The 240,070-nt window shown below is 41.6% G+C and overlaps 2 protein-coding genes and 3 long non-coding RNA genes across 17 annotated transcripts; 2 read left to right on the plus strand and 3 right to left on the minus strand.

Moving 5' to 3' along the window:
* The first annotated feature begins 13,261 nt into the window (after nucleotides 1–13,261).
* On the plus strand, nucleotides 13,262–167,960 carry PRLR (prolactin receptor). Of its 8 annotated transcripts, none has more exons than XM_070519790.1 (11): nucleotides 13,469–14,199; nucleotides 124,811–124,871; nucleotides 126,824–126,917; nucleotides 145,943–146,055; nucleotides 148,674–148,824; nucleotides 150,235–150,404; nucleotides 153,928–154,097; nucleotides 155,475–155,616; nucleotides 156,887–156,986; nucleotides 157,503–157,572; nucleotides 159,380–167,960. In XM_070519790.1, exons 4-11 carry the CDS (start codon nucleotides 145,986–145,988, stop codon nucleotides 160,400–160,402), a joined length of 1,896 nt encoding a protein of 631 aa, XP_070375891.1. In that variant the 5' UTR covers nucleotides 13,469–14,199; nucleotides 124,811–124,871; nucleotides 126,824–126,917; nucleotides 145,943–145,985; the 3' UTR covers nucleotides 160,403–167,960. The 8 variants fall into 8 exon arrangements, with proteins under 8 accessions (XP_044635359.1, XP_014686715.1, XP_070375891.1 ...); XM_070519793.1 differs by having other exon boundaries at nucleotides 13,480–14,199; nucleotides 148,692–148,824; XM_070519791.1 differs by lacking the exon at nucleotides 13,469–14,199 and adding an exon at nucleotides 52,113–52,212.
* LOC139046433 (uncharacterized) lies at nucleotides 126,925–145,964 on the minus strand. 3 transcript variants are annotated; one of them, XR_011506513.1, is made up of 5 exons: nucleotides 145,894–145,964; nucleotides 136,263–143,744; nucleotides 134,234–134,338; nucleotides 130,329–130,389; nucleotides 126,925–129,029 (listed from the first exon to the last, which is right to left on the minus strand). It is a non-coding gene; the product is annotated as an uncharacterized lncRNA (long non-coding RNA). The 3 variants fall into 3 exon arrangements; XR_011506512.1 differs by having other exon boundaries at nucleotides 136,263–136,407; nucleotides 137,361–145,935; XR_011506511.1 differs by having other exon boundaries at nucleotides 136,263–145,935.
* An 8,956-nt stretch (nucleotides 167,961–176,916) lies between the features above and the next one.
* LOC139046434 (uncharacterized) lies at nucleotides 176,917–178,449 on the minus strand. Its single transcript, XR_011506514.1, has 3 exons — nucleotides 178,283–178,449; nucleotides 177,511–177,597; nucleotides 176,917–177,253 (listed from the first exon to the last, which is right to left on the minus strand). It is a non-coding gene; the product is annotated as an uncharacterized lncRNA (long non-coding RNA).
* An 82-nt stretch (nucleotides 178,450–178,531) lies between these two features.
* On the plus strand, nucleotides 178,532–214,946 carry AGXT2 (alanine--glyoxylate aminotransferase 2). 4 transcript variants are annotated; one of them, XM_044779426.2, is made up of 15 exons: nucleotides 178,565–178,687; nucleotides 179,648–179,732; nucleotides 184,687–184,772; nucleotides 186,494–186,678; nucleotides 189,481–189,604; nucleotides 190,857–190,951; nucleotides 192,619–192,712; nucleotides 193,349–193,442; nucleotides 197,427–197,527; nucleotides 198,478–198,570; nucleotides 202,345–202,477; nucleotides 204,242–204,333; nucleotides 205,903–206,052; nucleotides 210,531–210,629; nucleotides 214,799–214,946. In XM_044779426.2, the coding sequence occupies exons 3-15, from the start codon at nucleotides 184,737–184,739 to the stop codon at nucleotides 214,904–214,906; spliced, it is 1,404 nt and encodes a 467-aa protein (XP_044635361.1). In that variant the 5' UTR covers nucleotides 178,565–178,687; nucleotides 179,648–179,732; nucleotides 184,687–184,736; the 3' UTR covers nucleotides 214,907–214,946. The 4 variants fall into 4 exon arrangements, with proteins under 4 accessions (XP_070375895.1, XP_070375896.1, XP_014686760.2 ...); XM_070519794.1 differs by lacking the exon at nucleotides 179,648–179,732 and having other exon boundaries at nucleotides 178,532–178,687; XM_070519795.1 differs by lacking the exons at nucleotides 179,648–179,732; nucleotides 202,345–202,477 and having other exon boundaries at nucleotides 178,532–178,687; nucleotides 198,478–198,589.
* LOC139046435 (uncharacterized) lies at nucleotides 179,745–184,674 on the minus strand. The gene is made up of 3 exons (XR_011506515.1): nucleotides 183,685–184,674; nucleotides 182,327–182,466; nucleotides 179,745–181,400 (listed from the first exon to the last, which is right to left on the minus strand). It is a non-coding gene; the product is annotated as an uncharacterized lncRNA (long non-coding RNA).
* Nucleotides 214,947–240,070: the final 25,124 nt, after the last annotated feature.

The following is a 240,070-nucleotide window of genomic DNA, read 5'->3' on the forward strand; positions in this document are numbered from 1 at the left end:
TGAATCGCCTGCCCTTCCGTTGCACTAGTCAACAGGAGGCAGGAGACAGGGTGAAGAGGGCAAGTGAGAAGCCACTCTGTCATCTACCCAACTGATCTCTTTCTCTAGCTGTAAATCCTGAGGTAGAAATTGGCCTATGCTCACCCTATTCCTCAAATATGGAGCACGAGTTGGTTTCACGACATCTTCTGACAAAGGAACCCCACAGGTGTGGCAGAGGGCCTGAGGAGGGCTGGGAGAAGCTGATGGCCACGATTTCTTGGCAGGAACTCGTGAAGCCCCTAGTCTACTGCCAAGTGTCCCAGCTATGGCTCAGCTCCTCTCAGCCTCCTGGTGGCTTTTCTCATTCCACAAGGAAGCAGCTCATTCAATGAACCATATGATGCACAGAGAGAATCTACCTCCCCTTTAAAATTAAAAAGAAGAGAAAACAACAGTAGATAAAATGATAATTTCCTAGCTTTTGTCTCTTCTCTCACTTTCTAGCTAAGTGACCAGTGATGCTGATGATTTATTCAGAGTGTGAGGGACAGGATTTCGGTGCCTCTGAAACCACTTCTACTCCCCCTTCTGTCTCTGCTTCCACCGCCCCACCACCCACCCCAAGGACTTGCCTCAGGACAGAAGAAAACAAACTCCATTTGGATGGATGGCTATAAAAAATAAGCAAGACTGAGAGCTCATGTATCTGGTAAAGAGGATCCGTATCTCCAGCCTGAAAAAGGCCAGCAGTAAAGGACCAAGGCAGCCGGCCAGCAGTTAAGTAAGACAAATGAATGCATTTGTTCTCTTTTTCCCTTCTCCTCTTCTTTCCTCCCCTCCCCTACCCTCCTTTTCCCTCTTCTCTCCTCCCTTCCTTTCCCTCTCTTCTCTCTCTCATTATCTCTCTCTATCACTATCTCTATCTTCCTGTCCCTCTTTCTCTCTCTCTCTCTCCTCTCCCTACCCAAGAACACTGAAGATTAATGTGTTTATCATATCCGAAAGAAAACAGCATTTGGGGAGTCTATTCTCACTTCACCAATGGTCCATCCTGACCAATCTGGTACCTGCAAACTGGTGGGGATTTTTGTTTTACTTAAATCAGGCCCTACCTTTAGCCACAGATCACCTTGAGATTCCATGTACTGGAGGTCCACTGAGCCTGTGGGCCCAGCTGGGATCATATTTCATAAAACTCCCAAATATTTCTTTGCGACATGAGGTTCAAGAAAGGCAGCATGAGCAGAGCCCTGGTGTGACTGCTCAGCCATTTGTGATCATCTCCAGCAACTCTTTGTCTGGTTCTAGCCAGAAACTTCAGGTTATAGAGGAAATCTGCATAGCACTTTCTCAAGGACAATAATTGGAAGCATTGTTCTTTTAGAAGCATAATGATATATATGATATATCTCAACAAACTATATGGATGCCAGATGGTATTGCAAATATTATTGGTGTTCCACCCATATCCCCGGATATCATACCATATCCTGATTTTGGTGTGCTCCCTCCTATTTCAGGGGCCAAGATCTGCATCTCTTTGCTTTGAGGCTTTTTCCAAAGTCACAGAAGGCTTATCTGCCCAGCTTGAGTAGAAGCAGGACATTAGACGCCACCCCCAAGCAGCCTACAACCAATGACTAATGGAAGTTGGTGTAAAAATACCCTAGCTTCCACTCCACTCAGGAGGGGTAACTATGAAACATCTTCCCAAGAAACCACTTACACTTGAATTCCTGGTACAAAGTCTATTTCGGGGGTAAATCCAACCATGAAAGAAGATGATAAATGCTATGTTAAAAAATAAATAGGAAGAGAGGATGGAGAGGGCCATGGGAGGTAATTTTAAATGAGGAGATCGGGGAAGGCCTCACCGATAAGACATAAGTGATATTTGAGGAAAGGCCTGAAGGATGTAGGAGAGAAAGATGTAGATATGGAAGTGGGGATGTTCTGGATAAAAGCAACAGCAAGGGTAAAGGCCAAGAAGCTAGTAAGTAGAGCAGTGCCATGGGCTGAATGTTCGTGTCCCCCAAATTCATATGTTGAAGCCCTAATCCCCAGTGGGATGGTATTTGGAAGTGGGCCTTTGGGAGATAATTAGGTTTAAATGAGATCATGACACTGAAGTCCTCTTGATGGTATTAGTGCCCTTATAAGGAGATAAAGGGAGCCAGAGTGTTCTCTGCCATGTGGCAATACAGCGAGAAGGCAGCCACCTATGAACCAGGAGGAGAGCCCTCACCCAAACCCGACCATGCTGGTACCCTGATCTTGGACTTTCAGCCTCCAGAACCAGGAGAAATAAATGTTGGTTGTTTAAGCCACCCAGCCTATGGTATTCTGTTATAGCAGCCCAAACTGACTAAGACAACTGGTCATACAAGCAGGGAAAGACAGGAGATCAGTGGGGGAGGACATAAGAGATGTACTAGGCACATCTAAGTGGACACTTTCAACTCCACCATTTTATATTATGACCGCACGTTAGTGATTGTGGGTTCTAACATCTAAACCTGATTCCAAAGTATACCCTGTTACTTAAAGTCAGGAAATGTGGTAACAGCAAGCAGAGAAGCTGACAGCGGTGGCAAGGGCTGTGTGTGAACATTTCAGGATCTCCGCAAACAGTCATCTGTGGTTTTTGTAAAGTAAACTTTCTATATTGACTTGCATGCTTTCCTATTGTTAACTACATCTTATTGCTAGGCTTCAGGGGTGCTCTGGGAGCATTCACGTTCCCAATCATCAACTGATTTGAACCTTTTAAGTTGCTGTTTCTGGTCCAATGCAATTATCTTTTGGCATCAGTTTCCTTGTCTGAAAAATGGCCCCACCAGCCTTGACCACCACTGACACCAGCATGCCTGTTTGGAAAACACTCAGCCATTCCCTTAGGTGAGGTCAAAAGAACAGAAAGAGTATGAAGGGGGTTGAGGATATAACTTTTAGATTGTTATGGGGAGAAGAGACTCCTCCTACTTTTCTAAAGCCACATGTCAGAGAAGGGAATTCCTTCTATGCTAATCCAACCAAAAAGCCCATCTTTGCATGAATTCTTTCAATGATGGAGAACTCACTGCTTTGCAAAATGGTCATTCCAGTTCTCATGCCCGATTGATTATATTAAAAGTTCTCCATTATTTTGAATTAAACTCCAAAAAACTTTCTAAGCAACTCAGAAGCAGCATCTCTTTCATGTGACAATCCTTTACATGACTGAAGAAAAACAACCTACCTGCCTTCTTTTCCCTCTGCCAAACATTGGGTCAAGTCTATAGAATGTTCCACATATGATGTGATTGCCAGCTCTTGGACATAACTTAGATGATTGACTTGTCAACAACAATATTAACTGTAAAGGTTACTGCTCACTTGACGCTCTTCTAAGTGCTTTCACTTCAATTATCTCACCTAATACTCAAGTAGTCCTCTGTGGTAGGTACAATTATTATTTCCATTTTGTAGATGAGGACAATATGAAATATAGAAGCTAAACAATTTGCCCAAGACATATAACCAGTAACTAGTGGAGCCAGACACTCAAACTTGCTAGTCTGACTCCAGGGCTCATACTATTCTCTATCACTCTGCTCTACCACCTTTCCACTAACAAAACCACGACTAGCAAGTATGAGTCCAGACTAAGCCTCAGACCTTCTGCCTCCCAGTCCAATGCTCTTTCCACCATGTCACATCATCCTGACTGCTGATGGAATGCCCTTGGGAGAAAGTAGGGGGCCTTGGGGAGGCAGAACTAGGGTATAGAATTCCCAAATACAAATCCCCAGGGGAACTGGATATCTATAGAGCTTTTACTTCTGTTGCCACAAGTAATCTTCCCCATTTCTAAATTTAGTCAGGAAAATTAACATTGGCAAAGACAGAAAGGCAGCCTTGCTCTAGAAAAGACTCCAAGATTCTCCCTAATTCCCACACCTTAGGCACCAGTGAAGACAAAGCTCAGGGAAGTCCTCACTTTGAACCAGGAAGGAAGCAATGGCCTCCAGCCACAGGTCCTTGTCACCTGAGGCTATTGAGATGGTGAAAATTCAGAGGTGAAAGCTTCCTTTGTGTAGTGTTTTCCTTCTTATTGAGAGGTGGAGTAAGGAGAAAGGGATGGCCTCAGCTTTCAAAGCTGAATCTGAAAGATTTCATCAAGAAAGTGAACTTTCAGGAAGGGCTCATGAGGAAAAATCTCAGAGAAAAGAACCAAGGAGGGAGACAGAGATGACAATTGTCAATGGTATTATTCCACGGCAGCAGGCAGGGTGATTCATCTGATGAAAGTCAGCTCATGTCACTCTGCTCAACACTCTAACAGCTTCTCTCTTCCCTCCCAGGAGGTTATTCCAGAAAGGTGCTTCATAGTCCTTATTCAAGATTCTGCTCAAGTTATATTATGAAAGAGACCCATCCTCACCCTCTAACCCAGTTTAACCCCCCTCTATCCCCTTTCTCTGCTTTATTTTACTTACTAGTGTATATCACCACCTGATGTATGGTTCATTTATTTTTTTGTTTTTTGTCTCTCCTCCTCCCAACCCCAGAATATAACACCATGGAAGAGATCTCAGACTCAGTCTAATTTTTTTCCTTCTGTAGCCCAGCACCTAAAACTGAGCCTGGTATATGCTGACAGATGAATGAGTGAAACAATAAATGAATAAAACTAGGAGGAAAAGAGGAAGCAGATGGGTAAAGATATTAGCAAAAGGATGAATGATTCCAATAGCAAGGAGACCTGAAATCTGAGATTTGTAACCTGAACATGGATAGGAAGATGGGACAAGGTGAGAGGAACTGATAAGTCTTTAATGGTTTAAAAAATAGAAACATTCATCTTGTCTTCAAACCTATTGAGGGCCTATTTTAATACTCTTTCTCTCTGATCTCACACACAAAAAGATGATTCCAATAGCTTCTATTTATTGAGCCAGACACATGATCTGCAGTAGCTCCAGTCTTCACATGACCCTGAGAGCAATAAATTATTATCCCCACTCTGCAGATGAGGAAAATGGGGCCAAAAGTTAAGCAATTTATTCACAATAGCCAAAAGTTGAAAACAATCCAAATGTCCATCAATGGATGAATGGATAAACAAAATGTGATATATCCACAAAATAGAATATTATTTAGCCACAAAAAGAGATGAAGTAATGATGCATGCTACCACATGGATAAACCTAAAAACCAGGAGGCTATGTGAAAGAAACCAGACACAAAATGTCACATATTGTATGATTCCATTAACATGGAATAACCAGAAGAAGTAAATCCATAGAAACAGAAAGCAGATTGGTTGTTGCCAGGAGCTAGAAGGAGAAGGAAGGGGAGTGACTGCTTAACAGGTGTGTATGAGGTCTTCTTTGGGGGTGAAGAAAATGTTTGGGAACTAGATAGAGGCTATGGTTGGACAACACTGTGAAGGTACTAAATGCCATTGTATTATATACTTTAAAATGGTTGATGTTACACTCACCTCAATAAATTAAATTAAATTAAATTGAAAGGTTAGCAACGTGTATGATGTTAAAGTGAGTTCTTCAAGTTGAAAGAATGCTAAACAGTAATAAGAAATTATATGAAAGTATAAAATTCATTGGTAAAAGTAAATATATAGACAAATACAGAATACTGTAATACTGTAATGGTGGTGTGTAAATCACTTTTGATTTTAATACGAAAGTTTAGAGATAAAAGAATTAAGAATAACAATAACTACAAATATTTGATAATGGATTCACAATATTAAAAAAAATGTAAATTGTCACATCAATACCACAAAGTGTGGAGGGGGAAGAAGTCAAAGTATAGAGCTTTTATACATGATAGAAGTAAAGTTATCAGCTTAACATAGACTCATAAATGTAAGATATTTTATATAAGCCTCATGGTAACCACAAAGGAAATACCTATAGAAGATAAACAGAGAGAAAGAAATCGAAGAATATTACTACAAAAAATCAACAATATGAAAAAGGAAGAAAGCAAGAGAAGAAAAGAGGAGCAAAACAGAAGACAATTAACAAAATGTCAATAGTAAATACTTTCCTATGAATAATTACTTTGAACATAAATATGTTAAACTCCCCAATCAAAAGAATAGCTGAATACATTCAAAAAAACAAGAACAAATTATAGGCTATCTGCAACAGACTCACTTCAGATTTAAGGACAAACATAGGCTACAAGTGAAGAGAGGAAAAAGATATTCCATATAAATGGTAAAAAAAAAAAAAAGGAAGGAGAAATCACTGTACTTATATCAGACAAAATAAACTTTAAGTCAAAAACTGTTATTAGAGGCAAAGAAGAACATTATATAATGATAAAAGAATCGATTCATCAAGAAGATATAACAATTCTAAATATATATCTACCCAACAACAGAGAACCTGTTGACAGATCTGAAGGGAGAAATAGATAGTAACACAATAATACTAAAAGACATCAATAACCCACTTTCAACAATGGATAGAACATCCAGACAGAAGACCAACATGGAAATGGAAGACTAGACAATATCATAGACCAAACAGACCTAACACACATATACAGAGCATTCCACTCAACAGCATTAAAATGCACATTCTTCTCAAGCACACATGGAACGTTCTCCAGGAAAGAGCACGTGTTAAGTCATAAAAGTAGTCTTAACAATTTTAAGAAGATTTAAATCATACCAAATATCTTTTCCAAAGCACAATGGAATAAAACTAGAAATCAGTAATAGAAAACTAGAAAATTCACAAATATGTGGAAATTAAACAACACGCTCTTGAATAACCATTGGGTCAAAGAAGACATCAGAAGAGAAATCAGAAAATTACTTGAGACAAATGAAAATGAAAATACAACATAACAAAATCTTATGGGATGCAGCAAAAGCAGTACTAAGAAGGAAGTTTATAGTGATAAAACCTACATTAAAAAAGAAGAAAGATCGGGGCTGGCCCCGTGGCTGAGTGCTTAAGTTCTCGCGCTCCACTGCAGGTGGCCCAGTGTTTCGTTGGTTCGAATCCTGGGTGCGAACATGGCACTGCTCATCAAACCACGCTGAGGCGTCCCACGTGCCACAACTAGAAGGACCCACAACGAAGAATATACAACTATGTACAGGGGGGCTTTGGGGAGAAAAAGGAAAAAAATTTTTAAAAAGTCTTAAAAAAAGAAGAAAGGTCTTTAAAAAAAACCTAACCCTAAACCTCAAAAAACCAGAAAAGAAAGAAAAACTTGGCCCAAAGTTAGCAGAAGGAAGGAAATAATAAAGATTAAAGCAGAAGTAAACAACATGGAGAATGAAAAAATCAACAAAATTAAGAGTTGGGTTTTTAAAAAAGATGAACAAAATTGAAAACCCTTTAGCTAGACTAAGAAAAAAAGAGAGAAGACTCAAATAAATGATATCAGAAGTGAAAGAGGAAATATTACATCTGTTACCATAGAAATAAAAAGGATCATAAGAGACTACACAAGAGAACCCTTGTGTGCTGTTGGCAAGAATGTAAAATGGTGTAGCCATTATGGAAAACAGTAGTAAGCTTCCTCAAAAAATTAAATACAGGGCTAATATACAATCCAGCAATCCCACTTCTGGATGTATATCCAAAAATTTGATATGAGGATCTCAAAGCGATATCTGCACTCCCATGTTCATTGCAGCGTTAATCACAATACCAAGATATGGTAACAACGTAAGTATCCAAAAGTGGATGAATGGATAAAGAAAATGTGGTATATACACACAATGGAATATTATTCAGCCTTAAGAAAAAGGAAATCCTTCCATATGAGACAACTTGGATGAACCTGGAGGACACGATGGTGACATAAACCAGTCACAGAAAGACAAATACAGCATGATCCCACTTATGTGAGGCACCTAAAATAGTCAAACTCATAGAAGCAGAGAGCAGAATTGTAGTTGCCAAGGGCTGGGGGCAGGAAGAAATAGGGAGTAGTTGTTAACAGGCATAAAGTTTCAGTTATGCAACATGAGTAAGTTCTAGAGATCTGCTGTACCACATTGTGCCTATAGTTAACAGTACTGTATTGTACACTTAAAAATTTGTTAAGAGGGGCCAGATCTCATGTTAAGTGTTCTAACTACAATTTAAAATAAAATAAAATGAATATTCACCATGTATCAGAAACCTAATTGGAAATTTACCTGATAGCATGTTTCCAATCATATGATTTCTCAGTTTTACAATCTGGGAGGTGGAATTCATAACATCAGCCTGTGCTTATATCCCACCCCCAAACCCCACCCACCACGCACACACAGACATACACACAAGATAGAGATGGAGAAAGCACATAAGTCAGAATCAATTTTTCCCCTAGTGCCAATTGGGCACTTCATGAGGAACATTCACTTTACTGTCACTTAGGGTTTATAAACTTTAGCACTGGAGCAGAGAACCTTGTTAAAATACAAAATCAGATTCAGAAGATGGAGGTGTGGTCTGAGATTTGCATTTCTCATAAGCTCCCAAGTGATGCTAATGCAGCTGGTCCAAAGACCACATTTTGAGTAGCATAGCCTGAAGAAACCCATGTAGATATTGTAGAGACTAACAGCCATTGCATTTTATCAAGCATGCTCAGCTCTCTCTCTTTGGGTTTAGGAGACATGGATCCTTATCAGTCAACAGTCCTCTCCCAGCATCTTCCTACTGCATGTTCACATGGAGAAAATTATTCCCATTCCCATGTTCATAAAAGCTGGCTAGCCTAGCTGCTTATCCACTAGTGTGGGCTTCTTTGGAAAGAAAGAAACATCGTCTCACACTAGGAATGCCTTATATTTACACATGGTTTCTAATTTACCAAATGCACTCACACATGTCAACGCCTATCAGCCTCACAATGATCCTCAGAGGTAGAACACAGGGGTGTACTATAAACCCATTTGACAGAAGCGAGCAAAACACACTTCAGAGTTGGACTGATCAGGAAAGGCTTTTAGAAGAAAGTGATATTGAATATGAAGATCAAGAATGGATAGAGATTCGAGTAGACAAGGAGTGGGGGAAATAGCATTCCAAGAAGGGAAGATGAGATTCAAACATGCCGTAAACATATATTTAGCCACTACTCTAAAACTCAGTATAATCAGCAGGACCAAAGATGTTTTAATTATTCTGTGGGAAGTAGGCACCATTAAAGAATTTTAATTCAGAGCGTGATGTTGTCAGATTCAGTGTGGAAGCATTTGAGTTTCACATAGGCAAGGCTGGTGAAAGCAAAGCCATCCGGGGGATGTTGAAGGGGAAGAAGTGAAAAATGATGAAGGCATGAACTGAGGCACTAACAGTGGAAAGGGAAAAAAGATATTTACAGGATTTTCTGTGTGATTACATGTAGAATGTGACAGAGGGAACATTAATAGTTGAAGCCATCAAAAAAGATATGACTTTATATCTCAAGTGCCATAAAAATGTGCGTACCCTTTGACCTATGTCTCACTGGGATTTTAGGCTAAGGAAATAAATCTTCCAAAGGCAAAATCTCTTTATACAAATATGTTCATTGCAGCATTATTTATAAGAATAAAACTTTGGAAACAACCTAAATGCTCATAACACGGTATGATTAAATAAATTATTGTGCAATAAGATTATAATGACATTATAAGATTAAAAAAATTATTTGAAGGATAGTTTTAAAAGACCTAAATAAACAAATATATCTCTCTATTTCCTGGGTGGGAAGAATTAATGCCTTAAAGATATCAGTTTTTCCCAAATTAATAGATAAATGTAATTTGGACAAATTGATTCTAAAATTTTATGGAAAAATAAATATATCATATTTATCAAGAAAATTTTACAAGGAAAGACTGAAAGACTTGCACTAATAGGTATTATAATATACTATTTTTACAATACAGTTGTCAAAATTTTGCATTATTGGCACATAAATAGGCATTCCAAACAAAACAAAGTAGTGTCCACAATACATGTAAATGTATATGGAAATGTAATGTATGATATATGATACTGGAAATCAGTGGAGAAATCATGGATTTTTCAGTCAAGGGTAATGGTATAACTGACTATGCATTCAGAAGAAAATAAATTTAATTCTCTAGCTCATATAATATTTAAAAACTATTCCTAGGATAATTAAAGATTTATTTTTAAACAGAGAACTTAACAATATTAGAAGCAAAGAAGAAATCCAGAAATCACAGGGCCTTAATAGAATATGCTTCACAACTTTGAGTAGGTAAAAACTAAAACATTTTGTGCAGTAAAACAGCCCATAAACAAAATCAAGAGAAACTCAACAGACAAAGCAAAATGTTTATAACATATTTAACAAAGTGTTAATATGTCTAATAGTAAGGAGACCTCAAAGATTAATTTTTAAAAAGATAAACATGCTAGAAGAAAAATAAGCATAGAATTGAACAATCAGAGCATTAGAGAAAAAAATCAAATAATAATAAATATGAACTCAAGAGACCGTGAATTAGAACAGTAAGACACCATAGTTTGCTTACCAGACTGGCAAAAATTAGATTGATAAAATCCACTGCTGGCAAGGATTTGAGAAAACATCTTTGGTAGAAATGTATATTGGTAGGAGTCTATATTACTAAATATTTTGGGAAGAATTTGGATGTATATATGAAAATTTAAAATGTTCCTACCCTATAACTTGGTAATCTCACTTCTAGGACATTGTTCTGTAACATTTTTGGAGAGCAATTTGGCAGTGATCTATAAGAATTTTAGTTCTCATTCCCTTTCACCCAACAATGCCATTTTTAAGAATCTATCCTAAGGTACATGCAAAAATAATCACGGCAACACTTTTTACAATAAAAAGTTGAAATTACTAAAGACCTAACAATGGAAGAATGCTAGAATAAACTGCAAACTAGGCAGCCATTACAAAGAACGGTTTAAGTCTACAGCTAGCAACCTAGAAGATATAATTTCATTGAGCTTAAAAAAGACAAGTAACAGAAACTATTCCCTTATTAGTTTAAAAAAATATATGCATGTGTATATAGAGACATGACTATATACATGTAGGAAAAAGGATGGATACGCCCCATATGTTAATGGTGGTCACCTCCGGAGATGAGATTGGATGAAAGAAAGAGGGTGTGTGATTTGGGAGGATTATATTTTACCTTATAAATAGAGATTTCTTTTAACAGTGCTGGGATTGTGCGTGATTTTGGACTGTTTGGTATTTTTAGCATTTTCTTTAAGAAAGGAATGTAGTCTTCAAAGAAAAAAGATGAAGGACCAAAGAGAAAACTGTTCCCATTTGGGAAGGAAGAGAAAGAAGAGGAGCCGGGCCGTAGGAAAAGCCGACACAACAATGTCACAGACTGCGGGCCACTGAGGGAGGGCAGGACCGAAAGCCCAGGAATGGGAGCCTCCAGAGGAGGGAGTGAAGGGGCACACAGCGCTGCAGAGAAGCTGGGATGATGCAGCTAAGAGGGTAGCTGATGAGGATGAGTAGTAGTGGTGGAAGCTGGGGTGTACAAGGGATTAAGGCAGTCATTTTCCACTCTGCCTGTGCATCTTGGTAGAAACAGAGAAATCAGGGGCCCACCCCAAACCTCGTGAATTAGAAGCTCTCAAGCGACACCCAGACACAGTGCATTTGAAACACTCCTCGGATGATCGTGGTGTGCACTCAAGGTCGAGAACCACTGAGCGAAGGCATTGAGGGCGCAGTGAGTCAGGGAAGCTGAGGACTGCAGGTCATTCTTTCACTAAGTCTGACAGATGAAGAAAGGAGGGAATTCAGATGTACGGCCGCCAAAAAGGTTAGCAGCTTCAAGGAAGATGTGAGGATATTGCAGGCTGATGAAGAAGCCCATGGGGCAGAAAAGATTAAATATGAGAGGAAAGTGGGGGGAAGAGGAAGGGAAAAAAAGGAACAATGTTCCTAGACTTTCTGTTATTTGTCAGGTATTTTACATATGCTATCACCATTATTATTCCTTTTACTGGTGATTAATAATCACCATTATTATTATTTTTGAGGCATATATTACTGCATCCGATTCACAGTGCAGCAAGTGAAGCTTAAGGAAGCCAAATGAATGGCAAGGACAAAACCCATGCCAATAGCTGGGCTCCTTCCTCTGCATTGGGCTGTGGAACACCGTCTTGGAGGCAGTGGGCAGGGATGGGGTCCCGGACTCAGCAGGAGGAGTAGCTTGGATAAAAGGAGGAACACATCCACTGAGACAGAGATGAGACACAGTTGAGCAAAAAGGGAACACTCATAAAGGGTCAGAGCATGTTAGTGTGTAGAGAAGGAAGCAGTGGCAAAAATTGTGGGGCAAAGCAGAAGCTGAGGTTCACCTCTTCCTTCATCATCTCTGTAAAGCTGGGGCAAATGCTAGTGGCTTAGGGACAGTGCCTGCATGATGCACAGCAGAGGAGAAAGCCAGCCTTGCCCTTCCCTGCCAGTGAGACGTGCATTAGTCACTCAACAACCAATTTGTCACCTGCTGGAAGCCATAAGCACAGAGGAGCTGCGCTGCCCGCAGCTGACTGGAAACCACAAGGAGGAAAAGCAAGGTCCCTACCTTCCAAGAGCTGTCAGTCTACAGTTACCCAGAGTGATGTTTTTTTCACCAGCTGTTAAAATTGCCTCATTAGAACAACTCCACAAACCTCAGAGATCCTTTGCTTTGCAAAGGTCATATAGAAATAGTCTACCATTGACGATCCCTGGTCAGCCAGTGGTTTGGAAAATAATTAGGGGTTGCATACCCTCCTGGCCACCCATGAGCAAAAGTAACTACACCCGGATGACCACAGGAAGCATTTGAAGGCTGTGCATGAAAGACACATCTCCCCTGAGCTAAGAGACACAGAGGGAGTCTACGGCTTAATTGCGCAGACCCATGCTATTGAACAGGAAGCAGCAGGTGATTATGCTTATGCAGGTGCCTCTGGACTTCGAATCCAAAAGGCTCGCCAAAGCATCCTGGGATTTCCAATGTCTTCCTGGGGCCTGGACAGTGGTTGCTGCTGAATGTCGTTTGCCAGTTCTTCCAGAATGGCTATCAATCAAAGGGGGAAAGCTCAACATTCTAGTAACATTTTTTTTTGTTGAAACTCAATAGTCTTTGTTTAAAATATCTTCTTGGTGCCCCTCTGGGTAATAAAACAATCAGATGCGATGTTAATTAACGGCATCAAACTGACACTAGCAGCTTACTCATTGAGGGATAACTATTTGATTCAGGCAGCTACCACTATTTGTTTCGGTACTTTGCAAGAGAGAAGGTGGCAGTGGTGCAGGGTTTTGCTATTAACAACAACAAAAAAGCCAGAACCACATACAGCCCTATTAGAAAAGATGAATTGTATATTTGTGGAAAACCACAAAAGGGTGGATTATATAGGCACGACTAATGTTCCTGTGTAATACTTAGATGGCAGAGAATAACCACAGCACCCTGCAAGTTTCCGCTTTGGAGTTTCAAAAAAGAAAGCAAAACCTGCTTGGGTCACGGACTGTTTATTTTCTTTCGCCCCTATCACGCTGACCCCTCCTTCTTCTCATGGAAGGTGAGACTGAAATCTCTGGAGCCCCCCTCCAACGTGGCCACGCTGCCGTTCAACGCTATTCAGAAATAAGGAAAGAAATTTGACAGGGAGACACTCCACATCTTGGTTGCCAGGAGAGATACCATCTTTGAGGTCATTCAATTTATTAAGACATTTTTATTATTGTTTCGTCTGTTTATTTTTTGGTACCGTCTCAATGGAAGACGTGGGGCCCTGATCATGCAAAACCAACAGGGGGGCATCAGTTCTTTCTTCTCCACGTCTTTGCGGCGTTCTGGCTCCACCGACTCCCTCCCTCACCTGGTAAAACTGGCAGGCTCTGGACATTTTGCATGCTGAAGAAAATCACTGTTTTGCCTCCAGCAAGGAACATAACTGTTGCAACACTGACTCCTCCTCTACTGAAGAAAGAGTGAACAAGTGCACTGAGTTGAGCTTCTTCTCACAGAGCCAAAGGGCTGGGGACGTGGAGCCGAGACACCCATCTGGGCTGGGCTTTCCCCCTCCTTTGCTTTCTGTCTTACTCGCTCCTCTTCCCTCCTTCTGGATTTTACCGGCTGTTCATGAAACATCTTTACGCACAATGGACCTCCTCGTCCTTTTGCAGGAAGTGCTCACGGGCTGATATGGCAGACTTTGCTTCCCGGCAAAAGTGAGTAGCCACGACGGGCTGAGCCCGGGCGGACGCCGAGGGGCTGGGGACCGCGCGGACCGCGCGCGGGCGGCGGGGCTGCGGGTTCGAGGCCGGGAGCGAGGGCAGCCGCGGGCGCGAGCTGCGCAAGAAAACCCCAGAAATCCGGCAGAGCCGGCAGAGGGGCTGCCCGGCCGCGGCAACCTGTGGGAAAGCCGGGCTCTGACCGCACTGATGTCCCTTCTCACAGGAACTAGAAATACTAGCCCCCATGCCAGCTTTTACAACTGCACACATTAGTATTTTTATAAGGCATCTTCAGATGCACCCTGGAGAATGAGTTTCGGCGTAATTGTGGGATTTTCAGAATGTAAATGATTTATGTCAAATTGGAAAGAAAAATATCGGGGAGGGAGAAGAGGCTCAGACAGGTGAGGTGATGACAAAGGACTTAAGGATTCTCCCAGCAGCAGCCGCAGCAGCAGCCTCTGGGGTATCCGGTGGGGAAAGTTTAGTGCTACCTGTGCTGACCCGAAAGGCGCAGCTCCCCCCAAAAGGCAATGGGGGTAGTGGCAGGTAAGCAGCCTCCTAGTTGTACCTCGTTAACGGAGCAAGAGACAGGCCGATTGACCTCAGCAGAGCAAAGCAAGTCGGAGAGGAGCCTGGAGGGAGCGGCGAGGAGGGGAGAGGAGGAGGCAAGTCAGGCAAACTCAGCTTGCTGGGGAGTCTGCGTCGGAGGGGAAAAGCGGGGCTGCAGTTCTAGCTCTTTGAGTAGGAACATACGTTTTAGTGACCTCTACCTGTATCCTGGGGAAGAAGCCCACGTTGCCCTAAAAACAAGCAATTTAGGATTTTCTATGACTGGACTTGAGAATGGTTGCAAAACGTTATTAATCTTGAGGGATTAGTTTGTCTTTATTCATCAAGTTGGCTGGCAAAGATTTCCCACCTGAGTCTCATGCTTCTTGGTCAGTGGAGTGCTGCTAATTCTAGCCCTGTCTCTGGCTGTGAAAACTTGGGTGGGACACCTGTCCTCTCTGAGCCTCAGTTTTCTTTGCAACATTTAGGGAAATTAATTATTCCATACATATCCCATTAAACATTTTACTTGTGCTATATGTGTGTGTGTATATGTGTATACACATTATATGTATATATATACATTATTATATAGTATATATATAATGGGGTAAAAGTGCTTAATAGTGTAAAGAAGAAACATGAAAATTTTAATTTTAGAGGTTCTTAGAAATTAGGTATCATGGGTTCTTTTGAGAATTAGCTCTGAGTCTTCTTGCAAGGGAAAAAGATTTTATTATGGAATGTACAAGTTTTGCAAGCAATCCCTGAGGGTTTGTGGACACCCCGTGAAGACCTTGCCTGAACCCCAGGTGAACATCCCTTGCCTTCCTTTTGAGGACCTGCATCAAGACCATCCAGCCAAACCTCTGCCGACAGCTGGGCTGGCTATGGGAGTCATCTACAGCCTCCCCTGGGGTCTAGGGTCAGCCATGCCGCTGTAGGAGAAAGCCCTCCTCTCATGTGTGAGCCACCAGGACCCTGTTTCCCAAGGGCTCCACCAGTCTCTGCCCCCTGGGGAACTCTCCTCACAAACTCTTTTAATGACTTTCCTAAGGTGATGGTCCTCACCCGTGGAGTTTTCAGTCCTACAAACAGCACTGGAAAGCCACCTGCAGAGCATCGCTGTCTGTCTCAAAGAGAGCTCTTCAGATCCCCTGCTGGATGTTAGACAGTGGGGCCAAGACTGTTTTGAAACGAAGTGCCATTTGCTCCCCAGTGTATAGTAGGACTAGTAATGGTGTGCTTTCGGACCTCTGCACTTTTCCTTTAAGGTACTAGGGACTTGCGTCTTGTGGGACCTGGGTCTTCCATTGGCAGTGTCTGTCAGGTGTAGCAGAGGACACACGGAGCTTGGAGCCTAATAGTCTGGGCTTCAAATCTTCACTCCCACACTTTGGCAAGTCACTGAATTTCTCTGAGCCTCCTTTTTCCTGCTGTAAAACAGGAAACAATACTGCCTTTCTTGCATGGCTGTTAGGAAAATGAAAAATGGAAATACCTGATCAATAGCCAATGATAAGCTGCTATTGTTTATATCAATGTGGAGTTACAGGTAAGTGTTAACTAGTCTCATGCTTTTTTAGAGCAGCGTACTCTCTCTCCTATGGGGCTTACACTAGCAGCAGAATGAGTAAACTCAGTTCTGGTCTAATTATTCTCAAATGTGAGTGGTGGGTTCAGAATAAGAGCCCAGTCTAGCGCTTCGCCTCCGTCCAGCAGAGCACTCTGTGTTGCCAGCAAGTAAAATGTGTCCAGACTAACATGATTCTCAGCCCTTTCTCTCAATTCTCTTTTGCCCCATAATCTTGAGTACAAAACAGCTAAATCTGTGCCTGTAGTTACAAACATCTTGGCATGGAAACTGGAGAGGGCTCATGGCTGCATCCATCTCCAGATGCACCAGAAACTGGCTCTGTGAAGAGAAGGGTCTCCACTGTCATTGTTCACAGCATGGCACAGATTTAGCCAATTCAGCTTATTCTTTCTCTGTCTGTTTCTCTCTTTGTCTCTCTCCCTCTTTGCAGTCCTGACCCCTAAGGTGCAAGAAGTTGGATATGTAGAAATGTAGGACAGAAATATCAGAACCTTAAAAAGAAATTGGATGTCCTCAAAGTAGCCATTCCAAAGATCGATCAGGCATTCTGGCAAGGCATTCTTGGATTCAAAAATGACAGTATAGATACTTACTATTCATTAAGCCTTCAAGATGTACTAAGCACTTTCTTACATTACATCAATTACTTTTCATAGCAACACTACAGGATATGAATTATTATTTAAAGCTTTACAGATAAGGAAACTGAGGCTTATAGAAGTTTGCCCAGTCTGCATAGCTGATAAAAGGCAGAAGGGGGATCCCAGCTCAAGTCTGTCTGATTTTGACACACACTCTTTTTCCACTACCCTGAGCTGCCAAGCTTCCTCATCAGAAAGTTGCACCATGCCAACTGAGCCCCAACCTAGTTCTTCTTCTAAAGGGCAAGAATAACCAAATATTCTGGATGATTTTAAGTGACGTGAACATATACTTTGCATGTGATATGTGTTCATAGGCAGCAATGATGAAATCACCTATGGAGAACAATTTTCACAACCCCTCCCACGTCCAGCTGTGAGGTTCGAGATAGGCAGTACCAAACCTCGGCAGGTGAGACTGGCTCTGGGCCACTGACTTCCTGTTGGATTCTTTTAAGTTAAAAAGAGACTGGAATTTCCATTCTCTACTACCTTTAGAATCAGGACACCATTTACATTTGCCTCTTTGTGTTAAGCATTCATTCATCCATTCAACAAATACTTGCAGAGCTCTGAATAAGACAAACAAGTCCTGGCTCTCATGGAGCTTCTATGCTAGAGACGGTGACAGATAAGAGGCAAGTAAACAAATATATAAATAAGATAATTTCAGATATTGATAAATGCTATGAATAAAGAGAGCCTGATAACCAAAGAGTAACAGGGCTTGGGGCATTAAAATAGGACAGCCACAGAAGATTTCCATGGGAAGGCCACCCTTGAATTTATACTGGCATAATAAGAGGGAGTCAGCCCGATGAAGGTGTGGGCAAAGGGCTGCCTTAGCAGAAGAAACCTCAAGGGAAAGATCCAGAAGTAGACTAAATGAAGCAGGAGAGTCTCAGATAAAATGAGATGGCCCCTTAGAAATCAAGTTGGGTTTTATGTAGGGGAAATTATTGTTTGAATGCCTATTATATTATTCTAGGCTGTGTGGTGTTCTTTATACCAATTTTGTTTAATCTTTCCAACAATCTGGGGAGTTATCGATCTTATTTAATCTTCCCAATGATCTACTTTTGTCTTGATTTGATGTTGAAGAAACCCAGACTCATAGAGGGTAGCAGCTAGTCCAAGGTTACAAAGCTGGTATTTGAACCCCATAGTCTGTTTTGCTTCAAAGCCCAAAACTTTTTGCTAACACAGCATGTTTCTTCTGGGAGATAACGAAAGAACTAGCAGAAGGGAAATATCAAAAGTATATTAGGTATCTGAATGCTGACAATAATTTCTATCTGATGTCCCAAATTCCAGCTAGTGCATCTAAACTTGCACTGTGCAATACAGTAGCGCTAGCCCCGTGTGGCTATTGGGTACTTGAAGTGTGACTAGTCCAAATTAAGATGTACCATAAGTCTAAAATACACCCAAGATGTCAAAGACCTAATAACAAAAAAAAATAAAATATCTCATTAATTTTCATATTGATTATATGTTAGAATGATAATATTTTGGATGTATTGGTTTAGATGAAAATTAATTAATTTCATCTGTTTCCTTTTAATTTATTTTATTGTGGTTAATAGAAAATTTTAAATCACATGTGCGACTCGCATTATGTTTCCGTTGAACAGCTGGTCTAGACTAATAAGTTGACAAAGGGATGATAGGAAATTTTTCTCCTTTCTTCCTAACGTAACTTTTTCCTCTATTCTTGGCTCAGACCTCTCAAGTCTGTCCCCAAATTCAGTTATTCAGTGAAGCAGGAAACAAGAGAAAAGGAGGTCCCTCTGCGTCCTCCCCCACTGTCATTCTTCTGCTGAGCTGGTGATAATTTGAAGCCCCCTACATCATATCACTATTGGATTTGATGAAATAGACTTAGGGCTTACATTCATCGCCACTCATCCTCTCATTCAGGCAAATCTCAAGAAGCTTTCAAACATCCTGTGACCAAAGGGTCATTTTGAATCTGGATTTGCAGTTTTACCTTTAAATCACTTCCCAATGTCTTTGTCATTCCCAGCGCTTTGTAAAATCCGACGAGGACACAGCCAGGGCACCCTGTTTGTGTGCAAAACTCATTAAATAAATCATTTCATTGTGGTAATAACTGTTTCTCCCTCTCTGTCCTTTTAGTTAAAATAGCTTGAACAAGGTGTAGTCCAGGTTTCCAGAGGCCTGCGCCAAGGACATCACAGAAGGCCATTTTGGTTTCTTTTGTCCACTAGCTAAAGCGGCCCTTGAATAACAACAACATAAATATATGACAACAACAAAATAAAGATATGATTTGTTCCTGAAGGAAAGTTTCATTTCTTCCAAAGGGAAGAGAAGTCAGATTCTGGTATTGTTAGTGACAGCCTCTGACCTGGGATACCAGAGGCCCGGATTCCACTTTTCTGTACTGGTTTGTGTGTTACCCTCACCCGCCTTCCCTCGCAGTTCTGTAGTAAGTTCAGAGTTGATGAGATAATGCAACATAAAATGCTAGTGGAGAAACGTACGATAGAGATTTTGGCCATGATTATCATAGATAACCTGAGAACCGATGGCTTTACTTCTGTAGACGCATGCCTGATGGGGAGTGTTTCCATTATAAACGCTATACAAGATGCTCTTTGAAATACACAAATAGCATTTGTTCATTTCCACCTGAAATCTAAATCTTGGAGGAAATGGCAGTAAAGAAGCTGACATGTGGGGCTGGCCCCGTGGCCGAGTGGTTAAGTTCGGGCACTCCACTTCAGCGGCCCAGGGTTTCACTGGTTCGGATCCTGGGCGCGGATGTGGCACCACTCATCAGGCCATGCTGAGGCCATGTCCCACATGCCACAACTAGAGGGACCCACAACTAAAATATGCAACTATGTACCAGGGGGATTTGGGGAGAAAAAGCAGAAAAAGAAAAAAAGAAGAAGATTGGCAACAGTTGTTAGCTCAGGTGCCAATCTTTAAAAAAAAAAATAAAAGAAGCTGACATGAGTGAACTTTAGTGTGTCTACAGTAACAGTAACAAATTTTTCAGCATCTTCTAATCCAGAAGGTCTGTACCAGACTCCACAGGGGAAATAAAATAGGAATAAACACGGGGGAAATAAAAGAGGAATAAAGCAAGGCCCTTGCTCTGGAAGAGCATATCATCTGGTTGGGAAGATGGGCATAAACATCAAACACCAGTAGCAATTAAGATAGAATTCTCTATGTGTTACATGAATGGTACACTTTGAGTCTGGGGATTGCAGAAGACAGTGTGTCCCTAAACCCTAAAGAATATTGAGAAAGACCAAGTTAGAGACAGGCATTGAAGGATGGGAGGCTAGGCGAAAGGCAGAGATGGAGAGGGCACACCAAGTAAGGAAAAATGCACAGGTGCATGGCAATGAGATTGTGCGTGGAGTGTTTGCTGATGTGAAAAAGAACAGTTGGAATCAACAGGGAAGCTTTTGAAAAATGCTGATACCTCAACCCCATCTCCAGAGTTTTTGTTTCATCAGTTTAGGAATGGGGCCTGGGTATCGGTGTTGTTGTTGGTTTTACTTCCCCAGAATATTCTAATGTGAAGCCATAGTTGAAAATCACTGAGCAAAAACACAAGGTCTTTATGTCATAATTATGAGAAATAAAATTAAAAGAGTAGTATATTAAAAGGGATTAAATGGACCATCAAGATATGTGATCTTTACTTGGTAGAAATTTTTTATCCTCATTTATTTCTATGTAGTCTTTTTAATTCGTGGATGATTGTTGTTGATGGTGATTCTAAATACTTGGATGGTGTGGCTAAAAAGTGCAACCAGCTGCCCATTCCCGTGCACTGTGCTTTAGGAGTGCCCTGTAGTCAACCCTAGCCAAGTCTGGAGCAATTGGTATCTCACAGCTGGTTGTATTCACCAGGTATGGTGTAATCATTGCAAAGGGCTTTATTATCATGCCCATTCGTGCCCACAGCAGCTGTTTTATAACTATTTATAATCTTCTCTTACCTCTCCAATTTTACAAATTGGGAAATGGAGACTAATTACTTGCCTTGGGCCTTCAGGCTAGCTGGTGACAGAGGTGAAATGAGAATTATCAGCCACTGAATTTTCCATATCTTATTTGGCTCTCAGAGTAAGTCAGCCCAGTCTCATGTTGGCATTAGAATACTCTGTACCTAACAATGTTATTTCTTTAATGAATGAATTAGCATCACAGATCAGTAGGTGAAAGATGTGTGCCTGAGCTCCGATGCTGTGATCATGAGTGTCAGCAGCCTGTGGGCAGCCACAGCCATCCCAGGATCCCCATTCCTACTGTCTTGGAGTTTCCAGCCAAGCGAAATCTTGGGTGTGCATCCACTCTTACCTCTAGAAAGGGAAGGCTCCCTGATCCAGAGCTTTAAGGCTGTTCTGACTTCTCTTCTCTGAAGCTCCTGTTCACTGAAAGTATATCGATTTTTGTTACACACCTGAGGGAGAAGAAAGCACAGCATTTTTTAGAGCTGAATTTTTAAAGAATTCCTTATAGGTATTGGGAACTTCTGGGTTTGTTGTCAATGGTGAGGCTTGGAGGTCTTTAGGAAGGGTAGTGGAATAAGGCTAGAGTCCTACCACTACAGCTTCTTTAAGAGAAGAAGATCGGTCCATTTTGTGCCATCTCCAAATGGTTATTTTCTTTTACTCTGTCCTCAAATCTGTGACTGATTTAAGAACAATTTCCAAAATCTTTATCGATAGCAAAAAGCAAGCCTGTAAAACAGCAGTTCTCGACACTGATTGCACATGAGAATCATCTTGGGAGCTTTAAAAAATATAGATACCCAGGCCCCACCCATAAACACGTTGAATCAAGATTCTGGGAATGGAGCCTAGGCATCCACATGTGCTTACAGTTCTCCAGGTGATTATAATGTGCATCAGTAAGAGCTGATCTTACTGCTCAGCCAAGATCTAAATTTTAAGTACTTACTTCTTTTTCTTCTTTTGCCTTGTTTTAGGTCACACAACCCCAAAAAACCATCCAAACCATATTTGTGTTGGGTAGCAACTTCATCATTCTACTCTTTGGGAAGCATGATTTCTAGCATAATATTAACTTTTCCATCTATATAAACTGACTCCATATTCAGAGTGGCCCTGCACAGCCTCATGACTAAAATTCCTGTATGTGCAATTTGGAAATCAGGTTGCCAGAAGCTTAATAATTATGAGATTGAAAGATAAAGGTTAAGCTTCCCTACCACGCATGTATTAAATTGCCCAATTGCTATGTTGCTCTTTAGTTAACCAACTCTTGCTTTCCTATCTCAGCCCTTTTAAAGCCAATTAACTTCATTGCTGTTAACACCCTTATTAAAAATATAATTGCAGCAGTATTCTCCAGGGACTGTGATTGGGTAGACTTTACTAGGTGAATTGGTCAAGAACTAACTAGGTTGTGTAAATCCCTCTTGGTCCTGGGAAATCATCTGGATCACAGAGGCTACTAGCATCAGACTGGGCTAGGGGAGTCATGAACTTTGGTTTGGAAAGAGCCAATTACAAGTCACCCTAAATATGGAAGAACCTAAGATATGGAAAGTGATTCTAGAATCAATCTGAGAATGATTATCCAGAGTCTAGTTAAGTCCAGAGACTTCAACCCTTTTCAGAAGGTTTTATTAATGCCAAAAAGCAACCAGGTTTTTGTACCAGATTTGATGGGGAGGGAAATGACGTACCCTTGCACTTTTCTGGAGCGTTAAGATTGCAGGATTAGGAGAAGATAAGAAATTGTTAAGGAGATCGCTGGGAGAAGATAGGCAAAGTCCTGCTGTTAGCCAAGCATCATGGGCATCAGCAATTTTGATTCACTTAACTTTTATGGAGGGTCCCCCATGTACCAGGGACTGCTGTAGGAGCTGGGGACAGAGTGATGAAGTTCCTGCCCTCGTGAAGTGTGTATTCCAGTGAAAGGAAACAGATATCCGCATTAAGAAACAAATAATAAAATCAAATAAGTTAGTGGTGTGAAGAAAACTAGTGAGGTAAAGGGAATAGAGTCTGATGAGGGCTGCTTTAAATAGGCTTGTAAGAGTTGCTCTCTCTCAAGACGTGGCATTTGAGCTATAACATCAATGTTAAAGAGAAAGTCACAGAGATCAGGGAGAAAGAAGACCAGGCAGAGGGAACAGCAAGAGCAAAAACCTTGGGGTTGGGAAAGGTTTGACATGTTCAGGAAACAGAAAGGAGACCACTGTGGCTGGACCTTAGGGAGGAAGGGATAGAAAAGCAGGCAGGAAAACAGATCAGAAGGCCGAGGTCATGGGATGAAGTCAGGATTTTAAGTGCTTTAAGGAAATCATTGGGAGGTTTTAAGTAGGGAAGTACCATGGCTTACATTGCACCTTAGAGCTCTCTCAGGCTTCTGTGTGGAGAATGGATTGTACACTGGAAGCAGAGGGAGGACCTGGAGGCCATTCAGGAGCACAGCAAGAGGTGAGGATGAATCTGCTAACGTGGCAGCAGTGGGTCGAAGAAAGATTGGGTTCAGAAGCGAATTTGGAGGTAGGGCCAGCCTGGCTTTCAGAGGGATAGGGCCAGTACGAATAATATTGGACCTTGTCCTGTCTCATAATTGCTCCTTCCCTATCCTGCCTTGGACCACTGGTTTTGAACCAAAATGGAATAACATCTAGTGCTACTTGGAAACATTCGGGATTTTGTCCTTAGCTTATTTAAGCAGGATAAAAACAAATTTCTATCCAAGGAGAAATTTCTGTTTTCTGCTTTCTACCTCCTGACCACAAAAATTTCATTCTGTCTCATAAGACCATTCTGATGGGTTTTGTTGTTTTGATTACTGTGCTCCTCAAAAGTACTGGAAATGTCACGTTCATGTTGTTGATTTACATTGTTGATTTATCTCTTTTCTGAGTATTTTGACACTTCGGCTGAATTTACCAAGTCCTTCATGCTGTCAGACCCTTACACATGGCTTTTGCAGTTTGTCACTTTCTCCATATAAATGGTAACATCCTAAAAGCAAGCATTTAATGAGCACTTAACGGTATTCAAGGCCTTGTTTTAAGACTTTCATATGTTTTAACTCATTTAGTCCTCCCAACCACCCTTGAAGAAACTGAGGCAAAAAGTGAGGTTAAGCCATTTGCCCAAGATCACACAGCTGGTAAGCAGCAAAGCCAGCTTTTGAACTGAGTTTGGCTGCAGAACTCCAGGTTCTTAGTCACTAAGCTGTGCCACTTTTTACCTGACTCCTTTTCACTCTTTCTTACGTAACTGAAGCTGCTACCTTCAGAAGTAGACTTGTTTCTCCTGCAATAACCCCAAGGTACCATTAGGAGGCACTTCAGCTGGTCACGGCTTCCAGGAGTGGGGCTGGAGGGGAAATGGCATAATTGAGAAGCTGGACAATTCAACTCTCTAGGAGGGCTTCACATCTAAACCACCTGCCATCTGCCAAGGGGAAGAGACACCCTGACCCAGGATCCTGGCTGGACAAAGTTGTCAACACCAGAGGACTCTCCATGATAGGCTCCCTCTTCCCTCTTCTGCCCACCACTCTTGCTTCCTGTTGTTCCCACCTACCTCTCCCTTCTCAAAGGGCTGAAGAAATCAAAGTTACTCAAGCTTTGCAGCAAATTCTAGTTGCCCTCCAGGGTCATCTGAGGCTAGTTTTTAGAAACTAACAGAAAAAAACAGTCATTAATTTACTTATCACATTTTTGCTTTAAAAATATTGAAGATACTCTCCAGAGTTTTATTATTAGAAGTGAAACAAGCCTGGGGAACACAATAGAGAAGAATACAATTCTTCTCTACCTTCCACTGCATATCGACTTCCAGAAAATTCTTCTCTCAAGTTACTTGGTTTTCCAATAATCGGTGTGAAAGCAATAGACCTTCCCCCCTTCCTAATGGTGGTAAAACTATGAATTGAACAGAATTGAGATTTATACGAAGAAATTCATTAAGGTTTCTTAAACTCCGTTAATGTATTCTTCTGCAATGATTATAAAGGCAGTAATTGTGATGATTCATCTATGCTCTAAGTTTTAACTTGTTATGTATTTCAATTAAATAGAAGGCATTTTCTTTTTTGTTCCGATTGCCAAGGGTAATTTTCCATAGAGATTGACATGTATTCATGGGAAGTGAAAATTTACGTAATCAAATCATCAATCTGTGTATTCAACTGTTTGATTTTCAATAAGAGTGTTATTTTAAAATGTTATACAATACATGTCAGAGATTTTCTATGGTTATATTAACTGGCAAATTCAAAATTACAGAGGAAAAAAAGAACTATAGTTATAGTTTAGACTTATCACCTTATTTACGTTAGAAAGCTTGCAGTGGAACATCGATTAATTAAATAAAGTTTGAAAGCCATTTTGAGTCTGAATATCCTCCAGATAGCTTAGAATCCTACAAATAACTTAATTTTTAAAAATTCATTTTCAAACCAATAATGCAAAGTCCTCTTTTACTGGATGATTTTGATTAAATATGCAACAGAAAGTAAGGTTGAATGAAATTGGATATGTCCTAAGCTAAAACCTAGTGTTTCAGAGATTAGAGCTATCATCGGAGCAGTGTGATGGCAGCTATGTGATCATAGAGGAGTGATCCCATCGCTTCATTCAGGGTTTAACTAGAAGAGTTTTATTTTTCTTTTAGCAAAGTTTTCCGATTTTGCTTTTCAAAAGACATCACTGAAACCATAACACTGTTCAGATCTGTGACTTTTTAAATTTTGTTTATTTTTGTACATGGCTTAAAATTCAAGGTACAAAAGAATATTCCATGAAAAATATGTCTTCCCTCTCCTGTCCCACAGCTACCCCTTGCCCCCCTGGGCAATCACTCTTACTAAATTATTATCAAAAATATCCCATGCATTTACAAAAATGCACCATGTATATGAATATGAGATAGATGTTCTTTTTGGTTATTTCACATCTGAGATGCTATGACTGTGTGAAACCAGAGCCTGCAGTCTGTTGCTGACCTCCCAGTGCTACTAGCACTGATTCTTTATTGGTCCTGGAGCTTCTTCTCTAAACTCAAGTATGTTATGCAGTGTAGCTGTTAGAGGATGAACAGCAGTATTTTCAGAGAAGGGTTCATCTTGCCACGTATAGAAAAGGAGATGAAATTACGTGAGATGCCCACCTCTCGGCATTGGTGAGGATATGCATTCAGTGGTGATTTTACAAATAATCCAGATAGAGTTGTTAAGTGTCAGGCTGAGAGCCTGAGTAGGGATAGAAGCCTACTTGAGCTCAGTCTTCTGTAGGGACTTGGGAATGTTGGGGTTCACTTAGGCCCCCAATGTGCCACGTATACCTACTTTCAGGAGGGTAGAGGTACAAGCTCCTCCCTGCAATCACCAAGCCTCAGTGACATCACGGGTCTCAGAAGTCCCTCAACAGAAGTGGATATGCTTTGCATGACTTGGATGTCTAGAAGGATGGGTGGAGTTAAAAATCAGTCAATGGAGCGAGTCGTTTGTTAAGATTTGGAAGGAGTATGAGGGAAGGCAAAACCTGTGACCCAAAGGAAAATTTTAGAATGCACTCGTTCTATCCATGGTCTTACCCCCTTCACCTTCATTTACCACCCTGTGTTAGATAGTCATATGCTGGTTATTAGTCACACCTGAGGGTAGGACGATGACTAGCTCCCCTTTACATACCCTGCCTCAGAGCCTAACAGTGTCTTTCAAGTTTCAATATTCAATATAAGGGAGAAACTTATCAGAAGTGGACTTTTCAAATCATCACAGATTACAATGGTTAGAAATCAAATCCTTGTCAGTTCACATCAGTTCTAACTAAATTGTTGTTTGTGTGACCTAAAGAAATGGGAATGTGGTAATTACCTGTATAGGTCTGGACTCCAAAGCTGTAGGTAGCAAACTATCTTTTGTGTTGACAAACGTCACAGGTTGTCCACGGTCTTCACACACTAGTGACCAGGTACATGCATATTTCCTCTAGGGGATCACACAGGGTGGTCTGTAAGGCTTAAGAAATAAGTTCACCAACTTATTTCAATTCTCCTCCACTATCGTCCTACTCTGTTCCAGAAATAATTCTCTTTTGCTTCCACTTACCATACTAAGATGCCCCACATAAGGCCCCAAGTCCTTTTTTGTCCCCACTCCCACTGTATTGTCTGTTTTCCTCTGTCAAACGCTTTCTCCTCTGAACTGACTGTTCCTAAGAATGTGTTAGAGAATTTGATAAACCATAGTTCAAGAAATGAACACTCCCAGCACTTGCATTTTAGTAGCAGTGATTCAACCTGAAGTCTGTACTACTGGTAGAAACTTCACTAGCAGCTAGGTGAGGGAAACGGATTTGGGTCAGGTGAAGACCTCCAATCATACTTGTAGTAACTTCTTCTGCTGTCTACATGTGGTATACAATTTCCAGAATCCTTTTTGCTATCCAGCTGAGTTCAAAGTAAGCCCTCTATGCCAGAACCCTTACCTCTATTTCTAAACGTCAATAGATTAGGGTCTTCCCAGGACCCAGAACTTGTCCTCAGAGTGGGAGTCTTTTGTGTGTCTTGCAAATGAGAGCATTCACTGGAATGAGATGGACTCAGCACAAATCTCAGCTCTGACTGATCGGGTGAAGGCGTGGAGCAAGTTAGTTACCTCTCTGCCTTACTTTCTCATCTGTACAATGAGGACGCTGAAACATACATTCCAGGATTGCTGGGAGAATAAGACAAGATAAAGCATGTAAAACACTTGACCCCAAGGAAGCACTCAACTCATGGGAGCCATAATTTCATCTTCATCAGAGAATTCATGACTTAGTGGAGAGACCAATGAACGTATAATAAACAAAACAAAATTCTAAGGGCACAGAGCAAGTGTTGAGTCTGAGTTCAGCATGAACTAATGTGTCTCTAAGGCCCTCAAAAATCCTCATGTGAGCAACTCAGTTCAACTGTTTCCCTTCCTTCTTGCACTTTACCAGGAGGCCAAATTGGCATTTCTCTGGATACAAAAGAAGCTTATTCCTTGTTTCTGCCAAATCTGCTTCAAGGCTGTGACACTAGGAAGGTATGTGACCCATGGAAAGTTTGCTAGACTTCTCTTGAGATTCAGTCTCCTTATCTATAAAAATGGAGATGATGATGCCTACATTCTGGGACTATTTTGAGGATGGAGTGAGATAACGGATGAGAAGCATCTGAGAGTTGGCTTTCAAAATAAGCTTGCTCCCCTCCCCTCGCAACCCCGTGTATTCGGATGGTTTGAGCAGTGTGTTACACATGGAGGAACGGCTCTGGAATGACAACCACAGTTTGTTGATTTGGTGCTTTGTATACCCAGCCACGAATGGCACACTTTTGAGGCCCTTGTTCTTGCCAAATACTGGAGAGCTAAGTTATGAGCCTTTGGAACCCAAATGTGATAAGTATTCAAGAAAACTCTGAACGAGAGATGAAGCTAGGAGATTAGCTGAATATACCTTCGCTGTTTGCCCTATATTTGATGCCAGCAGGCAAATCAGAGCCAGATGGTCAGTGTGCAATTCTGAGAAATGAGAGGGCAGAAGCACCTTTTTTCCTCTAGTAAAGCCAAGGCAAATGGAAAAGCCCAGAAATATATCAGCACCAATGGCAAGCACAATGGGGAAGGCCAGAAGTGTGCTGCAAAAAATCACATTGCTGGTGAAAACACTGCTCCCCACTGGTGGTAGAGAGCCTATCAGACGGGCCTCAGACTGGACAAAGGCCTGAACAGCCAGGGTTTGGGCTTTGCAGGAACTGAGCCCCAGGCACTGAGGATTGAAAACCATACTAACAAAGCATATCTGTTCCCATTTGTGAGGGATGAAATGATAGGGGTTTTGCCACTCATTAACCCACCTGGAAGGCCAAACAATTACAAAAGCAAAATGCCTTGCTTCCTTTGGCCACATGGAGGGGGCCTCAGACCTGGGTAGCTGTGTGCCACTAGTCCTGTTGACTACACCAGAAGGAACTGTCAGGTTTAGATGCTTATTATTATCCTGTATTTAATTTTGGCTCTGTCCATTTCTTTCTAATTCCTAAACATACTTGTGATTAGTGGTATATAAAGGAAACTTTTATTTGTGAACAAAGTGTGTAATAAGAATCCAATAAAGAATGTCTACAAGAGAGACAAATGGGTATAGGAAGAGCAGTAACGTGGGCTCCAAACATCCTATGTTGTGTTGCTAAGATGAGAATCAATAACGTACAGGGAGTACTTTGAAATCTAAGGCACGAGCAAAGTGTAATAACTTAAAAGGTTGTGAATTTCTTTTAAAATAAAATCACACGTGGCTTAGGGAAATCTTCAATTGGAGCATAAGCCATGCTTATAGATTCTCATCAGCATTATCAGGAGACTGAGTATGTAAGAACTTAGCAAATACACGTTCAAATGTAAAACAGCTTCTCCCCACAGAGGTATTTCACCTTTTCACTGGGACCTTTGGAACTGATATCCCTTTGGAAGCAGACAATGAACTTCAGATAGGATATGATTGTTATACAATGTGATAGGTAGCTCTGATTATCCAAGCAGCTGGGACATTATTCGGTAGCAAAGCATTAAGCTTCTCCAGGAATCCATCTTCTGTGCAGGTAGATCGCTGCTGTCAAGACTTCCTTTTCTGTGGGTGACCTTGCCCACAAAATGGCAAAATTCAGTAGGAGCGGGAGAAAGACACTGATTGTTATTGATGACAGTTGAAAGTGAAATACCTTAATGAATCTCACACTTGGTGACTAAGTCACAGCCCTGTACTTGAAGAGCTTAATCATGGTGTCTCAAAATTTAGATCTTGATCACTAACTGCTGTGGCTTTTTCCCCCTGTGTTTTGACAGAAAATTTAAATTCTCTAGGGGATTCAATGTTTTAGAAAATATGAAGGTATCTTAATAGTGTCAACCCCAAAATAGCAACTTCCTGCCTTCTAATTGATATCAGTTTGTCGAATATGAATTAGATTCAACTGTGAACTCCACTTTTAACAATGGTCTATATATTTTGAGCACTGCTATCAAAGGAGGGATCCAGGTATTTGCCCATGAGTGAAAATTCGTCCGAGAATATGTTTCATTATGCAAAGGGGCAACAAAAAAGCCCAAACAATGGAATCGTTTTCCTAAATTGTTCTTTCATATAACCTTTTAGGCAGTATAACTGTTGTGATTACCAAAGTCATGTCGTAATACATGTACACAAATTGATTTCATACCAGAGAACTTCACTGGGAAAAAAATGTCACTATTTCTGAAGACTACAAATTTGGTTTCTTTGTGGGTAAAAACACTGCTAATATATTTGGTGTACAGGAAAGTGTAGTATTTTGATCTAAAAGTCAGAAGCCCTAATTTTAGTTCCAGCTAGCCTTATGACATCACTTCATATTTCTGAGTTTCATTTCCCAACAATTCCATGGTTCTTTGTAGATGGGGAGCCAAGAATTGAAAAGCATCAAAAACAGCTGAAAACAGTCAGAAGCCTGTCTTCTCAGGATCTTCCTGAAATTCAGTAGGCGTCCTTAACTTGATTACCAAACCTCCAAAGATAGATGATCAGATGACTGGTAAACTTGCATTTTTTCAGGCTTTCATATGATCATCAGAAAATGCTGCCCTAGTCAAAATTCTGCACCTACCAAGGGATGTTATCTGAAAGAACTTAGTTCATCCTGCTTAATGTGGACCTCAAATATTGGCACGTTCTTAATATGTCCTAGACTGGAAGCTGCAAACTTTTTCTGTAAAAAGCCAAATAGTAAATATTTTAGGATTTGTGAGCCATACAACCTTTGTCACAATTACTCCACTCTGCTCTTGTCACACAAAAACAGCTGCAGCCGATGCATAAATGAGCGAATGTGGCTATGTTCCAACAAAACTTCATTATCAACAATAGTCAATGAGCCAGAGTTGACCCATGGGCTATATTTTGCTTATTTCCATTCTAGACTCTCTTAATGCCACAGTATCCATCTGCTGTCATAACATAGATTTAATTTATCCTAAATTCTATTTAACCTATTAATATTTTATCTGCTGTCATACTATACATGAATTTATCTAAACATTTGCTTGATCTATTAATATTTAGACATTATTAATGTCACTTCATGAGTCTGTTGTCATGCCATATATGAATTTTTAAAAATTTTCGTTTATTCTATCAATATATGTAGTCAATAACAAACACACCTTGAGGTAACAAGTATCTTAAGTTAATTATCTATCAGATAATGTAGCAAATCCTCTCCCTCTTCCTTAACTCTTTCTGATGCAAAGGGGTTTTACATAATTATAGCATTGCAAATAAATCTATTTATCCTATTCCTATTTTTCTTGATATTAACCGTATCCTGTGACAGTTTATTTTTGCAGCCTGAACAGTTCTGATCTTCATGATTTGTCCTCAGACAACCCCCTCTCCCTCGTCTCCTTGATCATTTTGTGCGTCCATCACTGAGTCTCTTTGGGCTTTGTGAGTCCTTGAAGTGTAACGACTAGACTGGAACACAGTGTTCCACATCGGTCACATCATCTCTTCCTAATGATGCCCAGTCACACCTTTTGACTGCAGCAAGCAATAAACAAAGTAAAAAGTGTGAAAGTAGGGAAGAAATTGAGAAAGTCCAGAGGATTTTTGGAAGAGCAAAATGGACTACATGAAAAGAAAACATTGACTCTTGCAAAACACTCTGAGCTGGCTTCTAATGCATTCCCTAATCCGTTTAAATCCTGGTTGTGCCCACAATTAAGCTTTTGGGGGAGTTGAAAAGAGTAAGAACAAAACCAACATCCTGCTTTGCCTAGGAATGATCCTGTAGTAATTCAGAGGGAAGAGCTCTGGAAAGAATTGTCTCTGATGGATAGCAACCATGCAAAGTTTACACAAACTAAACTTCTTCTGTGGGATGAGAATATCTGGGACATAATTAAGCACATGGGCTAAATAATTCTGGAATGAGCTCTGCTGCCCAGAAAGGACCACACTACTAACCTGGGAAGATCCACTTGTCCATTGAATTCCCTCTTCTGCCCTCCTGACCCAGCGGGAAAAGTTAACCTGAATTTAGTGAGATCAGTTATAGAGGGACTGTGTTGTCATTGAGAGTCCTGTGCAAAAGTTCAAATTAAAATTTATCATAATCATCATTGGGAGTGATCCTGCAAAATTCACTCAACAAACATTTACCAAACCCTTTAGACACTGTGCTAAGTGCTAGGGAAATAACAGTGGGCAAAATGGTCTCTGCCCATGCAGAGCTTATAATATAATGAGGAAGCAGGTGTCAATCAAATTCATGCACATTTGTAAGTATGGTAAGGTCAAGAAAGGAGAAGCATATTCTCTACCAGAGCAACCCTGAGAAATTGACGATTGACCTAAGATCAAAATGAAAAGGTAGAGTTTTCTCGGGAAAAAGAACAACCCATGGGAAGACACTGAGGCGGGAGAGAGCATGCCAAATGTGGGAGAATAGAAGAAACACAGTGTGACTAAACCAAGTTGAAACAAAATATGAGAAAAAGTTGGAGAATGAGAGACAGGCCAGGCCACACAGGATCTCAAGGCACAATAGGATCTCAAGGAGCCATAGAAATCCTTAAGGGTGTTTAAAGAAGAGGGATAGCATGATCCAAGTGGAATTTTTAAAAAGAACCTGCTCTGTGGAGGATATTGTGGGAGGGGAGAGTAAATGCCTATGGACTTACTCAGAGGTTAAGGCAGTTGGTAAGAAAGATGCAGCCTGCCTACTACGATTGTTAAATTATAAACTGGAAGGTGGCCCAAGCCCATGTACCATCACACAGTTAAGATGTTTTCCTTCAGGAATATGTGGAAATAAATGTTGTGCCACACAGCTTGATTGACACTCTCCAGTGGGTTTCAATGGTTTGGGATCCCAGACACATACTTCAGAGGATGAAAAGGAGGTTTAATTAACCTTTGTTAAAGAACTCCACAGATGTGACTTTCCTTAGTGTCTGCTTGGTATTTCCATCTGCATGAATTATTTCCAGCAATAAGACAACTAATTGGTTTATCTACCAAGTCTGGTCAATTCTGAACAGTGAGTCTTAAGTACCCCAATAGGAGGTTTTTGACGTTCTTTGAGGGTTTATTTTTTTATTTGCCTACCTCTCTGCACTCATACTGATCCAAGAGAAGAATCTTTTTTCAAGCAATGGAGTCTAAGAAAGTTTGATTTTATTTGGCACTTTGAGGAGATGGAAAAAAGTAATTTTGCATAAGAATATAAATGCTTGCTGTTCAGCATATTATAGAGTGGGTTTCTGAAGTTGGTGAAAGGTAAAACAGATTTTTATATAGCTTTAAAATTTTTATAACCTTTTTCTTGTATTATAGAATGGAACAAGGAAAACTGATATCACCCGTAATTCTAACACCTAGAAAAAAACTCACTGTTTATATATGGTGAAGTTTTTTCCTCTCTCATTCTTTAAAAAATTGTGGATGTATTGTATACACATTTTTTGAAATCTCTTTTTTAAACTTAATGTTGTATGATAGTCTGTTTTATATACATCTATATCAATAAATAGTTTCTGAAAACACGGTTTTTAACCCTACGTACATTCTATTATATGAATGTACTGATTTTGCCAATTTAATGTCTAAAATAGTATTAGTTTTAACTTCTTTGATCACCAGGTATAATTATTTTTTTCATACATTTACCACTCTCCATATTTCTTCTTTTATGAGTTACCTTTTCATGTCAATTTATCAAAATTTGTATTTGGCTCTCAATATTTTCTTAATTTTTCTTAACATTCTGAATTTTTTAAAAATTAACTCTTTATGTTTTGGGGATATCAATCTATTTTCTATAATGTTTGTTATAAATATTTTTCCCAATTTGGCGATCGTCTTTTAATTCTGCTTAAAATGTTTTTGACAAACAAATCTGTAAATTGTTGTGGCTTGAAGTCTATCAATTTCTTCCTTTGTGATTACTTTTTAGCTGTTCATTCAACAAATACAGTCCGCTCTGTATCTGCGGGTTCCACATGGGCGGATTCAACCAACTACAGATCCAGGGGGCTAAGGTGGTTGCATCTGTACTGAACATCCACAGACTTCTTTTTCTTGTCAGTACATATTCCCTGAACAATGCACTATCACAACAATTTACATTGTATTAGGTGTTATAAGTAAGCTAGAGATGATTTAAAGTATAGGGTAGGGTGTGCATAGGCTATATGCAGATATTACACCATTATATACTATAAGGGACTTGAGTATCAGGATTTTGGTATGGGGGGGTGTTGTTGTCCTGTAACCAATCCCCCGTTGATACCAAGGCACAACTGTACTTATTGAGTGTTATGTGTTAGGCACTAAGCAAGATACTAGGAGCAAAACAGGAAACAAGACAGATGGCTTTGCCTTCTCAGAGCTTACAGTCTGAGGAGAGAGACAGATTAACAAAACCCAGGCCATTATAGCATATCGTAAACTATGCCAGAGGAAGTACAGGATGGCAAGAGTCATCTAGTATGGACTTTGGGGATAAGGGAAGTCTTCTGGAAGAAAGCAACTTCCTTGCTGAGAATGAAGAGACAAGGGCACTGGGAATTGGGGCAGAAGAAACAGTACGTGTGAAGCTTCCTGTTCAGTGAGCTAAATGCTAAATGTCCTCTGTGACCAGAACAGGGAGTGTGTGTACGTGCGAGGGGGTGAGGGGAGCTGTGGTCAAGAGTACAAGAAGGAGAGCACTGGGGAGGCTGTAGGGTAGTCCACCGGAGAGGTGAGGACGGTGGGCAGGGAACAAGTACACTCATCCCTTTTCACCGGGTAAGTGATGCTTCACTTATATATTAAGTTCTTACGCAAATCACACTGTCTATTGCAGAATAATTTACTTATTTACTTTTATTTTTATGTCAATTTTTGGGTTAGCATCAGCCTGCTTTTAAATTTTAAGAAACATTTAAACTGGTAAGGCATGTTCTGTGTCATCACTTCTTATTTTCAAAATTGATTTATCTACTCTTGCTAACGTGTTCTCCTAAATAAACTATAAAATGGGTTTGAAAAATTAGAAAAGTATATGCATATATATAAATGTGCTTGTACATGTGTACATGTATACACACACATAAATCTCCCATTGGTAATTTGTTGGGAATGTGTTAAGCCTATAGACCAGTTGTGGAAGAAATAGCTTTTTTTCTTTTTAATATTGAATCAGCCCATCAAGAAACATTGAACATCTCCCCACCTATTTGAATTTTCTTTTATATTTCTTGTTAAAACGTTAGAGTTTTATTCATAGAGGTTCTGCACATTTCTTGTTAGAGCTATTCTTATATATTTTATAATTTTAGTTTTTCATTATAAATGGATCTTTTCCTTCATATCTTCCTCTCTGATATTGCTAGAATATAGGAAAAATACTAATGTATGTATATTTTCTTTCTATCTGACTGTCATAATTAATTATAAAAGTTTCAGTTGATTGTAAGAGTTTGTAATCATGACTACAATGTCTGTAAATAATGATAATATTCCACCTTCCAATGGTTGCATCTAATTATTATTTGATGTCTTACAGCATTGATTATAACTTCTATTAAATAATAATAATAGTGAGCATCCTGTCTTAGTATCAATTTTAAGAATACCTCTTTGTTTAACATTTGTCAGAATATATGCTGTAAGAGCTAATAAAATAAACTTGAGAAATGCTACAAATGAAATTCTCCCTCCCAGGTTCCTATTAATATATTAAGAGACTGAGATCTGCAATAAAGAAACTAGTTAAACTGAGTTTAACCCAGCATTTTTGAAATACGTTTGACCACAGAAGTATTTTTCTCTCATTTGGAAATTTACACCATTTATAAGCATCAAAATTGTATTAACTTGGGGCCAGCCCTGTGGCATGGTGGTTATGTTTGCACACTCCCCTTCAGCAGCCCAGGTTCTCAGGTTTGGATCCTGGGTGCAGACCTACATGACTTGTCAGCCATGCTGTGGCAGCGACCCACATGTAAAATGGAGGAAGACTGGCACACATGTTAGCTCAGGGCTAATCTCCCTCAGAAAAACAAAAAGAAAAGAAAAAAATTACATGAATGATCTTAATTAATACTTTTTAATTAGTTAATTTTAATTAATACTTACTTTTTTGATATTTTGTGCATCTTTCTCTCTTTTGCCCTATGGACTATGATTTGGTTTTGCTTTTTTTTTTTCCTGAGGAAGATTAGCCCTGAGCTAACATCTGTGCCAGTCTTCCTCCACTTTGTATGTGCATCGCTTCCATAGCATAGCTAATGAGTGGTGTTTGTCCTCGCCTGGGATCCAAACCCGTGAACCCAGGCCACCAAAGCAGAGTGTGTGAACTTAACCACTACGTCCGCCACAGGAGGGCTGGCCCTTTTGCCATTACTTTTTCCAATAATTTGGAAGACAGTCATCTTTTTTATTTCTACAAGAGATTGCCCTAAGATTTTTCAAAACATTTCTGCCCAAATTTTATGCTTACCAAAGACAAAGACACTGCCATCCACTTTCCTGGTTAAGTTCAGGATGAAATGATATGTTTGAATAAGCCCATTGCAGATGAGAAATTTAAGCCATTTTTACTTCCTTCCAAGCCTTTTCTCAGTATTTGTAAGAATAACTTAACATTTTTAATCAGATTACCATCAATAAATATTTTATATTACATGACTTCTCTTTCATGAATTTTTTTCTCTGTTCAGCAATGTAATCATGTTTACATCACACCCCTTGGCAGTTCTATGATTATCTCATTTCTGTGTCCAGCATATTGTCCTTTTACACCATAAATTTCTTATTTTTGACTCCTATTTTAATTCATCTTTCAGGCAACTAAAGGTACCTTCAAGAATTAATCTCAATTATGGCAAGTAGGTCATAGACGTTTTTTAATCTCTTGGTTAGCTTAAACAAATTTCTGTTAGCTTTCAACATAAGGACTGATTTGTCTGGCTATAAAATTCTTGTCTCACCATCTTTCTTGCCTCTCATTTTAGTCACGTGGTGGAAAAATCTGAGATCACCCGTATTTTTGTTTCTTAGTAATCTGTTGTCTTCCTGGATTTTGATAGGTTTTACTTTACAATTCAAATATTTTATAATAATGTATCTAGGTTTGGGCTCTTTTTGCTGATTTTGCATAGTACTTGTTGAATCATTTCCATTTCCAGAGTCAGATCCTTCATTAGCACTGGGAAACTTTCTCTTTTCTAAAATTTCTTTTATAATTTTGAGTATTTCTCTGGTTATAGTTTCCTTATTCTTTTTTAAATACATATTTTTTAATTTGAATGATGTTTATAGAAGTATAATTTATATCCAATGGCAGACCGAGACTCTACGTGCATAGTTTGATCAGTTTTGCCAACTGCATATAGTTACCCACATCCTTATTAAGATACAGAACATTTCCATCACTCCAGAAAGTTTCCCCACGCCCCTTCCCAGGCAATCCCAATACCAGAAGTAACCACTGATCTGATTTCTATCACCTCTGATTAGTTTTGCTCTTCTGAATGTTATGTAAATGGAATCATACAATATTACACATAAGACTTCTTTTACTTCTCATGTTTTTTGAGATTTGTCCATATTGTTGCTTGTATCAGTAATTCATTTCATGTATTGCTGAGTAGTATTCTGTTATATGACTAAACTACAATTTTTTTGTTGATTTTCCGATTTGTGGATTCCTGGGCTATTTCCAATTTGGGGCTATTATGAATAAAGTTCCTATTAACATTCTTGTTAGGTTTGTTGTGGACGTATTTTTCCTTTCTTTTGGATAATGACCTAGGGGTGGAATTTTGAGGTCAAAGAGTGGGAATACATTGAATTGTTAAGAAACTGCCAACAGTTTTCCAGTTTTTGTGCCATTTTACACCCCTACCAGCAATGTAATTTATGAGTTCCGATTGCTCTGTATGCCCCACCAACATTTTATGTTGTCACTCTTTCATTTCAGCTATCCTAGAGAGTGTGTACTGCTGTCTCATATGATCACTGGTCTCTTTCTCATGAGTACAAATTAACACTATTTTGCTTCTGTTTCCCATTTTATTTATCTACCATCTCCTGTCTCATCTATTCCTCTTAGGGAGTACAATGTAGGGCTTCTATATTTTAGAGAGTTCTGATTTTGTTTCCTATAGTGTCAGTTTTACCTCTTACTGCCTTAGGTGGACATATTAATACTATTATTAATATTATTCCTTTTTGGTTTCCCTACAATCCCTCCTTATCTCACCCAGTACCTATTTCCTTCCATCCTATTATCTCATCACGCCTACCTGTCCTTTTTCACAGTGTCCTTTTTCTACATCAGTTGAGGATAAGAAACAGTTTTCTCAAGTTGTTTTTGAGATGATGTTTCAGTTACCTTGTTATATACTTTTTCCACGGTCTATGCTATTTATTTTTCAGGCTTACTCATCCAGGAATGAAAATTAATTCACTTAGGACAAATATTTGTGAACACATAGTATATGCAATGTGTTCCTGAATCTGCTCATTATGTGCTAGTCTGTAAGTTTTCTGGTCCACAGCTGGAGGGCAGAATGACATGTCCTAGTTCAATATTGGCTTCTGACAGGAATGCTGCTGATGTAGCTTTGTGCATTGAGGATAGGATCTTCTCTTCCCCTACTGCCTATTCTCTTACACTCAAAGTGGAGAACACAAAAATTAACCATTTGGGGGATACCCTTCTTCCAGGGCTCCTCCTTTCTCCTCCAGTAGCCTTTTCTTGTTGGATGTATGCTCCAGCATTCAATGTGCCACTACTCAGTCTTGTAACATCCAACTTCATTGTTTTCTGGGGGTTGAGATTTTTATATGAATATAGAAGGGATGCTCTGCTGGGTTGAAGATGGTTCCATCCAGCAGAGCTGAACAGTTTTCAAGAAAGAAATGAACTGTCTCCCTACCTTCTTTGAAGCCAACAGTTTGGTTTTGTTTCCAGGAGCAAATCATATGTTGGTTAATAATTATGATTCTCAATTCAATACCATGGGCAATGATAATCCTTACATTTCTTTCAAGTTTCTGGCTATGGATTGACCGTAGGTCTTGGGTTTTGGTATTGTCTAGACCTTTCTTTCTCTCCCCTCATCCACTCCAAGTCTTCATCAGTAGTCAAAAGTAGAGACTTCTTTCCAGAAAAAAATGTCTTCTTTGGGGCTGACCCAGTGGTATAGTGGTTAAGTTCACATACTCCATTTGGGTAGCCTAGGGTTCACAGGTTTGGATCCCAGGCACAGACCTAGCACCACTTGTCAAGCCACACTGTCCCACATACAAAATAGAAGAAGATTGGCAACAGTTGTTAGCTCAGGGGCAATCTTCCTCACACACACACACACACGCACAAACTCTCGTTAAATCCTTTCCAGTTTTAAGATTTTATCATTCTATACATTTCCCCCGTGAATCTTGGCTAAACTCCTCACTTAATCAAGTCCAAGTTTGTATGTACAACTAACGTGTTTCTCTATTTTACATATATAAATAAATTCAAATATATAATGAACTCTCTAGCAGTCTTTAGTATTTTGAAGTGTTGTCTTACCAAGAAAACCCTTTTACAGTTGACCAAATGTCCTGGGGGAGAAGGGTGGCAGGAAGCTAGTTAATCACATTATAGTTACTTTCTTAAAAGGGTGATAGGCATATGTTTCAAAAGATGTGGCATTATCATCTCTGAGTGGCACCTGAATCCAAATCTACTAATCTTTATTGAGGTCCTGTGATGTATCAAGCACTGTAATAGAAAGTAGACATATAGAGATGTGTAAAACATGGTCTTTTGCATTGGGTAATTCAAGGTCTTCCTCCAACTTCTACCACTGTTATGCGTGGAACTGGTGAGTCCAGTCTTTGGAATTTGTGAAGTCTCCCATATTGTTTAAAAGTCTTTTGACTCTCATACAAATGCATTTTATTCTCTCTTAGGATTACATCCTTTATGTCTCCCAGGAACTCTTTTGACTCTGAAGTTATATTGCACTGTTCTATGGGGGTAATAAGATTGGTGAGTGAGAGTCTTTGAAGAATAACACTAAATAGCCCAGAAACTAAGACAGAGCCTTCAGCACAGCTCTTGAGGCATCCTATAGGTAACCTCTGCTATGTAAAATGAGAATCTCAAATCCTGTTCCCTCAGGAAATACACCTGCTCTAGTCATAAGATTCAAAACATAACTAGACATTTCATCAACACATATGCATATATTATATTCTCTCAGGATACTTTTCCAATCCAGAAGTAAGATGATGAAGTTAAATTTCACTCTTCTTTGAGAGAAAAGTTTCACACAATTAGCCTTTGAAATACCTGTTCCCTAAAGTACCACAAAAACATTATCCCATGAAACAATGTTTCTGAGAAACACATATGTCCCTCCTCTTGATGATTTTTCTTATCACCACCAATAAAAATAAGAGCCATGTTGTTCTCTTCATGACCCTCAAAGAAAAATCAATCTTGACTTTCTCAATCTTGGCTTGCAACACCAAGGATACCAAACAAAGATAAAGTTCAAGGAGAGAAAGATCAACTACCTGCCCAAAATATTTAGTATAGCAATTCTGAGCTTTGGGTAAAAATTCAAATTCTCATGTTTGTTCACTAGAAGAAAAGAGGAGCTTTGTTATCAGGAAGCCATATCCAAGAAGTAAGTTGGTCCCACTAATACTTTGTTTGCTCCATATGAATTATTGTTCTCTTTACACAGATATTTGACAAGTTATTAGCAAAGCTGTGTTAGACTAGCACAGAGCCACATCAGATCTGTATTAACAGCCCCTGGACCATAATTTAGTAAGATTATGCCCCACTCTGTGCCATGAGTGGTGGACAATATTTCATACCACAAATGGTCAGAATGATGTTGGATCCAAAGTTTTGGCATGGCAGGATGCTGTCTGCCTCATTGTGATGATTTCAGACACAACATGTTGATTCCTGGCCATGGTAGGAGCTCAAGAAATCTTCTGTTCTCTTCCATTCAGGGGGTCTTGCTAGTTACACACTCAGCAAAATGCCCTGCTGAGCAAGGCATCACCTCTGGCATAACCCCATATTTGATACCTAAGGGATTTTTTTAACCGTATTTTTCCAAGAGCCCAACTTTTATAGCAGGAGAATCCATTCAGTTTTCTACTGCCTGTAGAAGAGGACAGCTCAGTGTTTCTGAAAGGATCATTCTCAAACAGGGGAGAGTTTGAGGCAATATGTCAGCAAGGTGGATTGGTAATTGGTGCTCCTTCCAGAGCCAGATAAAAGATGCAGTTGATTCAGATTCTGTCCTGTCCCTAGTACCATTTGGGAGCAGGATATACCCAGAACACAGCAGACAATGAGAAGTCATCAGAGATTTAGAACATGTTTAAGAACAAGGTCAAGAATTGGGTCATTACACAACATCCCCCCTTTGATTGTTAGAGGACAGATGCTCCATTAACAGAGGAATTTCCATTGACATTTTCAGGGACACATAAAATAATTGCCACCTGAATGTTTTTCCAGGCTTTCAAAGGAGTATAAGTAAGGCCTAAGGCTATATTCCATTCATGTCTTTAGTGACAGCTTCATTGTTAGTATATCTTGTATTATTAGTTTATTTTCAAACGGACACCTTCATATATTTTTCTAAAGTAGAAAGGAGCCATATTATGATCACCATTCTTAAGAGACTCACCTAAAATGTGTTCATTTAATCTCTCAATTACTTATAAACAGCTGTGGCCCACCCACCAAGTGCTGGATACTATGCTAGGCACCATTATGAAAGGTGACCATTCTCCACCCTCAAGAAGCACACAGTCTAGTGGACGAGAGAGCTGTAATACAGTCATAGATGAGAGTGGGGCAGTTACTGCACAAGCAGGAAGAGAGAAAGGAGGACATTCTATAAAAGAAACAGCACACACAAACTTACAGTGATTTACATGTCCCTGATATTTTGGGCAATTGCCAAGAATTGCAAAGAAAAGCACACAAAGAAGAAGTAGGAAGTGACAGCAAGTGTGGCTGAAAAAGGTAGATTGGAGTCAGATTGTAAAGAGCTTTGAACACTATGCTAAGTGGTTTGATCTGTGATTCGGAGGAGTCACTGTTAGTAGGAAGCTTGAAGTCAAGTCTCTTGATTCATAAGCATGGTTTTCTCTGCTAGATTGCACTCATCCCTCCAAATGCTAGTGACCACTACACTGCATTTGACTAAAGATCACTCAATGGAGATATATAAATTGCCTGTTAGAAGTGATTGGTGAGTTCTCTTATTATTATCTCCCTCTTACAGATGAGGAAACTGAAGCATAAAGTAGTTAAGTCACCAATCCTAGGTCACACAACTAGTTGGGTGATCCCAGGCACTCTGGCTTCAGAGTCTTTAGTCTCAACAGCAGCACATACCCTCCCTTGACCTAGAGATCTTAACATGTTTGTCTGTGGTCTACTGATGCTAGTGTCAGTAAGTAAAGGCTACCTTCCAGAATAGATTTGATAACTGGCCAAGTTTGAAACTGAACGGATTAATGTCTATGATAACACAGGTCTTGGGGTCAAGGAATGAAGGATGTTCCCTTGTCATGTCTCCAAATATCTTTTTCTTTATCCTTTCATGGCTCTCTAAAACCAGGTATCTGAACTGGGCAGCCTTGCTCTGTTAAGGGTAGAGAGTACTAGAAGGATCTTAAAAGAATGTTGACAGATTTGATGAGACCTCTGAGATACTACAAATATTGCAATTGTGTTTACTACCCAAGACATTGAACATTAAAGGTTGAAAATCTAAGAGAGATATTATGTACCTGATAAATTTTGGTTGTTTTGTTTCGTTTAAACATTCATGAATAGAATGGAAAAGACATAGCAATGTAAGTTGAAGTCAAAGCAGGATAGACAGGTTCTTCAAGTGTTTCTCTTTATGCATTGATACTAATAACGTCCAAACAGGCCCCAGGACTGTCTTCTGACTTTGTACTTACCAAAGAAGCAGAGTATCATTTTCCTTGGAAGCCCAAATATTAAATATACTCTTATAATGTGACTCAAATATTGTGGTTTTATAAATCATCTACTGTGTTTTGAATATCTGTGGCTCTTCAGTACCTTATTAGGAATCAATATTCGCTGGAAGTTCAACATCAAGACTTGTTGTGTGGGAGAAAGAAGAGTTACTCCAAAGGCTGGAAGCACAGTGGGAATTGTTACAGCAGGACATATCTAACGACATAAAGAAAAACTCAGTTAAGTGGTACTGGGATACACTGCAACTGCTGTGTGAGGCACTCATATCCCTTTCCTTAGCAGTGTTTGAGCAGAGACTGAATAACTATTGAGGGTGCTCCTAAGGTGGAATAAGAGTATGATATCTGAGGCTGGACTAGAACGGCCTCTGGAGGTGCCTCAAGCTCTAAAGTATTATGAAATAATTTACAAGCACTGGCCTGCACAAAGATCTTAGTATTCTTTTTTATCATACTCATTTATTCCATATGAAAAAAGATATTCGGTCCACTTTTAGGAAGTAGTCTCTTCAGGTTCTGTCTATCCTGCTTTGACTTCAACTTACATTGCTATGTCTTTTCCATTCTATTCATGAATGTTTAAACGAAACAAAACAACCAAAATTTATACCTCTGATATTTTTTATACCTCTGATATTTTAATATATGTTGAATACATAGATCTATAGGTATTATATATCTAGATATAGAGATTTATTTATTCATGTGTGTGTATATGGCAAACACCTTTACAGCATTTCATTAGTCCTCTGACCATATTTACAAGGTAGAACATGGAGATGTATTTCTATGATTATATTGTAGATGAAAAAACCGGGGCCCAAGATCTTCCCACATTCTCCTGTCTCTGATGCTTGTTGGTAATGGCCCTTTGAATAGAGTACTTTATTATATATGTGGACATTTTGTTCGGTTTTAATTACAATGAAAACTCCTTAAGGGGAGGGGCCATGGAACATACAGATAACTTTTTATGGAGAGTCTTTATCTTTTGTTTTGTTACTATAGAATGGATTGCTATTGGTCAAGCTACCCCTTTCCCGCACATAGCTAATATTTGAGAAGTACATGTCAAATTGACTTGTCCTATTTGGACTTTCCCAATCTCTTGGGTCAGATCGAAAGGAGACTATGCACAACTTACAGCTGATGAAGCAGTTATAAGTCAAAGTGTCTCAATAGCAGGGCACTTTTCAGACACCCTGGTACAACCAGTCGTAACGAGATAGAAATAACAAGATAAGTGTGTGTAGGTGACTAAATAGAACTTCCCTCCATAAATCAGCTCTTGCCTGGGTCATACAATAAATTCTCAGAAGCATTTGCAAAACTGGGTCTTGCTTTCGTTGCCTTAAGGTGGCTGCATAAAGCAGAGATGACTGCTAGATTGAAAGGAAAATTGGTTTGTTTTCCTGTTGCAATGCTGAGAGGCTGTGATAATGGTTTGGTTAGACCCTGCTAGAGAGCCTAAAAGAAGATTTGAAGTCTACTTGGAAATGAGCTTGATTGAGGAGTCAAGTTCCTTCTGCTTTGGCTTTCCTTGTACAAGAAATCTCACCCAAGGATCAACTATATATTTTTCAGGGTCATGGTTTTGCAAAAGACTGGGCCATTTTCTCCAAGTCACTGATTTCCCTAAGAACTGAGTGTCTTCTTAGAACTGCTCAAGTTCCCAAGGCACCTTGGTAGACATTAAATCAAGTAAACTCACTCCCAAGGGCCTGTCTGTGTTCCTAGCCAGCACAGGGTTTATCTCTTGCCGTAAAGATTCATTTACAGTACCCATCGGTCATTCTCTAGGCTATTAATTAAACAAGCACACATCAGTGACAGCTGCCCTTCTCTTTCACTGCTGAGCGACCAAAAAAATTGGCCTGTGCCAACTCTGGTGAAAATTCCACCTTTTTTTTCAGCTAAGTATCACTTCCTCCCTTGCTCCAAAGCAATGCTTGGTATGCTGATGCCACTGTTGCTATGGATTCTCAAGATGGCACCAGGAAAGTGAGTTATTGAACTCATATCTCTGTTTGATGCAGCTTCCCTGAGTGTCAAAAGATGGATACAAGTTTTCAGGCACTCCTGTGAGACAGAAGTTTCTTCAGCAATATACTTCATTGTTAAAACATGGGAGAAGAGGTAGAGAAGGTTTGCAGTAGGTGGATTTCTGCTCACTCCTACATACTGCCTTTCCTTGGCGGAGTACTTCTGGGGATTTTATTTTTCAATCATTCATTCACAGCAACTCCATAGGAGGTTCTATGATTAACCTTATTTTTCAGAGATGAAGAGACTAGGTCAAAACAGTGAAGTGTCATGCCCATGACCAGATGGCTGAGAAGAATCCAGGCCCAAGGCTTAGACTCTGGTCTTCCAATCGATGTCGTGTCTAACGCTCTGTCTTCTACTCCATGGCTGCCTTCTCAGTTCCACGAAGGGAATCAAAGCCTGGAAGGATAAATACCAACAATGAGAGTAAAATTAATAATTGATTTTTAAGCACTTGCTATGGGCTAGATACTGTGCTAACAACTTGACATGTCCTATTGCTTCTATTCTTCACAATTTTGGAGGGCTATCATTATGTCCATTTAAAGAAGAAACTGGGTTTCAGAGAGCATAAGTGACTTCCTCAAAGTTACACCGATTGGTAGAGACTGAATCCATCTCCAGACCTAGGTGTTGAGCCATAGAATTTGCTGGCGCCATACAGCTAAAAGCTGGGAGAAAAATCAGGGCATTGTGAAGGATAAAAGATCTGAGTTGGAGTTCTCACTCTGCTGCTATTCATCTGTGTTGTCTCGGGCAATCCATTAACCCTTCAGACTCTTGGCTTCTTATTATAAAATGGGGCTGGTACTATTTGGCCTGATATCTCACAGAGAAGGATACGTCAGGCCAGACATGCGTAGGGTCTCTCTAAACTGGAGAGCACCATCCAAAGGCAAGGTACCACTCTTAGTGTTAGAATTGGGACTACAGCTAGTGTCCTGACCCCTCACAGCACTGCCCAGAAAGTCTGGGTGCTTCCCTCAGTCCCATACTCCCTCCACAGCTGCCAGACCAGCTTGGTTTAAAAAAGCTTGGTTCTTAGCGAATGTGTCCATAAGAGTATCTCCCTTTTCTTACAGTATAAAAACTCGTTAAGCTTCCCTTTACAAAGAGTGTATTTTCAAGCTCCCTCTCATTGGCTGCTGGGCAAAGCAATTGTCAGTCAACAAACCAGGTGGATAGAGTCACTGCTCTGAGGGTTTTATATTTTGAGAATGACTTGCAACTTTCCTTGCCCTGGAGTAAACAGGACTTTCACAGGGAAGGTCTTGGGGCAGCTTGTGGCCAAGACAGAATGAATTTGCTCTTGTGTTCAAGGTCATCGACGATCATAAGAGCTGCCATTTACCAAGTGCCCCCTATGGGACAGGTGGATTAAGAATATTATTTATAAACCTCAGATAGCCCTGTGAAGTATTTTTATTCCCATTTACAAAGGAAGAAAGTGAGGCTCTGGGAGAATTGCTCAGGACCTCAGAGCTAGTAAGTTTCCCACTGGTCTTCCTGCCAAGTCAGTCATTCTGCATCATCCAAACAACTAGCCAGTTTCAAGGTCTCGCCCCTCATCCAGTGCCTCCGCTCCCTTCTTGCCGATCATGAGACCCGCTCAGGGCCTGGAGGGCTGCACCAACAGGAAAGAAATCCTGCCTTTGCTAAAACTCACACCCACACTTGGGCTGGAGCTGAGCTCTCACCAGCCTCCCCCTCTACTTTCTTTTTTTGACAGTTTATCAAAGCCTTTGCTTCTTTCATATTCATTCACTCCCGGGTTTCTATTTAGTTGTGATGATAGATAAAATATTTTCTGAAAGGTTGATGCCTTGGAGTATAAATGAGGAATTTATGGGAAATAAAGACGCCACAGGGACTGGCCCGGTGGCGCAGCGGTTAAGTGCGCACGTTCCGCTTCTCAGCCGCCCGGGATTCGCTGGTTCAGATCCCGGGTGTGGACGTGGCACTACTTGGCACGCCATGCTGTGGTAGGCATCCCACAAATAAAGTAGAGGAAGATGGGCACGGATGTTAGCTCAGGGCCAGCCTTCCTCAGCAAAAAGAGGAGGATTGGCAGATGTTAGCTCAGGGCTAATCTTCCTGGGGAAAAAAAAAAAAAGAAGCTCCAAAATGTTGTAGGAATTGAAATATACAAAATATTAATTTTCAGTCTCATTTACAGGTCTCCCATCACCTTATTTTGGAATATCAAGATAGGTCATTTGGCTATGGAATTGTTCAGTAATAACCAGAATCTATTTAGAGAGCTCGAAAGGGTAAAATGCACAGAGGGAGAATATATTTTCAATAACTTGTTTTCTTTTCAATTTTCAATTTTTGAAAGAAAGTTTTTAGAAATTTTTTTTAATTTCTCTAAATTTCATCCCCGTTAAGGTAAATTTCTAACAATAAAAATGACACCTTGATATCTTTCTTTCCAGTCCAGCCCCGTGGTGTAATGGTTAAATTTGGCACCTTCCTCTTTGGCAGCCCAAGTTCATGGATTCAGTTCCTGGGCGTGGACTTACACCACTCAACAATGGCTATACTGTGGCAGTGACCCATATACAAAATAGAGGAGGATTGGCACAGATATTAGCTCAGGGCAAATCTTCCTCAGCAAAAAAAAAAAAAAAACCTTTCTTTCATAACTTTAATCACAGGAGATTAGTGGGAATTATTATTATTCCTAGCCTTATAGAACCACATAGTAAATCATAGCTCTTCCTTTCCAAAATAACGTTTATCAATGAGATACGTTGTCTATCTCATAATCATAACCACATTCACATCTGAGATAGCTTAAATGCAAATGTCTGCAAATGACACAGCCTGACTCAGAAAGAGAATAGAGTCCACATGACATTCTGTGAATCCTTTTTGTCGATGGATTTGGCATTTCTCTTGTAGCATTTCTTTATAGTTAAGAACAGTCGATTGACTTGCAAACTGTATGAGCCTCTGTAACCTTTGGTGAGGTAAGGGGGCTTAGAGCTCCACTTCCATGCGTTTTGCATTATTTTTCCTGCTTCGGAGGAAAGAAGCTCTATTCCCATGCTGGAGCTTCCTGCCCAGGGACCCTGCTTTCTCTGTGGCCAGCTCTGGAGAGCTGGAAATCCAGCCGGGCCGAGACAACCAACAGCAGAGACATGGGACACATCCTCAGCTCTTTGGAACTTCACTGTTGTTATTATGGTGACGGTTCTTATTTAGGAACAAAGACTTCAAGGGGGACGGATCAGCTGGCTGCAAGGAGGATTTTAGGCTTCTTGTCATAAGCAGATCATCAGGCTAACAGGTTACCTGTAGAGAGTGTCTGCCGTTCACTGAGGACACCTCTGTCAGAGCTGCTGTGAACACAGTCCCAGTGATGGATTTTATAATCCAAACGAGGTAGGCATTACATAATTTTTGGTGGGGAAGAAGGAGTGGGGAAGAAAGAGAGAACAAAGAATTTAGTGATACAAACAAAGCAGGAAGCCAAAGAAAACATCTTTCCGCAGCCAAAATAGTTTCCTATTTAGAGAACTGGTGTCTCCTAATTAACCACAAATAACAAAAAATAAAGTAAGACTAAATGGCCAGGTACCCAAATAGCAGGGGCAGGGAAATTAGGGCCAGGAATTCACACTCTGCAATTTGAGAAAGGAGAGAGGCAAACAGAAGTTGGAAATGCCAATGTCTGTTTGAGGAAATAAAAGGAAGAGATTTCTGTAAGCATCCCACAGAAACGAACATTTCTGTGCAATGCTGAGGACACTCATTGAAGGTTATCAACTTTGCAATTTCTCTAGGAACTGGAGGAATGCTCCATGGAGTCAAGAGCAGCATATAATGAAGCATTCCGTTTGTTTACTTTGGTGGGTGTAAGTTGACTTACCAAGCAATGCTCTGATTGGGCTAGAGGCCAGCACTGTTTCAGCAGGAAAAAGGACTCTTCCCCTGGGGCAAGCCTTTCTCAACCTTCTTGCTCTCAGAGAGGTCCTGAGATGTCTGTAGGAGAAGTATAAAATTTGTCAGCATCGTTGGCAAATTCCTGAAGTAGAGCTGGGCTACCTAGAATACTGCCCCATCTTTAGGGATCTGAAAGGAGCCTGAAGGATGTTGTAAGAGAGATTAAAGGGCTCGTTAGAGAAGAGATCCCATCAGCATGTACAGTGCAACATCCCCAGACTGCTCCGCCATTGTCAGGGCAGGTATCAGAGGCTGATTTCCCCTCTTGCCAGGACGAGCATTGTTCCTTTGGCTTGCCAGTCTCGGTCCTCATGCCATTGCATGCCCAGGAAGCACCCTCTAGGGTTGATGCAGATCCAAGGTGTCAAACCCAAGTGGTAAGGGAACCCTAAACCTCGCCTTCTGGGAGCTGTGCTGTGGTCCACAGATTGGCTGAGGATGCTTGCTCTGAGTGCCACCCACTGGTGACGGAGGCTTCCTGAAGGAAGCGGGTCTCAGCCACAGGCCCTTGAGCGCTCTCAGGGATCGTGCCAGGTTAGTCAGCTGACTTATCTTCTTCAGCCTCCACCCACATTTATGCCCAGCAGGTCCTTCTCTCCCGCCTCGAAAACTGAATGGGCGTGATGAGGGGCCTGGCAATTGCGGTCATGAGTGACAGATACAAGTTGAGTTGATGAGTGGCGGCACATATGCAAACTCAGCCAGAGTGACATTCAGCTGAGTCTTAGGCATTCACCTGAGCCCTGACTGAGTCAGTCACTCCCAGATCTGAGCAATGAGAGAACCCTCCCATGGGGAAGCCCGGCATCTGGATCAACCTGGGAAGCAGCCAGAAAGAGAAGAGTGGCCCTGTGACTGATTAATGTCCAAAGACAGAAAAAAGAAACACAAAAAATGATTGCAGCTTCACTTCCAATGAGCCAGTGAATCCCTTCAGGTCTCATAGCAAAGCGTGCCGGTGGAGCTGGCCTCACCCGCTTTCTTTCCCATTTGTGACTTTTATTTCCCCTCATTGCTGAATTTCTTGGCAAACTGACTACCTCAGATGAAAGCAAAAAAAAAAATACCCTCGAGGTCAGAAGAAAGTGGTTGGAAAAGAACCTACACACCCCTACTCCTGAGACCCATTCCCTGGGGGGAGGTCATGATGCCTTCACTTAGTCTGTTTGCAAACACACTGGATTGCTCTGCCAGTGGTTTGGGGCTGCTGCCCAGCCTCCCAGGCAGGAGTCCCACGCCTCCCTCCTGCACAGTAATCCTCGCGTGGTAGCCTGGGAGACTGAGGAAGGTTATTTCAGCAGAAACAATTCTCCCGAGGAGACAAGTCCTACCAGCTAGGAGTTTTGTTCAGCTTTTGCTTGCTGAGGTCCCAGCCTACTCCCCACCCTATATTCACTTTCCTTCTGACCCCTTGGCGGATAGTATTGCTTTCTCCCATGCAAGACTCCTTCACCTTCAGGCAAAATAGGCCAAGACCAAACCAGTTTCACATTTTAGAGTGTGATTTTGTAAGAACTTCCAACTAGGGCAGCCATGGGCAACCTCTTCAAAGGAACAGGAGGAGTTGTCTTCTCCCAAATGCCATTGTAATGGCTTCCTTTGGTGGCCAGATCTATGGACAGTCAGAACACATTGGGTATCTCTACTCTGATGAGCAAAACCCAGCTCACTTCTTTTTTTTTTCCTGTTTTTCCCTTGAGGATCCAGGGAATTGCTAAATATGTCACACAATCCTGCCATGTCTCCTTCAGAAAACTTGGAGCCATCTCCCAGGGGAGCAACAGTTCACTGTGCCATGAGCATCCTCTATGCTATGGAAGGAGGTAGAAGAGAAAGCTATGCCTTTCATACTGCCAGTTCCATACCCAGCCTTTCCTGGGCATGATAATGCTCAGTGCAACCAGAGGAGGAGGGGCTGTGATGTCCAAGGAGAGAACGGTTGGCACAGGCTATTTGAAGGAGATTATCCTGAAGCTGTAGTTCAAATGTCATACAACCATTTATTCAGCAAGTGTTTATTGAGTATCTATCATATGCCAGGGTCCTAGAGCTATGGAAGCTATGGAACTACTACTGCAAAACCTGGGAAGTTAAGAGTCAAAGGCAAGACCCTCAAGACCAGTGAAGGTTCTATGCTCAGGGCAGACATCCCTTGGCCCCAGCCAGCTCCTGCTGTGGGGGACTGCTCCCCTTTCTGGCTTCTCCCAGTGGGAGGAAGAGACAAGGTATGAGGAGCAAGGGTGCAAGAAGTTTCTTCTCCTCAGGGAGGTCAGGCTTTGGAGAATTCCTTCAAAAGTCTCAGTTGGCCTTAAATGTCCCCAAATGTGCTTGCTCTTGTATAAGCCCCCTTTCTCTATGCACGTTCAGTCTCTGAGCAGACAGATGGCCTGAAAATAAGAATCTTTAAGAAAGTAGGGCTGTTCTTTCATTTCCCTTGTTTTTTTCTCTATTTAATTTCCTCTCTTCACTTCCTTCCCTTTTATCCTGCCACACTCTTGTCACCTCCCGGGAAACTTAGTGCTCCTCCCTGCCTACGGGATGGAGCTCAAACTTCTCAGCTTGGCCTTCCACGGAGCGCAGGCTCAGTGTAGGATTGTGGAATACGGTGTCAAAATGAACCCTTGTGTTAGTCTTTTTCTGTGCCTATATTGCATAGGAGTTGATGGACTGCTTTTTCTGGAAACTTGAGGATTAGTATTTTCCTTCAAAATCAAGTTTTACTTTTTGCTTAGAGCCTGCTGAAGACTAAGGTCCTCTTCCCCACCCCTAAACCCAGGCAAACCCAATAGGCACATGTGAGCAGGCCTTCTCCTGAGTCCAGGCTCTGACCCTCGGAACCAGATGAAATAGTGTGCTCTCATGTTTCTCAGCGAGGGCTGTCTTCCCTGCCCTCTTCTCGTAACTGCACAATGATAACGATCCTCCATACTTTAATATGCAGATAAATTATTAACAGTGGGTTGTACCTTTTCCCAGGCTGTAAAAAGATGATTGGTTAGAGTCCCAACGTTCTCCTCATCACTGTAGAAATGTAGAGGAGGATGTCATCTCAGGCCACTTGCCTCTGAGACTCATAACAAAGATGTGTCAGGCTCCAGCCAGGAGCATAAGTGGGGTGACAGATGGCAGGAAGCCCACAGGTAAGAGACTTTGGTCACTTTCACCTTTCTTCATCAGTTTTGATTCTTTCCTTTCATCTTTCTTTTCTGGGACTGGAAATGGGCAGGGGGCGAGGGTATGATTAGGATGTCAGTGGTTGCACAAAGGTCTTAGGGAAAGCTCAGTGTTTTAATAAGTGAGGGGCAAGGAAACAGTGTGTTAACATACAGACCAACATGAAGGTCCACGCCACTCTAGACCTCAGTGTTCCGGGGAGAAAGTGTGGACCTGGTGTGCGAGCAAAGGTCAAAAGGCCAGCATGATAACACAGTGGCATGGTCACGTGACAGCCCAGTCCTGGGGAGGTGGGGAGGGGAAGCTGGGAGGGAATGAAAGATGCTGGAGTCAGGATGCATTGCACTGATATGGACTGGGGACATTGCCAGATCTCACTGGAAGGCAGAGAGGCAGACAGAGGCCAGCCAATGAACTGTGAAGGGCCACGGGAGTCCATGCCAGGATGAAGTCTGGGTGATTCGGGCTGAGTTTTTTTTTTTAATTTTTTTTATTTTAACAGACCTCATTTTTAAAAGCAGTCAGGTTTTATAGAAAAATTGAACAGAAATGACAGACAGTTTTCATATCCTCTTCTCCTCTACATACAGATTCCTCTATTATTAATGTCTTGCATTAGTGCGATCCATTTATTACAATGATGAACCAATGTGGATACATCAGTACTGACTTTAGTAGTTTACATTAAGCTTCACTCTTTGCGTTGTAGAATCCTATGGGTTTTGACAAATGGATAATGTCGTGTATACACCATTACAGTATCGTACAGAATAGTTTCACCGCCCTAAAAATCCCACGTGCCCCACCTATTCATCCCTCTCTCCTTTTCCCCTAAACCCCTGGCAACCGCTGATCCTTTTACTCTCTCTCTAGTTTTACCTTTTTCACCGTGTCATATAGTAGGACTCATACAGAATATAGCCTTTTCAGATTGGTTTCTTTCACTTAGCAGTATGGTTTTAAAGCTCCTCCACGTCTTTTCATTACTTGAGAGCTCATTTCTTTTTAGTGCTGATCAAGATCTTATTGTATGGATGTACCAAGGTTTATTTATCCATTTGAGCAGACTTGTCAGTGAAATAAAAGGCAGAAGCAATGGGAGGGGTGGATGAAGAGAAAGCGGCAAGGGCTACAGAACATGATAGAAGCAAGAAGGAGGAAGGTTTGGAGAAGTAGAAAAATAAACACGGATGCAGAGGCCTGCACTGGCCTAAGGCAGGGTTCTGGAGACCAGTGATCTGTGGAAGAGGCCAGCTCCTCACTGATCCCCACCAGGCCTTTCCTACTCCTACAGACAAAACCTTAAGAAGGCAGAAACCATGTCAGTTTCATCCTGAGAGCCGAACACATTGCAGACATCCGATACATATTTGTTGAACCAACTAAACCTCCAATGCCTTTTCTAAAGAGCAAGTTTGCCCAGACACCAGAAGATATGAAGCCCCTGAGATTGGCCAGGCATCTCAGACAGGTCTCAACTGCTCCCTCAGCTGAGCCCCTCCATGCCATGGGGTCAGGCAGAGCTTGCCTGGGACATTTACCTCCTCAACCAAGAATGCATCTCTCTTGCCACCATTTGTACCTGCCTTGTGAGATATTCTGTGGATAGAACCACAGCCAAACTATAGAGAGGCAGGCAAAACAAGGGAGATTAGGTCAAACTAACATACCAGATAAAAAGGAATTCTCACCACGGATTTGGAATCCAGCTCTCCATGAGCTCATTTTTCAACTCAATTACAAGGCAGCAGAATTAGCCCAAACAACCTTCATGGAATGGGAAGAGCTAACAGGGTGATTCAGCTAAGAAAGAGCTGTAAGAGGAAGATGAGCCAGGCCCTCCACATGCTCACACTGGGGAGGAAAGAAAGTCTGTGCCACAACAGTAGCAGTCCACATGTGGGAGCTGTTGGAGCCCAGCCGGAGGGGGGCAACTAACAGTCTGGTAGAAGTGGATAGCTCTCCAGGGGAGCTAGTAAGTCAGCTCAAAATTTGCGGGACCAATAGAAATTCACCAGTTGGAATTCACTAACTCAGTGCTGCTCCCTGGGCAAAAGAGTTTATCACCCAGACTTGTGTGTTGGTGGAAGGTCACTGCGTAAAATCAGGTCCTCTCCCAGGGTATGATACTGGCATTCCTTGTACCCATATCACTTTCTCTTGGTGTGATAAAAAGGATGAAAGAGCCCGATAAGATGATGAGGGTATTTTGCTTTGGGTCCGTTCGTATCCTACCCATGTTCGTGTTCATAGGACTTAAACAGCCAGCACAGGGCGGAGAGCTCTTGAGAATTTCTTTCTAAGGGAAAAGGACTGGTGGCTGCTTGGCCTGAAGGCTGTTTTGAACGATGGGGCTCATCCAGAGACACACATTTCGCTCCTTGTCCCCACTGTTGTATAACTAGAGGAGCGGAGAGAAGTGTGGACAGTTAATTAGATGCAGAGGGTAGAGGTGGGGGCATTGGGTGGGGCAAGGAGTAACTGCCTTCCCACCTTGAAGCCCCCTAAATGGCAAACCCTGAGGAAGGAAGACATATCCATGGGGGGCGAGGGGTGGTGGGGGAGGCCAGTGTTGATTCTGTGTGTTCCCAAGGCACTGGCCTCAGAGCTTCTTCAACCACAGGGGCAGCAGAGGTGGCCCAAACACCTCCGTGTAACCAGAAACACAAGCAGGGGAGAATCAGGCTCAAATGGCAGCATAGCATCTGCCTTGAGGACAGCTGGCCTCTCCTACCACACCAGTACCTGGCCATGTCTGCTGCACCTGGCCAGTCTCCAGGGTATTTCTTGCACAGATGGGACCCCAGAGAACTACCACTAAGTTCTCTGTATCCAAATATTTCTTTGAGAAAGATAGTGTCTGTGTCTCCGCACAAGCTGTCCGTTTTCTTGGGGCATCTGCTATTTGGGTGCTCCCCAGCACAGAATTTTCATCTTAATTACTTGCTCTTTTGCATTTGTCTCCATGTGGGAGGACTGCTTGTGGAAATTCAGGACAAAGTCCAACGTTTGGTCATAGTGGAGAGAAAAAGAAGGGACAGTGCTAAGCTTGGTTACTCTCTCCTGGGAATGGGCAGCACTCACCACACACATCTTCTCCCTCTCTCCTCCTCGCATTCACACTTTGTCTCCCTGGCTTTCCAGAACACTCTAGACTTGCCTCCTTTTTTCATCTTAGTCTACACCCTTCCTTCCCACCCACCCTGTTTCTTAGCCACAGACATTGAAGTACATCTAAATATCCACCCATAAGGAAGGTAAAACCTCAGTGAGGGGCCCCAGGGAACTAGGAAGCTAGGAGCTGGGGGAGAGAGGAGGACACAGAACTGAGAATGCAGAGGTTGGCACCAGCTCTTTCACAAGGAGCCCTGAATTTCGAGGGAGATTATAGGACTGATACTCATGACAGACCCCAGAGCCATGCCCTGACTGTTTATAATATTAAAATGGTGAATCATTTATTCATGTATTCTCTCCACAAACGTTGATGAGGCACCAATTATATGATGGAGTAGGCCTTGACAACACACAGATAAATGACATAAAGTCCTTGTCCCCAAAAAGCTTGTGGGTGACACTAGCACATGGACTAATAATGGCAATAATGTGTGTGATGAAGTCTATGGTCCTGAAAGACACTAAGGGAATGGTCTGCAAGAGAAAGCCCAGAACCCCAATGGGCTGATCTAGAAGAATTCATAAGGACTTCATGCCTGATCTGAGTTTCGAAGGTAAAGTAGGGAGGAAGGCACTGGATGGTATGTTCCCGGCAGGAGGAGCCTGAGTATAAGCAAAGGCTTGGAGAAAGAGGGGTGGGATTGGGGAACCAGGGTGTAAAGTGGCTGGACCCCTGCATGTGCAGGCTGGGGAGACGTGAGACCTGAGAAGGCAGAGCCACCTCAGATGGACTTTGAGGCCAGAAAGGAGGCTGAGGTTACGGAAAACTATGGAAGGCCTGTGGACAGGAGAGACATACAATCAGATTTGCACCTACAGAAGAAAAGTCCTGGCTGCAGTGTGGAGAACAGCTGGAGGGAACGAGACAGGAGACACGGAGAGCGCTTAGGAGGCTGTTACAACAAAATCAGCGAGAATGACGTTCCTTGGAAGGCCCTTTCTCCACACCTGTCCTCCTCAGACTTCCTGAAAGACGAGAAGGCAAGCCAGTGAAAAAGGCTTTCAGGAAAATAACTCATTCTTCAATTGCGTCGTTTTTGTGCTGTCAGTGACTATAATGGCTTTGTTTTACAGTCACTGTCGTGTAAATATTTCCTCCTGATAAAAGTGAGCTGTTTGTCCAATAACCATGCCTGCTTCTGCCCAGTATTTGCCCATCGCCAGGCCCAGGGTCCCAGCTGCCTGGCACATCCTCACAGCCTCTGTCGGGAGGAAGTTTCCTCTATGATGAGAAGCACAGAAACTCAACTGTGCTTCTAGGCTGGTTCTAACACAGGGTGGCAGAAAAAGATGAGCTAGGCTATGGCCTCACGAGGGAGACATCATGGACCACCAAGGAATTCATGTATTCATTTCTCTTTACCCCAGGACTGTGCTCAAATTAGCTTATGTCAAAGAAAAAACATTCAATTGTTTAGACCAAAACAGAATTATTTTTAAACACTGTATTTAAGAAGACAGGTTCTGAAACAAACTTCCTACCACATGTTAGCTATGTGGCATTGGGAAAGCACTTAATCTCTCTGTGCCTCAGTTTCCATATGTAATATAGGATAATTATATTGCCCACCTGTAGCAGTTTGCTGGGGCCACCACAACAAAGGACCAGAGACTACGTGGCTTAAGCAACAGAAATGTATTGTTTCACAGTTCTGGAGGCTAGTGATCCAAGATCAAGGTGTCGGCAGGGTTGGTTCCTTCTGAGGGCGGGTAGCTGCCTCTCACCTAGCTTCCGGTGGTCTGCTGACAGTCTTTGGTGTTCCTCAGCTTGTAGATGGATCACTTGATCTCTGCCGTCATCTTCCCAGGGCGTTCTCCCCATATGCATGTTTACGTCCAAATTTCCCTTTTTTGTAAGGACACCAGTAATATTGGATTAGAGTCCATCTAAGGACCTCATTTTGACTTGATTACCACTGTAAAGACCCTATCTCCAAGTGAGGTCACATTCTGAGGTACTGGGGGTTAGGACTCCAACATGTGAATTTCGAGGGGACACATTTCAACCCATAATACCACCTAATGAGAATTTTCAATGAGAATTAATTAAATGAATTAAATCTTGTAAACTAATGCCTGGCACTTAGAAGCTCCCAATAATGTTAGATCATGCTGGGTGTAAATTAAAAGCTCCCAGGTTAGTGGATGTCAGGGTTGAAATTGAGCTGATTTGCACCAGTATGGCCTGACCAGTTACTTCCGGCTTGTGTCTTTTTTTATTGGTCAGGGCTTATAACCATACCAGGTAAATATTTTGAATAACACACCTAGCTAAAAGGTGCAAGATGAGAAGAGGTCAACCCAATGAGGGCTGTGATTTTTCTTCCCCATTCTCCAGGCCATGTATACCGCACAATGCAAGTAGCCCCAGAGGGAACAAAACCACTGTCATTTCTATGAGAGAGGAACCAGTGAAGGCCCTGTCTTCCTGATGAGCCCACAAAAGCCAGCTTCTCCCTGTGGGTAGCTCGCTCACCTGGGAAGGTGGGGGCCCCACGCTGGGCCTTGGAGATGAAGTCAGCTGAATTGTGTCCTGGATGCACTGACCCCAGGCTGCTGGGGGAGCAGCTGACGTGAATAGAAGTGTTTGCTCACCTCAGTTCACTTCAGAATCAGCCCTTTAAAAAATAAATAAGGTGTGTTGATCTTTTGTGAGGATGGTTAAACAAATCAGGTGGCCCAAACTGAATTCCAGGTAAAGAGGAAACCTCAGGAGGCGAGCTGCTGAAGTCAGCAAGAGCTGCACTGGGGGACCCGGTGGCCTCTTGTAGAGCTTTCTGGGCACAGCAAGGTTCTTCTTCTTAGTGAGCCCCCGACAGCTCTTGGTGGCTGCCCCAGATGACTGCAGTGGCAGGGGATTAAGGAAAAAGCATGTGCCTGGGAGAGGAGGTAGCTAACACAGTAAGCCAAAATTAAGCTGAGCTGCCAAGGGAAAAATGATTGGGGATATATAGTTTCAACTGAGGAAGGTACCAGAAAGGATGTCGCCCACAGAGAGGCTTTGAGGGGGTGGGCTTTGCCCGTGACTGACCTCCTATAACCCTCATCCCAGAAACACTGACTTCCTGACCTCCAAGGCCAAGGCAAGGTCACTCTCTCTCATGCCCCTTGAAGTCCTGTGTCTGCCTTCACCAGGTAAACAGGAAGGCTTCTGTGCTTCAGTAGGAAAACCATAGACTGGGAGGCAGGATATCTGCTCTGATTCTGCTCTCCCAAAGCTGTGTGACCTCGGACAAGTAGTTTAACCTTTCTGGGCTCAGTTTTCTCATCTATTATTTGAGGCGCTTGGCATCATGGACTCTTCACGCTGAAAGGGATCTTAGGAATCCAGTCCAGTCCATTTGGCGGATAAACCAAAAGCTGAGGAGTTAAGTGAGTTGTTCACAGTCATGTGTTAATGAGGGGACAGGTACCTAGGACTCAGGTGTCCAGACTGCTACCTGGGACCTATTCCATTAACAGTAATGATCCCTCATCTGTTTATAGTGCCAGAGAGCTTACATCCACCCCTCGTAACAACCTTCTGAAGTAGTTATTATTATACCCGTTTTACAGATAAGGAAACTGGCTTGCCCAAGGTCCCCAGCTACTGAGTAGAAGAACCAGGACTTTGATTGCTAGTTTGGTGCTCTTCCTGCACACCAGCTAACTCGTTATCCTCAGCCACACACCACCTTGGGTGCCCCATTTTAAGCTGGCACAACCTCAGCAGGAACAAGTGTCTAATTATTGAGAGCAGATGGGCTCATCACAGGGGTGGGAGCAGGCAAGCAAGAGCACTCACTCTAAACAGCTGCAGAAAAGTGGTATTCGTCTTCCCAGTGTGAACTAGTTTTCAATAGATAAATGAGTTTTTAAGTAAGACAACTCTAGATATCTGACGTTAGAAATAAACTGTTTAATCAAGGGAGGAGCAAAATGAGTTAGCCAGGTGCCCTAGGGTAGGTGGGGTGGCAGCTGCCTCTTTGCTCCACAGTGAGGTTTTTTACTGGCTCTCCTGCCCTCTCCCTCTCTCCTTCATCCCTGACTTAAAGGACCTGGCGTGTCCTGAGTAGTGCCAACACCTCTCAGGGTCTTAAGGAAGAGCCGCTTCCTCAGGATAAACTGGGACCTCAACTGAGACGTCAATGCCTCCTCTGGGTGAAGAAGAGACAGCCTCTAAGATCTCTAAGATCTCTCCAGAGTGATTCTAGATTAAGTTCTAATCTAGACGTTGGGCTGCACCAGCCAGCAATACAGCAAGTCTTAATGACCATCAGGTCTATGTCACACTGGGGGAGACATCTGAGGTAAGGTTGTTTGTGCTTGTCACACTACCGTGCCCAGTAGAAATATAATGCACTAATGTGGTTGGGAAAACTTTCGTCCCAATCCCTGAACAGAAAGAGATTCTGAGCAAAAAGAGATGCAGCAAAATACAATCCTGAGTCCTCTCCTCCCCGACCCAGCCTCTCACCACAAGGATCAACAGGCTAGTCTTAGAGGCCCAAAGACACCACGTCAAATTGGAGACAACTGCCCTCACTCCACGATGAGCCTCCACCTCTAGTTCTCAGCAGTGAGTATGTGTGATAGAATTTTTGCCTTCCGCCAGTGTGGCTGCCCCTGCTAGGAGCTCCAAGGTTAATTATTAACAACTAAACAAATTCACAGTGAGCCAGGACTAGCTCTTGCTCTAAGGCTCATGTATTTTCTGGAAGTACGTTTCCATGAGGACTTCGCCCCGTTGGATTCCTCCTCAGGGCCCAGGACAGAGAGACAAACATTGGGCCTGTAGTTTCAGTTAGAAGAGACCCAAGTCAAGAAACCTCAGAGAACTCACTTGGAAGATTTTTCTAGGAAAGTGGAGTTTCCTGTTTGACCTCTCGACCAGACAGGTTTTGGGGAGAATAAAATCACATCACCTTAGAAGGAACTGGGGTAGTCTGACCTGACTTGGGGAGTATTTAAAGAGAACTTCATTCATTGTGCAAAATAGCTCTAAATGATGGCAAGCTCTTAGAAGATTCAATTTACTGGCTACATGTACCACCATGAAATTAACACATCCTGGAATTTAGATCGGAACGGCCGTGGGAATTCATTTTGTCCCTTCTCAGTGTGAGGGGGGCGTCTGAAGTTAAAGGAAGGCCCAGTCTAGAGAGCAAAACTAACGACTCCTAAGTCAGTTTGCTTGCTTCCCAAAGAGATCTGAGAGCCAAGGGTGCTTCATAAGGTCCTATAACAGTTGTTTCTCTAGAGTCCTTCAAACAGTTCTCTGAAGGTTTTTATGCAAAACAAAACTTTCCTTTAATGATATAGCACAATGGTGGACCTTGGCCTAAATCATGCCAAAATATCACCTAATCTAAACTAATAATGACACCTACATTTGCTGAGCATTTACTATACATGTGGCACTCTGCTAAACTGAAAATTAGCAGTCAGATGACTTACCTCCTAGGTGCCTCATGGGTACTTGTGTTATCTGGAAGATTGAATAAATACCTACAAAGTGCTTAGAACTCCCATTTCACCCATAGCCTCAGTGAGGCCCTGCTTTGGCTAAGTAGAACCAGGCCCTGCGAGGAAGGAAAAGAGGTCAGGTGCGGGCAGGGTTGACCTTATAGGTAGACACAATAGGTGAATGTCTATGTGGTGCAATGGCCCCCATGCCCATGTCTATTCATTCTAGTCCACCAGGTTCTTTTTTTTTTTTTCGTCTTGAAAGTTTAAGTGTGCCTCACTTAAAAGCAAATACTCTTCTGAGGGATAACCTTTTAATCAGCCAACCATCTTCAGGAATTCTTTTACATCTTCCCAGGAATCTAAAAGAGTGAGGTCATACAGGAAGGACACAAGAAAAAGCCAACCTTCTGTGGTTGCCTCAGATGGAATGCCTGAGAATTCAGGCCATAAGTAGAGATGGTCACTTGACTTCTAGTCTAATCTACTCCAGTGAGATTTTTCCTGTAAGAATAAATTGAAGTCTTCTTGGGTTGCCTTCTTTCAGGTGGGAAAAATATTTTGAAAACTCTTATACCCTGAATGAGTGACTTGGCAAAAGAAGATTGTGGGGTCCTTCAAATACCATGCCTGTTTGTTGTTTTTCTCAGAGACTTATGTCTATAAACCTGAGGTTTCAACACTTCACTCAGTTCTAGGCTTTCTGTCTAAATCAAAACGATCACATGGCCACATATTTATCTACAGCTGACCACAGACAAACCAATGCAGGACCAGGATTTCACTTGAGCTCTGTGGCCTTTCTCTGTGTGTGAAATGAAGACAAAAACACATGGAGCCTAAGAGACCCCATTTTTTGTGTCCTGGAGACCCTTGGCCTCGATTAAATTAAATGAAGCCAATGTGATGGGATCCTTGGGAGAAAGACTCAGGACCTGGGATCAGACCACACTTTCTGGCCGTGGACGGCACGCTGTGGGCCTGCCAGCTTTATTGAAGAACCTGAGGCTTAAAGCCAGGACTCATGGGAGAGTCCTGTACCCAGTTTTATAATGTACTTTTGACAAAGCGCATGGGCAACTCACAATGTGTCCGGGGGGTGGCGGGGAGGAGGACAGAGAAAAACACTGATGAGACCAGAGAAACTTGGGGAGGAATTACTTTTGCTTCCTGTGGAAGAGAAAGCCCCAGAGGAATGTGATGTCTGCCTACTCTTTAAAGGACTGTCATGTGGAAGAGGTAGAGGAGTATTCTGCTTTGTTCCAAATGATAAAACTAGGACCAGTGGGAGGAGACTGAAGGACAGCCAGGTTTTTCTAGCACTCCGAGCAGTCTGCAGTGCACAGGCACTGTGCAGGTTGGTTTCTTGACACTCCATGTGTTCATTCGGTGGCTGAGAAAGGGACACCAGGAGGGCAGGTTGAAGGGAATGCCTTCCCTTGGGTGGGAGATTGGACTAGATTACTCAGGTTGTTACTAACTATAAAGAATATGGTTTTATGACTTTTTTTTTAGGTGAGCAATAAAGGTGGCTTTATGGTCTCCATACTACACAAACTATAATTTCCCACATTAAATATTTCATGCTTGGAAACCCTGAGAAACAGGAAAGCTAAGAAGTTTGCAGGGTAATTTAAAAATACTTTCTGGTGCTGCAACTAGAAAGACCCACAATTAAAATATACAACCATGTACTGGGGAGATTTGGGGAGAAAAAAGAAAAGAAGAAGATTGGCAACAGTTGTTAGCTCAGGTGCCAATCTTTAGAAAGAAAAATACTTTCTGGGAGACCATTAAATCACAAAAGGCAGTTCATGGTGTGGGTAAGAGCATGGCTGTGGAGGCAGAGCCCCCAGGGGATCAAATCCTGGCTCTGCCCTCATCAAGCTCCATGAACTTGGACGGGTTACCTAACTTAGTTATGCCTTCACTTTTGCTGCTGTAAGATGGAAATGGTAACACCCACTTCCCACTCTTGTTGTGAGCCTGACATCAGTTAATGCACCTAAAACATTACAACTATGCCTGGCACATGGTGTTAGTGATGATTGTTCTAGGAGGAGAAATCATTATTATTTCTTATGTCCATGAGAGAATTAAACAGCATGGCATCAGCTTGCAATAAAAAGCTTGTATGTTTCTTTTGATTTGTGATATAATGAAATGGAAAAATTAAATAGGGCTGCTTTTTTTTTGTAATAAGGAACATTTTTAGGGGCCAATTCAAGAGAGATAAATCCTGTAAACAGAGTGAATGACAGCTGAATCCCATCAAGCAGTAGAAAAAATAGAGTCCAGTGATTTGGGGGTAGTGAAACGCAAGGAGAATGGAAGAGGCGCTGGGCCCCGGGGATCTGCACTGTTTCCTGTGGCAGTGTCCTGGCCTCTTCCCCAAGAAAAGTAAAAATCAAAGCTTCATCCAGATTTCTCATCTGCCTCAGTGCTGACAATTCAATAACATCTGGTTGACAACCTAATTCTATCTCCTCTAAATTTTTTTCTAACTATAAAAGCACATGTACGACCAAAGGAAAAGAGGAGGAAAAGATGCAAAAGGGCTTAGTTTTTCATCTTGATAATTGCCTGATAATTTGCACTGAGACGACTTGGGGGTCCAGGAGCCATTCATCCCTCATTTGGTCCTTAGAGTTTCTCAGGCTCTAATGACTTTAATGACTTTACTAAGTGGGCAGCTAATGAAAGAAAGAGGAGAAAGATCCCAAATGTCCCTCTCAGGACATATTACGCAGCTCTTGAAATTCTGCCTGTTCATTTGTCCCAATGAAATAGATAGCTGGGGAAATGGCAGAGGTCTCTTGCTGTTGAGCAAAATGTTCTCCATTTCTGGGAGGATCAATTTGTTTCCATATGAAATAAGGCAACTCTATCTTAACACCAAGTGATCAATTGCGTATGACAGGATGAGCTTATTTTTCATGCTTGCAATAAATACAATGACACTGCAGATAACTCTGGATGGTCTCTTTGGAAACCGGATGGTACCAAAAACCAGCATTTAAATTGGTTTCTTTCTCCTTGGATTGTCTATAACACCGGCATTATTTTAAAAATGCTCAGAACTATTAGGCTTCATTAGTGTGCTCTGGGGCACGATTCACGACATGGATAATATGCGCTCATCATTCACATATGCCCATCTCCTAGGACTCCTCCAACTGGTATGTTCGTGCCTATCCTCGAATTTTGAGGGAAGATGAAACACAAGCTAGAGTCAAGTGTGAGATGGAAGTTGTTTCTCCTGATTGACTTATTCTTTATTATTCCTTTTTCTTTTATTGTTTATGACGCTAGCAGTAAAACCTACCAGCATGGAAATCTATCCACTATATAGAACATTACATAACTTAATTTACAGAGGGAAAAATATTTCTGGCAGCAGTGGCACTTAACTCGAAGAGGCACTATTTGGCCAACTAACTATGGGACTTAGACTGAGGCAGAATCAGTGCTTCAGTTTCTCTAGGTCAGTTATGAGTCATTCTTTATTGAACTAGTTCATATATAGATGATGGTTCAACTCAGCAAAATTTTCTTCACATTTTCATTTGTCTGGAAGATTCTATATATTAATCTTTAAAGAATGCCCACAAAACCCTTTGGCATGAGATCATGGACCAGCATGTTAGGTTCATTCTCCCAGGTGGAAAATATGCCACCAAAAAAATTCAGTGGATGATGGTAGAACTTGGGTCTGATATAGTGCAACATCCTCAAAGTCTGCTCTTTCCCACATATGATAGCTTGTCAATTCTACTCAACAACATTTGAAGACCTTAAAACAGCTATCAGCTTCCATGGACGATCTCCAGAAAGAACCTGGAGAAACATTAAATGTGTGTGGACAAAGGAAGAGAATGACACAAACAACTTCTACATTCTATTAGCACACACAGAACCTGGGTAGTTGCCATGGGTCTCTTTCCCTCCTAAGAGCCTTTCTGCTTAAGAAGCCTTTAGGATCTATTCCCTTTAATCATCAAAAAGAAATTTAATGGGTTGGATTATTTTAGCTTCCATTTTATTCCTTACTTCACAAAGAATTGCACTTAATCTGTAAATGAGTTCTGATGTTATGAGAATTAGATACTGCAAATTGGTGTTATTAAACTTATTAAGAGAAGGAGAAGGACTCTTTTAGAAGACTAACACAGGCTGAGTGGCATCTCTCACTTAATAAGCGTCTGCCTAGAAATGTATCTGAACTTAATAGATACATTAAATAATTCAAAATTAATATAAGTGCACAGCACCTCTCCCACACAACCTTACTGAAATTAAGGATGCCAAATCCTTCTTCCTTCTTCTCTCACTGTTACTTCACCAGCTGGAAGTTATGGCTTCCCATTCTATTAGACTAACTAATAGCTAGACTCTAATGCCTGACTAATTAAGGTACAACCATGCCAGGTTTATTAAGAGTGACTTTGGTAAATTTTAGCCCTTAATGAGATCACTTTTGGTTAAATAAATAGAATGACCAGTGGAATTCCAATGTAAAAATTGTTGGCAGAGGTTAGCTGGTTGTTGGACGTTCAACTATATATCTCAGTAAATGTGTTAGAACAAATTTTCATTCCTATGGAACCTCAAGAATTGGACATTTTAGGACTTAACTGAATGTGCTGCTCAATACTTTTGCCCAAGGACATACTAACCAATGATATATTTTTAAATACCCATTATATGCCACTACTTTCAAAAACACTTTCAATCTTGAATTGAGGAGGTAGGAGATACATGCCTTCATTAAAAATTAAATCACTGTACCAAACAATATGCAATAAATGTCAAAATGAGGAGCATAGAGGAGTTCTGTATGAAATCGCTGTGTGACTCACCCGGGATAACACAGGCACTCCCTGAGCACTTGCAATGATAGTTATTTACCTGCTCCCTTGCTTGTTACTGTCCCACCACACTGGACTGGAAGCTTCATGAGGGCAGGGCCTATATCTTAGCTACCATCACAGCTATCTTATTCACTTGGCCTATGACTAGCAATCAATTAAAGATTATAGCATGGATGAAACCACACAGAGAAAGTAAAGATTGAAGCATGGGCAAAATCTTAACAGACAGGGATGTTTAATGACAGGATGAACAGATGAGCCAAGACATGAAGCAAGGATTAGCATAGCAAATATATCCTTTCATTTTCTCAGCAAACGTTTGCAGGCGCCTCACCACGGGCTTGGTACTGTGTGGGCACTATGGGTACAAAGGTGAAGAAACACCATTCCTGTGGAGAGGAGAGATTTTGAGAGCAGCCTGGATGACGTGAGGTGGAAGGGGGCCGGCTGGGATCGGAAATGGTCAGGATTGGTGTGCTGTGAGGAATACAATTCCTTAGGTATGAAGAGCCTTCAGACTTTTGTCCTGAGATCAGTGAAAACCAGCAAAAGAATTCAAATTAGGGAAGGTGAAAGAGTCAGAAAGGTCTCAGAAGTTCCTATGACATCCTTGTCAGGAGACGGTTCATCACTGATGAAAACCTTAGCAAGGTGGCACACACTTTAAGAACTAATATCTCAAAACTTAGAAAATGAGATATATTTCCACACAGTCAGAATTTCCAGGGATGGATTATATTTTCACTTTTATTGTTTAATTTTTACTTAATTGGTATATTAACATTATCAACGGTGCTTTGTAATTTTTTCATAAATATCCTTTGTTTCTTTACATATGATAATGCTAAGAAGCTTTGGCGAGTTGTTGAAATTGGTTTTAACATATTCGTAAACAAAAATCTTTCCTAGCAAACTACACTTACATCTCATAATACAGTTCAATGGTATAATGGGACTTAGTCATGCTAAACTGATCATAGAGCAAGCTTGGCTAGAATTCATCTGCTCCACTACATTTATGTAAAGTCAGACATTTTAATAACTAACATCAGTGACTAAACCACCCCGTCCCTATAATGTTTCCTATGGAACATACGGTGAACATTTTGCATTTATACATACAGCTGGATTTTAACAATGTGTATTCTGGTTGCAAGATAGTTCCTTCATAGGCCATAAAACTATCTTCAGGCACCATGAATCATGCAAACTAGAGCTAATGGCACAGATGGTTGACTCTTGATATGAGGTGTTTATGACACATAAGAGCCAAACATATTCGGCTTCTAAGGGCAAATGAGAAGTCAAAGAAGATCTGAGTGCTTCTTAATATCAACTTTCCTAAAGGCTTAGTTTGCGACTGAGAGGCAAAAATCTGGTTTCAAAAACGTTAAACTTGGAATAGTAAAAAGACAAATAACTCAATTAAAAAATAGGCAAAGATCTGAATAGGCCTTTCTCCAAAAAAGATATCCAAATGGCCAATAAGCACTTGAAGAGATGCTTGACATCATTATTCAATAGAGAAATACAAATCAAAGTCACAGTGAGATGCTACTTTATACCCACTAGAATGGCTATAATTGAAATGACTGGCAATAGCTTGTGTTGGTGAAGATGTGAAGAATTTAGAACCCTCATACTCTGCTGATGGACATAAAATGGTGCAGCCACTTCGGAAAACAGTTTGGCAGCTCCTGGAAAAGTTAAACGTAACAGTATCATATGACCCAGGATTCTCATACGAAATATAAATCCCCAAATACTGAAAACAGATACTCAGACAAATACTTGTACATGAATGTTCATAGCAGCACTATTCACAATAGCCAAAAGGAGGAACCAGCCCAAAAGTCCATTGATGGACAAATGATGAGGGTTTTTTTGAAGCAGATTGGTATAGTGAAATCAGTCATTGAGTTCAGGGAAAGGTATGAAAAAAAAATTGTAACTGAGAAAAGTTATAAGCAAAGAGATGGATGAGTCAAAGAAGACTGGGAGAGAATTAGATGATAAAAGCACACACAGTGTGTGTGTGTGTTTGTAATATATGTGTGTACATATATAATATTATACCTTATATATTATAATACATTATCCATAAATATATATTCAGGTGAGAAAAATTCTCAGAGAATATCCAACAGATCTTAACAATAGTTGTCCCTTTTAGTGGGATTTCAAGGTGATTTAAATACTTTTCTTCCTTTTGCTTCTCAGTATTCTCTTACTTTCTGTGCAATGATGATACAATAGTTGAATAATAACAAGAAAGTGAGTGTGGAAAACTCCGTTTTCTCTGCCTGCCATTCCACCATCCCAGGGAAGGATTTCTAGATTGTTTCATAAAAATGAAACCCTTCCCTCCGAAAGGTGTTGAATTTTAGCAGCCAACATCTACGTGGACGTCCCTGGAGAAGAGGACCTTGATAAATTAAACCACAGAAAGGATGGGAGGAGTGGGAACAGAGGAGTTAGAGAAAGTTAGAATAAGGCCAAAAGGGTTGAAAATTTTGGGGGCGAATGGGAGATAAGACAAGTTTCGCCAACCAGACAAGTTTTTTCAAGGCTCCATTTTCTGGAGACCACCTTAAGAACAATCGCAACAACAAACCAAACCACAAACCAAAAAAGATTCAAAAGAAATTCCAAACCCCACAGCATAAATATCAGAAACTTTTTTCTGATCCACAAGGTTAGAGCAAAAATCAATTTATTACATTTTTCACAGAACCATTTCCTGAGCCAGAACTCATTTCTGCTTAAATAAAAATATTAACACTTTCTTCTGAGCAAATCAAGCCCAATCTATCACCCTAGAAGAGAAAGTGCATCTGGCAGTAAAAACAGACAATAAGTCTCCACTGCTCATCCAAGGTAGCAGGATCCATCCCGTGTGTGTGCAGAGAGAGACCTCCCGCTGCTTCAGGAGCTGAGGAGGATGGAGTGTCTCCACAGCACAGGGGCCCTCCAGGGAACAGGGCAATTTGAGAAGGACTTGGTAATGAAACTCTTTAAAAGGTGTGAGTAGAGGATTCAAAACCACAGGAGAATTCAGTTTCAGGACTAGCAACTGCAGGAGCACCCTACGCTGAAGGGGCAAGGGTGGGAACAGTTACCTCAACTCCAGAAGGCGAGTTGTGTAGATAAGGCCACCTTCAGAGAGGCAGTGACCTTCAGTCAGCCCAAGGAGACCTCACAGTAAGGCAGCAGGGGGATAAAAGCCCCAACAGCCCTCTTTCCCTCCCTCCAGTCTCTTACCAAGTCTATCTGTGGGCCAAATTCACCCTGGAAGTCAGAAGGCAAGAGAGCCATGGATGCAATCCATATAGTTCAGAGCAGGAAGCAAGGGGGTCGGGGGAGTGCAGTGGGGAGCGGCAGCGGGAAGACATTCAGCACAGCAGGTCTCCGAGCTCTCAGCCCTCTCACGATTGCCAGCCCAGTCATGATTGCCGTCCTTGTAGTAGAGACTGAACGTGCACTGTGTCCTGCTTTGAGCATTTAAGTTGCCTCCAAGGTAAAGAGCCTGCCTTGAGTCTGGAGGGGCACGCACACACTTTCTGAAGCTGTAAGGTTGGTGCTGTCATCTCCCTATGGGTTTAGATATTTTAGGGGCTCGCTCCTCAAAGCCACCTCAGCTCCTCAGCTCCTCATGCTAACCTGATTGCTGTGGTTGGGGAAAAAGAATTAGTTTGCTTTCAATATTGACATAACTTATTGAATATATGAGTCCTTTGTTCTTGACCATCATCTGCTCCTGACTGTCCACCTGCATAAGCCCAGGCCTCCTGGTGGACCCCTTCACTCGATGCATTTGATGAATAATGCTTCAAGTATAGTCTCACCAGCATGATCAGTTATTCTCCTCAGATTCAAATTTTTCAATCAAAATCCACAGCATACACTCTGCTACTTACATTGCAGCATGCTCGCATCTATCCTGCCATTTCAATTTGGGTGATTTCTTAAATGATGAATTATGGGATCACGATTACATGTTCTCAATGGAACCTGCATGAAACAGCTTTCCTTAGTGAGATTCTGTAACACCACGCCGTAGGAAATTAGGTGGCAGCATCCAGAAGAATACTCACCCCATCACAGAAACCAAGCCTAGTACCAAAATGGTAGGCAGCACACAGGAAACTCATGCTAGAGATGAATTCAGAGAAGTGCCTCAGTTGTTTCCGTTTAAGAATGGTAAATGCAGACTATGCAAGCAAAACGGCCACCTCAAGAGATCGTGACGTATAGAAGTGGAGAGAATTCCATACCATCTGATGATTTTGGTCATTCAGTGAATATTCAGTGATGTCTAAGAGTTGTGTGATAATTCAGAAAGTCTTGGGTAAGAAACAAGGTGGAAGCTAATTCTAGTAGGTGGTGGTAAATCAATAATCGGTTAGAGTTCTTCTACAATATTTCCTCATAAGGATCAGTGCTAAAGTTGTTGCAGTGACATATAGCCCTCCAAGATTGCAATGGTCAGATAAGATAGACTATCAGTGCCGTGGGGGTATGTGAAACATGGGCCCTTGGTGGTCAAGCTCTTCGAAGCGATCCGTTTCACACTATCATGAATTCATGTCTTCACTATTAGTTTACATCATTAGAACACTCACTGCTCCAAAGGCATTTTCTTGAGATTTCCTGGACCATTCTAAGCAACCAAAAGCTGGTGTGCAGAAATAATTTTTTTTCCCAAGGAAGATTAGCCCTGAGGTAACACCTACCAATCTTCCTCTTTTTCCTGAGGAAGACTGGCCCTGAGCTAACATCCATGCCCATCTTCCTCTACTTTATATGTGGGACACCTACCACAGCATGGCGTGCCAAGCGGTGCCATGTCCGCACCTGGGATCTGAACCAGCGAACCCCAGGCCACCAAGAAGTGGAACGTGCGAACTTAACCGCTGCACCACTGGGCCGGCCCCAGAAATTAATATTTTTATCTTGACCCAACTACCACACTAAGATACTCATAAGCATGAACTATGTTTTTGCCTTACTGATAAATTAATAAAGAAGGCCTTGAATATCTAATAAAATAAGACCTCCCCACAAGCTACACACACTTAGATTATGGATAATAGAGGTAAATGGTCAGGTAGAGACTCTGATACACTATCAATCTACTTTGACAAGCATTCATGTCCTGTCTTGGATCATTCAATTCCTTGTTGTTTTGGCTGAAAGGAAAGTCTGTACAAAACTTAGCATTACTCAAACTAATAAGAAACTGACTAGCTACAGTCACTGCAAAAAAATCAGCCTAATTAGGAGACCGCTAATCAATTATTGATTTACCACCACTCGCTAGAACTGGTTTCTTAATCATCACTCAGTGAACAGTTCTCAGTCAAGCACTTTAGAAAGAGAATTTATTCTGCCCTGCAATCATCCAGAGCTTTGTGAAGATCCTGCTTTCCAGGATTTGAGGTGTAGGATCCTGGTTCACTGACAGTCTAATCAGGATGTGAACAGAGGATGAACTTGTGGGCTTATATTAAAGCCCTATATCAACAATATTTATTAAGTGAATAAAGGGAAACGTAAAATTGGACCTTGTAGCATCATTTCATCAAATCTGCAGTATGTACAATCCATGATGTAGCCACCCCACAAATCAAACAAGATCTTCATACTCTCAGGGATACTTAATTGCTCCATATTTTTCTTTCACAAAGGACAACCATTGCTTAGCCTTTTCATTGCTTCCCTTGGGATGAGATATTTTCATTATAATTCAGTTCAAATATTTCTAATATCCATTGTGATTTATTCGTAGACCTACGGTTTTTTTGTTTGTTTGGTTTTGGTTTTTTGAGAAAGATTAGCCCTGAGCTAACATCCACGTCAATCCTCCTCTTTTTCCTGAGGAAGATAGGCCCTGAGCTAACATCTATGCACATCTTCTTCTACTTTATATGTGGAACACCTGCCACAGCATGGCTTGACAAGTGATGCGTAGGTCTGCACCCAGGATCTGAAACAGCGAACCCTGGGACACCAAAGCAGAATGTGCAAACTTAACCACTGTGCCACCAGGCCGGCCCCTATGGGTTTATCAAATGTACATGTATTGCTTAATTTACAGACATTTGGGGATTTTCTAGTTACCTCTCTGATATTGATTCCTAATTTAATTCTACTGTGGTCAGAAAGCATCCTCTGTATGATTTCAACCCTTTGAGATTTCCTGAAATTTGTTTTACGGCCTTGCACACAGTCTATCTCACTGGATATTTCAAGCGCACCTGAAAAGAACAAGCATTCTACATTGTTGGCTATACTGTTCTATACATGTCAATGAAGTCAAGCTTTTTAATCATGTTATACAAACCATCTATATCTTTACTAATTTTTATTTGCGTTTTTAATCCGGTATGAAAATGATATGCTCTCTCCTATTATTATGTATTTGTCCATTTCTCCTTTAAGTTCTGGAAGTTTTTGCCTTATACATTTTGGAGCTATGTATAGATTTTTATTTCCCTGCTGAATGGAGCCTTTTACCATTATGAAATGTCACTCTTTATATCTAATAATACTTCTTGCATTAAATTCTACTTTGCCTGATGTTAGTTATAGCTACACCAACTTTCTTCTGACAAGTGTTTTGATGGTCTATCTTTTTCCATACTTTCATTTTCAACCTTTCTGTGTCCTTATTATCTTATAATTAAAGTATTTAATTCATTTACATTTAGTGTTATTACTGAGTTTATGTAACTCTGCTATCTTTATATTTGTTTTCTTTTGTCCCATCTACTCTTTGTTCCTTTTTTAATCTCTTCTTGCCTTTTTAAAAATTTTTATCAACAATTTCTTATTATTATTCCATTTGTTCTTTTTCTTACCTTGTTAATTAGGCCTCTGTTTTAATTCTTTTAGCGGCTACCCAAAGATTATAGCATGCATCTTTCACTTATTACAGTCTACTTTGTTAGTATTTTTATTCCTTCCTAGGTAATCCAAGTAGCTTACAACAACTTAATGCCATTTATGACTCCTTCAACACAGTGTGTTATTGGTATGCATTTTGATTCGATATATATTGTTAAAACCATGACGTTATTATTGTTGATGTTATTGTTTTAAACAGTCAATATTTATTTAGATTTACCCAATATTTGCCCTTTATACTTACCTTTCTTCCTTCCAACAGTACATGCTTCCACCTGTGATTGTGTTCTTTCTGGCTATAGAACTCCTATTAGTATTTCTTTTAGTTCAGAGCTTCTGGCTATGTATTTTCGCAGTTTTAGTTTGGGTTCACTTCTCTGTGGTTCCCTCACTCCTAGATTATTGCCTTTCAAGACTCAGTCACCTTGGCAGCCCCAACCCAGTAAGACTGCCTCAGATCCCAGTGCATTTTATTTTATTTCACATCTATTCTCACTCCAAAAATTGCCAAATGTCTCACAGAGGCCAATATGAGAATCACCTCAGTGTACTTCCCTTCTCTCTGGGATCTTGGGTCCCTCTGATTGACAGCAATACCTTTAAAGAATCGGTGATTATCTATAGGTATGCATAGAGATATGGATATAGAATACCACAAATAGTATACATATATATATATATATATATTTGTAGTTGTTCTTAGCAGCATTTTAGTGTGAAATAAGCTACTCCATCTCAGCTAGAGCTGAAGTAGAACTTCTCTTCTTAGGGAAAATGATTTTGTAACCTTGCATTTGCCATCATAAAGACATTCTTGAAGTCAGGTTATATGGATTCACAAGATTCTCTAGCATACACAAAAGACAGATACCAGTGTTTCTTATCATATGCTTAATGGAGTATGATGGGAGCCAAGCTTAGCCACAAACTGCCAGATGATACTGAGATAACAATGATTACTACTCAAAAACAATATAACAAAAACAACACAATCCACAGGAGAAAACAAACACAGGCAATTAATAAAGAGGTTTCTACTCTTATTGCAGGGATTGTAAGAGTTGTATAATATCGCCGTTATATTTGTGCCTTGCAAGTTATATTCCTTGAAGGCCTCTTGTGAGAATCTTTATGCAGGAATAAGTCTACCCTCATTTCTTATGCCTGTACACACAAAGTATCAGAGCTTTGTCTCGTACTTCTCTTCAAGATTGAAGGGAGAACTTTAACTGCTAATGCTCTGAACATCTGCAATAACATATCCCAGGATCTTAGCTAAATCAACCCAAAGACTCGCCCATCCAAGTTGATTAAATCCCCTGGTTAACTCTGTGGACTACCAAATCTAAGAGAGTGTGGGAGAGGAAGAAAGTTGAGAAAAATCAAGACTATGCTGTTGAGAAAGCAAAATATTCCCCCATTATTATCATGAATTATTTTCCCCGAGTGTCTTTTATGAATATACAGACCATACTATCCAAAACAGAGCTGAATGGGGCTGGAAAATGATTCCAAAATTGAAAAGACTCAAGAAAATTGTAGCACATGCCAGACTATCTAGAATTATCCACCATGAGACATGACCATGAAGCCTTGGACAGTAATTCATATTCATTGTGAAGAACTATTCCAAGACAAATACAGAAGAAATGATTGTGGAGGGCTCCATCTTAAAGTGTCCCAAGCATATCTTGTTCCATTTGAACAATCAGAACTCTGGATTATTATTTACAACACGTGAATGCTAATCGGTATCATTTCCTACCATGGACCTACATGTATTGAAGCTGTGTTTAAGAAATGTGTGGATAGAAATCATTACCATCAAGCAAATGGTCATATTGGAAATGTTGTCCTGGTGGAGCTTGGCCAAGGAGACTGACCATTAACAAGTTCCAGGTTTCTCCTCTCCCAGAACGTGACTCCATTCCGTGTTCACCAGCAGGATTCAGTTTTGCTGAAATACTCATGAAGCAGCACTGTCTTAATTTGTCTTAGCCATTTCCCACCAAAGTTTCGTACAGATTAATCAGAGGGCCAATCTTATGAAGGCACATGGGTTGGTGATTTTACCCCTTTTGAGATTTTGTTACTTTTTTCCCCCTAATAGGATGCTGCAGTGATTTGGGCGGGGGCAAGGTGGTGGTTGGAGGAAGAGAGGAACGCATGGAGAAAGTCATCCCAGAATAGTTTTTGCCCCATTAAAAGACTGTGACTAAAGTCTCTTTGAGTCTCTAAGTCCTCACACTGACTAAGTCAGGAAATGTGGGGTTTATGAAAGTTTGACAGGTCACCAATTAACAAACATTTCAAACATAACGTACAAAGTAGACTCCTTATGTCTATTTCCCTAGTACGTGAACCACCCTCAATCCAGAGACTCAAACCAGAAATTTCGGAATCATCCTTGATCACTGTCTTTCCCACCCCCTATATCTATTCCATCAGCAAGTCTTATCATCTTCATCCCTAAATATCTCAAATCCCACCTCTCCTCACCAGTTCTGCTGCTACTGCTATCATCACGGCATCCTCTCTCTGAGCTGGACTTGGTCCTCCAGTAGTTTCCTCCAGGAGCCTGGTCCCACTGCTTCCGTCATTCTTTCTACCCTCTCTCTCCACTCCATCTTACACACAGTTGCCAAAATGATCTGTAAAAAAAAAAAAAAACAAGAAAGAAACTATATTATTAATTAAAACCTTTGTGGCTTCTCAATGTACTTTGAGTGCAAGCACTTTTCCAGTTCAGGGCGTTTTACACTTGCTGTTTCCTCTGCCTAGAATGCTTTTTTTCTAGCTCTCAAGCAGTTGACTCTTTTCCATTCTGATGTATCAGCTTACATAGTTCAAACTCACACAGCCCTTCCCTGGCCTCCCATTAGTAAACTGTCCTTGGCTTCATTGGGTGCCACAATACCACATTTACTTTCTCCTTGGAACTTACCATTGTCTATCATTGTTGTTTCATCAGTAGGTTTATTTGTTTTTTGTCTGTGTCCCACACTAGAACGTAGGCCCCACGTATCAGTTAACTGGCTGTGTAAGTTTCCATTCTGTGGTTTATATGTTCTTTGAGTACTAATCATGTCCTTAGTAAACCCAATAATGGAGGCAGCCAAGGAGATTGGACAGTAATTCATGTCCATTTTGAAGAGTTATTCCAAGGCAAAAATGTCCTAGCTCCAGATAAAAATGGCTCAAAATATATCTAGCTTCATCTCAAACCTCAGTTTCAATAAACAGAGCTTCCAGCCAGATATTTGCAGCATATGAATTGCCAGAGCTTCTTAACAAGTGGAAACACAGCGCGTCTACATTTACCTGGGTTGCATTTGAGCAACGACCAAGTCTGTCCATTCATCACAATGCCCCTAGTACAATGCTTCCATATAGTAAGCAATCAGTAAATAGTTGATGCAGGCATGAATGAACTTCTCAGGAATGCTAGAGCCGGAGAAACTAGAAGTTTAAAAAGTTAGGAAACTTTGGCAGTTGAAGAGCATTAGTAAATTATTATAAACATTCTTTCATATTATAATAGAAATCTGTGGTTCGATTTACATGTAAGATTTTAGGAATACATATGCTTCATGTAGTCAAATACATCCCCAGGTAGCATTTACCGTGTCTCTGGCCTTTGCCTTACAAATTTGACTCTGACAGTGCCAACCTTGAACAAAACCAAAAGGAAGCACAACCCGCACTCCTTCAGGGCATGTTCATCTTCATATAATCCCTTCTTTTATGTAGCCTCAAAGCACAGTTCACTTCATCATCATCTCAAATCCTGGCTCCTCCTCAGGAAGTGGTGTTCATCATGATACACTGGGTCCCAGTGTTCAGGTAAAACAAATCCCACACCATTCTGGCAGGCTTGCCAGAAGGCTCAGGGCTTTGCTTGTTGGGGATTGCCAATAAGACCAGAAGACTCCAAATTGCAGAGGAAAGTCTGATCCAACAAGACCCACTGGTTTATGGCATATAGGCATATAGGAACATATATGGTATATAGGCATGTTCACTCCGGGTGCCCACTGGAATATATCAATGCACTCTCTTCCCATTCACATGGCAATAATTCCTAAGCATAGTTAATCATTTCCATTACAAACTGTCAAAATGGAGATCGGGTAGAGGAAACTGCCTGGTGGAAGCAGAGACCTGGCGTATGGAGAGGGAGAGTCTGAATCCAGTCCTACAACTGGTGTGCGGCTCACCCTGGGAAGGTCACTCCCCTTCCTGGGCTCCCTTTCTTCATCTGGAATATGAAGCTACTGGACAAGCTCATCTCTGAGATCCTCCTCAACTCTGACCCTCTTTGATTCGAGAAGCGTATTCTGAGACTGCAGTCCTGAGCAACAATCTCCTCAAAGGGTTGGGTGTGTAATTATATACTTAGGATTCTTGCAACGTTTCATAAGGTAGGAATCCAGTGAAATTCATTTTTATGCTACTTTTGTATTCCTACTTATTTTGAAGGGAAAAATCCTTGTATGCACTTCTTCAAAACATGATGAAAAATATGAAAAATGCACCCTAAAGGTCAACAACCTCCTTTGGTTAAAGACAAGGTTGGGTAAAATGAATTTGGGCTATTCCAGCTTTGTGGTTTGTTTTTGGAGCTAATCTTGAATTTAAGATCTTTTGTGATCTATCAGAAAGGTAAAATGAAATTAAAGCTTACAAAATAGTGATGCTAAGATAGATATACTTTATTTTGTGCCACACTTAAGTAGTAACCAGAACTTTTTCCACTACAATCATTAGCAAGCCTGTTGTTACTGGGGAGGATAAAAGATTGGCAGTTTTTGTGACAAATGTTAGAATTAAATGCCCAGAACTTTTCGTTATGCACAACACTCATTGGGTAAGTGACGGCCGTTTATTGTTACTGCGTATGGCATCCACAGAAGAATATGATAAGGTGCTAACCACAGCAGCTCAAGGTTTTTAAGGCCTTAAAAAATTGGCTTTAGAAAGTATCACCTTTGCTAAGTGAAATAAGTCAGAGGGAGAAAGTCAAATACCATATGATCTCACTCATAAGTAGAAGATAAAAACAACGACAAACAAACACATAGCAATGGAGATTGGATTGGTGGTTACCAGAGGGGAAGGGAGACAGGGGAGGACAAAAGGGGTGATTAGGTTCACATGTGAGGGGATGGACTAAAATTAGTTTTTGGGTGGTGAACATGATGCAATCTACACAGAATTCGAAATATATTATGATGTACATCTGAAAGCTATATAATGTTATAACCCAATATTACTGCAATAAAATAAAATAAAAAAATAAAAAGTATCACCTGGCAAACTTTAAGCTTTCCCTTTCTCACGAGACTTTTAGAACAGGAATAGAGTCAACAGCGTTCTAAGGATCACAAGGAAAAGATTCTATCACTTGCAAAATTATCCTCTGTGCAAGTTTGATTTTCCATCATGGATATGGGCTGCCAAGTGTGTTGGCCCTGGCCAGATCTTCATTAGCCAAGTCAAGAGGACAGTCGAGGCATTAATCCAGATGATCCCAAGTCAGTACAACCCCCATCAGAAAACAAAAAGAAGCTTGCCTGATGAAGCTAGGAGCCTCACCTATTAGACAGGGTTAAGGCATCTTCTATGACTTACACCATAATCAGATATTTTCAGGACAAAACATTTGGCAAGCTGGATACCATTCAGCCAGTTTCTTGGATTTTCGACTTCACTTTGCTTCTGTAAATATTCCCACTATTTTGAAAATAAAGTCCTGTAGATAGAGTTGTGATTTTGGGGATCAGAATGCCTCTTAAGGGTGTAGTACTGTATTCTTTTGTGGAACGATGATCCTGCAGGGTCCCTTCCCCATCATTAAGCTGTGGTCATGATGAAGGGCCATCCAAACCATCTGGCCCATGCTTTTGAACCAGCATCAAGCCTTTGTGAGATCAAATCATTTTAGAGCTGGGGGCTGGCCCCGTGGCCGAGTGGTTAAGTTTGTGCGCTCCGCTGCAGGCGGCCCAGTGTTTCGTCGGTTCGAATCCTGGGCGCGGACATGGCACTGCTCGTCAGACCACGCTGAGGCAGCGTCCCACATGCCACAACTAGAGGAACCCACAACGAAGAATACACAACTATGTACCGGGGGGCTTTGGGGAGAAAAAGGAAAAAAATAAAATCTTTAAAAAAAAAAAAATCATTTTAGAGCTGGAATCAGCTCTATAATAAGGGACAAGAGGAAAGAAACAGGGCCCTAAGGAGTTAAATCACTTTCTAGATCTAAACAGGTAGTGGGGCATGAAGCCAGGATGAGAACGCAAGGTGCTCCTTCATTGTATCATTATGCCCCTCTGATGGCTGGCGAGCGATAGCAATATAAGTCACAGCCTTGGAAGAAAGATCTTTGTAGAGTAGGCATAAGCAAACTATTTTTGTCATGGGACAGATAGTAAATATTTTTGGCTTTGTAGGCCATGTGGTCTCTGCCACAACTTCCCAACTCTGTCATTGTCATGTAACAGCAGCCACAGACTGTATGTAAGAGAATAGGCATGGCTGTGTTCCAATAAAACTTGTTGAATGAATACTGAAATATGAATTTCACATAGTTTTCAAATGTCACAAAATAGTATTCCGTTTTGGATTTTTTTCAATTATTTAAAAATGTGAAAACCATTCCTAGCTCATGGTGGGCTGGATTTGCCTACCCCTATTGTAGAGTCACATATCTTAGCCCCTGAGGGAATTGATTCTGTGTCCTGGGTAATGTCCATCCTCTCCGGCTCCATTCCATACCCCAGAACCTCAAATCTCGCTTTTCCTCAGTAGAGGGGCTGTCGTCTTAGACTATGAAATTAGGTCACTTTTACATTTTACCTCTGAAGTGCTTTATTTAATAAAAGTCATCCTAGGTATGACTAAAGTCACAAGTTCACTTAGAAAAGGATCAAAGGGAAGAATTCCTTCTGACAAACAGAGACCCAACTACAAATGCCAGTTCTGTTGTTGGTGAGCGTTGATGTCTTGGATTGCACTTAATAACAGAGGGCAAAAAGAGAGTATAAATGTGCTTGTTAACATGGCCTTAGTGGAAAATACAGAAAATGCCCAAAACTCCTTGCTAAGATCCTTAACTACACGTTCGTGGTGAAAGGAAATACTTGGGTTTGTGTGTAAACAACTGCCTCAAGGAATTTGCCACATTCCTGGGGTCAGTGGAGTTCTAGTGACCCATTCCTTGGACAGATCTCGTTGGTTTGCTAACTTAACATAACAGCCAAGCATTCCCTTGAAATTCAAGGACCTTCTCTCCTGCTGACACTGTTTATTTCTATCAGTTGGGTGGACGGCCCTCTGGGAAAACTTTCTAGTTTTTTTCTGGGTTGAGAATAAGCAGATGCAGCCTGTGGTTTTTCTTTTCTTTTTTTTTAAATTATTGTATTGAGGTCATAATGGCTTATAACATTGCGTAAATTTCAGGTGTACATTATTCTACATCAGTTTCTGTAGAGACTTCTCTGTGTTCACCCCCAATAGTCTAGTTTTTGTCCATCACCATACATATGTGCCCCTTTACCCCTTTTGCCCTCTTCCCACCCCTATTCTTCTCTGGCAACCACTAATCTGTTCTCTTTTTCATGTGTTTGTTTATCTTCCACATCTGGGTGAAATCATACAGTGTTTGTATTTCTCTGTCTGGCTTATTTTGCTTAGCATAATACCCTCAAGTTCCATCCATGTTGTCGCAAATGGCATGATTTGGGGTTTTTTTAATGGCTGAGTCATATTCCATTGTATATATATTCTGCCTATTTTTTACCCACTCATCCATTGATGGGCATTTGGCTTGTTTCCATGTCTTGGCTATTGTGGATACTGTTCCATACTGTTTTCCATGGTGGCTGCATCAGTTTGCATTCCCATCAAACAAAATTGACAAACCCTCAGCCAGACTCACTAAGGAAAAAAGAGAAAAGACTCAAATAAATAAAATCAGAGATGAAAGAGGAGAAATTACAATGGATACCACAGAAATAAAAAGGATTATAAAAGAATACTATGAAAAACTGTAAGCCAACAAATTGGATAACCTGGAAGAAATGGTTACATTTTTAGAATCATACAACCTCCCAAAACTGAATCAAAAAGAAATAGAGAATCTGAATAGACAGATCACAAGTAAAGAGATTGAGACAGTAATAAAAAATGTCTATAGTTTTTCTGACTTGGATGAAGGCAATAGGTCTGAGATAAGGGGGAAAAAGGCTTTTTACTCTTTTTCCTTTCTTGACCGGAGTATCCTCAGAAGAAAAGAGTAGGCCATGAAGTTTTTCTGGAAGCCAAGAGAAGGCTGAAGGATGCTAAAACAATTAGTTGTCCCACTCATGAATTTTGGTGGAACCACCACAGAATGAAGGGCTGTAGGTGACCATTAGAATTAGAATCCAGACCCCTATAGGGAGTACGAGGCCCCAAGGACCACCAACTCATATTGCTCTTGCATTGTTGTCAAACATGATACCTCACTAGAATCACTTATATTGGTATAATGTTGCCAACTATAATATTTATAGTTATAAAGACTTTTTGGTTGCAAGTGATGGAACCCAACTCAAACTGATCCAAACAAAAATAAATACATTAAAAAATAAATACCATTAGCTCAAAAGTCTGAGCAAACTATTGGTTGATCTTCAGACATAATTGCATCCAGGATTCGAGCAACATCATCTCTCCTTCCCTTTCTCTTATCTCTGCTTTAGCCTGTGCTGGCTTTGTGCTCCGTCAAGTTTTCTCCATGTAGAAGGAAAGATGTGCTCTAGCCTTTCCAGGCTCATAGGGTCCTCCCAGCTCACAATCTCAAAAGGAGAGAGCTTCTCTCCCAGCATCTATTTCTGTCTCTGTAAAAGGACCCCAAATGTAACTCTGTAAATGGACTCTGTAAATGGATCTGCTTGAGTCGTGCCCACCCTTGGACTTATCAGTGAGTTCAGAGGGATAGAACGCTCTGACTGGCTAGCAGGGGCCTGATGTTCACCTGTTTCCTCTCACTAGAATCACATGGAGTGAGCGAAGGAAGTTCTGAAAATGAAAGAACGTGGGGCAGACACAAACTAAAAGCTGTGCACTACGCTAGTAAATTATTCATTTGTGTTTAGTAACAATGTGGTTTTCATAAACAGTAGCCACTCAGAAGCCACCTAGTGAGTCATCAATTATCTCTACGCATTGCTTTATCTTTCTTAATTCCCTGGGCTTCTGTTTTCCTTCCTTTCTCTGGGTTATGAGCTGAAGTAATACAAATGAAAAAGACTCTAGCTTGCTCTCAATACTCTCATGGTTTAGTTCAGGAGGGCAGCACATAAGCAGCCTGCATACAATGATTACATTAGACCGTGATAATTGCTCTAGGTCGTGGAGATCCACTGTCCCGTGGCTCAAAGACAACAGAGATAAGAGAGTTCATCTTCCTCTGCTGTTGTGACAATTTAGACAGTGCAAAGACTTTGATGCCAGTACTAATATCACTGCTTTACAGAAGTCAGCCCTAATTCAGACAAAAGGGCCATCACTTTCAGCACAACCCACAGGTTCTCTGAATACCCAAAGTATGAAGCTAGCAAATATCTGGCTCACAGAGAGACCTTAATAGCATAGCAAGAACATAATAACAAAGTAATGAATTTTTATTTAATGTTTTACTGGAAAATTAATCAGTAGATTCCTCAGCTGAGAAGGAGGTATTAGGTAGAACACACAAAAAAAAGTATTTTTCAAGGTACACTTTAAAGACTACCAAAACTCATCCAGAGTAATGTTAAAATACGAAGACAGATGACTTTTTAAGAAGGGAAATTACTATCTCTAGGGAAAAAGGGAATAAAATCATCAAGATGTCATTCCTTTGGTTCTTCCCTCATCTTCTTCAGGCTTTCCAGTGGCTTTCAAGAGATGAGGCTGTGTGTGTGTACTCAAAATAGAAGCCTGAGGGTTTTGGAACCTCAGACACAGTAAAATGAGGTGTCTGGATGAATGAGGGCCCTCAGTCCTGTCCAGAGTGAACGTGCTGTGATCCTGTGCCCACCTTCCTGATTTATGGGCTTACATCGGATGCAGCATAAACAGCCCCTAAGAGCCAGCAAGCTCTGTTCTGTTAAGGGAGAGGCAAGTCTTCTCTTGGATGAGACATCTCATCACCCAGGAAGTGGTTAGTCAGGCTGGATATGGCGGTGTCTGCACCGCAGCCCCCCTGAAGCATCCGTGAGGCCCCCAAAAGATCCATGCCTTGCATAGACAGTCAAGAAGATATTGTCCTGATACAAATTTGGACTGCCAGTGAGTTCTACCACAAGACCTGGTAAGAAGTGCATATTTCAGACCCAAGATATTGCCCTCAGCCCAGCTACATAAAGTTCCATTCACAGACGGATGAAGGATTCAATATTTTTGACATTTTGAGGAAAGCTGAGTCTAAGCACCTTAGATATCATTTCTTTTACACCAAAAAGCTCAATCAATATAACACTATTCCTGGATAACTATTTTATTTTTTTCCACGTTATGTCTGTCTGGAAAGACTGTGAAGGTGGTAACTACATTTTATTTCAGGTTTTCATTCCAGCTGGAGCACACAGCAGGCTCTCAGTACATATGTGTAGAATGAACGAATGTTATTCATGGAACTCAAGCAGGAAGGCAAAGTTTAAAAAAATGATAGGGAAGATTGGTATTGCTATATAGTATAACAAACAAATCTGGCATGGAAGGACTCGACAGCTTCTGAGATAAAATAAGGTCTCCTTGGAATCTGGAGAAGATTTATGATTTCCAAAGTTTAGCTCAAAGGGCTGTGATTCAATAGGAAAGCTTTGAAGGACAGTCTACAGGAGAGGGGCAGCCTGGTGTTGATGTATCCAGGGACAGGACCCTCAGACAGGACATTTCCAGGACTATTTCTTGGAACCTCATTGGCTTTGAATTGGAAGCTAGACTGGGGATGTAATGAGACATCCTGGGAGAAAGAAGGCAGTCACCAGACCTGAGGAAGCTTTGGTGAGAAGCAACCTCAGCTAGGCATCTGTAGTTCCGTGATAGCTCAGCCCGCAGTCCACATGGCCCCCTAAGAATGAAGTGTTCATGGTCCTAACCAAAAGGAAACAGTTATGAATAAACCTAAGATTGGGCAGCAGTCAGCCAGTAAAGTCCTGTTTTTCCCCCATTTTCTGCCTCTGTTCCAAAGTGCAGGTTACTTTATGAACCACTGAAAATTGCCCCACCCCCACCTTGAATCACTGTGTAGGTAGCCTGTCTTGAACACATCTGACTAGTAGAAAATATTTATTCTCCTTCCAAATATTTTCAGTCCAAGCACCACGTTTATAAGAACTTCCCCAACTAGTATACACTTTATTGCCATCTCTACCTATCCAGGCTAAATGAAATGAAATGAAATAAATAAATTCCAATTGCTGAAAGAAAATTTTTACCATTCTTTAAAGTCTCTAGTCAATTCATGGCTCTTGTGAGTTTAAGGAGAGAGTCAGCCAACCAGGCAAATGAAATAGAAATGCTTGCATCATAAATCTTCTAAACCTAATATTTGGATCTTTGCCAATCCAAAAGCAATAAGGCAGAGATACCATGGGCTTTGGAGGTGGAGAGATCTATGAACAAATTCTAGCTCTCATACTTGGAGGCTGTGTGACCTCAGGGAAGTTATTTCAACTGTCTGAGACTACACTGTAACATGGAAATAATAATAGTGTTTATTATAGTAGACTAATATGATTAGTTAGAAGTTAAATGGCATAACACATGTAAAATAGTAGGTACGCATTAGAAGATAACCACTGGCCATTCGTTCATTCAACAGATGTTTATTGAGTGTCTGCTATGTGGTAGGGGCTATTCTTAGTGCAAGGGAAACAGCAATGAACAAAACAGAAAATAACTCCTGCCCTCAATGGAGCTTATGTTCTCTGTGTAGGAGGTAAACTAAACAAATATTATGTCACAGGGTGATAAGTGCTAATAAAATAAATAAAAAGAAAGGAGGAGTGATATGGAGTGTCCATGGGAATGGATGCAATTACAAATAGAAGGGTCACAGAAGACTAGACATGCTTCTTATATTTGCAGGGCTTGGGGGAAAAGTACAAACGAAGGACTGCATGCTCTGTGGCTAAATATTTGATAAACTGTGAAATCAAATATGGACCATGGTCCGACCTTGACAATATGCCAGTTACGTCTTGGAAGGCCATGCTCATATTTGGAATTCTCACATCCTTCAGACTTCTGCACTAGAATGTGAAAGGTTCTGACCCCAACCAGTGTCCCTCTCCACTGCCACTTATTCTGTTCGCGCCTCCAGCGAGATCCTATACCATGTGAGCTTTCAAACACGTGCATGTGGACATCCAACCCATAAGTACAGGTTCCATCCAGGCACTCCATAAACAGCTGCTTCTTGGCCCTCCTCTCAAGGCTAGGAGTGGCCCAGTGGAAGAACTGTCTTAGAAATGGGCTCAGGGCCATTGGGGCGGGAACTCTGGGTACTCAAAATGTTCTCTAGAAGTGGGAAGAGGAGAGTGGGCTCTAAGCAGGCACCTCTCCTTAGCCCTGCACACTCCTTGCCCCATTGGAAAGGGATGATGAGAGCAGGGCCCTCTAAAGGGGGAGATCCGGGACAGATGCCCTTCTTGCCTGTGTCAGAGGGCAGAACTGGTGAAGAACCTACTGACATGGTAATTTTGAGCAAAGACCCAAAGGAGTTGAGAGAGCAATCCATGGAGGATATTTGAGGAAAGCGTGTTGGAGAAATCAGGAATGGCAAGTGCAAAAGCCCTGAAGTTGAAACGTGCTTGATATGTTCCAGGAGCATCAAGGAGAGCAGAGTAGCTGGAGTGGAGCAGTGAGGGGGCTGGTGAACAGTAGGAGGTGATTTCAGAGATGCCTGGAGGTCAGATTCTGAAGAGTCTTGTAGGTGATTATAGTAACTTTGACTTTCACTTTGAGTAAGATGGGAAGCCACTGGCAGGTTTTAAATAGAGAAGTGATAGCATCTAACTTAGTTTTTAAAAGAATCATACTGCCTGGTGTTGGAAATAGACTGCATAAGGCAAGGAGAAGGACAAAGAGACCAGTCAGGGGACTAATGCAATCACCCAGGCAAATGGTGACCTGCTTAGACCAAGGTGGTGGCTGTGAAGAAACTGAGAGGAGGTTGCATTTTTAAATCTCCTTTAAAAGTAGAGTCAACAGAATTTGCCAATGGATTGGATGCGAAGTAAGAGAGAGGAAGACGAGTAAAGGATGACTCAAGGCTTTTTAGCTTGAACAGCTGGAGAGATGAAGTCAATATTTTTATTTACTTTGCTTTTCAGTACATAAATATAAACTATATTACTGTTGACATTAAAAAAACAAGCATCTGGATGATTTGCAGCACAGTAAAAACAAAAGTTTCCAAATAAGAAGAGAGATGAACTTGTACTGTTCTGCCTACGTAAGCAACGTGTAAAACTGTGTGCACGTGTGTATTTTTGGGTACACTAATATTCACAGCTGGAAAGAGGTTTGCAAAATCGTGAATTCTCTTTTGTTTGAACTTCATTTTGTGCCTTTAATCCAAAGGTCAGCACGTAAAATTACTATGGTACAGTGGATTGAGCCCTTGGTCCTGGCTTCAAGTCCTGGAAGTAGCCCTTATTTGGGATCTCCAGCAAGTCCTTTAATCCTTTTAAGCCTCAATTCCCACATCTTAAAAATTCGGATGATGGTTGCCCATTTCATCAACTCTGAAACAGCATCCAAATCCCAGGTGTCATTAACTACTAATGGCCTCCATTTAAACAGAAGTTTAGTTAAACAAATATTTGGTCTTGCCCGTATTATAGTTTATACTCTTGTTCATTGTTCTTCCTTGCTATGAACAGTTGATGATGTTTTTTTTAGCTGTGGTTTATGTGAGCAAAGAGGTGAAACCAGTTAGCTCAATTGGTTATATTCTGAAATTAATGAGGTGTTCTTTTTGTGTGTGTTCACAAATTAGCCTCACTCTGTTTCTTGGCCACACTTCTTACCTCAGCTTCACAAATGAGTGGAATTTATTGCAACATGAATCAGGCAAGAGAGTGTAAATCCATCACTGTTATTGAGAAAACAGTTCAAAAAACAAGCACTCCTGCTGGGAGTCAGCAATATTTTCTTCGTATTTGAAGAGCATAACCTTGAATCCTTTGTGATGATGGCAAAGAATAAATAAACACATAAATAAATAAGTAAAATATGGGAAGGACAGTATGAGATGAAATACCTCTAAAGTTAAAAATGTGTCATGAAGTATTTAGCACTAAAATGGTTGAGACATGATTTTCATAGCCTCCAAGAGTTTCTACACCTTAGGTTATTTGAGCTTCCACTGCTGGCTCTCAGAATCTTTGCTTCCTCAAATGTAAGCCAAGAAGTTAGACCCCTTTACTTCCAAGAGGTCTCCCAGCTTAAGAGATCTGTTATTCCATGAGTCTTCTACCGGGAAACCATTCCTCCCATTTGGTTATAGGAAATATATTCACATATATTTTAATTAATCCTAAACTTTAGAATCCAATTTTGGTGAACTTCAGTTATCCAAAGGTGTCAACAAATCCTCTGGGATCTGAGAAAATTATTATCAAAACCAATTAAAGGAACCATCAACTCTGAGTGATTAATTTTGAAATCTGTCAGCAGGGCTCTCTCTGGAGGCAGGGAACCTCATCATCAACAGGCTTTGTTGTAAGTGAAGCAGCCTGAATTTGGATACTGTTTCAGACTTAACCAAATGGGCAACCATTATCTTTGGGTCCAAGGACTGCATGGGGACAAGGCAGCTGGCTTCCCATAGCCTTGCGGAACTAATAACAGTTTTTCTTGTGTGTGTGTATAAGTGTGTGTAACAGGGTAAAAAGATGTAGGCAGCAGGCAGAGAGATGAGGAAGGAATGGGAAGAAAAAAGATAATCATAAAAGCAGCAACCCCCCTGAGCAAATCAAAGAATTTCTTAGAATGCAACACTGCCTGTGTATGCGAATAACTGGCTTGCACATCACTTCCTTTGTTTGCCTGTTATATAATAACAATCATTTTAGTGTCATTGATGAAAGCCCAGAAGGGAATTCCAGCTTACTGATCAATTTTGCTTACAGCTTTTGTGTGGAATAAGGCTTCAGACATGATGGTCTAAATCTCTGGCCCACAAACCTAAACAGGCAGATTTGAGACTAGTCATTACATATCTTTTGATATGAGAAGAAGTCCCAAATAGGCCTCAGGAGCAAAATGAAAGGGCAAAACAAGGGGGCTGGCCCTGCGGCCGAGTGGTTAAGTTCACGCACTCTGCTTCAGCGGCCCAGGGTTTCCCTGGTTCAGATCCTGGGTGTGGACATGGCACTGCTCATCAGGCCATGCTGAGGTGGCGTCTCACACAGCACAACCAGAAGGACCTACAACTAGAATATACAACTATGTACTAGAGGGCTTCGGTGAGAAGAAGGAAAAAAAGATAATTGGCAACAGATGTTAGCTAAGGTGCCAATCTTTAAAAAAAAAAAAAGGGCAAAACAAGAGGACAATCCAAAGCCTTTGCTTAGATCCAGATTGCAGCTCTCTCAGCAAATTACCAAGAAGCAAACTGATGGCTAGAGTTTGTAATCCAAGTTAATGTGTATAGCTTCGTGTTGGAAACATTGCTACTATTACCTTTCTTATTAAAATATGATAATGACAAGCACACTTTAGGAAGTGCTCACAATATACCAGGCATTTTATACACAATTTCCCCTCCTCAAAATAACCCTGCACGTTGGATGTTATTATCCCCATGTTAAAGATAAGGAAACTGAGACAGAAAAGTTGTTTGCTGAAGGTCAAACAGCCAGTTAACAGAGGAGTGCGATTTAACTCCAGGTCTTGCCAACAGCAAGTGCCATGACCTTTCGCGTACCCCAGCTTGCCTTTGTTAAATTGTGGGGCTCTTAGCAAGCGTGCACATCACCCTAGTGTGGCGGCCCTTATGTACTTCTCTCCAGTCTGCATGTCTTGTCGCTGTGAGTGAGACATGAATGACATGGAATCATCATATGTATCATTGTCTTCAGTATATAGTTGGTTCCTTGCTCCTTTGTTGGAATATTTATTTTGCCTTCTCTGCAAACTAACAATATACCATTTTATATTTACTCTGGGATACATATCTCCCAACGCGTTATGAATAATGAAAATTGGCCCACAGAGTTTAATTAAGAAGCTGGGAGACCTTACTCAGACAATATTTGCACTAATGTGGATTCGTGGTATCCGTTTGTCCCTAGGGCTGTAGAACTTTAAAATTAAGCTAATTAATCAGTATTATTGTTGTGTGCAATGTTGGCAATTGTCTTCTACGCTTTTCCATTCCTAGCATCCAGGATTCTAAATATAATGTGATGTGAACTCCTAAGTTGTTCTAGTGGTTTTGTTAAAATTTTTTGTACTAATAATTTGAAGGGGAGGAGCAACATTTACTGAGAAGTCTCCCAATTTACATGGCAACGTCTGAAACTTACATCTAACATAGTAATGGCTTCAATGCAGGCTATTTCTGAAACATCAACCAATCATCCCACAATTTGAGCTTCCCCGTTTTCTTCGTAGCATGTTATCATGTAAATATCACGTAAATATTTTTTAATGTACCATTTGTTTCCTTGAGGCACAGAAGGATACAGTTATTTGCAAAATAAATCTTGCCTGGATGAAACAATAAAAATTGCTGTGCAATAGTAAATTCAGTTTATTAAACCTTGCATATATGAATGAGGTACTAGGAATGTGGTTTATAGTTAAGGAGAATGGGTCACACAGATTAAGCCTGTAATAACTTCCCCATTATGGTGGTACCATACAAGGCACTACTATCAAAAACCTGAAAATACTATTTTCACCTTACTTTGTTATTTACTGTTTCTGACTGCCCAAAAGAACACCTTTGTATTAGGATGGGCTTAATTATGGTATGGTAAAAACAAATTTCATCAATATATTCCAATTACCAGTTGCTTGATAACAAACCTCCCCAACTTAGTGATGTAAAATAATCATATTGTTATGCTCATAAATTCCGTTGGTCAGGAAATTAGATACAACACAGTGGTGATTTCTTGTATCTGCCGTGTAATGTCTGGGGTCTCAGTTGGGAACACTCAAATGGCTTGGGGGCCGAAATCATCTGGAAGCTTCTTCACTCACATGTTTGGTGCCTGGCTGAGATGACTCAGGTTAGCTGGGACTCTTGACAAGAGCACCTACATGTGAATTCTCTGTGAGACTTGGTCTCTATGGTGGCTGGATTCTGAGAGGGAGCATGCAGAGAGCAAGTGTTCCAAAAGAGTGGATGCTCCCAAAGAAGCTTCTTAACTTTTTCTGACCTAGTCTTGGCAGTTACTCAGCATTACTTTTGCCACCCAGGTCAAAGGGGAGTGGAAATAGAGTCCACCTCTTGATGAGGGAGTGGCAAATTCACACTGAAGAAGACCGTGTTGGATGGGAGATATTATGGGCCATCTTGATCATCTTTGGAATATACCATCTGCCATGCATTGGCTTTCAACAACAAAGGTTTATTCCTTGTTAAAACAAAGTCTGCTGTGAATCCAGGCAATTCTGCAGAGCAGATGTCCTCCTGTTGGCTTAGAAATACAAGCTGCTGCTTCCGTCTTTCAGCTTCTCCGTATCAACTCACGATTCCACAACCATTGCTGCAAGGGAAGAGCAGCGTGGAAGATCACACACCAACTGTCAGATACCACCAGCTGCGAGGGGCATAAGTCACTTCTCACATTTCATCGCTCACATAGTTATGCCTAAATTCAGTGGAACAAGCAAATGTGGCCTTCCTGAGTGCCCCAAAAGAAAAGAGAGCTAGAAATGTTGGCAAATAGCAATAATGTTTATCACAGCCTCAGAGATATTGGCTTCATGGTGAAACCCTGTAATTCCCTTCAGTGCTGACTTTTGTACTTTGCCAAATCAGTTCATTCATTCTTTCATCCATCTAACAAATATGTTTTAGATGCCTATTACATACAATACATCATAGCTAGTTCCTGGAAGCAATTCAGCTGCCCCCAAAAGGCATGTAATTTTACTCCAAAAAACCAACTGAAACTTCAATTGCTTTGTCACCAGCTCCTGTTGGGGGAGAAGACGTCGCTCTCAGATTCTGCACCCTCGTATTCCCTCCAAGGCTCATGAAATAAGACTTTTTTCTATCCTTACCTCCCATAGTCATTTGATTTTATCATTTTCATACACTTTTTCTTTCAATATTCATCATCTCTCTTCCACTTTGAAGGCCTTAATTTCATGACAGACTACTGAAAATGTAACTGTATTTCCAGAAAATGCAGATGGTGATTATTAATCGGACACTGCCATGGCAATCAACTGTATGATAGATTAAATGGCTTTAATCCAGTTTAGAGTTATTATGCATCATTAGTCTGACAGCATGGTTCCCTTTGTTATTGTTTTAAAGGAAATTTAGACATCAAGCCTGCAAACAGTGGCTAAGTCTGGCCAGAAAGCTCCTATTTTCCAAAAGCAGAGTTCATAGACACATTTCAAGAATGAAAGAAACAAAAACCAGCAGGAGCTCTGTTTGGGGCCAGTTTGTTTTTTGGTTTTCAATTAGAAAGTTGTGTTTCTAACGGAAAACCATAGAACAATCCTCACTCCCTGGTGAGAGAGAATGAAGAGGAAGAAATTAACTCCATGATAGACTGAAACAGGATATTGTGGTTTTGGCTGGGAAGTTACCTTCCTGAGTAAGTTTGGGTATGTAAAAAATCACTCTTACTCTTGGTTTATCCATGCACTAAATCATACTATGGAATTTCCCTCTGAAATTTTCTAAATTATTGAGCACTTGGGGGAGTTCTTAGTTAAAGGTAAATAATAGGAAATATAAACACTGGAAATCATTGGAGGTACACACTAAAAATAAAAAAATATCTTAGGGGCTAGCCTGGTAGCATAGCGGTTAAGTTCATGTCCTCCACTTCGGTGGCCCGGTATTCGCAGGTTTGGATCCCCAGTGCTGACCTAGCACCACTTATCAAGCCATGCTGTGGTGGCATCCCACATAAAATAGGAGAATATTGGCACAGATGTTAGCTCAGCGACAATCTTTCTCACACACACACGCACAAAAATATCTTCAAGATGTGTTTAAATAAATGTGTGGCTGAAAAAACCATAAATCAGGATTGCTAATGCTCTTCAGCAGAGACCCCTAACTTTTGATGTTCACCCACCATGACAAGAACCCTTGTCAGAAATTGTATAAGAAACTTAGTTGTCTCTAGTCTATTCCAGTTTCATATGTGTGAGCTGGGTGAAAACTGGCTATTTATAAGATTGTTGACATAGGTTTTAATTTGCTAAAACTGTAGGGCTTCCTTAGGTCTTTCAAACCAGGTCAACCACTTACCCCCTCGATCTGGCATACCACATGTGGCTAAGCCAAAAGGAACAAACAGATGTTATCAAAACCATAAGCAAAACTGACAATAGGCATTCTGATGATAACTTTATCTTTTAATGAAATCTGAGGTCTTTCAAGGTCAGGCAGATGTAAACTAAACTGGATGATGATTATGCTAAAAAGAAAGTTACTAAGAAGCTCAGCATTTTGAATTCCAAGAATTTTAGATGTATCGTTGTAGATAAAGGGCACCAACTTCACTTATTTGGTCCTTTGGCATCCAAAGCACTCTTTTTGTGGTCGGAAGCTGAACTTTTCAAGGTCACCTTCTTGCATTCTTCTAAAACTTTTGAAGGCTCACCAGTCATAAGAAATTAAAGAAACTCTGGATGCATGTATATTTTTATGTACATATCTTGCATCTTTAAAAGCCTACATGGATATATACTTTTTGTATGTGTGTATGTGTGTGAGGAAGATTGGCCCTGAGCTAAAATCTGTTGCCAATCCTCCTCTTTTTTACTTAAGGAAGATTGTTGCTGAGCTAACACCTGTGCTAATCTTCTTCTACTTTATGTGGGATGCTGTCACAGAGTGGCTTGCCAGGCAGTGCTAGATCCACGCCCAGGATCTGAACCTGCAAACCCCAGGCCGCCAAAGCAGAGCACATGAACTTAACCACTACTGGGCCAGCCCCTGTAGATATACTTCTAAAATCCCCAAACATACATGCTACCTGCAATTTATTTCTTTTCTATGCTTAAGTACAAATAATGACACTTTTAAATTTGAAACTAGGAATTCCCTCATTGGCAATATCAAATTCCTGTAAAATGTTAATTTAAAAAATTGTCTCTTTTAAAATCAAGGTTTGAACTAAATGGCTTCTAAGATCTCCTCTTTCTCTGAGAAAAGGGAAGGAATTACTATTTATTGGGCATGTACTGTGTGCTCTGTGCTCACCTACAGGATCTTATTTAATTCTCACAACAACCCTATCTGGTAAATTCTTCTCTTAGAAATGAAAAACCCAAACCTCCTAAAGATTAAAATTTATGCAAGTTTGAAACATTTGAGAGTTGTAAAATTATCCACCTTAAGTTAGTGCTGTATATTTAGCTAATTTAGCAAAAACACCTTTCCAAGTTTATTCCTTTAAAAATGAGTGGAAAAATTAAACCTATGATTAATTCTCTGTTGTTTCCCTATCTGTATTGTAAGGGAAACATAAAGTAAAAACACAAGTATATTTTACATATCATTCTCATAAAGCTTTAAAAAGCAATTTTCTTCCAATTCTACCATGGAAAATTCATTGACATGTCCCATCTGTGATAATCTTTTTATCCAGTTGGTTTCATGAGAAGTGCCATATGTATTTGACAAAACCTTGTTTTTTGGTTTTTTTCCTTTTTGCCACATTTCATTGTCTGTTCTTTTTTGAGCATTAAAATATATTTGTCCAAGTATAAACCAAGATTGCTCTTCAGGAAGTCAATACTGATTTGAGGGGTCGGCTCCGTGGCCGAGTGGTTAAGTTCGTGTACTCCGCTGCTGCGACCCAGGGTTCAGATCCTGGGCGCGGACATGGCACCGCTCGTCAGGCCACGTTGAGGCAGCGTCCCATATCCCACAACTAGAAGGACATGCAAATAAGACATACAACCGTGTACATGGGGGGTTTGGGGAGATAAAGCAGAAAAAAAAAAATAAGATTGGCAACAGTTGTTAGCCCAGGTGCCAATCTTTAAAAAAAAAAAAAAAAAATAGTGATTAGAATTTCTTCCATATTCTGATTCTTTTAAATTTTGGTTGTTTTAAGTTTGCCTCTCCTGATTTGGAATTCATCCTTTATTTTTGGTCCTGATTTTTGCAAAAGCGTTTTTCTCAACTAACCCTGAGCGCATCGTACAATCACAGCTTCTAGCTATCAGGAGTCCCATTATCATTCAGTCCCCTCTTTAACTCTGTCTCCAAGACATAAAATTCTCTGATTGTCAGCACCTACTTTGAGTGAAAAATGGTTGAACTGTCTCTGTATTTCATTTCAGCACGGGAAAGAAATCTGCTTTTTAGAACTGTGCTTTCATAATTCCTGAAATGGGAATGATAGCAGATTCCTGTGAACCTGAGAAAGCATCTTATGCTTCCAGAAATGAGGGAAGAAATGAAGTAATGATGTCGCGTGGGCACAGGTGGAAGCAGTGCTACTGAAGCAAGCAGTAAATCTCAGCAAAAGCTGAGAGAGACGGCAACTGGCAGCAGAAGAGTGGGTCTCCTGGGAGCAGGCAGAGTCACAAACCTGACCAATCATTTTCCCATCTGTGGCTGTCCAGCCCCTGTGATTGCATTAAATCTTTGCTTTACTTTCTAGCTGGGTTGATATAAGAAATTGTGAGACAAAAACTATACCAAGAATCAGGGACCTATGATGAGAAAGGACTGACTTTTAATGGCTTGGCAGATGGAGTAGTGTTGGAAGGAGGGGCCAGAGCTCACTTTAGCATCCTACTCTACTCCCCAACATCCATTCCCATCCCAGAAGTTTAGGGACTGGAGTAGGGGGTGTGTGTGTGTGTGTAGTGTGTGTGTGCGTGTGTGTGTGTGTGTGGTGAGGTGGTTGGAGGTTCTTTTCTGTTCCCAGGCCAATTGGATGTCTCTACTTCCCTCTTATCTTCATCTTCAACTCTTTTCCAAAAGAATGAAAGACGTCTTGCTTCAGAAAGGTTTAGGGGGATTGAATAAGTGCATAACTTGCATTTGCTAAAAAAGCTGACTTGATTGCCCTGGTTAATTAAACAGTTGCTCTGGCAGAAGCACTACTCTCAGAGAATCACTGGGGCTGTCTTTCATCACTCCAAGCCTATTCTGAGGCCTCCATCCTCTCCTGCAGAGAGAGGAATAAAATTGCCACATTTCTAAACCATTGACAGCATGTGTGGTGCCCCACCCAGGGCAAGTGCGCCAGATTTCGTATTCTCAGGAGTTATAATGATGTCACACACATGGGGGAGACGTTGAGGTGTTCCCCAACCTTCAATTAGGAAATAGGTCACCAGCCATAAACTGAATACAATGGTGTTTAAGAAAGAGCTCTGTTAAAGTGTGTCTCTTCTTAGGAATGTAAAGGCCTTTCTGGGAGGAACGTAGTCTCTGATTTAATAAAACAATGTGCACATTGCAAGGAGATGTGTGTTAGGAAGAAAATAGCTATACTCGAAAGCTGACAAGCCTGTATTGCAATTAATTTGCTTACTTGTCTGTTTCCCACTACACTGTAGGCACCTTGAAGGCAAACATCACATTTATTACATCTGTATACGATCCCTATTATGTCCTCCACCCAGCAGCTAGTGTAGTCCCTTCTAAATATTTGGTACTAAATGTGTCATATAGAATGCCTATACTGACTAATTGGTTGGTTGATAGAACCACCTCTGTCAGTGACTGGGCAAGTCTGGCTTTGGAAGAATACCATCAACTTAGATTTGAAGATAGTGGTGAAGGATTTGTGAAGATTCTCGGTCAATGAGTTCACACAATAGCTTACGGAAATTTTATGCACTCTGTGTGAGCAGCCATGCTCAAAGCAACTAGTAGCTTAAGCAACCTAATTAATTTGGAGGAAAATCTTTCACCACTCAACAACATTAAAATACCATCTGCATTGCCTGTATTTTGAAAAATATTTCAGTATGAAACCCAGCCCTTCTAACTCTCACTGAGCATGCTGGTTTGTTCATGATTCTTCCTCCTCCAGGCTTCTCCTCATGATTATTTTTATTAGGAAATGTTTAGTCAACATGTGTGGTACTTAGGACTAATTAGAGTTGGGAAAAGTGAGTGAGGAAGTAGCTACTGTTTCCTTCTGCTTTTAGTTGTTTTATTTCACTGATGAATGTTTCCCTCAACCATCCAAAAAGTCAACCAGATTCCAAAGTGATTTAGAACTCACCAACAGCCTTGGCTACAAAACTATCCCGTATGCTATCTGGGCTCTCTAGCTCCCTTAATGAGGAGTCAACTGCACGAGGCATTGAATATGACCAAACTTGCTCTCGAAATTGAAATGACTTTAGGAATGTAAAGGCCTTCGTGGGAGAAACTTAATCTCTAGTGTAATAAAACCATGTGCACATTGCAAGAAGATGTATGTTAGGAAGAAAATAACTATACTCAAAAACACTATGAGCACTATGAGGCCGATGCTCACTAATGCTTTTTTTCTCTTAAGTTGATGAGTCAGAAATAAACAAACCTTAAACTAATAAGGTAGAACCAAAAGAAAGCTCAGATTTATTATATTACTGTAGCCAAAGAAAGGCTAAGAGCAGTTAAAAGCTAACCTAGTATTACAAGACTTTCATTCCATGTGAGTTACAGGGACATTATCTGATTTGGGAACATGAAAGTCCACATAAATAACAAGTATGCTGTAAGAGGGAAGTTTTTTGCAATAAATGCCTGCATTAAAAAAAAAGAAATCTCAAATGAACAACCTCATTTACACTTTAAGGATCGGAAAAAAGGAGGACAAATTAAGCCCAAACTTAGAAGAAGGAAGGAAATAATAAATATTAGAGCAGAAATACAGGAAATAGAAAATAGAAAAACAATAGGAAAAAAATCAGTGAAACTAAGGGTTGGTTTTGGAAATATAAACAAAACTGACAAACCAATACCCAGACTAATTAAGAAAAAAAAGAGAGAAGACTTAAACAAATAAAATAGGAAATGAGAGAGGAGCATTACGACTGATACTACAGAAATATGAAGGCTCATAAGAGACTAGTATGAACAGTTATACACTAAACTACTGGATAATCTAGAAGAAACTGATAAATTCCTAGAAACACAACCTGCGAAGACGAAATCGTGAAGAAATAGAAAGTCTGAATACACATACAACTAGCATGGAGATTGAATCAATAATCAAAACCACCCAACAACAAAAATTGCAGGGCCCGATGGCCTCACTGGTGAATTCTACCAAACATTTAAAGAAGAATTAATACCAATTCTTCTCACACTCTTCTAAAAAACTGAAAAAAAAGAATGCTTTCAAACTCATGTATGAGGCCAGCATTGCCCTAATACCAGACACCACAAGAAACGAATGCTACAAGCCAATATCCCTGATGAATATAGATGTAAAAATCCTCAACAAAATATTAGCAAACTAAATCCAACAGCACATTTAAAGGATCATATCCCACAAACAAGTGGGATATATCACTGAGACGCAAGGATAGTTCAATATATGCAAATCAATTAATGTGATATGCCACTTTAACAAAATAAAGGATAAAAATTGCTTGATTGTCTCAGTAGATGCAGAAAAAATGTTTGACAAAATTCAACATTCTCCCCTGATAAAAACTCTCAACAAGCAGAACAGAAGGAAAGGACCTCAACATAACAAAAACCATTATGACAAGCCCACAGCTAACATCGTACTCAAACGTGAAAACCTGAAAGCTTTTCCTCTAAGATCAGGAAAAAGGCAAGGATGCCCACTCTCACCATTTCTATTCAATATAGTACTAGAAGTCCTAGGCAGAGCATTCAGGCAAGAAAAAGTAATGAAAAGGAATCTAAATTTGGAAGGAAGAAGTAAAATTGTCCCTGTTTGCAGATGACGTGATTTTACATATAGAAAACCCTAAAAACTCCATGAAAATATTGTTAGAACTAATATATGAATTCACTACAGTTGCAGGATACGAAATCAATATACAAAAATCAGTTGCATTTCTATACAACAAACGAAAAACTATCTGAAAAGGAATTTAGGAAAACAATCTCATTTACAAGAGCACGTCAAAAAGAAGAAAATACGTACGGGGGTAAACTGAACCACGGAGATAAAGCACTTGTACACTGAAAACTACAAAACCTTGATGAAAGAAATTAGAGAACACAAAAACAAATGGAAAGATAGCCCATGTTCATGGATTGAAAGATTTAATAGTGTTAAAATGTCCACACTACCAGAGCAATCTACAGATTCAACACAATCCATACCAGAATTCCAATGGCATTTTTTAGAGAAGTATAAAAAACAGTTCTATAATTTGTATAGAACCACAAAAGACTGTGAATAGCCAAACCAATCTTGAGAAAGAAGAACAAAGCTGAAGGCATCACACTTCCTGATCTCAAAATATATTACAAAGCTACAGTAATCAAAACAATATGGTACTGGCATAAAGACAGACATAGAGCAGAGGGACTGAATAGAGAGTCCAGGAACAAATCCATGCATATAGGGTCAACCGATCTTCAACAAAGTTTCCAAGGATACACAATGGGGAAGAGATAGTCTCTTCAACAAATGGTCCTGGGAAAATTGAATGTCCACATGCAGAAAAATGAAACTGGACCCTCATCCTTACAGCATACACGAAACTCAACTCAAAATTTATTAAAGACTTAAATGTAAGACCTGAAACTGTAAAACTCCTAGAAGAACACATAGGGGGAAAACTTCACGTTGTTGGTCTTGTCAGTAATTGTTTGGATATGACACCAAAAGCACAGGCAACAAAAATAAACAAGTGGGACTACATCAATCTAAACACTTCTGCACAACAAAGGAAAAAGCAGTATGAAAGAGCAACATATGGAATGGGAGAAAATATTTGCAAATCATATATCTGATAAGGGATTAATATCCAAAATTTGGAATGAACTCCTACAACTCAACAGCCAAAAATAATAATAATAATAATAATGATAACCTGATTAAAAATTGGACTAAGGATTTGACTAGACATTTCTCCAAAGAAGACATACAAGCTACCAAAAGGTATGTGAAAAATGCTCAACATCACAGGTCAACAGGGAAATGTAAATCAAAACCACAGTGAGGTATCACCTCAGACCTGTCAGCATGGCTATTATCAAAAAAAGAAAAAGGAAAAAAAGACAACAAGTGTTGTCAAGAATGTGGAAAAGTTGGGACCATTGCACACTGTTGGTGGGAATGCAAAGTGGTGCAGTTACTAGGGAAAGCAGTATGGAGGGTCCTCAAAAAGTTAAAAATAGAACTACCATATGATCTAGCAATCCCACTTCTGGGTATATATCCAAAAGAATGTAAATCAAAATCTTGAAGAGGTATTAGCACTTCCATGTTTACTGAAGCACTGTTCACAGTAGCCAAGATGTACAGACAACCTAAATGTCCATCAGCAGATGAAATAATGAAGAACTGTAGTATCTACAGATAATGGAATACTATTCAGCCCTTAAAAAGAAAGCAATCTTGCAATATGTGACAACCTTGATAAACCTTGAGGACATTATGCTAAATGAAATAAGCTAGTCACAGAAAGACAAATACTGCATGATTCCACTTATAAGAGGCATCTAAAATAGTCAAATTCATAGAATGAAAAAGTGGAATGGGGGCCAACCCTGTGCCAAGTGGTTAAGTTCACGCACTCCTCTTCTGTGGCCCAGGGTTTCGCCGGTTCGGATCCTGGGCGCAGACATGGCACCGCTCATCAGGCCATGCTGAGGCGGCATCCCACATGCCACAATTAGAAGGACCCACAACCAAAAAACATATATACAACTATGTACCAGGTGGCTTTGGGGAGAAAAAGGAAAAATAAAATCTTTAAAAAAAAAAAGAAAGTGGAATGATGGTTGCCAGGATCTGGGGGGAGGAGGTACTAATCAATGGGCATAAAGTTTCAGTTAGGCAAGATTAGTAAGTTCTGGAGATATGCTGTACCGTGTTGTACCTATCGTCAACAACAACGTACACTTAAAAAAATTTTAAGAGGGTAGATCTCATGTTAAGTGTTCTTACACAATAAAATAAATGTTTTTTGGAAAATGAGTAGGCTCTAGTGGGGGCTTAACTGTTTATTTTCCTATCTCAACTCCTTTTGCATTGGTCATTGATAATAAGAAATGTAGGCTATTTCTTATATTTTTTACACAGTTTTGTAAAGTGAAGTTTCTAAGCAAAGACAAATGAATTTTGTTTTGAAGTATTAAGCTTTTAGGTATTGTTTCATTCAGTCCACAACATTTGTTGTGAGCCGGCCATGAGCCAGGCACTCAGCAATGTTTTGGAGATACACAGGTGAAGTAAGACTCCTATCTTCAAGATGCTCATATTGGGCAAGGCAAAGACCATTTTTTTTTTTTTGAGTTGCAACAATGGAACAATAATAGTGTGTACAAAGTGGAGTAGATGCATAGAGGAAGCAATGAAAATGCTCAAGCAGAGTCCAAATTACCCTCTAATATGTGCTGTACCACAAAGGGGCTCTTACAGGGTGAATTTTGTGGGAATAGGCAACTTCTGAAGATTCATCCAACCTTAAGGTTCTAAGAGCTTTGTAGAGTGGGGACTGCTGCCCTTAACCACAAAGGAAGGCAGTCATTTAGTGTGCGGTTGACATAAATTAGGTGTTGTCCACTTTTTCTTGTGGTGATTCTATCAAACAGAAGAGCAGACGCTGAAGAACAGCATTTCTCTTCTTGCCTTTGTTTTTTTCATGAAATCACCTTCAGGCCAACTGGATGCTCCAGCAACAGGTGCCAGAAAAAAACAGGTAGGTGTTTCCGTGTAGTCAGAGAGAGGCTGCACTCTGTTACCAGCTTAACATTTATGAAATCAATTTTCTGTACCTGCCAGATCAGGTGAATATGAGAACTAGGTTTCCACAGCCCATCATATTTGCTCCTGGGTAATTTGACAGGGCTGATATTTTCTCGCGAGTATAGAGCGGATAAGCACTCTTCTCCTAATATATTCATTCCTTGCCTCATCATGCTGGTAAATAATATGCATATGGTAATTTGAGAAACATAGTGTTCCCACGGCTCTTTTTTTTATTCCTGGAACTCTGTCTTTTGTAAATGCTGCAAAAATCAAAGGCAAAATTACCTCAAAATTTCATTTTTCCTCCTATTCTCACTTTTTGATGCCCACACAACACATATAGCACATACTTCTCTGTTTTGACCAGTGTTTTTAGACAGTATAGCCCCTTCTGTTCAGACTGGTAGTGGAGAATGTTCTAGAATAACTCAATGAAGACTCATTCATTTGTTGATTTACAAATATGTATTAAGCACCTACTGTGTGCCTGGCACTATGCTGAATCTTAAACATAGAACAATGAGAAAGATGGAAGCATCTGATTCAGGGGTCTGTTTTTATTTTTACTTTTTCAAACTTTTCCAAAATCTGTGGCATCATACAAAGACAAAAGAGAACATGAGATGGATGCCTTAAATAGAAATGGATTAATAGTGAATGAGAGAACTCAAAAGCTCTCCAGAACACATGACTTCGATCATCAGCCGTGAGTAAACTGATAAGCTGGGAAAAGAGCATGATTGGGCCCATGGATTTGGGGAGGAAGGCCCCATTTATAGACTTGGCATATTGTAAGCAGACACATAGATCAGTTTTCTTAGAAATAAGTGAATGTGTTTTACTGAGAAATGTGTTTTACTGAGAGTAGCACTTAATTTATGTGTATTTAAACTGTCAGAATGTTTTGTCCTTTGTGGTCAGTAATTGTTTCATTAATTCATTTAACAAATATTTATTGACTTACCACTGTGGATCAGTCAGCTGTTGTCACAGGCATTGGGAATTAAGGGTTCTACCCTCCTTGAGTTTACATTCAGATGAGAGGACAAGGAAAACCAATAAAGAGACAAAAAAAATATACCAGATATTAGAACTTGTGATATGTGCTATGAAGAAAATAAGCGATGTGGATGCGTGTGTGTGTGTGTGTGTGTGTGTAAAAGGACACTTTACATAAGACGATGGAGTGGAGCCAGTTACGCAAATAAAGCAGGAAAACAATTTCAGGCAGAAAACAGAATATTTACCTATTGTTTCCAAAAGATAGCTCTGCGTAGACAAAAGCACTATACAATTATCCAAACCAGGAGATGACAATTCCTGCTGACCATGTGGTGTTTTTATAAATAAAATTTTAGTTCTGTTTTTGTAAATAGAGTATTTCGGAACACAGTCATGCCTGCTCTTTTACTTATTGTCTGTGGCTGTTTTCAGACTACAACAGCAGAGCTTCATTGTTGCATCAAAGACGCTATGCCCTGCAAAGCTGAAAATATTTACTATCTGGCTCTTTACAGAAAAAGTTTACCAACCTCTGATCTAAATCACCAATAATCACTACATTCGTTGTCTTTCTTATTCTGTTGTCTTTAGCCCTGTGAGTTCAAACCAAGGGTTTATGGAAACTCTGTTAAAATGCACTTAGTGGGGCCAGCCCAGTGGTGTAGTGGTTAAATTCTCACACTCTGCTTTGGTGGCTCATGGTTCGCAGGTTTGGATCCCGGGTGTGGACCTACATACCACTCATCAAGCTATGCTGCGGCAGCATCCCACGTACAAAATAGAGGAAGACTGGCACACATGTTAGCTCAGAGACAATCTTCCTCACCAAAAAAGAAAGAAAAAGCACTTAGTGAGGATAGCCAATGTTATTGAGTGAAGTTGTCCCAGGCACTCTTTTAAGCACTTTACATGAGTTGCATTACACTTAATGCTCACAACAGCCCTATGCAATGGGCTATTATCTATTATCCCTCCAGCTTACAGATAAGGAAACTGAGACACAGAGAGGTTAAGTAACTCATTTGATGTCATATGGCAAGCAAGTGGTGGTGTCAAGATTCAAAACCAGACGGCCTGATCATAAACACTATCCTAAACTGCCTTGATGATTTTAACATTCTGCAACGCCACCACCATAACAGACCCCATTGCTTAAAACTGCCTATCTACTCCTAATTTGCACGAGTAAACAAACATCTTGCTCCAAAGAATTCACAACTTGCTTTGGAGCCAGATTTTACAATTCTTCCTTGCTCAGCATTCAGAATATAAAGAAAGCTTTCAAGAAATGATATAATGATATGAGGTGGACATGATCCCTGTCCTCATGGAATGGTGGGGATAGGAACCAGTAAAGAGAAAATGAACATACAGCATAGTGAGTGTTATTGTGAATAAAGTGCAGGATGATAGAGTAATCCAGAGCCATGGCACTAAGTGGGGGTGGAGAGCAAGGTCAAGGAAGGCTCCCTAAAGGACAGATTTAGAAGGTAAACTTTATTGGACTTGGAGTATGGGGAGGGAGAGGATTGGAAATTAAGGAGTCAAGGATGACACCTGGTTTCATCACTAACATTTTGTTGAATTATTAGCCTTTTCTCAGTATACATTTCTGTACACATCTGAAAATGATACCCATCCATTCCAATTAAGACACATTCTGTAACCTTTCTTGGATGCTATTGTGTTTCAAGATAGCAAGAGAATCGATCCAGCCTCACTTTGCTGTTAGCCAGCTGGGGGATTTTGGAAAAATTACTGAACTTTGCTCAGCCTCAGTCTGTTCGTCTTCATAAGGATATTGAACAAAATGATTTTTGTGGTTCCTTCCACCTCTAAAATTCTACCTTTTTAAATCCTATCCTTTTTATAATGGTTCCCTAATTTCCATGGCTTCATGTGGAATTTCCCAGTTTTGAACCTTAAGATGGTATATCTGTTAAAATTGTATTACACTGTGTGTCACACCAAATCTGACTGACGAGGAACGGAAGCAAAGTAGGGCTTTTCTTTTTCTCAGACATCCAGGATCCCAAGTCAGCTGTTCCATCTCCAGCTTTGAGTCTGGGCTCCCACCAAGAAGAAGGGATATATCAAAAAGGGCAAAAGTCAGGGGCTAGCTGAATTGACTTTCTTTGAAAGAGCTTTCCCAGAAATTCTTAGTGGCATTTGCTGAAATCTCATTGAGCAGAACTGTGTCCCATGGCCACCCTAGGTGTAGGGGAGGCTGGGAAATACTCTTTCCTTCAGTTGGGTACACTGATGCGCTAAACAAAATGAGCATTGTTTGGGTAAGGAAGAAAGGGAGAAGAGATGTTGGCTAGGCAACTTGCATCATTTGCTGAAGGTTAGTTAGATGTAATATGCAAAATATTTAAAAACAGGTCTAGCATAGCCACTCACCAATCAGAACAGATGCTGCTCAGCACCCTGTAGCTGTACATACCAGCTGAATGGCAGCCCTCACGTTTTTCTGCTTGGCATTACAGATACGCATCGCTTAACAACAGGGCTCCAATCTGAGATGTGCATTGTTAGGTGATTTTGTCCTTCTGTGAACATCATAGAGAGTACTTACACAAACTTAGATGGTATAGCCTGCTACACACCTAGGCTGTATGGTACTAATCTTACGGGACCACTATTGTGTATGCGGTCCGATGTCGTTATTTTATTATGCAGGACGGTATAGTCATTGCATATAGTTGTCATCCCTCCTCCTCCCAAATAATGAGGCCTAAGTCCATCAAGGACAGGGCTATCTTTTGCATATATTCTTCCCATTTCCCCAGAAAGTGACATTTACGTACAGTAAGTGTTCACATTTGTTGAAAGGAGTTGAATTATTCATATTATAATCCAAGGACGAGATAACCAGGCAAAGAAGTGTTCAAGTTATTACCTATTCTGTTTCCTTGGACATGAGTGACTCCTAAGAAAGGTGACTGTACAATCCTAAATGCCACAGTACAATTGATGGTAACAGTAGCAGATGGATATGGACTTTGAAGGTTGTTCGATTTCTTACAACTGTTCAAAGGATTGTCATAGATTTAGAAAAGTAAAAAGAAGTCTTTCTGAAATGAAAAGCTTCAGGCATAATAGAGGTTCAGAAAACTTTTTCTTCATTTCCTAGGTTGAATAGAACTAATAAGGAGCCCCTTCCCAACCCTGTTAATATAAAGAATCAAATAAAATCGGTTACTTAAAGAGTTGCGTCTGGTTCTTCCAGCCTGTAATAAACTCAAATCTTGAGTAACCATAATGCTCAAAGACTGGGATGGAGCATTTTACTTAATTTAATTTTCTTATAAATTTGACATTAACTCAAAAAATTCATGTATCAATCCTTATTCTTTTAAAAAGAAGTTGTATGTTTTATGTTCATGGTTTAATTTTCACCAGTTAAATTTTTTCAAGTGCTTTTATTTTTTCTGCTTTACTCATTTTTAAAGGATGTTTCAGTTTCTACTGCATTTTTTCATTTGCTCTAATTCTCCAGTTTATTCTCCATTTCATGTGTTTCTTGGAATGCAGTGCAAGGACATCCAAAATTATTTGGAAAATTAATGGGCTACCAAGAAAAAAAAGATATATGTAATATCCAATTTCCAAATTGGGTTTGGCAAGACCTATCTTCGAATCATCATTTCCATTAAAACACCTCTCAAATGCAAATTATTCATTCTATGGCATAATAAAGGTTAGACTATCATGGATGCTGTGTTTCATTACTTCATCTTTAACCTCTTGCTTTGGCTCCTTTAAAATTTGAGGTATGTACTTACATCTGTGGTCCTCTAGGGAAATCTCTATTTTTATGTTCCCACCTGGCTAACTTTCTTTATTAATAAAGTATGATGAGTTATCTTCTTTGTAACGTACACCTTCAATTCTAAGACGAACATTTTTATTTTTACACATTTTATTGTCTTCGAAATTGGGATACATCTTTAAATCTGGGGCATATTATAATTTAATTGGAAGATTTTTTTTTCTTGGCAGTAAATAAAATAAGAGTAGCAAATAAAACAATTGATAGCTTCTCAGCTGCATTGAAATAATCTCCAACAGTAACAGTGTACTTTTAAGAATTTCTGAATGATCCAGGCACTTACTCTGAACTGTACAATTGTTCCTGACTGGTGTCATATTATATCTTAACCAGAATGAGGTTTAAATCTTTGAAAATAGGAAATAATAAGTGTATAGACATTCTCCCTTTTGATTCCCTACACAGAATGGTTTTCTCAACTACAATTTTTGAATCTCGTTGACTTATGTCTTGCAAATAACTAACAAAACCAAAATATACATCCGTTTTAAAGCATGTCCTGTTTTCCAAAAATTTCCAATCCTCCTTTCACTCCTCCTTCACCAAAACAGCAAACAGATCACTAAGCAGCTTCCTGGCTGCCCATCTACTCAACAAGAATGGCACATTACCGTGATAACTTCTCTTTTTAAAATTGTGATAAAATATACGTAGCAAAATTTACCATCTTAAGCATTTTTAAGTGCGCAGTTCAGTAGCGTTAAGTACTTTCACATCGTTGTGCAACCAATCTCCAGAACTCTTTTCATCTTGCAAAACTGAAACTACTGTGAGATCTTTTAAAAGACACTTCTCTAGTCTCCAGCTTTTAACTACGCTGCCCTTACCATTTTCATCAGAACAGTTTCAAATACTTCCAAGCCTCAAACCAGAGGTTTTAGTCCTAGCCCACTCCAGATTAAATCATTAAAATTTTAAATATTTTTTCAAACTTTATTCTCTTTAAATATGTGTGCGTGCAAGTGTAAATGGCTGTTTTAGTCTATAAAATTGGATTAAACATTTTGCTATTTTAGCACTTTAATATTTCAAATGTTTCCTACTGGTTGGCTCCTGCTGAAAAGGAATGCGTCTTTCCATTAAACGAGCTGACACATTACGGTAATTGTCTCCACATCTCATATCTAGTCTCCACATCTCATATCTTGTCTTGCCTAGTTATTTAATGATGCTAGGTTTCTTTGAAGTCAGAGAATGGCCTTTCACGGTACACATTCAAATGTGGAAATGAATCAGATAACTGTATCCTTGTTGAAGGAGATTGTTTTAAAACACATGAACCAATAGGAAGACAGAATCGTGGGAGACGATGGTTTTCTTACTGGATTTCTAGGAGCCCTAGACCTCTGTGATGGTGCCCCCCAGAGGGGACACAAGGTTCAAACAGGAGGCCAAATGTATGAGACTGTCGCATGTTCTTTCTTGTCCCCTTTCAACTACTCTTATCTGTTTTATATTTTGAGATCTCACATAGATTTTTCCATAAAAAAAAGAAAGCTATGCTGTTTTTAAAAAGTTTTGAAAAGTGGAGAAAGTTCAGACTTTTTATTTAAACAGATGTGGGATCAAATGATAACCTTAAAACTTGTGTAGTCTTGAGACCAATCACTAACCTCCAAGCTTCATTTTCTTTGAGTAGAATGAGGGCAGTGAAAGCTATTATCTTTAAGTCACTGTAAGGATTAAAAAATAGTCATGCGCCACATAATGATGTTTCAGTCAACGATGGGTCGCATACATGCAGTGGTCGCGTAAGATTAGTACCATGTTGCCTAGGTATGTAGCAGGCGATACCATCTAGGCTTGTGTAAGTACACTCTGTGATGTTCGCACGACAATGAAATGGCCTAAGGACACATTTCTCAGAACATATTCCCGTCATTAGGCGACACATGGCCGTAGAGTGTTACATATGCCTCGCATTCAATTCACATCCTCAATAACTTGGTTGAAGTATCCTGTGTCAGACGTCACAGGGTACTAGACGTCACTGATCCACAGTCATTGATGTGATGTCAGCTTTTCTCTTCTGTCTGTCTCCTACCCATCTGCCTCTACTATAGGAGCCTAACGAAGAGTTTTAGGTAGGTGCTTTTTTTTTTCCTGTAAGGCAGTAGTTCTCAAAGTGTGGACCTCAGACCAGCAGCATCAGCATCAGCTGAGAATGTATTAGAAATGTAAAATCTCTGGTCTCACCCAAACCTATGAATCAGAAACTCTGGGAGTGGAGTTTAGCCATCTGTGTTTACCTTTCAGGTGATTCTGATACACACTGAAGTTTGAGAACCACTGTAAAGAATAGACTCACATGGACTGACCCCCTACAGGGGAGCAGGTGAGGTATGGGGTAGGCCAGTCAGCAGCAGAGACAGGAGTCTAATAAGAACTGGGTCTCTCAAACACTGGAAACCAGATCCAAGGTCAGTTCCATGGACCTCAGCAGCTGGCGTGGATAGGTCTTCACCCTGCTGCCACCTTCCCCATGAATCAGTCAACTTCTGGAGCAGTAGTTCTCAACCAGGGGCAATATTGCCTCCCAGGGCATTTGGTAATATTTGGAAACCTTTTTTACTGTCATGACTGGAGAGTTAGTACTGGCATCTAGGGAGTGGAGTCCATGGATGCTGCTAAACATCCTACAATGCACAGGACAGCCCACAACAAAAACTATCCAGTCCCAAATGTCAGTAGTGTTGAGGTTGAGAAGCCCTGCCCTAGAGATCTTCCTCCTGATCGACTTGCCTCTCTTCCCACAACTGACTAACTTCTTTACCTCGTACTCTACAAGCTCTTAGACTGGTCTCTGTGAACCCTAAGGAGGTCCGTGGATGGGCCTCAAGGAGGCCATAAATTCCCGAAAATGCTTGCAAAACATTATCATTGTGTGCGTGTGTATATTTATTTATTTATTTATTTATTTATCTCATGTGTGTGTGTGTGTCTGTGTGTGTGTCTGTGTGTGTGTGTATGGTAAGGTTTGGGAAAGGGGCAGTGTATGGATTTCATCAAACTCTCAAGAGGTTTTTCTATGCAAATTCTATGTGTTATTTCTCTACCTCAGAGTTCTATTCATTCGCCACTTCAGTTGGCTAGTGCTTTCAACTTACCCTGGAATCATGGCCAGGCTGCTGCCTTTCTACTCCATAACTTCTCAGCTTCTGCTCTTACTGCTGCTTTCTTTTTCTTGTTACATTTCCCAGTTCAAATTCCCAAGACAAGGAGTCTGAGTATCATGGCTTTCCCATCTTTGGACAGAGCTTGTCACATGGGATTCCTTCATGGGCCCCTGACAATCACATACAATAGCTGCTTGGGATCCTGGGCAGATCCACAGCAAGATGAAAAAGGCCAGTGAGGAGCAATGGCGCTCGGGACAAAATATAGATGTCAAGGCAGGCTCCTTCAGAATGAGCACTGGTTGGGCCACGCACCACAGTCACTATGTCTAACAAAGATGGTGAGATAATCCAGAGGTTGGATTCCGGCTAGAGAAGCTACAAAGTCGTCTGGAAAAGCAGGAAGGGCATGGGGTCAATTTTAAATAGAATGCAGAGGGCGGCAAGGACAAGCAGAGGTCCAGAAGCTGGTGAGGAGGGTTCGTGGAGGCGAGTGAGAAACGTAGGTCTGGGCACAAGGAAGAAGGGTCAGGGCTCAAGTGGTCAACATAATGAAGACAGAATAAGCGCAGAGGCAGAAGCAGAAATGGATCAATAAAATCAAACAGATCAGCAACGTTGAGGCCATTGTGTCTCCCTGTTGCTGACTTACCAGAGGCCTTTCTTTCTCACCAGAAGCCAATCCACGTAAAAACTCGGTCAAGAGGCTTGTAGGACAAGACAGCCGGAAATGTTGGATGCGCTGAGGAAGCCGTGGACAAGACAGGAAACAGCTCTGAGGGATTTGTCTTGTCCTTTGGGCCACTCGTCCTCTATGTGCATTCCTTCTCTCTCTGTCCCTCTCTCTTTCCCTTCGCTTTTCCCATAGATGGTTTCACGAGCACAGAATTATTTTGTTTTTCTGACTGAGTAGTAAAGAAGTTTGTTTCCTAATTCCTAATTTTAAAAGAAACAGAATAGAACTCTCTAAGAAAAAAGAGCACAAAACTCTAAATCACTTTAAATTATATTTTTATTCATGTAGCCTTAAATGGATTATTCTTCTTTGGGTCAGTATATTCACAGAAAAAAAATGGTCCTTGACTCAATCTTTTACAGATGGCTTGGGTAACTGGGATGCATTATGGCATCCCCAAGAAGTACCTTAGAACAATGATTCTCAAACTTTGTCACACATTAGCATCCTGATGTTCAGGTGGTGGCACCCCACACCATTAAATCAGTGTGTTTGGTGGCAGGGGAGCCAGGAATCAATACATGTTAAGGTTTCCTGGTGATTATAATGTGCAGAAGATTTGGGGAACCACTGCCTTAGAGGTTGTTTTAATAAAGCCCCCATATTGACTTGCTAGCTTGCCACTTAACATTTTACCAAAAAAGTAGATTGTGACAGAAAGCACTTTTCTTATTCAGTTAATTGAAGTGAATTGAACCTGTGTTCTAATTTATTGCCAGGAGGCGACCAGCTGTGTTGTTGCTTACTTCAGTCAAAACAGTGGTGGGACTGGCATTTTTGGCATCCTGTAGTCCAAACAATTGATTTACCAACTGATTTTTGGTTGTTAGTTTAATCTTGAAGTTTGTAACTTGGTATTTTAATTTATTCAGACCTGATTTTGGAGCCTGGGGATTTTCTAATTTATTCACCACCTGTTCTCCAGAGTCATTGGAGAACAATGAGGGCTCCCCTGTGCCAGACCTTTGTGTGATAATCTAAGGAAAAAGTAGCCATCAGAACCCCTCAAGCAACACCTCCCCATCTCAGTGAACATTTCAAGAGCTCACCCCATTCTAACACTGTCTCAGCTTCCTGGTTTGTTTTCCTCTTCATATGTGAAGAGTTTTGTTATTTGTTTTTTAATAAACAATTGGAAAGACAATAGGGCCTGTTTCTAAGTGCATTCTATTGTGATGGCATATTCTCACAACCACCAGGCAAAAAAGAGAATGTGTGACCTTTTCTGTGCTCCTAGTGACTGTGTCCTTTGCTAGCTCATTGCTCCTCATCTGCTAGTATACAGCCTTTAAGGAGAGAAAGCAAACCCTGTGAGGAAAGGATTGGACTTAGGGCAGCCCAATGTCATAGGAAAAACCTAACACACAACTTAATGGTCTCTGAAAGCATGACAGATTAGTAGAAAGAAAATTTAGGCTAGTTGGTCTCTATTTCCACAGAGGAAACAAGCTTAAAGCACAGTTAATTGGGAATTTAGTGAGCCAGAGACAATAACTTGGGAATTAAATAATAGATTTGACTACTAAGGAAGCCTGTGGCATCTCCATTCCTCAAAAGACAGTCTGCTGTGGAATGGGGATCAGAGGGATGGGTCACAATCCTACCTTGGCCTCTAACTTGCCGCATGATCATGCATATTACATGACTTTTCAGGGCCTCAGTGGCCCCATCTGTCAAGTGAGAAGTTGAGCTGAGTGATTGCCAAAGTCCCTCATTACGCACTACTGCACTATAATATTTAAAAACAGGGCCAGTGGCCAGCCCCAGAGGCCTAGTGATTACGTTCAGTGCACTCCACTTCGGCAGCCCACGTTCAGTTCCCAGGTGTGGACCTACATCATTTGTCTGTTAGTGGCCCTGCTGTGGTGGTGGCTCACATGTGAAAAGAAGATTGGCGATGGATATCAGCTCAGGGGAATCTTCCTTAGCAAAACCAAACAAACAAAAACAAAAAACAGGACCTGTGGCTTTCTGTCCTGAGTAGGTATTAATAGAAGCTGATTATCTGAGGTTCCTTCCAGCTCAAGAATTTACACACTAATTCACCAATTTGTTTTCTATTTTCAATGACAAAAATATAATGAGATTCATTAGATGACACCAAAGAATTATTAATAATTCCATTAGATATGAAAATAACACTATAGTTATGTAAGAATATGGTCATAATTGCTACATATCAGACTGAAATAGGTAGGGACAAAATAGCATGATGTCTGGAGTTTGCTTTTTAAAAAATAATAAAATAGGGGCCAGCCCAGTGGCACAGCAGTTAAGTTTGTGTGTTCCGCTTCGGCAGCCAGGTTTCGCTGGTTCAGATTCCCATTTGTGGACATATGCACTGCTTGTCAAGCCATGCTGCAGCAGGTGTCCCCTGTATAAAGTAGAGGGAGATGGACATGGAAGTTAGCTCAGGGCCAGTCTTCCTCAGCAAAAAGAGGAGGATTGGTGGCAGATGTTAGCTCAGGCTAATCTTCCTCAAAAAATAATAATAATAATAAAATAAAATAATATATCCGGATCTCACAAGGTGCCTTTTGGGCTGGCAGCCTTTCTCAATATGGACTCTATGTTCTAGAAAAGGAGTCAGGAACCTGCAGATGTTGATGGTCTGAGTGTTCTGGACACAAGGCCAAGAGTCTAGATGCTTTAGAGGGCACAAAAATCTTTTCCTGAAGATCTGGGATGTGGAGGTTGAATTAATTTACCTTTTCCTTCTTCCATATTATACAGATAGGTTGGCAGATGAAAGCAATTTCCCCTGAGGATAATGAAAGCCCTGATAGGTTTTAGTGACTTTGCTGGGGACACATACTAATGGCAACATCAAAGCCAGAATGAGGATTGAAGGGTGACTACCTCTCTTCCATACCTCCTTCCACTCCTGCTGGGGAGTATCACAAGTATAAATATGCTTTTGGCACCATTTGTCCTGTGGAATTTTTGCATCTGTCCAGTACTCAATCCAGTATACCATCTAGTAGCCAGCTTTGGTGGTCTAGTGGTTCAGATTCGGCACTCCCACCACCACAGCCGGGGTTCATTTCCTGGTCAGGGAAACACGCCACCCGTCTATTGGTTGTCATACTGTGGTGGCTGTGAGTTACTGTGATGCTGAAATCTATATGAATGATGTTTCAATGCCAGCAGAGTCACCCATGGTGGACAGGTTTCAGTAGAGCTTCCAGACTGACAGACTAGGAAGAAGGACTTGGCTGCCCACTCCTGAAAACATTGGCCACGAAAACCCTGTGAACAGGAGGAGAGCATTGTCTGATAGAGTGCCAGAAGGTGAAGGAATGATACAAAAAGATCGGGCAGGGTTCCACTCTGCTGTACACAGGGTCGCTAGGAGTTGGAATCGACTTGATGGCACTTAACAACAACCAGTATCCAAGTCTCCTTAATCATTTTTAAATCTCCCTCTAGTGGTTGGAGCTGTCCTTTAAATAAAAATTAACAAGACCTCACAGCAGTGAACTCAGAGCACCATCACTGGCCTCTTACAGAACATTAGCAACTTTCCCACTGGAAGGGACATGGACACTGCACCAGACTCGGACATGTGCTGTGTCCACATTAGTCAGGCTGACCAAACCCTTTACATTCCAACTATTTTCACTGATTAAAAAATGCTATCAAATTTTAAATTGCTTCATAAAAATGTATGAATTGGTCACAGTAAAAGTGTTTGTATAAGCCCACTCAAATACAAACCATCTGACATGGTGAGAAGGTTTCCAGTTGTGTCCTCTGTTGTGGCTAAGCTCCTGACTTTACACAGTGTTAGAGCTAAAAATCCACTTCTGTCTGGAAAGTGATTTTTGCCAAGGATTGAGAGAACAGCCCAAGCTCTGTGCCTAGTGCCAGCCCCTTCAGAAACACATGTCCCATCCTGTGTGACATGCTCCACAGAACCCAAATGATTAGATGCTGCCAAGGCAGTGATGGCAGAGCAGCCTCAAGCTTGCAGTGGAAAGGGCTGCTCAGGATTCCTGACATCCCCCAGGGCTGGCCCTGACTCTGTTGGCTCTTCCCCCTCTCAGTTCTTGCCCCTCTGCCAGCCTCATTCTCTGCTCTGCCAAGAAACCACATTTGCTTTGAATCTAGCCATTTTGATGTTGCAGGTGATCTGAAACCAAATCAAGCTAAACCAAACAAATCCAACTAACCACCATCGCAAGCAAGTTATCCAATTATTGGTTTTTGCAATGGGGGAGGGGCCATAAGGGCCATGCATATCACAAGACAAACATTAAGCTGCCTGAAGAGTTAGTTTGCTGAGGGGTAACCGGCAAACAGGTTGGTGCTCATCAGAGCTGCACAGACTGGTCACTGAGGATGTTGGGAGCCGGTTAACCCTACCGGGCACCCCTGGTAAATCTAGCAAGCTCTGTGCTTTCGCCCTCTGCATTCTGAAGCAAGCATCCAAACTTTGCCTGGCTTGTGGCATGCCCAGGGTAAGTCACCGGGCTTCTTGGATTCTAGGTGGATTTTCTGGGGCCACAAACTCTCTTCTGTCTCAAGTGTGTTGAGGATCAGGTCCTCTGGGGAGTGGGGGGACAGTGAAAGTAGGTTTGCAGAACCCAAGCCCCATAGCCCATCTCACCCCACTGCTTGGCACTTTCCCTGCCTTCTAGGGTTGGGAAAGGGAAAGTGGAAAGGAGTTCAAATACTCTGTCACTGACAGGGGATAGAAGGTGAAGGGAAGAGGAAGAAAAGAGAAGGGGAAATAGGTGTCAAAGGGAAAAAAATTAATAGTGAGTAAAATTACATTATACGATATAATGATCTCTGAATAATAGAGGGAGTAGAGTTAGCCAAGATACTGGAATATTTGCAGATTTCAGGGCCTCCTCCTATCTTAAAACCAGCTGACCCCCAACTCCACATTTGCCATGCTTGATCCCTTGACATTTGTGTAAATCCTCGCTACCCCTCTTGGCCCAGAGACGCGGAATGTAGAGTAAGGGTTCTGCTAGACTTGCACAAGTCCATGATGGCTTATCTCCTGGCAGCGCATTCAAGCATGCAGGAAAGCTGAGTGGAGAACAGGACTCTCTCAATATTTAGAAACCGGATTAGGATTTCTGACAAAGGATACGATTTTGCCGTTGACTTAGTTGCTTGTACAGTAAATGAAGCAAATCAAAGATACTAAGGAGAGAACTTTTTTCTCTTGATGCCTAAATGTCAATCCTAGTTTTTCAGAGTTCTTGCAGTTGGCATTCCGGCTCCAGTCTAACTCCTGCTGTAGTGCAACCTTATTGAAATAAAAGCTGCCTACATTTCTGTCCATCACGTTCTGTATTTATTAACAAGTCCTGTTCCCTTTGCAATCTGGAGCCACAGAGGCCCTGTTCTGAATCAGCTGTAATTTGGAACGGTGGGTCCTCGGCAGCAAGGTTTTAGAAGAGAAAGAAAGAGAACTCAGGGAAGGGGCCAGACGTGGAATCAGATTTGGTTTCCTGAGAGTTGTACTTAATAAATGGATTGCCGATTATCTCTGGAACTCAGACTTTCCAGGAGTCAAATACTTGAGGGACAGGTTAAAAGTGAGGACAAGATTAATTATCAAGGCTCTTGGGGGCTGGGGGCAGGGAAGAGGGGGGATAAACGCTTTCATCACTTTATTCAAAAAGAGTGTTGCTGGTAATGAGGGCTGCTGAACGTGAAAGAATATCTATTGTCATTTTCCCAAGTAAGCAGAGGAAATAACACGCTAGTATTTCTTTTAAACAGCTTTACTGTGATATAATTTACATACCATAAAGTTTACCTGTCGAAGTATACCACTCAGTGGTTTTTAGTATATTTACAGAGTTGTGCAACCATCATCATAATCTAATTTTAAAACATATCATCACGCCAAGAAGGAACCTAGCGCACCTTAGCAGTCGCTCCCCAGTCCCCCTTCTCCCCGGCCCCTAGCCCCTGGAAACCACTGATCTATTTTCTGTCTCTGTTGATTTGCCTTTTCTGGACAATTCGTGTAAATGAAATCATTCTATATGTGCTCTTTTGTGACTGGTTCCCTCCACTTAGGATAATGTTTTCGAGGTTTGTCCATGTTGTAACATATATTAGCACTTCATTCTCTTTTATTGCCAAACAAGGTTCTGTTATAAGGATATACCACATTTTGTTTATCCATTCATCAGTTGATATAGAACACACTAGTATTTTAATTCAAAGAGCAAATTGCCGTGATCTCTGTAATCGGAGTTGAATACCTTTTTAGCTGTAAGTATGAGTTAATAAAACAGTTAGTGATCTTCATATGTTGGATTTAAGGGAATTTAGTATTGGTGCAAAAATAATTTCTATTTAAGTTTGTGGAGAATGGATGTTTGCAGGATGACCTAATGATAATAGCGTAATAAGGTCATGATATTTATATTTGTGTTTTTCAGTTATCTTAGCACCATGGATCTGTGTTTAACAGTGTTCACTCCTCCCCTCTAACAAAACAAGTTTAGAATGTATGACTCTTTGTAATGACATGCACATGGAATATAGCACTTGCCTTTGTGTTCAGCCAAGTTCACAGCTGAGTTTGAGGCCAAGCTCCACAGCTGGTCTGCTAGAGGTCTGCTTCCTGTCCTGTTTGTTGTGTCAGTTTCTGTCTTTGCCTGCTTCCGGCTCAGGTACAAATGAGGAGGCATGGAAAAGAGGAGGGATAGGGAGAAACGAAGGTTTCGCAGGTCTTAAACATTGCCCTGGGATCCCTGCTCAAGCACGTCTCACTCAACTTGGCAAACCCTTGGTGCCCATTCTTCTTATATGGGGAGCAGTGGCCAGACTGAGGGCTCTGGACTCCTGGGATGGCCATTTCCTATCTTTGGGATGTTGGACAAGTACTTGATCTGTCTCTTTATTGTTCTCATCATCAAAGTGAAGATACTAATGGTCCTTATTTCCTAGATATGCTTTGAGGGTTCCTATAATTCCTGGCACATAACAAATGTGCAATTAGTGTTAAATGTTAATATTATTAGCATGTATTAATTACTTGCTATTTCCTGGATACTGTGCATACTGGATACTGATCCTCACAACAATCCAAAAAGGTAGCTAAAGGTGTTCCCACTGTACAGATGAAGAAAGTGAGATTCAAGGAATTTATATGTAATCCTCAAGGTCACATGGCTAGGAAGTGGCACAAGTCATGTTTATACTGCTTTTGGTCTGGTTCAAAATACGCACATCCATTGGACTGTGGTGCATATATGCAACGAATCAGGCTAGCCAATATGTTGTATACTGGGATATGGCCATAATAACACACACAAATTTGTTTTAATAAAAATGAATGATTAATGCAGTTGGGCCTCTATTACATCACCAAAACTCACAAGAAGGAAACAGAAATAAGAGCCTGGGATGAAGCTGTTGGAACAAATAGAAAGCTTTAAAAAACTCAAAGTAAAGCAAATCATCTGGCTAGATGCTATGTCCTCCCAGCTCTGGGGAGCCAGACCCAATGGTTTGTGGAGACTAAAAGAAACTGCACATGGCACTCTCAAGCTAAAAATGGTATGTTGACTCATTCCCATCGGCTAGGGAATTAGTCTGTGGTGCCCATGTTGATACTCCAGTTCTGAACTTAATCGTTTAAGGTGTTCCCATTACCATCACTACTCACCCACCAACAGCACTTTTAAATTAGTCTTAACAAAAAAGTAAACAGAAGCATAGTTTATCATTCAACTACCCCTAAAAAAAGCAACATCTGATAGTCAAGCAACTGGACTTAAAAACAGAAGTGTCAAAGTTGACACATGCTAATTATTTGCTGCTGCATGAGGGTCATTAGCTGTGTTGCCCAAAGAGCGAGGGAGAAAACAGTTCAAGATCCAGAGACAAATAGCATTTAGATGGTCCCCAACTGGCTGAAGGGAGAGGAAAACTAAAACAGATTTTCCTCCTAACATTTCCCTCTAAATAGTCTGCCTGATTATACAGCGTGAAATAGGAACAATTTTGGCTACTAATCCTAAATAATCCTAAACCTTGGCTACTAAAACCAGGAAATATTTGTTCTCTTATATTCGTAGGTAAAATGCTATTCTCCATTTAGATTACCACAATCTTAACAATCTGCTATTTTAATTAAAAGAGTGTGTTCTTTCCCCACTTACAATATTAGTGGCTTTAAACATATAAAGAATCTTTTCATAAACCCTTCATGAGGATTTAGAGATCAAGACAAAGTAACATTTTAAGAATGTTCTTAATATTGCAATCAATTGGGGATTATTTTTTAAATCAATTCCTTGAGAATTCTGGACAATCTTTTCATCACTTGGAGGTTGTTTTGTATTATCCTTTTAATTCAGAGTGTAACCCTAGCTTTCAATGCTCTGAGCTTCTCTGGGAAGGTGGATTTCCACTTGTGGTTTCTGAGCTAAAATAAACAGAAAGCCATTTCATTCAGGTCCACCGCTGGTGGCCACTTCATCCCCATGTCCAACCCATGTTCACCCCAGTCAAGATGACTGTTGGCCAATTTGTGCAGACTCCCATTCATGCCATGGCTATTCCCTGGACTGGAACAATCCCTCTGCTTTTGAGCGAACCTGATTTGGTGCTGTTGTCCTTGTAAGATCCAGCTCTAAACTCTACCCTTCTCTGTCAGTCAATCAAGAATACCTGGACTCTGGTTCTTTTAAAATTATCAGTAGTCCTCTTTATTCATTTTATACTCATTCCCAAGATTTGAAGTAACCTGCTTTAGATATGGCTCTGCTGTACTGTGACCTTGGGCAGGTTATAACAATAATAAAACTAACCTGTCACAGTGTTTCTCTGTATACCATATACCTTCACTTATTAAAGTTATTACCCTCAGAGAATATCAGTTGACCTCGATACTTCTGATAAAGCTAGCAGGTGGGAAACACCTTGGAAAATAAAAGCAGTGGACAACTGCAACGGTAGCCCTGTTAATCTGTGGACTAGTAGGACTAGAGTTTCCATGTGTTGGTCTAACTTTGGTTTCAACTCTGGCCTCCAGAGAGGTTCCCATCCTGGATATTTGTCAAGAATGAGAGGTCAGAAATGCCAAGACCAGGAGGTCAGGGTGAGTATTCTGCCAAGGATCCTCATAAGGAACTTCTTGGAAAGAAATGAATTTAGGAATTTGGCCTGAATATCAGTAGCTGGAAAAGGTCCTTGAATTTTCCCAGCAGATATCTAAACCCTGAAATAGGGATTATAGACTACAGCTTAAATTTTAAGCCTCTGGTCTCCGAGAATCATGGCATTTTAGAGTTGAAACTCCCCTTACTGGTCTTCCAGCCTGATCCAATTTGCTAATCCCCCTAGGATTTCATATAGTCTCTGCTTAGGCATCCACAGTGATGAGGAGCATGTCTCCTACCAGAGTGGTCCATTTCATCCTTGGGGCATAATAATCATTGAAAAGTTATTCTTCCTCTTGAGTCCAGGCTTTCTGGCTTATTACATAACCCATTTGTTGTAGTTCTGCTCAGTAATGGGCAAATGGAATGTACAGCAAGGCACTTCACTATCCTTTTATTGAACCCAAATCTGCCTCCATGTAATTTCCATCAGTTAGAGGATCTCTCATCTTGTGCCTTTGGATACATTTTCTTAGTGACCATAGCAGCCCTGAATGGTCTCAGAGACAACACACAAAACCCCTAAGAGTTGGCACATCTTCCTTCCTACTCTTCTATATCTCCTCTATCTCTTCCTTTTCCTCTGACATTATCACTCAGCTCTCTTATAATTCTTCTGTAAACTAAGCATGAACTCATACACGGAATGTAGAGGATTCCAATTGAAAGAGCAGAGGAACTTGGTTCAAGCCCTGACAAATTTCTCTAAAGCCTCATGATGATAAATATTATTATTCACCTGGTGGGGGAGGAAGAGTATAATGCTAGAATATAAGTGAATATTCTTTATAAATTGAAATCTACTGTAAAGTCTAGAAGACCTCAAGCATCGTGTAGTCCTAGCTCCTTGTTTTATACTACAAGACATTAAACAGAGAAGAGATGTGACATGTCCAAGGGCCACAGGACCACTTAGAGGCAGAGCTAGAAATGGAACCCAGATTTTCCAATGCGCAATCCATTTCTTCCTCTACTGCCTCTCTGTTAAACAACAAAATCAATAAAATCATCCATGCACAGACCCTAAGGCGTACCCAATGCATATTAGATGCTCAATAATTATTTGTTGAAGAAATATGTTGAGTAAAAGAATGCATGAATGACTAGTACTTTTTTTCAATGATGACATTTTATAGGGTCCCTACAAATGTCACTTGTGTTTTTAATCATTTTTTAATTAGCTCTCTATTAAGAAGCTTTATTCTCAAAATGTATTTGTGAAGATTAAGTGAGACAATGCATTAAAGTGCTTAAAAACAGTACCTGGCAGTCAACAAATGTTAACTAATTATCTCTGTTTTCTAGCCATTTTTCTAAATAAGACCCAGCTGATGCTGCAAGCACTCACGCATCTGGAAAAGACTTTGCAATCTACTAACAAAAGGAATTCTGAAATTGCAAAAGTATTACTACTATTTGTCAGTTCCTACCTTGTGCCTTTTACTAAGCCACCCACCCCCACTCCTGGTACCTGGCACCCAAAAGGACACAAACAAAGTCCTGGATTCTTTCACTTCCTCCTCCAGGCTTGTGTTTACTCAGCCCCTGACCTTTGGGCTTTGTCTCCTCTTCCCAGTCAGCACTTGCCTATTGGATCTGACAATTTATTTGGCTTTACCTTGTTTGACCCTTAACTGTCTTGCTCCCTCTGTCAATCTCCATCTCAGTCTCAGTCAAGGTTTTGGAATTTCCCTTTGGTTTCCTCCACTCCCAGCCATCCCGGTAGCTCTACTCTTGCTAAACAAGACCCCTTCCCTTGACCCAAGTTGGTAAGTTTGCCTCTGCCTTGTAGGGGGTCAGAAACTCTCCATATTGTAGCATTTGTTATAAATATTGATTTTTTGATATTTGGGGCTGGGCAATAGAACTTAGGCTCTTCACGGTTCTATTTTTCAGGAAAGGGAAAAAATGGAGTGTTGCCAAGAGTTATTTTTTCTTCTTTATTATTGTGTTAATTGAACTGGCTCTTTCCACCCCTTTCCATCTGCTGCCCCTGGTCTCCCAGTAAGATGAGCTCAGATTCAACCTGACCATGAAAAGTGATTCCTGAGTGCTTTATTGGGTTATTTTCCCTTCAAGGGCTTCACACAGGTATCCTCAAATCACCATGGTGATCTGTATCCGTTGCCAGAATGCTCAGAGCTTCCTTCTGAATCTCTGGGCATATCTGACAATTTTTCAAGACTAAAGACTAAACTTGGGCTAATGTTAGTAAGTAAACAAGAAAGAGCTTGGGTAAATTCATCAATTAGGATTATACCCGAAGTTCTGGTGTGGACAAGAAATATTGGCTATCTTTTTAATTTCTGTGTCTTGTGATGGATTACCATTTAATATCTTCCCATTTGTTAAGGGTATATCTACCCCCACTATATCCAACCCTGAATGTTAAGTTCCTCCAGAGCATGGGCTTGATCTGTTTATATTCACAGCTCTATCCTCAGCACCTAAAATAGTGCTTGGCCAATAGCAGGCAACCAATTAGTGTTTGTTGAATACTGAAGAAACAAATGAATAAATGATTGAGAAGCAGGATAGAGTTGTGGTCGGACCACAGCATTTGGCATCAAAGAGATTCCAATTCAAATTTTGGTGATGCCACTTCCCAGCTATGAGAGTTCTCTGAGTTTGAATTTCAATCTCTTCATCAATAAAATGTGGGTGATAATAATACCTACCTCATATGTTTTAGGGGAGAATTAAACAAAATAATGCATGTAAAGTTCTGAGCACAGTACCTGGCATATTTTCAGAACTTTATAAACGTTGATTATGTCTATTCTTTGCAGTGAAAATCCTCAAATGTTGAAGCTTATTAGAGGTAATTGAACTAATTTAACATGCCTAGTAGTGATGAGTGTACTAAAGACATATTAGTCTAATTAATCTGTCAGCAAGATTTTACTTGAGGAGCCAAGTTGATGAAATATGTATTGGTCATACCCACCGTGTTTAAAGCACTACACTAGGCTTTCAAGAATGGCAGCGTGCAAAGATAGATATGATATAGTCCCTTCCTCCTAGGAACATAAATCTAGAAGACTGTCTATGTGTGCAGTATTATGCTGAGTATACATTAATATGAGTCATCTTTACCTCCCACATCATCTGATTTACTCTTTGTGCTCTGCAGAATAATATTCTACAACACTCAGCCTCTCCTTTGAATTCTTACAATGACAAGAAACCCACTGCCTCATAAGCAACTCTTTCTTTTGGGAAGAGTAATCACCTTTAGAAAGATCTTCCCTAAAATGAGCACAAGTCTACCTCCCTATGATTTTTACACATTGATCCAACTTCTGCCTTCTGGACACACCCAGAATAAATCCATCTTTTCCCTTTATAACAGAGGTCAGCAAAGTAGGACCTGCAGGCCATTTCCTGCTCACCATTTATTTTTGTAAATAAAGTTTTATTGGAACACAGCCAAACCTATTTATTTACATATTGTCTATGGCTGCTTTTGCACAATAGCAGCGTAGTTACAACACAGAATTTATGGCCCACAAAGCTGAAAATATTTACTATCTAGCCCTTGAAGCAAAAGTTTTTTGACCTCTGCTCTATATGACAGATCTTCAAACACTTAAAAGACAACTAATCTGTCTCCTCTTAAAATAGGAAGCCCAGAGCTGAGCCTAGAACTCTAAGTGGGAGCTAATGGAAACCCAATGAAGTAGCACTATCACCTCCCTTGTTCTGGCCACCATACTTCCAATTATGTGGCCAGAAATCAGGTCAGTCTTTGACTGACACACAATACTGGAGTATATAAAGGACTAAATCTCTGAGATTTTTTTCCCCAGGAGCTTCTGTTAAGTTATGTCTCCTCACCTTGCATTGGTGTAGCCTAGTGTTGGAAACTATATACAGAACTTTACATCTTTCCAGCCTGTCCACAGCAATCAGAAAACAATTCAGCATATATTTGAGGGCCATATCAGTCAGGGTCAGACAGGACAAAGATCACATACTCAGCTGGGATTTTTAAGAGAATATAATGAAGAGACAATTTCCATACTTGTGGGCAGGGTTAAGAGAACGGACAAGGGAATGTGTCACTCCCCTCTCTGCATAAAGGGGAATGGAGAGGGAGGGATTTTGCTGGGGCCCAGTGATAGCTGGAGCCATGGAAGAGGGGCTGCCCAGCTGGAGCCGTATAGTGGAGACACAGTCACTGCTAGAACCAAGTCAACAGGAAGGCAAGGAAGGAGGGAAATAGATACGCTGACGTCCTCTTCTCCTATCCTCTGGCTGCCATCATGGAACCCATCCTGAAGCTGGAGGGCAACAGAGCCACAGAAGTCAGCCCACAGGGCACAGAGCAAGGTCAAGAGTAGGTGTGGGAGTTGGGGCAGAGAATGACAAGGGCTAAATGGTGCACCAGGCATTTTGTAAATGCTGACTGAATAAACAGATGAAGGAATGAAGAAGTCCTGGCACTCAATAAATGTTTGTTGAACTGAAGAAATGAGAGAAAGGACCATGATCTCCTTTAGGTCCCCCTGCCCCAGAGCCCTCACTACTGCTGTTCATTGTACCAGGCTTTCCACCCACCATGCAGCACTGCTCCTGTGTGCCACCCTCTCCACCCCCTTTTCTAGCCTCTGCTGACCCCTCTGGGTTTCCTGCAAAAGTGTAAAAACAGTGGATTTTATTTGCGATATAACAGAGCAGAACTAGGGTTGTTCTAAACAGAGCTGGGACATTATCAAAGAGAGGGCTTTAAGTCCTGAAATGATTCCCAGAATCTAAAATGCCTTCTAAAACGTTCAGAGTTTTCAAAATGAAAAATTCAGCATCCCTGCACTGTATGGAAAAAAAGTGGGACTTCTGAGAAAGCAGCCCTAGACATTGGAGTTACAAGCTCTGGATTCACTAGACACCTCATTACTGACTGCCTTGGGGCTGGCCTTTTTAAGGCTCAAATGACCCTTATCACATCATCAGCTTTTATTGCAAAGATGTCTGGGCTCTCCATTCATTATGCCAGTAGTGGTAATGTTGAGAAAGTGGGGTGTGGGAGAGAGAAATTCTCAATGGCATGAAGCCACTGGTAGCTATCCACAGCTTTCTTGTCACTTCCTCCTCCATCAGTTGAGTCAGAATGGAGAATATTCAGCGCTCAATTCTTCAAGGGATAATTCCTAGGATTCTGGATTTTGAAGACATAGAAATTATTTGAAAGCATTGTTTGGTCTGCTACTCTAGATTGTTTGTTTTCGCATGGAATGTGCAAGACCAAATTGGGCACTAAATTCAGAATTGTTGTCCACACATTAAAGCAAATTTTAAAAAGTAACTGCAGACCTATATGAGCCTATTTTGTCTTCAAGTCCTGAAATCACTTTTGTTCTAACTCAGATCCATACTATTAGAAATTGTCACCTCATGCCTCACAGACCCAAGTCAGTCAGTCCCCAGAGTTTAAAATATCTTATACAAAACCTGGTGTCAGATATATTGGAAGGAGCAAGACTGGAACCGCAATTCCTGCTGGGCACAGCCCAATTGATGTAAACCCATACCCAACAGCCCACGGAACAACCTCATCCTCCCGGAAAGTTATTCACACTTTGAAAAGCATTCTTCTGCCAGTGCTCATGTGAACCCATGAGAAACAATTGAACTCGAGCTTCGAGTTGGAGTGGTCAAATTCAGCCATGGCTATGACAGCATTTGTCATTAAATTTTATTCAAAGTCTCCAGCACCAAATTTCAGAAAATCTAATGCCAGTTAGGATGACTGACAACATTTGAGTAAGATCTGTAGATTATATGATGGTAATGTATCAACATTAATTTTCAGATTTTAATCGCTACACTATAAGAGAATGGGCTCGTTCTTAAGGAAACACACTGAAATTTTAAGGTGAAGGGGCATCATGACTGCCACTTACTCTCAAATGATTCAGATAAGAAAATTTTTGGTTACAGGAAAGAAAGAGAATGATAAACCACATGAGATAAAATATTAACAATTAGGGTATCTGGGTGAAAGCTCTTTGTAATTGTTTTTTTTACTATTTTGAAACTTTTCTATAAATTTGAAATTACTTCATAATAAACTTGCTAGAAAATTAATTCCAAAAAACTACAGCTGTCTTATGCTGGTCCCCGAAGTGCAGTGATGTCAGCCATGCCAGTGCTGCCGCGTGCATCAGAAATGGCATCTCCTGTTTTATTATCTTTGAGCTAAAATGGGTCATTTCCTCTTTCAGCTAAAGAACTCTTCTACTCATGGAGGCGAACACTAGGATGCTTTCCACATGAACCCTAAAGGTAAGGGGAACTTGACCACGTGTCCCTCTGTCACACTGCCCAACTGTCCTACTGTCCATTTCATCCAGGCAAGGGGCAGGGACTCACCTACCTGGCTCACAGACGGAATAATTCCAAACCAGTCAATGTCTGCATTGTCTCATTCTGCTCTGCTCAAAAACTTTTCAATCTTCCCAGCCTGCCCTGCTCAGAAAACCCTTCTCTGTGTTTTTCAAAGAAAATATAAAAACTCTTAATAGCTGCTATTTTCTAGTAGTGCAATTATGGGAGATTTTCATTTTCTCCTTATATTTTTCTACACTTGAGAGAATTTCAACAATGACTGTGTTACTTTTAAAATCAGAAAAATAAACATTGTATTTGCTTTTATTTCTCCAAGCAGCTCTACGTAAATTCTTGCCATAGCTCTCTGTGCCCCCTGCAGCCCCCTAATGTTGTCACTGCTGCGTGTGCCCTCCCTCGCAGCCCATTGACAGAGTTTATGAAAAGACTCATATATGACAGGCTCTGGATCTTCCCTGTCTACCATCATCAAGGAAAATCACTTCATGGCTCCATGGGCCCCTGACCCCCAGGCACAATCTGCGGGCTTGGATCTCACAAGCTGTTGGTTGACTCTCCCCACCTAGAATGTCCTATTTCTATTTTGGAATTGGAGTTGGACAAAAGTGCTTAACTCACATTTACTCCCTTCATGCCAACTCAAAGACCATGCCCCTATTCTATCTCCCTAGGATGCCAGCTGACAAATAGATCATAGGAAGGGCTACACTCCATTTTACAGATGGAGAAACCAAGCCTTATGGCTTGCCTCTACCTATGCTACAGTAAAATGGGATCTTCACGCACTGAGACCAACTTGACATGTGTAACCCTTAGGATGAACTCTCTCTTTGAGAGGAAATTAAGGACTCATGAAGATATGAAACTGACTAGATCACTGGTAGAAGAAAATTCTAACCAAAATTATCCTAAGATTTCCTGAGGCCATCCCAGGGTATTTACCAGTCTTTCAACATTGAAAAATGATAGCCCTTTGAGGGCCATACACCACTTCAGTGTCAAGAACCAAGCCCGAGCTTTCCCTCTGGGCCAGAGGTTCTCAACTTCAGCACTGTGGACATTCTGGGCCGGATCATTCTCTGTCGTGGAGGCTGCTCTGTGCATCCCTGAGATCTTAGCAGCATCCCCAGTCTCTACCCACTAAACGCCAGTGGGACACACCCCACCCAACTTATGACAACCAACAGTGTCTTCAGACATAGCTTAAGGTTCCAGGGAAGACAAAATTGCCCCCTAGTAGTGATAGTAAAATGTTTCCAGACATTGCCAATTGTCCCCTGGGTGGGGGCCGAATCACCCCCACGGAGAACCACCCCTCTAAGTTACCTCAGCCCAGCAAGAACTTTTGTTTTCATGCAAAGGGACTGCAATGTATGTGATCAGAGTAAACATTTGCAGGAAATGCAGAAGGGATACTGTAAGCTGCCAAAATGCTTTGGCATAAGAAGACCCTGTGGCGTAACAGCCCTGCCCAGGAGTATTTGGTAACATTGCGACTGGTGAATCAACTCAGCCAGATGACCAGCTTCTCTGAGTTTCTTTCTCTTTTCTGGGCTTCCACCTCTTGATGCAAAAAGCCTCCTAAGATATGTTTGAATGGAAGGCAAACCAAGGAGAACAGGGTAAGGGTGAATGCTGCAAGTAGTGCTTCCCTTCATGAGGTCAAAGAGATCCAGAGTTCATGTAGTCTGAACTGTGCTGGAAAGCACCAGGGGCATTTGGCTGCTATTCTTATTTGTGTACGTACTTGTTTATAGACCACATTATCCCATGAAAGATGTGAGACTTAGTCTCCAATTTACTTCATAACATGTGATGTGTTTTAAACAAATAGGACTGCACTCTGGGCAATGACTTAACTAGAAATCCCTTTTCTCCATTCCTCAAAGAGTGTAGAGCAGATGAGGTGGTGGTAGCAGGTTTACCTAAGGTACCACTTGGCGAACCAAGGCCTCAAGAGTAAATCCCGGAGCGCTAACTAAGGTTGGTATATGCTCTTCCTGCTCAAGCACGCCTCTTATTGCCCAGGTTTTTCTCCTTTCCCTGCAGCCACCGCCTCCCCAGTTATCCTCCACCCTTTGCCCAACCTAGTGTTTGGTTTGAAAGGCTGCTTCCGATGCCAGTGGGTACCTGTGAAAACATAGGGAAGAACTTGAAAGCAATTATGTGGTCATCCAAGAGAAACAGAAACTCAGCTCAGTTTCAAGATGAAAAGAACATCCAGAAAGCAAGGTTCATAAAAGAATTCAGAAGAAAAAGATCGCGACAAAATTAGAGGAGATTAGACTTAAGGGGAGAATTGCAATTCCTGTCGGAGACTCTGCCAAAAGTGCCACTGTCCATTTTGTGGCCTATAATCTGGTTTTTGGTCTCTTTGAGTTAACTGTTTACTTTTAATCCTGTCCCAATGGTAGTGATCACTTCCTAACCATCTCTCCCTGGCACCTCCTCTGCAGGGTGGAACAGAACGCCACTCTGGCTGGCATGCCAGGTTCTTTTGCAAGAGCTTGGCATCCTGTCAGCTCTGCCCATTCCAACCCTCCCACCTCCAGCCCTTTCCCAGGCTCCCATATGCCCAGCTCTGACCTTAGTTCTCTCTAGATTCCAAGAGGCTAGGAGGAACTTAGAAAAAGCTCAGGGCACTGGAGAGGATTTGTTCCTCCATAGAGTGTGCTTTGAAGTGAGTCTAAAATTCTATGCCCATAATGTTTTCACCCACCATGCTTGCCTGCCAGAGACCAAATTCCTACCATTTGAGCCTCTGCTTTGGATAAAGCATGGAATTGCTCAAAACCTATGCACTTATCTAAGAGAGCTAAGACCTTAATTTATAGATAGGGATTTGTTATTAGATTAGCTTGTTTGCGCTCCTCTAAGAAGAGGGCTCTGGAATTGGGACACAGAACACATTAATTGTGATTGCAGTGGAGAGACTGAAATGATCAAGGTATTGAGCTCCAGACCTGCACTGTCCAATGCACTAGCCTCAGGCCACATGTGACAATTTTAATATAAATTTGTTGAACTTAATATTAAAAATTCAGTTCTTCAGTCACACTGGCCACATTTCAAATGTTCATAGCCCCATGTGACTAGTAGCTACCATATTGGGCACAATATTGGCCACATTTCAACTGTTCATAGCCCCATGTGACTAGTAGCTACCATATTGGACACAGATGCAGAACATTTCTATCATCATAGGAAGTTCTCTTGGGAGCCCTCTTCTAGGCTGTGGGTGGTACTGGCAATTGGGAGTTCTGGAAAACAGAGGGAGCCTAAAACCACTAGCTCTGTAGGGAGGGATGGAGAAGAGTAGGAAAAGGAGCAGAATTCCAAAGGGAAAGTGAAGGGGGACCAAAAGCAAACTTTGTATGCTTTGCCTTGGGCCCAGCCCTGAGCAAACTTGCATCAACCCCACCATAAAGCTCTTTATGTGGACACCAGCAAGTAAAGGAGCGTCTGGGGTTGGCTCTGGGACCCATTTCCTCCATTGTATGGCCCCTAGGATCTGTGAGCTCCTTGTGAAGCGCCCTGGCAGCATAAGGCAGCCCATCAGTATCCAAGTCCACTTAGAGCTGGGAGCTCCCAAATCAAAAGACATTCAGGGGAAAGGAGCACCTTCTCCTTCTGGAGTTAGACCTGCCTTCAGAGAATCTGAGGGACGTGGGGGGTCCGAGGAGCAATCGTTCTTCCTTACTGATAAAAGTGATACAGTCACATGGAGCATTTTCACAATATTAATTCATCTCATCCTCACAATAATTGGCTGTGGAAAACAGGCCAGATGTGACTCTCTCAACACTTTCTATTAGAGGAAATTCAAAACCAGAAAGAGGAAGAGACTGACAAAGTCAATTTGACTGGTAAATGGCAGAACCAGCACTAAAGCCACCCTCCTATCTGCAGCTCGCATTCCCTCTCTCAGGGGATGAGGGTTACTTTGTACCTGTCCACATCCCTAAGTGTGTCAACCCCAAAGGGTGCGACCTACCCTCTGATGATATTGCGACTTCAGTTCACATTCAACCCCAAGCCAGTGATGAAGCTCCTGACAGTCTCGTGGACTCTTCATTACCAAATGACCCATGTGAGCTGTCAAAAGAGAGGACAAAGTGGATTCATGGCTAGAGAACAAGGGCATTGATGTGACTTTTCCCAGAAGACCCCTCCTAGACAAATGCTGATATGCAGAAAAGGGTGAAGAGGAAATGGTGCTTGTGGCAGCTGTGCGCCAGACTTGCTGAATCCATTTTCCTGTGCACAAGATACAGGAAGATACTGCTTTCCTGGCTCCCAAAACTCTGAATCTGCAGTGGGAGACCCTGGAACATGCCAGTGGCTTTTGCTTGCTAGAAAAGGATCCAGAACACTGGATCAGATTAATCCATTTATAGGCCTTTCAAGAGTTTGTAGCTAAATATTTATGACATTCTCAAATTTGAAAGAATCTCTCACTATATGGGAGCCATTTACATACATGGCTAAATAGCAGATCAGATTCCATATTTTCCTTTGACATAGCATGCACATACATGAACAGATCTGCAGAGTGACTACTGGACTTTCACGTCTAGTGAGCTCTAATACCAAATCAGCCATTGTCCAGAGAACTGGAAAGAAAAAATCAAAAGGATACTCAAATAGAAAAAGCAACAGTGAGGATAGTGACAAAAATGAAATGATTACTTTAAATGTTCCCAAGAAAGCAATACCCCTTAGCAACATACCACTTTGTTCTTTCCGTTTACAGCAACATCCTGATACTTGTTAATGTCTACATTTCTGTACCTCTAATCCACTAGAGTTGAAAACTCCCATTTCATCAATTAGACCACTGAGCTGTCCATGCCAGACTTTGGTGAAATCTCCCTAAGGCCAGATGCCTGGCTAAAAGTCATTTAAAGAGTGGTCATGTGATACTCACCGAAGAAGTCCCGAAGTTCCAGGTTTGGTTTAGCAGTTCACAATATCGCCCCAGTCGCAGACTCTTTCCATTTGGGGAAAGCTTCTTCTCCATCTCTCTTTTTTAAATTTTTTTTTTTTATTTTTCCTTTTTTCTCCCTAAGCCCCTCAGGTACATAGTTGTGTATTTTTAGTTGTGGGTCCTTCTAGTTGTGGCATGCAGGATGCTGCCTTAGCATGGCTTGACGATTGGTGCCATGTCGGTGCCCAGGATTCGAACCGGCGAAACGCTGGGCCGCCAAAGCAGAGCTCGCGAACTTAACCACTCCGCTATGGGGCTGGCCCCCCATCTCTCTTTTTAACAGGGAAAAAAATCTTTCCCAGCAGATCTCAGAAGACTTCTGCTAAGTCTCGGTGGCCAGAACTGGGTGGGATAGCCACTCCTAAACCAGTCACAGACAGACGGGAAATGAGATTACCACCCATTACCTTAGACTGAAAGCTCCTCATCCCCTGGGACTGGACAGCGGACAGCTGACAGAACTGGGCTCTGTGAGCAAAAACAAACAGGGAAATGGTTGCTGGAGAATCAACCAGCAGTGTCTGCCATACTCAGTTATATGAAAGGACTGTGCACAGAGAAAGAAGAGGGGCTTTCTACTCCTCGTCCCTGAGGCAGCCTCCCCAGGGAAGCCCCCTGTCTCCTTGATCAGGTCAAATCTGGCGCATGCTCTGCCATGTACACTGACTAACACATTTCTATATTCCACCCCAGTGGGGACCTTTTCCACATATTTACACCATTAAGTGCCAGGTTTTCTTTTCTTTTTTTTTTTTTTAAAGATTGGCACCTGGCCTAACAACTGTTGCCAATCTTCCTTATTTTTTTTAAAGAATTGGCACCTGGGCTAACTGTTGGCCAATCTTTTTTTTTTTTTTTTTTCTGCTTTATCTCCCCAAAGCCCCACTGTACACAGTTGTATATCTTAGTTGCAGGTCCTTCTAGTTGTGGGATGTGGGACACCGCCTCAACGTGGCCTGACGAGCAGTGCCATGTCCACGCCGAGGATCCAAACCCTGGGCCGCCGCAGCAAAGCGTGAGAACTTAACCACTCGGCCACAGAGCTGGTCCCAAGTGCCAGGTTTTCATCAGGAGATTGTTTTGTGGTGTCAAAATTTTTGTGGGGACATTTGCCCCTCAATTACAAAAGTAATAACTTTTTATTTTATTTAGGTATTTTATTTTATTGCAAAAGTAATCATTTGTTATTTTAGAATCGTCCTTCAGGGATAACCACTGCTAATATATTGGCGTATATATCTCTCTCCAGTCTTTCTTCTGTGCACATGTGGAGATTCATATATTAGAACTGAGGTCAAATACAGCTACTTTCTGTACCCAGTTTTCTTTTTCCTTTTCACATCTTTCCATATCATTAAAATTTTTATCACATTATTTTAAAGATTAAAGAATATTTTTTGTATGCCTAAACCTGGATCCAGTTAAATAAGCCTTTACAATTTGATATTTCGATTTTTTGCAATATTCTCTTTTTATAAACAGCACTAGGGGGATTCTTTCTGTGTGGAATAGTTTTTGCACACCTCTGTTCATTTGGGATAAATTTCTAGAAGTGTATTTTCCGATTCACATTGTATCTACATTCTTAAGGCTTTTACTATATATTACCAGAAAGTTTGCCCCAATTTACACTCAAAAAGGCAAGGTGCCAGTTCCACCTCTACCGTTGAACAGCCAAAAGTTTTTGAAAACTGAGTGATACCATCCTGAAATCTCACAGGGTTGGAAAAAGAATATAATAAAATATTTTGTATGAAAATACTTCAAAAACTGAAAGTCTTATTAAAACACACATTGCCATTATTATCCATTTTTAAACCACCCAAGAAAGACAAGGCTTTACCTCCCTCAACTACGTATTCCAATGATTAGCAGCCCTTCAGAGAATAAAATCCTTACCAACTGCCCTCTAAATGCAACTGACATCCAATAAATTTCATTTATTCAAAACCACTTATTGAGCACCTGCTGTGTACTGAGTTTTGCATTAAGGATGAGGAATGTAGAGGGAAAATATCAATACAGTTCTTTACATCAATGAGCTACTAACGTGAGTGGGAGTGGGGAGAAAAAAAGATAAATCAGGATTCATTATCCATTCTATAATAGGGTCAGGTCCTGGGTACTCTGTAGACAGGGCATCCCCCACTGTTGGGAGACCCAAGGAAGACCCTGCCTAAAGGAACGAAAGCTGAAACTGAGGATGAGAAGGCAGCTGGGCTCTTGCTTCGGTGGCCGTACGCCAATCCTTATTGCTACTGAAGCAGTAGGGAGAAATCACATTTTTCTTGCAGCTATATTCCTGTATAGAAAGGGAACCATTTCTATGGGCAAAGACTTTAACAAGCCAACTGGTGCGACGACTAAGACTCCCATGGAGCATACTTTGAGGAACACTCGATGGTTATAATTTCTCGAGGAATCAGCCTGGCATGCTCCCTCAGTGAGACATGCAAGCTGAGGCCGAGAGCAGGATTGCTTGCGACTATGGAGGGGATTTTAGAGAGATGTAGAAGGAAGATAAAGGGCAAGATAAGGTAACTGACAGGGAGAAAAACTTTGGAGGGAAGACAGAGATGCCTAATAAGGAATTTAGCCAAGTGTCTGCTGTGAAATGTGGTACCTGTCTACCCACAAAATCCTCGCTCTTGTTCACTGATGAAGTGATATAGGGCTAAATATGGCCTCCAGATGGGTGGAGAGTGGAAGGTGGAGAACCAAGGCTGCCTGTTGGAAGCTCTCACATCTGATTTACTAATCCTACATTCTGTAAGCTTATAAGTGCTACTGTGTGCTCAGAAGACTTCCCTTAGGCAGGAAACCTCTCTTCAGAACTGCACAGGATATTAAAGTAAATGTTATCTACTGCTCTTCCCATATTGACCCACTGGGCCCATTTGGGCTCCATCTGCCTGGCATATGCACAGAGCTTTTAAGAAAAGGCAGGGATTATAATGGGGTCTTTTAGGCAATCAAGGACATTTAGAAATGCATTGCAGAAGTCCAGGTGTAGCTCAGTCCCCTTGCTTAGTTTAGACACACCCAGGAAAATCATCCCAAGCCATTTCTATTTTGACTTGTAAATAACTTGGCAATCAACAGAACTGTTGGTATCAGCAAAGCACCAAACTTTGCTTCCAAATTATATTGTTGTGGAAATATTAAAATTAATTTCTGTCTCTGAAGCTGAATTGAGAAGCGTGGGAATATGACAATAGGATGTCTACCAGACCAAGGATGAAATCATTATGGATAATCTTCCAAGAAGAGTGTTTACAAATATAAGGAGAAATTGACTACCCTTTTGGATATTGACTTCCTAATCTTTTTCTTCCCTTGGTCATTTCAGAGAAGGCTGTCTGGAAGACACACCATCGATTCTATGTTATGCAAAGAGGTGATGTTATTATTGTAAAGTGAGTCAAGAATGATCTACTGGGTTCTGCCAGGCCAATGTCATGGTAGCCAGATGTGCAGCCATTTGCATACACCCACTCTATTTTAAATTCTGTTGCAAATACGTTGGCACAGAAAGCCTAGCAACCAATTGGTAGTTAGGCCTACAGTTTGTTGATGTACACTAATGGGAGGGTGGACTTATTAAGAAATATATAAAAGGATCCTTTTATAACTGACAATAGCACTCGCCTTTTAAGATGTTAAGCATTTTATATCATATTTTTTTAAGTGGAGTTGTCTTACTTTAGGATACAGAAATGCATCATTATTCAAAGCTCACTTATCCAGCAACCACATCTCAGTCGGCTTTGTCACCCATGTGTCCTCAAGTTCAAATTAATGCACATAAATAGTCTTTTTGGAGGAATGTATAAGGTTTCAGAACATATCCCTCAATAATATGGAGGGCCTATTGATTAATGAGAAGAATGTGTCGCAGAACTCAAGGTCAAGTGCTCTTTGAATGATCTGTGAATCAGAATAATATATTACATGTGGCCTTATAAAAATATTCAGTTAGTCAGTCATCCAACAAGTGTTGTTGAACACCTGTGGACATATATAAATGTGACAGTGTGTAAGGGCTGAAAATGTAGAGGAAGCAAGACACAGGTTTCTCTGAGACTTGATGATGTCATTTGAGATGAAACAGTGGCAGTAGGCCAGACGTCAGAGATTTCCTTCTTATTCACAGTTCTTCTATTTGGCTAAATATAAAAGTTACCATCCAAACTAAGCTGTACTGATTGTCTCTGGATTATCCCTGGATTGGTCATGCCAAGTAAGGCTAGCCATTATAACGCCCAACCTCTCTATATCTCAGAAGCTTCACAACCGAAGGTTCATTTCTCACCCATGTCACAGTCCAGTGGCATCAGCAGGGGATGCAGGCTCCTTCCATCTATTGGCTGTATTAAGCCCTTAGTACCTTGAAGTCCTCAACTTCATCTTCCTCTTGCTAATAATGGACCATAAAGAGAGAGAGAGAGAATGAGAATGTGTGAAAAGTTTTAAAGACCAAGATTAGACTAGAAGTATATCATTTCTGCTCACTTTCAGAGGCCACAGCTCAATCACCTGACCATACCTAACTGCAGAGGAGTCAATGAGCTACACTTCAACTGTGTGCCCAGAAAGAAAAGAAGAGCCAAATTCTGATGGAAACCAGAAGCCTTTACTACTCCTGTGAATGGTCTCCCAGGGTTCTAACCAAGGCTGTAGGAAAAAGCAGGAATTAAAGAGAGGAAAAATGCTTTTGACACATTCTTGAGAATTTCTTCTTAGATGTGTCAACTTTCTCAGATGTGCACACAGCCTGCTTTCAATGCTCTAAAGATTTTCCCATTAGGCACTTGGCCATGGCACTTCATCTATCCAGGCCTCAGTTGCCCCAAATGTAAAAGTGAGAGGTTGGATCAGAGCCTTTCAAGTCTTTTGGCTCCTTAAATATCCAAAATGCCATAATTCTCAAACTCCTGCTGTTCATTTCCTCCTGAGACAAATAAACAGAGAGCCAGAGAGGCAATAAAATAATTCAATCTTTTATTTTAATTTTAACTTCACATCTCACTTCCCAAGCCCAAGTTTTTAGAAATTGAAATATACATAATAGACAAGGCTGTCACCAATAAAATAGTGATTATTTTTATGGCAAAGTAAAGTTGTTTTGTGCTTGGATGAACAGCACGTTCATACACGCATATATAACACACACAGAGATCCCGCTGTGAAAAAATAATCTTGTTTGAACTGTCTTGCAAAACATATGTTCTCCTCCTACTCCTCTTGCCCTGTATTCATCAATTTTGCAGTGGTAACAAACGATGCTTTCTCACTGACTTACAGCAACATTTCCTCTTTGCTCCTTTACATAAGGACAGTGGATCAGCTGCAGGTTGGTGTGGCTCTGCTAGAATTGGCTAGACTTACCTGGGCTCCTCTGAATTCTACCTGCCTACTCATTCTGTGACCCAAACTGAGAGAGTAGCCATTTTCTAGGACATTCTGAGGGCATGTGGAGAACAAAGCAAGAAGCCCTAAGCCAAACCATGTAACGGTATTTAAGTCTTCGGTTTGAACACGGCAAAAACAATCGCCGCCACTCCATTGACTAGAGCTTTTCACATGATCAAGTCCAAAGTCATTGAGATGGGATGTGTACTCCTCCCACAGGATGCATGAGTATGTCCATGACAATTGATAGGATATGTAATCCTATGGCTGGGAGGAAGCAAATAGTTGGGGACTATAATCCAGTCTGCTCACTCCCCCATTGCCTCCATCGAAGTTCTAAATGTAGATCTTAGTCCTTCTGCTGTGGAAAGTTTTTGGCTTGGAGAAAGTTAGGAGGGAGAAGCAGTCAGCAATGAGGGAATGGAGAGATCGTAGCAAACATTTACATAGTCTTTACTAGGACTGGTCACTGTTTTAAGCTCATTACAAATACCAACTCTTTAATCCTCATTACAGCTCTAAGAGGTTGGTCCTAGCATTAGTCCCATTTTACAGATGAGGAAACTAAGGGCAGAAAAGTTAAGTAAGTTACCCGTGATCACACATCTAGTCAGTAGTGGAAACAGGGTTCCATCTCAGATAAGCTGGCTCCAAAATCCCTATTCTTAAATACTATGAGGGGAAGAGAAATGAGAGGATTCCAGCTCTGATTTTAGGAGAACAAGGAAACCAGTACCCTCTAGAAGGGGCAGACATTATTTCAGTAAGACACAAGTATTTTTTTCAGAACATACGTACAACTGAACATTCTGAGATCATTGGGGTATAGGCCACTATCCTAGGCACCATCCTGCGTGATCTCTTCCCTCATGGAACTTACAATCTGCTGGAGGGAGACACACCATCAAGAAATAACTAGGAAAAAATACCGTAGGTCAGATGACGGCAAATCTGAGGAGAACAATAAAGCGGGACGAGGGGATGAGGAATGTGGAGCAGTGGTGGAGATGGATTGCAATTTGAAGACAATGGTCAACGAAGGCCTTGCTGATAAGGTGACATTTGAGCAAGGGCCTGAAAGAGATGAGGGAGATAAATATTTGATGAATGAATGAACAAATGAATGAATGAGCACCCAAGCATATTTAGCTATCCCAATGTGACATCAAAAAAAAAAAGACTACTTATTATTCATTACTTATATCCAGCCCAGGCCACCCTCTCCCCTAGTGTGATTCAAGCTGATCCTCTGACTGAGTCCTGCCCCTCTTCCTCTCTCACTTGGCTGCTGCCACTTCCAATGCCACAATGAGTTTCCTTCAAGATGGAAGGGGGCACAACCATGATCTTCTCTTTAAATGTCTGAGGAATGATTTCTGATGAGTATGCAGGGGTCAGGTGGTGGCAGTTGTTCACATTGTTCTGGGGTGCGGGGTGGGAAGAAAGGGGTTGATTTGGGCTGTTATTATGATATGTCTGCATGCACATGTGCATAAGAGGTGGCTGAGCGTATTTGCTCAGCAGGGAAGTAAGCCAGATGTGAAAACAGGGAGAGCTAGTAGAATTACGGAGCAATGAGTAAATGAGAAAGTGTGAAACTTTGGTTGGTGTGCAGAGATTAAATGTGGTTGATATTGAGAATGCAGAGAGGGGAAGAGAGGGTCTGCTTTCCCGTTCTCTGAGAATGAGAAGGATCAGATCAGAAGGAGCTACAACCTGGAAACCAGTCATTCGTCCCAAGAAGAGCAGGAGAGTGGAGAATGAGAGGGATGGCCCTGGACGGAAGAGGGCTAGGCGACAAGCTGAGCTGCAAGGAGGCGGTATCAAAGGATTCAGAAAGAATCTGCCAGGAATTCAGAAGGATGATCCAGCCATGCCATAGGAGTACAGGAGCCAGCAGATGTGGGGATGCAAGCCAACCCAAGGAGTCAGCTGCTGATCTGGGCACTGGGCAGACATCCAGGGTCTGATGGGCCTGGTTGTGGCAGAACTAGGGTCTTGACAGTTGACAGGGCAGGATCACATACCAGGGAACAGGGCAGAACTCAATGCAAAGCTTCCCTGGTCTTCTCTCACTGGACAGACATTCGTCCCAGAGCCTACAGGTAGGGCTCGAGTGGCCCCAGTCATGGAAACCTGTGGGCAAGGAAGCCATGGAAACCTGTGGACAAGGAAGCCAGGCAGGTCAGGGCACTCTCCAGGTTGTGTAAGATGCACACTGAAAATGTTCTATCACAGAAGCCCTAGGCTACAGTAGGAGGCGCACTTACGAGAGTCAAGGTGGACAGAGATTTTTCATTTCTTTAGGTTATGGTTAGGTTTTTTTTGTTTGCTTCTTTTTATTTTGGTTTTGTGTACGATATTAGAAAGCTGATTAGTTAAGCCATTGGGGGCCCCACTGACCTCTGATGCAGTTGTCAGAAAGGAGCAAAATAATACCCTGCAGCACCAACATGCAGAGGCAGCAATTGGTGGGCCTCACCAGGCCCCCTGGGAGGGCCAGGTTAAGTCAGCACAGGAGAGGGATGCAGAAGTGGAATAAAGAAGACCATCTCCATGAGACAAAAAAAGAGGGAGGAAAGGAGTCTGGGCTCACAGGGTCTCCCCTGGTCAAGGAGAGCTACCTGCAAGCCTGCATTAAGCCGGCCAGAAAGTTTCAACTACCCCCACATCCTCCTCTTACATGTGGGAACATCAAGCCCAGAGAGGTGGACTTAGGGGTGTGCTGGTAAATGTTTGACAACTGCTCTCTGAGAAAAAGAAAAGAAGAAAGAAATCCGGATGTGCTGCATTTGCCAATTCCCGTGGTATAAATACTCCCACCATGACTGATTTCAAGCCACCAACAAGAAGCCAAGTGGCTTACAACATTCCTGAAAATTGAACAATTGCTTCCAATATGAGCCCGCTCCAGTGCAGCCCTGATGAGAGGTCTCTTGGCCTCACAGCTCCTGCCATACTGAGCCCTCCTCACAAGAAATGCCCAGCCCAGGTCTTTCATCTTAGGAAAATGCCCTTTCTAGGCCCAGACGGTGAAGGAGAAGCCAATTCTACCACGTGCACAGTGTCTTCCTTCCCTGCTCCTTCCCGCTAGAGCTGGGCTTTCAAACTTCAGCTTGCACAAGAATCACCTAAGTCCTTGTTCATAGAGCCCTTTCCAGTACAAACTTGCAACTAGTTGATAAACAAGTCCTGGAGATCTAATGCACAGCATAGTGATTATAGACAACCAAACTGATTTATAAACTTCAGTGTTGCTAAGAGACTAGATCTTAATTGTTCCCATCAAAAAAAAAGATAATTATGTAATGTGATAAAGGCGTTAGCCAACGCTACAGTGATAATCATATTGCAATTCAGAAATGTATCAAATCAACGTGATGCATACCTTAAACTGATACAATGTTATATGTCAATTATAGCTCAATAAAACTTTTAAAAAAATTTTTTTAAATATCCCTTCCTAGGCCCCACCCTCCAAAACTTTTGATCCATTATATCTGGGATGGGCAGTGGTGCCTAGAACTAACTCTAGAAACAGTGCCCCAGGAATATTCATTGTGATCAAAGGACCTTCCCTGGATCCCCAGAGCACCCCGCATCAGAACCGTCTTTGGGTAGGGAAGCGTGCTGGGGGAGGCCTTTATCAGGCAGAGGGCTGCCTTAGAGGTCTCAGAACCCAGGTCCCCAAGGTCCTCTGACCTTTCACTCCAGCCATGGCCAGGTTGGCTTTGTGCATCTGGAGCTCCTGGAAGGTAAAGACCATTGCTCTTTCATAGCCATCAAAAGCACAAAGTGTGGTGGTTAACAACACAGATCCCAACTGTTGAGTTGGGTTTTGTGCATCTGGAGCTCCTATGGGGTAAGGTCCATTGTTCCTTTGAAGCCTTCAAAAAAGCAGAACACTTGGCAGTTAACAACAAGGAGCCCAACTGCTGAGTTCCTTTCCCTCCATACACTGCTTACGTGCCATGTGACCTTAGACAACTCACAGAGCCCCTCGGGGTCCCAGGGTCCTCATCTGTAAAATGGGCATATGAATAGTCCCTACATCTCAGGCTCGTTGGGAGGGTGAAGTGAGTTAACAGAGCAGCGCCTGGCATGTAGTGTGTCCTATCCCAGGGTTTGCTAATCTGATCACCACACAGTTCTGAGCTCCCTGGAGGCTCCTAGGTGAGGTTGTTGGTTTAAAACCACTTGCCCCTTTGAGCTTCAGTTTCCTCATCTTTGAAATGAAAGCAACGATAAAGTTGTAGAAATAATTGTAATAATTATTATTACTATAACAGTAATGGTTTACCTGCCCACTGCACAGGATTATTGTAAGAAACAATGTGAAACAAGCTGTGAAAGTGCTTTATAAACTACAGATCGCCATGTAAATCAAAGTTTGCTCATTGTATCTCTGAAATTGTTGCTAATTTGAGGCAGAACTTAGAATCTAAAGACTGGATTCCAATTTCTGCTGCGCTGCCTGCACTGTGTGATGGTGGACAGAGCTGTTTACTTCTCTGAGCCTCAGTTTCCCTTTCTGTCAAATGAAGCCTCCTAGCAGAGGCATTGTCTCTATTAGGTGACATCATGCCAGTCAGTGGTTCCCAAACCTGGCTTCCCATTGGACTTATCTGGGGGGATTTTTTAAAATGCCTGTGTGCCAGTGGGTTCAAACCTGAAGCCATAAATCAGAATCTCTAAGGACAAGGCATAGGAATTGGTACTTTTAAGAAGTTCCCTGCATGGTTCTAATGTGAATGTGGAATTGAAAACTGCTGATGTCTGTGGAGCAACTTTGTAAACTGTAAAACATGATGTACCATTTATGGGTATTTTTAAATGGTATTAACTGGTTTATGATCTTATGAGGGACTAGATCCTCTGAAAATCAGGCCAACGGGTATTTGCCACCATCTGCCTGAAGAGTGGCCTGGCCAGGGAGAGTTGAAACTCACCCAGTTCCTATTCTTGCCTCTTACCTTCAAGCCAAGAAGGCTGAGAGAAAACAAGCCTCCCTTAGCTCAAAGATGCTGCTGGGAGGCTGTGGGAGTGAGTGGAGTTGGTGTAATCGGATTTAGAAGTGACACCTCCAATCAAGGGGATGCGTTCAGCATTCTGTTTTATTAAAGTGACTCCAGTGCAAAGGGGCATACATCACAGTGTGACAATTTACTCCAGTTAGGTTGGGAACCAGGAGGTTTTCCCATTGAAGTCCCCATATGAGGGACCAATCCTGAGTCAGCTCCAATCTGGACAAAAGCTGTCTCTGCTAAGTGTCAACCTCTTCTAGCACATGGCCATCATCATGCACAGCACACTCCCTCCTCTTGGAGGAGTCTTCACAGAGCACAGAGTCTTCAAGAAGTTCCCCCCTCAGTGGAACCATTTTATATCAGCCTGTAAACTATTTCTAATAACTTTCACACAGCCATGATGTTCTGACTAAACTACTGGGCTCTGATGTGATGGACATTTTATATAGAAGTAATTCCCTTGCGGAAAGTTCCAGATGTTTTCCATCAAAAGTTATCTCAAAACAGGGACTAAGATGGAAACCTGTTTGAGAAGCAATAAAATGTAAATTTGATAATGGCAGTGATAAAAAATAATAATGGATTGTCACGTGAACAAGGGTCCTGCTGGGAAAGTTGACAGACAAATGTGTAAGTATGTTGTCTGGGCTGTCATTGCTGTGGGCATGTGTTTGCATGCAGCACAGGAAGACCAGAACCTTCATCTCCCCACCCTCAGGCCAGGGCTCTCTTAGCACTACGTCCTCAACTTTCATTGTCTGCGTTAAAGAGCAGCTGCCATGTTTCCTTAAAACCTCTTAAGATTCCCCTGTCAAGACAGAAAACTAAGCTGGCTCCAAGTCAAGTGTTTGATAATACTAGCATAGGCCCAGTTCTTCTGTGTGCAGAGTTGCATCCCATACCTTAGAGTCTTGTTCTGCTTTTCACCTTTAAGCCTTCATTGATTCACTTGTCCATCATTGACCACTGACTTGTTTAATGGCCTTAATCTTGAGCCTGGTGTGAAATATCTAATCCTTCCTGCTGCTCTCCCCACCCTGAGCAGATTGTGTCCTCTGTTTCCTGAACTAAATGTTGGCATTCTACATTGGAAAGACAAACCAGACTCCTGGAAATCAAAGAATACATGTGAGGTTCTCTCCCTGTTATTTTAGCCTCAGGCCATCTAACCCAGGTGGAGCAGCAGGTAAGGAGAGCCAGCAAGTAGAGCACCTCAGCCTGGCAGACCCCAAAGGAAGCACCTAACAGAGTTCCTAACATTTAAAACAATGGGTGACTTTATTTAAAATTTGCTTGCAAGAAATGAGAGTTTTTGCGTGTTTAGGACAAGAAAAGCATTTGAAATTTAATTTGCATTCGTAGTCAGGAGATATGGCAGGCAAGGTCCTATCCATTTAGGGTAGAGAAATGAAGCTGGGGAGGAGCGCAAAGTGGCTGTGAAGTGTGCAGGGCTTCCCTCCCATCTGAGTCTTGATCAGTCTTAGCAAAATCCAAAGTTTGCCAAAAACTGGAAATAACTCAAATGTCCATCGAGTAGAATTAATAAATAAATTATGGTCCTTCGTGCAATGTAATATGAATGAAGATGAGTGAGGTGAATTGAAAATGAATTTTGTACAACAACATGTAACAAGGATGAATCACACAACAACGTGGAATGAACAAAGTTGGACGCACACTCAAAAAATGCATATTGTATGATTCTGTTTCTGTAAAGTCTAAAAGTAGGCAAAACTAATCTGTAGTGTTAGAAGTCAGAAGAGTGGTTCCCACTAGGAAGGGGTAGGTAGAGATTGGGAAGAACACTAGGGATATTTCTCGGGTGCTATTAGTGTTCTATTTCTTGACCTGGTTGTAACATGGGCATATTCACTTTGTGATGATTCATTGAGCAGAATACCTATGATTTGTGCATGTCATTTGTGTGACAGTCTATAAAGAAACCAAAATCTTAGATTGGGCCTTCTTGTCCTTTGGGAATTGGGCTTGCAAGAGCTAGGTAGGTGCTAGGTCCATTTCTAGAGTCAGGGGAACTGAGTCAAAAATCTCGGTGGAACATTGGAGCAACAGTGACAGAGGAGGTAGGATGGGTGGATGGAACTCACTTCGAGGATCCTCTGATACCAGGTCTTGGGAGTAAATCCCACAAAATGGTAGAACTGAGATTGTCAGCATTCAGAATTGGCTCAGGGGTTGGGTGGGCCAAAATATGCAGATACAGACTACCAGTGGGTAGACGGTGGAGAGTGGTGTGTTGGGAGTTCAGATCTGTTATTTTTAACTCTCAGGAGGCCACACTGACTCCTCTCCTATGGCATGCTCTTTCTCTGTGGATAGTGTGATTGGCCCATGCCATGAGAGTGTGGCCCTGATTTCCCATCTGGGGAGAGTGGCTCTTGTTTCTCAGAAAAGCAAGCTGCCAGGGCATAAATTGCCAGACATCTTTCTCAACTGTTGGCCTGTGTAGAAGAGACTTGGCTTAATGGAAGAAGGTGATAAAGGGAAGCTTCTGGAAAGAGAGAATCTGAACAGGATCAGCATTGATGCAGAGCAAATGAGGAGGAAGAGGGTTTTTGTGGAGGTCATACCACAGTGGGAGATAACATGGTGGGAAGGTATATTTGAATACAATAATGGAGGGAGCACAAAGATAGGAGAGTCTTTGAGGATTCAGAAGCCAGGAAGCCAAGGCAGCTCGTCCTGGGCAAAGCATGGGGGCTGCTGACTCGCTACAACCCTGCTCTTCAGTTCCATGTCTTGCATTTTTAAACCACAGTCACACCCAGGGAGCTAGTGAGGAGTGAAGCCAAGATAATTGTCCTCAGGCAGAGGTGTGGGGCTGATTTTTTCCTAATTGGACTCCAAATATTTGGAGCCATTTGCCACTAGAACCATCAATAAAAGTAGGCTGTGGACCTTCTTTGGGTGTTCCAGTCCCAACTTGGGTGGATAAGGGGGGCCCGTAATCAAGATCCTGCTGGCAATGGGGAAGTGGACTCAGAGAGACAAATACCAAATTTATCTCCAGCCTAATGTCCACCAGCCATAAAAAAAAGGTCAGTGGACAGTGGGAGGTGTGCCTAGTGCGGGAAGAACCATAAGGTGTGATCAGGGTTAACGTTCAGCATAGCTCCCTTAGGAGTGAGCAGTTGTAATTGTGAAGGCTTACTTACCTCACTGCATTTGCCCTGCTGGGCAGTAAGATACCGGATGAGCTGGGAAATCATTATTAAACTCAGCACCGACCCCACCATGAGTCTCTCCAATTCCCTGGTGCAGGCGTTTCAAGGCATCAGAAAGTGCATGGGAGCTAGCAACCAAATTCCAGGATCTCTTAGGCAATCCCAGAGGAAATGCGTTTTCTTTTAGTCCATAAAATACTTCCTGAAAGAGTTTTTATAAGAAAACTTTGTTTAGAAGAGTTTCTTGAAGCCTGGACCGGCACACCAGGAAGTATGGCGATGACAAAATCAGCTCCTGCCTGCCCCCAGCCTGCTCCATCCAGACGTTTCTTCTGCAAAACATGTGAAGCCCTGATTTGGAAGAGATGTCTGGATAGCATCTGACCTCGCCCCAAAGGTGTGATTTATAGCACGCTGATCTCAAGCATTTTGATGCAATGTCCAAAAGAGCAGAGAAGTCTCATTAAAAGGATGTTATAGAACTTCTTCAGCCAGTGGGTGGAATTTCCATCCCCCAGCCAGGATGACGTTACCAGACGCTCAGGACAAAGACCTCTTCCAGAGTTATATGTATCTAAGGAAGCTGGGTTAGTGAGAGCAAAGCCTTTGAGATCCTCGGCATAAATGGGGCGAGTGGTGGAGGTGACCTCCTTGGGCCCTGACTCCTGGCTCTTCTGACTGCATGCCTGCTCAAGGCTTGGCATGCTGCTCACTTCGGGTCACTTGCTGTTGTCACCACTGTCTCCCCCATGGAAGGAGGAATAATTGACCCATCCATCACAGAATGCTCACATATCAGGATGATTTCTCAGATGCTCTAAGGTTTGCCACATTTCTTTCTCCCAATGGCGTGGCTGACAATTTACTAAATCTCTCTGTACTCCAACATCCTCCTCTGTTAAAAGGGAATGGTAACAGCTTGTGCTTCTCACGGGGCTGTTGTGGGGGCTGAATGAAATTTCAATGATCGGGATACTGAACGCAGTGCCTGGCCCATAGTAAAATCATGCTGGATATGACTTTAAACCCACTAGGAGCCTTTAACAATTTGATTTAAATTAGATGGCCCAAGGGGTTATATGGAGCAAGTGGTTTAGAACGTGTGACCTGGGGATGGGGAGGGGTGGGCGTTTGGAAGGAATCCTGGAAGAGCAACTGGAAGATCCCCAAATAGCAACATCCTGGCTTCCTCACAGGAGACATTACTGAAGCAGGAGCCTCATTATAAGAGAGTCCTTGATGGCAACTGTGAGTCCCAACCTCCATTGTCATTAAAGTTTCTAGTCTGTCTCAGAGGGAATAGGAGCAAGTAGAGAAAGCCTTCAAGAAATTGTCCATTAGATGGTGTCCAGATGGCAGATGGAGAACTGCCCTCTGGCCAGGAGGAATAGGCAAAGGTTGGTCTTTTTGGGTGTCATCAAACAACACTCATCATTTCAAACATCCCAAGATAGGCAGCCTTGCTCCCTGATGTCCTTCCCTTGATTTTAAAAAAAAAAAAAAAAACATAAAATTTAAAGGGAAATGTAAGCATGTGTTTCCAAGAATTTTCACTTAGTTCATCAAATCTATTGTTTTCTGAGAGTTTGGAGTCCAACAAGACTAATGAGCCTTTTTCAAATGTCTTTTAAAATCCTTCTTTCTTAGAAGGATATTTAGAGGCTTTGAAAGTGATTCCAAGGGTGAAAATAATGTTAATAATAAATTGCTCAAAACTCTAAACCCCAGCAGGTTCAAAATGTACTTACCATTCCAAACCCAAGGGACTTGAATTATTACTGGAGTTTGTCATTTCTTGTTTATGGGGCCTTTCTAAAGGGAAGGAACAAACCACAAAGAGGTTCACTAGAGTTCACTGTGTGGTTCACGGCCATCTCCATAGCCCAGAAGGCTTCCAGAAACTTCTCAGCCTGAACCTCCAGAGGAAGCCCCCCTAACTTAGTAGCATCAAAGAGGCCAGATTGGAGTCACACTGAGTGTACTAACTTTTCAGCCTGTCTTATTTGCGGCTGGTGGATGAAAGGCCCCCGAGAACAGTTCTCTTGTAGGACATACAATCTATGTCACAGAAAATGGGTGATATATTGTTTGTTGACTGCAAGGTGGAAAGAAAACAATTCTTCTTTGGGGTGCGTGCAAAGGAGACCACTGCTGCAAGGCTGCCCTCGAACGTTGTCATCTGATGACCTCTGGTGGTGGAATTTTTCCCAGCATGTGCGCATCGATGCTTCTGAGCCAAGCCATCCAACCATGTTACATTTTCCTACATTCCTTTCCCCCTGTTTTGTCATTCACATTAAGCAAGGAGCAAGAATCAGTTGCAAACACCCAGAATAAAGTGGTGCATGTACCTGACTGGATAGTCATTTCAAAAAAGTTGCCTGATGCCTTCTTTTTCAGTGAATCTCTGATAACTTTCCTGTAGAAAGAGAAGGAAGCCAACATGAAGGAAAATGTGGCATCCACAGTTGTTTTCATTTTGCTGCTTTTTCTCAACATCAATCTTCTGAATGGTAAGTAAGAGACCGTCCTGCTGTCTTTAATTTTCTGGGGTGTTTTTCAAGAGGGTGGAGAGTCCATCACAGTCCTCTTGCAATGCAGTTATGAGACATGAAAATGTCCATGTCGTTTGCTGCTTTTAAATTATTTGCATTTTCTAACATTAAAATTAATGCAAAAGAATTAAGACAATGAATGCAAAATCTTGTCACTGTGCTCTGACTTCCATCCTCATTCTGGGAGTGCTGTGGAACAGCTCTACAAATGACAGGACCAGAGTTTCAGTCCAGGTTCGGTTGGTTGCTACCTGTGTAACCTTGAGCCACTTATCTAATCTCTCTGAGTTTCCACATTTTCAAAGTGAGGATAGCGATGTTTCCTTCACCACAATAAATGATGTCTGTGAAAAATCTTTGCAAAACCTTAAAGAGAAATAAGGGCTTGCTGTTACATGGTAGGAAACTGGTACAGCCCATTCTGTTATCTATGTTCATAGAGGAAGTGAGGTTCACAACTAAACTAGAGGGTGGGTACTAATGTGTACTTCTATACGTATGCATCTGTGTATGGTTCTGTGTGTGTGTGTATATGTCATGTGGGCTCTATGTGGACACGTGTGTATGCCTATGTGTATGGTGCCTATGTGATTGTCCCTCTGTTTGTGTGCATTTTATGAGCTAGAGACAGTCCATTAATTTTAACTGTCTCCTCTCAAGTGGGCCAAGGAAACAGTTGACTAATTGTAATTTCCCAGCTTTACCCTCCTCTCCTGACATTCCTAGATGTACTACTAATAACCAGTGAAATGTGAAAGAGATGAGCTTTCAGAGAGACAGAAAGGAAAGCAGAGATCAGGATAATCCACAGGGAAACGTTAAGTACTGGAATCATCAGCAATCACCTTAATTGGCTTCTGAGTGTGCTTATTATTGAGCCATAGGGGTTGGAGGGTTTTTTGGACAAACTTTTCTTTCTGCTTCATGCAGTCCTCCCCAGCCACAACAAAAAACAAAAACAAACAAAAAAATTGCTTCGATCTGTGAAATTATCCTGAAGAAATTTTCCCTAGAGGACAAGTAATGTTCCAAATCTTAGCAGAGCTAGCCCCAGGCCGGCCGGCATGGAGCTTTAAGGTTGTCTATAATTCTTTAATTTCAGGGGGCTGGGAGCAGGAGGGTAGCTCGGCTCCAGCTGACACTATCAGCCTGGTGTCCTTGGCCCCAGCACGTGAATCACATCATACCATTCCATTAAATGATGTTTTTCTGGCTGGTTTTGCCTGATGCCCCCCTTCCCATCCATGTTCTCCTCCAAACTTGCTCTTTCTGATCTGGTGCTCAGCTGGAAGTTCTGGCCTAGGGGCGAGCATGAGGGGTCAAGAGACAAGTGTGGGAGAAAACAGAGTCAACCCCCTAAGTTGCTGAGACCGACACCTGGAAGCTCTCCTCTCTGCTCCTGACATCCTGAACTAAGCGCTCGGGCATCCAGTTCAGCCAAATGAATGATCAACTGGAGTTAAGTGGATGGGGGTGTTGGGGCTCCCCAGCTCAGCAGCATCAGGGCAAACCCCCAGGGCCACTCTTTCCCTCTTTGGACCTGACAGAGAAGGGAGAGAAGAGGGGGCCAGCTCTTCAAAAGCTTTGGGGATTGGACAACTAATAAATTTGATCCCCTTGATGTTGTATTTTCCACATGTACCCCATTCAGACCTTCTAGCTTCCAGCTGGGATTGGGTACAGCTCTTAGATAATAATGGTAGCTCATAAGCAGGAGAGAAGCTACCCACTCCCTCGCCTCTTACCATGCCTCTCACCCCAAAAAGAGCCATAAAATTACAAGGAAGCCCTCTGCCACCTCACCACATTAGAGGCCCAAGGAGAGAGGGGGAGATATAAAAGAAAAGAAACTGAAAACCAAGGTTCAGAGATGTGGGTGGGAGAATGCGGAGGTAGCGGTAAGACTGGATCACAGGTCAAAGCTGAATGGAATCAAGGAAAAGGGAAAAGAAAATGGAAGAAAAGGCGAGAGAAGGGGTGAGGGGCAGGAAGCAGCTGAGAGAGGAGCATCAGTGATACAATGAAAGAACAAAAGATCAGAGATTGAGTTCACTGTGTGGGAATGGCATAAAGATGGAGATTAGCGAGCAGAGTGGAGAAGGGCCAGAGAGCATTGTATTAGCAAAGCATCCTCAGGATGACACTTATACCCAGGGGAGAATTCGTTTTATGGTCACCCTTATGCTGTGGGAGGATGTCAGCTTTATAGACTCTGTGGGATGACAGAGGGGACACATATTCTTCAATCCATAGTATCCATCTCACTCTTGATGCTCACTCTGTTGAAATTTTACAATTAGTCACTGATCCTAGGTTGCTGGGATCTCCATCTCACATTACACAAGCACACACACACACACGCACACACACAACACCACAAAGCTCTCTCTCTGAGTCCTCCATTATCAGGGCAGCCCACAGAGGAGTGGGGCTGATGCTGACACTGGCATTTCTGAGCACCTCACCTTCAGCCTGCTCACCCTGAGACCTAGTTGCTGGCCTGGTCTCACCAACCTGCTTCTGTCACCAGCAGAATGGTCAAATGGTGGAATGCACCTTAATATTGACTCCAGCAGCTTCTGGCTTTTTTCTAGGACAGTCACCTCCTGGAAAACCTGAGATCATTAAATGTCGTTCTCCGGAAAAGGAAACATTCACCTGCTGGTGGAAGCCCGGGGCCGATGGAGGACTTCCTACCAGTTACACGCTGACTTACCACAAGGAAGGGTAAAAAGTTCTCTTCTTTCCTCTCAAGCTTCACAAGAGTGTTCTCACTCTTCAGGCCAAAAGAACCCTGGTTCCAAGTTAGAATTACCACACTTCCCCGGATTAACACTACTAAGGTTCATACCACTGGGGAAAGGGACTCGAACACCATGCTCACATTTTCCTGTTAATGTCCTCGAGGCACTCTCTCAGGGTGCGTAAGCTCACCGGCCACAGCAGCAATACAATATAGCAATGTTCCCACAGCCTGTCGCAAGCTTCAGTTGCAGTCCAAGGTCGCATATAAGGGTTTCTTAAGTGCCAGTTAATTTTAGATACTCATCTCTAAACCTTCTGTCATTTATAATTTTTTTTTAGTAATCATTACCTTTGCACATAAGAGGACTATCATGTAATTCTTGACACCATGGTACATTAGCTTTTCAAACTTGTTTCATGTCCAAGAAAATAAAGAGCCCTATTAGGAAAACAAATTGCTGATCCAGGGTCCATGACCTCCCAGAGGGCATATTTGGAGGTACAGTTGCAGTACAGACTAAACGAGGTCATCTCTGGGCGAGGACTTTGTTATATTCACAATGAGGCCTGGGAATCCCAGGAGAGCTGTCTCCTTCCCCAGTGATGAAAATATTTTCTGGTAGCAACAGCTGGCCCAGTTCCCAATGAATGCCCTTTGTTGTACACAAAGTTGTCATCCCTTCTGGCACCTAAAGGGGCGTTATATAAACAGATTTCAGGAACTCAAACGGGTAACCAAAATGGATCAAGCCTCTGCACCAGTGTGGTGTGTCTGGCGTTGAGCCCCCTCAGCCTAAATGTCAGCAGCCTAATGAGGCACTTGGGCCTGAAATATCTCCTGTCACAATCACTTCATTCTGTTGCTGACTCAGTGCAATCTGAAATATGCTAACATCAGTTTTTATCCCCTTTAATCTTTTTTTCAATGAAATACAATTCAAAACATTTGTGTAATAAATGCTGTATTGTGCATGGTCTCCCAGTGTACGTGTGCAGGAGAAAGTCCCGTTTTCTGAGATGACCCAGTGACAGTTCCCTGGGTATGGTGGCGCCTTGACCATTGGAAGCTCAAGTGTTTCTTGGCAGGGGGCATATATCACAAAGCCCACAGAAACCTATAGATGGGAAGGGCCGATGAGAGGCAGAGTCTCTGAGGCCCTAAAGTGACTCTTCCAGCCCTTTCTCCAGCACTCTCTTCTCTGTCTCCCTCCCAGCTGCCATCGGCAGCTTGGGGCCGACATGGTACAGAATCTTGGGGCGCTGTTCTTCAGCTCTGGTTTTCTGCATTTGGAATCCTCCATAGCCAACCATATAGATCTATTAAAAAAAAAAAAACTAGACTCTTTTTACTACTTTCTTACTTGTTGTTACATAATATATTACCCGTTGCAGAGAGACACTCACCCATGAATGTCCAGACTACAAAACCGGTGGCCCTAACTCCTGTTACTTTAACAAGAAGCACACCTCCATATGGACAATATACATCATCACGATAAACGCCACGAACCAGATGGGAAGCTGTTCCTCGGATCCACGTTACGTGGACGTGACATATATAGGTAAGGGGAAGGTCGGTAGGTGAGGAGTTTGTTACTCTGTTATGGATTTACCAGTAGTCAAACTCAGTTGAGTCTGCTTGGCTTTTGGATGGATCCCCAAAGAGAAAGATGAGAAAATTCACGATATCCTTGTCAAGTGAGTATGTTACACCAATTTTTATGAAGTCATTCATGACAGTAGGACTGGCACTTGGGGTCCTTGTGTTTCTGTGCTTTCCCTTGATCCTTCTTCTCATCCTCTTGCACCCAGAAAGAATGTTCTATTTATACTTTCCTTATCAATTCTTCCCTCTAGCCCTCCCCCTGCAACCAATGTCCCTTCTCCCTTGGCAAGCTGGGATTTCTTCTCTCCCCCGTGGAAGACAGCTGCTCCATGGAGTAGCAACTCTTAGAAGGAGTTCAACTGCTTCTACACCCACAGGAATTGTTCCAACTGCTTTGCCCCAAATTCAATTCTCAGAATACATAGCCTTCTTAGCAACTGAAGCTATTATTTAAAAATAAAGAATTTGGGGAGTAAATACTGCTGCTTGAGCAGCAGGCTAAAGGCCAAGACCACAAATACAATGTTTGGAGAAGTCATTAGCAAAGTAGAACAAAGTCAGCCTGAGAGCTCTTCCTTGCTTTTCCTGTTCAACATTGACCTGGAGGGCAGTCAGGCATAATTTTAGTGGCCTGTATGGCTTAGTTGGGATGACAAAGAGAATCTTACGACAAGAGACTGGGTTCAGGCCTCATCTTGTATAATAATCTAGGGTGTAGCTAATTAGCTTCAAAGTCACCCACGTCTTCCTGATTTACCTACACCACCCAACAAGGAAAATCAGGCTAGGACCATCAAGTATTCACTTGTATATCATCTCATTGGCATGTTATCAGTAGTTGATCCTTAAAAACTAGAAAAGCTTCCAACACCACCTGGTACCCAATTGGATATTTTCTCCCACCAGCAATTCAGTGCAATGAGCATGAGGGTGGAAACTGAATTGGATCTTAGTTTAAGAAAATCAAAAAGGTAACCCCACTGACAAGTCAGAATAAACTCCAGTCATATAAATTTACTTAAGATATGAAGCCTTTAAGATGCTAAATGCCAAACAATTCCTTTTTCATGGGCTCTTTCTTGAGTTGCCTTGCCCTCAAATGTTAAAGTATTTAGTATTTGAGGGCAATACAGTGAATGCAAGAGAAGTTTCTGAAATGAGCAACTGTATAATGAATGTGACTCACAAAACATGGGCGCCCTGAAGACCAGGTGGGTTTAAAAAGTGAAATCAATGAGTGATCACACTCACGTTGACTCTGGAAGTAAAGTCTCTGGTGAAAGAATGTGTTGGACCATATTTTCAAAATAATAAAGGAAGCGTTTGTGGAACGCACATATAACCCTGCAGCATACAGTGTTGGTGACAGGCCATGGAAGTTCATTTAAAAATCGATGTGAACTGCAATACACTTTCTATCCACTTGACTCTCAACCAGTGATAACCTCCAGTACAGAATGACAACATTGGCAGATAATCTCTCAGAAATAGATTCCAGCATTGTTGCCATTGAGCAATACTGAGCTATACTGAAGACACTTGAAAGCAGTGATTCTCAGCTGGGGGCCCTGTTGCCTCCCACAGGACCTTTGGCAATGGTAGGAGAGACTTTTTTTTTTTTTGCAAGGAAGATCTGCCCTGAGCTAACATCTGTGCCAATCTTCCTCTACTTTGTATGTGGGATGCCTCCACAGCATGGCTGATGAGTGGAGCAGGTCCGCGCCCAGGCTCCAAACCCACGAACCAGGGCCGCAGAAGCAGAGCGCACAGAACTTTAACCACTAGGCCCTGAGGCCAGCCAGCCCCTGCAGGAGACACTTTTGATTATCACAACCCAGGGAGGAGGGTAGGGGTATAACTGGCATTTAATGGGTAGAGGCCTAAGATGCCACTGAGCATCCTACAATGCATAAGACAGCTCCCATGACAAAGAATTATTTGGCCCAAAATACAAGTAATGCTGAGGTTGAGAAACTTTACTTTAACAGATTCATCCCAAATGTTTTACTCGCCGTTTTGTACAAATCTTTTTTGATCAGAGGCATTCCTCAGTATTATGTTTAACTTAAAACTTATATTAAATAACTGATGTTTGTTTAGTAAGTACATGTAAAATAATCTTTCATAGGTATTTACTTGGTAACATATAAGCATTAGGATTAGTGGCAAATTTTCCAAAGTTCGTTTTTAGGCAGCCATAGATAATAATGCCAAGTTCACTGTAGTTACACTTACTTGTGTCCCACCTGGTGTGGAGCCTCATTTTAGGAGGTAATAAATGAAGAGAGACAATATCACTGCTCCAGTCAGGTAATTACTCCAGTCAGAGAGTAAGTAAATAAGACTGACTTACTGGAGTAAGGCAAGCCAGCACCCTAGACATCTCATTCTTAAGGAGGTACTCACAGACCTATGCTTGAAGGAACCTGAGATCAAGTGTCTCCTGAATATTTTTTTATTATGGTAAAATACACATAGCATAAAATTCACCATTTTAGCTGTTTTAAAGTTGTGCGATTCAGTGGTATGAGTTCATTCACAATGTTATGCAACCATCACCACTATCTAGTTCCAGAACACTTTTATCACTCCAAATGGAAACTTCATACCCATTAAGCAGTTCCTCAGAATTCTCCCCCTTACCCCAGCCCCAAAGCAGCCCCTAATCTGTTTTCTGTCTCCATAGATTTGCCCATTCTGGATATTTCATATATGTGAAATCATATAGTATGTGGTCTTTCGTGTCTGGCTTCTTTCACTTAGCATAATGTTCTCAAGATTCATCCATGTTGTAGCATGTATCATGTACATGTAGCATGTACTCCTTCCTCTTTATGGCTGAATAATCTTTCATTATACGGATATTGTTTATCTGTTCGTCAGTCAATGGATATTTGGGTTGTTATCACCTATTGACTATTATGAATAGTCTTGCCATGAATATTCATGTGTCTCTGTTTGAACACTTCCTTTCAGTGTCGGAGGGTATACACCTAGGAATGAAACTGATGTGTGACATGGTAATTCATGGTTTAACTTTTTGAATAACTTCCAAACTTTTGTCCATAGCACCTGCACCATTTTAGATTCCCACCAGCAATGTATGAGGGTTCCAATTTCTCTAGCATTCTCACCAACATTCTTTATTTTTCCTTTTTTGAATTCTAGCCATCCTAGCTGGTGTGAAATGGTATCTCACTGTGGTTTTGATTTGCATTTCCCAAGTGACTAAGGGCATTGAGCACCTTTCATGTGCTTGTTGGCCATTTGTACCTCCTTAAATTTTGCACCCTAGGCATCTGACTTGCTTCAGCCTAATCCAGACTCAATTGATCAACCAGATCAAATGCAAATAATCAAGTGCAAAGTGTCCTATAACCATGGGGGAGTGAACTGGTAGAGAGAGCTGCCTCTGAGTCATCCAGTTCTGTGTTCAAAGACCACTTTTACTAAATATGGAGTTTCTTTCACATCTGCAGTTGAACCAGACCCTCCTGTGAATCTGACTTTGGAATTAAAACAGCCAGAAGACAAAAAACCCTATCTGTGGATGAGATGGTTTCCACCCACCCTGGTTGATGTAAGATCCGGTTGGCTCACACTCCAGTATGAAATTCGATTAAAACCTGAGAAATCAGCTGAGTGGGAGGTGAGTCTACTAGAAGCTTTTGTAAAGAACCATGTCCCTTGGCAAAGATGAAGCCCTCACAATGAAGAACAAGTCATTCCTCCTAATTATTGGGTCACCATGTTGCCCTCCTGATGCTGATGTGGCCCACCCAGATGTGGAAGGGAATTCTCCCCTCTCTTGGGATTGATGGGGGCTCATCTTCACAGCTCTCCAAGGGCTGGTTAGTTCCTTGGACTGAACAGCCTCTTTCACCGGATTTCCAACCCACCTCCCTCAAAGTGTCTTAGATCTAGACACTATGAGAATACTTAACCGGTAGTAAGTGGGAGGGAAAAATCTCAGTGTAACCAGGCCACAGTCAATGGCATTTTTATTTGCTTTGAAATACTTGAATGTAAAGAAATAATACAGTAAATTATAGGCATTATGATATTCTACTCTTAAGTACTTTAGTACAGGTCTCTTTTAAAAAGAGAACACTTCCAAACACAGCCAAAATAATATGATCACACATAGAAAATTAATTAAAATTCCTTAGTATCATTTAATAGACAGTTTATACTTTCATTCCCACAATTGCTTCAAAAGATATCTTTAACAGCTAATTTGTCCAAAGGAGAATCCACTCCAGGACCACACATTGTGGCTAGTAGTTATATTCCTTTGGTCTCAACATACTCAAGAGACTACGCCGCTTGTCCCATAGAATGTCCCACCTTCTGTATTTGTCTGATTAGTTCTTTGTGAGGTCATTTAGCTAGTTTCTCTGCCCTTTTATTTCCTATAACCAGGCATTGGATATAAAGACTAGGTTAAATTCAGGCTGAACAATTTTTGGCAAGAATACTTCAGAGGTGATATATCCTTCATATTGCATCATATCGGGAGACACAAACCATCTGGTTGACCTACCATACATGATGCTAAAACTGACCCCTGAATTATGGAGATCACAACCTGATCCCTTGATTATAAAACCATGTTTCATTTGTGCACTGTTGTTTCAACATACATGAATGCCCAGTTCTCTTCCACCTAGGGGCTTTATACCAATGAATAATCTTTTTATCAATTACTGCATTAGGGTTTACAGAATAGCCATTTTCCAATTTTATTAACTAGTTTCCTTCTATGAAATAGAATTTTAAAAGTGAGAGGTGGGAAACAGAATATTTGTCTTTCTGAAACAGAGTTCCAAATGGATAGATAGGAAATTGGTTAATTCTTATGTGAGCAATGTTTATAAGGAGGAGCGGATGGGCTGAGAGGGTGGAATGATATCTACTAAGTCTGATTGTCTAGCCTCACTTCTCCCATAATTTATGATCTAAGGGAAAAGTCTCTTTCTTTATAATACAAATTAGAATTACTTCTGTCTTCCTTGTTCCTCCTTAGATTCATTTTGCTGGGCAGCAGACTCAGTTTAAGATTCTCAGCTTATATCCAGGACAGAAATACCTTGTCCAGGTTCGCTGTAAGCCAGATCATGGATTCTGGAGTGAGTGGAGCCCAGAGAGCTCCATCCAGATACCTAATGGTGAGTGTCTCAGCTACCTTTTGCTTATATTCCTAAATATTTTTAAAACAGAATGAATTCAGTAAATCTGCATGTAGTACTACTAACAGAGAAACTATTTTGGCCCTTAGCCAGAAGAATGAGTAGAGGTGGGTTTATCATCGCTCCACCCAACACAAAGACATTTGGAAGCATAGCATTGCTCCCTGGGTCACTGTCAGTGGGGACCAGTTCCTAGGATAAGGCTGCAGACGTGGGCTTGGCATGTCTCAAAGGGTTGTAGGGTTGGTGATTCTGCCCTCCCCATCTACCCCTTCTTGTCATTTAGTCAAGGTCATCATCTCGTTCTCCCAGAATTTGTAAGGTGGTATCCCATCTCAAAGACACAAACTGATTTTCAGTCTCTGATGTCAATTACGTGTTGGTCTCTTAGTCAAGGCACAGTACATAAGAGGCGCTCAGTTCTAACTAAGTGCCATTAAACATGGCAGCTTAAAAGAGAATGATTCATCTTGCGTTTCTAAAGTACTTGACGGTTTACAAAGTCTTTACTTTGTTTGGTCCTCCCAACCCTCTCAGATATTGAAAGAGAATACAATTACCATTAGAAATTAAAAGTGAAGAAACTGAAGCTCAGTGAAGTTAGGGGTCTTGCCCAGAACCACACGGTGATGCCTAGCTCTTCTGACACCCTGCCTGGCCAAAGTATCAGGGCTTTTACTGGACTGGCATACTGGAAAGAGCCCTGAACTGTGGGCCATAAGACTTATACATGTATCTAGTCCAGCCCTGGCTCTTACTAAATAAAAGCAGAGTCTAGAGGCAGAAGACCTGGGTTCAAATCCCAGACTACAATTTTATAGTTCCGTGCCCATGGGTAAATCACTCTTTGAGCTTCAATTTCCTCATCCTTACATACAAGGCAACGTATGTAAAAGCTTAACACCATTGATGGCTTTTAGTAAGAACTTAATAAATGTTAGTTTTTATTATTACTGCAACTGACCACGTGGTCTTGGACTTCCTTTTTAAGGATTAAATAAAATAATATGTAAAAGGATTTTGAAACTTTTAGATTTTGAAATTTGTAAAATACATGCAACATATTCAAATTTAATAATATTGGAAAAAATTAAACCTGTCATTCATGCTACTCTTTTTGGATTACTGTTCAAATCAAAGGAGGTGTAGGTAGGGGGAAAAACTCTTGTTCAAAAGTTTCGTTCATTAGTTATGTTTCTTTTTAATGATGGTGTATGTGATTAAAGCTTTCTGGCTGTTTGCTTTTTAGATTTCACCATGAAAGATAGCACCGTGTGGATCTTTGTGGCCGTTCTTTCTGCTGTCTTCTGTCTGATTATGGTCTGGGCAGTGGCTTTGAAGGGCTATAGGTACTTCACTGTCTATCAACCCTCCTCCCAATCATGGTTCTCAGGAATAAGGGTAAAAAAAGACACTACAAAGATGATGGAAACATTCAGATAATTCAAGCACCTCATTTTTGCCATCAGCTGCCATGTGTTGACCCATAAAAAATCTTTTATAGTGCTGGCAAAAGTAGCAGAATGGATTCATCTGAAGCTGGTGCTCTTTTCATCCAACTGAGGCTCACAGTTATGAAATAGTAAAAATCTATCAAGAGCAGCCAAAAAGCAAGGGAAGCAAATAGTTCAAATAATCCACTCATTTCAGAATTAGCCTCCTCGATTAGCCAGGGCTCATTTTGATGTAGGCCTCTATAATTATTAATTGTTGTCATCATTGATTGTTAGTGTCACGTATGCCCAGAATTCTAAGTCATATCTACCCATAGTCCATGTAGTAGCTAGTGGAGATAATACTAATCTTTCAAAAATTACAAAGTGAGAAGATGAGCCATTTATTCTATCTCACAAATTATTTTATAGCATGGTATCCTGCATCCTTCCCCCAGTTCCTGGTCCAAAAATAAAAGGATTTGATACTCATCTGCTGGAGGTAAGTGCCAGAGGTGGAGAATGTAGTATGACTCACTGCTTTGTAATAATTAATTTTACACATGTGCACACAATCCCCAACGATTCAGCCTGGCCGGCTCAGTCATCCTTGTGCAGCTGTCCCTCCTGTTTAGCATGTGTGTTTACAGAAAGATTGGGAGGCATGAAGGTACTTACCATCAGGGACCAGATGTCAGAGGGTAAGGAGAGAAAGCCAAGAAAACATGAAAACACATAATAATACTTACTAGATTTACCAAATCTGTTCACAATCATAGAGATAAACATTTTGTGCAAATAATCAATTTAGAAAGAGGGAAAATATTTGAATAATACAAAACACGGACCCACCACTACTTCCTCTATCATACTTTGGTAAAAGTTTCTACTTGAATATTCCTTACAGAAGGCCATAGTAACAGAACATTCTATTGCAATTGTTTCTCATTTTGAGCACTCAGCTGAGACTGGATGAGTACAGTAAGGCTGGTGTTTGCCAGGGCCCACTTAGTCTGATTCAAGAGGGAATTAAATTTAAGTGTTTTGAATGAAAGGAGGGGTTAGAATATTTTAAATTTCTCTCCAGGTTGAAATAGATAATTTCAATTTGACCTTAAGCTTACCACTGATGTATATAAAAACAGTGACCTGCACATTAACCCAGCCACTGTGAGGCCAACAGCTCAAGAATGTGAAAAGTGAGCCCCACAGAACTTAGCTTGACTGTGTTCACTTTGATTGCAAATATCAGTGCAGGGAGTACAGCCCCAGAATTTGGGCTCCTGGTCCAGTGCTCTTAGCTCACCATCCAGTCTCTAGCACTGATCTTTAAAGAACCAGCATGAACAACTCGACTAAGTAAATTAACTACTCTCCAGCTCGAAATCCAACCTTGTAGCCTCAGAGCCTTAATGTTAAAATAACTGCTCTGTGTCAAAAAATTTTTTTTTGTATTCTTAATCACATAACCTCTAATCTTCAAAAGAACTCTCCTGGATGGGTCCTATTATTCCCATTTCACAAATAGAGAAACTGAGGATCATAGAGCAACTTGCCCAAAGTCAATACCCTTTAATAAGTGATAGAGTCAAGATTTAGGCACTGGTAGCTGACCCAAGTCAGAGGATCAGGAAGAAGAGTGGAGAATAAGAGAAGGCAGGAGTAAGAGGAGGGGGAGTGGGGGGAAAATGGAGAGGAGGAGGAGGAGGAAGAGGAGTAGGAGGAGAGGGAGACAACATGGAATTTCAGGGAGAGAGGGGGAGGAAGAAGAGGAAGTCGAGTTGAAGGAGAGGAAAAAGTAGCATAGGAGGAAAAGGAAGGGGAAGCGAAGGGAGAAGCAGGAAGAGGAGGAGGGAGAGGAGAAGGAAGAGACAAGAATCGAGCTACCACCACCAGACCCTAGAAGGTGGTGGAGGAGGTTGGGAAGCCAGCAGCCACATCGCAGAGCCAGTGAGTCCCAAAGTGGCACATGCATGCATGAGCACTGTGGTTCTAGATGTTTCACAAAGTTTTGTTGTTGAATAGTTCTATGTTTATTACATGTGCTATACTACTTGCCCGTTGAACTCATTATTGCTAGAGAAACTAAGTTAAATGGTGAATTGACTTAAAGAAAAATATTAGATGAATAGTAGTGCAGGAGATGCTTATTGATGGCCTGGTACACAAACGTCTAAAGTTTGGGAAACTCTGCAAGGCAGTTACCACTTCCTGCTGGCCCGTAGTCACGAACACGGGCTTGGCCGTGATGCTGATTTGGAATGCTATGAAACTAACAGCCATCTCTCCTTGTGTCTACGTTTTAACAGAAAGGCAAGTCTGAAGAACTACTGAGTGCCCTGGGGTGCCAAGAATTCCCTCCCACTTCTGACTGTGAGGACTTGCTGGTGGAGTTCTTAGAAGTAGATGACAGTGAGGACCAGCAGCTGATGCCAGCCCATTCAAAAGAACACCCGGGTCAGGGTATGAAGCCCACCCACCTGGATCCTGACAGTGACTCTGGCCGGGGCAGCTGCGACAGCCCTTCCCTTTTGTCGGAAAAGTGTGAGGAACCCCGGGCAAATCCCTCCACATTCCAGACCCCTGAGGGCATTGAGAAGCCGGAGAATCCCCCAAAAAATGTCACCCATACCTGGGACCCCCAGAGCACAAGCTTGGAAGGCAAAATCCCCTATTTCCACATCGACGGATCCAAATCTTCAACATGGCCTTTGCCACAGCCCCCCAACCAGCACAATTTCAGATCTTCTTACCACAACATTGCTGACATATGTCAGCTGGCCACTGGTGCAGCAGGTGCATCAGCCACTTTCTTGGACAAAACAGACAAACATGCTTTCAAATCCTCAAAAACCATTGAGACTGGAGCGGAGGGAAAGGCAGCCGAGCAGAGAGAGGTGGAAAGCTTTCCTTCCAAGACTGACCAAGACACAGCATGGCTGCCGCCCCAGGAGAAAACTCCGTTTCTCTCTGTTAAAGCCTTGGATTACGTGGAGATTCACAAAGTCGACAAAGATGGAGCACTGTCACTGCTCCTGAAACAGAAAGAGAACAGCGACCAGACAGAGAAGCCCAGCATTCCTGAAACCAGTAAGGAGTACGCTAAGGTGTCCCAGGTGACGGATAACAACATCCTGGTGTTAACGCAGGATCCGCGAGCTCCAAACCTGGCTTTGTTCGAAGAACAAGCCAAGGAGGCTCCACCATCCCTTCCACAGAATCAAGCTCAGAAAGACCTCGCCTCCTTCACAGCACCACCAGGCAACTGCAGACTCCAGCTGGGCGGGTTGGATTACTTGGATCCCGCAGGTTTTATGCACTCCTTTCAGTGACAGCTTGATTAAGAAAAGGATTGGTTAAAATGTGATTTTTCTTCAGGTAACACTACAGAGTACATGAAAGGCAATCTGCTAGAGAATGCGCAAGAAGCTGGTTAGAATGACACTACTAAAACTCACAATTCGCTCCTTTTCATGCTCCATTTTCAACCAGTTGCCTCTTTCTCCAACAGCTGATTCCAGAACAAATCATTTTGTTTCCTCACTGTGATTTGTAGATTTAGTCCTTGCTATTAGTTATAAAATGGTGTATTCAATGAAATAAAAGCACATTGCCTAGTATTCTTGAGGGACAGTGCCAATAGGTATATCCTCTGGAAAAGGCTTTCATGGTTTGGTACGCAACAGAAGGAAATGAAATAGTCAAAATTGTTTACCACAGGAAGATGATAGATATGAGAAAAATATCATGGAAACCTCTTTTGAAAACCAATTTCTTAAGCTTTGTACTCCTCTTCATTTTATTAGAATGAACCAATAACAACACAGTTAAAGAAAGAATACATTCTAGAACACCCAACAAATTGTTTACATCAGTTCTTAATACCTTAGTGATGCATTGCTGATATGCAAATGACAATGATGCCTCCAATTTTTTCTGAAAATAGTTTGAACTTGTTAAACACGGATTTTCTCCCCTAAATTGTATTTCATTCTAAAGCCTCTTGAGAATATAGTTTCGGAAAGTAAAATTTTCTTACGTGAGAGGCAAATAAGATTCATGTGGTAAATCCTTCTAAAATGCTTTTCTGATTTATTTCAACATGATAGATAATTTATTATACACCCTAGTCTTCTCTTAGTGGAAAAGAAATCCCAAAAGACTAACTTTAATTTAAAAGATAATCACAGCAGGATGCTAATGGAATACTGCCTTACTGTACATACAAATTCCACTTTACTATAAACCCATAAGTTTAACAATGTATTTTTGAAGACTATTTTTCTATCACTTAGGTAAAATAAAAGACTATTTTCTATCTTCCCAGTACAGCTGTTTATGTATTCAGCGGGTCCCCGGGATTTTATGCTGTGAGGTTATAATGAATATTTACAGTAAATAGTAGTATATGCAGTCCCTGTTTGTGAAGTAAAATGCCATACCAACCCAAAGCCCATGGGGGAATAGGAAGCCGATGACACTATTCAATTTCTAACACAGTGTAGTATAGTTTATCTGATTCTTTTTATCTCCAGGTTGCTTTAAGCAACAACCACCAACCTAGAGTTTTAGGGCTCTCCACAGATCAGAAATTTCTTCTCCTATGAGCTTTGGGCTACTCTGGGGCTTCTGCTCTTCTCTGGGTGAATCTTCATAAAGCAACGATGAAAACAGAGAGTGACAACACCTAACATGCTGTTTCAGAGACAGAGTTTTTGTTTTGTCTCGTTTTTCTGAGCAATCTTGAGCAGCAAAGAAATTTTAAGCAAAGCCAGAAATTAGTTTCTGTCTGGAGTAGATCCATTGGCAAAATCTTGGCAGAAGCAGAGACAGCACTCATGTCAGAAGTGTCCAAATAAAAGTTCTAAGAAACCAGATGTCTGTGGAGTGTTGGGAACCGCTACAAAGGCCAGGGTATGAGAGCAAGATTCTCCAAGTTGGTTGCAAAGGTAGGCTCCTGAGCACACGCAAAAACCTGGATCTACATTTTAAAGAAAGCATCCATGACTCATTGAACTGCCTCCCTCTGTTTTTGATTTTGCCTAATGCCGAATCCGTTCTCTACGTCCATTCCCATGGAGAACTTGAGCTCATCTCTGTGAGTTAACTATTCCACCCCAACAAACCAACATTGATAGAAACTGGACTCAGAGGTGGCCTGATGTTTGAAAGTGAACACTTTCAGAATTCCAAAAGTAACTGATCTGAGGCTCTGTTCTCCCAATATATAAACGTCTTAGGAAGGAGGGGAACATTTGGGAAAGTTGTCCAAATTCATTCAATTCCCTAGATCCTTGGTACCAAAATATGGTCTGAGGACAATCTACATCAGCATCACCTGGGCACTGCTGGGAAATGCAGTCTCAACCCCCTTGCCCCGGACCCAAAGAATCAGAACCCACATTTCACTGAAATCCTCAGATGACTCATGTACACACTGAAGTTTGAGAAGCACTGCCCTAGATAACCATTTCCACTAAAGGTTATTTTAGTGCATGAAAACAATCCTCTCTTGGAAAGTACAGGTCAAGTCTGTTTGACTTCACTAAACAGCCCTGTTTGTAAGGAGAAGGCATAATTTTTAGAAAATCTATTAGTGGTTTAAGATTCACATAATGGTAGAGAATGACCTGCAAACAGACACACAACTTTCAAGAGGGCCAGGGAATATATTCCACTCTAAGAGGCAGTGACGAAAACCTCTGTTCAAAGCTAATACAGAGTAAACCTTTCCCCAAATACTCTATTCTTCTCCAAGATGTATATCAATCACTCTGATAGTTTGCAAACCTATAAAATCTGCTTTTGAGATATAATTAAGCATATATAAAAAACGTTTTGGCTAAAGACTTAGTTTGAACTAAATCCCTAAAAATCACCAATTAGCCACTCATTAAGTCAAGTCCAGACTATAAATCTATGGTCAATTAGCACTCTTTATCTAGATTAAGGGGTTTTTTTATGGTCTACCATATTTCCCATCAAGAAGAGCGCTAGTCAAATGGAAGGATGCAGACTGGGGATCAAGAGACCTGGGTTCCAGTCCTAACCGTGTTTTCTTAGATCAATTCCCTTCTCTGGGCCTCAGTTTCCCCTAAAGGAAATTTTGGACCAAATAATCTCTAATGTCCTTTTAAACTCCAAGTGCTTGATTCTATGACTATTGAGTATTTTCCAGCCAAGATAATTTGAACCAATGCCTTGTATCTTAATTAAGCTATCAAATAATTGCCCTTCATCATAGAAATACAAGTACTCTTCAGTGATGTGCTCATTTTATTACACTTTTAAATCATGAGTTCCAGTTGGTTTTAACATACTGCACATGCATTTTATACATTATGTAGGTAAGGAATCATAGTCTAAGATTATATGCAAATAGGTATGTAGAGAGAAGAAGATGCATGAGATTTTTTTTAAAAGACATATTGAATGAGCCTCTAATTTTTAGAAAAAATGATCTTTTACTGAGTCAAGCCATGCTCATTCCTTGCTGAGTCCTACAACTCCAAAACTCTTTTTTTTATATCTGGCTATTGATTCTGCTTTGGTTTTTTCTCTCATCGTGGATTATGAACCACCATTACACAGTTGGTTTTTATGATCCTTATGCTCTGAGTTATAAAAAGTCATATTTTTATAAACAAACAGCTAAATATTCAAGTTACAAAGCACATGGAAACTGGTGGTGGCCAATGGGTGATTTATGGAAGCTTACGACCCAAACTGCAAAATGTTCTCTAGTCAGTTTTAACAAATGGGTATAAGGCACCCCAAGATGAGCACAAGTCATTACCAGCCACGTTATTTAACAGACTTTCCATTCTCCCAAGTGCCTAAGACCAATCCTGGTCGGTGGTTATGTACCAAAAACTTGCTTTCACTGGTTTGGTCCAAAGGGGGTCAATCCCTTACCACCTGTAGAAGATCAAGGAATTCAACTCCTTGTCCTGTCGGGACCCAACCGAATCAGACAATCCCGTGAGTTAATGAAAAACCAAGGCACCTGAGCTCCAGGGAGCAGTTTGGCTGTGGAGGAAATCCGGCCAGCCGTTTCTTGAAGCCGCACACTGCTGCCCATCACTTGCAGAAAAACTAGGCCCTGCCTGTAGTAACTTCCCTATCTCCTTCGAGTAGACAGGAAAGAAACAGATTTGTGCACATCATACAAAGTGCCTTTCTTTACTTTTATTTTTTTTTAAGTTTTCTTTTTTTGCAGGAAAACTGTATCAATTGGAAGGTAAATTTCACCTTTTTTATGTAAATGAATATAGAAGCCAGAAAGGGAGTGACAAAATGGTCTAAGATGCAGCTAGCAACAGTTCAGCAGACTTTTGAATGTATTGCTTAATTGAATTACCACAGAGCTGACGTGGAGAGTGTACTCACTTTGTCTGATAAGAAATCGGTTCTGGCTAGGATTTGGGGATAAGACTACCACCCCGCCCTTCAAGCCTCTCAAGTTAAAAACATACCAACACACTTTTGAATGTCTTTGAATTGAATGCCTGGGCCTGAAAAGGACATTGCATGCACAAGGGAACTTTGCACACACACAGGAAAATGTCAATGACTGAATTATCGTCCCCAGTGTTGCTAACGTAGATTTGCCATTGATGAAAGCTTCATGCGAACTTCAGGGGGAACAAATTTCCTTTTCTACCTTTTCAGCTCAAGCACAATAGTGTCATTGCTAGGGTAGTGGTCTGGGCACTCAGTTTCCAGGTCTGGGCCACATTGCTGCCACTAAACAGGTCGTGTGGCCCTCTGCATGTCCTTTAAATTCTAGCCACCAGTCTCCTCACCTGTTAAATAAGTGGGTTGCCCTAAAATGGCCGCTTCCAGCTCTAACTATCTTTGATTCTCATGATCTAGGTGGCATCCAGGGTTTCAGGTCAAAGGCCTAGGTGCAGTCAGGAGAGCATTGCTGACATGCCTGTAACTGGAAGAAGTGACCAGTGTGGCTGTGACAAGGCTTAAGAGAAAAACAGAGATCCATTCCTCCAAGTCAGATTGATTTGATTTAACATCCTTGCCTCTCCCCTTCTTCTTAGCTGTCCATACTTGTGGGCTTTTTACCCTCTCACTCCAGTGCCTATATTTTTCTTAAGAGTTAATTATGTGCAGTAGCAACCATAGGATCTGCAAGAAACTAAATTATTCATAAACAATGGCTTTGACCCGGCAAAGGACTGAGTCAAATGTTAAATCTGTCACACAGATATCAAGGCCCAGGTTGAATGTCACAAGTTACCTTATTTAGAGATTTGCATGCTTAGAGATTCTAGCTCAATTCATTAATTACTTAATTAATTCAAAAGTCATTAATAAATCCAGGCTATGTAGATGACTTGGTCCTGGAGGTCTGAAGCAGAAATGTAAAAATACACAGTGATTGCTTGAGAACTTATTATCTAACCAGAAGTTCTATTTATAATTACGGCCTGCACTTATTCCAGGATTAGTAGATACATCATCTACAAATCAAATCAAAGTTCGCTCCCTAAACTTGTGTTTTTCAGGAAGGTGATTTTTGGTCTGAGACCATCATGGTGTCTATTTCAAGGAAAGGAAAAAGATAGAAAATAGGACGTTTCCAGAGGTTTGGGCATCTCAGGATTCCACAAAATGCCGAGAGTAGCCCGCTAAACCAAAATTTCATCAGACATGGTGAATTTATTATGCATTCAGTTTATGGCTAAGAGATGTGCGTGACTCACAGCATCACGTGCCTGCACCGCTTTACCCACAGCAACTCCTTGATTATGCTCTGATTGCAAGTCAGGAAGCATTGAGACGGGTGAAATGGAAAAACATATCCTGTTTTATGTGGTTGTGGTCAACGACTAGAGAGACCCCTAGATAATCTTAGTCTATTAGTTGACTTTTTACCTGCTGCTGATTAAAAAGAAAAACGCAATTAACTCTAAAAACTTTGGCTACTGAAATAGTAATATCAAAAATAACCTTTAATAGTTAAGGTCAAATTATGCTTCACTTGGATAAACTTCAAAATACAATCTGAGTTTTTCTATGCAAATTTCACAAATCCTGGGCAAAAGAAAATCTTTTCATTATGTTACCTGAGATTGAAAAACTATATGGCAAAGATACTTCTGAAAAAATGATTTGTCTTATAAAATTCCCAATAAAGTGATTTTGAATTTTCAAAAGAAACTACCTCCCCTTCTTGTCCTAATGTCCTTCCTTCAAAGCTGCTTATTGTTTAGAAATGAAAGATGTCATGTCTCATTCTTTCACTGGTGTATTTGACGTATTTGCCATGTGACACTCTGGACTTTACGTAACCGTTATGTTATTTTATATCACTTTATGTAGTTCAAAACTGTATGATACATTGAAATATATAATTCTCGTCATGTAATACAAATGAAAATAAGTATTTAATGACTTACAATCTATCCATATGTAGTTTCAATATGATAGTGTCTATGTAAAACAAAACTGAAAAAATATGTAATCATGTACTTCTGTAAAGCGTGAATGTACTAATTTTTTCTTAATCGTTTGTCTAGAAGTAGTATAATATGCCATTGTACAGCTGATCTGAGGTGTGAAGTGTTTAAAGTACAATCCAAATTTGTGTAAATGTCAACCCTTCAGCTTCACTTCATGTGACCTCTGAAACTTCCAGAGTGTTATTTGCTTCAATAAGGCTTGCTTTTGCGCTTGATCATTCATTTTAAACAATTTAAGGGTCTCATGGGGAAACCAAAGCAATCTAGAACCAGCCTGTTGGGTGATCTCTGTCTCCTGTTAAGCCATATTGAATTGAAGATGATGTAATAACATGAGGTTTCATATTTTCAAAGCTACCACTACCTCTGATTTTTCTCTTTCCCTAGAAAATGCCAAGCAAAATTCTTCAACATTAAGTAGGAAATTAGAAGTGATTGTTACAATAAATTGTTGAATGGCTTTGTGTGTGTGTGTGTGTGTGAGGAAGATTGGCCCTGAGCTAATATCTGTGCCCATCTTCCTCTATTTTGTACGTGTGGGAAGCCACCACAGCATGGCTTGATGAGCAGTGTTTAGGTCCGCACCAGGATCCGGGCCTGCAAACCCCAGGCCACCAAAGCGGAGCATGCGGACCCAACCACTAAGACACTGTGCTGGCCCCTTGACTGGCTTTTTTATATAAGAACCCACCTTCTAATTCACCACTTTGCAGGTTTATGCTAGGTTTTCTCAATAACCATTTTTACATTTTATAAAAACTGAATGACAAATAAGGACCAGAAATAATACATAGTACGTCATCAGATGCAAAGCCAACAAAATCATAGAGTGCAGATTTTTTCCTAACAATAAGTCACCTCAAGGTGGTTGTCCAAAGCCATGATAATGATATCTCTCACAATTTGATTTCCCTAGCCCCCTAGAAATAAATCTTTTCCTTATTTGATTTTAGCCATCAAATATATTATGATATGGGAAAAATCAGCCATATATCAGAAATAATCTTATTTCAATTTTAAATTTCATTTTTATGTATACTTATTGTAATGCCTATTTTTTTTTCTTTTTAAGCCTTAAAGAATTATAGAAGACTATAGTCATCTGATTTATCTCGCGTTCTTAATTCTGTAAATCTTTGGTTATTGCACATTGTGCTTTCTGGTTTTCATGGATTTATTCATTTGTCTCTTTCCATTTTGAGGAGACAACATGGACAGTTCAATCTTTGTCAGTAGTATGGGAAATTATGCTAACTGCATTATAACATCTTCATTTTTACTGCACGCCAAAAACAATGCTTGCCAAACAAAATCTTATACATCCTAGTAAAATATGGTCACTATATTTCTATTCATGTTATTGAAAATATCCAGCTCAGTGCCTGGCTCAATAAATGTGTTTTTCCCTTGCCTACCCTTCCTCTTTTTTTTTTTATTTGACGTGGAAATGAGAAGAGTAATATGTGTGTGGTTGAAGCAATTTTCTTGAAGACTTTTTGCTGCTAAAGGATCTATAATCCTAAAACTGTTTATGTTAGATCAAAACAATTTTCTTCCTTTATCTTCACCACTCCATATGATTGCAAAATATAATTTCCCTCCTTTATCCGGTTCCTTTCACTTGAGAAGCTGTGAAAAATAAAGCGAGATGGACCCAGGTACATGAGGATCAAATTAGAGAAGTTCGTTTAAATATTGTGAAATAAAGGAAAAACCAAACCGTTTAAAAAAAAGCGGGCGGAATCCTTTCAAACGATATGATTCATCCATATTACTAACAACATCTTTTCTGACAAAATCCGTTGGATTAAGTGTAAATGAATAACCTCTTACTTTTAATGGGTTTAGATCTAGAAATCTTCACCTACCTTTCATGCTTATGTTACAGAATTATGAAATGCTGTGAGAGTTTGCTTTACAAATTCTTCCCTGCCTCCTAACTCTCTAACATCATGCCTTACAGCAGAATGAGAAATTTCTCAGGGGAGTAGCACACTCTAAAACTTGGCTTCGGTCAAAGAAACACGGATTAGCACATGCTTATATTGGTGTCATCTGCCTTTAATTCTTGGACACATTTTTACTTTTAAGCTGCAAAATTTAAAGTGTCCGTCACCAGGCACAGCATTCATATAATTAATGATGAGCTGGAAAAGTAATATGTACCTAATTTTCCAAAAGTATTGCATGTTCTCTCTCCTAAAAGAAAACAAACTATATACTGCCACAACTTGCCAGGATCTCATCTGAAACCTCAATGCCACCAGACTTCCTACAACTTACTAACCAAGCTTTATACATTCTAAATCCCCCCTGTTTTTAGAGACTGGGAGATATGACTTCTGTTCAGTAGAAACCTTGAAATCTTGGGGGTGGGAGGTAGGGTGGGACTGGGGAGGAGTATGGAAAATAGTCATTAAAAAGTCCTCAACAGGGACCTTACTTGTTGGATTTACCTCTGAGAATCTCTCCAAACCCAGCAGGTGAAACTGAACCTGTTCTCAATATTGTAAAATATATTCTAAACTGGAATTCTTCTATCTACATGCTCCTCCACCCACCCTGCCCCTCCACGCCTGCTGCCCAGGTTAAGGCCCTGTTAATCATTTTGCTCTTGCTATGATCAGGTTCACATTAAAACTTATGCTTACAAGCTGACTGGAAGCACAGATATTTTTTTGAATGCAATATTTTTAAGAAAATGCTAGAGGACATCAGTCAAACCAAACACCATATGGATGTTGGTTGGCAAACACTGGTATAAGAAAAGGGAGCTCAGGAATTTTTATCACTGTGTTTAGGAATGTGTTTGAAAGAATTTGTAAATGTCACAGGCACACTTTCAAGGTGACACACATTCACCCCATAAGTTATTAAAAATTGCAAGATGAGCTTAAATGACATTTGCCAGTAGTTTTACTTCACGTGATCAACATGGATATTGTTACTGAACTATGGAAACTCATGATGTGTTTTTCAATCCTTTTTCAGAGCAACCGCTTTTGCAGTGGTAGCAATGTTTAGTTTAAATGGAATCAACAAATTACTTCCTGAGCAATGATTTTTGGAGGATCTTTATATATACAGATATATGAAACATATTTTATGAATAATGTAAGTTTGAGAAGTTTTCTCTTTGCTTGAATGAATTTCAAGACATTTTTTAAAAGATGGCTTAGAATTAAGCCTCTCTGGAAATAAAATACGCAGACACACGGCAAAATATTTGTCTTAGAATACTAATTCAAGGCATATTTTTTTCAGGCACACATTTTTGTGCCTGTCTTTCCACACCTTCTCTGATTTTATTTTCCTACTAATTCTAAATCAAAACTGACATCTTGCTTTCAACCCAGCTAAATTCTACATCTTCTCTCTCCACTGCTCTCACGTCCCCCAGTCTTCATCCATTTGCCAGACCCAAACCTTAAAATACAAACATGCTTGGAAGCCCCCAGAAGTTTCTTCGGCCTGCTGAGAACAACTAAGAACAATCAAAAGGAGTTTCCAAATCCGCAATATAAGATCAACTTTCCCAAATGAAACTTAAGCCACAAACCTCAGTGCCAGGGATTCACATTTTTTTTGCTTCTTGCTCACTAGAATTATCTTACATCTTCACTTAAAATTCCAGCTGTGATTTAATCTTCCATTTATGATATTTTATTTGTTGCATAAAATATTTCATATGCACTTGAAAATTACAGAGGATGACATAACAAAGATCAATTTACCAATAACGAAATTTCACAAATATTAACATTTTACCATATCTGTTCCATGCCTTTTTTTTAAATAAATGAAACATCACAGATGCAGTAATTTATATGTCTCAATAACAAAATTCTCTATCTCCCTCTCCTGTTATGGTAGCCAAAATCCTGCAGGTGTTATATATCCTTACTGGTCGTTTAAAAAATGCATTTACATCATATATATGTATCCATAAACAACATACATAATTATTTTGGTTGTTTAAGAATTTTACATAGATAATGGAATATATTATTATGCACCTTGATTTTTTTCATTCAGCATTGAGTTTTTGAGATCCAAATAGCTCCAGTTAATTGATTCTATCTACTGTATGCAGGTACATACAAAAATACGATTATTTATTAATGTCTCTATTGATCAACTTTCCATTACCACTATTGTAAATGATTCTGCAGCAAACATTCTCATGCAAGTCTCACTTTGAGTATTTGCAAGACTTTCTGCAGGATATGCATCTGTCTAGAGGTGGAATTGTTGAGTCGTATGGAACACACATCTTAACATTCCCTCAATATTGATAAATTTTTCTCCAAAGCAGCTTTATCCAATCAGCAGTATAGGGGTTTCCATTCTCTCCTTAATCATTACCTGGTATTGTCAGATATTTTAATTTTTGACGATTTGATGAGCATAAAATGATGCATTGTTGCTGTTTTCTTGTTTCCCTGTCCTACTGAATCCATTCTGTATCTGAGTAACTCTTCCTTTACCTGCCGATCTACTGTGCATCTTCGTCATCTTCCCAGTCTCTACATACGCCTGAGTCCTGAGTCTGGACTTCCATTACAGTTCCTCGGCCTATTCATGAATCCCTGTCCCCATCTTCCACTGTATTATTACCCAAGCTTTATGCAGTCTTGTATCTGGCAAATTAATTCCTATACCTCCATACCTTCTTCAAAATTATTCTGACTCTTGTTGGCCATTTATTCATCACACAAATTTTGAGATAAGCCTATCAAGTTTCCTAAAAAGTTGTGCTGGGAATTATATTATTGTTAATTGAATTTATGTATTAATTCTGGAGAAGTTACATCTTTACAATATTGTGTCGTCCTAATATTCAACATGGTATATCACTTCATTTACTTTAGTCTTTAATAAAGCTTTATGCTATCGTTCATAAATATCTGCATGTGTTTCCTTAGATTCATTCCTAGACACTGTATAATTTTTGTTGCTATTGTAAATGGCATCTTTTAAAAAATTATCTTATTCTAAGTGGCTGTCGCCCTTATGCAGAAACCACTGATTTTTTCATATCGATCCCGTATCCTGAAATTTTAATGAACTCTAATTATTAGTTCTTGTAATTTGTAAGTTTTCTTGGGTTTTCCATTTTTATAATTATATTATCAGAAAGTAACAACTTTGTTTCTTCTTTTCCAGTACTTATACCTCTATTTCTTTTTCTTGATCTATTTCTTGGGGTTGGATTTCCAGTACAATATTGAATATAAACAGAATAGTGGACATTCTTTCTTGTTCCTTACTTTAAGGAGAATTCCACTAAAAGTTCACCATTAAATATAGTGTTTCCTGTAGGTTTTTGCAGATACCATCAGTTATGTTAAGGAAATTCCTTTCTATTTCTAGTTTGCTAGTAATTTTTTTTGTCTTGAATTGGTGTAAAACACTCTCATTATTTTTTTCTACATCTTTTGATATGGTAATGTGGCTTTTCTCTGTTATTCAGTTAACATATAAATTATTACAGATAATTAATTTAGAGAAAAAACTCTAATGTTAAATTACCCTCACATTCTTGGGATAAATTCTACTTGGTCATGATGTAGTTTTGCAAACTTTGCTATATTCAATTTGCTAAAATTTTATTTAAGATTTTTGCATTTATGAGATTCATCTATTTTGCTGCTTAAAACATTTTTCTGAGGTGACTTGTAAGTAAGTTAAAATCTTCTGGGATTATGGAAATTTCTCTTTCTCCTTGTAATTCTGTCAATTTTTGCTTTGTATATTTTGAGGGTATATTATTAGGTGTACATAAATTTAAATACTTAATCTTCCTAATGAATTATCCCTTTCTTTATTAAATATGATCCCCTTTATCCTTAATAGTTTTCTTTGTCTTAAAACTTTTTTTTTCTGACACTAATATTGCTACACTAGCTTTCTTTCTGGTAGTAATTCTCTGGTAAGTCTCTTTCCATTCCTTTACTTTCCATTGTTTTACATCATCGTGTTTTAAGTATGCCTCTCATAAACAGCACATAGCTAGATTTCATTTTCTCATTCTATTGGAGAATTTTTTCCTTTAGGTGATAAATCCTTCTCCTTTTTCTCATCTAGTGCTCCCTTTCTTCTTTTTTTTCCATCTGAATCTACTTGCAATTTGCAATTTAAATCAACCAACTCTGTAATAAGCATATAAAGGATATAAATAAAGGTCCTAGTCAGGTAATTTACTATATCTGAGGGCTCAAGTTTAGGGGCAGCTCTTCTCCCAGACAGGAACAACCCAGGTCACAGTGAGCCAGAGTCTGATGAATCACATGCTGCTGTCATTGGAAGAAACAGTGTGCTTGGTTGGGAAGTTCAAGGGAAGGAATAATAGGAAAAGTCCAACTGCTGAGAGAAGGGCCAAAGCAAAAAAATATTTCTGCCATATATTCTACCAAAAAGAGATTGATTTGGACTTTCCTTTTAAACACAAGTCTTCCTCAGTGAAGCTATCTGTCAGTCATTTGACCATATCCATTATTGAACCACGCTTGATGCACATTATGTACCAGGCACGGGGCTAGGATACAGAAGCATCATGGACGTGCTCTCTGCCCTACTGGAGATTATAGTCTAGTGAGAAGGCTGTGGTAACCCGTGTGTCCCCAGGTCTCACCAGACTGACTTTTTAAAAATATTATGTCCAAAAAAATTTTTTAAAAAAAGGGCTGACCCCATGACCAAGTGGTTAAGTTCCCTCGCTCTGCTTCGGCAGCCCAGGGTTTCGCCAGCTCAAATCCTGGGTGCGGACATGGCACCACTCGTCAAGCCATGCTGAGGCGGCATCCCACATGCCACAACTAGAAAGACCCACAACTAAAAATACACAACTGTGTGCTGGGGGGCTTTGGGAGAAAAAGGAAAAATAAAATCTTCAAGAAAAAAAAATTATGTCCAATAATTCCAGATGAGCCTTATTCAAAAAGAGTTAGTGCTAATAAATAAATGAAAGGACTTTGCACCCTTTTTCAAGAAAATCAGTACTGCATGAAACCCTAAGGGTTCTAGTATCTGAGCCACATCTCCACACAGTTATTTTCTTCTAACACTCCTGCCACCCCTGCATCTCAGTCTGACCACCCTGCACACATCATCCTTCATAGTCCACTCGCTGTGAATGGAATACCTGTAATATGAGGTTTATGTAAATTAGGTTTTATCTGAAATCCTTCCACATTTTTTCCCTTTCCTTCAATTCCACAACTTCTCAATGAGTTAGGAAAGGAAAAGGATTCCTTTGGAAAAGCTGTTATTTTCCCTCAGTAACTCTGATGGGACTCTGCTCTGTCGTTGGCAGAAGGACTAAGGGCAAAGAGCTAAGTCCAGTTACACTCAGGACTTAACTGATAAATCATTAACAAATGTGTCTACAAAAAGACCCTCCCCTTACAATTATTAACATGACAACAGTCTTCCCAGGTTTCCTCATTTGCCAGTTATCTTTTTCAAGGAGAAACTCCAATATTTTTCTATCTGATGAAATACATTCTGTACCTTCAAAGTAATTCATTATCTAGGAAATAGAGATAGCAAGAGACTGATATCTTACCCTCTTATTTACCAGTCCTGTAATCTGGGGTATGTCCTCATCTTCTCTGGTCTTATGTAAAATGGAGAAAATTATACCTGACCTGCTTGATGGAGAGAGAAGAAAAAGACACAGAGCAGAAGTCTCGTAAAGTCCCTTATGATTGAGAGATAAAATCTGTTTAATAAGGATGATATCTGTGAACCTAGGGTAAGATCTTGGAGTGATAGTTCAAGTGACTCCTAGATTGAGGATGAAGATCTGGAGGGAATCTAAATGTCCTCTTCAGTCAGTTTTCAGACTGAGTGGATATCATGGTAATTCCAAAAAGATCAAAAGACCCAACATCTTGGAAAACAATTTTATGCAATGTTAGTTGACTCATAAATCGATAACATCTTACTGGAGTGCATTTAAAACATACATACATTTTGACTTAGAAATCTTTCTTCAAAGAGTTTATCCAAAGAAAAACATAATTAATGTAGTGCACAAACTTCTATGTCCTAGGATGTTGGAGAAAATATAGCTGTCCATCAACACGGACTTGGTAAATAAAATATATGGAGACTACCAGCTTCATCTCCAACACGCAAAAAGCTTGGAAGTTATCATTCCCATTCTTACAATAAGAGGAAGCTGGACAAACTGAAAGCCAATGATTTTTCTTGAATCCATCAGAGAAGTGAGGTCACAGAGTGAATTGTTACTCTAAAATCTAGAAACATAGACAAACCCTAGAGTCACAGCAGAGACCTGCTTAACTTCCAGAAGCCACCGAAGCCGTAACTGGTAAGAACACTTAAGCCGTAATTTTGACAAACTGCTGGAGGTTGAGTGGGGACTAGTGTGAGAATGAGAAACTCCCTGGTTGCCACAGTCTTAGGAGGACCCTAAACCCTGAGAGGCCCTACCTACACAAATATCACCAGGTTTTCAAAGTGAAGATCCCTTCATTGCTATGGCTGGGGAAGGCAAAGGGGAAAAGTAATCATTGTGAAACATGCTTAGAGCCTTCACTTTTAACAAAGATCTATTCTCCAGGGAAGATGACTTTGCCAGAGTCCTACATCAGCTGTGGGAAGGACGTTCCCCCCATCCCAGCCCCCTCTATCCTTCCGGTCTCATCTAAGGGGAAACAAAAAAAGAACATAGTCAATAGGGAGAAGGGCTTCAAGGAAATAGATTGGAAAAACTGAAGCCAAAGAAGGGAGGAGAGGATGGGAATTTTTTTGTTACGCTACTGGAGAAACACTTGTGAAGACGACAGTCCAAAGACAGAGGCCCACTAAAAGACTGAGATCTAATCATAAGATTTTAGAGCTCTAGTAAAATAAATAGAATTACAGCTGAAAGAGCTGCCAGACCCTGACTCTATTTAAGGAGAATTTCTTAGGGAAGCCCTAAGACAATGGGGGACACTAAAACAAGGACACTAGAGGAATTTGAATTTGAATCCTCCAGCACCTACACCTACAGCAAACATTAAACACATCCCACCTCCTAACCAGATTAACATAAAACCTCACCCCAAAGGCTTAACTACCTCAGATCCTATTACCCAAGGCATCGTGGCCAGTTGTCATCAAAAGGTTGCAAGGCATGCTAAAATGATAGGAAAAAAACACAATCTGAAGAAACAAAGCCAGCATCAGACATGAACTCAGATATTGGAATCACCAGACAATTTAAAATAACTATGATTAATGTTAAGGACTCTAATGGAAAAATACCAAACTGGTATTGTAAGCAGAGAAATGGAAACTCTAAGAAAGAATCCAAAGGAAATGCTAGAAATCAAAAGCACTATAATAGAAATGAAGAATGTCTTTAGCTATCGTGAATAATGCTGCAATGAATGTAGGAGTACATATATCTTTTTGAATTAATGTTTTCATGTTCTGCAGATAAACACCCAGAAGTAGAATAGCTGGATCATATGGTATTTTTATTTTTAATTTTGAAGAAACCCAAGTGCCCATCAACAGATGAATGGATAAAGATGATATAATATATATATAGTATATACAGTGGAAAACTACTCAGCCATAAAAAAGACAAAATCATGTCATTTGTGACAACATGGATGGACCTTGAGGGTATTATGCAAAGTGAAATAAGTCAGATATGGAATGACAAATACTGTATGATTTCACTTATATGTGGAAGATAAACAAACAAACACGTAGATAAGGAGAACAGATTGGTGGTTACCAGACGTGAAGCAGGTGGGGGGAGTCTGAAAGGGGTAAAGGGGCACGTGTGTATAGTGATGGATGGAAACTAGACTCTTGGTGGTGAACCCGATGTAGTCTATACAGAAGCCAAAATATAATGACATTCCCCGGAAATTTACACAATGTCATAAACCAATGTTACTTCAATAAATTAATTTTTAAAAAAAGAATGTCTTTGACGGACACATCATTAGACTGGACACAGCTGAGGAAAGAATCAGTGAGCTTGAGGATAGGTAGTAGAAACTTCCCAAACTAAAATGCAACGAGAAAAAAGCATGGGGAAAAACACATAACACAGCCTCTAAGAGCTGTAATCTTAAGAGGTGTAATATATGGGTAATCAAAATACTAGAAGGAGGAGAAAAAACAGAGAAGAAGAAATATTTGAAGTAATGGTCAGAAACTTTCCAAAATTAAGTAAAATACAAAATGGAATATTATGAAAGAATTAGGAAAGATGACTCGGATCTATGTGGGGTTTTTTAATACAAAAAGCTATGTTTTTGCGTGCCAAGCTATATTATTGACTATAGGTATTTTTTAATGGCATGTACAGACACAAATATACATGTAAAAAAAGATTTATGAAAGAGCTTTTACTAAAATATAATGGTCAGATTTGTTGTGATTTTTTTTCTTCCTTATGCTTTTCTAGGCTTGAGTTTGTTTGTTTTAACAAAAAGCATGTATTGTATGATGCTAATCAGAATAAATGTTTTTGCTTTAAAATAACGGAGACACAGCTTCTCACTTTGAAGTTATTCAAAATGCAGTGTTTTGCTTCCCCACTCCAGGCAGCCCCTGATGTTGCTGGGTGCCTCTCACCATAATGATCTCCAAACTGATAGCCCAAGAACAATCTCAAGTCAAGGGAGCTTGCAGCCTGTAGTATTCACAACGCCAAAATTGATCACCGCCCTGTGGAGTTGAAGAACATATGCCAGATTTCAGGAACTCAACGTTTTCTCACTTTGTTCAACAGCGTGAGAAATTGGGCACCCCAGGGAGAGGCTATGTTGCCACTGTCCTTGTTGACATGGGTCATTCCCATAGCAACTGACCAGCCACATCACATGACTGTTGCCTACAGTCCGTAAAGCAGAAAGGGCTGTGAGCAGGGATCCAACAAAAAAGGGGACAATTGACATCAAATTTAAAACGCTCTCTGTGCTTACCTGGTGCTCTTGCCTCCTGTGGGCATTTGGGGTAAAAGGTTGTTTCCCAGATGTTGGTAGAGGATGTGACCAAACCAATTGTCCTCCCTGCATGGTGATACAAGAAGGTCACCTTGTATGCTGTTCACCCGTCCCCACCCCCTTACTCTGCAGCTCCAAATGCCTTTGTCACTGTCCCCCTTAGGTACTACCATGCAAAGGTACATTGACTCCCACTCTGCAGTACTCATAGCAACCTGGATGGATGTTAAAAACATGACTCTAACCCAAAAAAAAGGACATATATTTACATAAATTAAAAATACATTCACCCCAAACAATATATATTTTACAAGAATACATACCAACAAAAAGATACATATTAAACACACCAAAGAGTTACCCATTGGTGATTAGCGGTGGAAGGAGGCAGGAGTGACAAATGAGAATTCAGGAAATTAAAGTGTAATAAAAATAAAGCACCCTAACTCCTCAGCTCTCAACTTCTTGCCCTATTCGGACACCTAAAGGGATGCACTGTTATCCAGAGCCTTCTCTAGCTATTTGACACCCCTTCTCCTTCAGTGTGGAGTACCCGCTTCCCCATTAGTTCCTCTTCTCTTCCTCTGAGACCCCCAATACCAGTACCAATTTCTTTATCCATTCACTCCACGCATATCCTCTCTCTCTCTCTCTCTCTCACTCACACCCCTCGTTTCTCAACCTCTGCCCTTCAACTATGTCTTGACCCTCCCCCACACCCATCACCTCCCTCCTGCAGAGAGAATCTCACCCTGATGAGACCCTGATGAACACAAAACTAATAAAACTAGTCCAGAAGATCTTTGTTTTGCCTGACCACCTTCTTTCTCTTTTCCCTCTCCCTCTCTCCTCCTTCCTTCCCCCCTCCCTGTGTCTTTTACTCCCCTTAGGCACTATTGCCAGCCCTGGAAGCTCTGGGCTTGGTAGAAATGGTGGCAGTAATCACTCCAAGACTCCCCTCTAGAGCTCCTCCCCTTCTATTCTAATCTCAAAGTCCAGCCTTTTGGTGATCAGTTGGAGCCCTTCCTCTGACCTGCTCCCCCAGGGGTTGCTTCCTGCCTTGCAGAGATGACTCTGGCCTGCAGACATTTGCGGAGAGCTTTGCGCCTGGAGACCTCCTCACCCAGGATCCCCAAGATGTGCCCTTCCTTGAGCCGTGAGTGGAAACCAGGGGGATGTGGGTCAGCAGAGGGTCAGCAAGAGGGGAAGGGCTGAGCTCTGGAGCCTGTTGCCTGGAATTCTGGAATGTTTGACCTAGATGGGTCTTAGAGACCCGTCATCCAACACAGGTTCTCACTCTGTCAAATCCAATGCCCTCTTCTCATGTCCAATATTTCCTAATGAACCCTTTTGTCCTGCAATGAAATTCATAGATAATAAAACCTGACTATATACAATTTAAAAAAAACTGTATGATATCTTAGCTGTAATATAAAAAATAAATAAAAGAAGAGCAATTCAAAAAATAAAGTATTAACTTCAATATAGAGATGCTCAAGGACGACTACCTTAAAAGACATGCAGCATCCTTACAAATTTACACCATGACCCAAGGAGGGGGTACCATCCCTTCAATTACCAACAAGGAAACTGAGACTCAGAGAAGTGCAGTCATTTACCCAGAGACACCCAAGAAGCCAGGATTAGACCCTGAGCCCTCTTCTTCCACTCAGATTCTCCTCTCTCTACAGCAGGAAAAGAAAATGCAAGGAGACCCAGGGTAGTCAGCCAATGGTGGCTTCACATATTATATTTGAGGTGCCTGTGATTTTCACATGTATCTTGTTTCACTAGAACTCACCTCCTCACCAATTTTCCTCATGCAAACATGAGAATAAGCAGCCATCTGACATTTATGTGCCATAGTGAAACCCTGTGCCCCACAGGCCCTAATCAGGTATAGGAAACCCTTTTCCATTGCCCATTATGATTAATTTTGTCTTCACTTCCTCTTCATCTTTCTTTTTCTTCTCTCCTTCCTTCCTATCCTATTTGCTTTTTATCCCCCTGACAATTGAAATTCTTTGAAACTTAATACATGCCTGATGCTTTAAAAGATTATCTCCTTTCCTCTTCAACTGAACTTGTTAGTGAGTACTATTACTCCATTTCACAGATGAGGAGACAGAAGAATAAAGAATAATTAAGAAATTTGGTCAAAGGCAGAAACACAGAAGCAACAACTTGGGATTCAAAGCCAGGTGTGTCTCACTTCGAAGTCAGAGTGATTCCGCCAGGCCCTCTCTTACCCACTCTTCTTCCAATCCTGTTCGATTTCTCTTTTCCTTCAGTGATGGGTCTTTTGCCAGACGCCACTTAAACCAACAGGTTCTGAGAAGGAGCTAGAATTATACCCATGGTCTTAGGCTCAGTACGGAAGACACTATACTGAAAGTACTAGTTGTTGACAGAACAAGAGAAAATACCCTCTCTGCCACCCGCTTCTGCTTTCCCACCCTAACCCCTGAGGGTCGTGGAGCTGGGCAGATGGTAGCAGGTGTCCTAGAAATGGTAGGTGAGGCTTGGTGCCTAGAGATCTTGATCAACTCACTGGGGACTCCTTAACGTAACTCCGCCAAGGGCTACAGAGGAGAAGTAATCTTGCAAACCCATGCCACGTAGACACGAGTGTCATACTCTTGATCTAGCCTTTCAAAAGCCTTTGGGGCTTTATTTCTACTTTCTCACCTACTGTACCTAGATATATGCCTGCTTGTGCTTGTTCATCCAAACACACCCTCATTGAACACACCCTTCTTAAGAACCCATTGTGTGCAAAATATACATTCAATCAGAAGTATTTGAGCAGCTACTATGCACCTGGACCATAGACAGAGCCACGGGGAGCAAAACAAAACCACTGCCCTTATGTATCCCAGTGGGGAAGACCAGGCATGAACAAATAAACAAGTAAATATGTAAAAAACATTCAGTAGAGATCCATGCCATGAATAAAACCAAACCAGGGTGAGGAGATAGAAAAATAAAATGAAAGGGGGGGCAGCAGAGTCTGTGTTAGTTAGATAGGGAGATCACTAGGTGTTAAGTGTTATCAGATATACAAAAATAAATACGTCTCAATCCTTGTATATCACCTACATATATACTGGATGATATATGTGTGCATAAAGGATTCAGTCTTGCCTCTGTTTGACATACTCAATCCCTTTAGGGCTAAATATATACTCAAAGTTATAGAAGCAATTTGTTTTTGGTATAAAAGATTGGAGAAAATATCTCAACAGTGCCTTCCTTCTTACTAATTAGCTAACAATTGTTAAAGGTGTAACATTTCCTGGGAGGTGGGGTATATGCTCAAAGGTACCGTTTTCCAGTCATCTGCCTTTGCTCCCACAAGGATGGCAAATGGATGGTAAATAATGCTCATTTCCAGCTGAGAAACTTCCCAAGACTCGAGCAACGCCTTTCCTCAGAAAAACATCAAAATTAGCCCTAATGGATGGTCTCCGGCCTGCACCACTAGCAGTCCTCACTGGAGACTGAAGAACTGATATAACCCTGCAAAGGGCCAGGAGGGGTGGCCTCAGGGAAGGCCTGCTCCTAAAAGGGAAGAAGGATTCACCAGCCCCAGAATTAGGCAGAGCTCTTGTTTGTGAACCACAGCAACTGGCCCCGCTTTACTTAAGCAAAAGAGTATTTATTGGAAGATTATGGAGGAAGGGAAGGGGCCGAAAGAATCAACAAGAGAGAAAGGAGGTGGGCAGGAGTAGGCAGGAAGAGAAGCCAAGGAAGGTCCAGCAGGAATAGCAGTAACTCACAGCAGGAACAGCCTTATAAGCGTGTCATGGGTCTGATGAGAGCGTCCAGCCATTCTCTCCATCCAGGTCATTGGCTCAAGACTTCCAGGCCTAAAGAGAGGACATCTCATTCACCCATCAGAGATCTCACACCCATCCCTTGATTTCCCCTTTGGAAGGCAGGCACCTGGTATTGTTATCCTGTCACTGAGAGCACACGATTTTGCAGAGGTGGTTCCCCACAGAGAGACTAGGGTGCTATTGATCATGGTAAGGGGATTGGATGATACTGAACAGCAATGACGAGCATCCTTCATAACTTCCAGTAGACCATGGCACAGTTTAGGAAGGGAGAAGGATCTTCTCTCGGGTCCGAGAGCTGGTAGCTCCAGCTCAATGAGGAGCAGATGAGAAAAAATTTCTCCCCAACCAACCACTGCCTCTCATTTATCCAGACCGCAACTTAGTCTCAACAGGCCTCCATGGGAGGCAGCATCTCAAGCCCTTGACCCTATGGGAGGCCCTCAAAATTCCAAATGCCCCACATTTAATCCTCATTGACTTGGCTCTAAGATAAATGATAAAATCTTCCTTTCCTAACTCATTGGGTATCTGAAGTATCAAAAGAGATACTCAAAGTGACAAGTCTTTTTAAGCTAACTAAAATACTATGCAGAAATAAGATGCAATTAGCATTTTAATAAATCACCTTAATATTCTATCGACTGAGTTCATTACGTATTTTCAAATATTTTATAACCTTTTTTTTAACTTGAAAGAGTAAAGAAGCCCTTGATAAATACCTTCTCTGTGCCAAAACCTAGTTATGGACATTAGAAAAATCTTGAACGTTACAGAGAATTTCCCCCAGAATTTTTAAACGCCCACAAAAATTGATTTTTCTCACTTACCTTTCCCAACAGTTTTTCACTTTTTGATATTATAATTTTGGGGGAAGAAAACAAAGTTAAGGTGACTGGTCTGCTATAAAACTCTATGAGAATTAGGCAGCTGGAAAATCAAACTCCATTACCCACCTGGCATTTGTTATACAAGGGGGTGGTGTTCTCCAAACTGAATGCCATCTTTAAATTTCTTGAGCTGTCCAGGTGAATTGAAGTGGAAATTGGTGAATTGGATGAAAATCATTAGCTGTCATCTGTGTTTGGCATCAGGCCTAAAAAGGCAACACCAGACCAGTTGAAATGATAAAAAGAAAGAAAAAAATGCCCTTTTAGAAATATTCCCGGGATTCAGTTCTATTAGTTCAGATTCCAGTTACCCCTTCCCCCACCCCTCTTGGCTCTATCTTCCTCCCATACACATATAGCCCCCGTGCATGCACACACAAACAGGCATGTGTGCACACACAATTCCCAAGAACCCAAGAGAAGTTCTATTAACCCCCAACTCTTATGTTGTCCTCAAAACACAAGCTATTTTGAATAAAGAATGCAAGCAATTTAGACATTTAGATTTTAATTTTTTTCTGGTAAATAATGAAAACCATGGCACTTCTGTTTCTTTTTGTCCATAAATTATTATTATTACTATTATTTTTTTAGTTTGGGTTGTTTAGTCAGAGAGGAGCTAGGAAAGGAAATAGACTTTGAAAAGTTATCTAGATTTATTTTTCACTTATTGACTAAGTATTTTTCCTACTTGCTTGCTATCCATCTTTATTCTTTTCTTCCTTCCTGAGGACAAGACTTTTTGTCTCTCATTTGGGGCCCTCATTGCACCATCATATTCATATCAGTTTGATGAATGAATGAATAAATGAATGAATGAGTAAACCTGCCTCAACTGTTTAAAATTCAGGCTTTTCTTTATCAAATCTTTCTCTCCAACTCTCTTCCCCCTCCAGCCTACTTTCGTAATTCCTATAACCTTGAAGTCAAGAGACCTTACAGCCTCCTCAACGGGCAACTCCAATTTTGCAGATATGAAAATGAGACTGAAGGAATAAAGGGAATTTGAATTCTTAGAAACACTCAGAATTTTTTTCCCATCTCAGAAGAGTAACTAATGTAGAGAGACACAATGAAAAGCCTTTCAAAAGGTGAAATGCTCAGAAAACTTAAGCTATCATTTTTTTGTCATTTCTATGCATAGATAGCCAAAACTCACTTGCTTTTAAAGTAAGAGCATATTAATGACATTAGTGATTATTTAGAGCAGAAAAGTGAAAGAGATCTCTTTGAAAGAAAACATATTCAGAGCTGTTACTTTCCAGCTTCATTTAAAAACATAATTTTTCATTGTGTTTCTCAGGACTCTGACTTCATGGCCACACAAAACACCAGCATTTCATCCAGGGATTCAAACCCTCGTGCTGAACAGGAGACATCATTTCCTCAGCTCTCTCCACTTGTAAAATTAGCATGACACTGACCTTGAATCTTCAAAATCAGCAGCATTCTTTTCTGAGAGCACTTATAAGGTGTCTAGACGTCTCTTCCAGCTCTGATATTCTTTGGTTCCATTATTAATCCCACTGCTATGAAAAGGTCAAAATCGGTGCTGGAAGGGGAGGACGAAGGTGGCCAATGAATATGTGAAAGACTAGGCTGGGAGTCAGAAGCTCGGACTTTTCGTCTTGTTCTGCAGCTAACTAGCTTGGTAACCTTGCACAAATTAATTTACCACTTTAGGCTGGTTTCCCCATCTATAAAATGAGCATTTTAACACACATACACACACAAAAAAATCTTAGGTCCCTTCTAACTCCAAATAATGATCCCTCTGGCTCAGCTAATCTTTGCTTTATCATGGTCTTGTGTTGCCAGGGTCTTTGTGTTGCCGTGTTTTGGAGGAAGGTTTCGTCTTGCAGATCGATTTACATGTATTTGTTAACAGCATACATTGCCTAGTACCCATCTCTCCTCATTCCCTGTAAGAATAGTCAACAGCTATTCATTCCTTGTTCATTGAGAGCCAACCCAGTACCAGGACCTGGGATAGGCAATGGGACTCAAGCTCTAGACAGCTCAAAACCAGAAAGCACCTCTATAAACAAAGAGGATGTATTCCAGCAACACACTGCACCAGCAGAGGTTTGGACAACGGAAAAGAGAATTGTTGTTGACACGAGGCATGGGGGAGGAGCTTCCCAAGCTTGTAAGAGACTTTGGTGTGAGAAACAATGACTTCCCCCAACATCCTCCATGCCTTTCTTGACTAGATTCAACAGGAACTATCTTTTTTTCCTCCAGAAAATTTATTATTGAGATACTTCAGCTTTTAAATCCAAACCAAAGGCTGATTTAAATGATTTTTTTTTAACTAAGAAATAAAATTGCCTAAGGACCTTGATTCAGGTTAACTATAGGTGATTCATACAAATGTGCCTGTGTGAGGGTTAGCTGAGGATTCTAACTCACTTCATTTTTCATAGGAGCTTTCTGGACATCTGTAACCAAGCTTGGTGTTCACACAAAACCCAGAATGCCTCCGTGTGACTTCATCCCTGAAAAATACCAGGTAAGAATCAGAACTTCAGGAAAACTCAAAAGAGGTGGTTCTTCTTGAAAGGGCTAAATTGTTTCCTCAGGAAGGACCCACCTGGCCCTGCCTGCCATTGAGCCATCCCATCCCAGATATTTTATCACTTAAGTCATTGGGACCATCTGAACCCTCTTACTCCATTCAACACTATTGTATGAATTGTGTGTTTATGTGTGAAAGATACAGAGGCAGAGGCAGAGACGAGACAGAGACAGAGAGAGAGAGAGTACAAGAAGGAGACTATCCATCACCATATATGTATCACAGTGATATAAATATAGATATATACACACACACAAACACATATATCACAAGTGGGATGGCACACATCTGCTTTTAAAAATGTTACTCTGGGGCCAGCCCAGTGGCATAGTGGTTGTGAGTTCACACACTCCACTTTGGCGGCCCTGGTTTCACAGGTTTGGATCCTGGGTGTGGACCTACACACTGCTTGTCAAGCCATGCAGTGGTGGCATCCCACATAGGAAATAGAGGAAGATTGGTACAGATGTTAGTTCAGTGACAATCTTCCTCACCAAAAAAAAAAAAAAAAAAACAGTTCTGCTTTTGACTGTCTCATATGGCAATGCATGATCTGACCTTCCTGAGTCTTTCATCAAAAACTATAAAGTTGAGGGCCAGCCCCATGGCCGAGTGGTTAAGTTCGCGTACTCTGCTGCAGCAGCCCAGGGTTTCACTGGTTCGAATCCTGGGCACAGACATGGCATCGCTCACCAAGCCATCAGGCAGCATCCCACACGCCACAACTAGAAGGACTCACCACTAAGAATATACAACTATGTACCGGCGGGCTTTGGGGAGAAAAAGGAAAAAAAAAATCTTTAAAAATATATATATATAAAAAGTTATCATTTTGCTCTCAGGCCAGTAGATTGTGTTCTCTCCCTCTCTCTCTCTCTTCCTTTCTCTCTCTCCAACTCCTTTATTCTACATAATACACATAGGTTAGAAATTACGAAATCAATAGATAGTCAGGAAGGACCTACAAAGAAGGGAAGTATAGGAGAGAGGTTTGATAATTAAAGACATGAACATCACCAGCACTTCATTTTTTTATTCTAAAAAAGAAAAAAAGACATTACTTCAGACATTTACTTCCAAAGTCTTTTTTTTTTTCCACAGCTAAAATCAACTCAAAGCCAAGGCTTTTCATTGAGAGAGAGAAAATTTCAGCCCATTTCTTTATACTTGATCTAGAAAGAGATTGAAGGCCCACATTAATAACTTCCCCTACTTGAGAGAAAGGGCCTTGGTGTCCCACAAGGAGGACATTGGACAAACACTCCCACTGTGAGCACAGGCAGCAGCCCTATGGTCAGTCAGTAGGGAGGCGGGGCACAGCAATACCTACTTGCTGTCGATCTTGTAAGAAACGTGGAGGGGCTGGCCTGGTGGCACAGCGGTTAAGTTCGCACATTCCGCTTGTCGGCGGCCCAGGGTTCACCCATTCGGATCCCAGGTGCAGACATGGCACCGCTTGGCACACCATGCTGTGGTAGGTGTCCCACATATAAAGTGGAGGAAGATGGGCATGGATGTTAGCTCAGGGCCAGGCTTCCTCAGCAAAAAAACAGGAGGATTGGCAGTAGTTAGCTCAGGGCTAACCTTCCTCAAAAAAAAAAAGTGGAGATGGGGAAAAGGAAGACTTTAAATACTTAAATCTTGCCTATCTACAGTCCCTTGCCTATCAGCGTGTTCTGGAGATCAACAATCAACATCTCTATCCCCCGCGGACGGCGTATTTTGCAGAGCCTTTGTTGCTCCATCAGGGTCACATGGAGTGGCTATTTGATCATGAGGGAAACAGATACCTGGACTTCTTTTCTGGGATTGTCACTGTCGGTGTTGGTCACTGCCACCCGTAAGTATCCTTAAAATTCTGGGGTTTTCACTCCAGAAGAATATGTGGGAAACAGGTCAATGATCATGTTAGTGATTCAGACCCCTGGTTAAAAGCTCTCTCTCTTTAGGCATACCCCAGTTTATGGCTGGCATGCTCTCTACTATTTCCTGGGTAACAAAAAAATCTTAACATTGCACTTTTTCTCCGCTTGACAATACAAGGTTTAGTCATTCTCATTGCACATGCAATGTGGCATGAACCACGTGATTGGAGTGTTGCTGTGTGTGTGTTTCTCCCCACCAGGAACAGCTTTCCAAAGAGAGGGAAAGCACTGGGAAAAGGCAGAAGGAAGAGAAAGGCAGGCGGTTCTCAGAGATCACGGGGGCAGGCGTTTGAGTGCAGGATGATGAGAGATGAGAAATCACTTCTGCCCTGAGGGTCTTCATCAACTCTGAACGACGGATGAGGAAAGAAAGAATGATAAGACAAAGATGTAACCATAGCCAGAAATTTACATTGGAAGTGTACGGCTCCATTAATCTTGAGATTCTCTGTGACCTTGATCACCAATCCACACACACAAATAGCCTCGGCAGGTCCTGCTGTGGTCCTTTTGCTTTCTGTGCAGCCATCTCATTTTACTGTCTATTCTAGCTTGCCTTTAATAATCTGGTCAATAAAATTCACATTAAGTGGGACAGAAATAAAGCAGCAAGCCTAAATAAATCGAATAGGTTTGGGCCCTTCTGTCAACATAGGGGCAAAAGGTCTTTTCTGCAAGCAGCTGTCAGGTGGTGAGGAGTAAGTTTTCCCTCGGGGTCCAGCCTTCACTCTCTGCCGCCACAGCCTTCTTCCCGTTTCTGTCCTCAGGAGGCACCAGTCCCATGCGAGGTCCCAAGGAGCACGCAAATAAACTTCACGTGAAATTTAAAACGTAGGAGAAACACACATGAAAGAAGTAAAGAAAAATGAAGTCGAGAAAAATTTTAAGCATTTTCGTTGCATCCTCCCAATAATATTCAACGTTGTCCCTGTTAACGAACCGCTCTCACTGGCTTTCATGACCTTTGTGCTTCTCCTGACCTCCCTCTGGCCCCTCAACTTGCCCCTCTGACCCGCTAACCCTGGGTGTCTCAGGCTCTTTCCTTAACCCTCTGCTATCTCTCTCTACTCCCTTCACCTCTATTAATCCCCCCCTCCAAATCGGTCCCACCCCATGTCCCCACCTCTGGTCATTAGTTGTTACATTTTCAGAAGCCTTACCCAACTCTGTTTTTTCAGCCTTGGCCCCTCACCAAGCTGTGATAATAACTCTAATAAACCCTGAGTGTGCATTAAAATGCCCCATATTTCCCACAGCCTCCAGAACATCCCCCGCCACCCTGTGATATTCCACCACCAGCTGAAATTCAGCATTACCAAGACCAAATCTATCACGCTTTCCAAATTCTGTTTCTGCTCACATATCCATTTATTCAGGGAGCCGTTATGAGCCACCTACTCTGCGAAAGTCCTCTTCTAGGAGCTGGATAGCTAAACAACTGGCTGTGTTTCTCAACCAATCCTGGGATTTCCCCACCGTTACAGGCAAGAGTGTTGCAGCCATCTTTGACTCTTCCCTGCCTTTCCTTCCCTATAACCAACCTGATACCAAGATCTAGCTTTCCCTCCACTGAAATGCCTCCTCTTCCAGCCCCTGTCACTAATTCCCACCAACGCCAGTCTCCTAGGAGCTGCTTCTCCTCCCACACCTGGAAGGCTACCCTCCCCTTCTAGCTGGCCTCACTGTTACCAGTCTTCTCTGCTCCATTCTACCCTTCCGTATGGCTCTCAGATTTACTTTGCTAAACAATGTTCTTGTCAAGGGTTTCTTCTGTTTGGGTTTATTGATACTCCACAATTTTCTAAAGTAAGTTCCATGGAACACTGATCACAGGAGAGGTTCATTGGTTAAGGCTCCCATAAGAAAATAAGGTTGGGAAACACTTTAAGCTATATCTCCCTCCTGGGGAGAAACATTGCATGTTAACCTCTTAAAGGTACTGACAAGTCCTACAGTAAAGAAATCTGTTTGATCTGCTATTTCTCAAAACCATTTAACCAGTGAACTGATTTTTTTGGTGTGACTGTTATTAACGACAAACAGAACCAGTGTGTAACAAACTTTAGCAATTGCTGTCTTTTAGGTCAAGTTCAAACACTTGGGCCTGTCTTTTCAAGGCATTCCAAGTCAGGTTCCACATTTCTATCTACTCTTAGCTTCCACTATCCCTCATGAAGCTTCTAATACTTCACAGAATGTGGTTTCATAGTTACAAAATGTTCATGAACACCGACCGCTAGTAAGACCCAGTTATTGGAATCTCCTTTGAAGGAAAAACTGTTCATCTGTATACCGGTACTTGATGGATCTGTAATTCTTTAGAAGAATAAAATGAGAAGACACTCAGACTTCCATCAAGTCATCTCTATTTTCCAGTCTGTTTAAAGGGTAGTTAATGAGAAAATCTAGTTAAAAGAGATTCCAAGTTCAAACTCGCTTCTAAACCAGTAATTTCTTTTCTGAAATCTCTAACAGACAATTATTTAGTCTTCTTTTGAACACTTCTCTTCGTGAGAAATTCATTCCCTTTGGAGGCGACACATCCCACTGCCAGAGTCCTCCGGTGGTTAGAGAAGCTCTTTCTTGTGTGTGGATGAAATCAGCCTCTTGAAACTCTTTGAGAAACAGCCGTGTATTCGAGTTCAATGTCCAGCGCGTGTGTTGGGAGGGACATGCCCACTGGCAGTGTGGGTCACTCTGCTCTCCTGTTTATCTAGGAAGGTAAACGCAGTGGCACAAAAGCAGCTTGGCCGTCTGTGGCATACAAGTCCCATCTTCTTCAACCTTCCAATCCATGAATACGCAGAGAAGCTTTCCGCGCTTCTTCCTGAGCCTCTGAAGGTACGATGCTCCCAGCTCAAAGAGACTCGCCATCCCAGGGGAGTTGCCATAGGAAGCGGGAATGTAGGCAGGGAATTTGGCATGTGTAGTGAACATTTGAAATTAGTGAGCTAATAGCCACATCTGAAAGCAATCAAGGAGAAAAATGGAATTTACGAATTGCTGGTGAAAGCAGACAATGTTCACTTCATCAGCTCCAAGTCTCTGCCTCTCTTGGGTCACTCTCCTCACTACCACATCTCTGCAGAAATCACTTAGCAGGAGCGCCAGCCCTCCTGACACTCCTCTATGTTCCTCAAGGGGTTTTCGTCTCTTTGCTCCATAGCCCCTCTGCAAAGTCATCCATACTTCTTCTTTCACAAAGAGTGAAGCCATTGTTTTATAAAATTAATATACCACTAAGCTCCTTTGGTCTAAGATGCACTTAGATATTTTTGCTAAATGAGTTATTTTTTGCACCTGAAATTACTGAATTTTTTAACTGAATTGAGATGTTAAAATGTTTGCCAAGGTTTGCATTTCAGGATTCAATGAGTTAATACATATGTAGCACCTAGAACAGTGCTAGGTACCTGGTATTAGCTATTATTACTACTTTATTATCTAGAAGAGATGAATAAAGTTAGGATAGCTGCACCTTAAGGTCACCCCAGGCATGTTCTTGGAAGAGCAGAAGCGAGGAAGTCAGCGAGGACACAGCACATGCCTCCCAGTCCCCGAGCCTGGAGGAACCAGTACCTTTTAGTTCTCCCCTTTCTTTTGGCCACGATGAGCTTCATTTTTTGTTTGCTTGCTTGTTTTTTCAACATACACACACTGAACAGACAGGCTGGGATATCCTCTGGGGCTGCAGGATCAGGGAGCCCACATTGTCCCAAGCCTCCAGAATCAGGTGGGGTGGTTTAAGTTAAGGAGCCAAGAGACCCAGTCATTGAATCCACTCAGCCACTAACCACTGTGCCCTCCTCAGCAAGTCTCCCCATCTTATCATTTTTCAGAGCATCAGGTAAAGCCAATGAAAGTCCAGAATGTTTCACAACTGGGACAATCCATTAGGCATCTTTGTATCTCTAGCACTTAGTAGCTGCTCAATGAAGAGCTGCAGAATTAATGTTAAATGATGGGACTCCTGATCTGAAGGAGGCTCTCCCTAATAATCAGAGGCTGGAAAATGCAGTCTTTACCAATTTTGAATTAATTGGGTAAAAAAGGAAATAAAGTATGAGGCCACGTGTCTTCCTTTTCCCTCCAGGTCATTTTCTTTACGAACAGTGGCTCAGAAGCCAACGACCTAGCCATGCTGATGGCCAGAGCACACTCAACTAACATAGACATCATTTCTTTCAGGTAATCACACCTTGGAATAGTCCTCTTTAATAACATTGACTCACCTCAATACTAAATGCTTATTTAAAATATAGCATGGAGGGGGACAGGGACTTTCCCAGGAGTATTTTTCTAATTTTAGGTTTCAGGGCAGGATCAGTCAAATGAATTTTATGACTGGACAACATCATCCAAATTATCCTGATCCAAGGTAGGAGCTCCCTGACTAGGGTAACAAACAGCTTGGAGTCCTAGTTATGTCATAGATCCTCCTACGGAATTAAAGAGAAGGTCACATGACAGCTTTTATCTTTGAAGACATCATATTGACTACATGGTATTGACTACAACATATGCGAAGCGGTGAATGACTGGTCGACACCCATAGAAGATCATGACTTTACCGTGTCGCACTGGGCCCATTTTAATCTCTGCTTATGATAAAGAGCCATATACTTATTTCATAGTGCCAGCTGCACCAGTTTTTCATCTTTTATTCTTTTGAGGTTCAGAGGATGTATATCTAACCCAGTATATTTTTGCTCCTTTAGGTAACTTTTGAGAATCGATAATTTAATAGATTAATTATAAACATTTGATGGCTATATTAGCATTAAAAATAAGAGAAAACTAAGAATTTTGCTTACAGTTGCCTCCTTGGGTAATTTTATATAACACATTTAAACAGACTCTTACAATAAGGTTTATATAAAAGACAGGAGTGACATAGAGTAAAAGTTGATGGAATGAAGAAATAGTCTCATTCTTTCACCTGTCTGGCCATAATTTATGTCTAAATTCAAAAGAAGATTTGATTTCCACAAGATCTGTTGACCACAGCACATCCAATACTACACAGCCTTATAAAACGCACATGCAGGGACTACAGGCATGAGCAAGCATTTGCTATCAAGAAAATATGGCAAGAAAGAATTGTGATTGACGTTTCACCTGAATAAATATGGCAGAATGTGTATGTCCAGATAAGTACTGATCTATTCAAAGCAGTCATGGTGCTACTAGAGGTCAACAAGTGTTTGTGTCTCTTCTTTCAAGATATATGACCATCCATTTGCAGTCTTAATATCCTAAATCATCTTTTAACAGTGATTTTGACTTGGGAAATTATCAAAACTCATTTGAAGCCACAACTTGTGGTTAGAATGATTTATTACTAAACATAACCCTTTCTGGTTCAAAAAGAAACAAAACGTGTTTCTTATATGCCCAATAAGGTAGCTTATGAGGCTCTTAGAGAGGAGTCCCCAAAGATGCTGAGAAACAGCTGCATCACAAGAACAAATATTTGGCTTCTCAAGGTGGTTACTTTGAAGGCCACTGCTCTGAACATTGAATAGATGATTTCCAGCATGTTGCTAAAAGATAAGTCTCACTACTTTAGAGTAACAGGATAGGGCAGGTGCTAAGGTCAGAGCTCTTGGTCAGATGGTCTCCAAAATTCCTTTTATAATTTCAAATCTATGATTCCAGTATAAAAGATAAATAAGTAAATTCACCTGACATAGGCTTAGATTTCTTAGAAATCATTGGAGTTGAATATTAACGGTGTTCTATTTCATCTCCATACACTTCAAGGAGTTTCTCTTTTGTCCTACTCACTATTCCACAGGCCGGTGACCAAAGAAAAATTAACTGAATCCTATCCCCCTACTGTTTTTTCCCTGCAGAGGAGCCTACCACGGAGGCAGCCCTTACATACTTGGCTTGACAAATGTAGGGTACTTCAAGATGGAACTCCCCGGTGCAGCAGGCTGTGAATCAGTGAGTTTTGAGGGTTTTGTCTTATTTCTCTAAAGGCTTCTGCGTATGTGGAATAATTGATCAGATTTTCCAGGTATTATGATTAGATACTAATATAAAGCCTATAATTAATCAGAGGCTCAATTTGACTTAATTGAATTGAAGACCATTTGGGGAAATGTTTCTTAGAAAGGCCTTCGGAGTCTGAGTAATAATGAATGATAGGGTTTTTTTATTTGTTGTGCTTTTAAATAAAATCAAGCAAACTGCAAATAAATACAGTGAAATTAGTTCTCAGAGTCTTGAATGCATAAAATTTCTAGACTCATCTTTGTACCCACCTTTTCAGCATCAGAATAAGATACCTAATTATTCTTATTCTTTCAGATTCCCTTACCCACCAAACTCTTGAGCAAGTTGTTTCCAGGCTGACATTGAAATCAGTTTCCTTTGTAGTGTGCCCACATAACTGATTTCTAAGAAAAAAATTATCTCTTCAAAGAAGAATATTAGGTTTTCATCCTAAGTCGGGGAGGAGTAAGGGAGGACTCAATATCAAATTAAGAAGCCCCCTTCCCTTGATTGATACCATATCCTCCCCCAAACGGACTATCTCGTGTTCACGTTTTGCCAAACTCCTTCTTTTGTCCTTTGTAGACAATGTGCCCAGATGTTTTCCGCGGCCCTTGGGGAGGAAGCCACTGTCGAGATTCTCCAGTGCAAACCATTAGGAAATGCAGCTGTGCACCAGGTCCAGCTGGGCAGGGAGGGAGGAACATGGTGGAAGGTCAGGACGGGTAAGGAACACGGAGAAAGGCTGAACCATTCCTCATTGAGCAGATTTGAAAAAACAGGAAAGGAAAAGTCCAAAGGAAACAAAACTAGAAAGTAACCCCTCACTGAATCAACATTTCTCAGGCCTGCTACCGCTGTACTATCAGAGCGTCCTTCTGGCTGTGAGGAAAAGCATCTCATGCTCTCAGAACTAAGCTGAAAACAGCCCATCACCTGGTACTTAATTAAAGGAGCTCTATTAGCAACAGCTCTGCTATCAATTTTAAAATAAAACGAGTTTGGTGGGATTATTTACCAATCTCAGTGGAAGAAGCGGGGAAGGAAAAGAATACTCCTCGAAATCTCAAAACTTCAGTCAAGAAGCTCCCCCAGGAACTCAGAATGCCAACCAAAATGAGAGCATCTGTCAAAACAGAAGGCCAGTCCTGAAGGCTGCTGATATCTCTTGCAAAAGTTTTAAAGGCAGTCTCACACGGAAAGCATCGAGTTATCAATCCCATTTTTATTTGCATTCTTTACCGGTTCTGGAGGGAGAGGAGGCGTGGAAAAAGCATCTGTTCTTTGCTAATCAGCAAGTCCCTCTCATCCTTGTCATCACAGTGCAGGACCTTTTCAATAACTGCTCCTAAGTAGTTCTGATGAAAAGAACTAAATGCTCTGGCCGCAAGAGCTTTAATGGAATAGTATGAATCACGGGGTTGAGAGGAAGAAAGGAAATGGAAATCTTAAAAATCAGCTCTGAAAGGAAGGAAATTCACAGTCATCTTAAAATTCAGATGGGATAATGGCAAAATGAGGTAGGAGGATGAAAGAATGAGCCTTGGAACAAGATGTCCTGCTTACAGAACTTAAAACTCTAAGGAAGTTTAAAGTTGTAATTCAAACTCTCCATTTTAAAGATGAAAAAAAAACAAGGTCCACCCCTAGAAGGCAGGAGAGCTAAGACTTGACCCCAAGTCTTCTGACTCCAAAGCAAGTGCTCCCAAACAGTGACCTTCCTTGTTCATATTAATGTGCCGGTGGGATGAACCCAGGCTTAGAAAGAACTCTTGTTCTGCTGGCCAGGATTGAGGAGACACATGAAGTCAGGAAACCTGGATTCGACTCTTGGCTCTACCATGAGTCAGCTATGAGCAAAAGCTTCATCTTCTACCTCAGTTTTCTCATTCATAAAATGCAGAGAACAATAGCCTTGTGCCCCCTTATCACAGGGCTTCACGAGATGAAGGGAAGAGAGCTTTTTGTAGAGGAAGGCAGACAATAGCAGTGGCAAACACAGCCATACCTGTACATCTTATCTTTGTTGCATCAAGAACTAGAATCAGTTAGATGCACCTCCCAGACCTCAATCTGACTGCAAACCACCAGCGTGGAACCTAGTAGGCAGAAGCACTCATGAGATGGCCATTCCTTCCATCCCTCCTCAGCGTCTGTCTCTCTCTGCATCCTCTCGCCTCCTCCCTCTTTGAGGCCTTCTCCTCTGCCTTAGGCCAACTTGAAAATACTAGAACCCCGTGGTCATCTCTCTAGTGGCATCTGGAGGCTAAATGATAGTGACAGACATCCATTTCTACTTCTCTAAACTGTTGTCTTTGGCATAGATGAAGTCAGCTCTTTTCTTAACTCATATCTTTAAGAGACAAGAGAGATACCATATCTTTAAATTGACCTGGAAGACAAAAGGGACTTCAGCCTCCTCTAGCATTTTTAGGGCCTAAGAAGTGTTTGGTCTTTGTTGTAAAACAGTATATTCAGGGGCCGACCCCACGGCCTAGTGGTTAAGTTCAGTGTATTCCACTTTAGCAGCCCAGGTTCAGTTCCCAGGCACGGACCTATACCGCCTGTCAGTAGTCATGCTGTATGTGGGCAGGGACCCACAAACAAAATGGAGGAAGATTGCCACAGATGTTAGCTCAGGGTGAATCTTCCTCAAGCAAGAAGATTGGCAACAGATAGGTGCTCCAGTTCTCAGTTCCTCTTAGGGTTCATTCACTGAGCACAGACAGGTGCCAACATTTGTAGAAGATTTTTCACCCCCAAATTATGTCATCACTTCCTGCATAAGCAGAAGAGGGCTCCATTTTGTGAGCCTAATAGAGATGTTTCTATGGTAGATTTCATTATCTTCCTCCACCTCCTCCTCAGGAATTTTTCTTTCCAAGCGTTCATTCCAGGCCATGAATTTCAGGTGTAACCTGTGAAGAAATTCACCTCTCACTATCCACTGCCCCCACAATGTCCCAAACCTGGTACTGATCATGTCGTTCTTTTCTTCCTTTTGCAAGACATTTCCTTTTCCTTAAAAATGGTTCTTTCTTGGTTCCTCACTCTGCTTAACTCTTTCTATCTCACCAGCTAAAATTAAAATGCCTCCATATCTACTCTGTTCCTTGGATAGTATACAGCAGAGCATCCACTCTCTTCCGGTTTGATGTTGTCATGGTAACACCAAGCACCAAGTCTCTCCTCAGAGCCAACCTGACCTGGAGTTAGAGCAATGAGCCAATGAAGTAAACGCCAAGTGAATTAAAAAGCTGATTAGGGTCAATGAGCTCTCTCATCACTGAACTTGTGGGCAGTAGGGGAAAAAAATCATGAAAGATTAAAAATGAAAAAAAAAATCATGAAAAATCAGGTTCAAGCAAAACTTTCTCTTGGTTTGGTTTTGCCCAAATTTAAGCCATTGGGGTTGGTTTTGCTTTACCACTTGATTTCTCTAGCTACAAATGGGCATCCTAAATTTCCAAATTATATCTTTTGAACATATATCTATTCCATCCTTCAGGGTCATTCTAGGCTGTTTTCTCTTCATCTCTTAATAAAAATAGGAAATTTCAATCTCTAGAGGAATAGATGTATTTGTCCACTATATCCTGCCCATCAAACAACATGTGCTTTCTAGGTTTGATATCCTTTTCATTACTTCCTTCCACATATACTCAACCCCCAATTCCAACTAACCAAAGATATCAGGTACCACTGTCAAGTAAGCTTTCCCAAATATCGCGTTTAGCTCAAACGTATATTTGGGGCCAGGTTGTGTTTTTCCCACTTTTTGATGAAGAGCCAAAGTATACAATATATTTATGCTTCAGTGTTGATGGCGATGACTGAAGGTTTCTATTCCTTATCTCTGGCCTTCAGGAAACAAGGCTGCCTCCACACCTCTAAGAAAGTGTTAGGATGACAGGTGGCTTCCCAGACTGCTTTCACTGTTGCTGGGGCTGGGGGCTTCCATCACATCCACGTCTCCTTCTGCATCCCTTCTGCCATCCATGGATATGGGTTTAAGTTCAGAGACTGTGTGGTGCTATTTAGAACCAAAATACAGGTGCAGATAAGAATTCTGAAGGTTCAGTCACGTCTGGAGGCAGTCGATCTAGGACCAGAGGAGAAGCCTTCCTCTCCCTGGCTGCAATGGATGAAAGTTATCTAGCTCTAGCACATTCCTCTTTAGACTGAATTCTAATTATTCTGTAAAGGTATTTACTAACTCTAAAGACTCAGACACTTCGTGGCTTTAAAATTGTACATCAGATTAAGTGGCAATACAAGGTAAATAGAGTTATTTTCAAATAGATTACATCCACACCCAAGTTATATTTGAATTAAATCTACCCAGTAGAGAGGATGGGTATCCCTAGGTGAAATAGCTATCTATACCAGACTCAGTGACAGTTCAGTCATTCCTTCCCCAGACAGAAAAGACTAAAGTGGTTTCTTTATGACTCCATGGCTATCCTACTCTCAATGCTGGACCCGAAGCACAGTCGTTCTGAGAGAACGTTCCCCCTCCAGAAATCGTACCTTCATATCCTGGTCTACTGTGTTCTGAGGGACTCTAGTCAATTTACTCATCCTGTTTTCTTTTTTCTGTGTTTTTCCTTGTTCTTCTGGATGCTATTCTCACGTCTTCAAATTGTTTGTTCGTTTCTTGCAGACTGCTGCCAAGCGAAAGACCAGTACATCGAACAGTTCAAAGATACTCTGAGCACTGCTGTGGCCAAATCAATTGCTGGATTTTTTGTAGAGCCAATTCAAGTGGGTATATTAACCTTAGACACTAACTGAGCTCAGTTTTAAATTATCAGAGAGTTTTAACTCACACCTTCTAGAGAATTCCAAATTATTTAAGTGACCATTGCTGTGTCTGTCTCCAAATTCAATTCATTGCCTTGATCCCCTTGGAAAAAAAGGGCCCCTGACTTTGAATTGAATTTTAAAAAACTATCTCCTGCATCCCCAGACTGAACAGCTAGAGAGATGAAACTACTGAATTCCTAAAATTCTAAAGAAAAGGAAACCCCAGCAATTTTTAGTTGCTTAATACCCACACTGTCATGGGGAGACTTTCTTCAATCTTATCAAGTCCTCTTTTGTTGTGAGTGTTGTCTCATAGTGACCCCACATACAGCAGAGCAGAACCCTGCCCGGTCTTTTTGCACCATCCTCTCACCTTCCGGCATAATATCACACAATGCTCCAGTGCTATTCACAAGGTTTTCATGGCCAATTTTTTTTGGAAGTGGGTGGTTGGGCCTCCTTCCTAGTCTGTCTTAGTCTAGAAGCTCCACTAAAACCTGTCCACTATGAGTGACCCTGCTGGTATTTGAAAATACCCATGGCATAGCTTTCAGCATCACAGCAACATGCAGCCACCACAGTGTGACAGCTGACAGATGGGTGGTGTGGTTCCCTAACCGGGAAACAAACCCGGGCCATGGTAATGAGAGCACCAAATCTTAACCACCAGGACTGGCTACCAAGTCCCCTTAACGTACTTTTTTCTAATCTCAGAAAAGAATAAGCATTTGCTTCCTTTATCCCAAAAGGTATGGCATCAGAGTAACACCCTTCTTTTCACCCATAATTGAAACAGTTCTAGAGACCATTTTAAAAATTGCTAGTATTACTAATGCTAACGAGGATAATTTTTTGCAGCAGTTTCACAGGGCTGTTATTATAGGTCTTCTTGGTTTGGTGCTTTTCAGGGGGTGAGTGGAATTGTTCAGTACCCGAAGGGGTTTCTAAAGGAAGCCTTCAAGCTGGTGCGAGAGCGGGGAGGCGTGTGCATCTCGGATGAAGTGAGTGACCCTGGGAGAGGTGCGTTGTAGTGCAGCAGGGACAGGCAAGGCAAGGGAGAAAACTTTTAACTCTCCTCTGATGTCCAGGCAGAAAGCAGCTAGTGTGGGAACTCCAAGATAGGGGTATAAGTCAATGAAGCTTTTGCTGGTTAGCTCATTGGTTTGTTAATGGATTAGTTGGTTCATTTAACAAGTATACCAGAACTTAAACATCCAAATTAAAGTCTACCAAATAAGTTGCTAACGGGCATAGATGATGCTGCCATCGCTCAAAACACTTTTAAAATTTCTATCTGGGGATTGCATCAGGGGCAGCTTAAAAATCACATGGGAAACTTAATCCCATAACAAAGTTTTCATCTCAATTTTTGCCAAAATAGTATTAACCAGACTGACAGCATTCATCTTACCTTAATAAAAAAAACTTGTTTGGAAATGATATTTAAAAAGAAAACACATCCCGACTCTAAGTTAGAAGAGGGCCACCATATAGATACCCAAAAACTGGTTCCAAAAAAATTCTAAAATAGCTTGAGTTAAGGCAGTGTTGTTGGAATAAACACAGTGCAGTGCCTCCAATGGGACACTTTGAAGGGAATAAAAGTCATTGGCTCTGTGAGGCGCTGGCCTGTGTCTTTTGTAAAGGGATCATTTTACTTATAATTGCACATCATATTAGAGAGTATCAAAGAAAGCAGTCTTTTGCTTACTGAGAATAATATGTGGAACAAAAGACCAGAGGATGCCCGCCAGGGCCACAGAAGCGCTCCCGGCTGATCCCTGGGTGGCCCATCATGATTCTACTAATAAGTGATCAGACCCACCAAGAGCAGGTGGAGAACTTGTGAGTATGTTTCACATCTGTTTCAGTCCTGCCATCTGCCTGAACAGTTTTCCTCAGCTAAACCTAGAGTGGACTTGGGGCTGCCCCCTTGGCAGCAGTGTTTTGCAATTTCTTCATGCACAGCCAGGTCTCTGTTATCCCCAAGTGGACCAGACCTCCAGCTGTACTACACAGGGAGGCATGGGCCAGCTCCTCCTGCCATGTCCATCCTCCCTTCCCCCACCCGCCAACACAAGTTTAGGGAACGTGAACTAATCAAAGTCCTAAGCAAAGTCTACCTGCTATTAAAAAGGAAGAAGAAACGTAAATTCGGTCAGTTTACAGTTAGATACATCAGTGACGAGAATAAGCTTTAACCTTCAAAATCATTACATAGTGAAGCTGCCACAGTTGGACTAATTAGAGGAAGGGAGACTGAATTCAAAGAAAATATGAATTTCAGAATTTTCTGAGATATGTGGTTTTATCACTTACAAGAACATAATTGGAAACTATGTAACACGGGGTGACCTTAAGAAAGACTGTCTTAATGACTAGCTAAAGATAACAATAGCTAGAACTTTCTGAGTGCTTACTACATTATCAGGCACTGTTCGTAATGCTTGCATGTATTAACTCAGTTAATACTCATAACAGTTCTATAAGGTGTATCCCCTTGTTATTATTCTCATTTTATAGATAAGGAAATTTAAGTCCAAGATGGGTAAGTCACCTGTCAAGTTAATGCAGTTAGTGGGGACGGAGCCAGAACCCAAACCCAGGCTCCAAGACAAACCAATCACTGGGCCCAGCTGCCTCTCGATGACAGCATGGTGGGGTAGAAAGGCAAAGGATGGAGGAAAACAGGGGGCAAGGGTGGAAAACCTGAATGCAGGGCCAGTGCTGCCACCATGTGATCTCACACATCATCTTAATTAGCTAGCCTTGGTTTTCTCCTCTTTAAAATGAGGAATTTGGAATCGAAGATAGAAAATTGGCCACCTCTGGGGCCGGTTGGGCAGCCAGTCTTTGCTGGTCTGACGTGAACTAGATTTAGATTTGGAATTGACTGTTTTTAGGCAAGGCATGACCCCCAGAGTCCCCATCCCTGCCCATTGTCGTAGACCCAGCCTGCTTCTCTCACTAGTATATGCTCCTCACTCGTGAAAACATTTGAGTTTATGAACCTTAGAATGAATCATCTCTGTTCTACTGAAAGATTCTATGAAACTGATACTTCCTAGGTGACCAAACATGGTTTACAGTCCTATACAATTTCATGCGTTATCCGAGCATTCTGATTTTTCACCATTTATTTATGGTACTTAGATAGGTGGAGTGAAAAATGAAGACAGGCAGAAAGATAAAATGGATGGATTTTCCATGAGCTTCCTAAATTATCTTATTTGGGAAAATTCCTCAGTTTTCCCAGAGGCCCATAACTAGGAAGTAGGAGACCCAGGACTCGAGCCCCGGTCTGTCCTTTCCCGTAACTAAGCCCTTCTCCTACATTGTTTGCCAGCATCTAAATCTAACCCTGAAATCTGACTTTGCAGCAGCACCTAGAGAGAGCAGGGAAAATGAGAAGGAAGGTTGAGAAGAAAGCTTCCTCTTTCAAGTGCATTTCAGAATCCACTTCAAGTGTCCACACCTCTATCCCCGACCTGCACTGTGGGTGTGTGTAGAGAGACAGACACAGACAGACCAAGAGACTGAGAGCCAGAAAGAGATCAAGGAACCTTTCCCAGAAAGCCTTTGGCAGAAATTTGCATGGAAACGTTTGGCTGTGCGGCTTTATTCAGTTAGGCACTTCTGCTGCTTCTCCATTCGTTCTATGAACACTAAGTATCTACTTTTATCGGGCACTCTGCTAGGTACTGTAGATAAAGAGGTATAGGATACAGTCTCTGTCATCAGCACGTCCACTGGTGATAAGAGTCCAGGGTGAGAGGTTCTGATGGCAGCATGCTCAGGGGCCCAGACTGGGAGCCATACTGGCACTCAGGAAAACCTTCCTGGACCAAATGATTATGAAGCTGTGCTTTGAAGGACAAGAGGAGTTCGTGAGGTGAAGAAGTAAGGAGAGGGCCTTCTAGAAAAAGGGAACAGCATGCAAAAAACAACTAAGGGCAACTTAGTTCAATCCTGAGTTAACTGGCTCAGCTGGGTCCTCCCCATGATATCATTCTCAGGAGGAAAAGGAGATCACAGGGAAGAGGATGACCGGCCTGTCTGGGCCAGTTGGCAGGCGCCCTGCCCAATCCACTTACTCTATGTACCTGCTTCGTCCAGCCTGGGGCGGATGTAGCTTCTCCGCTCACCTCCTCTGCTGCCTGATACATGGCAGATCCTTATTAAGGATTGCTAATCATGCATTATTTATACTACCTTCACAGCAGCCCTGTGATGTATCGCTATAAGTATTTCTACTTAGAGTTAACACAGGTTCAGACTTAAAAAACATATCCAGGGGGCCGGCCCGGTGGCGCAGCGGTTAAGTTCGCACGTTCCGCTTCTCGGCGGCCCGGGGTTCGCTGGTTCGGATCCCGGGTGCGGACATGGCACTGCTTGGCAGCCATGCTGTGGTAGGCGTCCCACGTATAAACTAGAGGAAGATGGGCACGGATGTTAGCTCAGAGCCAGGCTTCCTCAGCAAAAAGAGGAGGACTGGCAGTAGTTAGCTGAGGGCTAATCTTCCTCCAAAAAAAAAAAAAAACATATCCAGAATCACACAAAGCTAGGTAAACAGCTTTAGGTGCCTAAAAGCTCAGGCACAGATTAAGTGCTTTGTCCATAACAGTATGAGGATGGTGATGATGACGGCTAGTGATGATTATGTTGAGGAGGAGGAGGAGTGGGAGAAGAGAGAGGAGGAAAGGGAAGCGATCAGAGAGTCAGAAAAACCAGCATTTCTTTAAGGTTTCCAGTGGCTTTGTATCTGTTTCCACCAGGTGCAAACAGGATTTGGAAGGCTGGGCTCTCACTATTGGGGCTTCCAAACCCACGACATTGTGCCGGACATTGTCACTCTGGCTAAAGGGATTGGGAATGGCTTTCCCATGGGAGCAGTTGTGACAACCCCAGGTAGGACCTACGAGTTCGTGTTTGCTTCTGGGCCTCCTGCCTCAGCGATGGTAGGAAACGTATATTGGAACTTGTGTGGGTTGGAGACAGTGAGGGGAACTAGGCATGCATTTCCCAAGCAATGAAAAAGAGACACAGTCCATCTGCCAGATTGAGGAACAGATGGAAGAAAGCCAGCCCTTTCTGCTCTTGCTGAACGGAAGACTAATTCTCCCACTCCCACAATGAAATGTAGGGTTCTACCACACTGACAAGATAGTGGAAAATGTCCCACAAAAACAAAACCAACACAAGAGATCCTTGTTAGCCAACCGGAAACCAATCCTGAAATTTCTAAGGGAATCATATTATGGAAAAGCTTGTTACTTGGTCTGGCCAAACCAATAAGCTATGAAATCAAGGTCCACTGTTGATGTCTCATCAACAAAACAGCCAAACATCCTACAATCTCACTTAGCCAGAACATTAGAGTTAACTGTATTTTCCATTTTAGTGAAGTTTTACAGAATATGTTTTTTTTTTTTGAGGAAGATTAGCCCTGAGCTAACTGCTGCCAATCCTCCTATTTTTGCTGAGGAAGGCTGGCCCTGAGCTAACATCTGCTGCCAATCCTCCTCTTTCTGCTGAGGAAGACTGCCTTTGAGCTCACATTCATGCCCATCTTCCTTCTACTTTATATGTGGGACACCTGCCACAGCATGGCTTGTCAAGCGGTGCCATGTCCGCACCTGGGATCTGAACTGGCAAACCCTGGGCTGCTGAAGCGGAAAGTGTGCACTTAACCACTGCGCCACCGGGCCGGCCCCAGAAAAAGATTCTTATGAACCACTTATTGTTGAAAATCTTAAAATTATCTCATTTGTTTTTCCCACTAATAGTAAGCCCATTTCAGAGGTACTAAAGGATAATTAAGTGCCTTGTGATAGCTCAGTGGTTTTATTGAATGAATTAAGGTACTAAAATGTGGACATAGAAGGTAAAGTACAATGAACCAAATATATACTCACCCTGAAACAATCCGCAAATTATCTTACTAATTCTTTGATGTGAGATTTTTTTCTTTGGTATTTCTTTCTTAGTCCCAAGAGTGGAATACAGAAAAAAGGTTTTACTAATGAAAGGTCTATGTAAATTCCCATAAATGAAGTTTTAAGGTACTTTTCAATTCACACAACACATTGAAGATTTTGGTGTCAAAGTTCTCGTTGAGTAAAATAAGCAATTTTTCCTTATCCATTGCGTTAGTCAGCGAGGGCCGCCATAACAAGATCCCACAGGGTGGGGCCTTAAACAACAGACGTTTATTTCTCAGAGTTCTGGAGGCTGGGAGTCCAAGATCAGGGTGCCAGCAGAGCTAGTTTCTGGTGACAGCTCTCTTACAGATGGTCACCTTCAGGCTATGTCCTCACATGTCCTGTTCCTTGGAGAGAGAGTGCTGGTGTCTCTTCTTCTTCTTATGAGGACATCAGTCCTATTGGATTAGGGCCTCCTCTTTAGGACTTCATTTAACTTAATTACCTCCCTAAAGACCCTATCTCCAAATATAGTCACACTGGGCTTCCACATATGAATTGGTGGGAGGGACATAATTCCGTCCACAACATCCACTGTCTGGTGAGTAAAGAAAGAACTGGATACGATGCCATGAAATATGTTAGACATACATACACACACCATGAAAGTAAATATAATCCAAATAATGTGTTGAGAGATTATAGATAGGAATGTGTCACTCTTTGCTCACTTTTTACTTTCTCCCCCTAGAGATTGCCAAGTCTTTAGCTAAACGCAGGTTTTGCTTCAGCACCTTCGGAGGAAACCCCTTGGCCTGTGCCATTGGATCAGCGGTGCTTGAGGTGTGTTCCAGCAGCCACGTTAGCATCACTCATTTCACAAAATGGCGACTTCAAAACCACACACACATTGGCAGAACTCTATCACATGATATTACTAATGTGAAGAGGTGATTGCTTGTCTATGAATTTAAGTTAGATTTTATTATTCTGCCCCTCCCCCTTTTTCTAAGATCTATTTTGGGTACTTGAAGTATTGTATATAATAAACCTCAGATGCACAGGAAATAAAAGAATTCCCCTAGCCAGCTGGTATCACTGAAATTCATTATTTGAGTGGTATTTTATGGATAGCTACCAACGGTTATCCTTGACTTCCATTTAATTTTGGCCCCGTCTTGTATATTCTTCCTTCCCTTTGAGGTGCTGTCATAAATTAAAAGACTAACGAGAACTTGAGTTCTCTGTGATTACAACCAGGCAATTCAGCTGTTGTTCAACCCCACCCCAGTGATTTTGTCTGGGGTCTCATCTGTTGAAAAAGATTTTTTAAAGGCCCTTGCTAATATGCATAATGGCGTTTGCTTAAATAAGTACAATGCATTTCTGGAAGAATGTCCAAAAAGTTAAGAACAGCGGTTGTTTGTGGGGAAGGAAACTTGGTGGCTGGGGGACAGGGATCAGTGAGGGTCATTCTACCATATACTCATATACTTTCTGATTTTTGAAGTAGACATATGATTCACTTATTCAAAAAATTAAATTTCAAAGCATTTTTAAATAAAAAGTCAGTCAAAGCTGCCTTGCTAATTAAAAAGCATCTTCAAACATGATTAAATCGTGAAATGAAAAAGCATGAATAGGAACATGTCGTTTCATTTCGTAGACACGGCCTACTTTTTTTTTAAGTGCTGTTTCACTTCAACTAATTTAGAAGACACAGAAGATTTAGGTGAACAAATAGGATTTAAAAACATCAAGGTTTTCCCAGAGTCATGCAATTATTATCAGCTAAAGATAAATGTAGTATATTGCATGTATCTTGTCAAGAAGCACAGGTCTCTGCTGTGAGTGGAAGGAAGTGAAAATCCTTTTATACCTTCAGTGCCCTGGCTCTGAGCCCACACAGGGCTCCACCCAGCTCCGGAGGCCAGGGCGCTGCAGTGGGGCCCTTGGACAATAACATCCTGTGTCCAGCTGAGGGCTGCTGGACAAAGATCGACAAGCTCCCAGTAGAGCGAGCATCTGTGACATTTCTCTCCTCAGAGCATTTGTCTTATTCACCACTGTATCCCAGTTCTCAGAGATGCCTGGCAACAATGATCCTTAGGATTATGGAATCTGTCTTACAAATTGCATTGAGATGTGTCTTTTATTCTTTCCCAAATTCTTACCACTTCTGAAGATGAGGAAGTTATGGGGGATGTCTCCCACCTATCAAGACTTTTTTTCTCCTTGAAGTAAATGTTTCTGTAGTATGTGGTATGGCCATACTAGACTTTGGGTTCCATTTGTCTGGTCAAGTTCCTGTAAAGAGAGTCATATACATTTACCTCTCCTTAAATGTACCTTTCTCAGTCAATTTTAGAGCTTTTTTTTAATGCAAGGTCATTTGTGGCTTTCTCTCAACAGGTGATTAAAGAAGAAAATCTACAGGAAAACAGTCAAGAAGTTGGCACTTACATGTTACTGGAGTTAGCTAAGCTGCGAGATGAATTTGAAATCGTTGGGGACGTCCGAGGCAAAGGCCTCATGATAGGAATAGAAATGGTGAAGGATAAGGTAGGTTCTGATCTGCTGCTCTCTCTCTGGCTTCTTGGGGGCAGCGAGAGGTAAAGGGAGACGCCTCAGCTGCAGGTGCTTCATTCTTTCTCAGGGAGAGAGCACAGAGGACAGCAAGACTCAGCAAAGCCCGTTAGAGACGAGCAGGGAGTGTTGAGGATAAACAAAATGTTAGCGGGTCATCAAGAGTTCTGGACGGGTGAGGGAGGGCATTTGGAAAAGGAATTGATATTATTCTTGCCAGACTAGGCAAAGAGCACTGGTGATGACTGAATAGTTACAAATATGGGGAAGGGACAAAATTGTTTGAGCAGAAAGAGCCAGGAGAAGGTTGTGGTGATGGTTTAGGGTGAGGATGATAAAGATCTATAGGGTTCTGTATTTGCTTGTTTGTTTGTGAATGGATTTCAATCTCTCAAGGAACCAGGGAGGAATGTGACTTTCTGATGACATTCCCCACTCTGACCCCAGACACAGTATGAAAACTGAAAGTAGCATTTTCCTCCAAACCAGTTATTCCTCCCAAATTCACTGTTTGTGTTTCTCCACTATTATCCACTTCACTATTCTCTGAATTACACAGCCTCAATTCCACAAAATAATCTGTGCCTCCTTCTCTCCCCTTATTTCTTGTGTCAAGGCCTGTGGATTCTTTCTTTGCTGTGTCTCACATCCTTCCCTTTGTTTCTACTGTTGCCCCTATAGTTCATGTCAATAGGAAATTGTCTCTTTCCTGCAAAAAAGCAAAGCCTAGATCCTCTGAGGAGAGCAACAGCAGGAGAATCTTGGCTCAAGGAGGAACAGTCAGACTAATCCTTGGCCCTAACTCTTGTCCATGGGGATCCAGCTCTCCCTTGGGTGACTTCTTGCTACTTGATCTTACTACACCATGCTTGCTTAGGAGTGTTGATGCTCAGTTCTTTCAACATTCAGACCAGACACTTCCATTAATACTGCACAGCAGAGGTAGTACAAGCTGGAATGCTTCAACCAGATCTTAAAACGAAGGGAAGACAGCAAGAAAATAAGAGTAATATGAAACATGGCCTCTGGCTCACAAGCCATAACATACTTATCTCCACTTGTGGACCAGTCAAGGGTTGTTCTCAGGTTCAGAAGAGTCCATGCTAGTCTCCAGCCCAGGTGCTCCCTCAAAGATAGCCAGACTCCTAGAAGGCTAGACTCCGCAGAAGAAAGCCCCACGAAAGAGGAAGAGTTCCATCCCTTTCCCACTATTCCAAACTCAACTTGTGCATGCTCAAGGACACATGAGCAATGACGCTTGTCAGAACTGGATCTGTCAGGATGAAACATCAGAAGCCTCCCACATGGCCTTAGATACAGAACAAGCTAAATTCTGGTACATTCATTCTACAGTGGCATAGACATATATGTGACATGGCAAGATGTGCAAACTGTACTACGGAAAAAGCAAAACAGCCTGTATAGTAGTTATCTATATGATGAGCTCTTTTTCTCTTCCCTCTGCCATTTGGTAGTTGTAAGCTTGGGCTCTGGAGGCAGACTACCCAGGTTTAATTCCTGGCTCCTGCGTTCCCTACTTCTAATCATTGTCCCCTCAATGCCATTCACTTTCCTAACCCAAATGTCCCTCAAACTTTTCTCCAAGCGTAGAATACAGCACTCTCCTCTCTATCTCTACCTACCTAAGGAAATCCTAGCCTTTCCTGAGATCCAAATCTTTATCACGTCTCCACCTCTTAAGGCCTTTGTTCCTTCCCCCATCCCGGGGCTCCAGCCATCAGAGAGTCTCTCTAGCACTCACTAGCTAAGAGTTCTTCTCAAAAGATCTTTCAAACCAGGTATTTGTTGACTCAGTTTTCACATGTAAATACCTTATTTTCCTAAATAAGTTGTACATTTTTGAGGCCAGGAAACATACAGATGGTAGGTGCTTTATAAGGGCTTGTTGATGGATTTCAGGCCCCTGCAACACCTCAGACCACATTCATGTAATTATAACAGCTCAAAACTGTCCAGCATAACCCCAAATCGAAACTCCCATACACTGAGAGGATGTAAGTTGGAACAGCCCTTTGAACAGCAATTTGTCTGTCTCTGTCAAAATCCTAAATTTCTTTTGACCAAGCAATTCCACTTCTAAAAATGTGTCCTAAAGAAATGCTCACAGAAGTGTGTAAAGATATATATAAGCAGGGATGTTTGCAGCATTGTTTATAATCATGACAAATTGCAAACAACACAAATGCCCAACAACAGGAAATTGAACACATTACCAACAAACAATTAAATACTAGGTAACCTTTAAGAAGACTGGGTCCAAATACACTGACATGGAAAAATGTCCAAGGGATATTGGAAATTGTTAAAAGCAAATTGAAAAACATTATAAAGTATGACTTTTTAAAAATATGCATATAGATGTATTTGTGTGCATAGAAAAAATGGTTCACATCAAATTACCAGCAGGCAGTGGCCCTAGGAGTAGGGTTGGGGGAGGGGAAACTTGCCATTTTTACTTAATGCACTTTCATATTGCTTTAAGGGTTTTTTTTTCCCCCAATAACCATGGATTACTTTTATAATTATTTAAATGCAGATTTACCCCCTAAAAGGGCAAAAAAAACCCAAAAAGCAAAAAAGATAAATGTGAAGCTACATTATACACCCAACGAGAGGTCAGTCACTAACATGCCCAGTTGGTTATCAGGCATTTGGGGCGTAGGCCTGAGCACAGGGCCTGGGCAGGCTGTCCTGTGGCTGTGCCTTGTGAGAGCTTCCCACTCTGCTTTTCTCTGTGGAATGCATACAAGACGTTTGATTAGTCATAGCAGCTGAGGCCAGGGGGTGATAAAACGGGCAAGGGAGCAGGGAAGGCATTGGCCCAGACCAGGATGAAACCAAAAAAACTCTACCTCCCAGATCTTTAATATCCACCAAGGCCCCACCAACCCAACTTCCCATCATGAAACCTTTCCAGAGGGTGCCGGTCCCCCTCTCACCTCTCACCCCCTAAACCATATCGAACCTCTTTCCAGTTCTCCCAGTTTAGTCCTAAACTATTTTGTAGTGTTTGTCTCCCCTGTCTAGTAGCGGAGAACTTCAGGGGCAAGCAGGAGTGCGTGATGACATTTTAGGATAGCTGAGAAGACCTGGTCTTTTCCCCCATCTCACGTCCTCCGTTATCAAGGAGTCTAAAAGTCTGAATGTTATTTCCTTATCCTAAAGCTTTAGGACAGACAAAAACTGCAAACATCTCCGGGAGGTCCAGTCTTATTCTGTGCTCCGACACTGCCACTTAACCAGGAATAACAGATTCGGGGAGTGAGTTGGATCAGGGATTGTGGGGGAAGGGAATGGATAGTAAAGCCTAGAGGGCGGGTGGGTAGGAAGCCCACAGGAGAAGAATGAAGCTGGGAGCACCAGAGGGAGCCCTCCTCTACTGCACCATGGTCGCAGGGGCTCGCTCACGAGCCAGGACCAGGCCAGATGCATCTGAAACCAGAGAGCCAGACCCAGTGCTGATGATCACAACGGCAGTGCTACAGAAAAATGAGATACCAGCGGCGGCACAGCACTCAGCACTCAAGATAGGAGCACTGCAGCAGAGTCCTCAGCCCAGGCACCCAGGAGCACTTTACAAATACAGATGCCTAGGCCTGCCCCAAATATTCTAATTCTAGAGGCCCAGCGTGAGGCCCAAACAGCAGGAGTTTGAAAAGCTTTCCAGGTAATGCAGACACACAGACCTGAAATGACTAAGTTCGAGGGGGGCGTTTGTAAGTCACGGACTCGGAAGACAGGAGACACACAGAAAGGGCACCAGTCCCCAGCCCAGGGTCACCAAAGGGGTACTGGCACATCTGCATCCACAGGGAGGAACCAACTTCAGATGCCTAGTGACCTGAAACAGCCCCTTGGCTCTCAAAATGCTTACCTTTCCTAAAGCTGAAGGATTAAGCTTTGGGAGAAAAACAACAAATCCACAAGCGGGGAAGATAAGGACAAACAGCCCCACCCCAGCTGCCCAGTCCATGCTGTGGCCCAGGGAAAGGCTGGACTGGTTCTGAGCCATTTCCTGGACTTTGAAATGAGCTCTTTACATGGGCAAAACAAAGTGAAGAGCTGAGCAGAATTTCCACGTAAATAAAGCAGACTGCAAATTCGGCTGTTAAAGAACCACGCTCCCAGAGTCGCCATTAGCAGAGCCAAGATTCATTCGACTTCATTGTATCTTTGGAAATTTAGGATGAGCTGAGATAAAATATATATATATATATATATATATATATATATATATATATATATATATATATTTAATAGCTCCCAAAAAATCCAGTACAGCAATTAACAGCTTTATTCAATTACAGGAGGAGAGAGAGATGGGGAGGGAGAGAAGAGCATTGACTGCTTGAGTTTCTTTCTTTTTCTCTTGGGAATAACGTCTTTAACAATTCAAACACCAAACAGAAAATATTTTTTAAACATATTTACAGATGAGCCGCCAGCCTCTTCCCCCGGAAGAAGTCAGTCAAATTCACGAGGACTGCAAACACATGGGGCTTCTAGTTGGCAAATCCGGCATTTTTTCTCAGGTAAGAGAAAGGCTGGTCTTTACCTATCACTTTAGATAGGCCTCTCTGTGGTGTCCCAATACTGGTCACTTTTCTTCACGACTATTCTAGGGGACCCAGTCTCATCTCTAGGCACAGGTGCTCAGGTATTTTCAAAAGAAAGGGGCAGTGAGGCCTTCCGACCACCAGGAGGCGCTGTGTGAAATGGTTTGGTTATAGCGGTTCCGTGCAGAACAGATACAGAGGACACTGTGACAGGGCAGGAATGAGATGCACAGACAAACCAGAGGATTTACAGTATAGGTCATAATAGAATCATAACAGTCATGCAATGGATAGCATGTCTTATGTATGAATTCGTTCTAACCCCTGTAAGAGCAACCCTAGGCGTTCTTGACTCAGCCTTGGGCTCTGACTTTGGGAACCCTATACTTGCTAAACCTTGGTGGCTGCTATGGCCAGGAGCAACCTAACAGTGTTGGCAGGCCCAGGTGACCCTGCAGGAGAGGTGGGGGACCACCCTGGTCGGGTCTCTAATGTGGAACTCAAAATCGGCCAGCCAGCCCCTCAGGCTGGGAGCTGCAGAGACCAAGCTCTCCCTGCCCCCTTCCTGGAAAAGCCGGGTCCGGCTGCACAGTCAGGACCCCGGGTGGGCCTGCCCGGTGGGCATGGGCTGCTGCTGCTGTCAGCAAAGCGATCTACCCTAAATCCCTCACAGCAGCAGGACCCTTCCCAGCGGCTGGCTCTGGGGCAGAGATTTAAGATTTGGGTAACTTGTGCTCCTTGCCTAATATTGTTCTTATCCTTTGTCATCTTTCTTTCCCATTTTAAACGTCCTAGTCCTTAGTCATTCATCCCAGCTTCCCTGCTCCATTCCTGCCTGTCACTCTGTCTCGGTGAACGCTCTTGCCTCGTACCTCTCAGAGAAAATTGAAGCTATTAGGCAAGATCTCTATAGAAATCATCTGTCCCCACATCCATTCCTTACCTCGTTTCCTGAAGGTTCAGAGAATGGGGTGTGTCTCCTGTTCAGACCCAGGTCTCCATGTGTGCTCTTGAGCTCAACGCTCCCTCCACCTGGCTCAAGGAAACATGTCTGTGTTCTCTTGTATCTGCAGCTTCCCCTCGACTTCTCCTCTGCCGGTAAACAAACCGGTTCAAAGCACTCCCAGCCCAAACCAAACCCCCTCAAACAAAACCAGGATGAGCACTTTTGCTGGACATGCTCGGGGAGTTTTTTCTAGTCCTGGTCCTAAGTATTTTTCTGTACAAATCAGGAGGAGTAATTTCATGATTAAAAATCCTAAGATGCACAACTTATGAAGACATAAAAGAATTAATTATTCACTGGCTTAGTTATTATTTCGTTATCTAGCAAACATTTAAATGTTAAGCAGGAGTTGCTATGCTGGGTGCTAAAGCTACAATGATACAGAAGATCTGGTCCCTCCTGTCGTGGTGCTGGCGAGAGAGAAAGACACAAAAACAGCAAATTACATTACGATGTAGCACGCTCATAGATAGCTATAAAAAGGGGTAGTAAAGGAGGAAAAAGACCCCTAGGCCAGCCTTTCTGACTAAGCTGAGCCTTAAACAATGAGATAAACACTCAAAGCACATGTACAACTGTGGCAGAGTGCAAAGAGCTGCATGCACGCTGCTGCGGCTGGAGCATAAGCCTTGAGGCAGTGGGGGGTAAGAATAAAAAACACCTCACTACTTGTCAGGCACTGTTCTAAACAACTTGTCTATATGAACTCATTTAATGCTCTCAGTAAGCCCATAAAATAAGTACTGCTAGGGGCCGGCCCGGTGGCGCAGCGGTTAAGTTCCCACGTTCCGCTTCTCGGCGGCCTGGGGTTCGCTGGTTCGGATCCCGGGTGCGGACATGGCGCTGCTTGGCAGCCATGCTGTGGTAGGCGTCCCACCTATAAACTAGGGGAAGATGGGCACGGATGTTGGCTCGGAGTCAGGCTTCCTCAGCAAAGAGAGGAGGACTGGCAGTAGTTAGCTGAGGGCTAATCTTCCTCCAAAAAAAAAATAAATAAATAAGTACTACTATTATCCTTATTTTACAGATGAAGAAAAAAAGACAGAGCGGTTAAGTAAATTGCCCAAATCACACAGCCAGTAAGTGGCAGAACCAAGACCCAGACTCAGGCAGTCTGATTTCTGAATCCATCCTCTGAGGAGGATAAACCTGAGGGGACGAGACTGGAGTCAGGGAGTCAAGGTGGCGGCTCATGATGCTGTTTGAACTTGAGCCGTAGTAGTAGGGAGAGAGGAGACATTCAGAGGACAATTCTGGAATTGGAAATGCACAGGACTTGGATGTGAAGAACAAGGAAGAGGCAAGGATGAATCCCTCACATCTACCTTGGTTTAGGGAGTGCGAGGATGAGCTCAGCTTTCAACAGGCTCCATTTGAGGTATTTATGGACATCCGTTTCTTTAGAAAAGTCTGTAGCTCAGAGGAAAGAACTGAGGTGAAGATCATGATTTGGGATTTGGGAGTCATCAGCATATAATTGGAAAGATGAGGAATTCTCCTGGGAAGTGTGTCTAGATGAAAAGTGCAGTGAGATGAAGATAGAAACCCAGGTAGCATCAACATATAAAGGGCAAGTGGAAGAAAAAGTGCCTAGGCACAGACAAAAAAAAAAAGGGTGGAGACACGTGAGAAGAGCTAGGAGAGTGCGGAGTCATGGAAGAAAGAGATTGGAGAGGTCCGGGAAGAGGAAGGGACCCAAGTGCCAGATGCAGCAGAGAAGGTCAGGAAGGATGCTCATTGGATTCTGCACTTAGCAGATCACTGGCAACATGAACTAGAGTGGTGTCAGAATGTTTATAGGGGCAGAAACCAGCTTGCAGTGGGCTGAGATGTGAACAAGGAGGGCAGAGTGAAAAATAATGGCCAAGAAGCATCAACCAGTCTTTTTAGTAAATTTGGATAAAAGGAAAGGACAGCACTTGTACAGTAGCTAGAAGGGATCCAGGGAGTCAACACACTTTTATTTGGTATGGTTTGAATTCGGATTACAAGAGCTCAAAGCCTGTTAGTTTATAGGCTGAGGGGAAGTTGAAGATGCAAGAGAACATGGGGATGTTTCTGGGAGTGAAGGTGATGGCAGGATCAAGGACCGAGGGCACAGGTGGAAAATTTCAAGTTGAACGGGAGAGACAGCTTGTTCTCTGAACCTTCAGGCAGGGCTGTAAGAATGGATGTGGGAGCAAACAAGTTTATAGAAAGATCTTGCCTGACAGCTTCTGAAAAGCATGAGGCAAGATTGTCTATGAAATAGACAGAGGCGTGGGAGTTGAGCAAGGAAACTGAGAAGAATGATAAAGGTTTAGAATGGGAAAGGAAGCTGACAGAGGACAAGAAAAATTGGGGGGACCAGCAGAAATTAGAGACCCTGCATATCTAGTGGTGTCAGACTGCCCAGCGTGTGATCTTCTCTAATACTTCTCAGCTATCTGTGTTGAGGCAAAACAGTTCAATTAGAGCTTTGATCAGGGCTGGGACCTTGCCATGTGGGTGCAGCAGCAGAAGGGTAGAAGTGCAAGCAACATACGGGGGCAGGTGAGAGAGCAGTTCAGACCATCCACCGTGTGCTCCAAGCTGGGTAGGAAAGGAAGGAGGACATCTGAGTCAGGCGATAGACCTGAAGATAATGGAGGAATGAGGAGACTGACACTTTCATGAAAAAGGCAGATGGAATGCGAATCAGAAATTGAGTTATTCCGGTTGAGGAGGAGGCTCATGGCGCTGGCCTTGGGTGTGAATGGATGCAGAGGAACAGAGATGAAGGTTCTGGGAGTTGTCACAGGAAACTGAGAAGCGAGTTTGTTGGGTTGTACACACGAACATGGAGGTCACCCTGGATGATAGCAGAAATGGAGTGTAGATAAGTACCTAAGACCTCAGTGAAGGTGATAGAAGGACCAGGAGGTGAGCAGATGACGAAAAGGAAAAGAAGCAGAGCCAGATGGCACCAGAAGTTTTACAAGGACTGGAGGACGAATGGCTTGGGTACAGCACTGGGGAGAAGGGAGGAGACCAACCCACGGGGAAAAAATGTAAGAAATGTCGTAAAAACAAGATTTGGGATTCTCACTTTAATGCATTTCCTCAAAGTCAGATTTGACTCTATGATGATCCACTGCTCTATTTCCCTTTGTCTCCTCAGACATTCCGCATTGCACCCCCAATGTGCATCACTAAACCAGAAGTTGATTTTGCCGTGGAAGTATTTCGTTCTGCCTTAATCCAACACATGGAAAGAAAAGCCAAATGAAATTTTTAAAAATAAAAAACCACAAGCCTCAAGAACTTCCCACTTATGTTCAAGGGTTAATTTGAGGAATTCCAGAACCACTAGTCTAAGGTGTCAAAGACATGGTTGACTGCCTACCAGCCATATTTCTTAACAGAGCCTCTATTCTCTCGAGAAGTCCATCCTTCAGGAAGGGGCCTCTGTCCCTAGCCCAGAGAATAAATACCAATTAGTCTAGGTAAGTTATGGTAATTTGATTCCCCTTTGCAGTGATTGGTTTATGCATGATATGTGACATATTTTTGGACAATTAATCTTGAAGGAAAATCTTTTGGTGGAGGTGCCTTCAGGGAAAGATTTCTCTATTCTTCACTCTTCATCCCCATCTTTGGAAGAGATGTCTACTTCTTACACAGAAGCATCAAATGTCATGATGAGACTGCTGGAACTATGTCAGCCATTTTGGAGCCATGAGGACAAAGCTTTTTTGCTAAGGTTGGAAGGTGGAAGGAAGCTGAGTCCTTAGTGATGTCGATGAGCCACTGACTTAAGCAATCTGGGAGCCACCTTACTTTGAGGCTCCTGGTTAGATGAGATAAGAAATCTGCTGTATTGCACAAGCCTTTTTGGTTGAGGTTTTCTATTATTGAAGCCATAAGCATCCTGAGAAATGCTGTAGAAAGTACCCCAGGTAGATAACTGTGCTGCTCTCCTTTAACTCCCTTAAAATGTCTATCAGAGCCTCCTCCATTCCCATTGCCCTCATCCTGCCCTGGACTATACCCTCGTTACTCCTATTGCAACAGTCTTCAAGACCAAAATTTCCCAAATGTTAGTCATTAAAATACACGTTCATAGTGTTTTTTTCTCATATGTGTATACCACCTGTCTTAGGATTGACTTAATATTTTTCCTTAATTTTACTTTTTTTGTTTAGATATACAGTCAGCCCTCAGATCAAAGGCCTATGAGGATTACATCTGTACTGAACATGTACAGACTTCTTTTTCTTTATTTGCTAAACAATATAACAGCTATTTACATAGCATTTACATTGTATTAGGTAGGATAAGTAATCTAAAGGTGATTTAAAGTATCCAGGAGGATGTGCATAGGTTATATGCAAATATCACACCTTTTTCTATGAGGGACTTAAACATCCATGGATTTTTATATCTTCAGGGGGTCCTGGAACCAATCCTCCGTGGACCCTGAGGGACCACTGTATTTGATAATAACCTTTCTATAGTTATAACAAATGAGAAATCGTTACTACTTGTCCTAACTGGAAAATAATCATAAAAATAGGGTGAATACAAAGCAATGTAATTCAGTTCTAGCAAGACACTAGGCAAATGATCTCAGCCTGAGGCTGTTCTCTCTTTGTTCAAGAAGATAAGAGAGTCTCTGAGGGGTGTTAGAAGAGACTAGCAAACTGAGATCCTCTTCTTAACACAAACAGAACAGGACCCACAGAACTGAAAGGGAAATAACTTTCCCAGCATGCAATTTGATGTTTATTTTAACTGTGTTCCACTTTGAAGCCATGTCTTAATGATCTACCCCCTGAGGTGTCTGTTCCACTAACACAGCCTATACCTCACTGCCAGATTTGTCTCCCTCAAGCGTTGACCTACACAGGCATTCCCTTACACAAGCCTTCCAGTTGCTCCCCAGTGTCTCCCAGATAAGATCAAACCCCCTTAACAAGGAGCTGAATGCCATCCAGTATCCAATACCCAAAGAGAGCAAACACTTTAGAAAGGCTCTGTTTGGGCACAGTGGAAAGATTATTGGATTAAGAGTCAACTGACCTGAATTCCAAACTCAGACCTTCTACTTATTTGCTACAGACGCCTTGGAGAAGACTTTTAACCTCTTTTTAACCTCATTTTGTTCCCAAGCATATCAATACTTGCCCTTGCTACCTCATGAGATGGGAACCAAGTGAGGTAATGGATGTAAATGTGCTTTGCGAACTAATGAACTATGCAAATAGAAACTACTTCCCTTCAAGCAACATTGCTCTTCTTCCCTTCACTACAAAATCTCCCACAAGCAGTTTTTGTGCTCCAATTATCCTCCCTGCCTCTCCTCCATGCCTCAACCACTAGGATCTCATTCCTGCCTCTCATTCCTTGGAAACTGCCTGCTCCAAAGGCCACCAGTGGTTTCCTTATGACCCAAACTTAGTGTTTCCTTTGTTCTTTCTAAACAACTGCTCCTTCTTGAATAAGATTTCTTTGGCTTCAGGGTTGGCCCCGTGGCCGAGTGGTTAAGTTCAGTGCTCCACTGCAGGCGGCCCAGTGTTTCGTTCATTCGAATCCTGGGCGCGGACATGGCACTGCTCATCAAACCACGCTGAGGCAGCGTCCCACATGCCACAACTAGAAGGACCCACAATGAAGAATATAAAACTATGTACCGGGGGACTTTGGGGAGAAAAAGGAAAAAAAATAAAATCTTTAAACAAAAAAAAAAGATTTCCTTGGCTTCTGCACTGTGGTCCTTCTATCTCAGATTGCTCCTTCTCAGTCTCTTTCCTGGCAGCTCCTCAACTACAAGGTTCTGTCCCGGACCACCTCTTCTTCCATGCTCTGCTCTCTGCCTATGGGTAACCTCATCCACTGTGGAAATGTCACCTATCTTGACTATGTTGATGACTTCCAAATACTCATCTCAGTCTCAACCTTTTTTCTGAGCCTCAACCCCAGAATTCTAGCTGTCTGTGGCTTCATTTGGATGTCACAAGGACACTTCAAATTCAACATATCTAACATAAAACACACTAAATCTCTCTCTTCCGATGAATCCCTTCTTGATTAATGGTACCCCTTTTGTCTTAGACTCACAATTTAGGGCATTATTTTCCTTGAAGTTATCTTTTTTGCCCTTCAAATAACTAAGTCTCATGAATACTGTCTCCAACATAATTTTTCCAATATGATCCCTTTATACCAAGACTGCCTTAATTTGAGCCATCATCATCTCTCCTAAACTAAACTGCCTCCTAACCGATATTCTGGACTCCCTCCCAATCCATTCTTTACACTGATACCAAAGTCACTTAAGTAGAGGATAAATATGATCACATTTCTCATCTCTTGAAGCCTTTGAGGGTTCCCACTGCCCATGGAACAAAGTCCAAACTCCAGCTATTATGGCCTTCAAGAGCCTTCACAGTTTGTCCCAAACCACCTGTTTTCTCGGCTGCTCTTTCCATGTCATGCACAGTGTTTCTTTGCTCCTATAATTCACTCTCCCTGGAGTTTCCTTCCTCTCTTCTTTCTCAGTGGAAATTATGAGGTGAGGAGGATGGGACAAGAAAACTGACACTTACTTCCTAGTTATTCTTCAAAGCCTTCCTGCTTTCAATATTCCTTTTATTTTAAGATAAAGGAAAAGGGAAGAACAATGTAAGTAAAGTTTATGATAACCATTTAGGAATTTAGAAAAATAGTAAGAGGAAACAATACAACACAAATTTAAAATAAAACAAAAACAAAAATATTTTCATGCTCAGGCCAATGTTCCTGCTAGTGCCAGGACCTCCTCTCCTGGAGGAAGGGGGCTGAAGGATTTAGTTGTTCAGATAAATCTATAGAACATATTTCTATGGCTTCTTGGGTCCTCCAGGATCTTGCGTTTACCTAACAGTACACTCTGTTAGTCTCCCACCTCTAGGGACATGAAGAATAAAGGCCAGCAACAGGATTCCCGAAGGTAGCCAGGTCCTGGGCCTCATTTCTTGACTATGAGGCTTGCACGGTTCTATCCCAGTGCCTGTTGATCAGGATAAACCACTCCTCGTCCTCGAAGAGCAGCTGGGGATTGAAGATGGGTAAGCCATCAGAGGCATGGAGCAGAAAGGGCAATAACTGTGGCCTTAGAGTGTTGATGGTCATTCACTTCTTTCACAAGTTTCTAATCATGATGGAGTCCTCGTCTTTCCATTTGGAGCCGTGGGCAGGACCATTCCATTCCATTTTCTGCTCTACCCACAGGAGGTGGGATGTAAGCCAGCTTACATAAGGCAAGGAGGCCACATTCTTGCCAAGCTCTCTTTTATTTCCTTTCTTGTTAAAACTCTCTGAAGGGAAGATAATGAACACTTAGCTCAAGTAAACTTTTTTCCACACAAGGAACATATTGACAGTTAATCATGTGATTAGAATATAACATTAAAATCTTGGCAACTGTTTAAAAGCCCTTGAAATTCCAATCTACTCAGAAGGGAGTAATTTAAAAAAACTCACATCAAGCTTTGGTTATACCATTAATAATAATAAATATAAAGAGATGTAAAATACATAAATTGGTGATACAGTAATAAACTATGGCTCTTATTTGTGTTATAAAGCTCCATCTTTTATATCAGTGTAGTTTTTAATTTGCCAGTAATTTGAGCTAACCTCAAAAGGTATTTCTACACTATGGAAGGACTTAATTCTTCCATCTTTAAATCCTACTTAAATCTCACTTTTCTTACAAAGAACAACAAAAGAATCCCAGAAAACATCACAATCTTTGCCACTTCATCATCAGAGTTAATGCTAGAGCATCACAGTCGTTGTTTGAAGCAGGTTGCAGGCTGCCGGACCCTGCATCAGCAGCTTGCTCTGGCTTAACAAAAGCTGAAACCTCACTTGCAAGTGAGGTACAGAGAGTAAAAATGGCACGTTTTGCCCCATTAAAAACGGGAATAGTAGAATACGACACCACAAAGTATCTGAACATGGACAAGAGGACCACCTAACTTAGTAAGAGTGAAGACACAGAAATGAAAGCTTAATTATACCAACCCCTTTAGGTGTAGTTAAGATCAAGTCGTTACCCCTGGGTCAGCTTGGTGGCAGATGTAGGGAGTGTTTGGTAGAACTGAAGGTGTTGTGCTCGTAATCCATGATGGAGGACAGACATCAAGAACACAACTTAATACAATTTAATCAAGAACTGGTTAAGGAGGGTCATTGCAAACAGCAACTAATGAAAACAGAAACTTTTAATTCAATGGGACGACAAGACACAATGAAGGGAGCCTGCACAAGCTCTCCACTGGACTGGTTTTGGGCAAGTTAACCTCTCTGAGCTGAAGCTTCTTTGGGTCCAAAAAGAAGATAATATAACCCTATAGAACCCTTGTGAGGATTTAAATAAGAAAATATACTGGCGGCTGCTCAGTTAAAATTAACTCTTTCCTTAGCATTGCTTTCCTTTGGACCCAGAACTTCCTTAGTTGGCACTTGGCTCTCACCATCTTGGACTAGTGTTTATTCTTGTGTGTGTATCTTATCTCCCTAAGCAGACTCTGCACTGCTGGCGGGGTGACCTTGTCTTCTCCATCCTCATGTACTTAAGACCTAAAGCAGTGCTCCTCACAGAAAGGCAAACACTAACTCCTAGTGGTGCTGTGTGCATTTTAGCCATAGATGCTACAATGTCACCAACAGTTTAAGGCAGCAATGAGCCCATCTGAAATAAGCAACAGCCAGTTGATATGGGTTTTTATATGTGTGTGTGTATTCATGGACACCTATTATATATATATTTAGAAACATATATGATATGTAAAGAAATATGTATTTAGAAATACGTATTTAGAAATACCAAAATAGAATTTTGGTAATAAAGTACCAGAGATTATTTTAGAAAAAAAGGAAACCACCTTGGATGAAATGCGAGAAGGACATAATAACACAGGAGGAATCGAAAGGGTTTCCAGACGATTTTTATTCATTCTCCAAGGGGGTCTTGCAATTCTTTGCACTTTCTTCAGGGCCCCAGTTCACACCTCTGCCCTTCTCACTTTCAGTAAGTGACTTGGCATTTAATTTATCAGAAAAACATTGAAACCATCCAGCAAAAATTTTGATCCTTATCACTCTCCTGCTGAATACGCTCTAATGCCTTCCTACTTGTCTGTCCCTTGCTTCCCCCGAGCCTGGTGCCCCTGTGCCTTTCCCTGGCTTTCTGCTCTCTGGTCAGGCTAGTCTCCCCATCTACCTCAGGGCTTCTGCACACCATCTTCTCTCACCTGCAGTCCCCCCAAGCCCCCAGGTGTCACCTGTTACCACTTCCTCATCCTTCAGAGAACCCATATCCACATTCACAGTCAGGTCATTATTTCACATGAATCTTCACCTTTCCCCCCAGCATATTCTCCAAGATCTTGCTGCATAAATTGTTCATTCTCTGCTGGATTTTCAGCTTCTACATTCTTCTTCCTTTTTTCCCCTCAGCCTGTTGCCATACTTGTCTCTCTCATTTAAAAAAAAAAAAAAAAACTTCCTTCAAACATATATCCTCTTCCTAAAAGCGATGCTACTGGGAAAAAAAGTGTAGGCTCCCATGCACCTACTCTCGCAAAAGTGACCAATAACCTCTGTGATGGTTAATTTTATGTGGCAACCTGACTGGGCCGTGGGACGCCCAGATATCTTATTAAACATTGTTTCTGGGTATATCTGTGAGGGTGTTTCTGGAAAGGATGAGCATTTGGTTAGGTGGATTGAGTAAAGCAGATGGTCCTCCCCAATGTGAGTGGGCATCATACAGTTTGTTGAAGACTTAAGTAGAACAGAAAAGTAGAGGAAGATTGGATTCGCCATCTCTGCCTGACCACTTGAGCTAGGACATCCATCTCCTCCTGCCCTCAGCATTCGTGATTCTCAGGTCTTCAGTCCCAGACTGAATCTACACCATCGACGACTCTGGCTCTCAGGCCTTCACACCACACAATTGGCTTTTCTGGGTCTCCAGCTTACAGACAATAGATTGTGGGACTTCTCAGCCTCTGTAATCATTTGAGCCAATCCTTATAATAAATCTCTTTCTAGATATATAGATATCTATCTACATTATATATGTATAGATAATATATAGATAATACATAGGTCCTATTGGTTCTGTTTCTCTGGAAACCCTGACTAACACAATACCCTACCTGCCAAATTCAACAGAAAAGCTTCAGCTCTCACCTTACTTGGCATCTCTGTGGCAGCTGCAACTATTGGTCATCTTCTTCCTCTAAAAATTCTCTCCCTCTCTGTTTGGTTTTATGGCTCCACAGTCTTCCATTCTCTTACTACCTCTTGAGTCTTTTGCATTCTCATACATTGGTTTTTGTTGAGTTTGCTCCTCAATGCTGGGTACTCCAGGGATTTTTACTGCACCTCCTTTTTTTTCCTCTTTGTATACTTTATCTGGGTGATTTTACCCATTACCCTTGGTGGCTTTACTATCTAGATGCTGAGGATTCCCAAACACATCTCCAGTGCAACTTCCCCCCGGCTTACAGACTCACATTGTCAGCAACTCCTGGAACATTTTCCCCTGGGTACCCCATGCACTCTCTTCCTCCACCCTGGAGCACATATGCTTTCCTGGGCTCAGGAGACATTGACTGAGCCAACTCCCTTCTTGCTGTAAGTGCCTGGTGCAAGCAATGTCCCCACCCACCCAAGCCAGTCTTAACCAAACTTCTGAGTCTTGCCTCCCTGCCATCCCCTTGTGCAGCCCCTGTAACTGCTGATTACAGCTTTCTTGCCTCTTGTGCCGGCCCCAGCCCTGGCTGTCATGGCTGATTGGGAGTTTCATCGCTAGCCCTTGACACACTTTGGACCTTCTTCATTCTGCTCATTGCTCTGTTCCCTTCCTTGTCACATTGCCCAGGTTGACAGTCAACACCTCATCCTCACCCATGCAAGAATTAAACAGTGGTTGTTCCTGTTATCTAACTCTCTCTCTGCTCTAACTAAAAGCCCCAACTTGCAGGCATCATTGACTGCCAGTTGAAGCAAATTTTTTAAAAAGCAAGGAGGTAGGAGGAGAGAGTGGAAACTGTGCCAGAAATAAAATATTTTTAGGATTTTTTTTCTTCCTGTGATGGTACTGGGGGTGAGGAACGTCAAAATAGTAAGTGAACTTTAGCAGAGGTGTCATTAAAAACCACTGTTCCAGCTGAACTGGTCTCCAGCTAATTCCATTTAGCACTGCTACCCACTAGGACCTGGCACAGGGGACTGATCCATGCTCCTTGGATGGTCCTGTGTCAGTTCCATCAACCCAGGCAGGAGAGCCCTCTTTATTCTTGGTAATATCCCTGGAGTCAACTCCTAGTCCCTGGGAGCCATCTCCAGTAACCTGCCTGCTTTCTTTTTTTTTTAGCAACATCCCACCTTCCTTCCTCTTTTTAGCAGGGAGCTCCTTCCCTTCCCAGGAGCATTGCCTTCCTCTACCTGTCTATCTCTTCTCATACTTCTTCAAGCACGATCCTTACCCCCAGAATCAACTCCTCCCTTACCCTTCTAATCCTTCCAGACGATTGTGGAACAAGGCAGTGGGTTTTGGTACAAGGAAGCAAGATGCATTTTCATTCAATCCTTTCAGTGTAGCAAAGAAAGGGAAGAAAATAGGTTTCTGTATTAAACTTTAAAAGATTCAGATTTTGCCACTCTTGAAAATATCTTTCAGAAATCCATGCTGTTTGCTTGCACAAATTTAAAAGAATATATCTGGAAAAGAAGAACAAAGTTGGAGGAATTACATTTTCTGATTTCAAAACTTACTACAAAGCTACAGTAATCAAAACAGTGTGGTACTAGCATAAGAACAGAAATATAGACCAATAGAATAGAATAGAGAGCCAAGAAATAAATCCTCATGTATATGGTCAATTAATTTTTGACACGGGTTCCGAGACCATTCAATGGAGAAAGGATAATCTTTTCAACAAGTTGTGTTGGGCAAACTGGATAACTACATGCAAAAGAATGAAATTGGAACCTTCCCTTAAAACATATACAGAAATTAACCCAAAATGGATTAAAGATTTAAATATAAGAGCTAAAAACTATAAAACTCTCAGAAGAAAACATACATAAAAATCTTCATGACATTGGAGTTTGGCAATGATTTCTTGGATATGGCAACAAAAGAAAAAATAGACAAATTGGGCCTATTCAAAATTAAAAACTCTTGTGCATGAAAGGGTATTATCAGGAGAGTGAAATGACAGCCCACAGAATGGGATAATATATTTGCAAATCATATAGCTGATAAGGACTAAATATCCAGAATATATAAAGAACTCCTACAACTCAACAACAACACAACCCAATTCAAAAAAGGGCAAAGGACTTGAATAGACATTTCTCCAGAGATGATATACAAATGGCCAATAAGCACATGAAAAAATGCTCAGCATCACTAGTCATTAGGGAAAGGCAAAGGCAAAACCGCAATGAGAAGCAACTTATAAACCATTAGGGTGGCTATTATTAAAAAGAAAAAAAACCACGAGAATATAAGTGTTGGTGAGGATATGTAGAAATTGGCACCCTTGTGCATTGCTGGTGGGAATGTTTTCCGCTATGGAAAACAGTATGGCAGTTACCCAAAAAGTTAAACATATGATCCAGCAATTTCACTTATGGATATATATCAAAAAGAATTAAAAGCAGGAATTCAAACAGGTATTTGTACAACCATGTTCATAGCAGCATAATTCAGAATAGCTAAAAGTGGAAACAACTCAAATGCTATCATTGGATAAATGGATAAACAAAATGTGGTATATATATAAAATGGAACAGCATTCAGTCTTAAAAAGGAAGGAAATTCTGACTCATGCTACACCATGGATGAACCTTGAAAACATTATTCTAAGTGAAATAAGCCAGCCACAAAAGGACAAATATTGTATGGTTCCACTTCTGTGAGGTACCTAGAGTAAGCTAAATTCAGAGAGACAGAAAGTATAAGAGAGGTTACCAAGAACTGGGAAGGGAAGAGAATGGGTAATTACTATTTAATAGGTATGGAGTGTCTGTTTGGGATGATGAAAAAGTTCTGAAAATGGATAGTGGCGACTGTGCAACTTTGTGAATGTGCTTAATGCCACTGAATTGTACACTTAAAAATGATTCAAATGGTAAATATTTCAACAATTTTTAAAATTTTTGAAAAGAATATATTCATGTGTAGGGCATATTTCTTCCAGCAAGGATAGAGTGAAGGATTAACAGAGAGATTCAGACTACATAAATACGTGGAATGACAGAGTGATTTAGTCGCTTTACAGCAAATAGGCCTCACTTCTCCATTTCTAGGTGAAAAAAAATGTTCACTGTAGCACAGAGAACTCATGTCTTTTCTTCATGCGTGGGTTTCTTAATATCAGACGTTTGGTCTCAAATCATTCCTGGAACAAGTAAACGCACCAATACGTGTATAAATAAATGTCAGTCCCAGCAGTGGTGCCCGATTCACTGTCCACGGAGCGCCATCACCAAAGCAGGGGAGAATCTTTTCCTGAAGCAACTTCTCTCATTTGTAAAATGAGCAGGTTGAACTAGATAAACGCAAAGGTCCATACCAGCTCTAGCATTTTGCTACTCTCTGAAATGTTAAAGCAGCAGCAGGACACAGCAAGAGGGCTTTGATAAAGTCCTTCCTGGAAACAGAGCTGAAGTAAGTGAGTTCTTGAAGTGATGAGTCCTGAGGCTTTGGGCATCGCAGACTTGTTCAGGTCTGAGGTCTAAGATCTCCCGGCAAACAGACACGTTCCTAAGGGCTGAAGGATGCCAGAGTGGTGCTAATGATGCGGGAAATTGGAAAGCGAGTCTCACAGACCTGGGGATGTGGAAGACTTTCTTTCCTTGAAGGCATCGATAAATGTCTGAGGCTTTTCTTGAATGCTCCAGACCAGGCATAGGCTTGGCTCAGAGCAAGCCTCAGGAAATCTGTCCTGATTACGGTTGCTCGGCATTCTGCCAGCCAATCTGCTCTCAGGTTACATTGTTTTTCATTCTGTGGTGAAGCGCTTATGGCACGAAGTCCCAGACACAACTAATAAATTATTAAGATGAAGGGGAAATTAGCTTAATAAGGTTACTATGCATTAAAAATAAATAAATTGGGGCCGGCCCGGTGGCGCAGCGGTTAAGTTCGCACGTTCAGCTTCTCGGCGGCCCGGGGTTCGCTGGTTCGGATCCGGGGTGCGGACATGGCACTGCTTGGCAGCCATGCTGTGGTAGGCGTCCCACGTATAAACTAGAGGAAGATGGCACGGATGTTAGCTCAGAGCCAGGCTTCCTCAGCAAAAAGAGGAGGACTGGCAGTAGTTAGCTGAGGGCTAATCTTCCTCCAAAAAAATAAATAAATAAATAAATAAATAAATAAATCAAGCTTTAGATGTTAAAGCTTCCATAGAAGTAATGAATCAATTCAAAAAATTCCAAAATATACTAATTTTAAAAGGTATAATGACATTATTAGGGGCCCCCAAAAAGGGTGATAACTTTGGGGGAGGGCATTACTACATTCTCTACTGAGGTTGGCTGTGCTGATACTGGTAGGATGACAAAGAATTAAACTTGAGGTTAATTAAATTTTTAGAAAAATAAGACCTGGTCCTAAGAAGCCGAAGTTTCCATTTGAAAATGGATCATGGGGTCAAAGCAGACCCAGGCCTTCCCTAAGTATTTCTGCTTGCCTCTTGCCCTCCAGTGCAGAGTGATTTCACCGCTCCTCAGTAGTAACGAATAGAGTGTATCCTTCCAGAACTTCCACTGTTTTGCTCTTGAGGCAGGATCCAGTAAGTGTCAAATGGAGGAAGATTTCAGAGGAAGAAAAACTGACTCCGACTGAGGAGGTATTCGGAAAGCTGCGTGGGAAAGGAGTTACTTAAGCAATATTGCTCTAAACCTCAGTTAACAGGGGCCCCTGCCCTCGACCCTCAGCCTTAGAGGGGTCCCATTCTGGCCTTCCTTTGGCCATACCCCTCCCTAGAGATCAAGGAATCAACAAGGCCGTGAGGTCTAAGATCATAATCTAGACACCCAGGACCCCAGAATTCCAGAATCCCCTGCCCAAATGGTTCCACACGCATTTGCAGGGTCTACATGGGGTTCCTCCTTGGGGGTCCACTCCTGGGGCAGCTGGTTGCAAAGGTTTAGATGGAGCTTGGACCTGAGAGCTGGGATATCTACACAGACACACACAAAGCAGGATGGAGGTGAGAGTGAGAAGAGAGGGGGGGTGAGAGATCAGGGGTCAGGTCTTCCCATGCCACCACTTTCTGGTAGGAAATGTAAGGAATCTGAGAACTCAAAATCATTTGGGTCCTTATAAATTTATAATTGCCAAGCTAGGAGGAGAAAGCATATTTAACTTAATAGTTTGTTAGCTTGATTTATAACTTTGAAACATTTCAACATATGGTATGTGGGTCTCCACGTGTTCTCCTCCTCCAGATCCCATAAATTCTAGGGGCGTGCCTACACTTAAAGGATGACTCGAAGGAAGGGTAGGATTTGGAAAAGCAGAGAGGAGAAGGAGAGGTTTCAGATGGGTGGCATGCAGTGAACAAAACAATGGACTCCTTGTTTGGCTCCCTTGGAATGCCATTTCTCCAGCTAAATATTGCTAAGTATCTTTAATTAATTTCCATTATACTCTGGATTCGGAGTTCCTGAATGTTTCAAATATTACTGACATTACCACTTTCAAGGCTCCTGTCCAATGTGCCCTCCTTTAAGAGCAGCACCCAGAACCGAACACACAGTGGAGGAACCCCACCTCCCCTGTTCTGGACCCTGTCTGGCTATTAACACATCCTAAGGGCAACAGACATTCCTTGCACTCAGACTCACAGTCATATTGTTATCAACTCTAATCCCCACTTCATTTCCATGTCTTATGGTTAAGTCATGTTTTCCCCATTCTGTTTTATTCTAGGTATATTTTTAATGCAAGTCATCTATGTTTCGATTACCTGCTCTTATTTTTTCTAGAACTCATCTGCAAGCACTTTTGGATCCTGAGTCCAACATCCCAAGCCTTTCTCATCACCTGGGTGGAAGCCCTGGTTTGGCATCTTCCCAGGGAGGCAGTGCGATGGTAAAGAACTTGGGGTTTGGGACCACACAGCCCTGGGTTCAAGGCCCAGTTCTGCCACTTTCTAGTTGTATGACCTTGAACAAGTTACCTGACCTCTCTGAGCCTCTGTTTCCTCCTCTACTCAAGGAGGCTAACAGTACCTTCCTCAAAGGAACAGAGAGGATACTGTGTGTGAAGCACATGGTGCATAGCAGACATTAGATAAATATTAGTGAGATGCCTTTCATCTTTTTTGTTACCACAAAATTTCTATAACTTGCAGTAAAGAAGGTACTAGTTTTCTATTGCTGCAAATAAATTTCCACAAACTTAGTGGCTTTCAATAGTGTCCATTAATTTGTTCAGGGTTCTGTTGGTCAGAATTCCATGTAGGTCAGCTGGGTTCTCTGCTTAGGGTCACACAAGGCCTTGGCTCATATCTGGAGGCTATAGAGAAGAATCAACTTCCAGGCTTATTCAGGTTTTTGGTGGAATTCAGTTCCTTGTGGCTGTAGGACTGAGGTCCCTGTTTCCTTGCTGGCTGTCAGCCAAGAACCCCTCTTAGCTGTGTAAGGCCACCTACATTCTGTGGCACATGGCCTCCTTCACCTTCAAAACCAGCAACGGGCATCAAATCCTTCTCATACACTGAAATCTCTCTGACTTCCTCTTCTGCCACCAGCTGGAGAAAATTCTGCATTTCTATGGGCTTATGTGATCGAATTTGACCCACCCAGAGAATTCCTTATTTTAAGAACTGTGCCATATAACATAACAACTACAGAAGTGATATCTCATCATATTCACAGGTTCTGGGGATTAGGGCAAGGACTCTTAGGGGGCCATTTTAAAAATTTTCTCCACCACAAGAATAAAATTCAGGAAATAAACAACATGTGCTGCTGGGATGAAATTCCAAAAGTACAAAAAGGTGAAAAGAAACTCTCCAGCCCCTACCTCTTCTCCCATCGCCTGGCTCACCTCATCAGGGTAGCCGCTGTTAACACCCTTCAGCCACCATAGATCACCCAGGCATTGTGCTTTTTTTAACTTAACAGTATATCTTGCAGATCATTTTGTAGCTTGTACAGTAATTTATTGGCTCTTAATGGATATTTAGGCTATTTAGAATATTTTGCTTTTACAAAAATGGCTGCAATTAAAACCTTTCTACACAGTGTGAATATATCTTCAAGATACATTTCCAGAGTGATCATTTTTGAGTCAAAGATTATATACATTTGTAATTTTTATGGCTTGCCTGTTCTTCTGCACCCTCTCAACAGAATGTTTTCAAACATCTTGAATTTTGCAACTTGATAAGTGAAAAATGGTATCTTCCTGCCTGCGTATTTTTTTTTTAAGATTGGCACCTGAGCTAACAACGGTCACCAATCTTTCTTTTTTTCCCTGCTTTTTTTTCTCCCCAAATCCCCCCAGTCCATAGTTGTATATTTAGTTGGGGGTCCTCCTAGTTGTGGCATGTGGGACGCGCCTCAGCATGGCTTGGTGAGTGGTGCCATGTCCTCGCCAAAGATCCGAACGGGGGGGGGGGGGGGTGGGGGGGACCCTGGGCAGCCGAAGCGGAGCGTGAACTCAGCCACTCGGCCATGGGCGGCCCCTTGCCTGCGTATTTTGATTTCCCTTACTTGAGTGAGCCTGAGCACCCTTTCTGAAAGTAAGTAATTCGAATTTCTATGACTTCCTGCTCCCGGGGCCCGTGAGCTGCTGTTCTGGTTGCAGTCTTTGTTCTAGTTGTTGTTGCTTACAGTAACCAAAGTTACTTTTTATTACTTGTGGTAAAAGCGCTTCACTTTTACAAATTATAATTGCAAAACGCCTCAGACTGCTGAGCCTTCAGGGGCCCACGATCTAGCACTCTTCTTCCCGCCTGGGTTCTAAAACAATCGAGAGGCAATGGACTAAAGCAGACGGGCATCTAAATAGCAGCCGTGTTACCCAACGTGTGTGGCAACAATGGCTTCCCATCGCTAAACCCCAGGGGTAGACGGAGACCACCCAATCACGGCAGCACTGCACCGCCACGGGCCTCGCCGCCGCGCCACCCTCCCCCTGCCGGCCACCCCATGAAGGGGCAGAGTCTTTACTGCTTTACTCACTGTGGGCCTGGATCAGACCAGAGCAATCCCACTCTACAGGCGCACAGGCCAAGCCAAGAAAGGAGAAGCGCGGTGGGGCGGGAAACAGGCCGAGCTACGCATGCCCAGTTCCTCTCCCAAGCCCACCAATCCGATAACCACACGTTCTCCTCTAAGGCGAGACGAGTACAGGGACAGGGGGGCTGGACAGTTAATGCTCAGCAGGACGGGGAGATGAGTGGGTCACCTCCACAACTTGCACTAGTATAATGCTGCTTTGAGTCTGTCTCCTATAAAGTATGGGAGGGTTTGAAAAAATATTAGGAAGCTGGTGAATTTCAAATTTCCTTTTCAAAAACAAATGAACTGGATGCTTCCCTCACCCCAAAGCTACACGATTTCACTTGAGAAGGGCCCTGTCGATACTGAGGGAGGAAGTTGTGCTCAATCCAGAGCCTGATGGAGAACACTAGGTGAGGGCAAAACTCACGGTTTGAATATTCAGGAGGTTTCAAGGGTTCACCTCTCATCAAGTGTGTATAGAGCCAGTGAGGGTGTGTCTGCTGTTGATGGAGAGCTGCGCTCTCTCATTAGATGACTTCGTGTTGGGTAAACACAGCCAGGACTTGGCTGTACCAAGTGGGAGAGCCTACTGGAACGGCCCCATCAGCGCAGCTGCAAGTGGAACCACACTAGGATTCAGCATTTAAAATACCCAACAAAGGATTTGCTAATCCCATTTATTTTCCACAGAACAGCACACAATGAGTGGCCAGAGAGCTCTAATCAGTCTGCTTTCTCTGTGTGTGCTCTGAATTCGGCTTGGAATTCAGTTCAGGGAGTATTTCTTAAGCACCTCTTGTGGTTCCAGCACGTTGCAGAAGATAGAAAAGGAGGACAGAGCCCCTCCCTGACCTTAAGGAGTTTACAGTCTAGTTGAACCCCAGACTCATCAACAGAGCAGCTGTGCCCCAGGCCCAGTACTTGTGTTTTACAGGCATTATCACTTGGTCCTGGCAACAACCCTTTGCACTAGGTGCCTGTCGGGGGCAGCCTAATGCACCTCCTGCCCCGAAGATGTCTACATTCTAATCCCTGAAACCTCTGCCTGCTTCCTCACAGGGCAAAGAGGACTGTGCAGAGGTGATTGAGGGTCGTAGATGGGAAGGTTATCCGGGATTATCCAGGTGGGCCCAGTATAATCACAAGCATCTTTCTAAGCAGAAGGAGGTCAAAGTCACAGGAGATGTGACAACTAACCATTGCTGTCTCTGAAAATGGTAGGGGGCCACAAGTCAAGGAATGCAGGCGGCCTCTAGAAACTGGAAAAGGCAGGGAAAGGGACTCCCCCCAGAGCTTCCAGAAGGAACGAGCCCAGCCACCTGACACCTTGACTTTTCCCCGGTGAGACCCATCTCAGACTTCCGACCTCCAGAACTGTAAGGAATAAATTTGTGTTGTTTCAAGTCACCAGGTTTGTGGGCATTGGTTACAGCAGCAATGGAAAACTAACACAATATGGTGACACTCCTTTTCTCAGTGACGTTAACTAATTTGCTTAAGGGAAAACAGCTGGGTAGCTGCAGAGCTGGGCTTCAAACCCAGGTCCGTTGACTTGCAAAACCCAAACTCTTTTTTCAGAAGTACACAGTCCTCCATCGCATAGAGAACATTCCAGTGAATTACAGGACAACACAGGCAGCCTAACAAGAGGGTTACAACAAAATAGACACTTCTTGGCTTTTAAATATGTCTGTTCTTGACCGAGGATCCCAGGGAGTTGGTGACATGTCCAAAGCAAAAAGACTTCCAGGTCTCCAATAGGAGCAGAAGGGCCCCGTTTTTACACGTTTCTGTCCTGCTCAGCCCCTTCCATTTCCCTTCTCTGGGGGCCACTGAGGAAGCTGACTTGGGGTTCCGGGGACAGGAAGTGGCCATAACGGCCCCTTGCAGTGGCCCCATGACAAGAGAACTCATGGAATCAAGGAAGGTCACCTTTCTGGCTCCTTATAAAATGGTGAAGAAATTGAGATCCAGAGAACAAAACACCCTGTACAGGGATTTCTGGGTAAAGATTGATTGGTAATTAAATCCTTGTTCCTCAGAACACGTGAAAGGAAAAGGAATTGGAATGGAATGGGAACTAGGATTTAATAGGCATTTGTGTGCCAAGCGCTCCACTAGGCTATTTGTGTATTTCATGTGATTTTTAACTGCTAACCTATGAAATAGATAGTATCGTCTCCATTTTACTTTAAAGGAAACAGGCTGGAAGCTTTGACGTGATATGCCATGCTTAACAAAACTTGTAAATTCAGGAGCTGGGATTTGAACCCACGTGGACCTAACTTCTAGACCCTTTCTCTCTCCACTCCGACCTTTGTAGAAGTGGAGGAAATACTTTTCTCTGCCTTTGGGCTCTGAGGTGTCTCAAAAGGCTCCTTGCATACCTACCATCAGACCGTCACCAGCTCTGATGACTTACTCATTGTTATCCAGGACGTGAGGAGGCAGGCTCCTCGGGCTGCAGGACCAGGAAGGACCCAGGTGGGGGCTGCTGGGATGACGGAGTGGGGACTGGATCCTGGGCCCTGTTTGGGCCCACCTCCAGCCACCTGAGGGTATTGGACGCTGGAAGCCAAGGGGGCCTGAGTTAAAGGTATCACCAGAGGGTGGAGAGTAGAGAAGATGTCTCTGTCGGGCTGAACAACTTTCTCTCAGGGTGACCCAGATTGTAGGACAAACATCTCAGCTAACAAGCGGCTGCAGACAGGCCTGCCCGCTCTGGAGAAGGGAATTTCTCCTCAGAACTCCTAGTGGGGATTTGCCATCTGCCTTGGTGCTACGCTTTCAAGTTTGGAGAGAAGGCATATGCACGCAGTACCAATTTTTTAAAAAGATGTTCAGTGAATGAGGACTTTGTCTCCGATTACCCACCTCCCCTCCCCGCAGTGGGCATCTCCAGCTCCTTTGGCAGGGAAGTTCCCGGAGAAGCGGAATGGCTCCATCTAACACGGACTGCTCACGGGCCCTCAAGAGATGTTGACAATGTTGGCTGCCGCTGACTTTGTTGCTTTTTGTTCAGTGAAGTTACCAAGAAGGACCAAAAATAAACACAGCTTGAAATGATTAAAAGAGTTCATCATCTGTGTTAATAAAATAGTCTGGAATTACATTAAATGCCTAAATATTTGGTCAATCTTGGATAATGTGAAAATGGTGTGAGGCTCCCAGGCTGACTGTCACAGGTTGCCAGACGGGATGTGTCACCCAGCCTGTCCTTGACCAAAGGCCTACTGCAGCTGCTGTCAAGAGAGCATCTCGATGTCACTCGCAGATAAGGACAAGCCTATCTGTTGTTCAGAAGAAAATGGTGTCACTCAAAACTATTTTCAATTCTTTCAAGTTTAAACTTCAGTTTAAATTTATGTTTCTTTATGGTGTGTTGTAGACAATTTTATGGTTTGGCCTTGCCATATTGGCACAAGTTATTCTCTCTGTGAATAGAACATAAGCAGATACACTTTTTTGGGAGGGCGTTCTGGCATGCAGATTAACATTTACATGGGTAATCCCTTTGAGTCAACACTTCCCATTTTAGGAATTTATCCTAAGGGGGAAGAACAAAATACAAGCAGCATAAAGGTAAGTGTAAGGATATCCATCGGAATGTCATGGTGGAAAATCAGAAAACTGTATCATGCAGCCTTTAAAATGATGTTGATACGTAATAGTTGACATAGGACATGTGCATATTAAGTGGCAAAGCAAGTTTCGAAACAGTATCTGGAAAACAAGTTCAGTTTTTTAAAAAAGTATCTCTGCCTAGAAATAGTCTTGGGATTACACATTAAAATGTTGAGGGGCCGGCCCTGTGGCCGAGTGGTTAAGTTTGCACACTCCACTTCGGCGGCTCAGGGTTTCGCTGGTCTGGATCCTGGGCGCGGACATGGCACCGCTCATCAGGGCACGCTTCAGCGGCATCCCACACAGCAGAGCCAGAGACACCTACAACCAGGATATACAACTAGGTACTGGGGGGCTTTGTGGAGAAGACAAGAAGAAGAAGATTGGCGACAGTTGTTAGCTCAGGTGCCAGTCTTCAAAAAAATAAATAAAATGTTGATATGTGTGAGATTCCAGGTTATGTTTGTCTTCTTTATATTATTCTGAACGTTTTGCAAAGAACATCTTATAATTCCATTATTAAAACACACGTGCATGATTTTCAAACCAACATGAAATCAGTTTTTGAAAAGCTGTTGCTCCTTTCTAAAAAAGATTGAATTCCAAAACAGAAATATGACAAATTGTCCCTGACTGTCTTGCCTGCAACACAAGAGCCTGACTTCTAAGATCTTCAAAAAGTACTTCGCAATCGGTCAATCTGGCAAATTAGAACAAAAGTATCATTGCAGGAATTCAGAACAATGAAATGAGTGCAAACAGGTGTGTCCTAAACACAAGGTTGCCAACAGAACAGAGCTTCAAAGTAAGCCCGCGTGGCTGGGACGGGGGGACTGGCGTGAGCTTGTTTGCCAGGAGGCGGCCTTGGCGACAAGCTGTTGGGCTTCTCTGGAGCTGCAGGGAGAATCCAGCCCAGGAGCCTGCTGTCCCTCAGGGACTCCCCCGGCAGGGGCAGGCATCCTTCCCTGCATTTCTGACGGAGAACCCGGACTGTCCACTCGCGGGCACAGAGAGCACACCACTTCCTAAGGGATGAATTCCACTGTTGGACGGAACTGCTGGAAATTCTGCTTCATCAGATGCTGAGACTACTGTCACCTTTGGACTCATAAAAGTATGAGTTCTTATCAAATTTGAAAATAAGAAAAGTACCTGAAGAGAGATATAAACTCTATACCATTTTATCTAAGAGATACTATGACCTTTTCATTTTTGGAAATTGTTAGAAACTTTCTCTAAGTGACATTCAAATGATTTGTAGTGCAAAGGATAATCTGAGCCTTTTCTATTTTCAGAAGGCACCTCATTATCTGAAAGGGCATCAGTGATGTTGGGGCCCTGACTGGTTTTAATGGCAAAGTAATTATCTGTACAAATTCACAGAGCTGCTAACATAATTAGGATCACTGATCTTCAAGACAGTTTCTGTTGGTGTCCCACAACACATGGAATAGCGTATTTTTAGCTCTAGCCTGTAAGAATTTTGTTCCATTTGGGCCCAAAAGAATTTCAACATATACAGTAGTACTTTTTTAATACACTACATGATCAATATAATCACAGATTTCTCTCCAAATTACCACTTCATTGTTTGGATTATTTCAGAACCCAAAGTTAACAGTTAAATACAGCAAGAAAATTATAAGCAGAAGAGATTATTGAAAATAAGTAAAAGCTAACACTTACTGAAGGCCTACTCTGTGCCAGACATGGTGCTCACACTTAAAGGCTTTAATCTTTAAAATTGTGCAAGGTTGGTCTCACCCCTATCTGTAAAAAAAGTAAAAGGCTTGAAGAGTGTAAAGGACTTGTCCAAGATCATACAGTTAATGCTGGTGCTGGAATTTGACTTAATACCTCCCAGAGTAAAGAGCCCACATCCTTGCCAGTGTCTCAGCTGTACCTCTCATTTAGGTAACCATATACCTGCCGACATGGGAATCAATCAGGATTTGAATTACCTGCAACAGAAAGCACAGAACAGCAGAGGCCTCGGCAGTGTAGGAGTTCATTTCTCTTGAGTGCAGAGGCAGGGAGTCTGGGGCTCACAGGGTCCCTCTGAGGTGTTAAGGCCTAAAGCTCCTGTGCTCTTTTTTGCTCTGTACTGTGAGGATTCATGGTCCCAGACGGAGGCTAGAGCTCCAGCCCTTGCGTCTTCGTCTAAGCCAGCAGGAGGAAAGAATAAGGACATCCCACATCTTTAAGGACATGCCAAAAGTTGCTCAGATCACTGCCCAGAACTTACTGACAGCTAGCTGCAAAGGAGGCTGGGAAGGTCACCTTTATATTCTAGGTTGCTTTGTGCCCAACGAAGAATCAGAATTCGAAGGAAGAAGGGAAGATAAATATTGAGAGACAAGTAATGGCCTCTGCCACACTGTGCTTACAGAATATGCCAAGAAGAAAACGTAGATGCTAAACCCTTTATATCCCTGTCATGCAGATGTATTTCTGCTAAGAAGTGGACCATCAATTTGTATTTTTCTGGATGTTTGAAGTATTTCATGAAAACCAGAGTAACAAACTCTCATTACCCACCATCCATAATTAATAGATGCTAACATTTTCCTTCAGAGCTTTAAAAAAATTGACTCATGGGCCAGCCCCATGCCCTGGTGGTTAAATTCGGTATGCTCCACGTTGGCAGACTGGGTTCACTTCCCAGGCGTGGACCTACACCATTCATTGGTGGCCAGGCTGTGGCAGTGACCCACCTACAAAATAGAGGAAGATGCGCACAGATGTTAGCTCAGAGCAAATCTTCCTCAGCAAAAAAAGAAAAAAGAAAAAAAAATTGACTCAGATGAGGTCCCTTCTGCTGCCACACCCCAGCACCATTCTTTTCCCTCCCTTTCCAGAAGCCATTACTTTTCTGAATGATGTAATTCCCATGAGCGTCTCTATATTTCCTCTCTATAAATAACAATAGTGGTATTTTGAGAAACTGCATAAATGGCATACATTTCATCTTCTCACAGCTCATTTTCATTCAATACTTTTTCCAAGGGCTATCCACTGATACTACAGATCAAGGTCACTCATTTTAACTGTTCAGTTGTTTACCATCTTAGAAAGGCCACAACATAGCCATTTCTTGTTCATGGACTTTTAGGGTATTTCCAGTTGTTCCTAGACACAAACAGTTCAGCTGTGCACATGCATGTAACTCTCCTTGCATACATGTGCACAGGTTCTCTAGAGCATTGCTTCTCAAGCTTTAAGGAGCAGATGAAGGGCCAGCCCTGTGGCCGAGTGGTTAAGTTCATGGGCTCCACTGCAGCGGCCAACTTTCGCCGCTTCGGCTCCTGGGCGTGGACATGACACTGCTCATCAAGCCATGCTGAGGCGGCATCCCACATGCCACAACCAGAAGGACCCACAACTAAAATATACAACTATGTACCCAGGGGGCTTTGGGGAGAAAAAGGAAAAATAAAATCTTTAAGGAGCATGTGAATCGCCTAAGAAATCTTGACTGCAGATTCTCACTCAGCAGGGCCAGTGGGACCAAGAGCTGCCTTGCTGACAGAGCTCCCAGGTGAAGCCCAGGCTGCCGCTCTCTGGATGCTTCCAGCAGTGAGCCTCCAGGGTCCTACCTAGAGTTGTGGGGTCACAGGGTGGACACATCCTCAACTGTCACAGGCAGCATCAAATTGAATCAATTTTACTCCAAAAGAAGTGCATGTGTTCTTATCTCTCCATCCTCACCAATACCTGATCTCATGAGACTTTTTGCCTTCTGCCAATCTGAAAGCATGAAACAATTAAAAGTCTATTTCCCTGATTATCAGTGACAATGACTGTCTTCTTATATTGACTAGTCAAGCTTTTTCTGTTCATATATTTTACCCATTTTTCTAATGCAGCAGTTCTAAGTATGGTCTGAGGACCCTGGGGGAGCCAGGAGGGTCCATGGTCCTTCCTTGTCCAATTTCCTATCTGTGGGAGGCTTGATTGTTTTCATATACTTTAACCAAACACAGAGCAACAGGCTGACTGTAGAAGCAGCTATGAGAATCTGGCTGTCTTCTATTAAGTTAATACAGAGAGCTGCAAAAATGTAAAACAATGCCTCTCTTCTCATTAAACTTTTGTTTTAAAAAAGTTATTTTCCATAATTTAACGTATTATTTTTAATAAATTAACACTTTTAAAATTCCTATCTTAATTTCTAATATAGTAAATACCAACAGATATAATGTATACACACAAAAATTCTTTTCTTTCTTTTTTTTTTTTTTTGCTGAGGAAGATTTGCCCTGAGCTCCCATCTGTGCCAATCTTCCTCTATTTTATATGTGGGTTGCCATCACAGCATGGCCACTGACAGGTGGTATAGGTGCACACCTGGGATATGAACCTGGGCTGCCGAAGTGGAGCACACCAAACTTAACCACTAGGCCACGGGGCTGGCCTTGCAGAGTTCTCAATTTTTAAAAGTGTAAAGGTGTCTTGAGACCAAGAAGTTTGCGAACTGCTGTATTAAAACATGGCTGCCCTTTGCTCCTTGAATTTCAGGAGGTTCTTTCGTTTGTTCATGTATTCTGGATACCAACCCTTTGTCAGTTGTTATGTATCACAAACATTTTCTCCAGTCTGAGGCCTGTCTTTTCACTTATGGTGCCTACTGTTCTTAGAAGCTTTCATTTTGATGCCATCCTAGTTCCCTACAGGGTTGTGCTTTCGCTAAGGATACTGCTCCTATTTTGAAATAGGGAACGTCTCACTGGGCTCTACAGAGAACTCCAGCTTTGGCATCACTGAATGAACTATGGAGAGAAAATGGGATTCCCCCGACCCTCTCCTCCCAGAATCACATGCTATGCATCTGCCATATCTGAACTAACTTCAATAGAGATGGGAGTTACCACTGGCCTTTAATGATTAGATCAATGTAAAAGACGTGCTCATATATTATAGAATATTCTGTTTTGCCTCAAATGAAATCAAATGTCTGTGATTCACCAAAAATAATATTCTACCCTTGGCATACTATATGTTTCTGTTTTCCTCTTCATAGTTAGGAAGGAAATTCCTATAAAACTTCACACACACTTAATTTAACATGTACACTGCAGTCTGCAAATATTTTAACTGAAAAAGATTTAACTCATTTCAATTCAACCTTTTTTACAAAGCTTTTGTTTTTAAAAAGCGGTTTCATATACACTATTTTATTTTACCATCACAATAATCCTGTATGATAATATCAAACAATTGCAAAATAAAGATCTTTTAACAAAATAGACATCTAAGAAGACAGGCTCAACAAAGGCAACCATTCTTCAAAGTCGAGTCCCATTAACTGACACCCTCAATTTTAAGAGTCCTGAGACACTCAGAAGTAACCCAATCGACCCTCCCATGAAGCAGAAACAAGGCAAATGCCCACACAGTGGGGACGGTGGACAGGAGGATATTCTCTGCCTTTCAAGATGACTTCAGATTTTTTACCGTAGAGTAACAGATGACTAATATGCCCTCCTGTTCATTAATATTCCTATTCATAATTATGGCCAATTCATCTATTTCAAATTAGAGGAAGGTGGGGGGTATCAGATGAAGCCTGGGAGGAAGAGACCGAAGATAGGAAACTGGCCAGTACTTCCCCCGAAGAGACCAAGAAAGGGGCAAAAACAATTTGGAGGAAGTAGAATAGAGTGAGACAGAAATAGAAAGGGAAGAAGGTAAAGAAAACATACATATCTCTAAATGAAAAAGAAAAAAATTTAAAACAAAGGTATAAATGCCTATTTCCAGGAAATTACACAGAATGACCCACATCACCAATACCATCCATGCAGCTTTCAGAAAAGACCTAGCTATCAGGGACTCTTGTGTTTTAGAGTTTATAGATAACTGAAGATTCCTTCATTCGAAGATTCAAGGATATAAGGATAGAGAAATAACTTCACTGAAGAGAAAATACGTATTTCAAGATAGTGAGTTCAAAGTCACTTTCAAGACCAATTAAAAGAACTGCCTATTTAATCCGTCCTAAAAACTGCACTCATCACTGACCCATATACTTGACCGCACTCACTTATAATGATCCTCCGTATTTCTTTTAATATTCATCTTTGCTACAAAATAGATGGTATAAATATCAGCCCTATTCAGAAATCTTTCATGAAAAACTTTCTGGGGCGGGCCCCATGGCCAAGTGGTTAAGTTTGCACCCTGCGCCTTGGCGGCCCGGGGTTTCACCAGTTCAGATCCTGGGCGCGGACATGGCACCGCTCCTCAAGCCACACTGAAGCGGCGTCCCACATGCCACAACTAGAAGGACCCACAACTAAAAATAAAATACACAACTATGTACCGGGGGGCTTTGGGAGAAAAAAATAAAATAAAATCTTAAAAAAAAAAAAGCGTTTTTCTTGGGGCTGGCCCGGTAGTGTAGTGGTTGCGTTCACATGCTCCACTTCAGCGGCCCAGAGTTTGCAGGTTTGGATCCCAGGCGCAGACCTATGCACCACTTGTCAAGCCATGCTGTGGCAGACATCCCACATATACAGTA

The sequence above is a fragment of the Equus asinus genome, chromosome 10, assembly GCF_041296235.1.
Source record: "Equus asinus isolate D_3611 breed Donkey chromosome 10, EquAss-T2T_v2, whole genome shotgun sequence".
NCBI classification, from domain to species: domain Eukaryota; kingdom Metazoa; phylum Chordata; class Mammalia; order Perissodactyla; family Equidae; genus Equus; species Equus asinus.

Bases quoted from the DNA above. Each gene is read 5' to 3' on its own strand.
- AGXT2 (XM_070519794.1), top strand. From the start codon at position 178,600: ATGACTCTGGCCTGCAGACATTTGCGGAGAGCTTTGCGCCTGGAGACC. The intron at 178,688-184,686 runs GTGAGTGGAAAC...CATTTTTCATAG, and splicing joins GATGTGCCCTTCCTTGAGCC to GAGCTTTCTGGACATCTGTA. The intron at 193,443-197,426 runs GTCCAGCTGGGC...CGTTTCTTGCAG, and splicing joins GAAATGCAGCTGTGCACCAG to ACTGCTGCCAAGCGAAAGAC.
- PRLR (XM_044779424.2), top strand. From the start codon at position 145,986: ATGAAGGAAAATGTGGCATCCACAGTTGTTTTCATTTTGCTGCTTTTT. The intron at 156,987-157,502 runs GTACTTCACTGT...ATTATTTTATAG, and splicing joins GTGGCTTTGAAGGGCTATAG to CATGGTATCCTGCATCCTTC. The intron at 157,573-159,379 runs GTAAGTGCCAGA...ACGTTTTAACAG, and splicing joins TTGATACTCATCTGCTGGAG to AAAGGCAAGTCTGAAGAACT.